This window comes from Eretmochelys imbricata, chromosome 1, assembly GCF_965152235.1.
Source record: "Eretmochelys imbricata isolate rEreImb1 chromosome 1, rEreImb1.hap1, whole genome shotgun sequence".
NCBI lineage: Eukaryota > Metazoa > Chordata > Testudines > Cheloniidae > Eretmochelys > Eretmochelys imbricata.
The window spans coordinates 285309193-285597550 of record NC_135572.1 but is presented as its reverse complement, the minus strand read 5'-3'; the positions used below and the strand labels follow the sequence as shown (position 1 = coordinate 285597550).

At 42.0% G+C, this 288358-nt stretch overlaps 2 protein-coding genes across 2 annotated transcripts; one reads left to right on the top strand and one right to left on the bottom strand.

Moving 5' to 3' along the window:
* Positions 1 to 161661: 161661 nt before the first annotated feature.
* Positions 161662 to 179994, bottom strand: CCDC59 (coiled-coil domain containing 59). Its single transcript, XM_077832609.1, has 4 exons — positions 179836 to 179994; positions 177680 to 177902; positions 167386 to 167485; positions 161662 to 163861 (listed from the first exon to the last, which is right to left on the bottom strand). Exons 1-4 carry the CDS (start codon positions 179963 to 179965, stop codon positions 163700 to 163702), a joined length of 615 nt encoding a protein of 204 aa, XP_077688735.1. The 5' UTR covers positions 179966 to 179994; the 3' UTR covers positions 161662 to 163699.
* Positions 179995 to 180043: 49 nt separating this feature from the next.
* On the top strand, positions 180044 to 286374 carry METTL25 (methyltransferase like 25). Its single transcript, XM_077807710.1, has 12 exons — positions 180044 to 180428; positions 204136 to 204300; positions 212696 to 212796; positions 223511 to 224152; positions 226810 to 226954; positions 258318 to 258412; positions 260466 to 260495; positions 263770 to 263843; positions 268401 to 268494; positions 283164 to 283238; positions 283823 to 283894; positions 286110 to 286374. The coding sequence occupies exons 1-12, from the start codon at positions 180044 to 180046 to the stop codon at positions 286194 to 286196; spliced, it is 1965 nt and encodes a 654-aa protein (XP_077663836.1). The 3' UTR covers positions 286197 to 286374.
* The last annotated feature ends 1984 nt before the right edge of the window (positions 286375 to 288358 follow it).

Below are 288358 nucleotides of genomic sequence, written 5' to 3'. Positions count from 1 at the left end.
GTTTAATATAGGAACATTTTAGGGGCTTTTGGTATATGTAACCATGGAGCAAAACCACAATTTACATATCAAACCACTGGGAAATGTACTGATGCAAATAGTGTAAGATAAGTCAGAACCCTAATATTTCAGGTATTTACTAATACGTTGCAAATTATTACAATAGACACTAAACTTCACTTACTGGAGTAATGATTGCAGCACAGATAGTACTGTGTTGTCCTTAGGTTGGTTTGTGTAACAGGGTACACTTCATCCCCATGCTCTGATGCCCCAGAAACAATTCAGACTCTGTCCAGTAAGTAGTAACTTCATGTGAAGAAAAGGAGTACTTGTGGCACCTTAGAGACTAACCAAGTCTCTAAGGTGCCACAAGTTACTCCTTTTCTTTTTGCGAATACAGACTAACACGACTATTACTCTGAAACTTCATATGAGTTATTTATAGGCCCATTACCAGCATCAATAGAGTCTTGTGTAGCAAAATATTTATAGTGTTTCTTGCCTTTTAGCCCTTTCCCACAGGGCTAGGGAGAAACAGTTGCCCCCCCCTCTTTACAAACTGGGTGCATACTAAGGTTACTTTACCTAAATCCTCCCCTGTATTTCCTTCCTGTGTCTACTTTTATACCCTTCAGCTGATGACCAATTGATTCATCAGCCCTCCCACTCTGATCAGCTAATGAGGGGCATATCTCCAGTCAGCCTTCTTCAGGAACTGACTGGTGCCCAAGTGATCAGATGGCTCACCTGCCAGCTTTCAACATGCTGTCACAGTCTGCTAAATCACAAACTTCAATCATTTAAAATGCGTCACCTAGTCACTAGATGGTGAATTTCAACCCTATGGAGAGGGGTGGCACAAAGCCTATGCACCATGTAAGTGACTTCATGCTAGCCCTCTGCACAGCGGTGAATTTCACCCTCTGGTGTATTAGCAACATTCCATTCTAATTTTCTTGTGGTGCCTTAAAAAAAACAAACAAACGTTCAGCATGAACTAAATGTACAGTACAAAACACACTTGCATCAGCAGGGAACTGGATAGGAGCCTTGATCTTGTTCACATTGGACTAGATTGTGCAACCCTTTCACACACTAGTGAGAACTCACTCACATCAGTACCCCCAATGGAGCACTATGTGAATATGTACTCACTATTGTCGAAAGCGTTCGATTCAGTGACAAAACTGCCACTGACTTCAGCTCTGTAGGATCAGAGACCATATAACCTAATAGGCTTTTTTCCATCTCCAATATGTATGATAATTCATTCTTAATTAAAATAAGAATAAAAATAAGAATAGAGTTTCACAGGAATTCACAGTAGATGAATATATAGACCTTTTGCAGATTTATTTTTAAATAATCTGTTTATTGCAGATGCAAGGGTTAACCAAAACAAGTGGATATGTTCAAGATACATTGTGAAAGATAGGGAGCAGTATAAGAGTACAGATTATTTGAACTAATGCTCTATATAGTAAGTTCTTACAAAAATGATCAAGTGGCATGTCAAATTAACAAGGCTAAAGAGTTCAAGCCCTATTGGATTTTTCAACATGCAAGATAATGACAGATAGGTATGCATATATTTTATGAGTTTCTCCTGAACTGTGTCATTTCCTCCCCTTCTTCCCCCCATCAAGAAAGTGTCCCAAACTTTAACATTTCATCTGTTCAAGTCCAGTGCATTGGGATGGCTCCATTCCCTGAGTAGCAAGTTGTTGTAGCTGCAGATTGTGAACCTCTTTCCCCAAGGCATCATGGGAGTTGTAGTCTCTAAGGCTAGATTGCAACACATAAGCTTTTCCCTGGAACAGTCCCAATAAAGTTCAGAGGCCCCTCTAGTAAAGGTTGCATATATATATATATATATATATATATATATATATATATATGTGTGTGTGTAAATCTGTTACAAAAAATATACAAAATTGAGAATAGAAAAATAAATTATTCTTTCCCCATTATCACATTTAAAGAACAGTTGGTGAATCAGACTAGTTGAGGCAATTTAATTAAAACAGTCTGGCTAAAATCAAACATTTGAAGTATACAATTAAAAGAAATTATTTTTCCCTCCCAATTTCCCCTTTCTATAATTAAGACTGCCAGGGCTTCCCTGCTGGAGGGTTAACAATATCACTAACCTGCTGCAAAATGTTTCAGAGTTAGGGAAAAAGCCTGCTTTCTGCTCTTGGGCTCAGCTTCTCCCAACTCACACAGTGCAAGTGGCTTTTGTAAAGCAGCTGCCCTGACTGCTTGTCTTCATGGAGTCTGAGTCCAGCTACAGGAAACCTATTGAGCATACCCAAAATTACCACAGCCAATTCCAGAAACTTCTGGATGTGGTGTGCTAAGGAAAAAGAGAGTAGGTTCAGGTGATGCATCTGCCTAGCAACAATGACCCAGACACAACTCACTCCTACCCATCACCCCTCAGATAGATCTCTGAAAGAGATATCTCCCTATTAGGCAGCAGGGTTACATTTGCAGGGTCAACTCCTGTGGTCAGTGCTAATTAAGCAGAAAGCTGATTGCTGAGAAAAGATTTGGTGACAAGTAACATACAGACTTCCTCTTGGGTGATGACCCAGATCGGTCAATTGACCACTTTCTGAAATTAAGTACCAATGTAAGGAAGTATACCTGCTTGTGTATGTGTTTTAGAGATTGTCAGAGTTACAGGGTGTGTTCTTGTTTTGTAACAAGTTCCAATAGAGGTTGTTCTAAAGTTGCTTTGAAATGGAAAAAGTTGCTGTTCTCTGTGTGTGTGTGTGTGTATATATATTCTTACTATATGTTCCACTCTATGCATCCGATGAAGTGGACTGTAGCCCACGAAAGCTTATGCTCTAATAAATTTGTTAGTCTCTAATGTGCCACAAGTCCTCCTGTTCTTTTTGAGGTTAACTAAGATGGTAGAACACTGTATGGGTTTCTCCCATAGCTAATGGTTTCATACTGCCTTTCAAGTTCTATGTGTATACAGACATAAAATGAGACCAAGTATGCAAGCCTTTTGAACTGTACTCAATCTATACAGCTTGTCATAAGCTTATTTAGATAGGGTATAAAGGCAGTTTACCCATATTTTCTATGGGGCTGGAGGTGAAAAGAGAAGTGGCTCTCCCCTTGAGGGAAGATGAGCCTCACTCAGCAACCTTCACCACAAAGTGAATGCATACGCATATAGAGAAACAATTGCCATGATGAGCTATTATGATGAATCAAAAGAAGCTAGAGAACTTGTACAGTGGCAACCACAGGTTTTTTCAGTGGTGTCTCATGTATTTGCACTTCAGAACAAAAACTAAAAACATGAAGTGACGCACAGAAGTGTAGTGAAGTGTCTAAAATATGCACTGACGTTTTAAGAATATGCACACAGAATATTAAATAAAGCCCTCAAGTCCATTTGGCTGCTGACTAGAACCAGCAGTGCCTTCTGTTTTATATGCAGCAATGATTTCACAGATTTTCTAGTACTGGAATATGCACACTGGTGAAAAATCTGATCAGCCACAGACAGCTATAAAAGCACTTAAAGCATGCCAAGAGTTTGATCCTGGGAATTTTCATGCATAAATTTACTGCGTTTAACAGCATTCCCCCCTTCTCAGCAGACATAGTTTGTGATGGTGGGGAGTAGCCACCGTTGCTTGACTATCCTTGGCAGTATTAGATGGATGTCTATACTGATCTCAATATATATGTCTATAAGGATCTCAAAATTAATATGGTCTAAATATTGCTGTCAAAATTATTCCCCACCTATTGGCTTGACCTTGTTATTCCTCCCTTTTCAAGGCATTTCACTGACTTTTCATTGTGCCATGCTTCAAAATTCAAACTTGTTTTCAAGGTCCTACATACCCTAAAATGCATTGTTCATAAAAATAAATATTGAGAATTTACTAACTTTTAGAAGTGAATGGTTTTGCGTGTATTCTCTTTTCTTTTCCTCCCCATTCTTTCAAAATCTTCTCTCTGCTTCCATTTCCCACTTTTCAGCCCTGTTCATTCTCTCTCCCCTTTCTGTGCATTTATTTGCTCGTTCCCTTTTATTTCTTCTCTTCTGGCTCTCTTTCCCACCTTTACTCTGCTTTGACTCTCCGCTCCCCACCCCCACCTCAGCTCCAAGTATGATTCTTTGGCCCCAAAATGATCTGTCCCTTTCACCTATTACAGTTATTGGGTTTCCACTGTCTCAGTCACCACCTGGACCCATTCTCTTTTCCCTTCAACCTATTTCCCTATGCTCTAACTCTACAGTATTGCCATTTGCCCTCCCTCTGCCTTAATCATTCTCTTTCATTCCTTCCTTCCCAGTCTTTTCTCCTGCCTTAGTAACCACGAGTCTGAAGATTCCTCATGATCCAGGGCACAAACAAATCTCTCATTTATGGAAGTTAGAAGGAAACTTTACCTCAGACAGTGATGAACTTGAAGATTTTTTTGGCATTGTCCTACTTCAGTGAACACATTTTTTTTTCTGAGGCAGAAGTTCCTGGCCACTGACAGAGGCAGGATACTGGACTAGATGGACCACTGATCTGATCCCATCCAGCAATTCCTGTATGTTCTGATCCATCCATAAAGATGCTGGTACAGGGCTGGGGTGATTTACGTGGTGCTTCTCTGTTAGGGATCAGTGTGCAGAAACCTTCTCACTGCACAGCAGTAAGAGTGGCAGAATAGCCACAAGTGGCATTGCAAGAGTGATGCCGTGTAATAGATGTAGCAATTAGAAAAACGTTATAGAGTTTAAGATTCACAAAGTTTAAGTCCAGAAGGAGCCATTAAATCATCTCATCTAAGGGCTTGGCTACTCTTGCAGATGTAGAGCGCTGGGAATTAAACCCGCCTTCGGAGACGGCAGCAGGGAAAACGCTGCTGTGTGTTTACACTGTCAGCTGCAAGCGCACAGGCGTGGCCATATTAGCAGCTCTTGTAAGGTCACAGAGAGCAGTGCATTGTGGTAGCTACCCCAGTGTGCAAGTGGCTGCAGCGTGCTTTTCAAATGGGGGGGTGGAGTGTGACAAGAGTGTGTTGTGTGTATGTGGGGGGAGAGAGAGTGTTTTTTTGGGGGGCAGAGAGTGTGTCAGCATGCTGTCTTGTAAGTTCAGACAGCGGCAGACCCCTCTCCCCCTGCCTCTCTCTCTCTCACATACACTCACAGCAACATTCCACAGTAATGGGTTGCTTTGTCCCAGAGCAGATAAGCAGCCGGCTGTCAGAAACTGAGCTTTGAAAGGGGATATCTGCATGCCTGCAGCCGAGTTCAAAACAATGACAAGAGTGGCCACTTGACTTCAGGGGATTATGGGACATTTCCGGAGGCCAATCACAGCACAGTAATGCAACACGTCGTCCACGCTGACACCCAGGCGTTTCAGGTGGGGAGCAGCAAGCTTTATGCTTCTCGGGGAGGTGGATTACCAGGAGCGCTCCAGCTGCAGAATCCAGGCACTCTACGTGCCTTGCCAGTGTGGCTGGGTTGTGAGTTAGGGCTCCTGGGGCTGCTTTAATGCGCTCTAACTTGCAAGTGTAGCCAAGCCCTGGCTTCCTGTATATCACAAGCCATTACATTTCATTCAATTACCCATGTACTGAGCCCAATAACTTGTGTTTGGCTAACGTTTATCATCCAGAAAGGCATCCAGTCTTGATCTGAAGACTTCAAGAGACAGAGAATCCATCACTTCCCTTGATGATTTGTTCCAATTGTTAATCACCCAGAATGTAAAAAATGTTTGCCTCATTTCTAATTTGAATTTATCTAGTTACAGCTTCCAGCCCACTTGTTCTTGTTGTTCCTTTCTCTGCTAGCTTCAAGAGTTATTTGCTGCTCAGTATTTTCTGCCCATGAATGAGAGTACACTTATGCGCTGTAATCAAGTCACCCCTCACTCATTTTTTGATAAGCTAAACAGATTGACCTCTGAATTCTCCTACTATAAGCCATTTCTTCCAGCCCTTGAATCGTTGTCGTGACTCTTTTCTGCATGCTCTCCAGTTTTCAAACATTTTTTTAATGTGAACACCAAAACTGTGTATTCTAGTATCAGTCTCACCTGTGCCCTAGACCAGGGGTTTTCAAACTATGAGGTGTGCCCCCCTGGGGGGCATGGAGGAACGTTCCAGGGAGGTGGAGCAGGATGAGCCCCTGACCCCACAACCCAGCTGGAGCTCTGGGTGGATGGAGCAAGCCCCCATGCCCCAATTCTGCTTCCCGGCAAGAGCACTGGAGGGGATCAGGGGGGACTTTAGGCAGAAGGGATGGGTAGGGGCCCCCAAAAACCCTAATCCGCCCCTGCACCTTCCAGTTTAGTATCATATGCTGTCCTTACCGCAAGCAGTTGTGCAGTGTTTATTCTGCTGGTGACTTTGATATTTTTTCATATCATTCTGTGGTGAAAAATGGATTGGTACCTAAGTTCCCTCTAAGGTGTTCGGCCGCAGGCTATAAAGGGCCACGCAGCCACAGGGGCCTGGGAGGAGAGAGGTAGGGGGTGGGCGGGGCTGGGATGGGGAGCAAGTTGGGGCATGCAGGGCTGCCGCAGGCCTTTACCCCTCCCCCGGAGCTTGCTGCTGCCAGCAGGGAGAGGTCTGGGGGGAGTCCTCTGGCCCCAGCCCCAGGGCAGCCTGCACCCCAAACTCCTCATCCCTGGCCTTACCCCCAGCTGAAGTCCTCACCACCCTCCTCCCCAGCACCCAATGCTCTGTCCCAACCCTTAAGCCCCCTCCCACACTCTGACCCCCTCATCCCCAGGCCCACCCCAAAGCCCACACCCCCCAGCCCGAGCCCTCACATCCTGACACCCCAACCCTCTGCCCCAGACCTGAGCCCCCTCCCACACTCCGAACCCCTTGGCCTCACCCCTGACATATATCACCTCCATATTGGTGCACATCATAAAATTCATTCTGCACATGGATATAAAAAATTAGAAGGAACATTGATTCGTACTTATTGCCAAAAGGTAGGAGTGTTCCAAAAAGAAAGCCAGAAGCTAAAATGGCTAAAGCTGATACAGAGAAAAAATCTGCAAAAATAAGAAAATATGATGAAGCATATTTGGATTGTGGTTTCACTTCCATTGCAGTTAATGAAGAAAGTAGGCTTCAATGCGTAGTGTGTGCAGTAACTTTAGCAAACAATAGCCTGAAGCCAACAAAATTAAGATGCCATTTTGAAACAAACCATGGCGATCTTGTAGGAAAGAACAGCGATTTTTTTTTCAAATGAAAGCTACAAAAAATTTATAAACAAAAAGCACAATGAAAACTGTGGTATCCACCCCTGCAAGTGCTTTAAAAGCATCATATCAAGTTGCGAACCACAAGTTGCAAAGAATAAAAAGCTTTACACAACTGGGGAAAAGCTGATTCTCCCAGCTACAATCGACATTTGCAAGATGATGCTTGGTGACAGTGCAGTAGAGAAGTTAAAAAATGATCCCGCTGTCAGACAACACATTCAGCTGCCAAATTTCTGACATGTCAGAAAATAAAAAGGCACTGCTGATCTGCTGATTGCAATCCAGTTATTTGCAATCCAGTAGGATGAAACAATGGATATATCAAAAAAAGCTCATTTAACTGCTTACATTTGATACTCTCATGAAATATCAATATTGGAAGATGTTTTGTTCTGCTAGCCAGTTAAGATGCGTGCAATTGGATCTGAACAGTTTAATGTTTTTGATGACTTCCTAACTTCTCAGGAGTTGAAGTGGGATGCCTGTATTAGAATCTGCACAGATGGAGCTCCTTCTATGTCTGGAGGTAGGGCAGGCTCGAAAGCTGAAGTGTCTGAAATTGCTCCACATATATCATATATCATGTATCGTATGATACACCACGAAGCCTTTGCAACTCAAAACATGGATTGTGAACTTACTGATGTTCTTAGTTCCATTAAAATCATGAACGTTATCAAGATGCATCCCACAAAGGCACATCTCTTTGCAATACTTTGCGCAGAAATGGGAGTGGAGCATGCTGCTTTGTTGTTTCACACTGAAATCAGGTGTCTATCCAAGGGCAAAGTGTTGCAATGTATTTATGAACTAAGAAATGAAGTTCAACTTTTTTTAGTGGATTTGAATTTCAGCAACACAGACACACTTTGTGATCCCCACAGGCTTGTGCTTTTGGCTTACTTTGCTGATATTTTTGACAAATTGAATTCTCTAAATCAGCGGCGTATTAACGCCTAGGCCGACAAGGCCTAGGCCTAGGGCGGCATATTTGCAGGGGCGGCAAATTTATAATAGCAGCCAGAGGCTGCTTCCCCCAGTGCCGGTTTGCGCCCTCTGCCCCTGGCCCCACCCAACTCCACCCCTTCCCCTCCCCCTCCCCTTTTGGTACCCTTCCCCAAATCCCCACCCCAGCCCCACCTCCTCTCCTAAGCACACCGCATTCCCCCTCTTCCCCCCTCCTTCACGAACCTGTTTCACACACAAGCACTGGCAGGGAGCGGGGAGAAGCAGGACCCGGCAGCACACTCAGGGGAGGAGGCGGAGGCGGAGCGGAGGCGAGCTGGAGGGGAGCGGGCAAAATCATTAATCCGCCACTGCTCTAAATGTCTCGTTACAAGGAAAGGAAAGTACTATTTTTGACAGGCACAACAAGATATCTGCATTCAAGAGAAAGCTAGATCTCTGGAAAACATAGATTTGTTGGTAGCATCAGTTAACAATGGGAATGCAATGCTTAAACCAAACAGAATCTGAACTATTGAGTGTCATGCAGCCAATTGTTGGGGACACTGGGGCATGGCCACTAAGTAACTCGAGGGGATGGAAGACCACGAGTGTCAATGAAGCCCCCTCGCACTAGGCCCAAGTGTCCTTGGCCCCCCCGCCTGGAGGCACTCGCAGCAGTTATGCTGAGGATCTGCAACAATATGTTGCAGAGTCAGACTGCCTGAAACTAAACAAGGCCAAACAGGGCAGATATGGAAGAAAAATGCTGAATAAAGCAGCTTTATGTATAGTTTAACAAATGATACAGAAAACAAGGGAACTAGCTGGGAACTGGATTGGCTGGCTATATGGATACTTAGGGCAGCTTGCTATTGGAGAAGTATGCTGGGAAAAAGGATGTATAAAAGCCTGTGTAACTTCCTGCTCTGTGTACAGGATTTGAGATTCTAATCTCCCTGTACCTTTTTACAGCTGCAAATAAACTTTTCTGCTTCTCCACCCCATTGTGATTATTGGGTGTAGCACACCGGGTAGCGAACCAACCCAAGCTGTTGTTTAGCCTCTCGGCACTGGGTGCCGGCAACTGCTTTTGGCGTCCCTGGGTGGGCGACGAGGCTGCAATTTAGCCTTGCCCAGACCCCTCCTGGAGGTCGAGGATTGCGGCGAGAACCGACACCCAGCGCGCACCGGTGAGTTCATCGGGGGCCTCAGAGGAGACGCGATTTGATCGACCCCGGAGGGCACAACGGTGCAACGCACTCATATAGTGGAGAAGTAGCTGTGGGCAATGGTGAGGAACTGGCCCCTTAGACATAGGGGTGGAGCAGCTGCAGACAACGGTGAGGAACCGGTCCCTTGGATAAGGTAGGAACCTTTTGAAATCCGGATTGTATGCTCTGTTGTAACCTTGGGACGCCCAGAGTTACCCTATAGGTATGGGACAGGGACAGAGCTCGGGGGTTAGGGCACGGTGTACGCCCCTAGAATGCATTCTAGCAAACTGGAAGGTATTTGGTGCGGATCCGGTGACTAAGAGCCAATTAAAACGATTCTGTACAGTTGACTGGCCTCAATATCAACTAGAGGACCAGGAGTGGTGGCCACCAGGAGGGTCAATTAATTACAACACGATCCTCCAGTTAGTTTTGTTTTGTCAGTGAATGGGTAAATGGAATGAACATTTGTATGCACAAGCGTTTATGGCTTTAAGAAATAGAATAGAGTTGTAATTCTGCAGAGCTGTAATTTGGCTCCGACTGGTTCAGTAGTAGCTAATGTTATTCCCCAGACCCCCACCCCCACTGTAATGGCAGAGCCGGTGTCCTCTTCGGCCCCCACACCCCCACCTTATAAAGGTAGGATGCCTCGGGTTACAGAGATTGCCCCCTCGGTGGGACTCTATCCTTTGATTACCGAGACTGTTGTGGCTTGCCCAGGGGCAGACGGATGTCAGGCTACCACTATGCAAATTTACACCCATGTGCCATTCAATCCAATAGACCTAGCAGCTTTTAAAACACAGGCTGGGGAATTCTCCACAAACCCAAGCAGGTTTATTTCAGTCTTTGAGGGGTGCCTCAGTAGTCACAAGCCGGATTGAGATGACTGTAATATCCTCCTAAGAACTCTGTTGTCTGAGGTAAAGGAATCAGATTACAGCTAAGGCAAGGGGAGCGTCAGCTTTCAAGCGAAAGAAAGGAAGCTATCTGTCAAGTTTCTACCCCAAGTAACCATAAGCAGCTCAGGGCATTTTTGGGTGTGGCAGGCTTTTGCAGGATATGGATCCCAGAGTTTGGACTGTGGGCTAAACCCCTGTACGACTGTGTAAAAGGAGCAGATCATGACCCCTTCTATTGGACCCCAGAGGCTGACAGGGCGTTTAAAATCCTGAAAAGAAAATTGATGGAAGCCCCGCCTCTGGGCCTGCCGGATCTCTCTAAGCCGTTTCAGTTGTATGTACATGAACGAAAGGGGGTGGCCTTAGGAGTGCTCACATAGCTGTTAAGAGCATGGAGACGTCCCGTGGCTTATTTTTCTAAGCAACTGGATTAGGTTGCAAAGGGTTGGCCGGCATGTTTACGGGCGGTCACAGCTACTGCCCTAGTGCTTGAGGAAGCCGAGAAGCTAACATTGGGAGGGGTTATGCAAATCTATACTCCCCATATGGTCCAAGCCTTATTGGATACAAAGGGAGGGCTTTGGCTCACCCAGGCTCGGATTGCTCGGTATCAGGGTAAGCTGTTAGAGAACTCTGAAGTCACCTTACAGCCTTGCCCCTCCCTTAACCCAGCCACTCTCTTGCCAGAAACAGAGGAACAGAAACATGACTGTTTAGAGATCATAGATGCCCAGTACTCCAGCCTTCCGGATTTAAAGGATGTACCCCTCCCAAATGCAGATTATGAGTGGTACACTGATGGTAGCAGTACTGTAATAGATGGGCAAAGGAGGGCGGGTTATGCTATTGTGACCCTCCATGACACTGTGGAAGCTGAAGGTTTGCCTGCTGGGACCTCTGCCCAGCTTGCCAAACTAATAGCCCTGACCTGTGCACTTGAACTGTCAAAAGGAAAGCAGGTCAACATTTTTACCGATTCAAAGTATGCTTTTGGTGTGCTACATGCTCATGCTGGCCTATGGAAGCAAAGGGGAATGCTGACAGCCCAAGGCTCCCCAGTCAAGTACGGGCCCCAAATCCTCCGGCTCCTAGAAGCCGTACAACTTCCCTAGGAAGTGGCGGTGGTACACTGTAAAGCCCATCAAAGGGAAGATCAAGATGTGGCCAGAGGTAATGCCCAGGCAGATAGAGAGGCTAAGCATGCTGCCACCCTGCCATCCCCTCAGACTGAGAACGCCCATATGCATGCCCTTATCCCATCAGTAGGGGAGCTTCCAACCCCTCAGTTCTCTGGGGAGGAGAGTCAGCTAACTGACAAACTTGGTCTCTGGGAAAAGGAGGGATGGCTCCATTCCCCAGAAGGGAAGGTCCTCTTACCAAAGGGCCTGATCCGGCCGGTGCTGCAGAAACTACATCAAACCACTCATGCTGGCAGGGAAGCACTTATCCAGCTAACGGGAAAATACTTTATCAATTCCGGACTCTGATCCCTGGCTGCCCAGGTAGAAGCGGACTGCTTAGTCTGCCAAAAGAATAACCTCCGACCGGGACATCCTGTGTCACCAGCTGCCCTGGAACCCACTCCGGGCCCCGGACAAGTGTGGCAAATAGACTTTACTGAGTTTCCCCTGACCCAAGGGTTCAAATATCTTCTCGTCTTAGTGAGTCAGTTCAGCGGATGGCCAGAAGCCTTCCCATGCCATAATTGCACTGCCAGAACAGTGGCACTCAAGTTTGTTAAGGAGATCATTCCTCGCTTTGGACTCCCCCTGTGGATGGAATCTGACAACGGGACACATTTCATGTCAAAAATCATTCAAAGCATCTCACATGCCTTACAGATCCCCTGGAAACTCCATACGCCCTGGAGACCGCAAGCCAGTGGTGTAGTGGAGCGTACCAAACAGACCCTTAAACGGCATCTCTCAAAAGTGTGCCAAGAAGCCTCACTGTGATGGCCTGATGCTTTGCCCCTCGTCCTACTTCGTATCCGCGTTCTCCCTAAGAGTAGATTAGGGCTTAGTCCCTTTGAAATTATGTTTGGAAGGGCATGGCCTATGAATGGCACCCTGGTTCTGTCAGGGGAATGGGAGCTGGGTAATGTTTTTTTGTTACAGTATATGTGTTCCCTGTCTGCTGTTCTCTTGTCTCTTCACAGGTATACCAAGGATTCCCAGCCTCTCCCCTTGGACTCTCCCGTCCACTCCTTACAGCCCGGTGACTCCGTGCTTGTTCATACCTGGAAAGACGAGCCTCTCCAGGAAATGTGGAAAGGACCCTATACTGTCGTGCTGATCTCCCACATAGTGGCAAAGATCGAGGGACACAAGAACTGGATCCATCACTCTCGTCTGAAGGCAGTACCCGCCCCCTCGTCAGCAGAACAGTGGACCGTCCAACTTGCTGACTCCTCATCTAGTGATGATCTCGGGCTAAAGCTACTGTTTAAAAGACACAAATAGCGGGCACCTTAACGCTAAAATGGGCCCACCTAGGTACTGGAGACCCTGGGTTGGGAAGACTCTGGTGATAATTAATTGGGTAACATTGTTATTCTCTGTATTGTTATTTCCAAACTGTCCATATCGGGAGCATAACTCCTTTGTTTTGCTTGCGCACCATGTTGCTACTTTAACATACCAGACTGATTGCTGGGTATGTGCTCCAACTCCACTGTCCCCCAAAACGGGAATGTCCCTTGACATGCTGCCTCTGACCCTAGCAGAATTAGCCGCCACCAAAGAGCAGGAAAGAACGGACTCGCCGTTCTGGAATAAGACCTCTTTACAGCAAGCCACCTATCAGGACCAGGAGTATTCAGTTGCAGTACTCACTGAGGGAGTGTTATGTTTTACCCGAAACCAATCTGATCACTATGGGCGTCCTGTAGGAAAAAGCTCCTGTGTTATTACACAGTGGGCTGATGGGTATTGGATAAAGACCAAAAGGGGAGGCCAGCAGTGTGGGTGTAATGGTTCCTCCCCTTTTAGGGAAACTCTTACAAATAATCTTACCACAAAAAAAAAAAGGGTTTGGAAATATAACTTGCCATCCAGTTAATATCTCCAATGTAGCAAGCCAATGGTGGGTTTGTAGTGGTCCCTATGGTGAGTGTAATTTGAACGGCACAATTAGAAACGCCCCCACTTGTACCCACTCAGGAGGATGGAATGCCCCTTAGGGGCATATGAACTGTTTGGAAAAACAGCCAAAAACAGCCTTAAATATGCCAGGAATCCCCTTAAGAAACAGTCCTTACTGGGCCCCTACAGGGTCACTATTTTGTATGTGGCCAAAAGACTTACAAAGTGCTGCCAGCCAACTGGACAGGTAGCTGTTATATAGCTCATGGAGTTCCTCATCTGTCAATAACTGCCACACTGCCCAAAGGAAAGATTAGAAATGCCCGAGACACCTCTGTTGAGTCACGAGAAAAGACCCTGCGTCGACTGACTACGGCATTGGAGGGCAATATGAAGAATTCCCTCACAACCGAGAAGCTTGTAGGGTGCTCTGTACTGGGAATAGCGCCACTGTTTACCGGGCCAGCCATGGCATGCATAGTCCGCTATACTGTAAGGCTGCAAATGGTACTTGAGAAAGTGGCCTTAGAGTTAGAGGACTCGGTTAGTGATTTAGGGTCAGCAGTAAAAACATTAAATAAAGAGGTACAGCAGCTCAGGACGTTTTCCCTCCAAAACAGGCTGGCTTTGGACTATCTCTTGGCATCCCAAGGAGGGGTTTGTGCCCTCGTCAGGCCCCGATGTTTCGTATATGTAAATGATAGCAGTTATGAAATCTATGAAAAGGTGGTACAGGCTGAGGCCCATGCCCGAGTCGGAGCACAGGTTGCCTATACTGCCTCAGAGAGCGATTGGTTGCAAACCTCGTTTTCAGGCTGGGGTTTGTCATTTTGGCTTGGTGGTTTATTTAGCCTGTTATTTAAACTTCTCTTTCCTGTATTGCTTGTATTAATGGTATTATGCTGTGCAGTATCATGTGTCAGGGCCCTTTTGCAAAAGTTAATAAGTCATTCTTTTCAGGGCTATCACAACGTGCTTATGCAAAGTCCTATTGTAAAAAAATAAGTAGCCCAAGTGAGAAAACTCAGAGCCAAGGTTGTTGAGTGTTCTCAAAGGAGGGAGTTGTTGGGGACACTGGGGCATGGCCACTAGGTAACTCGAGGGGATGGAAGACCACGAATTTCGATGAAGCCCCCTCGCACTAGGCCCAAGTGTCCTTGGCTCCCTCCCGCCTGGAGGCACTCGCAACAGCTCTGCGTACTAGGCCCAAGTGTCCTGGCCCCCCTGCCTGGAGGCACTCGCAGCAGTTATGCTGAGGATCTGCAACAATATGTTGCAGAGTCAGACTGCCTGAAACTAAACAAGGCCAAACAGGGCAGATATGGAAGAAAAATGCTGAATAAAGCAGCTTAATGTATAGTTTAACAAATGATACAGAGAACAAGAGAACTAGCTGGGAACTGGATTGGCTGGCTATATGGATACTTAGGGCAGCTTGCTATTGGATAAATATGCTGGGAAAAAGGATGTATAAAAGCCTGTGTAACTTCCTGCTCTGTGTACAGGATTTGAGATTCTTTTCTCCCTGTACCTTTTTGCAGCTGCAAATAAACTTTTCTGCTTCTCCACCCCGTTGTGATTATTGGGTGTAGCACACCGGGTAGCGAACCAACCCAAGCTGTTGTTTAGCCTCTCGGCACAAGAATCACTTGACTTCTCTCAGAGCCAGTTTGGATAAATATTTTCCCAAAGGAAATGCACCCCTGAATGACTGGATTATCCAACCTTTTGTAGCTGAAGCAGTGACCTTGTCGCATCTCTCAAATGAGATTCAGGAAAAGCTGACTGAACTTCAGAGTGATAGGACACTGGAAATTCAATGTAAAAAACTGTGTTTGCAGGATTTTTGGTTGAAAGTTGGCTCAGAATATCTAGCTTTGTCAAAATATGCAATCAAAGCTCCTCACCGTTTGGTTCATCTTATTTGAGAGAGATTGGATTCTCTTTTCTGGCTGTGCTAAAGACAAAGTACCGAGACTGGAAGTGGAGGACAACCTCAGAGTAACTGTTTCAAAAGCTCACCACAAATTGATAAACTGTCTGCAGAGAAAGAGGCACACCCCTCATGTTAAGTATCTGTGTATTTGAAACTGACAGGTGTAGGCCTTTTAATTAAAAAGTTCTGTTAAGGTCAATCCGTTAGGTTTATAAGTAGGCCACCAAGCATACTTTTGTATGTGTGTATTTTTGTCTCGGTTGCGGGGAAACGACCATAAATTGGTCAAAAAGTCTGAAAACCACTGCCTCATACAGAGCTAGAATCACCTCCCTACTCCTTGAATATACTGTATGAATAAGGGAGCAGTGAGCCAGATTATATTAGCCCTTTTTGCCAGATCATTGCACTGGGAGCCCATGTTCAGTTGCTTGTCTACTATGACTCCTAATTCCTTTACAGAGTCACTGCTTTCCAAGATACATATTACACTGCTGTTTTCTTTTAACAGTTAAAGGGGGGGGGGGAAGCTGAAGATAATGATGGATACACAAAGGCTTTTTAAAAGGTTAAAAATCAGTGGGGCTTTCTCATGGTGATAAAATATAATAATGTGTAAACACATTAAAGAAAATAGGTAAATAAAGTGTTTGTGATGATTAAAAGTCATGGAGAAAAATAGAGCATTATCTAAAGCTAATACTGTTCTGTTTTAAGATCAATATATCCTCATTTATTTAAAAATTAACTATTTTCTATATATTTCATCATATATAGAAGCCTAGTTTGGAAAAAGCGTTTCTCGCACTTGAGAAGCTGAAATAACTAATTTGCAGCTATTTGAGGCATTACTCCACAGATTGCCTGAGTTTAGGTTAGCCCTACAGGTACTCCAGCATGTGTAATTTGTAATTCATTAATCTTGGGAGAGAATTATGAAACCACTTTGAGAAATAAATATGGGCACTTTTAAGTGCAGCCTTTTACTAAGACATATTAGGGGGAATAAAGCATTCAGATGTCGTCCCCTTCTCACCCATCCCATGAATTATATTTTTTAAAGTATTTAAAAGATGAATATTTTATATGTACCTGAAAATTAAAGTATGTTCTTAACTGGCTTTATTCCATTATAAGATGACTACATATGGCTTTGCAGTACAGAGAGTCTGCTTCAAGAGTCCATTAAATGACAGGAAAAGTGTCTATATTCTTTAGAAATATTCATTCAGAACAGATTTAATTAATGTATTTACTTACAAACACATGCAAGCATGCAGAATATTAAAACAAAGACAAAATCAAGCACTTTAAAAATACAAAGATGTTCCCACAGGGTCGTTTTTGTTAAGCTGGGTCCAAGCTTCAAAATAGGTTCCAGAGTGTCTCCAAAGTTCAGGACTTTGATTCAGTTTATTAGTGCTAATTAGCACAATGCCAGACAGCGTTGCACCTCACATGTTGTCCGTTTCTGCTCCTAATAAAGGTAATGTGTATCTCCCGTTAGCTTCAGTGGGAGCAGGACTGGCCCCGCGGTATTATAGTTTGAGTTTGCAGCACTGCCTGTTAAAGCTGCCTGATGCTTTTCATCATAAGATGCAGTCTTCTGTTGCTTATAACTTTGCCAAACTTTAACTACCTGGGCTGAAATTTTCCATGCCAGCTGTTTGCCCCCAGGCAAAACTATTTTGGAAAGTTTCAGTCAAAAAGCTTCAACCATTTCAAGAATGAGGTTGGGAAACAAATATGGGTGTTGCCATGTTAAAAAAAAGTCTTATAAACAGTTTTGTTGAGAAGTTCTAGTGTCCCCATTCTTTCGGGGGAGGGACTTGAAATTTGACAGGGGTTCCTTTTTTATCAGGAATGTGCCTTTTGCTGCACCCCATGAAAATCTGGCCCAGTTATAAGCCTTTGAAAACTCTAATTTTGCATACCATCAGAAGAGACTTCTTAGGGTTTAGCTGCTAAGTTCCCTGATGATTCTGTATGCACTGAGCATGCTTGAAGATGTGACCACAGTGCACATGCACCATCCCCACAGAAACTTAGCATGTTCCAGCCCAAGGCTACAAGGCCTCAGCAGGACTTTCCCTGCAATTGCAGGTATTGGCTGGCTCAGGCCAGGGAGTCTGTCTTTCCTGTGCTCTCAGTGACACTCTCCCCACCTTTCTGGAACCCAGGAAGCATAGAAGAGGAAGGAGCCTAACTTAAAGGAAGAGGGGATGGGAGCTGGACCATAGCTGTTGGGAGAGGAGTAGAAGGGGTAGAATACTGGGACTGGAGGGTAGCAGTGAGAGAAGAGAGAAACTGGATTTGGAGCATGGGGGGAAATTGGAACTGGGTTGGCATACTGACAGACTGGGAGCTGAAGTGGGAGACTGGAACTGGCTGATTTCTTATGTGATAGTGAGCACATCTCTTACACCAAACTTTTCACAGGTGATCACTATGTGTGTTCCTCATCTTCTGGGTGCCCAGCTTAATGCCCTGGAGTCTGATTTGTCAAAACTTCAAAACAAACTGTCCCCCAAAAAATTGCAATTTGTTTTTATTTTTCCCCCCAACCAACCAGCACTGAGAGAGAAAGAGCGCACAGGTGCAAGAGAGAGAAATGCCAAATGGTAAAGTCATTAAATTCAGTTGAAATGTAATTAAAATGCATAATTAAATCATCTCAGGTACAGATTGTGCATATAAAATGGAAATAAACTTCCAGGTCATTCACATAGATTCATAGATACCAAAGCCAGAAGGGACAGCCATGATCATCTAGTCTGACCTCTGGTACAACACAGGCCACAGAACTTCCCTCAAAATAATTCCTAGACCATATTATTTAGAAAAACATCCAATCTTCATTTAAAAATTATCAGTGGTGAAGAATCCACCATGACCCTTGGTAAATTGTTCTAGTGGCTAATCACTCTCACCGTTAAAAATGTACACCTTATTTTCAGTCAGAATTTGTCCATCTTCAAATTCTAGCCATTGGATCGTGTTATACCTTTCTCTTCAGGATTGAAGAGCCCAATTTAAATATTTGTTCCCAAGGTAGGTGCTTATAGATTCATAGAAATGTAGGGCTGGAAGCAGAGGTGAAAGTAAGCCCGTACACCCCAGTACGGCGTACCGGCAGGAGCCGGTGCACCGTACTGGGGCAGCCCAGCTTCCCCAGGGGGCAATTTAAAGGGCCTGGGCTCCCAGCAGTGGCTGGAGCCCCAGGCCCTTCAAATTGCCTCCAGGGCCCCGCTGCAGCTGCTGCAGGGCTCCAGCGGCTATCTAAAGGGCCCGGGGCTCCTCTGCTTCTACCTCCCTGGCCCTTTAAATAATCGCTGGAGCCCCGCCGCCGCTACTCCAGGGGCTATTTAAAGGGCTGGGGCACTAGAATCAGGGGAGCTCCAGGCCCTTTAAATAGCCCCTGGACCCCTAGGGTTGGGGGACAGACTCCAGAGGCTATTTCAAGGGCTGGGGTTCCAGCTGCCTCTGCCACCCTAGTCCTTTAAATAGCCGCTGGAGCTACACTGCTTCCGCAGGACTCCGACTCTTTAAAGGGCTGGGGAGGTAGACGAGGGGAGCCCCGGGCCCTTTAAATAGCCCCCGGAGCCCCAGGCTGCTGCGTCTGCTACCCGGGGGGGGGGGCACTTACCTTATGGGGTGGGCTGGGGTTGGCTCTGACCCCCTCAACCGCGCCCCTTCTGCTCTAGGCCCCGCCCCTTCTGGGGGCCAGAGCTGGCTCCAGCGTACCAGTAAGTCACTGAACTTACTTTCACCCCTGGCCGGAAGGGACCTCAAGAGGTTATCAAGTCCATCTTTCTGTGCTGTGGCAGAACCATGTAAACCTTGACGATCCCTGATAGGTGTTTGTCCAACCTGTTCTTAAAAACCTGCAATAAAGGGGGAATCCACAACATCCCTCAGAAGCCTATTCTAGAGTTTAACTACCTTGAGAGTTGGAAAGTTTTTCCTAATATCTAACCTAAATCTCCTTGCTGCAGATTAAGCCCATTACTTCTTGTCTTATCTTCAGTGGACATGGACAACAATCAATCTCAGTCCTCTTTAAAACAGCCCTTACTATGTTTGACGACTCTTATCAGGTTCCCTCTCTGTCTTCTTTTCTCAAGACTAAACATGTCAATTTTTTTTTAGCATTTCCTCATAAGTCAGATTTTGTAAACTTTTATGATTTTCATTGCTCTCCTCTGGACTCTCTTCAATTTGTCTACATTTCCTAAAGTGAGACATCCATAACTGGAAACAGTACTCAGCTAAAGCCTCCCCAATGTTGAATGGATTGGGACAATTACCTCCTGTGTCTTACATATGACACTCCTGTTAATACACCCCAGAATGATATTAGCCTGTTTTGCAGCAGCATCACATTGTTGACTTATCCAATTTGTGATCCACCTTAACCCCAGATCCTTTTCTGCAGTACTACCAGCTAGCCAGTTATTCCTCATTTTATAGTTGTACATTGATTTTTCTTCCTTAAGTGTTGTACTTTACACTTATCTTTATTGAATTTCATCTTGTTGGTTTCAGACCAATTCTCCAATTTGTCTAGGTTGTTTTTAATTCTCATCCTGTCCTCCAAAGTGCTTGCAACCCCTCCCAACTTGGTGTCATTTGCAAATTATCATCTGCACTCCACTATCCAAGTCATCAATGAAAACACTGAACAGTACCAGACTCCTCTGGGACCCCACTAGATACACTCTCCCACCCTGACAGTGAATCATTGACAACCACTCTGAGTATGGTCCCTCAACTTGTTCCTCACTCACCTTATAGTGATTTCATCTAGATCACATTTCCCTAATTTTCTTATGAGAATATCATGTAGGACTGTATCAAAAACCTTACTAAAAATCAAGATATATCACACCTACTTTTTCCTCTATATCCACTTGGCCAGTAAGCCTGTCAAAGAAGAAAATTAAGTTGGTTTGGCATGATTTGTTCTTGTCCATGCTGACTATTCCCTATAACCGTATTATCGTGTTGGTGCTTACAAATTGATTGTTTAATAATTTGTTCCAGTATCTTTCCAAGTATCAAAGCAAACAGACTGTAATCAAGTCATCCCTTAAACTTGTCTTTGTTAAGCTGAATAGATCAAGTGGTTTGAATCTATGACTATAAGGCATGTTTCTAATCCTTTAGTCATTTTCATGGCTCATCTCTCTCCCCTCTCCAATTTATCAACATCCTTCTTGAATTGTAGGCATCAGAACTGGACACAGTATTCCAGCACTGGTCACACCAGTGCCAAATACTCCTACTCAAGACTCCTCTGTTTATACATGCCAGGATTGCATTAGTTCTTTTGGACACAGCATCACACTGGGAGTTTATGTTCAGCTGATGATCCACTAGGACTCCCAAATCTTTTTCAGAGGCACTGCTTCTCAGGATAGAATCCCCCATTCTGTTCCTATATTTATACGTTTACATTTAGCCATTTTAAAAGACGTATTGTTTGCTTGTGCCCAGTTTACAAAGCAATCCAGATCTCTCTGCATCAGTGACCTGCCCTCTTCATTATTTACTACTCCCACAATTTTTGTGTAATCTGCAAACTTTATCAGTGATGATTTTATATTTTCTTCCAGGGTATTGATAAAAAAAAGTTAAATAGTATAGTCACGATCATTAGTCCACCTCATCTGGGGTCACAGTTGTCCTAACTAAAACTAAAAGTCCCAAAATGTCTTAATACAACAACAACAACAAAACCTACTCTCTCTGCCTCTTCGCTGTTTGAGAAGGGTGCCTGTGAGGCATTCCTGCCTGGAGAGCTATTCCAGTTTCTTCCTTGCTTTTAGTCAGTGTCTCTCCTCAGGTCTCACAGAATCATAGAATATCAGGGTTGGAAGGGACCTCAGGAGGTCATCTAGTCCAACCCCCTGCTCAAAGCAGGACCAATCCCCAATTAAATCATCCCAGCCAGGGCTTTGTCAAGCCTGACCTTAAAAACTTCTAAGGAAGGAGATTCTACCACCTCCCTAGGTAATGCATTCCAGTGTTTCACCACCCTCCTAGTGAAAAAGTTTTTCCTAATATCCAACCTAAACCTCCCCTACTGCAACTTGAGACCATTGCTCCTTGTCCTGTCATCTTCTACCACTGAGAATAGTCTAGAACCATCCTCTTTGAAACCACCTCTCAGGTAGTTGAAAGCAGCTATCAAATCCCCCCTCATTCTTCTCTTCTGCAGACTAAACAATCCCAGTTCCCTCAGCCTTTCCTCATAAGTCATGTGTTCCAGACCCCTAATCATTTTTGTTGCCCTTCGCTGGACTCTCTCCAATTTATCCACATCCTTCTTGTAGTGTGGGGCCCAAAACTGGACACAGTACTCCAGATGAGGCCTCACCAATGTCGAATAGAGGGGAACGATCACGTCCCTTGATCTGCTGTCAATGCCCCTACTTATACAGCCCAAAATGCCATTGGCCTTCTTGGCAACAAGGGCACACTGTTGACTCATATCCAGCTTCTCGTCCACTGTCACCCCTAGGTCCTTTTCCGCAGAACTGCTGCCTAGCCATTCAGTCCCTAGTCTGTAGCTGTGCATTGGGTTCTTCTGTCCTAAGTGCAGGACCCTGCACTTATCCTTGTTGAACCTCATCAGATTTCTTTTGGCCCAATCCTCCAATTTGTCTAGGTCCCTCTGTATCCTATCCCTACCTGCCACCGTATCTACCGCTCCTCCTAGTTTAGTATCATCCGCAAATTTGCTGAGAGTGCAATCCACACCATCCTCCAGATCATTTATGAAGATATTGAACAAAACCGGCCCCAGGACCGACTCTTGGGGCACTCCACTTGATACTGGCTGCCAACTAGACATGGAGCCATTGATCACTACCCATTGAGCCCGACAATCTAGCCAACTTTCTACCCACCTTATAGTGCATTCATCCAGCCCATACTTCTTTAGCTTGCTGACAAGAATACTGTGGGAGACCGTGTCAAAAGCTTTGCTAAAGTCAAGAAACAATACATCCACTGCTTTCCCTTCATCCACAGAACCAGTAACCTCATCATAGAAGGTGATTAGATTAGTCAGGCATGACCTTCCCTTGGTGAATCCATGCTGACTGTTGCTGATCACTTTTCTCTCCTCTAAGTGCTTCAGAATTGATTCCTTGAGGACGTGCTCCATGATTTTTCCGGGGACTGAGGTGAGGCTGACTGGCCTGTAGTTCCCAGGATCCTCCTTCTTCCCTTTTTTAAAGATTGGCACTACATTAGCCTTTTTCCAGTCATCCGGGATTTCCCCTGTTTGCCACGAGTTTTCAAAGATAATGTTCAATGGCTCTGCAATCACAGCCGCCAATTCCTTTAGCACTCTCGGATGCAATGCATCCGGCCCCATGGACTTGTGCACGTTCAGCTTTTCTAAATAGTCCCGAACCACCTCTTTCTCCACAGAGGGCTGGCCACCTACTCCCCATGCTCTGTTGCCCAGCGCAGCAGTCTGGGAGCTGACCTTGTTCGTGAAGACAGAGGCAAAGAAAGCATTGAGTACATTCGTTTTTTCCACATCCTCTGTCACTAGGTTACCTCCCTCATTCAGTAAGGGGCCCACACTTTCCTTGGCTTTCTTCTTGTTGCCAACATACCTGAAGAAACCCTTCTTGTTACTCTTAATATCTCTTGCTAGCTGCAGCTCCAGGTGTGATTTGGCCCTCCTGATTTCATTCCTACATGCCCGAGCAATATTTTTATACTCTTCCCTTGTCATCTGTCCAATCTTCCACTTCTTGTAAGCTTCTTTTTTATGTTTAAGATCCGCAAGGAATTCACCATTAAACCAAGCTGGTCGCCTGCCATATTTACTATTCTTTCAACACGTCAGGATGGTTTGTCCCTGTAACCTCAATAGGGATTCCTTGAAATGCAGCCAGCTCTCCTGGACTCTTTTCCCCCTCATGTTATTCCCCCAGGGGATCCTACCCATCAGTTCCCTGAGGGAGTCGAAGTCTGCTTTCCTGAAGTCCAGGGTCTGTATTCTGCTGCTTACCTTTCTTCCCTGTGTCAGGATCCTGAACTCGACCAACTCATGGTCACTGCCTCCCAGATTCCCATCCACTTTTGCTTCCCCTACTAATTCTTCCCGGTTTGTGAGCAGCAGGTCAAGAAAAGCTTCCCCCCTAGTTGGCTCCTCCAGCACTTGCACCAGGAAATTGTCCCCTACATTTTCCAAAAACTTCCTGGATTGTCTATGCATCGCTGTAGTGCTCTCCCAGCAGATATCAGGATGATTAAAGTCGCCCATGAGAACCAGGGCGTGCAATCTAGTAGCTTCTGCGAGTTGCCGGAAGAAAGCCTCATCCACCTCATCCCCCTGGTCCGGTGGTCTATAGCAGACTCCCACCACTACATCACTCTTGTTGCTCACACTTCTAAACTTAATCCAGAGACACTCAAGTTTTTCTCCAGTTTCATACCGGAGCTTCATACCAGGTCTCCCTACCTGGAGAACTTTTCTCCTGCAAATTCAAGGCCCTGCAGGAGCCTTCTTGCTCCCTGAAATCTCTACAGCTATATTGGCAATTTCCTGGGCTAGCCCGCCTTCACTGACACTTCCTGCTCCAAGCTTCAAGCCTGTATAAGAACCTCCTTCCAGCTCTTTCCCCAGCTGGGCTTTATCACTACTTAAGCCTGACATCTTTTACCTAGTAATCACCTGATTCCTCTCAGGTGGGGCCCATTCTGTATTCAGGTTGGCTTAGCCCTGGACTCTCCAGCCCTTGTGACAAGCCACCCTGTTACAGTTCCTAATATACTTTAAAAATGCCTTCTTATTGTCCTTAACTCTGTTGGCCATAGATTTCTCCTTGTGTCCCTTTATGTGCTACAATTTTTAACTTCTGATTCATAGTTATTGCTATTAACTTCCCCTTTTTTCCATTTGTTTTATAGATATAGATATAGATATATTTACAGCTGCCTGCACTTCCTGTCTAAACCATTTTTTTTTACACCAGTACCACCCTTCTTTCTTGATTGTGGCTTTTTGGGCATCTAATACAGTGTTCGTAAATGATTCCCAATAATCATTCGCATTTTTCTGATTAAATTCTTCCTCCCCGTTGATTTGGCTCATAATTGTTTTCAGCTTTGTGCAACTGGCCCCACTAAAGCACTAAGTATATATATTAGTGGCCTTGCACATGATGAATGTGATCAACGTGATCACTGGTACCTAGTTTTCAGTTTTGTGATCCATTCCTCTTTATTGGTTTAGACAAGGTCTAATATAGAATTTGCCGATGTTGGCTAAAACACTTTCTGAGTTAGAAATTCCAAGTACGTTTTAGTACTGGCAGCATGAGACCTCCAGCATATGTCACTCAATTGAAGTCTCCCATGATCACACACCTCTTTTTCCTACACATTATATATAGGTACCTAAGGAGTTGGTCATCCTGTTCCCCAGTGTGGGTTGATGGTCTGTAGCAGACACCATTTAGTACCACATTTTGTGATTTATCAGTTAGTACATTGATCAATAAGCATTCAGGATAATTTTCTTCCAAATTATCAGGGACTTGGAAACAGGTAATGCTATTTTTGACATAGAGTCCTATTCCTCCTCCCTTTTTGCCCACTCAATCCTTCCTCAATAGATTATAACCTTGATTTAAATATTCCCATGATTTCATCATGACCTACAGGCCTCAAACCCAGGTCCATAGGGTTTACAGGAGCAGCCATGCATCAACCCTTCACTTGGCAGCCTGCTGACAACTGCTGTCCCAGGACCCATGAAGTCCAGCCCCAGTCTGAGGCTCTGCCACTGATGTGCCATTGGTGGAGCCCACCGCAGCTGATTGGTCCACTGGCCAGCAACAGGCAAAGGACGCTGTCTGAACGACAGCTCTGGACCTTGTACCTCAAGCCTGAACTGGCAGTACTGCAGGAATACCTACACGAGAACCTGGCCTGAGGGTTCATTCACAGGTCAACTTCAGCAATTGATGCCCCAGTTTTTTTCGTAAAAAAAAAGACAGATGGCAGCCCCCAGCTCTGCCTTGATTACTGAATCCTAAACCAGGTGACAATCCAGAACTGTTACAAATGACCCCTAATCCCCAAGTTGTTGGACTGTGTGGGGGATGCCCACATATTCACTAAACTGGACCTCCCAGGAGTTTACAATCTCATCCGTATCTGAGAAAGGGACAAGCAGAAGACTGCCTTTCGAACTCACTATGGCCACTTTGAATATTTAGTCATGCCATTCAGATTGACTAATATCCCAGAAACATTCCGGCACATCATTAACAATGTGCTACATGACCTACTGGACCAGTTTGTAGTAGTATACTTGGATAATATATTGATCTTCTTGAATGATCTGAACCAACACACCACTCATGTCTGCACAGTTCTGAAGAGACTGTGACAACATGGTATCTACACAAAACACACAAAATGAGCATTTGATCAGTCCTAGACTGAATTCTGGAGTTTCATCTTGTCCCTGGAAAGAATCAAGATGGACCCACGCAAGGTCTAGCCTGTCTGTGACTTGTCAGCTCCCCACAGTGTGAGTGATCTACATTTTCTAAACTTTGCACATTTTTACTGGAGGTTCATCTGAAAGTTTTCAAAACAAACTGAGCCACTCACTGCCCTGCTCTAGGAGAACATCTAATTCTACTGGTTGCCTGAGACCAAGCACTCATTCGAACAGCTAAACTATGCCTTCACCACTGTTCCAGCACTGGCCCACCCAGGCGTGATACAAGTTTTCATTTTGGAGGCTAATGCCTCTAGCACAGCGATTGGGGCAGTCCTCTCCCAGCGGCATGGACCCAAGCAAGTACTGCACCCCATCACCTATAACTTGAGGAAACTTACTTTGAAATCTTAGACAAAGAGGTCTTGGCAATCAAGACTGACTTTGAAGAATGGTGACACGTTTTGGAAGGGACCCAGCATCTGCTCCAAGTATTTACTGATTTCTAGAATCTGGAGTATCTGCGTAGGGCTAAGGCCATAAACCAATGACAGCTTTGGTGGACCCCATTCTTCTCCCGGTTCAACATTACCTTGACCTATTGTTAACATTCAACCTAGCCAACAGGGGCAGGAACTTGGGCTGGCATACAATATCTGATCATCTGTGGAAGCAGTTTGTCAGTCCACCCACCACCCTCTCATGTATGACAGAAAAGAGACAGAGAGATGTGTATGCTTCGAAAACAGTTAACAAAGATTTATTAAGGAAATTGACCATAGCAGGGATAGGGGAATGATAACTAGAGTAAATAACCCAATAAAAATACAAGTGTGGCTTCCCCAATTGGACGTGAAGCCTGGAGACCCGTACAACCCTTAACTATGGCTATATTTAAACTAAACAAAAGGAAAACACAAACTACCCCAATACTGTTCTGAGTCAGAGGAGACAATTTCAGGTAAGACAAAACAGCTGATGGTGGTGTGTCCTGTTGTAGCTTGACAGCGTGGGTTCCGAATCCTGGACCTCAAACAAAGCTTTGCAGCCTGACTTGGCCTACGGGAGGGAGGAACACAGGATCGTCAGCAAAGATCAACTGGAACCAGGATTGCAGATAAAGACGTCACTGGAATCAGGATATAGGTAGGTGTTATAGTTCATAAGTGATGGTAAGTGATGTCTTCTTGGCCGATGGTGTGGGTCCGGAGTCACTGAGTAGATCCTCGATGTCTGCGCAAATCAACATGATACCTGGCTGCTGCTCTGATGGACAGCAAGAATGCTCAGGCATGCAGCCCTCTTTATAGGCTCAGTGGCGCGAACCTAGCAGTCTGAGCTGGTTCTAGCCGCCCCCTAAGAGTCCATTGCTCTTTTCCCACCACTAGTTTGAAAAGGTGCGAAAGTTCTGACAAGAAGGAGCAACAACATGGAGTCTGAGTTGTCATTATGGTACAACACCATCTTGAATCATGGCATCCATTGATTTCTGTTCCATAATTAACTCATTTTATACTAATCATTCCAGCAAACACATTAATTCAAACATAAGCGCTAACATTAACAACATTAAACATACATTTAGGGGAAAGCTTCCCAACACTACCTCCATGGAACTAGAAATGGCAAGGCTGACACCTTGTCCTGAAGATATAGCTCTGATCCATGAATCAGCCAACATTCTCAAGTCCCATAACTTCATCAATGTGACCCACCGCAGGACCTGCTCATGCTCATCCACTCTGCCTCTGTTTCTGTAGTTCCGCCGATGAGATGGACATTATCAACCGAGAACCACATAATACCTGGGAGGGGATCACATCCATAAGGGACCATATCTATGTTCTCCCCAGACCTGAGAAGGTGGCGGTTCTTCAGTTGTGCCATAACTCCATCTTGGGAGGTTACTGAGGAAATATAAAACCCAATGATTAATGTCCCAATACTTCTGGTGGCCCTGTATGCACCCCACAATAAAGACCTGTGTTGCTTCCTCCCAGGTGTGTGCCCTTTCCAAAATCCCACACCAGAAAACCTGTGGCCTCCTCCAACTCCTGGACACCCCCATCTCAGCCCTGGGAGACCATTTCCTTGGACTTTGAGGTAGAACTACCAGAATCCAGTGCCTTCATGACCATCCTGACAGTGGTGGATCACTTTTTGAAAATGGTCCATTTCACTCCTTGCATAGGTCTATCCTTCACAGGGGAAACTGCCCAGCTCTGGATAAGCAATATAGTCCATCTTCAATTGCCTCCCAGATCATGCCACCTCCGACTGGGGGTCTCAGTTACCTGCCAGCTTCTGGCTTTACATCTTTTAGGGGTCTCTGTGCACCTGTCCTCTGCCTACGATCCTCAGTCGAATGGTCAAACAGAAAGAATCAACTAGATCCTAGAGCAATATCTATGAAGCTACACTAACCGTCACAAGAATGATGGTTCTGCACTATTACCACATGTTGATTTCTCATGTAATAATGCAGACCATGCATCCACAGATCACAGCCCCTTCTTTGTTAACTATGGATATCACGCTTAATTTTAGTCACAATTACCAACATTCTCCTCCAACCTATTGGCCTTGGACATACTACAGCACATCCATCATACTCAAGAGGAGTTGAAGGCAAAGGAGGACCTTGAGAAGGCAAAGGAGGACTACAGAAAGCATGCAGAGAAGCATAGGCACCAAGGCCCAGCCTACTCTGTAGGACTAAAGGTATGACTTTGTATAGAACACCTCCACAGAGTCAGACCCTCTCAGAAACTAGACCATATCAGAATAAGCAAAAAATCAACCTGGTCATCTTTGAGCTGCAGCTCCCTCGATCTCTTAGAGTCCACCCCATATTCCATGTCTCACTCCTAAAACCCTACACTGTGAGAACACATTTCCTCACAGAGCCCAATCACCATCCCCACCAGTACATGTACAAAATCAGAAGGAGTACATTGTCCATGAAGTCCTTAATTCCAAGGTCAAGCAGAGTAAATTGTGATACCTGATTTACTGGGAAGGTTATGGCCCAAAGGAGCACACTTGGGAGCCAACGAAGAATGTTCACTCTTCTGCCTTGGTTCGGGTCTTCCACAGGAACCAAGAAACATGGATCCATGTCACCTAGGTGCCCCTAGGGGAGGGAGTAATGTCATGACCTATGAGACTCAAACCCAGGCCCCGAGGAGCAGCCAACACTTCAACTCACCACTTGGAAGTCTGCTGACAACTGCTGGCCAGGACCCATGAAGCTCAGCCCAGGTTTGAGGCTCCACCCCTGACATCCCACTGGGAGAGCCCCCGATCAGCTGATTGGCCCACTGGCCCTACTTAAGCCAGCTACAGGAACAGGAAGCTGTGTGAACAACTGGGATCCACCCTGCTCTGGACTGTATACCTCCTGCTTCCCTGTCTTGACTTCCTAGCATCCTGATCTGGCTTGCCTCCTGACCTCTGACTTGACGTTCTGACCTCTGGTTTGCCTCCTGCCTCTGGCATCCTGACTCAGCCTGATTGGTTACTGACTTGTGGTTCTGATCTCCAGTTTGTCTGCTGCATTTGATTTCCCTGTATGCTGACCCAACTGACTCTTGACTCATGACTGTCAACTCCAGCTCTGACCACTAGATCTGGCTGCCTACAACTCGGCCATGACAAATAGTGTAACTCATCCCACCAGGTTTCAGTAATACCAACCAAATCGAATTTATGCTCATAAATAAGCAATTCCAATTCCTCTTATTTGTTATCTGGATCTGAGCATTAGTGGATAGGCAATTCAAGAATTTTTTCTCTTTGTGTCCTTTGGTTCCTTGATTCATTTTGTTCTCAACATCTTGACTTTGTGCTGACTGCTCATATCTTCACTCTTCTTGCCATCCTCTTTTTCTATTAGCTTAACAACCTCCTGACTACTCTAGCCAGCCTGTCCCCGTTAGACTGGTTCCCATTCTGCTGAAGTGGAGGCCATTCAAACTACACATCCCCCTTTCTCCATAGAAGGTGGACCAATGTTCCACAGAACCAAAACACTTAACTCTATATCACTTCCCTAGGCATTGATTCACTTCCAGAATCTTATACCTTCTGTCTTCATTTGCTCATGGGACAGGAAGGATCTCAGAGAAGATCACTTGGATTTTCTTCTTCAACATGCTTCCAAGTTCTCTGAAGTAATCTGTTTTCTGTGATATATCCCATGATGCTGTATATATATATCACTGTGCTGGTGTGAATCATCACCAATGAATCCTGGCCCATCAATGTCAGAAGCCTATCCAATCTTAGAGTGATATCTAGTGTCTTGGCTCCAAGGAAGCAGCACACCGCCCCATTGTTTACCTGTCCCTTGCAGAATGTTCTTTCTATTCTTCTGAGTATTGAAACTCCAACAAGGATCATTTATTTCTTCCTCAGATGTTTGGAGAACTCCTTGAGGGCCAGTTTGAGTTTCTTGGATTGAGCCGCAACCCACAGTGTGTGCCCTGTACATCTCTCCGTTCCTTTGGATCTGCTGGATCTTGAGAAGTGTCTTCCATAATTTCCACACAGAGGACCTGGTATCGATTTGAAACTTCTAATTGTGTGGAATTCCTTCTGCTTCTCTTCTCTCTGGTAGCCACAGCCTGCACATCTTCATCTGGCTTCAGCTGTATAGAAAGCTATCCTGACCTCTTGCCTCTGGTGATTCTTCTCTGATTTCCTCTCTCTTGAGTTCCTAGGTGGCCAGCTCCAGGCTCCCTTAAACCTGGGGTATTGGTGTTTTCTGAACCTGGCTGTCTTGGAACTCCTCAGCTTCTCTGATTCTCAGTTTCATCTCAACTTGCACCTGCAATCCAAAAATCTTTTCCTCCAGCATAGCCACCAGCTTACACTTCTTGCAGGAAATACCTTCTCGCTTCATTCAGGAAAGAATGTGGCACATCTATTGCAGGTCACCACCACTCTTTCATTGCTGGCCACCATGATATCACATGTAGTGCTGAACCTGGAAGGAAATCCACTCACTCAGTCTCTAAACTCCCTCCAGAACTCTTGTTAGCTGCCTCCGTTAGCAGCTCTCAAGTTTACCTGGCTTTTTATACCAAGGCTTCCCTCTTAGCATAGCTCAGCTATGCAGCCAGTACACAAAGAACAAACAAACAGTCAACTAAACAACCACAGGCAGACCAAACACATCAGTCACCACTGATACAGAGAAAACCCATTTTGAAGTCCCCAGACTCCATTTTGTATGTTTGGTCTCCATTGTGAATAAACCAGAGTCACTCCACCATTAGTTGGAAGCTGTGGATCACATGGTGCTAAATATAGAATTTGTAGGAAAACCAAATTGGTGTGGGGGGAAGGTGGTAAGCAACAATGCTTCAGATCATAACACTGTGAGGTTTCTAAATAGCAGTTTCTAGTCTAAAAATAGAACTGGCAGTTAGTAAAAGAAGGTAAACAAGTAGGATGATGTCATGTAAAAATAGAATTGAAAAACAGTACAAAGATCAGTGTGTTGACAGCTAACAATTAAGGAGACAGGTTGAGGAGACAGCTGAGAAGAGAGAGAGAGAGAAAGGAATTCTGAGAGAACGCACAGGAGAGACAGGGCAGCATAGTCATCCGAGTAAGTCTGTCAGACAAAGTTATAGCTATAGCCACTGCTATAGTATAGTGTTAATGTGTATATGTGTTGAGGGGAGGAGGGGGAAGGGGTTAATAAAGATGAATGTGTGTGTTGATTGTAAGAGGAATGTATATATGTAAGACCTTAAGAACTGCTGTCAGCGACTTGTGGAAGACTGACCATCTGAAGCAGGGTGCACCATTTAACATTGTTTCAACCATAAAGCAATATGGTTTGGAATGCCCTTTAACTTGTTATAAGGGATTTGTGGTTTAGATTATTATTGTGTCAGGAATTGTTGTTTGAACCATTAAAAGGGTGCCTTGTTTTGGAACACTGCTTGTGTCAATCATTTATTGGAAGGCTGTGTCCATGTCTCCTAGGAGTAACAGGTCTGAGCTGTTCTGTGGAGTTTCTGAAACAGGGAATCCCTGGCAAGCCCATCATATTCCTTGGCCACCCTCGAGACCCATACTTGACGAGAACAGACTGATGTGGTCATAACAGGTGGACTGTTTTAAGAGAGCCTTTGATAAACCTGGGAGGGGACAATCAGTAGGCTATTCTGGGGGTATACTAAATCTGTTTTTGAGATAACAACCTCAGCCCTCTACCTCCAAGGACAGAATCTACAGCTATTCTCCCCAAACTCTCTTGTCTGATGCCTCTGTTCCCATAACCCAAATCTATATAACAGCATGTTTCAATTATGTAAACTTGTTAGTTTACATCTGATAGTGAATTGAAAACAAATTACAAATACAGTTTGAAGCACACTGGAGACTGAAACAAATCATATTTTTTTTCAAAATATACTTTGACTTCATTTCTGTTCTTTTCCCCCAATCATTAAAAAGCAAATGTTTCCTATGAAAATGTAATTATGAAATATATCACTATAATATTTTGTACCCCGCTACCATTGTAGGAAAAAGCAAAAACAAATCTACAACTATAGAGGATCTATTAATCATACAGAAACATCTCATCTTAAATATTTAAACATGTTTAGAACCATCTTGTTAGTTGTTTCTTCCTTTACAAAACAAGATATTAAAGAAACCCCATCAACCCATTAATATGGTAAAATAAAAAGTGTCATTACAATTCTCAAAGCTGAGTTAAGTTGAAAGTGAATATTCACACAAGCAAAACCTTGTTAGATATATTAAAATACAGCTTTTAATATTTGGATTTACAAAAACAAAATATATTTTTACATATTCAGTACTCCTCCCAAAAGATTACTATATATACTATATATCATTGGTTCTCAACCAGGGGTATGAGTACCAGTTGGGGTATGCAGAGATCTTCCAGGGGTAAATCAACTCATCTAGATTAGTGTTTCTCAACCTGGGAGTCGTGAGCTCCAGGGGAGGTTGCGGGACAGGTTTCGTGGGGTCGTAAGTGCAGGGCTGGTGTAAGGGGGTGGCAAGCAGGGCAATTGCCTGGGGCCCCATGCCCACATGAGGCCCCAAAAAAGCTAAGTTACATGCTTTAGCCCCAGGTGGTGGGGGTCGGAATTCAGACTCCTGAAAGGGGTACAGTAGTCTGGAAAAGTTGAGAACTCTTACTGTATATTAACAGTATAGATAGGTTATAATGGGTTAATAAATGATTATCTGATATTTTAATAAGTGCTACAGATTATTACAAAGTTCAACAGGTTGATTATAACTATGGCTTATAACCTTCTGTATCTCCTTCTTCTGATGCGCTTAGAGCTATCTATAACATACTATTCATGTCTGTAATACACTTATAACAGCTATTAATTATTTATAAATAGTTTATAAAGGATTAATAAGTGTTCTCTTAATATAAAGTGTGACTTCTAAAAGTGCCATGAATTTCACATAGGTATATGGGTCTCAGAGTCTTCATTACACATTTACTAATAAGGAAGGAGTACATACATAATCAAGTGGTTGTTGTCAGGAAGCAGGCTCTATAAATACACATTTTCCACATTCCTGAAAACACCACAAGGTGACTTAGGTAACTACAATACAGACTGTGATGACACAAAGGATCTGTCTAAACAAACAGTGTCAAACAGAACTATGTCTTAGGACCCAGTTACTACCCATCTGAGACTTTAGTCAGAAGCAGCAGGAGCAGCCAAAGCAGGGACTGCTACACTGCGGGTGTGTGGGTAAAATCGAGCTCAGATGGTGCCACCCTTCCCCCTCTTTTGGGACATTCAGAGAACTTTCTATAGTTTTGACTGGACCTTTTCTGCCCTTTGCTGATAAGAAATAATAATAAATAACAATAATAATAATTAATAGTTGTCCCCTGAATCATTTGCTTTCTACAATATAGACAAGACCTTCACCATGTAGTGATAAAGCCTGTAGTAGTCAGGGAACAAGTCTGTGGTGACTGGATGCCACCGCATGGCTGTGCAAATCAGGTTGATGTAAATGCCATTTCAAATTAGAACTTATTTTCTGTGAATATTCTACATGGTGGCTTTATAAAACAGAGGTCTGGTGAACATTCCTAGCAGTAACGTTAGAATTGTTAGAATGTTTTCAGAAAGCAAATTCAAAAAAGGCATGAACACAGGCAAATAAATATGCTTAAAATGTGAACAATCACACAAAATAATACACAATATCTATCTAGTGCTACAGAAAATTAAAAGCAAAAATTAAGGAGTGCAAATGAAATGCAGTGGGTGAAATCCTGGCCCCACTGAATTAATGGTAAAATTCCCATTGATTCCAATGGGGTCAGAATTTCACCCAGTATCTGCAAATACCAACATTATGTCTAGTATTTTATCATATATTAAATGCATAAAAGCAAAAACATTAAAACCAGCATTCCAATTATCACTATTTTAAAAATACACTGATTTCTACATGGAATCTATTTGCTGAAAAATTTAAAATTAGGTCATTCTGAAACTTGATGACTAATTTAAAGTATGAAAATCTAAAATAAATAAAATAAATTCTGTTTGATCTTCTCAAAATGTAGAACAAATAAGTGTATTCTGTTCCTAACATCTGTCATATCTATGCCAGAGGCATTACAGGCTTCTAGTGACTGAGGGATCCTGCAGAATTTTTCCTTCAATACTTGCTATTTTAAGGCACAAGGCTACATGGGCTGAACATCTCTGACATACATATATAAATCATTTAAATTAATATGGTGGCATGCTTTTTCTCGAAAAGCTTTGAGCCAGAAAACAAATGGCCCAAACTTTCTAAGCAACACTAAAAGCTTACCAGGAATACTCCAAGGATAGGTATCTTGCAGAAGGCAAAACGTTGTACACAATTTATTACCAGTTATGAAAATACCTACAGCTAAAATTCACTAAAGAGCTATACCAATAGACTTCGGTCCAGAAAAGTCTTCAAAAAACGCTTCAATTCCCCTGACATACAAATCTTTAAGTACACCACTTCTTTAAAAAAAGAAAGTGGTGTACAGTAAAGATCTAGAAACTTTGATAAGGTGCAAATTGACGCCCAGACACAAGCAAAAATTAGTAATAATTAAGCTTCTATATGAAGTGCTGGGTTTGTGAGGGAGGTCCTCGAGAGACAGCCTCATGGCTGTGTTCCCCGCCCAGTGAATGAGCCAGCAGAATCCTCCCTTCGTTAGATGAAGGGCTTTTAGGGTCCCCTTCTGCCATTCTGGCCCTTTCACCGGGTAAACAGGGGCCAAAGATCACACCCCAGGATACTGACCAACAGACCTCTTCCTGAACAATTATGGTATACTTTCTCCCAAAACCTACATTACTCAGGGCTTGTCTACACTGGCAAGTTTCTGCACAGTAAAGCAGCTTTTTGCACTCAAACTTCAGATGTGTACACACTGCCAAGCCACTCTGTGCGCAGAAACTCCTCAGTTGCAGCGCTGCAAAAAAATCACCTTGACGAGAGTTGTGAGGCTATTTGTGCAGAGGCTCCAGCGCTCTATTGCCAGTGTGAACACTTAATTGCTTTCTGCGCTGTAACTGGCTTCCGGAGCTGTCCCATAATGCCTCAAGTGACCGTTCCGCTCATTGTTTCGAATGCGGCTGCCCTGGAGACATGAGCCCCTCCCCTTTCAAAGCACCGTTTCTGACAGCCCTTGCGTGCTGTGCTGAGTTGCTCTGGGACACAAAGCAAACCATTAATGTGGAATGTTCATGCTGTTGAACACAGAGGCAGCTGTCTGTGTGTATGTGTGGGAGTGGGGGCGGGTGAGAGAGAGAGATTGCTGTGCAGAGAGCCCAGGAGGGAAGCGGGGGCTGATGTCACGGTTTACCCCTCCCCCCCCCGCCTCAGGGCTGGTTGCTTCCTGCCACTGTCTGAACTTACAATACAGCATGCTGACACACTCTCTGTCCCCCATAACACACTGTCTCTCTCCCCCATTCTGTACACTCACACTCACACCTTGTCACACACTCTCCCTGCCCCACTTCAGTTGAAAAACAGCTGGCAATGTAGTGGATGCCCATCGAACAATGGGATTGGGAAACCTGCATCATATGACTTTTTGCCTGCCCCAGGTGGCATTGCGAACCCTTCCCAAAGCCCTTGTGTCCAGTTACACAGTGGGATAGCTACCACAATGCACTGCTGTCTTTGCCTTTGCAAAAGCTGCTAATATGGATGTGCTCCAGAATCACAAGGAGCACAGTGTGGACATGCAACAGCGGTTTAATTCCAGCGTTTTAATAAAAGTGGTATAACTTGTAGTGCAGAAACCTGCTGGTGTAGACATACCCTCAGTTATTATGGTATATCAGAGATGTGGACAAATCTTTGAGGATGATATCAATTTATTGGAGCTGTTCCAAGAAGGAGGAGTGCTAGGCAGAGACGGGCTCCACCTAACAAAGAGAGGGAAGAGCATCTTCGCAAGCAGGCTGGCTAACCTAGTGAGGAGGGCTTTAAACTAGGTCTTTAAACTTCACCGGGGGAAGGAGACCAAAGCCCTGAGGTAAGTGTGGATGTGGGATACCAGGAGGAAGCACGAGCAGGAGAGCACGAGAGGGGAGGGCTCCTGCCTCATACTTAGAAAGCAGGACAAACAGCAGGTTATCTCCAGTGCCTACACACAAATGCAAGAAGCCTGGGAAACAAGCAGGGAGAACTGGAAGTCCTGGCACAGTCAAGGAATTATGATGTGATTGGAATAACAGAGACTTGGTGGGATAACTCACATGACTGGAGTACTATCATGGATGGATATAAACTGTTCAGGAAGGACAGGCAGGGCAGAAAAGGTAGGGGAGTTGCATTGTATGTAAGGCCACGTCTACACTACCCGCCGTGATCGATCTATTGGGGATCGATTTATCCCGTCTAGTGTAGACGCGATAAATCAATCCCTGATCGCTCTGCCGTTGACTACGGAATTCCACCACTGCAAGAGGCGGAAGCGGAGTCGACGGGGGAGCAGTGGCCGTCGATCCCGCGCTGCGAGGACGCAAAGTAAGTGATTCTAAGTCGATCTAAGATACGTCGACTTCAGCTACGCTATTCTCATAGCTGAAGTTGCGTATCTTAGATCGATCCCCACCCCCAGTGTAGACCAGGCCTAAGAGAGCAGTATGACTGCTCAGAGCTCCGGTATGAAACTGCAGAAAAACCTGAGAGTCTCTGGATTAAGTTTAGAAGTGTGAGCAACAAGGGTGATGTCATGGTGGGAGTCTACTATAGACCACCAGACCAGGGGGATGAGCTGGACAAGGCTTTCTTCTGGCAACTCATGGAAGTTACTAGATCGCAGGCCCTGGTTCTCATGGGAGACTTCAATCACCCTGATATCTGCTGGGAGAGCAATACAGCAGTGAACAGACTATCCAGGAAGTTTTTTGAAAGTGCAGGGGACAATTTCCTGGTGCAAGTGCTGGAGGAACCAACTAGGAGCCATACTCCTGTTGGCCTGCTGCTCACAAACAGGGAAGAATTGATAGGGGAAGTAGAATTGGGTGGCAACCTGGGAAGCAGTGAACATGAGACGGTCGAGTTCAGTATCCTGACACAGGGAAGAAAGGAGAGCAGCAGAATACGGACCCTGGACTTCATAAAAGCAGACTTTGACAACCTCAGGGAACTGATGTGCAGGATTCCCTGGGAGAATAACATGAGGGGGAAAGGAGTCCAGGAGAGCTGACTGTATTTTAAAGAATCCTTATTGAGGTTACAGGGACAAACCATCCCGATGTGTAGAAAGAATAGTAAATATGGCAGGCGACCAGCTTGGCTTAATAGTGAAATCCTTGCTGATCTTAAACACAAAAAAGAAGCTTACAAGAAGTGGAAGATTGGACAAATGACCAGGGAGGAGTATAAAAATATTGCTCGGGCATGCAGGAGTGAAATCAGGAAGGCCAAATCACACCTGGAGTTGCAGCTAGCAAGAGATGTTAAGAGTAACAAGAAGGGTTTCTTCAGGTATGTTAGCAACAAGAAGAAAGTCAAGGAAAGTGTGGGCCCCTTACTGAATGAGGGAGGCAACCTAATGACAGAGGATGTGGAAAAAGCTAATGTACTCAATGCTTTTTTTGCCTCTGTCTTCACGAACAAGGTCAGCTCCCAGACTACTGTACTGGGCAGCACAGCATGGGGAGGAGGTGACCAGCCCTCTGTGGAGAAAGAAGTGGTTTGGGACTATTTAGAAAAGCTGGACGAGCACAAGTCCATGGGGCTGGATGCGTTGCATCTGAGAGTGCTAAAGGAGTTGGCAGATGTGATTGCAGAGCCATTGGCCATTATCTTTGAAACTCATGGCTATCGGGGTAAATCCCGGATGACTGGAAAAAGGCTAATGTAGTGCCAATCTTTAAAAAAGGGAAGAAGGAGGATCCTGGGAACTACAGGCCAGTCAGCCTCACCTCAGTCCCTGGAAAAATCACGGAGCAGGTCCTCAAGGAATCAATTCTGAAGCACTTAGAGGAGAGAAAAGTGATCAGAAACAGTCAGCATGGATTCACCAAGGGAAGGTCATGCCTGACTAATCTGATTGCCTTCTATGATGAGATAACTGGCTCTGTGGATGAGGGGAAAGCAGTGGACGTGTTATTCCTTGACTTTAGCAAAGCTTTTGACACGGTCTCCCACAGTATTCTTGCCAGCAAGTTAAAGAAGTATGGGCTGGATGAATGGACTATAAGGTGGATAGAAAGCTGGCTAGATTGTCAGGCTCAACGGGTAGTGATCAATGGCTCCATGTCTAGTTGGCAGCCGGTATCAAGTGGAGTGTCCCAAGGGTCAGTCCTGGGGCCAGTTTTGTTCAATATCTTCATTAATGATCTGGAGGATGGCGTGGATTGCATCCCCGGCAAGTTTGCAGATGATACTAAACTGGGAGGAGAGGTAGATACGCTGGAGGGTAGGGTAGGATACAGAGGGACCTAGACAAATTAGAGGATTGGGCCAAAAGAAATCTGATGAGGTTCAACAAGGACAAGTGCAGAGTCCTGCACTTAGGACGGAAGAATCCCATGCACCGCTACAGACTAGGGACCGAATGTCTAGGCAGCAGTTCTGCAGAAAAGGACCTAGGGGTTACAGTGGATGAGCAGCTGGATATGAGTCAACAGTGTGCCCTTGTTGCCAAGAAGGCCAATGGATTTTGGGCTGTATAAGTAGGGGCATTGACAGCAGATCGAGGGATGTGATCATTCCCCTTTATTCGACATTGGTGAGGCTTCATCTGGAGTACTGTATCCAGTTTCGGGCCCCACACTACAAGAAGGATGTGAAAAAATTGGAAAGCATCCAGTGGAGGGCAACAAAAATGATTAGGGAACTGGAACACATGACTTATGAGGAAAGGCTGAGGGAACTGGGATTGTTTAGTCTGCAGAAGAGAAGAATGAGGGAGGATTTCTTAGCAGCCTTTTACCTGAAAGGGGGTTCCAAAGAGGATGGATCTAGACTGTTCTCAGTGGTAACAGATGACAGAACGTGGAGTAATGGTCTCAAGTTGCAGTGGGGGAGATTTAGGTTGGATATTAGGAAAAACTTTTCACTAGGAGGTGGTGAAACACTGGAATGCGTTACTTAGGGAGGTGGTAGAATCTCCTTCCTTTGAGGTTTTTAAGATCAGGCTTGACAAAGCTCTGGCTGGGATGACTTAGCTGGGGACTGGTCCTGCTTTGAGCAGGGGGTTGGACTAGATGACCTCCTGAGGTCCCTTCCAACCCTGATATTCTATGACTCTATGATTCTATGATTTAAACACCTTCTGAGAGAGTCCACACAAAATGCCTCAGAAGTCAAGTTCTGTAGAGCAAAATATGGTAAGTAAATGGTAAATTCAGCTTCTAAGCCTTTCTGGTCAGCTCCCAGAATGCCTCTGTTTTGCCTCAGAAAGTGAACATTTTGTTTCCATGTATCACCCTCGGTTTGGCAGGGGATAAGAAAAATCCTACGATTTACAGAAACAGCTTCTTCAGCTCTGTGATGGCATGTGCACCCTCCACCCCTGGGGAATTGATCAAAGGGTTAATCTGCTTATCTACAAAAGGGCCACAACTGCCTGCCTTTATTGCAGAGATCTGCAAAGTAGGGCTGGATTAACTGAGAGAGAATCAGACTCTCTCTAGTCTCTGCTAGAATAAACAGAGCTACAATGAGGATGTGCAACTGCACAGAGACCATCTTCAACAGTAGATAGGTCTGTCTGTTCCCAACCATAATCCGACAGTGTGCTCAAAGCATTACTGATTATTATGACCAGCACACAGAGACAGTCAGAGTGATAATGATGATCCATAAACAGTAAGTCAGGCAGCAGCAGTAGACTTAGAACCAACATCCAGGACCCCAGGCAGGACCTCAGTCTTATTAATGTGCAGCCAAATCATTGCTGAATCTGTCTTGTAATCACAGAAAAGTGCTGCTTCTAAGAGATTTTTTTTTCATGTCCATAATTAAAGGAATATGAACCAACTTATGCATGTGTATATCAGCTTAGACCTTAAAGCTAAAACGTGAATTTGGAGAACTGTATGACTATTAAAAGACAGGCTTGTACAACAGAGTATGGGAAATACAAAGCGACTGAGCAAGGTACAGGCTGCTTCAGAAAGCTAATTTAACTTTAATGACCCATAGACATTTGTTGAGCCAGTGAAATTGGAAACATACAAATTCAGGCTCTAAGAAATCCACTACAGAATGAGCCGCTGCCCTTGTGGCATCTTTTCAAAAAGACAAAATGAAAAGCAAAAGGTAACCAAAATCCTGTAAAAAGAAAAGGAGTACTTGTGGCACCTTAGAGACTAACCAATTTATTTGAGCATGAGCTTTTGTGAGCCACAGCTCACTTCATCAGATGCAAAGTGGTCTGATGAAGTGAGCTGTGGCTCACAAAAGCTCATGCTCAAATAAATTGGTTAGTCTCTAAGGTGCCACAAGTACTCCTTTTCTTTTTGCGAATACAGACTAACACGGCTGTTACTCTAAAATCCTGTAGCAACCAAAAATTTGTTGTAATAAACTAATATTCCTGTCCCCTGAGGATGGTTCAAAACATGAGCTACAAATTGCATGCACAAATGTGATAAATACTGATACTGAAACTGATACTTGGGGTTATGTCATAAAGTTAAAACTAAGACCATTTACCCAGTTGGAGAACAGTAATGCAGTGACACATCAAGATGTGTCTTTTAAAATGGATACTCAGGCACATTTCAGTGACATTCCAAAATGTATAAGTGTGTGTGTATATGACTGTTATATATAATACTTCCACTAAAAAAAGTGTGCTGTACCCTAAAGAAAATCATGTTTAATAGAAATAATAGAAATGTGGGCTGCAAGGGACCTTGAAAGGTCAACAAGTCCAGCCCCGAGTGCTGTGGCAGGACCTAGTAAACCTAGACCATCCTTGTTAGGAGTTCGTTCAACATGTTTCTAAAACCTTCCAATGATGACAATTCCACAACCTCCCTTCAAAGCCTATTCCAGAGCTTCTTAGCTATTCTACTATAGTTAGAAAGTTTTTCCTAATATCTAACCTAAATCTCTTTTGCTGCAGATTATACCCATTACTTCTTGTCCTACCTTCAGTGGCCATATAAAACAATTGATCCTTGTGGTTTTTAGAACAGCCAGTAACGTATCTGAACACTGTTATCAGTTCTCCCCTCAGTCTTTTTTTCTCAAGATTAAACACACCCAATTTTTTCAACCTTTCCTCATAGGTCAGGTTTTCTAAACTTCATTTTTGTTGCTCTCCTCTGGACTATCTCCAGCTTGTCCACATGTTTCTTAAATTGTGGCATCCTGAATTGGACATGGTACTGTAGCTGAGGCTTCACCAGTGCCCAGTAGAGTGGGACAGTTACCGCCCATGTCTTACATACAGCACTCCTGTTAATACACCCTGGAATGATATTCGTTTTTTTAGCAGCTGAATCACATTGTTGACTCAGATTCATAAGAACATAAGAATGGCTATTCTGAGTGAGACCAAAGGTCCATCTAGCCCAGCATCTTGTCTTCCGACAGTGGCCAATGCCAGGTGCCCCAGAGGGAATGAACAGAACACGTAATCAAGTGATCCATCCCCTGTTGTCCATTCCCAGCTTCTGGCAAACAGAGGCTAGGGACACCATTCCTGCCCATCCTGGCTAATAGCCATTGATAGACCTATCCTCCATGAACTTATCTAGTTCTTTTTTGAACTCAGTTATAGTCTTGGCCTTCACAACATCCTCCGTCAAGGGGTTCCACAGGTTGACTGTGTGTTGTGTGAAAAAATACTTCCTTTTGTTTGTTTTAAATCTGCTGCCTATTAATTTCTTTTGGTGACCCCTAGTTCTTGTGTTATGAGAAGGAGTAAATAACACTTTCTTATTTACTTTCTCCACACCAGTCATAATTTTATAAACCTCTATCATTTCCCCCCTAAGTTGTCTCTTTTCCAAGTTGAAAAGTCCCAGTCTTATTAATCTCTCCTCATATGGCAGCCGTTCCATACCCCTAATCATTTTGTTGCCCTTTTCTGAACCTTTTCCAATTCCAATATATCTTTTTTGAGATGGGGCGACCACATCTGCACGCAATATTCAAGATGTGGGCATACCATGAATGTATATAGAGGCAATATGATAATTTCTGTCTTATTATCTATCCCTTTCTTAATGATTCCCAACGTTCTGTTCTCTTTTTTGAGTGCCACTGCAAATTAAGTGGATGTTTTCAGAGAACTATCCACAATGACTCCACGATCTCTTTCTTGAGTGGTAACAACTAATTTAGACCCCACCATTTTATATATATAGTTGGGATTATGATTTCCAATGTGCATTACTTTGCATTTATCAACATTGAATTTCATCTGCCATTTTGTTGCCCAGTCACACAGTTTTGAGAGATCGTGTAGCTCATGTAGCTCTTCGCAGCCTCCCTGGGACTTAACTATCTTGAGTAGTTTTGTATCATCCACAAATTTTGGCACCTCACTGTTTACCCCTTTTTCCAGAACATTTATGAATATGTTGAATAGGACGGGGCCCAGTACAGACCCCTGGGGGACACCACTATTTACCTCTCTCCATTCTGAAAACTGACCATTTATTCCTACCCTTTGTTTCCTATCTTTTAACCAGTTACCAGTCCTTGAGAGGACCTTCCCTGTTGTCCCAGGACAGCTTACCTTGCTTAAGAGCCTCTGGTGAAAGCCTTGTCAAAGGCTTTCTGAAAATCTAAGTACACTATATCCACTGGATCCCCCTTGTCCACATGCTTGTTGATGCCCTCAAAGAATTCTGGTCAACCATGTTGACTCTTCCCCAACAAATTATGTTCCTCTATATGTCTGACAATTTTGTTCTTTACTATAGTTTCAACCAATTTGCCTGGTATTGAAGTCAGGCACTTACGGGCCTGTAATTGCCAGGATCACTTCTGGAGCCCTTTTTAAAAATTGGCATCACATTAGCTATCCTCCAGTTATTTGGTACAGAAGCTGATTTAAATGATAGGTTCAGACTACAGTTAGTAGTTCTGCAATTTCACATTTGAGTTCCTTCAGAACTCTTGGGTGAATACCATCTGGTCCTGGTGACTTATTACTATTTAGTTTATCAATTTGTTCCAAAGCCTCTTCTAATGAGACCTCAATCTGGGACAGTTCCTCAGATTTGTCATCTAAAAAGAATGGCTCAGATTTGGGAATCTCCCTCACACGTTCAGCAGTGAAGACCGATGCAAATAATTAATTTAGTCTGTCCACAATGGCCTTATTGTCTTTGAGTACTCCTTTAGCATCTCGATCATCCAGTAGCCCCACTGGTTGTTTAGCAGGCTTCCTGCTTCTGATGTACTTAAATTTTTTTTTGCTATTTCTTTTTGAGTCTTTGGCTAGCTGTCCTTCAAATTCTTTTTTGGCCTTCCTAATTATATTTTTATACTTAATTTGCCAGAGTTTATGCTCCTTTCTATTTTCCTCACTAGGATTTAACTTCCAGTTTTTAAAGGATGCCTTTTAGCCTCTCACTGCTTCTTTTATTTTGTAGTTTAGCCACGGTGGCACTTTTTTGGTTCTCTTACTATGTTTTTTAATATGGGGAATACATTTAAGCTTAGCCTCTATTATGGTGTCTTTAAAAAGTTTCCATGCAGCTTGCAGAGATTTCACTTTTTGCATGTACCTTTTAATTTCTGTTTAACTAACTTCCTCATTTTTGTGTAGTCGCCCTGCTGCCGTGTTGGGCTGCTGTGGTGTTTACCCCTCCACATGGATATTAAATTTTATTATATTATGGTCACTATTACCAAGTGGTCCAGCTATATTCATCTCTTGGACAAGATAATGTGCTACACGTAAGACTAAATCAAGAATTGCCTCTCCTCTTGTGGGTTCCAGGATCAGCTGTTCCAAGAAGCAGTCATTTAAGGTGTCAAGAAACTTTGTCTCTGCATTCCATCCTTAGGTGACATGTACCCAGTCAATATGGGGATATTTGAAATACCCCATTATTATTGAGTTTTTTATTTTAATAACCTCTCTAATCTCCCTGAGCATTTCACAGTCACTATCACCGTCCTGGTCAGGTGGTCGGTAATATATTCCTACTGCTATATTCTTATTATTAGAGCATGGAATTACTATCCATAGAGATTCTATGGTACAGTTTGGTTCATTTAAGATTTTTACTTCATTTGATTCTACATTTTCTTTCACATATGGTGCCACTCGCCCACCAGCACAACCTGTTCTGTCCTTCCAATATATTTTGTACCCTGGTGTACTGTCTTCCATTGATTATCCTCATTCCACCAAGTTTCTGTGATGCCTATTATATCAATATCCTCATGTAATACAAGGCACTCTAGTTCTTATTATTTAGACTTCTAGCATTGGTATATAAGCACTTTAAAAACTTGCCTCGAGAGGTCTGCAACCTTCACACCAGCCAGGCAAGTCACCATGTAGTTCTCCCGGTCATTGCAAACCAAGCGCTCTATGTTTCTAATGATCAAATCGCCCATTACTAATACCTGTCTCTTCCTAATAACCAGAGTTCCCTCCCCCAGACAGGTATCCTCAGTGCAAGAGGATACCACATCATCATCTGGAAGGAGGGTCCCAATTATGGGATCGTTTCCCTCTGCTCCAGTTGAATGTTCTCCTTCCCTGAGACTTTCATCCTCCTCAACAGCACAGAGGCTATCATACGGGGGGTAAGACCATTCTACTGTGTCCTGGAAAGTCTCATTTATGTATTAGGGGGCTGGGCACATACTCATGAGGAGAGGCTGAGGGAACTGGGCTTATTTAGTCTGCAGAAGAGAAGAGTGAGGGGGGGATTTGATAGCAACCTTCAACTACCTGAAGGGGGATTCCAAAGAGCATCGATGGAGCTAGCCTGTTCTCAGAGGTAGCAGATGACAGAACAAGGAGCAATGGTCTCAAATTGCAGTGGGGGAGGTCCAGGTTGGATATTAGGAAAAACTATTTCACTGGGAGGTAGTGAAGCTATAGAATGTACTCTTTGTGTTGGTTGTTGCTTTTCATATTATTAAATTAATCTTTTGCTAATTTTAAACTTTCTTAAGGCATGTGGAATATGTTTTGGAAGGATCTGGATTTGTTCATTCATTCTTCTACCTTTATGGAATATTCTGTAAAGAATCATAGGAAGACATGCAACCTTAATTCTTGCACTGCCTACTTTTGAGTGCTTGACTTTCCAACCTCAATAACATTGTTTAACATAGTTTTTTAATGTGTAATAACTATACTAGGCTATAGACAAGCTCTTGGGTCATTTAAGTGGAATTATTGTAATGTCAGAGGTAACTCAACCAATCACCCCCCCTTTCTTTACAACTAATTTGCATGCAACAATTCAACTGTTTGTGGTATGAGAGACTCAGTGGTATGAGAGAATCTGGACACATGGCAAGAGTTCTCTCTGGTAGATTATTTGTCACTGCTCTTTATAGATTATGTGGCTGCATACTTGCTTGGCCATCAGTGCTTAAAAGGCTCCTTGAGGCATAGGTGCACATTGAAGTGGCATGCCAGAGGAACTAAGGAAGGAGTGCAGTGCGAGGCCTGAAAGCACAAGGGCAAAGAGACTCAAAGATTAGATTTTCCCTGCCCCCTTCACCTGACACAAGTCATTAATACAGCCTTCTAATAAAAAAAAAATTCACAAGCACACTTTAGGTGCTTTGTACTGCTCTAATTCCTAGAATCCAAGGCTCAAGAAGAACCATGGTGATCATCTAGTCTGATTTCCTGTATAACACAGGGTATAGAACTTCCCCAAAATAATTCCTAGAGCACATCTTTTAGAAAAGCATCCAGTCTTGATTTAAAAATTGGCAGTGATGGAGAATCCCCCATGACCTTTGGTAAATTGTTCCAATGGTTATTTACTTTCACTGTTACAAAGGTCCGTCAATGTCCAGAAGCTGGCAATGGATGACAGGGGATGGATCACTTGATGATTACCTGTTCTGTTCATTCCCTCTGAAGCACCTAGCATTGACCATTGTCAGAAGACAGGATATTGGGCTAGAAGAAAAGGAGTACTTGTGGTACCTTAGAGACTAACCAATTTATTTGAGCATGAGCTTTCGTGAGCTACAGCTCACTTCATCGGATGCATACCATGGAAACTGCAGCAGACTTTATATACACACAGAGAACATGAAACAATACCTCCTCCCACCCCACTGTCCTGCTGGTAATAGCTTATCTAAAGTGATCATCAAGTTGGACCATTTCCAGCACAAATCCAGGTTTTCTCACCCTCCACCCCCCCCACTACACAAACTCACTCTCCTGCTGGTAATAGCCCATCCAAAGTGACAACTTTCTACACAGTGTGCATGATAATCAAGTTGGGCCATTTCCTGCACAAATCCAGGTTCTCTCACCCCCTCACCCCCCTCCAAAAAACACACACACAAACTCACTCTCCTGCTGGTAATAGCCCATCCAAAGTGACCACTCTCCCTACAATGTGCATGATAATCAAGGTGGGCCATTTCCAGCACAAATCCAGGTTTTCTCACCCCCCCACCACCATACACACACAAACTCACTCTCCTGCTGGTAATAGCTCATCCAAAGTGACCACTCTCCAAGTTTAAATCCAAGTTTAACCAGAACGTCTGGGGGGGGTAGGAAAAAACAAGGGGAAATAGGCTACCTTGCATAATGACTTAGCCACTCCCAGTCTCTATTTAAGCCTAAATTAATAGTATCCCATTTGCAAATGAATTCCAATTCAGCAGTTTCTCGCTGGAGTCTGGATTTGAAGTTTTTTTGTTTTAAGATAGCGACCTTCATGTCTGTGATTGCGTGACCAGAGAGATTGAAGTGTTCTCCGACTGGTCTATGAATGTTATAATTCTTGACATCTGATTTGTGTCCATTTATTCTTTTACGTAGAGACTGTCCAGTTTGACCAATGTAAATGGCAGAGGGGCATTGCTGGCACATGATGGCATATATCACATTGGTGGATGTGCAGGTGAACGAGCCTCTGATAGTGTGGCTGATGTTATTAGGCCCTGTGATGGTGTCCCCTGAATAGATATGTGGGCACAGTTGGCAACGGGCTGTGTTGCAAGGATAAGTTCCTGGGTTAGTGGTTCTGTTGTGTGGTATGTGGTTGTTGGTGAGTATTTGCTTCAGATTGCGGGGCTGTCTGTAGGCAAGGACTGGCCTGTCTCCCAAGATTTGTGAGAGTGTTGGGTCATCCTTTAGGATAGGTTGTAGATCCTTAATAATGCGTTGGAGGGGTTTTAGTTGGGGGCTGAAGGTGACGGCTAGTGGCGTTCTGTTATTTTCTTTGTTAGGCCTGTCCTGTAGTAGGTAACTTCTGGGAACTCTTCTGGCTCTAGCAATCTGTTTCTTTACTTCCGCAGGTGGGTATTGTAGTTGTAATAAAGCTTGACAGAGATCTTGTAGGTGTTTGTCTCTGTCTGAGGGGTTGGAGCAAATGCGGTTGTATCGCAGAGCTTGGCTGTAGACGATGGATCGTGTGGTGTGGTCAGGGTGAAAGCTGGAGGCATGTAGGTAGGAATAGCGGTCAGTAGGTTTCCAGTATAGGGTGGTGTTTATGTGACCATTGTTTATTAGCACTGTAGTGTCCAGGAAGTGGATCTCTTGTGTGGACTGGACCAGGCTGAGGTTGGTGGTGGGATGGAAGTTGTTGAAATCATGGTGGAATTCCTCAAGGGCTTCTTTTCCATGGGTCCAGATGATGAAGATGTCATCAATATAGCGCAAGTAGAGCAGGGGTTTTAGGGGACGAGAGCTGAGGAAGCGTTGTTCTAAATCAGCCATAAAAATGTTGGCATACTGTGGGGCCATGCGGGTACCCATAGCAGTGCCACTGATCTGAAGGTATACATTGTCCCCAAATGTAAAATAGTTATGGGTAAGGACAAAGTCACAAAGTTCAGCCACCAGGTTAGCCGTGACATTATCGGGGATAGTGTTCTTGACGGCTTATAGTCCATCTTTGTGTGGAATGTTGGTGTAGAGGGCTTCTACATCCATAGTGGCCAGGATGGTGTTATCAGGAAGATCACCGATGGATTGAAGTTTCCTCAGGAAGTCAGCGGTGTCTCGAAGGTAGCTGGGAGTGCTGGTAGCGTAGGGCCTGAGGAGGGAGTCTACATAGCCAGACAATCCTGCTGTCAGGGTGCCAATGCCTGAGATGATGGGGCGCCCAGGATTTCCAGGTTTATGGATCTTGGGTAGTAGATAGAATATCCCAGGTCGGGGTTCCAGGGGTGTGTCTGTGTGGATTTGATCTTGTGCTTTTTCAGGAAGTTTCTTGAGCAAATGCTGTAGTTGCTTTTGGTAACTCTCAGTGGGATCAGATTTAAACTTGGAGAGTGGTCAGTTTGGATGAGCTATTGCCAGCAGGAGAGTGAGTTTGTGTGTGTGTGTGTGTCCCCGGGGAAAAAAAGGGGGGGGGTGAGAAAGCCTGGATTTGTGCTGGACATGGCCCACCTTGATTACCATGCACATTGTAGGGAGAGTGGTCACTTTGGATGAGCTATTACCAGCAGGAGAGTGAGTTTGTGTGTGTGTTTTTTGGAGGGGGGTGAGGGGGTGAGAGAACCTGGATTTGTGCAAGAAATGGCCCAACTTGATTATCATGCGCATTGTGTAGAGAGTTGTCACTTTGGATGGGCTATTACCAGCAGGAGAGTGAGTTTGTGTGTGTGGGGGTGGAGGGTGAGAAAACCTGGATTTGTGCTGGAAATGGCCCAACTTGATGATCACTTTAGATAAGCTATTACCAGCAGGACAGTGGGGTGGGAGGAGGTATTGTTTCATGTTCTCTGTGTGTATATAAAGTCTGCTGCAGTTTCCATGGTATGTATCCGATGAAGTGAGCTGTAGCTCACGAAAGCTCATGCTCAAATAAATTGGTTAGTCTCTAAGGTACCACAAGTACTCCTTTTCTTTTTGCGAATACAGACTAACACGGCTGTTACTCTGAAACCTGATATTGGGCTAGATAGATGTTTGGTCTGATCCAGTATGGCCGTTCTTATGTTCTTAAATGTATGCCTCATGCAATTTAATTACTGTGGTGGCTGTATGTTGACATAACTTAAATCGACATATCTTTGTAGTGAAGACATTCCCTAAATGTGCAGATACATAAATATCTTAAATGTACTTTAACAAACCATTTAATTTGTTTGTGTGTGTGAGAGATTATTTCCACTTTTGTGTGAATCTAATAGCTAATGTATTAGTTCTGCAAAATGTATCGATCATTTTGGATCCTCAATTAATGGTTTCAGTGATTAATGAACTACTGGTATTGAAGATTTTCACATTTAATCATACAGAACCCTTTTAAGAGCAAAACAATATCTGTGGAAGATAGTAAAAACAATTATTACCTTGAAACAGCCACTATCACAAAGCCATCTTTGATTTTCTGTATGAGAACACCCTTTGAACCTTTAGTTCATGCTTGACCCATTTTTGACAGAATTCTGCATCACAGGACATTTTGAACCATGATAGCTCTGAAAAGGAAAAGAGCATTTTAACCAAAAAGCTCTCTAACACTACGCATCTCACCATTGTTTAAAAAATGAAAGGCAAATAAGGTAATTGTCATAAACATTATTTAGCCCAATGCTTTTCATGTGTCTACAATTTTTTCTTGTAGAGTTTTTCATATTTCTCTTCTATTTTGACAATCAAATTCTGTCATATTGAGTACATAGGCTTAATTCAGCAGCCAAACCTGCTCCCTCATATCTACCCCCAAAATATTTGTGACAACATATAATTGGGTCTGCAAACCACACACTGAGTAAAGGCAGAAGGGGGAGGGGAGCCTCTCCTACCGACAGGCAAAGAGCATAACCACACCCCCACTCAGCTGTCACAACTGCCAATCATGGAGGCAGGCATCCTCAGCTGCAACCAATAAGGGTAACAAGGCCAGCTATAAAAGGAGAGAGCTCAGAGAAGGAGGGGAGGAAAAAAGGTTTGGGACAGTGAAGGCCCAACATGCATGCTCCAGGCTGACTCCAGAAACACAGCCTAAAGGGACCAAAGCAGACTAGTAGACCTAATTAGAGGTCGGGGCAAGAACTATGCTGACCAGGAGTTAACCAAAGAAAGCCAGTCAGGGAACAGCAGAGACCCCCTGACAGACCACATCAAGGACCACTGACAATGTAGTACCAGAAGTGAGTTTGTGCCCTTGAATTTCCCTACAGAGAAGGGAAGCAAAACAAAAATAACAAAAAAGAATTATTTCTTTCATATATTCCAGAGAACTATTGGGTGAATAAACTCCTGCAATGGCAGGCTGTCTCACAAACCCAACAACAGAGGCAATAACAGCTGTTTGAACAGATGACAGCCCATCAGCAACAGTAGTTACAACAGACAGCAGAGCTAGTACTAACTGCTACACCCCCACCCACGAGTTCTGCCCCTAAGGGAAATGCATCACCCTTAATTCAGGGAACCACTCCAGTCTTGATGATCCCTAAGATGACAACAGACAATGACCCAGAATCATTCCTGATAACCTTCAAAAAGGAAGCCACAACTTCACACTGGCCCCAGGCTCAGGGTGCGATCCGCCTCGCCCCACTTTTCATCGGGGACGCCCAAGCTGCATACTAGGAACTCAACAACATTGCAGGCCAAGACTATGAGCATGTGAAGACAGCCATATTAGACAGGCTATGCCTAGATGAAGAAGCCTACCGCCGGCGTTTTTGCCAAAAGTGCAACCCCGCCCCTCCCAAAGGCATAACCTCGGACAGTCACTGAAAGGCTTAAGGTCTTCTGCTGGTGTTGGTTAAAACCAGAGACTCAAATGGGAATCTAGATATCTGAATTCATTGACCTAGAACAGTTTGTACAGATCCTTCCATCCACCAGCTGAGACTGGGTTTGTAGGCTCTGCCCGGTAACCCTAACTGAGGCCACCCACCTCATGGAGGACTATATGGTTGTTCAAACCATTTGTGGACCTGCTATTGAGGGAATGACAGCTCCAGATACCCAGCAGAAGATGGGCTGAGGACCCAAAAGTGGTGGTCTAGAGACGCCTGAGACAGCAAAGGGGCAACATCCCTGCACCAAGCTGCCTCTAGAAACACAGCCCAAAAGGATCAAAGCAGGCCACTAGGCCTAATTAGAGGTCAGGAGCCAAGAACTGCCCTGACCCAGGGCTAACCAAAGAAAGCCAGTCAAAAAGCAGTAAAGACCCCCGGGAAAGATCACATCAAGGACTGCTGACACAATATTATGATGAAATGAATTCCTGTCACAAAATTGCTGATAAGAGCTTTAAAGGAAATCTGTTTGAGTTTTTTGCCAATGTTGTTCTTTGAGTTGTTATCTGGAAGATGCTAAATTTAGCGTAAGTTCCATGTCAGACTGTGTACTCATGAATGTGCCACGGTGTCTGCTTTGCCATTTTCTGGAAACCTGTCAAACAAGAAGCAGCACAAAGGCAAGAGCAGACCTTTAATTTTCTGACTACTTATGCTGCATCTGCATCCTTCTTACCTGTCTTCCATTGAATCAGCTTCAATTGTAAGTCTTTTTTGGAGTAAATTGGTTCAATTCCAGGTTTTCTCATGAGAATGTTTCAAGACGAGTTGTTATGACTTTAAGATAGAGATTCAGCTTTTTCTATTAAAAATAACAGCGTCTTTCACTCTGTTTACAAATCTTTCAACACACATTGGACTTTTTTGAAAGAAAAAAAAAACTAAACAGACTCTCTGGGGGCTGTTAAATATTTAACATTACTGTTGGCTTTGTCTTAGCAAAGGTTTCCTCTACTCCATTTCATTTTGTAACTGGATTACTCCTAGATGGACATGGTAAAGAAAAATGCCTTTGAAGTGGGCATGTACCTTTGTTCCTGTTAGTCAAATACATTTAAATGTCACAAAGTGTCTGAAGAAACGAGTGTTGTAGTACATTTGTTGTCATGATCTTTAGTGTGAAGCATTAGTGTTTTGAGTTCCTCTGAACTGTCCCGTGAAATTAAGCTTTGCTTTACTTGTAGCTAGTTATGCAAATGATGCACATGTAAGCAGGAAGCAACCTTGGAGTCAGCTGAGAAATATATTAACAAGAAATCACTCTGTCCTTTTCAGTGATTCAATTAGTCAGAAACAGAACTTGGGGATTTTTTATAATATCCCTAATAGTATGCATACTAAGTCATCAGGAGTCAAATGACTGCAGATAAGAAAATAACAGACCCCAAATACTAATTCTTTTAGTCTCTTGCTGTAGTGTATAGGAAGTGGGTAATAGTCCGTGAGCCCTCTATTGGCACTGTCTTTCTTCTGTGTGTCAGAAGCAAGTGAAGCCACCAGAACCCTGCCAGAGCAACAGTGTGTAGGGGTAGGTAAGCCTTGCATGCCACATATGGTTAGTAAACATGGTAATTGGTCCTTACTGTGCATTCCTTCCTATTATGTATGTTGTATAAAGAGCAAAAGAGGCACCATTTGCCATACAGTAAAAGTTAAGTGACACAGCGAAGGAAAATTATATTGAAAACAGTGTCAAGAAATGTTATTTTTAAAACTGGCTTTTCACTCCTTTGCCAGTATTTATAGTTTCTTCTTTTCACAGCATGGCATAGATTCACAAACTTTAACTTCAGGTAAGGGATATCACAATACTGGATCAGCCCGGGGCACAGACACTACTACTATCTATAACAGACCTTCCAATATTAAGTCAACAACAGCTCCTTTGGCTTATTTGAGACAAGGAAACTGAGTGGGATCAACTAAGTATTGATTGAAGAAGGTGTAACTCAGTGGGCATTTTTGGAATACAGGGTCAAGTCCTTTTGCAGGTACGGTGTGTATTTTTCACATCCACTATAGTGTGCAAGAAGTATATTAGATTCCCTGCAGATATTTTTGCCCTCTGCGTTTTATACTTTGGTTTCTAGATTGACAATGAGTAACAGTTAACTGGTTTTTGCAGGTTAGTGCTAGTACTGTATATTGAAACAGTCTCTAACCATGTCCTCATGGACAGCTGTCCCATGTCATGTCATTGATATTTTCAGTAGTCCCAACCGAAAAGGAAAGTCTGAAGGGTGATTGGAACTTAACTATCTTTGAAGCCCTGTACTAGGGTTGTGGCCTGGACAATAGGCATGGTTGCTGCCTCTGTTGTGCCTGTTCTGTGGCTAATCGGAGGATATTAGAGGGCTGAAAACCAAGAACAGGAATAATGGTCTAGTGATTGGCACTGGACTGTGACACCTGGGCTTAACTCCTGCCTCCAGCCACAAGTTTTCTGTGTGTTCCTTGGTCTACCCTGTGCCGTTATATCCAATATTTAAAATCGGGGATTCTTCATCCAACAGGAATGTCATGAGGATAAAAATCCATTAATGGTGAGGTGCTCAGACACTATGGTGTTGAGGGCCATATGTAAATAGACACAAGCAATCAATTTACTTTGAAAAAATTAAGTACAGTGTTTTTTTGGCATTGGTGTTCCCAGGAACAACCAGAAAATGCAGCCAAGAGTCCTGTGGCACCTTATAGACTAACAGACATATTGGAGCATGAGCTTTCATGGATGAATATCCACTCATGCTCCAATACGTCTGTTAGTCTATAAGGTGCCACAGGAATATTTGCTGCTTTTACAGATCCAGACTAACATGGCTACCCCTCTGAAGCCAGAAAATGCAGAGGCATGTGAAAATGAAAAGCACCTAAAAATTAACTAAACTTATTTTAAAACTCAAAAAAAGGTTCTGTTGGGATGGGACAGAATTTTGGACAGAGTTGGTTGTTATTTGATTTGAACCAGTTCTCTTTCTATATAAAAATAACATGAACAGCATGTTTCACAGTGTTTTACATTCAGAGTTTTACATTTGGATTCATTCATTCACAAGTCCATGGGGCCGGACGAGTTGCATCCGAGAGTGCTGAAGGAATTGGCGGCTGTGATTGCAGAGCCATTGGCCATTATCTTTGAAAACTCGTGGCGAACCGGGGAAGTCCCGGATGACTGGAAAAAGGCTAATGTAGTGCCAATCTTTAAAAAAGGGAAGAAGGAGGATCCTGGGAACTACAGGCCAGTCAGCCTCACCTCAGTCCCTGGAAAAATCATGGAGCAGGTCCTCAAAGAATCAATCTTGAAGTACTTGCATGAGAGGAAAGTGATCAGGAACAGCCAGCATGGATTCACCAAGGAAAGGTCATGCCTGACTAATCTAATCGCCTTTTATCATGAGATTACTGGTTCTGTGGATGAAGGGAAAGCAGTGGATGTATTGTTTCTTGACTTTAGCAAAGCTTTTGACACGGTCTCCCACAGTATTCTTGTCAGCAAGTTAAGGAAGTATGGGCTGGATGAATGCACTATAGGGTGGGTAGAAAGCTGGCTAGATTGTCGGGCTCAACGGGTAGTGATCAATGGCTCCATGTCTAGTTGGCAGCCGGTGTCAAGTGGAGTGCCCCAGGGGTCGGTCCTGGGGCCGGTTTTGTTCAATATCTTCATAAATGATCTGGAGGATGGTGTGGATTGCACTCTCAGCAAATTTGCGGACGATACTAAACTGGGAGGAGTGGTAGATACGCTGGAGGGGAGGGATAGGATACAGAAGGACCTAGACAAATTGGAGGATTGGGCCAAAAGAAATCTGATGAGGTTCAATAAGGATAAGTGCAGGGTCCTGCACTTAGGACGGAAGAATCCAATGCACCGCTACAGACTAGGGACCGAATGGCTAGGCAGCAGTTCTGCAGAAAAGGACCTAGGGGTGACAGTGGACGAGAAGCTGGATATGAGTCAGCAGTGTGCCCTTGTTGCCAAGAAGGCCAATGGCATTTTGGGATGTATACGTAGGGGCATAGCGAGCAGATCGAGGGACGTGATCGTCCCCCTCTATTCGACATTGGTGAGGCCTCATCTGGAGTACTGTGTCCAGTTTTGGGCCCCACACTACAAGAAGGATGTGGATAAATTGGAGAGAGTCCAGCGAAGGGCAACAAAAATGATTAGGGGTCTAGAACACATGACTTATGAGGAGAGGCTGAGGGAGCTGGGATTGTTTAGCCTGCAGAAGAGAAGAATGAGGGGGGATTTGATAGCTGCTTTCAACTACCTGAAAGGGGGTTCCAAAGAGGATGGCTCTAGACTGTTCTCAATGGTAGCAGATGACAGAACGAGGAGTAATGGCCTCAAGTTGCAGTGGGGGAGGTTTAGATTGGATATTAGGAAAAACTTTTTCACTAAGAGGGTGGTGAAACACTGGAATGCGTTGCCTAGGGAGGTGGTGGAATCTCCTTCCTTGGAAGTTTTTAAGGTCAGGCTTGACAAAGCCCTGGCTGGGATGATTTAACTGGGAATTGGTCCTGCTTCGAGCAGGGGGTTGGACTAGATGACCTTCAGGGGTCCCTTCCAACCCTGATATTCTATGATTCTATGATTCATTCTCTGCTTCTCACTTGTTGGACCCCACAGCCAGCTGCAAATGTGTGCAGTAAACAAACGGGGAGGTTTGTATTCCTGATGAATTTTTAAAAAAGAATTCCACATAGTGCTGAACCAATACAAATCCAGGTGCAGCTACATTTGTTTGTACTTTCTGTTTGTTGAGCATCTTCACTACACTGGCATCAATTTCTCCATTTCTCGTTCTACCAGAGGATTAGCTATAATCAGTTTTGGCTCAACCAAGCATAAATATTCTGCAAAGGATTTTGTAAATTGTAGTTCACTGGGTAAATAATCATTGAATGGCAGAGTTTTTCCTTTTGGAGTCTTTTTGATCATATTCTATCTTAGAATCATAGAATTGGAAGGGACCTCAGGAGGTCATCTAGTCCAACCCCCTGCTCAAAGCAGGACCAATCCCCAATTTTTGCCCCAGATCCCTAAATGGCCTCCTCAGGGATTGAGCTCACAACCCTAGGTTTAGCAGACCAATGCTCAAACCACTGAGCTATCCCTCCCCCCCATCTTGTTTTAGAAAATATATAGTCTACATATTACTGTCTTAAATGTAATTCCAATCCACTGGGAAGTGATTCATCTGTGTGTGTGTGCTGGAAAGTAGGAAATAATTTATTTACTGTGGATTTTAGCTGTGCGGTTTATTGGCAAACCCATGCTGGAATTCCCTGCAGCCTGTTCTCTCTCATTATGTAACTGCATTGTCACACAACATAAAAAAAAAAGTCACATATTACTAACCAAGAGGATGCGACTGAAAGCAACTGCACCAGAAAATAAACAGCTACATTATTCCAGAGGGAATTAATGTTCAGAGGCTACTTTAGATGAACAACTTAACTTTACTATTAAAAGAAGTAATTCATGTGCATACATGGGAGAAATAAGTCTTTCAACAAAAAGCAGCACAACAGTCTTCTAAACCAGTGCTACTCACAGTGGTGGTCCGCTGACCAGTGCCGGTCCGTGAACCATCAGCTGCCAGTCTGCGCGCACACTGAAAAAAAAAATTGCTGGTCCCCCACATCAGATAGATTGAGAAGCTCTGGTCTAGACTGTATTATGAACTAACATACACAAGTCATCACAGTGCGGAAACCAGCATATTTTACAGGGAGTATATTTGGCAAGAGCTATTGATGGAGTAGATTGCATAAGAAACAGTGTGGGGAGAGACTGTTCTTGGTACAATCTCTCCAGTGCTCCTTATAGGGTGCAGTGATTCCATGCAGCTCCCTGCACCCATGTGTGCAGTAACTGCCATAATCTAGCCCTTACTGGGTACTTCTTAATACCCAAGTACAAGCCCAGAAATCAGGCTAAGTGAGAGGTTTTGAGTGGCAAGTATTTTCATTGACAAATGGCCTTTTTCAAAAAGAAACTGCTGACCTTTTCAACATTTTTCATATGATTTTTTTTTTAAATTGACGCTAGTGGAAATTTCTCGTTTTCTCTGGGTTTTCAGATATAAAACATATCACTATTTTGATGAAAACGTTACAAAAAATAAAAATGTGTTTCACAAACCCTATGAAATGGAAACACCTTCAACATTTGACGTATTTTTCCATTTTTAACCAGCTTGCTGAGTGACATTTCTGGAAGCATTATCTCCTGAAATCAGAGCCTGTCTTTTTAGAAAAGTATTACTATTTCAGAAAGGGCAGCCTCCTTGATTTAGACAGCACAGAATAAATGTAATATAACTGTTGCTGGGAAGGGTATAGAATTACTGGCATTTCAGTATTGTATAAATGAAATAGCCTTAGAAAACACAAAAGACAACATATTTCACTAGAGTGTTTTATTAGATTAGGTCTTGTACTTATTTTTTGTACCTCATTTTCCCTCCAGAGACTGATGAAAGTCTGTCCCAGATGATTGGCAAAATAAGTTTAAAAACATCAATTTTTCACATCCAACAAATTTTACAGTATTTGCTTGAGGGAATCAAGACAATGACTTTGTCTACACAGGAAAGTTTTTGTAGTAAGATCCACCTCCACTGCTTACCCCTCTTAGGAGCCAACCATGGCACCACTCACCCTTTCTCACTTTCCTCTGGGATCTTTAATCCCCTTGTACATGAACTTTCCAGGTCTCTCTTTAATCAATCTTATCTTGAGGCTTTCTGCCTCAGGCCTATTGTCCCTTCAGAGAGGCTCTTGATCAGTAGTGGGCAACCTGCAGCTCACGGGCCACACATGGCCCGTCAGGGTAATCCGCTGGTGTGCTGTAAGACAGTTTGTTTACATTGACCGTCCGCAGGCATGGCTGCCCACAGCTCCCAGTGGCCCCGGTTCGCCGTTCCCACCACTGACTGCAGGTTTCTCACCACTGCTCTTGACACTCAACCATCTCTCTCAGCACCCACAGGCAGGCCATTGACAACAAACGTAAACTTAAACTCAAAAGAGAGACAAAACAAAAAGGGTCTTCCATCCCTCCTGGGCTACCCTTCTACCTATTCCAATTTTCCCACTAGCTGGATCCTCATTCTCAGTCTACCTCCTAGCCATCTGCCTGGGTTTGATCCTCTCTAGGGCTTGCCACAGGAACCTCTTTCTCTCCTGCCACCCTTTCATTTCAGACTCCCCTCCCCTCAGGGGCTCTCCCAGCTTTGTAGGAAATCACTGCCACCTTCCCAGCTGAGTCTAATAATTGACCCAAGATATCTGACCCCTAGCTCATCAAAATCAGGTAGGGGGTAGCAAGCAAGCTGTAGCTGATCCATCACAGGTGAGGCCTAGCTCAACTCTCCTTAACTGCCCAACCAGTTTGTAGCACGGTTATATCTATATAATCCCCCAGGTGAACTCTCTTATTCCACCATAAGAGTGTCTTTTTTCAATTTAGCTTAAAGACCTTTCCAAGTGATATAAGCTAAACTGAAAAAAAAAAAAAAAGAGGCAGTTTTGTACCTGGGGCAGGCTGTTATATCAGTATAACTATTATAGGGCTGCAGCAGTACCACTATAGTTAAGAATTGCATCATGACTTCTGTTTCGAGGTTGATCTTTCTAAGTCCTCTAAAATTGATATGCTTGGTCAGATTCTTTTTAAATATCATTGCCGCAGGAGGGTGCAGGTTAGGGTTAGTGACCCAAATTTGGGGTCATTGAACTAGGGGTTGTGCAGATATAAGCCTGGGGGAAAATAGCCTTTTTTCAAAAAGTTACTCGGTTTTTGGTTTATTTTTTATTTTGTGTTTGTTTTGCACAGAGCTAGAGATCAAACTTTTGATGTGATGCAGGTCAAAATGGTCTCAGTTTGTTGAGTTTTACCCAAGGTAGTGCCTGGCACCCACTAAATTTTGGGGGACTCAAACTGAGAACAGTATTGAAGAACATGTTCACTTCTTCATTACATATATGTGCAGTCTGGAAGGATTACAGTGCATACACACCAATAAAGGAAAAAAACAGGTTTTCTATGCAACCACTTTATGCTTATCTTGGTAGTTCAAGGGATTGTTCTGACACCAGTGTCCTTGGTGAGCACTCCATCATTGATGGTTCTAGTCTGAACCTTTGCACAGGTGCACAATAAAGATTTAATAACTCCTGTTGCTTGCTATAAGAACAGTCAGCAGCCAGTCTGACCACAATTTTTGTCATACGAGCTGGGGAGGATCTGGTGCCAGGAGACTTTGGGGAGAAATTGGGGGAACAGGGACAAGGAGAGGGCTTGCAGCTGCAGAGGGGGTGGGAAATGAGGATGGGTGGTAGGCAAGCCTTGGATTGGTTGTTTGAGAAAATTTGTATTTTATTAGCCCCAGGGGTGGAGATGGGATGGGGGATGAGAGTGTCTGCTTCCTGATCTTGGGGTAGATTAATGTGATATTGCCAAAAACATGTAGCATGGAGGTTTGGAACTGACAGTGCAGGTACATTGATCACTGAGGAGGAGAACAAAAAGCACTGTCAGGGTTGCCAACATGTGGATTCTGTGCGATTCCTGGATCATGAGTTTGCAGGAGAGCAAGGAGTACACCATGACATGGAGATTGCTCAGCTGGGTGGAGTGAGATGGCCTGCATTGGCATCACTCTGCAGTGACTAATTAGTAACTTACAAGGCAATGATCATAGAATCATAGAAGATTAGGGTTGGAAGAGACATCAGGAGGTCATCTAGTCCAACCCCCTGCTCAAAGCAGGATCAATACCAACTAAATCATCCCAGCCAGGGCTTTGTCAAGCCAGGCCTTAAAAATCTCTAATGATGGAGATTCCACCACCTCCCTAGATAACCCAATCCAGTGCTTCACCACCCTTCTAGTGAAACAGTTTTTCCTAATATCCAACCTAGACCTCCCACACTGCAACTTGACAGAACAAGGAGCAATGGTCTCATCTTCCACCACTGAGAACAGCCTAGCTCCATCCCCCCCCTTCAGGTAGTTGAAGGCTGCTATCAAATCCCCCTCACTCTTCTCTTCTGCAGACTAAATAAGCCCAGTTCCCTCAGCCTCTCCTCATAAGTCATGTGCCACAGCCCTCTAATAATTTCCGTTGCCCTCCGCTGGACTCTCTCCAATTTGTCCACATCCCTTCTGTAGTGGGAGGCCCAAAACTGGATGCAATACTCCAGATGTGGCCTCACCAGTGCCCAATAAAGGGGAATAATCACTTCCCTCGATCTGCTAGCAATGCTCCTACTAATGCAGCCCAATATGCCATTATCCTTCTTGGCAACAAGGGCACGCTGTTGACTCATATCCAGCTTCTCGTCCACTGTAACCCCAGTTCCTTTTCTGCAGAACTGCTGCCGAGCCATTCAGTCCCTAGTCTTTAGCGGTGCATGGGATTCTTCCGTCCTAAGTGCAGGACTCTGCACTTGTCCTTGTTGAACCTCATCAGATTTCTTTTGGCCCAATCCTCCAATTTGTCTTGGTCACTCTGGACCCTATCCCTGCCTCTCCCCCTAGCTTAGTGTCATCCACAAACTTGCTGAGGGTGCAATCCATCCCATCATCCAGATCATTAATGAAGATGTTGAACAAAACTGGCCCCAGGACCAACCCTTGGGGCACTCCACTTGGTATCAGCTGCCAACCACACATCAAGCCGTTAATCACTACCCATTGAGCACAATGATCTAGCCAGCTTTCTATCCACCTTATAGTCCATTCATCCAATCCATACTTCTTTAACTTGCTGGCAAGAATACTGTGGGAGATCATATCAAAAGCTTTGCTAAAGTCAAAGTATATCATGTCCCCCACTTTCCCCATATCCACAGAACCAGTTATCTCATCATAGAGAGAAGGCAATCAGGTTCGTCAGGCATGACTTGCCCTTGGTGAATCCATGCTGACTGTTCCTGATCACCTTCTTCTCCTCCAAATGCTTCAAAATGGATTCCTTGAGGACCTGCTCCATGATTTTTCCACGGACTGAGGTGAGGCTGACCAGTCTGTAATTCCCCAGATTCTCCTTCTTCCCTTTTTAAAAGATGGGCACTACATTTGCCTTTTTCCAATTGTCCGGGACCTCCCCCGATCACCACAAGTTTTCAAAGATAATGGCCAATGGCTCTGCAATCACATCAGCCAACTCCTTCAGCACCCTTGGATTCATTGCATCTGGCCTCATGAACTTGTGCATGTCCAGCTTTTTTAAATAGTCTTTAACCTGTTCTTTCACCACTGAGGGCTGCTCCCATCCTCCCCATACTGTGCTGCCCAGTGCAGCAGTCTGGGAGCTGACCTTGTCTGTGAAGACCAAGGCAAAAAAATCATTGAGTACTTCAGCTTTTTCCACATCATCTGTAACTAGGTTGCCTCCCCCATTCAGTAAGGATCCCACACTTTTCCTGACCTTCTTCTTGTCGCTAATGTAGAAGCCCTTCTTATTACCCTTCACATCCCTTGCTAGGTGCAACTCCAATTGTGCTTTGGCCTTCCTGATTACACCCCTGGATGCTTGAGCAATATTTTTATACTCTTACCTAGTCATCTGTCCAAGTTTCCACTTCTTGTAAGCTTCCTTTTTGTGTTTAAGCTCACCCGAAGATTTCTCTGTTAAGCCAAGCTGGTCACCTGCCATATTTGCTATTCTTTCTGCACATTGGGATGGTTTGTTCCTGTGCCCTCAATAAGGCTTCTTTAAAATACAGCCAGCTCTCCTGGGCTCCTTTTCCCCTCATATTAGCCTCCCAGGGGATCCTGTCCATCAGTTCCCTGAGGGAGTCAATGTCTGCTTTTCTGATGTCCAGGCTCCATATTTTGCTACTCTCCTTTCTTCCTTTTGTCAGGATCCTGAACTCGACCATCTTATGGTCACTGCTGCCTGGGTTGCCACCCAATTCTACTTCCCCTATCAATTCTTCCCTGTTTGTGAGCAGCAGGCCAAGAGGAGCATGGCCCCTAGTTGGTTCCTCCAGCACTTGCACCAGGGAAGTTGTCCCCAACACTCTCCAAAAACTTCCTGATCCTCTGGATGTTCTGAGGATTCACTCGGGCAGAAATGAACTGGGCCTTATTCCTGGTATACACTTCATACAGTGCATGAAAGCAGAGCTGAGCTGCATCAGAGATATGTGTCCAGGAGCTGTGATAGTTTTTTCTGATTTGCTGAGCATCTGAATAATTTCTACAGTGACAATATGAAGACTATTAATAAGTGTTGGAAGAACATTAATCAGGAAATTGGAGGGTTCATGGATGACCAGAAAATGTGTACCATATGTCATCGAAACATTATAAGCTCTAACGCCTCACTATTTCTTGGAGATGGAGTACATCTATTGGACAGGGGTCAAAGGACCTTTATGTCAAAGAAAAAACTGTCGGTATTTTGGAACAGAAACCCTGTCTGTAATTTCTCTCACCAGGCCTACCACATTTCCCCTCCAACCATTCTGAAACATGACCAGGGACACATTCCACTGTAACATAGTTGTCCTTCAGTCCATGCATTGCATGTGAGTTGGGTTATAGAAGGGGTGAATTAACAGCAATTGAAATGTTTTTATACCAGAGAGTAAGGACTTTAGGGAGATGTGTTCCCTGCTTGTGGTGGTGAGGCCTGGGATTAATAGTGGGGAGGGAGCCAGTTGGCAAGGTGGGGGGGGAGGGAAACAGTGAACGTGTCAGGGGCATGGCCTGGGAGCTGTGCCAAAGGAGGGGTGGTGATGTGGTGTTGGTGGGGGTGACTGAGTATGCAAATTGTGGGACATGATATGTACAACTGCCTAAATGACTACAAACTCCTATCAACAACGTATCTTTTCCTGTTCAAAAATCTAGGAAATTCAGTGGCAAAAAACTGTTAAGGTTGTTTGGTGACATGTTGGTATGTCATCCCCTTGCAGAGTGCTGAGTTGAGCAAAACTCAAACTTCTGAAAACCAGGAAATGCACAGGTAAAGTTTCTCCTGTAACATTAACTCTGTTCTCTTTTAGCAATACCTCAGTATGCCAGATGAACATACATACTTTTACTCTGCCATCCCCACAGTTGCTAAAAAGTACCAGAGGTGACACATAGAGGGGACATGGGGGATCAATTGCCTCCCCAGATTGGCCAACAGGGGGCGGGGAGGGAGAGGAGCTCTGTTCTCTCCCTGCTCCTCTCCCCTGGCACGTTCAGCTGCTCTCCCTGAGAGAGCCTTGCTGAGAGGCAGTGGCGGCCCATTCCCTGCCTGGGCTCGGCTGCTGGGGGGTAGAAGGGGAGGAAGGGGGCTACAGCTCGCTCAACCCTTGTCCCTGGCAGCAGGACCCATGTCGGGGGTGGCCCACTGCCACCCCATCTGCCAGGGTTAGGGGTCGGGCCAAGCAAACTGGAGCCCCCTTCCTCCTCCCGCATCAGCCGAGCCCAGGCAGGGAATGGGCCACCACTGCCTCTCAGCAAGGCTCTCTCAGGCCTGGTCTACACCACGGGGGTAAGTCGACCTAAGTTACACAACTCCAGCTATGTGAATAACGTAGCTGGAGTCGATGGAGCTTAGGTCGACTTACTGCGGTGTCTACACCGCGCTGGGTTGATGGGAGACGCTCTTCCATCGACTTACCTTATGCTTCACGTTCAGGTGGAGTACTGGAGTCGACGGGAGAGCGCTCTGCAGTCGATTTAGAGGGGTCTTCACTAGACCTGCTAAATCGAGTCCCCCAGTGCATCGATTGCAGCAGTGATCCCCAGTAAGTGTAGACATACCCTCAGGCAGAAACGGCTCCATCCCACTCCCCGCCCAGAAGCCAGGGACAGCTGCCAAATGTGCCGGGGGAGAGGTGCAGGGAGAGAAGGACAGAAAGCCCCCCCACACACAGACAGGTAACATGGGGTGGGGAGGGCAGTGGCCCTGGGGTGTGTGGAAAGCAGGAGGGGTCACTGGGCAGGGGAGACACGTGGGGCGGTCATGTGTCCCAGTATGGGGAGGCACCAGTTGTCTATCTTTTGCAGCCCATTCACTCTCACCCCTGAATTCCACCTCAGGCCTGGTCTACAATAGAAAATTAAGTCATCTTAACTATATGGCTCAGGCGTGTGAAAAATCTACATCCCTGAGCAGCATAGTTAAGCTGACCTAGCTGCCAGTGTACACAGTACTAGATTGATAGAAGAATTCTTCTTTGATTTATCTACCATCTCTCCAGGAGGTGGATTAACTCCACTGGTGGGAGAACCCCGTTGGTGTAGGTAGTGTCTACGCTAAAGGGCTGTGCCACTGTCATATTTCAAGTGTAAGCAAGCCCTAACACCATTAAATGATAAAAAGGGGAGAGATGGAGGTTGCCCACACCACCTTCCTTCTGCCAGCTCCAGGGGGAACAGTAGTCAATGGGAATTATCTGGATACGGTCCAGGTGAAGTGTCAGTAGTGTACTGGGTGTAACTATGCTAAATAATAGAGGCAGTCGTTAGGCCTTCTTGTGTGTTTGGTATATGAGGACTTGTGTGAATTACTTTGAGGTGTGTGTGACAGAGCTGTGATTATGATATGAGATCTATGTTTGCACCCTCCAATGTGTGTAAGCAAAGGGAATAGCTGCATGTGTACCAGTATTCATCATTACTATGCAGAATAGCAGGGCACGGGGCGGGGGGTGGGGGAGGAGGTTAATAACAAAAGATACTGTCAGTAGCAAGCTGGGATATGTGAGTAGTCTAAGCATTTATTATCTACATGCACTCCAGGTAAAGTGAGTGTGTGCTTGCTGTCTGGTGTAGCTGTTCTGAATGAAAATCATGGTCTCAAGAGAGACATTACAAGGATTTGGAACAGACCCTGGTGTCTATTACCCTCCTTTGTCCTACGACTGCAAAGGGGTTAAGTGCCCACTTAATTTCAAGTGGTTTCTTGCAACATGTGTTAATACCTTATGTTTAACAATCTGTCCTACCTTCTATTTAGCTGTGACACCGTGATTACCTTTTCCAGACCTGAAGGAGGGGCTTTGTTGAACTCAGATGCTTTTGTCTCTTCCACCGGCAGAAGTTGGTCCAATAAAAGATATTACCTCACTGCCGCTGGTGCTGTAAATAAACCACCCCCACGAGGGGAGTAGCTCCCCGTGCTGGTGCACTGTCTATGCTGCCAGTTCACAGCGCTGAAACTTGCATCGCTCAAGGGGGTGTTTTTTCACACCGCTGAGGGAGAAAGTTCAGCGCTGTAAAGTGGCAGTGTAGACAAGGCCTTTGTCTCTCTGAATGGTGGAGTCAATAGTTGGCTCTGCTTCATAGAAGTGTGTTTGCGAGACTTGTGGATTACTTTGAGATGTGTGACAGAGCTGTGATTGTGATATGAAGACATCTATGTTTTACACCCTCATGTGTGCGAAGACAAGGGAGAGGGTGTGATGTGTACCACCAGGGAGCAGTGTGCATCCTTTCTATGCGGAATTGTGTAGGTTACGTCAGTAGCAGGGCATAGGGCTTTTATTACACAGGATATTGTCATGAGGTGGAATAGGAAAGGATCAAATGCTATAATCATAATTAAATGAAAGTGTAGTTTGAGACGGTATCCTGTGAGTAAGCGAAAGGGAGCTGTAAAAGGCTGTGAAGTGGTTCTTACATTATACAAGTGTGGTATTCTTTCTGGGGAATTGACTGGGCTATGTCTACACTACGCAGCTTTTAGTGACATGGCTGTGTCGCCACAGCCCTTGCCGCTAAAAATCGCACGGTGTAGCCGCTGTTTGTCAGCTTTCCTGCCGACAAAAAAAACTTCTTCCCCCCGATGAGCGGTGTTTGCGTTGTCGGCAGGAGAGGGCTCCCGCTGATAACGCGCTGTTCACCCTGGCACTTGTTGTGGCAAAACTTTTGTCTTTCAGGGCTGTTGTTTTTTTTAACACCTCTGAAAGACAAAAGATTTGTTGTTCAATTGCTACTGTACACATAGCCTGAGTGTGTGAGTCAATGCCAGGATCTGGAGCCTTCTGAATCTTATAATGCCAAAAGCCAATATACGTGCATATTGAGGCACTGCTCCAAGTGGGTAAAAGGAAGATAACATAAGCGGTCTGGGGGTTTGTCCTAGTTAGAATCCTGTAGGTGAGATTCAATGCACTGTAAAAGGAGAAAAAGAGCTTGTACGTTTTCACAACTGTGGGTTAGTAGAGTCAAGATATGTTTGTTAATGGAGCATATTGGGGCATTGCTGACAGAGGGCAGAGTAAAGGTTGCATGGGCAACCTTAACTGTATATTTCCTGGTTTTCAGAAGTTTGAGTTTTGCTCAATTCATCGTTCTGCAAGGGAATGACATACGTCCAACAACCTTAGCTGTGTGGGGTTTTTTTCACTGAATATGAGTTTATATTCATACCTTAGATTATACCAAGAAACTTCCCTATAGATAAAGTCTCAAAAAGTAGGGATGACAAAAATCTGTCGCAAGGGTCTTGAGGAGACTGTAAATGTTTGTGTAGCATCTGCTAAAGTTCAGCACTATGTAACAGAAACTCTGTAGTAGAACTAAAACACATCAAATTCACCTAAATTCAGAACGGGGTGTGTAGAGAGATGGTTATGAAAGACTGTGATTTGGAGAATGCTCCATCAGAAGGGATAGTGTTGTGAGTGTGGGAATTTGGAGATGTGCCCTGGAGGCGGGGATTGGGAACACCACATGGCTGGGTGTAGCAGCTCACTACAGAAGCTCTCTAGTTTGTTTTATTAAAGTTGTATTCCTTTCTCATTCATTGGTTTGTTATTTAATGAACCCTAAGATCCTTACATGCTGTCAGAAGTGGTGAATGAGAAGAAAACTGCAGTTTGCAACTGAAAGCAGAGACAAAGGGAGGCACCAGAGAAGTACCAGGAGCAGGGGGGAGGGGCTTTTGCATGTGTTCGGTGAGCACAATAGTAGCTTGACTAGCTTAAGAAGGGGGACAAAACGTAAAATATGGATGTGTTGCAACCTCCACCCAGTCTGCAACTATCAGGCAATGTTGCAGAGAAGTGGAAAACAATCAGACTGAGATCTGAATTGTATTTAGCAGCCATAGTGGCAGAGGAGAAAAATGATAAAGTGAAATCATCAATTTTTTTCATGTTGTTGAGGAGGAAGCATTGGATATTGAGAACAACTTGGTGAAACCATGAAGTTAAGTAAAGTACTGAGTAAATTTGAGGAACATGTCATGCCAAAGAGGAATGAAACCTTTGAGAGACAAATTTTTAACATGCATGCAAAAACCTGATGACACCATAGAGCAATGTGTCACCGAATTAAGGAAACTCAGTAAAACCTGCGACTTTAGTGAACTAACAGAATCTCTGGTCAGAGATAAAATCATTTGTGGCATTAAAGACAATGTGTTAAAGGCATGGCTACACTTGCAAATGTAGAGCGCTTTGAGTTAAACCAGCCTGCATAGAGTGCAGTAGGTAAAGCACTGCAGTCTGTCCACACTGACAGCTGCAAGCGTACTGGCACGTCCACATTTGCGGCATTTGCAGCAGCATTGAGAGCGGTGCATTGTGGGCAGCTATCCTACAGAGCACCTCTTCCCATTCTGGTGCTGCGGCTTGTGGGAAGGGGGTGGGGGCATTCTGGGTCCTGTCCCAAAGCCCCGTGATGCATCAGTTCGCATCCCAGCAATCCCTCTGCTTCCATCCACATTTGGCACCATCTTTCAAAGTTTTTTGTACTGCGTGCTCTGTCTTCCCTTTCGGTCTCCGGGAATGGAGCCCAAACTGCTGAGGAATATACTGACGAGTCTCGCCAGCACATCACGGTTGGCAGTTGAGTTACTCCTTAAGATCCAAAGGGACAGTGAGGATTCCGACGATGATATCGACGCAAGTAACGCATACGACACAAGATTGCTTGTGGCTTTCCTGGACATGCTCACCACCGTGGAACGGCACTTTTGGGCTCGGAAAACAAGCACTGAGTTGTGGGATCACATCGTCATGCAAGTCTGGGATGACGAGCAGTGGCTGCAGAACTTTCGGATGAGAAAAGCCACTTTCATGGGACTATGTGAGTAGCTCGCCCCCACCCTGCGGCGCAAGGACACAAGATTGAGAGCTGTCCTGATGGTGGAGAAGTGGGTGGCTATTGCAATCTGGAAGCTACCAACTCCAAATAGCTACCGATCAGTCGCTAACCAGTTTGGAGTGGGGAAGTTGACCGTTGGAATCGTGTTGATGCAAGTTTGCAGGGCCATTAATCGCATCCTGCTCAAAAGAACAGTGACTCCGGGTAACGTGCATGACATTGTGGCTGGTTTTGCACAAATGGGTTTCCCTAACTGCAGAGGGGCAATAAATGGGATGCATATTCCAATTCTGGCACCAGCCCACCTAGCTTCCGAATACGTTAATCAGAAGGGCTTTCTCTACGGTTCTCCAGGCACTTGTGGATCACCGTGGGCATTTCACTGACATTAACACAGGCTGGCCAAGAAAGATGCATGATGCACGCATCTTTTGGAACACTGGCCTGTACAGGAAGCTGCAAGCTGGGACTTTTTCCCAGACCAGAAGATCACTGTAGTGGAAGTCGAAATGCCCATTGTGATCCTTGGAGACCCCACTTACCCTTTAATGCTGTGGCTCATGAAACCCTAAACAGGGAGCCTTGACAGCAGCAAGGAGTGGTTCAACAACAGGCTAAGCCGGTGCAGAATGACTGTGGAGTGTGCTTTTGGCCATTTAAAGGGCCGCTGGTGCTCTCTGTATGGGAAGCTGGACCTGGCCGATAACAGCATCCCTGCAGTTATATCCGTGTGGTGTACCCTCCATAACATTTGTGAAGGGAAGGGTGAAAGTTTCACTCAGGCATGGAACTCGGAGGTTCAACACCTGGAGGCTGAATTTGAACAGCCAAAGAGCAGGGCTATTAGAGGGGCCCAGAGCAGGGCTGCAAGGATTACGGATGCCTTGAGGGAGCAATTTGAGGCTGAAAGCCACCAGTAAAGTCTGGTGCCCTGCACGGGAGTGAAGTGCAGTGGTTCCAATGTTAGTAGGAATCTGTGTTTGCTACATATGATAAACTGACTTGCAGTGCCTGTTGCTTTCCTGGGCTAAGGTATATTTTATGTTATGCAATAATAAAGAATATTTTCAAAACAAAAAAATCCATTTAATGAAAAGAAAATGCATTTATTGAAAAGAAACACAACTGCTTGGGAAACACAAAGGGCAAGGGGGTGGAGTGGGGAAAGGTACAATCACATGTTTGTGCATGTCCTGTTATCATACTCAGCCTTCCCATCTGGAGTGCTGTGAAATGAGTGCTGCACTTCAGGATGGCTATGCTGCATGGTGATGGGGGTTGAATGCAGTGGGTAAGGGTCATAGTTTTCAGGTCTGGGTGGTGAAGCTACTGGTATTGGAGGGAGCTGGTGGAGATAAGAACCTGGATGTTGGGGAAAGTGGGTTGGAGGTGACATGGGGGCACAAGGGAAAGAGTTTTGGGACAAGGGCTGCGAGGGGGTTGGGGGGGCACGGTAGTGCTCCTCCTGCATGGCTACGAGCACCTGGATTGAGTCCGCTTGGTGCTCCATAATGCTTATCAGCCACTCTGTGCTTTGGTCCCGGCAATCCGCATTATGCTGGTGGACCCTTCTTTCACTCTCCTGCCACTCCTGCACTTTTTGATTTTCATTAAGGGAGTGCTGCATGACTTCATGCTGCATGTCCTCTTTGCTTCTGCGTGGCCTCTTCCTGATTCTTTGCAGCCTCTCAGCCAGTGATAACACGGATGGCTGAGATCTCAAGGTTGCATCTGTAAAGGCAAAATACAACACTTAACAGAGGCAGCATGTTCACACCAGACAGAGCAATGATTCTCCTCTACTTAAGGAGCGCAAGCACAGTCTACACAATCGCATAATTTGCCTGTCCCAAAGAGAGCGCATATAACCCCCGGGAGTCCCAAAATGGTGAGTAAGCACAGGATCAAGGGGGACTGATTCTTTCATGGCTGTCCTGTCCTCTGGGTTTCTGTGCCTTGGGGAGAGCCAACAGCTGCAGGGGGGCCCTATACTGAACACTGTCCCCACATTTTCCACAGGAGTTCATCCTGGAAGGTATCTCACTGCTGAGGGTGACCTGGGAAGCAAGGGAGGGTCTTCTACCACAGTGCGGCTTCCATCCTGGCCCATACGCAGTTTGCCTGTGTGCAGCAATGGTCCCCCCGCCCCTCATGGCACAGTGGTACAGACAAGTTAGCCTGACTGGGACAAGGACCATGGTGGCTCTCCCACAAAACCTGCACAAGCGCATTGACCAAGTTCTGGATGAGACCCTTTGAAGAGATCACTGAGGCCAATTACCACAATGTGAGAGAGCACATCAACGCCCTACTCTGCATCTAGGCATGCATGCAGCCCTGACCCTCCTTGCCCCAAGAGCCTGCACCGAATAACTTCCTTCCCAAAATAAAAACCGCTTACCGGGAACCTCCTCTGGAGTTTGTCTTTCCCCAAGCACCGGCCGCCACTACTGGCTACCTTCCTCCTGGCTTGAGAACAGCTCCTGGCTGCATGCATCTAGGGATGCCGGGGTGTCTTCCTCCTCCTCAGCACCCTTGCTCCCGCTTTGCTCCTCCTCCTCCTGCCTTGTTGGACTGTGCTCTGAAGTGTCCATGGTGGTACTCGGCATGGAGGTAGGGTCGTCCCCAAGTATCGCGTCCTGCTCTTTGTAAGAACGGCAGGTTGCGGTGGCAGCACCGGAGCAGCTGTTTGCCTCACGGGCTTTGCGGTAGGCATTACACAGCTCCTTCACTTTAACCCTGCACTGCATCCCGGTCATGGCCCCTTTCCATCATGTCCCTTGACATCTGCCCAAAAGTATCGTAATTCCTACGGCTGGAGCGCAGCTGGGACTGGACAGCTTCCTCCACACAAACAGTGTTGAGGTCCAGCACCTCGCCGTTGGGGATCGCCTGGCGCATAGAGGCATGGTCATCTGGAAAGATGCGCTGAGCGCACTCCACGCCTGGCTGAGCAAACAGGAAGGGGATTTGCAAAATTCCCAGAGAATTTAAAGGGCGGGTTTGATGGTTGGTCACCTGAGGGCAGGGCAGTAAAGTTCAAAGTGATGACCAGAGTGGCTAGAATAGGCATTGAGGGACACTTCTGGAGCGATCAGAGCGCATTAACAGATTAGGGCATCCACACTGGCGCTGCGGCACTCCAGTGGGGGCGTATCAAATGTTATTCCACTCGCCGAGGTGGAGTATCAGGAGCGCTCTAGCTGCAGAGTCAGAGCGCTCTACGTGCCTTGCCCTTGTGGACACGTTGTGAGTTAGAGCGCACTGGGCTGATTTAATGCGCTCTAACTCGCAAGTATAGCCATGCCCTAAGAGAGAGACTGCTCTGTGAAGGAGACAACTTTTAAAAAAAGCTCTCCAAATATGCAGGGCACAGAAACTGTGAAAGCACAAGCCAAAGAGCTGAATTCACCAGAAGGGGTTATCCATGTACTAAGTACAAAAGAATATAGCCAGAATAGGTCAAATCAAAGAGCAGAACCACTCGCTATGAAAACCACTGGTAGGGGAAATATTAGGTACAGATGGTCATGTGAAGGCGTGGATCACAGCATGGTCCCAAACAGTGTGTTGCCTTTGGGAAACGCTGTCATAAATGTGGGGAAAATAAAAATTTTGTAAAATTCTGCAGATCCCATATGCAGAAAAGTCAAGTGTATTCAGTTAAAGACAATCTGGTTGAGGAGTTTTTCATAGACATACTAGTATCTAGCAAGCCAGATGAGTAGTACTGGGTTTACAACATACAATTATGTTAGGTGTGGATTTTTCACACCTCTGAGAAAGGGAGCTATGCTGATGTAAGAGCTTGAATGGATCCCATCTTGCAAGCTGGGGTTTTTCTGCTGGGTCAGAAAGTTAAGCATTTGAAAGGAGGTTAATTAGTATCCCTAACAGACCTCCTCACAGCTCTTTAGACAATTGGAGAATCTAAACTACACAGGCATCTACTTGAAGGTAGAGTGGAACAGTCAACTCAGTACTGCATGCAATACTGAATTAATCTGGGAAACATCACCTTCTTGACAGGTGTGGAGCTGTCTGAAATTAAATCAAAACAGCTAGGCAAAAATTTAAAAAGAGATAACTGGTATGATCATGAAATCTAAAATACTACAAATTGTTGCTTTATTGCTAGTATTATTAACTTTGAGTGAAAATTTGTGGGATTTGCCCCATACCTTCAACTACATTAGACAACAGCCCAGAGTAGACAATAATAAAGTCACTGCCAAATATATGTGTATATATATTGGGAGAAGCGGGGAGGGAGAGCTAGGAGGAATCTCTGATTTGTCTTTCAGGAAAAGTCTTCATTTATTTTGTGAACTTCTCTAACATTCAATATATCACAGTTGATTGATTCTGTAAATTTTTATTGATGACATCTGGCAAGATGGCCTAGTAAGTCTTTTGCTGTAACTCAGCAAATAAAAATTCAGCTAGTCCTTCTTTCAAACACCTCCGATGTTGCAACAATAATAGCAGCAGTGATAGCCATTTATTTTTATTCCCCTTGATTAATTTATTCCCCCATAAACTGTGACAAAAACTAAACCTGTAAATAGCAGCCTCTGAGATTATTTCATTTTAATACAGTCTGATTCCCATGCATGACTAAATTGCTTTACTTGCCTGCAGGAACAGCAGAAGGGACCATTCCAACCAAGTTAAAATGAATATTGATGAATTTTCAAATGCCAAAGTGATTTACATATAAGTTCAATATTCTGTGTAATTTACAGGTAAAGGATTTAGCTTTAATTAAGATTGGTGAAATATTCATGACATGTCAGAGGAGTATTAGCTGGAAGGGTACAGTAGTTATCTGGAAGTCATGAACAGATAATACCCTATTATAATTAACTGGTGCCAGCCATTCTTCCTTTATATTAACCTAACAATGTTATAGCTACTAATGAAATATTTGACAGAGCTGTTTCAGTCTCTATTGCTGGGACAATCTCAGATATATTATTTTACTGAATTTGTAAAGAATTATAGTTCAATATTCTTACATATATTTTTATGTGTGCATATACACACAGTTCTTATATTACATGTTCTGAGATAGTTACAATATATGCATTGTACACTTTCTCACACAAGGTTTTCTTTGTAATACTAAAGGAAATATAGATTGAGAGAAGAGAACCACTGCAGAAGTGCAAAGGCAACGGTTTAAATATTTATTTAGGTTTACCTGATTTTTTTAAAAGTGATCTGGGAGAGACTTTGGTAAAATAAAATGTATCATTTGGGATAATTAATTAAATGTCCTTTTTTGTCCATGTAAGCTTTGTTTTGTCACAAAGAATTATGTTATGTCACCTTTTGTTATATTGCATCATAGCCTGAGCCAGTGAATTCCCCTGTGGTAAAATGTATCCAAAATACAAACCTATTTAAAATTTTGCTTTACATACAAGAAGTAAGTGAAATGTATATTCAGCTAGATGAAATTTAACTATTGGGTGTCATGATGGATTTAATTCATGTCTTGGAAAACATATGTATATCATGTACACTATGGTATATAATGCATGTTTAGTACTGAGAAAAGACAGAGGGGGGACCTAATAATAGTCTTCAAATATGTTAGGACTTGTTATAGAGGACAGTGATGAATTGGTCTCCATGTTCATCTTATTGGGATCCAGGTTGGTCTCCATGTTCATGGGAGGCAGGACAAGAAGTAATGGGCTTAATCTGCAGCAAGGGAGATTTAGGTGAGATCTTCGGAAAAACTTTCTACCTATTGGGGTAGTTAAGATCTGGAATAGGCTTCCAAGGGAGTCTGTGGAATCCCCATTGCTGGAGATTTTTAAGGACACCTATCAGGGATGGCCTAGGTATACTTTGTCCTGCCGCAGCCCGGGGGGCTGGACTTGATAACCTCTCGAGATCCTTTCCAGACGAACATTTCTATGATTCTATAGAAGAGCACATTTACTACTGAAATGCATAGATTATATATTCAATTGTACATACAGCTGTGCAAAGAAACCGTATCCTAATGCGAGGTTTAGACTGAGATTTTAATCACAAATCTAGAGGCCACATTCACTATGGCTGGTGCAAGGAGTTACAAAGTGCTCTTCCCTTCACCATCCTAAGAGGGATTCACACTTAGGGAAGGTAGTGTGCTATCTACCTTCAATTGTTATTCACTGCCTATCAGTGTGGCAAGGGGAGGGGATTGCACTGGCATGGGGCACAGAGTCTATGTGTGACTAGCCAAGTGAAGGGGAGGGGGGAGAGAGAGCTGTTTTGTTGTCTGCTATGCAAGGGGCAAGGGAATCTTGGATCAGGGATATTATCTTTTGTAATCCTGACCCATACCACATGACTGAAGCCAGAAAGTAAGGATGCCTCTGTGTCACAATTTTCGTATAATGCCCTGTCTGTCTTAGCTCCCGTCCACGCTGGCTCTTTCTAACAATCAGAGTCCAGATATCCCCAGGGGAGGACAGAAGGTTGATACCCCCCAAATAAGCAGTTAAATCAACTGATTGTGTACATTGTTCATGTACAATAAAATATAGTGACTAAACTGTTTTATGAAAGCTTGTAATGTTCTGATATGGATAGTCATTATGAGATATGTATGCAGACGGTGGTTATGAATTTATCTATTTGTGTCTATAAAAAACTGTGACCATGATCTGTGCTGCAACTTCAGCTACACCTCACAACAGGGTGGTGAGCAGTCAAGTGGGGTCGGGCACCTCCCAAACTAATTGTTTACATGAAACATCAAGTAACTGTCCATGGGCCAGCTCAGTAAAAGACAATAATGGACCCTTACAGTTAATGGAAAGACATTGACACAGCTCAAAATTGAAAAGAACATCCCAGCTCTCATGTCAAGGGGGAATTTCCTCATTCTGAGTGTGGTTATTCAGTCACCATGGACTGAGAGAGAAGAAAAGAAAAAAAAAGAAAAAAAAAAAGAAAAAAGCCTTTTAAAAGCAGGCTCAGAACTGAGGGTTTTTATCCAGAATTTGAGGGACAGTCTTGTGGTGGGAGGCATAGACGCTGACTTCCTCTCTACCCAGGGGTACTTGACCCCCCGCCTCAACGCCATGCCCCGGCCCCATTCCACCCTTTCCCCCAAGGTCCCACTCACCTCTTCCCACCCCCGCCCCGCCTCTTTCCTCCCTCTCCCCTGAGTTCACCCTGTCCCCGCTCCTCCCTGTACGCCACGGAACAGCTGATCTGCTCTGGGCAGGAGGTGCGGGCGGGAAGAGGAGAGCTTGGCTGCTGGTGGGTGCTAAGCACCCACAATTTTTTTCCCATGGGTGCTCCAGCCCTGGAGCACCCACGGAGTTAGCACCTATGGTGGGAGGCTGTCTGTGAATGCTTGTATAGTGTGCTGAGAAACTGTTTTAAGGCAATAGGTAACTTGGATTAGAAAAGGGATTTTTATCTAACATGAAAGTGTAAAACCTGTGGTTAAATCTTTACATTTATTTTCTGTGTAACTTTTCTATGTTTGCTTTCCCTTATTATTTCATCTTTGAATCTGTGATTTTTCTATTAAATAAACTTTTTTTAAATACTTATCCCAAGCAGGTTTCTGGTTTGTAGCACATTTATGCCAAAATAAGATGGTGTCAGGGGGACTGGTTTAATGCCTTTGGGGATGACAACCAGAGAGGAACAGTCCAAGCATCTGGTAATTGAGAACTTGGGGAGGACTTATTTGAGAAGATTCGACACTGGAAGGGTTGTTGATGTCACCCTGCGGAGTAGTAACTGATGAGAGCCAGGATGAGACCCTTATGCTTGTGGGCTGGCTAATGGTGTCAGGGATCTGAACCAAAGCTGCACAGCACAAAGGCCCCCAAAGTTACAGAGCAGATGGTGACAGAACCCCTTGTAAGGACAAGGCCTTTTCCTGTAGCCATATTGTAAGGCTAAAGCCTAAGGCCTTTGTCTGCAGCCATATTAAAAGTACAGTAGCCATTAGCTAAGAAGCAGGAAGTCACATTCTCATAATCCATCTAAATTACATTAAAACAGTGTAATATCAGGCTGTTAAGGAGATCCTGTTCTAATAGCACCCACTATCACCAGATAAAGAAACAGATTTTAAGATGATTAAAGAAAACTTAGTTTGATAGCATTCTGTCTGGCAAGAAATCACTTATCAATAGTTGTGGTTGTGAAATCCTCATTTCTTTATTGTTTTATCTTTCTGGTCACCACTTCCCTATTGTTCATCTGTATGATCTCTGTCTAGTTCTTTCAATCATAGAATCATAGAATCATAGAATATCAGGGTTGGAAGGGACCCCTGAAGGTCATCTAGTCCAACCCCCTGCTCGAAGCAGGACCAATTCCCAGTTAAATCATCCCAGCCAGGGCTTTGTCAAGCCTGACCTTAAAAACTTCCAAGGAAGGAGATTCCACCACCTCCCTAGGCAACGCATTCCAGTGTTTCACCACCCTCTTAGTGAAAAAGTTTTTCCTAATATCCAATCTAAACCTCCCGCACTGCAACTTGAAGCCATTACTCCTCGTTCTGTCATCTGCTACCATTGAGAACAGTCTAGAGCCATCCTCTTTGGAACCCCCTTTCAGGTAGTTGAAAGCAGCTATCAAATCCCCCCTCATTCTTCTCTTCTGCAGGCTAAACAATCCCAGCTCCCTCAGCCTCTCCTCATAAGTCATGTGTTCTAGACCCCTAATCATTTTTGTTGCCCTTCGCTGGACTCTCTCCAATTTATCCACATCCTTCTTGTAGTGTGGGGCCCAAAACTGGACACAGTACTCCAGATGAGGCCTCACCAATGTCGAATAGAGGGGGACGATCACGTCCCTCGATCTGCTCGCTATGCCCCTACGTATACATCCCAAAATGCCATTGGCCTTCTTGGCAACAAGCGCACACTGCTGACTCATATCCAGCTTCTCGTCCACTGTCACCCCTAGGTCCTTTTCCGCAGAACTGCTGCCTAGCCATTCGGTCCCTAGTCTGTAGTGGTGCATTGGATTCTTCCGTCCTAAGTGCAGGACCCTGCACTTATCCTTATTGAACCTCATCAGATTTCTTTTGGCCCAATCCTCCAATTTGTCTAGGTCCTTCTGTATCCTATCCCTCCCCTCCAGCGTATCTACCACTCCTCCCAGTTTAGTATCGTCCGCAAATTTGCTGAGAGTGCAATCCACACCATCCTCCAGATCATTTATGAAGATATTGAACAAAACCGGCCCCAGGACCGACCCCTGGGGCACTCCACTTGACACCGGCTGCCAACTAGACATGGAGCCATTGATCACTACCCGTTGAGCCCGACAATCTAGCCAGCTTTCTACCCACCCTATAGTTCATTGTTTTTCTCTGTTACATAATTAATTTTGCTATGTGTAAATTAATTAAGGTGGTGGGGTAGGATTGGTTAGAGAATTTTGTTACAATATGTCAGGATTGGTTAGTAAAATTTTAGTATAATGATTGGTTAAGGTATAGCTAAGCAGGTGTAAGCGGGGGAATAGTCCCGCTCTTGTGGGGAACTTTCCTGGCTTCTGCACTATCCCTGTGAAGTGAGCTAGCGAAAGGATACGAGTCCTAGCTCCCACTTCCTTTACACAGTGGCCTCCCTGCCCTTGAGGACTCCCCTTCCACTCTCCTGTCTGGCAGAGTCCTCGTAACCCCAACAAGGCTGGGCCCAGGATTCCTGGGGGGCTCGACCCCCCAACCCTGCTGTGGTCACCTAGGACAGGGGCTAGGGTGTCCCCACTCCAGGGTACTCTCTCTGCACTGGGCACTTCTCTGACCCACTGATCATTACATACCAGTAAAGCAAATGCAAGTTATTTAATCAACAATTAATTTTAAAAAGAATAAGGGAAAATGGGAAAGGTTAAAGGAAACACATCACCCCGCTCTGTGGCAGGGAACATCACAAACAGTGTCTCTGGAATGTCCGGGCAGTTCACAGTCTGTTCCCTGTAAGTCCCAGGCCTTCTTCTCAGGCCCTGGCTGTGCTGTAGGGATGCTGTGGGTTGGACACTTGCTCTGGTGGTGGCCACACGCTCTCAGGCTCTAAGTGGTAGGACCCTTCTTCCCAGTGTCGCCCCCGCCCTGTCGGGGTTACGATCCAAGCCTGGCCTGCAGAGCCTCATGGCTGAGGTGTCTTCCTGTGCTGGGCCCGCTGCCCAGGGTCCCCCTCGTTCTCCCCAGCTGCTCACCGCACCCAGCTCCGGACTGCTCCAGCCCCAGCTCCACCACTCTGTCTCTGCACTGCTGCTGCTGCTCTGCCTCCAGCTCCCTGGGCTGCTTCTTTGGCCCCTCTGCCTCTGGTTGCTGCAGCTCTGCTCCCAGGACAGGTCTGCTCTGCAGGCTGCTTCTGTGACTCTGCTCCCAGCACTGACCTGCTTCCTGGGCTGCTTTTCTGGCCCCTCTGGCTCTGGTTGCTGCAGCTCTGCTCTCCGGGCAAGTCTGCTCTCTCTGGGCTGTGCCTCTGGCTTTGGGGCTGCAGCTCTGCTCCCAGGACAGGGTCTGCTCTCTCTGGATCTAGCACAGCTCTGCTCCCCAGCTTAGTTTGGGTCCCTGCTTTCTCCTTAGCTCAGCCCCACTCTGTCTGACCCAGGCGATTCCAGCTCACATGGAGGACAGGACCTCCCTGGCCTCCTGACTCCCTGATTAGCCTGCCCGCCCTGTCATTCAGGCTGACCTGGAGCATTGGCCTCTCCCCATTGTTCCTGGGGACTGTCAATCTTAGGGTCCTGATTTCCCATAGACCCTTCCCCTTTTAGTACTGGGAGCTAGCCAACCAAAACACCCCCACTGACTGTTAGTAAGGGCAACAGTCCCCTTACACAGGACTCAAGTTTCACTATATAAACTGGGATCCAAAAGGCAGTTCTTTGGGACCGAATTCCAGGACGCAGCCCCAAAGATCAGAGCTGCCAGACCTCAACACTCTACCAGTGACACCGTGCAGAAACTGGAGTACCCCAGATGGACCTGATCCTGACTGGCCATTGTGATCGGAGTCCCAGGGAGCCAAATGAGGCCACACAATTAGGGTGAACTGCAAAGAATGGGCCAGGCAATCCCCAAAGCTGGTGGATATTCCAATACTTAGATTTACCAAGCCACCACAAAACAGCTTCAAATATACCTCTCTTGTTACCCAGAAGCCAACAACACAGTTCCCTTGAAGTAACCCAGCCATAGGCCTCCACCCAGACACCCAAATAAAATATGATGAGGATTACTGAAAATCTTATTAATCGTATATGAAAGTTCTACCAATCCCAAAGGATCGGACACATTACCTCCCAGGTTAATGAATATTTCAGATCTTACCTAAATACATGCTTACAGCCAATTTTATTAACTAAATTAAAATTCATTAGAAAAGAAAAGAAAAGAAAAGAAAAGAAAAGAAAAGAAAAGAAAAGAAAAGAAAAGAAAAGAAAAGAAAAGAAAAGAGAGAGAGAATGCACATTGGTTAAAAGATCAGTATACATACAGACATGAGTACAGTTCTGAGATCAGATTCATTATAGAAATGGTGATCTTCGTAGCTGCAAAGAGTTTTTTTCAGAATTAGTTCATAGATTAGAGTCCAATGTCCATATTCAGGGTGAATCCATCTTAGGACCGGAGATCTCAGCCTTGTGGCTTAAGCTTCCCCTGCATGAAGCATCAAGCAGATCTGAGATAAAGGATCAGGTCCCAAGAGCCTTTTATATAGTTTTCAGGCCTTCTTTGACAAGTCAAAGTCCTTAGACGAAAAAATAGGCAATCAGGGTGACTTTGAAGTAGCCCTATTTCCTAAGCATCACCGTTAATTAGCTATATGGATTAACATAAGGCAATTTATCCATTAGGCAGTCTATCACAAACTTTAAAGAGACATAGACAATGATATTATTTCACCCAAGAATTCATCTAAATGTTGATATTCCCTTTTTATCTCTGAATCAATAGCTATAGTGACAGACAGGAACTGTCTGTTTACATGGCTAACATTTAACAAGCTATAATTAAACACATACAATTAGTATCACCTCCAATTCTCTAGCAATACAGGTATGCATTTCAAAGTTCTAGCCTATCTAACACAGAGTGGCCCTAATTACCATTTATATACTTTTTAATGTCTCTACAGGTTGACTGTGGGTCATTTAGTCCGCAAGATACGTAACCCTTTCTGGCCATGCGTCACACTTTATATAAGATTCGTTACAATTATATAACAGTGGTAGCAACAATGATTTGTGTGGTCATATTTTAATCAGATAACGTCACAGCCATCAAGAAAAGTTCATCTGTCTTATTGGGAGTGGTGAGCATTGTATGTGTAGCATGTGCATTCTGTTTTGGTAATTGTTAATAAATAGAGGATAAGGATATTAGAGGATACTGTGTAAGGCTCTTTCACTGGTAAAAGGTTCTGCAAACCCACAGAAAATTACACCCTGAGCCCTAAGGATTGTGTAAAGGTGGGTACTTAAATTGACAGGGTTATGCCTGAGCCCTAGGAACAGGGTAAGTGTGGGTGTCCTGGAGTGAAAGGTTACGCCTGAGCCCACAGACGGGTGAGGGTGGGTGCCTAAATTAAGTGGGTTACTCCTTGAGCCCTAGGAACTGGGTAAATGTGGGTGCCCCTAGAGTGTGTGAGTAACAGAGAATTTTGTGCAGGTAACATCCTTACCAGACTGGTTGGTCCCTAAAACTTCACAGCCTCTATTCCCCCCTCCGATCCCCTATTAACTTTCTGTCCTATTAAGATCCAAGCTTGTAAAAGCCTGTGTAAATATGGCCCAAGAAATTCAATGTTCCTCCATCAAGCTTAATCTTAATCTTGGACTTTTGATATGTGGTCACTAGAGGTAGTCAGGAAATTATATTTTTCCCTGTGAAAAGTTGATGAAAACATTTTTTTGAGTTTGTGAGAAGAAAGCCTCCAAAAACCCAAAATATTTTTGCATAAATTTCCATTTAATCAAAACCCTCATGTGGAGCTGCTTAGAAATCTTCTTCTCCTCCTTCACTGCCCTAGCTCAGGGCTTATCTGTTTCTTTGTTTTCCAAATTTCTCAGGCTGGTCATTTGCCCAAACCCTCCCAAGGGTCAGAGTTGATTCTGTGTGACACTCCCAATCCCCAGCCAATCAGGTTTGTGCAGAGTAGCCAGGAGGGGGAGAAAGGAGGGCAGCCAACACACCTCCACCAGACAGTCTAGACAGACTCAAGGTAGGGAGTGAATTGCATTGGCATGTGAGTGGGGGAAGAGCTATTTTGTTGTATGCTATATGAGGGGCAAGGGAAGCTGTGGAATTGCTGCTAGAGTTCCTGACCTGGGTCTGTTCCCGGCTTTGCCTAGGTTAGATAAAAGTGCTGTTCTTTTGGTAAATGTGGTGCTTGTTCCAGAGGTTAACTCTACCGCCGCACACACACACACGAGGAAGGGTTGGTGTTTGTGCCAAGTCACATGGGACGTAGGACCCCTTCTTCCCCCCCGCACAAACCCTATTTTCTATCAAAAAATAATTTAACAAAGTTTTTCAACCAACTCCAGTGGTCACCCAACGTTTATGCAGTAATACAAAATATTTCCTTTGTTCAACTAATGCAACAGATAAAGGTAAAATCTGTCTGAATGCAATAAGGCTGCATATTACAGTAGCAAGATAGTTATTGACAATTTACTCTGAGTTTCTTCAGCGATGTGAAGAACAAGTACTTTCCAGTTTGCCTAAACAGCAAATCTCTATGGCCAGAGCTGAAAATGAGACTGAATGAGAGACAGTAGCAACCTACTGTGTTTAAATATGCATTAATATGCAAAGTCCATAAGGGTTGAGAAGGGGTGACCTACAACAAAGAAAAATGTCTAGTATTTTGTTTGTAGCAGACAAGACGTGGAAGAGGTATAATCTCCCTGCCACCTCACCTCTTCTGAAGAAAGACTTGTCTATGCACATACCAGCTGCACTGCTTTAACAATACCAGTATAGATAAAGTGGTAGAATCACCCCCAACGCAGATCCAGTCACAGTGTTATGAATGTGCTTATAGCAGTGTAGCTTATTCCTATGAAAACCTTTATACTGGTATAACTATATCCACATAAGGACTGTGTCAGTATAACTAGATTGGTAAAAAGAAAAGGAGTACTTGTGGCACCTTAGAGACTAACCAATTTATTTGAGCATGAGCTTTCGTGAGCTACAGCTCACTTCATCAGATGCATACCGTGGAAACTGCAGCAGACTTTATATATACACAGAGAATATGAAACAATACCTCCTCCCACCCCAGCAGGACAGTGGGGTGGGAGGAGGTATTGTTTCATATTCTCTGTGTATATATAAAGTCTGCTGCAGTTTCCACGGTATGCATCTGATGAAGTGAGCTGTAGCTCACGAAAGCTCATGCTCAAATAAATTGGTTAGTCTCTAAGGTGCCACAAGTACTCCTTTTCTTTTTGCGAATACAGACTAACACGGCTGTTACTCTGAAACCTTAGATTGGTAAAAGTACCACATTCCTATCCAAAATAGTTATAATGATAAAACCTTCAAGTGTATATCAGGTCTTGATTATCGAAGACTTGGTTTAAGGTCCTGATCCTGCAAGGGAAAAGATGAAAAGGTACAGGAAATTAACACCCTAGGGCCAAGATTTCCAAAAGTAAAAACCTAAAGTTAGGCTCTGTCTGCACATCAAGCTGCACTGGTTTAATTAAAATCAATTTAAAGTTTCATTGAGTTAACCCTTGTATGAACCCTCTTAAATCAACTTAAAGCAGGATTACGTTTACTTTAAATTTATTCCTTATTCATTTAAACTAAATTGATAAGCCAGGTTTACACTGATTGAAGAAGGTTCACACGGGGGTTTGTATTGGTCTGACTACACCGACTGCTTTAAAAACACCTCTTTGGTTAAACCAGTTCAGTGACTTTGTATGTGGGTCAGACCTCAGGCTTTCAAACCTATGTTAGGGACCAGCCTGTATTTCAAGAGTGCTGAGCAGCCAACAGCTCCTCTTGAGATCAAAAGGAGTAAGGGTAGTAGAATATGATCATTGTTATTCCCATTGAACATGCTGTGAGAAATTCAGGTATCATACGTGGTGGAATAAATATTTCCACATCTACCTGACTGCGTAGCTAAGGACAAACCAGATTCCTCAGCCAGTCTAACATATTTATTTTTATTTTCTCTTTCAGTGTGGTTCATATGATATTATGACTTTGGGAGTCCCCCAGGCTGCTGATTACTATTTCTTTCTTAAGGCTCATGTTTTTAGTTGTGTGACACATCGTGCCCAGTTATGTCAGTGGACAATACCTGTGTCCAGGAAGAAGTATCATAGCAATGACTGGTCAGATTGGGAATTTAGAAAATCTGAAACACCACAGCTTTCTGCAAACCTAAAAGAGAAGCCTCCTTCTATGATATTGGTTTTATGAGGCTGAAATTAGTTTCTCCCTTATATACAAAATCTATTGCTTTAATCAAACTTTCTGTTCTTTAAATGTAAATAAAAACTTGTGTTGAATTGCCTATTTAGCTGTGGTGGAATTAAGCTAAAGAGGCATTGATTATCTTCCTAAAGTGATCAATCATTGCCTACTTCCTAGATTTGTCATACTTTTTTTCAAAAAAGGTCCTAATCTTACAAAGTCTACATCTTTTAAAACGACAACTGTACTACATGCATTCAAGTCACAGTATAGTGACTTACTTAACTAATGCTTCCATTAAGGGTATCCCTACCTGTATGTTGAATATGTATCTGTACACCTCTGCAAGTGCTAACAACAATGCTACCTCAAACATCTCAGCAAAATAGAAATCAGAGTGGGTAGCCTCCTGAATATTTTTCCTGTGGGAAATATATTACCTTCATTTCAGGTTAAATCTCACTCAAATGGCCTCCCTGTGCCTCATAAATCTTCATTTTACTCATGCCTACCCATCCCTCCAGCTGAATAGAGCATTTGGAGAAACAAACAATAATGCTTTGGGGTAACACTTTTTTAAAGTACCCCAAATAATTTAAGAACATAAGAACTGGGTCAGACCAATGGTCCATGCAACCATAGGCACTGACTCCAGGGCTGGAGCACCCATGGGGGTAAAAATAGAGGGTGCTCAGCACCCACTGGCAGCCTCACAGATCACTGGCCCCCTTTCCCTCTTTACCTCCCAGCATCTCTCACCCACTGCCATTAGCTGTTTAGCCACATGCAGGGAGCACTGGGGGGAAAGGAGGGAGTGGGGTGCAGGAAGAAGCAGTGGAAAGGGTGGGGGCTTGGAGGAAGGGGTAGAGTGGGGGCAGGGCCTGGGGTGGACTGGGGGCGAGGGTGTCATTCACCCCCCAGGAACTCAGGAAATCAGCACCTCTACATCCAGCCCAGTATCCTGTCTTCTAACAGAGGCCAATGCCAGGTGCTTCAGAGGGAATGAACAGAACAGGTAATCATCAAGTGATCCATCCCTGTCACCCATTCCCAGCTCTAGCAAAATTTAGGCACCTATGTGCTTTTGAAAATCATACTAGCAGCTGGATCCACAACATCACCTGAGTGTGATGAATCTGCTAAGCATGGGACTATAGCTCCTTCCTCAGTGCACAGCCATTTCCCTGGGCAGTTAAGGAAAAAGGTCCTGAAGGCTGGGCTCTTTTAGGAATTGGGGAAGCAGCAACCACATTTATTGCAGGATCTGCAGAGAAGTTAGATGTAGACTGGAATCCCCAGAAACTGAATGCAGAGCAGCATATGGAAAAGGCTGTGACTGCTCAACATGACAGCTGGGTGCAGCTCTGTGTGGGGCTTATGAGGGAGTAGCAGCAGCTGGGCAGGGAGCCAGTGCAGACAGGCCCTACTGAGAGACACTAATTGAGCCTGGCCTGGAAACCTGCAAAGCACCTGTTCACTGGAATACAGACTCTGGGGGGAGAGAATTCCTCCAGCACTAGGACTGAAGAGCCCTCATTCTCAACTGGACTGCCCCAGGGGACCTAAACAAGAACTGCTATTGCTCACTCAAACTGTAACCATTTAAGCCTCTGTACCTAGGTATTTGCAACCCTTTCTTTTCCTGCCAGCCCTACTAAAATACCCAGTGACTGAGTCATGGGTCTGAGTGGTTATTGGGATTCCCCCAGAGCTAGGACCTATAAAGTTAGCTGCTAGAGCACCTACAGTGCTTGCCTCTAAGTGGTGACACATCTGGCACACTATTGGCACCTTAGGGACTTGGTGTGCTCCAGTACTGAGCAGCCTCAATAATTACATTAGAGTCAGCATTGCAGTGCCTCACATTTAGGTTTGTTGCCACCTAGTAGAATCCACAGCACTGAGTTCAGTGCCCAAACTCCCAGTACAATGTTGGAGGGCGTTAAGTGCCTAAGCCTGGGATCAATAAAAGTCAACCAGCTGAACAGGGAGCTGCCTAATAGGAAACACTGAGGAAAGGGGTGTGATGTAAGCCCCACCCCTCAAAGGGAATTAGATGTAGCCTGTGTCTGGGCCAGAGGTAGGTGGGAAGATTCCTTCTCTGCAGGCATGTCTACAGTACAAACTTAGTACAAACAGCCACTGCAGGAATTACTGTGGAGGTTCATGTCCACACTACCCCCCTTCTGTCAGTCATGCGCGTCCTCACCAGGAACGCTTCCACAAAACTAAGAGGTACAGTATGGGAGGCTGAGAGCCCGTGCTCTCAGCACCTCACACAGCTCCTGGCCAGGAGCCTGGCCACCCCCTGGAGTTTCCACTCCCTGCCAGGAGCACGGCTGCCTTCCCCCCCATCCCTGCTTTTGGATCCCTGCTCCCTGCCAGAAGTGCTGCAGCTGCCTGGACTCTCAGATCCCTGCTGGAAGCACTCAGTCTTTCCTGTTAAAGTGATTTCATATTGTCTGAAATAAATAGTAATTGAGCCAGAGAACGAGTGAGAATGACTGTATAACCAAGTGGTTAAGACAGTCCCGGGGATGTGGGAGACCCACATTCCAATCCATGTTCCAAAGACTAATTATTTATACAAAGTGGAACAGCTTCAATAGGAGAGACTGAAGTAGCCCCACATCACACTATTCATAGCATGGAGGCTGGCACCTACCTGAGTAGTGGGAGATGTGGGCTCAAATCCCTGCTCCACATCAAATAGAGTGGGGAACTGAACCCTGGTGTCCCATATCCTGGGGGAGTGCTCCAACCACTGATCTAAAGGCTAAGTTAGAGTTGCAGTAACACTACCGGTTGTGTTCTGTGCAGGGTCCAAGCTGGTGGACAGCCTCTGAGCACACCTACCAGATTGGACCTCACATGCGAGATAGTTGGGGAAATGCTCAAGGATCCCTGTGGGGCTTAGGCCTGAGGTAGGTGTTGAGCTGCTCAGTCTTGTCAGAATGGAGACTGCTAGGTCACATATGTAGGTACTGCATGGATTTTACCTCTGCAAATTGAGAAGCTTAGGGAGTTTAGGCACATACAGGGTTAGACAGCAGCTGGGGGACAGTTGAGAATCTAAATTTTGGACTTCAGCTTCTAAATGACTCAAGAACCCTTTAAAAAGATTAACCTTAGTTTCTAAAACTCAGAATCAGATCCTTCCCATTGGCTGGCTTTGGGTCAAGCTTCTTTTCTATTGTCTCCTGGTAAATCTTGAGTTTGATGGCTAAATTAGAGATCTGCTCAGCTAGTATAGAGTCAATCCAAGTCTCGTTGAAGTCAGTGGGAGCCTTTCCATTGACATCAGTGGATGTTAGACAGAACCCATATACTTATTATTTTCAGAACCATGGCACTAGCATTTAACCCTCTACCCTATTAAAAAAAATATTAGGGGGGAAAACTATCTTTGAAGTAAAGCTCTTTAAAAAAAAATTGCTATTTTGCCTACTCCGCTTTCCAACAGGGAGACCCTTGGAGAGGTTTGGGGACTGGCTTACTAAATCATTGTGACTGGTGTTGGATGGAACAGATGCATTCTGTTTATATCTGAAGGAAAACAATTCAAGTACTGTATAAGTACTGTAGTCACATAATTTTTATCCTAGTGAAAGGATACTGAGTCAAAAAACCCAACAGTATTTGAACTTAATCAGCAATGGGAATAGAAGCCAGTCGGTTTGACATTACTTCATATTTTGACCTCAGGAAATAGAGCTAAATCGCATGATCACTTGTAAAAGCAACCTGTTCAGTTGAAAATACCACTGCCTTCAGATCTTGGAATTGCCTGTGTCTCAGCTCGGTACCATTCCAGTCTCACAATCCAGGCAGATAGTTTGGCCCTCCTAAATCAACATATATCCCACAAGTCATGGGGAAATTCTGCAGCTCTAATATCCATACAGCATTAATACTAGTATCTCTATGCTATTCCATGGTTTTCTGTGTCCCATCTATCTCAGGAGCCATGGCTGTTTTGCCATTAATGATTTGTCTCATTGTATTTGGTGTTTTTCTCAAAGCCTCAGATACTGGAATCATGTGAATGTGAGAATTGCAGCTTTTATTTTTAAAAAAGTTTCTAGCTGTCAGTGCTGCAGAGAAGAGTTTGAAAGTGTGACCCAACTTCAGATTAAAGGCTTAAAAACCAGAAAACAAATCAAATGAAACACAAATGCTTTGTTCATTTTTTAAATATTTTTCACCTAGCTCATGATTTCAGAAAACATAGGGTTGGAAGTTGTCAAGGTTCCTTCCCCACTCTGAACTCTAGAGTACAGATGTGGGGACCTGCATGAAAACCCCCTAAACTTATTTTTACCAGCTTAGGTTAAAACTTCCCCAAAAGGTACAAACTATTTTACCTTTTGCCCTTGGACTTTATTGCTGCCACCACCAAGCGTCTAACAAATATATAACAGGGAAAGAGCCTGCTTGGAAACGTCTTTCCACCCCAAAATCCTCCTAAACCCTACACCCACTTTCCTGGGGAAGGCTTGATAAAAATCCTTACCAATTTGCATAGGTGAACACAGACCCAAACCCTTGGATCTTAAGAACAATGAAAAAGCATTCAGTTTCTGAAAAAAGAATTTTAATAGAAGTAAAAAGAATCACCTCTGTAAAATCAGGATGGTAACACAGGGTAATCAGATTCAAAACATAGAGAATCCCTCTAGGCAAAACCTTAAGTTACAAAAAGACGCAAAATCAGGAATCTACATTCCATTCAGCACAGCTTATTTTATCAGCCATTTAAACAAAACAGAATCTAACGCATATCTAGCTAGATTACTTACTAAGTTCTCAGACTCCATTCCTGTTCTGTCCCTGGCAAAAGCATCACATAGACAGAGAAAAACCTTTGTTTCTCCCCCACTCCAGCTTTGAAAGTATCTTGTCTCCTCATTGGTCATTTTGGTCAGGTGCCAGGGAGGTTATCCTAGCTTCTGAACCCTTTACAGGTGAAAGGGTTTTTCCTCTGGCCAGGAGGGATTGTAAAGGTGTTTACCCTTCCCTTTATATTTATGACAGAAGTACTGTATGGTTGTTCTCTGAGCATATTTGACCCAAAAAATCAGAGGAGAAGGGAGCTGAGAGAAGAGCTGAGCTAATAATTTGTTGTTCTGTTCATTGGTTATTCAACAGATAGCTAAGCAGATTAGCTAGATTAAAGGGGTCAAACTGAAATCTGAATTTTTTCAGTGAATAAAAAAAAATCAGTTGTGCTGAACCAAACATATAGTTCAACCAACCCATAGTGTTTTGTTTCCAGGCATTTTTCAAGGACTAGCTTCACACATCAGCTAGAGGAGGGCCCCCTGATAGTTTTTAACTCTGTGCTTAAAGCACTTGCCTAGGTTGTGAAAAATGCAAGTTCAAATCCCACCTCTGGAACAGGGATCTGAAGTCAGGTCTCCCCTCTAGGCAAGTGCCCTAACTACTGGATTTTTGGGGTGGGTGTGTCTCAGTCTCCCCTATTGAAGCTGTTCTACTGCATATAAATAAAGTTCTGGGATTTGAACCTGGGTCTCTCACATCCCAGGTGAGCACCTTAGTATTGGGCTAAAAGTTGTAGGGGGGCACCACACCAGTGCCGCCTCCTCCAGATGCTTTGTGAAGGGTAGCAAAGCCCTTTAGTAAATCTAGCCTGAAAAAAGGTTTTGGCCAAAAATGTTGGGTGAATTCATGTCAGATTCACAAATAATTCCAGGTTGACTGAAGCTACATTTTTCAGCAAAAATTATTTGCCTGAAATTTTTCACCCAGCTCTAGTGGAGAGCATGGAACATACAGTAAGTCTGACCCTTGATTACCATGAATTTATGCAGGAAAATCCCTGGCACGTATGGATAGGGGAAGATTCCACAGAACACAGTTCTCCCCAGGTCCTGGTTCCTTCGCACACCCTTACTGAGATGTGCCACTTTTTTACCATCAAGCCACAAACACATAGGGATCGCATGAAGTGAAAAAAGGGAACTATGATGCACAGACTCAACCTTCCCTTGTTTCAGTAAAATCTGGGCCATTCTTACACGTGTTCAGCTGTCCTTAGTCCACAAACAAGGATGGCTTGATCTGGCCGTAGTGTGGACAAAGGGAACAGAGATAAAGCAATAAGCCACAGCATAACATTTATGCTAAGGAAACATACAGTAAGAGATAAAAGAAGCCACATCTAGGATTGCTACCTTTCTAATTGCTGGTAACTGGACCACCGAAGTCCTAGCCCTGGCCCTGCCCCTTTCCCCAAGGCCCTGCGTCTTCTTTGCCTCTACTCCCAGAGCCCTCCCCTTTCTCCACCTCTTCCTCCTCCCCATCACTCGCTCCTCTTTCCCCCTCCCCCCATCACTCAGGTGATCATCTCCACCTCCCTTCCACCCTAGCTGGGCTCCCTCTGCTCCAGGGCTGGAATGGGAGCTGCTGCAGCTTAACAAGGAGCCTGCCTGCACGTAGGAGGCAGCCCCGGCTGAGCAGGGACTGGTGTGGGTTAATGACCCAATGCCTCCCCCCTCCCTATGGTAACCAGATTTTGGTTTCCAGTCAGTACATCTGACCAGACACTGCCTGGTCCCCTTTTCGACCAGACTTTCAGGTTGAAAACTGAGTGCCTGGCCACCCTAAATGGCACCCTGACATAGAAGCCAAAAACTGGACTGTCTGGGTAAAACCAGGATGGGTAGCAGCAACCCTAATCACACCCTAAACTGAGATAAAACAATCAGAATATTTTGTGTTGCATAATAATGCAGCAAAGATACACACACACACACAAATAATTAAGAACAGATTTAAAAATATCAGAGATGACAAATCTAATTATTACATAGGAATCAGAAATTCATTTAAAGAGACTAAAGTGCTCTACACACCGTTTTTGTATGAATATAAGGAATTCCATTGGGGTAGGATTTCTTTCCATTATGAAATAGTATAAGCCCTTGTGCAGATGTATTTATCCTACTAGAAGGATACCCCATTCCCCTTCCTGTTTGGGAATAAACTACGTTGGGGCTGTCATCTTGGTACATGAACTGGAATTGAACTAGAGACCTCCTAAGCTGAAAACATGAGCTACTATAACTTGAGCTTAGAGCCCTGGCTCTACTATGCCCCTCTACTCTGTAGATCAGCAGAGAGGCATATTTGTAAACAAACAAAAGCAAAAACCATACTCTCTCTGTAAGTTATAGAAGCACATTCCTACTGGTATATCTGTATCCACAATTGGTCTTGTATCACTCTATGGGTACCTCTACACAGCGAAGAGGATGCTGTGGCAGTGAGTCTCAGAGCCCCATGTCTACACACTCGGGCTCGTGCTACAGTGATAAAAATAGCTGCGTAAACGCACTGGAGCCCACCTACTCTCTGGGCTTCAGAGCCTGCGCTCCAGTTGGAGCCCAAACTTCTCCGCCAGTTGTTTGTAGCACCATAGCATGAGCCCAAGTCTGCAGACCTGGGCTCTGAGACTCGCTGCCACAGGATCCTGCCTGCTGTGTAGATATACCCTTACTTCACCAGTGAGAAATCATACCCCTAACTGAAAATTAGTTATACTGCCACCTTGTGTATAGACAAGGCCTCAATCATTTTAACTTTAATATGAAATGTTTGGTATCTCTATATAAATAGTTATGCTGAAAGCTCAGTTGTTCTAGCAGAAATCCATTTACCATCACAAATGTGTGTTTTTCTGAAGAAACATCGTAATTCCCTCCTGTTGGCATCTAATAATCTTTTGCTAACACATGATTTAAGGAAACTAAAAATAAATTCTTCAGCATTGTGACCTTAAGTGTACCCCAAGGCCAGATGTCATACTGTTGGCATGATATCTCCCCAAAAGGTGGCATGTAATATTGGAAAAATAATAACTCACTGATCATTCATATTTTTGTATGATGTACGGACTGCCAACCCACAGAGACTTTTACAGATGGGCTAGAAATAGGTGACTAAAGCCTTGTCTACACTAGAGACCTTACAGCTGTACTGATGCAGCTCTGCCTCTGGAAGATCTCCTGTGTAACTTCTCTATGCCAGTGGGAGAGAGCTCTGCTGCCAACGTAATTAAACCACCCATGATGACATAGTGCTGTGCACCCTACCACTTATGCTGGCAAAACTTATGCCACTCAGAGGGGTATTTTTTCACACCTCTGAGTGACATAGGTTTTGCCAACAAAAGTGGTAGTGTAGATATGGCCTAAAAGATGTTTAAACCAGGCATGTCAGGGGGAGTTGATAAACAGATATTTTACAGACAAAAGAAAGAGGCCAACACCTCAAACCAGGTGTGTTCATAGACAATGGGCTATTCATTTGTACTGGAGGTTATTGGAAGAGAACATTCCCTTTATAAAAATCACTAGTGGAAGAGATGACAGCCCGGCATCCACATTCAGCGGGGAAAAGGAACTTTATCTGGGGCTACATTATAGGAGAATACATTACAAAGGTTTACTAGACTATAAAGAGAGAGAAAGAGACCCCCTGAATTATCCTTCACCCGAGGAGACAAAAGAACAGAACACTGAGTTCTGTGAAGGGTCCTGGCCTGGGGGCCTAGTTCCACACAAAAGTTTATTTGGAATCTTCTCCTGTTCCAGATAATTGCACAGGTGTCACTGTGATACACTGATTGCTGCTTAACCCATTTGTTGTGAAAACTGTGACTTCCTGTACATATTTCTGTTCCACATTCATCTTAAAAACATCCTCACTACATTTCACAAGCCCTCACTTCAGAAAGTTATATTTGGAATTACCTTCAAAGCTCTTAATCCACAAAATTCACCAACATATAAATGAAACTATATTGAAACTTCAGGCATAGTTCTCGAAAGGATGTCTCATGGGTGCTCAGAAGTTTAAAGAAATGGTTCTGCAGGTGCCATTGGCTAGAAAGGTTTTATTTTTATTAGAATTTGCAGAACCTGTCCCAGAACACTGGACACAAAGTGATGAAAAATAAATTTTAAAAATCAGAAATAAAAAGCTGGACAATACCCAGCCAAACACCAGTATTGGCATGCATCCCTTCAGTCGTAATGTGTGGTTTAATACACATCTGCTGTAATATAATATATTAAATACAATTACAGATAAGGCAGGGAAAGTTGTAAAGTAAGGGTTAATGCACACACAAGATTATACTCAAAGAAGGGGCAGGATATTTCTTCCAGAGTTATTACCGCATCTTTCTATTTTTGTATGAAAGATTGTCTTTACTATAGCATTTCAAAATCCATCCCTGATCCCCATCTGATATCATTTACAAATTCCTTTGTGGTTTGGAATAACATTTTTGGCACCATTCAATAACCAACAATCCAGGTTTCTGCTCCATAACATTCTTCCTTAATTGGTTACAGAAACAATACAGCACAATAAATTAATTATGAGAAGTTACTTCTGGGAGTAGAACCCAAACTTTCTTAAATAACTCCATTAGCTGGTGCCAGCAGTGGATCTTTGTAATATTCAATTAAATCAGACTTCCTTTCATACTATATCTTCTTTTCCTTAAGTATAATTGATAATCACCATATTTTTTCTGTTAGGGTTCGTAGATTCATATTTTGAGACACTCCTTCCTGATCTTTTCCTGATTGAGCACAGAATTGGATAAGAATATAAAAGGGCATATGGCTCTCTGAACACTTCCATAGGACTGAAGGGGATTAATCTGTAACAGCCTGGCTCAGTGCACACTGTACTGTCACTGGTCTGTTAAGAGTGACCCAATTGTTGGGTCCCACATGCTTTCAAGCCTACTGGGTCTGAGGAGACTCTTGTCACCATCTGTAGTTCTAGGGCCTTAGGAAAATAATCCTGAGCTCAGACCTCTTGCCTGATGCCATTCCTTGAGATGTGAGTCACTTCCAAGCAACCACCCTAGACCCTGAAATCCGTGTCTAAGACCGCCCAAACCTCCCCCTCCCCAAGCACTGCAGTCACTTATACACTCCACTCCCCTCAGAACTCCACCTAGGCTACAGTCAATCTCATCAACTGGATCAATTATACCACCACTGTGATGGACCATTGCTAAATCTTGGTTGGTGATTTTGGGACGGTGTGACCCTCGGACGTATTTCCAATTATTACACAATAACCCTACTCTGTGAGGTCTGTTTACACTTGGAAAGACATCAAAAGAGCCATTACTTCTGTGCTGCCCTGCTGGAATAATGCAGACGTGCCCAGTAGCTTCATACCAAGTAGCCTTAGGGCTCTGAAAAAAATTCAGAACAAAATAATTCTTGCAAAACATTCATTTTGGGAAAAATGCAATTTTTAACAGAAAATATTTGCAGAATTGTGACCAGCTCTACTAATTACATAAGTTAGTGTTTACTGAGTTTATAATAAACTATGACATGGCTGCTAATATTTTAATCATCATCATCATGAAAAAATGTGTTTTCTTGTCATGTGTTAGGAAGTGTACATGAGTACCATACCTCTGATTCACTAAAATGTAACATCTTAAACCATGTCTATAGTATGGGGACTATGGTGGCATATCTATAATGCTGTACCTATGTTGGCATAACCCCTTAGTGTACAGGCTATGGGGATGGAAGCATTTTTTCTGTCACTGTAGGAATACCACCTCCCCAAGTGATAGTACCTAGGTCAGCAGAAGCATTCTTCCATTGACCTAGCTACATCTATACTGGGGTTTAGGTCTTGTCATAAATATAAAGGGAAGGCTAACCACCTTTAAATCCCTCCTGGCCAGAGGAAAAAAGAAACCCTCTCACCTGTAAAGGGTTAAGAAGCTAGGATAACCTCACTGGCACCTGACCAAAATGACCAATGAGGAGACAAGATACTTTCAAAATCTGGGAAGAGGGAGAATATCAAAGGGTCTGTGTCTGTCTGTGTGAGGCTTTTGCCGAGGACAGAACAGGAATGGAGTCTTAGAACTTAGTAAGTAATCTAGCTAGATATGCGTTAGATGATGATTTCTTTAAATGGCTGAGAAAATAAGTTGTGCTGAATAGAATGAATATTCCTGTCTGTGTGTCTTTTTGTAACCTAAGGTTTTGCCTAGAGGAATTCTCTATGTTTTGAATCTAATTACCCTGTAAGGTATTTACCATCCTGATGTTACAGAGGTGATCCTTGTCTTTTTACTGTTTCTTCTATTAAAATGTTTCTTTTCAAGAACTGAATGCTTTTTTTCATTGTTCTAAGATCCAAGGGCTTGGGTCTGTGGTCACCTATGCAAATTGGTGAGGATTTTACCAAACCTTCCCCAAGAAGTAGGGTGCAAGGGTTGGGAGGATTTTTGGAGGGAAAGATGTTTCCAAACAACACTTTCTCAGGAACCCAGAGAAACGTCTGGTGGTGGCAGTGGAAAACCAAGGGCAAAGGGTAAAATAGTTTGCACCTTGGGGAAGTTTTAACCTAAGCTGGTAAAAGTAAGCTTAGGAGATTTTCATGCAGGTCCCCACATTTGTACCCTAGAGTTCAAAGTGGGGAAGGAAACTTGACAAGTCAGCATAACTATGGCACTCAGGTTTTTTCACACCCCTCAGTGCTGTCAGTCTAAGGGCATGGCTACACTTGCGGATGTAGAGCACTGTGAGTGAAACCAGCCCTCAGAGAGCGCAGTAGAGAAAGCGCTGCAGTGTGTTCACACTGACAGCTTCAAGTGCACTAGCGTGGCCACATTAGTAGCTCTTGCAATGGCATAGAGAGCAGTGCATTGTGGTAGCTATCCCAGCATGCAAGTGGCTGCTACGTGCTTTTCAAATGCGGGGTGGGGTGGAGTGTGACAGGGAGTGTGTTGTGTGTATGTGGGGGGAGAGAGAGTGGGTTTTGGGGGGCTGAGAGCATGTCAGCATGCTGTCTTGTAAGTTCAGACATCAGCAGACCCCCCTCCCCCCCACCTCTCTCTCTCACACACACTCACAACAGCAACATTCCACAGTAATGGGTTGCTTTGTCATGGAGCAGATAAGCTGCCGGCTGTCAGAAATGGAGCTTTGAAAGGGGATATCTGCATGCCTGCAGCCAAGTTCAAAACAATGACAAGAGTGGCCACTTGACTTCAGGGGATTATGGGACATTTCCGGAGGCAAATCACAGTGCAGTAATGCAACACGTCATCCATGCTGACACCCAGGCATTTCAGGTGGGGAGCAGCAAGCTTTATGCTTCTCGGGGAGGTGGATTACCAGGAGCGCTCCAGCTGCAGAGTCCAGGCGCTCTACGTGTCTTGCCAGTGTGGCCAGGTTGTGAGTTAGGGCTCCTGGGGCTGCTTTAATGCGCTCTAACTTGCAAGTGTAGCCAAGCCCTAAATGCTAAGTGTAGACTAAGAGCTTGTCTACACTTACATTTTATAGCGCTCTAACTTGCTGGCTCAGGGGTGTGCCCCCCCCCCCGAGCACAGCAAGTCTGAGCGCTTTAAAGCGCTAGTATAGACAGGCTTCGAGCACTGGGAGCCACGCTCCCAGCGCTCAGAGCTAATCCCCTTGTGGAGGTGGATTACCAGGAGCAGTGGGAGAGCTCTCTCCCAGTGCTCGTGTGCGACCACACTCGCACTTCAAAGCGCTGCCGTGGGAGCACTCCTGAGACCGCGCTTTGAAGTTTCCAGTGTAGCCATGCCCTAAGGCCTGGTCTACATGGGAAAGTTACACACTTGGGAAAGTTCAATTTAAGGTGTGATTTAAAACCAATTTAATTAAAAAATGCTAAATACTGTGTGGATCCTCTTATTTTGGTTCAAGAGTGATTTATTGCAGTTTAGCTTAATCCAATTCCAATCAATGAAATTGAAACTAAATTAAGCCTAGTTTAAACCACAATAGGTGTCCACACAGTCTTTCCATCAGTTTTTAATTCAATTGGTTTAAAAGCAGACCTTAAGTTAAACCATTTCAACTTTCTCATGTACAGAAGCCCTTAGAGAACATACTCCCTATGCAGCTGTCACCTGCATACAAAGAAAGCCGTGTGTGTGTGTATATTGCTCATGTTTAGGCTCCACTCCTGCAAGCAGAAAGAAGTTAATGGGATAACTGGGGTGCTTAAAATTAAGCCCATGCATATATGTTTGCTGGATTAGGGATTTAGTATCTGCTCAGACACAAATGAATGAGATTGCTGGAAAAAGGAGACAGGATCCTGGTTATAGCCCTATCTGTGTACATGCTTAAAATAGTTTAATCTCCTTCACCTCTGCCTAGCAAAAAAAAGAGATTCCTTTAACATTGGGGGTGTTTAACTCTGGTTTCATGTGGCTGCCTAGAAGTAGGTATCTTTACTGAATTTTAGAACACCTTGGGCCAACTCTACTGTCAGTTACAGTGGTATGAATCCAGAGTAAATCCACTGAAGGGTATGTCTACACTGGCAAGTTTCTGCACCACAAGTTATACCACTTTTATTAAAACACTGGACTTAAACTGTTGTTGCATGGCCAGACTGTGCTCCCTGTGATGCTGGAGCGCATCCACATTAGCAGCTCTTGCAACAGCAAAGACAGCAGTGCATTGTGGTAGCTATCCCACTGTGCAACTGGCCGCCGGGTGCTTTCGGAAGGGTTTGCAATGCCTCATGGGGCAGGCACAGCATCACATGATGCAAGTTTCCCAATCCCATTGTTCCATGGGCATCTTACTACATTGCCAGCTGCTTTTCAACTGAAGTGCGGGAGGTTGGGGGGGGTGTATGGAGTGGGGGAAGAGAGACAGTATGTTTTGGGGGACAGAGAGTGTGTCAGCATGCTGTCTTGTAAGTTCAGACAGTGGCAGGAAGCAACCAGTCCTGAGGGGGAAACCCCAACATCAGCCCCCGCCTCCTTCTCTATCTCTCTCTCTCTCACACACACACACACACGCACGCCTCTGTGTTCAACAGCACAAGCATTTCACATTAATGGTTTGCTTTGTGTCCTGGAGCAGATCAGCACAGCACGCAACGGCTGTCAGAAACCGTGCTTTGAAAGGGGAGGGGTACCTGTCTCCAGGGCAGCCGAGTTCAAAATAACGAGCAGAGTGGTCACTTGAGGCATTATGGGACAGCTCCGGAAGCCAATTACAGCGCAGAAAGCAATCAAGTGTTCACACTGGCAATAGAGCGCTGGAGCCTCTGCACAAATAGCCTCATGATTCTTGTTGAGGTGGTTTTTTTGCAGCACTGCAACTGAGGAGTTTCTGCGGACAGAGTGGCTTGGCAGTGCGTACACGTCTGCAGTTTGAGTGCAAAAAGCTGCTTTACTGTGCAGAAACTTGCCAGTGTAGACAAGCCCTTAGGTTGCAGCACCAGTTCAAGACACTGATCCTGCAAGGAACACCAAGTGGGTGGAACACTTCACTGGCGCTCAGCTGTGGCACAGATGTCCACCCACAAAGTGCACCTGGTAGGATTAGAACCTAAAAATGCTGTGAGATGAAAGGCCTTTTCTCTTTATGGATTCAATGGGGTTCTGTGCAGATACTTGGATCATGCTACCAAGGCAACCTGGTTAGTTGGGACTGTATGATATATTTCATGCCATCCTGTTTTGGAACATTTTTTCAATCTATATGCTTAGAAAAAGTCACACACAGACATGCTCAAAAGAGAGAGTCTTAGTTATTAGCAGTTTCTTTGCTGTTAAACCTGAAATATCACTTTTGTTAACTCAGTTGGGAATTAATGAGATCTCTCTTTTATTTAACCTGGACCTCTTCATGGTAACGATAGGGTAAGACTGGAGTTTCAATAATCAGAACTATTATGTAACCAAAAATAAAAAGCAAAGCTTGCTTCATAGCATAAGCATGCAAGCATAATATGAATTATTCTAAAGTGATTAATATTTAATAACAATTGCACCAATGTGCATTATGCATAATTGGAACTCTGTTGGCAAGGTCAGCTACGTTTCTTGGTTTAGTAAGGTCTATTTGGAGAACGTGAGAGGACAGAAGCAGAAATGAACAGGCCGTTTATTTCCCTTTGAAATTTAATCCCCACCATCTGATCTGGTTAGCTGTTCTGCAATATAATCTGGTATCTTTTTTTTATTAAACTTAAATTTATCTTTGTTTTACAATCTACTCTGGTTCAGTTATAGTATTTGTGACTATGTCATCCCCTCTCTACTTTTCAGTACAGTCTAATTATATCCAGGTATCTTTAGTTATTTTCTTTCCTACTTTGTTTCATCTCATGCCAAGCTACTCTTTGTTCTCTATTTTGGTAGCTATTTCAAGCTAACAGTTCTCATTCTTTCAAAAATGTTGTGGGGGCTGAGGTTCCCAATCCTGCAGTCTTTGGGCCAGATTCTCAGCAAGTGTAAATCAACATAACTTCATTGACTTTAGAAGAGCTGCTCTTCTACCAGTTCCTACCAGCTGAGAACGTCATTGTTTGTATGACAAAGACCACCATTCACCTATATGGCAGTTATGAATTCATAAAGTCTGCCAAACCAAGTTATCCAGCACTGGTTATATGCTGTGCACACAGCGGTAGTTAATATCACATATTGCATTCTGATATTTCTTTGATCTATTTTGTCAACAAGAAAGGACATGCCTTTGAACAATAAAAGGTCTATTTCGGTCAGCTAAGAGGCATGTGTTTGGTCAAATTTTCACATTTAGGGACAAATTCTTCTCTTAGTGCATTAGTTTTTCTCCCTTCGGACCTGGCTATCTCGAGGCTGAACAGTTCCCTGCCTTCACTGTGATATCCCAACAAAAGATTCTGCTTACTTTTTCTTCAGGGGGTTAATAGTGTCACTGCCCACTGTTATAAGTTACTAGACAGCACTTCCTGTTCAAGACTAGTTTATTCTGAAGGTAAAAACATTACAGGGAATACATATTAAAAACAATAAAAGAACCTACAAGCATGCTAATAAGCTTACCAGAGATCACCCCAACCCTAACATGAGCTGTGGCAGGGGCAGACCACCCAAGGGGTTTCCTTGTGGTTTCAAGTTCATCACAGCTTCAGCTCAGAACAAGTACAGTCTTGTGGGCCCTCCCCAAATTCTTCAGCTATGGGGGGACTTTGATCAAATTCTCCAGGCCACAAGGGCCCTTATAAAGGAAGGCAGGGGGCAAGGAAAGTGCGGTGCTGCGGTGTGAGGGAAACCCTGGCGCATGTATATTTGGAGTGCGCCAGGCTGCAGCCCCTGTTCCAGCTCCTCACAGATCTTTTATTACGTTTTTGGTTGCATTTTTCCCCTCACCTTTTTATTTATGCACTCCCCATCCGTGGCCTCACAAAGTCACGGGATCTCCTAGTTAACCTCCTCCTGGCCCTGGCTAAAACAGCCATCTATAAAGCCAGAGAGAGAAGGTTGGCCGATGGAGTTTCCTGTGACTGTGGGGCCATTTTCCGATCCTCGGTCCGTTCACGTATCCGGGCAGAGTTCCTCTGGGTGGCGTCCACCGATTCCTTTGATGCTTTTGAGGAGTGGTGGGCGCTGTCAGAGGCTCTCTGCTTGGTGTCCCCGTCCGGCTCCCTTTGTTTTGACCCTTTGATTGGGGAAGAGAGTAAGGGACCCCAGCCCCAGCCATTGCTGCTGTGGTCACCACCACCTTAGAGGAGTCCTTTCACACGTGGGTGCACGTGGCCCCCCCCAGGGTTGTCCACCCCACAGCCTGCCCCTTTTGTTGGGTGCTTTCAGAGGAGGGAATTGTTGGTGACACTCGGGTGTGGTGCCAGGTAACTTGAGGGGGTGGCAGATCTTAAGAGTCGATGAAGCCCCCTCGCTCTGGACCACCAGGTAACTCGGAAGGGTGGAAGACCACGAGAGTCGAAGGAGCACCCCGCTCTGGGCCCAGGCAAGCTTGAACACTTCCCTCCCCTGAAGCTAATGAGAAAACAATTGTGATTGGTTGCTGTGTTACACATTGCATATGCTGTTGTTTTGTTTTGTAAGTGTGTTATGCAAATAAAAAAACACCTTTTTTTGCTTCAAAAAAAAAATTACTCTTCTGTAGCCATCCAGCCCGACCCTGTCACACCTCATAGAGTCCCAACATGGCCACGTGGGGGCGCAGGGGTGTGTCCCTAGCGGAGCTCATTGAAGGATTGGGGCCAATGTGCTAAACAGTGAAAATGTCAGTTTGAGAAGATAAAATACTGCAGCTGGAAAAGGTACAACAAAAACTTAGATCCCTGTTTGATATTTTTCTGGAACCCATACATTTCTGTATTCCTCCCCTCTTGTATCGGGCTGTTTCCATGCAAGTTATGGTAAAGCTCCAATTGACTTGCAAAGGAAGCAGAATAGAGCCCATAGTGCTTTATGGAAAGCAAACATGACCTATATTAAGTCACTCCCTTAAGTAACACTATGCACAGCATAAAGTACTACGAACAGACATGTAAAGCACAAGGGAATTGGGAAGTCTGAACCATTTTGCAGGCAAACATCAACACTTAACAATCCTAGTGAAATCCTATTAAGGATTCTGTTATGCACTGGCTCTGCATTTTGGCTAGACATCCCATAAAGAGCTTCACGGTACAATAAGGTCAAGATATCTTCATAAGGTTTTATTTGAGGTCTGTACTTACTTTACAGCATTAGCTTACAGTGGGTTTAAAATGTGGCAATAAGACCACACCTTTAAATAGTATAATCATTTAAGTCAATTCCAATTCATTTTAACACAAAAATTCAAGTTAATTTATTGGCTCCAAGAATTGTTGTTGTTGTTTGTTTGTTTTAATTTAGCATAGTTTCAATTAGTTCAGATTACTTTTAGCTATTCTATTTTGAAAACATTTGACAGTACCCTTAAAAGGTTATTGGTATTGTCACAAATTAGGTTAGTATAAATAGGTGGTGTTCCCATTATACGCACAGACAGCATGTACACACACACAAAACTTGCAGTGATTTAACTAAAGGTGTTATTTTAAACCAATTTAGTTAAACCAGTGGCATCAGACTAATAGGTGTGGACACATTTCAGTTTGAGAGTGGTTTAGTCTAAACTAATTCTAATCAATGTAAAATAAACAAAAAAAAAAACCCTAGTCTAAATCAAATTAAGAGTCTTCATACAGGCCTTTAAACCAGTTCAAATAAATTGTTTTTTTAGAAGTCACACCTTTAGTTAAACTAGTGCAACTTTTTTCTATAGGCAAGGCCCTAGATAGCATATACAGAGAGTACCAGCTTTTCTATTACCTTGCACCTTGTGTAGTCCTTGTATCTGTACAAAGTGGGTTGTTGCAGCATACCCTCCTTGGACCCCCTTGAGGCCCTGTGACCCTAAAAGTATCCCAGTGCCAGAAGGCAAGGAGCTCACTGCTATCAGGTAGTGAGTTTCAGCTGGCCTGATCAGGTCAGTGTACCCCATTCACTTATGTCATAATCTGTATCTAATGGGTCTCATGTGAGGTATCATTGGAAAACCAACAACACACTGATCATTAATATTCTTGCATGTTGTATGTACTGTAAATGCCCAAAAGACTGTTATCAGGGTTCCCTCCCCACTCTGAACTCTAGGGTACAGACATGGGGACCCGCATGAAAGACCCCCTAAGCTTATTTCTACCAGCTTAGGTTAAAAACTTCCCCAAGGCACAAATCTCTATTTGTCCTTGGACTGAGGTATGCTGCCACCACCAAGTGATTTAACAAAGAACCAGGGAAAAGGACGACTTGGAGTTCCTCTCTCCCCAGCAATCCCCCCAAGCCTTTACACCCCCTTCCCTGGGGAGGCTTGAGAATAATATCCTAACCAATTAGTTACAAAATGGTCAAAGACCCAAACCCCTGGGTCTTGGAACAATGGAAAAATCAGTCAGGTGAAAGAAAGACAGAAAGTCAGAAATCATCTCTGTAAAATTAGGATGGAAAATACTTTACAGGATATTCAGATTCAAAACACAGAGGATTCTCCTCTGGGCAAAACCTTAAAGTTACAGAATACAGGAATAAACCTCCCTCTTAGCACAGCGAAAATTCACAAGCAAAACAAAAGATAAACTAATCCACCTTGCCTGGCTTACCTATACTGGTTGCAACATTGGAGACTTGGATTAGGATGGGTTGGAGAAGATGGATTTCTGTCTGCCCCCTCTCAGTCCCAAGAGAGAACGGCTACAGAAACAAAGAACCCAAAACAAACCCTCTCCCCTCACCTCAGATTTGAAAGTATCTTTTGTCCCCATTGGTTCCTCTGGTCAGGTGCCAACTAGATTATTTGAGCTTCTTAACCCCTTACAGGTAAGGGGGAATTTTAGGCTACCCTTATGCTTGTGACAACTGTACAAAAGTGAAGAAAATATAGGACTAAAATGTGTTTGAACCAGACAGGTCTGGGGAGTGGGTAAACAGGTTTTTTTCAGACAAAGGAAAGGCTGATGCTTCCGTCCAGGTGCAATCACAGAAACTGGTAATCACAGTCAAGTGGCCTTTCATTAGCATATCAGAGGCAGCAGAGACAGATCATTTTGCATTGTCGAAAGCACCAGCAGGGAAGAAACCAGCATGGAACTCTCTCCTTCAGACTCCATAGCCCCTCTTGTCACAGCAGGGGTGCAGAACTTTGAGAGGATACATTTCAAAAGTTCACTGGACAAGTAAAGAGAGGGGGGCAAAAAACCCCATGTTATCTTTCACCTAAGATGACAGAGGAACTAAGCACTTTGGACTTTGTGGGAGATTGTGACCAAGAGGATGGTCAGCCATCTTGCTGGAAGGTGTGATAAGAATCTTACCTTGAACCAAGCCTGTAGTTTTGTTAAGCCCTAGTTGCTAGAAAGCATTTTTCACTTACTTGCTTTTAATCCTTTCTGACATTATCCCTCATACTTGAACTCACTTAAAATCCTCTCTTTTTGTTAATAAGATTGTTTTACTTTTAATAAACCAACCCACTGCTATGTTTGAATTGGAGTTAAAGCAACAAACTGCTATGGTTTTGTCTCTTTAAAGGAGCAATGGAGTCAGAACAGCTGAACCAGGGCTGCTTCACACGCAGACACTCCATGCATGTTTGTTTGCTGGCTGGGAGCCTCCGGACAGGGAGCTGCTGCAGTAGAGCATTTTATGGTACTTAGAATTACACCAAAATTGGTGATATAACCTCATTGGTCTGGGTTGCATCCCAAAATGTGACAAGCCCACTATGGCACAATGCAACAGTGATTCTGCCTCTGTTTCCCTCCTAGTCCCTTCACTATTCCTGAAACATGCCTACCTTCTTTCAGGGAGCCTCTACCAATTAATAGTCTCTACTTCAAAGGAAACAAAACAAAAAAGGGAGGGCAGGGGGCCATGGCCCTCCTACTTTTTACCAGATATAAGGATGAGTGACAGCAGGGGGAGGAGCAGAAATGAGCAAGCCATGGCAGGGCCTTGGGGGAAGGGATGGCATGAGGGTGAGGCCTCGGGGACAGCACAGGGAGTGGGGTCCTGGTTCTGGCACTCAGGGGGGAACCTTTCACTTTTCCTCAGCTAGCCTTCTGTCTCATTAACTCAGTGACAAAGGACTTTCTCCCTAGAGGTACGGCTCCTATCCAAGCTAATGACCCTCAGCGCTTCTTTTTGGAATCCTTCCCCAAGTCTAGTTCTCCATAGATTGGATCCTTATTCCCCATCTGCCTGGGGTTAACCTTTTCCCAGGCCTGCCACGGAAACCTCCATCTCCCCTACCACCCTTTCTCTTCAAGGGCAGGAACAGAAGACAACCTGCCAGTTATGCTCTCCTAGTCCCAATTATGGAAATCACCCAACCCTTCCCCAGCTGGGACATTTGAATTGTGCTACCTGGGCCCCAGCCAACTGGGGTCAACTGGAGGAGGTAGCTGATCTGCCCAGGTCAGGCTGAGCCCAAGTCCCCTTAAAGTACCAGCCAGCCTGTGACATGGGTAAAAAATGCTACCAGATCAGAATGATAGTGTTTGACAGCCATTTTGCACTCACATTGCACAGGTATAAGTGACCACATAAGCGGCAAGGCAGTGGAGAATCAAGCTCACAAATGTACCCTCTTCCTGGAATTTACTGCTACTAGTGACATAGGAATCAGCAAAACATAAGCCTAGTTTTAACTTTTCCCTGACCTGGACTGATCCTCACATTTTTCCCATGCTCCAGCCCCAGCAAAGAGAGAGAGAGAGAGAAATAACAATGCCCTGCCACCTCCTAACTCTCTTGGATCTAATAGCTCTTCCCCCTCCTGGCCTGCCAAGCAAGAGTCAGCAGAAATACCTTTGCTCCTTTAAGCAGGGTTCCAGCAGGTGACTGTAGGGTTAACCAGCATGTGAGCCATATGTCCAGTCCCTTTCCAAAATCCTAAAACCTGCCATCTATGTTACTGAGTCATAGGTGAAATAAGGCCCATGGTGATATACACCCCCTTCTCACCTACAGCAAAATAACTATCTTAAGAAAAACCCTAGTTAAACTGTACCAACTTTTTCCAGGCCTACCAAAACATTATAAGCCCATGCTCAGCCACAGCCAAGGAAGCAATACAGAGTGGTTTTAGCAATCAGTGCACACCTTGTTCCTTGGCTAGGTGATGGGAGGTTTGTCAGTGCAAGAGGTTGTCTGCCTCTTTCTTCCTTAGCTCTGACTAGATCATTCTAAAATCAGCTACACAAGAATACCCAAGCTTACTGCGTATTGAGAACCATGACACAGCAGCTGATGGACTGAAACACAATAAATAAGAGAACAACTTCATGTGTTTAGTCTAAAAATTCTCAATTTGCATGTTTGATCTTCACAGCAGCATGTTGCTAACTGCATCATTTGGTATTGTTAGCAACGATACAAAGCCTGTATGTATGGCCAATAGACAAGTGTTTAATCTCCTGGCTTTAAAATAAACAGTTCTGTCTTTCTTTAGCATGTCTCTTTAGATAATGAAAATGGTAGGAGGCATTTATCTGGTTTTGATCACAGTTATATGCATTATTGCTTAATTAATAGCATAAAGTGTCTGAACAGTGAAATTGCTCCCGCAGAGAAAACTCAGCTCTAAAATATAGTAAATCAGGAAATACATCCAAGCAAAATGAAAGGAACAAGGAGAGGCTGTTGTGAAAAATCTATCTGTAAAATAGATCTTTAAATATTGGTGTTGCGTACGAGTCCATGGAAATGTGCTTTGTTGTGAACCTGTTTGTGATGCTGGCAAGGGTCAGCTTGATACATTAAAGGGAACGAAGCATTCTGTGTTGTCATCAGTGTGTTGCAGCCGATTGCAATGCTCCCAGGTGAACCAGATATGAAAAACTATCCGTTTCCCTAACAACTCACGTACCTTGGGGTAAATCAGACATTAAATCCCAGGACACCAGCTGACCTAGACTCATCAGTAAGGAAACAGCAGGGCTGCCCATTAGCTGCAGATAAGATACAAATAGCTGAATATTTTACAACTATAATAAAGGGAAGGGAAATTTGTTTGGGGAGAGTCCATTAAACACAATATCGCTTATTATTTAGGAGTAATTTTGGTTATATTTAAAGTGGCACAGTGAACTGATTGTGTTTAACCTAGCTCAAACTGGCATTGTCCATCTTTTTAAATTTTTTTCTTTAGATTTATAGAAGAGATACCTTTCCACCTGGCTCAGATTACACCTAACATATTTAATACCACGTATAAATCTACCACTTTTCAGAGGCAAAATGCAAGGCTCATCAGACAATCAAGCTTCTTTTCCTCAAGCCAATGCCTTAAGAAAATAGTTGGTCTTCCATGATGCCCTGAAAGCTAGCAGATTCATTAACTATCATACCACCTAGAGGAGAAAAAATCCCCATAAGATTATGTCATAAAAATAAAGAGAAGGGTAACCACCTTTCTGTATACAGAACTATAAAATCCCTCCTGGCCAGAGGCAAAACCCTTTCACCTGTAAAGAGTTAAGAAGCTAAAGATAACCTCACTGGCACATGACCAAAGTGACCAATGAGGAGAAAAGATACTTTCAAAGCTGGGGGGGGGGGAACAAAGGGTTTACCTGTCTGTGTGATGCTTTTGCCAGGACCAGAGCAGGAATGCAGATCAGAACTCCTGTAAAGAGTTAGCAATCTAGTTAGATATGCATTAGATTCTGTTTTGTTTAAATGGCTGATAAAATAAGTTGTGCTGAATGGAATGTATATTCCTGTTTTTGTGTCTTTTTGTAACTTAAGGTTTTGCCTAGAGGGAATCTCTATGTTTTGAATCTAATTACCCTGTGAAGTATTCACCATCCTGATTACAGAGGTGATTCTTTTACTTTTTCTTTAATTAAAATTCTTCTTTTAAGAACCTGATTGCTTTTTCATTGTTCTTAAGATCCAAGGGTTTGGGTCTGTGTTCACCTATGCAAATTGGTGAGGATTTTTATCAAACCTTCCCCAGGAAATGGGGTGTAGGGCTTGGGGGGATATTTTGGGGGAAGATGTCCCCAAGTGGGCTCTTTCCCTGTTCTTTGTTTAACAGGCTTGGTGGTGGCAGCATAAGGTCCAAGGACAAAAGGTAAAAGTTTGTACCTTGAGGAAGTTTTAACCTAAGCTGGTAAGAATAAGCTAAGGGGGTCTTTCATGCAGGTCCCCACATCTATACCCTAGAGTTCAGAGTGGGGAAGGAACCTTGACAGATTACCAGGCACTTTCACACATAAATATAGGATATGTTTTCTCAAATGTTCAAGCTGTGGCAGATCCTGTGAGAAAGACAGAGCTATAGCCCAACCCATACAAAGCTTTATAGACCAAATTCAGCACCTACAGACTAATATGCTCATGAATATATAATATATATTAGGGTTGTCAATCACAGTTAACTCATGTGATTAACTCCAAAAAATTAATTGTGATTAAAAAAAATTAATCACAATTCATCACAAATTTAATCACACTGTTAAACAATGGAATACCAATTGAAATGTATTAAATATTTTGGATGTGTTTCTACATTTTCATATATATTGAATTCTGTTTTGTAATTGAAATCAAAGTGTATATTATTTTTATTACAAATATTTGCACTGTAAAAAATCATAAAAGAAATAGTATTTTTTCAGTTCACCTCATACAAGTACTGTAGTGCAATCTCTTTCCTGCAAAAGTGCAATTTACAAATGTAAATTTTTTTGTTACATAACTGCACTCAAAGACGTTTTGCCGGCTACAAAAGTGCCATGCAAATGCCTGTTCTTACATTCTGGTGACATTGTAAATAAGAAGCGGGCAGCATTATCTCCTGCAAATGTAAACAAACTTGTTCGTCTGAGTAATTGGCTGAACAAGAAGTAGGACTGAGTGGACTTGCAGGCTCTGAAGTTTTACATTGTTTTGTTTTTGAGTGCAGTTATTTTTGTACATAATTCTACATTTGCAAGTTCAACTTTCATGATGAAGATATTGCACTACAGTACTTGTATTAGGTGAATTGAAAAATACTATTTCTTTGGGATTTTTACAGTGCAAATACTTGTAATCAAAAATAAATATAAAGTGAGCACTGTACAATTTGTATTCTGTGTAGTAATTGAAATCCATATATTTGAAAATGTAGAAAACATCCAAAAATATTAAAATAAATGGTATTCTCTTATTAACAGTGCGATTTATCACAATTCATTTTTTTAATTGCTTGACAGCCATAATATATACACACGCACTCAAATGTAAACCAAAATGTCTTATATAAAAATCAAGTCAAGCTTTTCCCCTCCCTCCGAAAAACATATTCTTGTTCAGTTCTCAAGATCCCACATTACGTGCATGCTAAAGTTATAACTGCCTTGTATTTTCAGTGACTAATCTGCTTCTCATTTTGTGGAGCTCACTGTGTAATTTATTAAGAACTAACCTGCTCTTATTTAGTAACTAGCTGATTCACATGGCATGAGGTTTTTAAAGCAGATCTCATATTTAATCATTAGTACATCAAATGCTTTCTGAGAATTTACACTTAGAAACAATGGAATTAAAGCTTTCAATGCAAACATTGTTAAAATTATGTTGATTTGTGATTTTTGTTTTATTGGCAGCAATACCATATCAAGTTAAGCCACCAGTACAACTCTGCATTCCTTAGTAATGATATATTTATCTGTAAGCAGCAGCATTCTTTACCAAGGATATGCAGCTTGGATTGGATCTATAGCTCAGTAGGGGTTCTCCTGGACTCTCACAAGGCGTTGTCTAAATGCATATGCAATTTTCTGTGGCTTTCCCTGTGGGACAATGTTTATCACATAGCAACATCTGCTAATGAGCATGTTGCAAAGCTAGCTTCATACTCCCTCCCCCACACTCCTTCCCCGGGGATGACTTCATCCCACTTGCGGGAAATGCATCCAACATCTTAACTATCACAGTTAAATAGAAAGACTTGAAAATATGGTGGTAATGTTATAAACAGGCAACCAGCATTTTGTACAAAGGTGATTAGGAACATGCTTTTGAGTGTAAAATGACTGTAGCTGATGCAATACTAAACCCTAGTTCACTGCTACTTACAGAAACGGAATAATTAAGAACTAATTTAGAGTCGAGTCCTTCACAGCTCCAGTCCACCAAAGTGCTGAACTGAGAGCTCAGGTTGCTATGCACTTTACCAGAAGAGCTCAGTAGCTTGCAAAATTTGGCCTTTAGTTTGTATACTCTTGAGGGCAGGGATGGTGGACCATATCCTCAGCTTGGCATTGCTCTGGTTTTCAATGGAGCTATGATGATATTCACCAGCTGAAGATCTGGCCCCTTTTCTTCTTCTGCATATTGTACAGCACTGAGCACACTCTCTGCGTAACCCATAATAAAAATAATAATGAACTTGAAGAAAGCCACCCCCTGCTCCTATACATTAAATCTGCCTGCAGAATGGTATATATTGCATCTCCTTGCTTGCCTAGGGGATTATCCCTCGGGACCTAATCCTTTTCTCACTTGCACCTGTGTAGAACTGGTGTTACCCTAGGGACCTCAGTGGAGTTACTTTTGATTTTTACTGGTGTAAGAGAGAGAGGAGAATCAAGCTCTCAGTATGGATCTTATTAGATAACCCGTTTGTCTGTAACTGCTTCCTACTTGAAACAAAAGCTTCTACTCACATGCTTAGGGCCCTACCAAATTCACAGTCCATTTTGGTTATAGGATTTAAAAAATCATAAATTTCATGATTTCAGATATTTAAATCTGAAATTTCACTGGGTTAAAATTGTAGGGGTCCTGACCCAAAAAAAGGAGCTGAGGGGCAGTCACAAGGTTATTGCCCTTACTTCTGCGCTACTGCCTTCAGAGCTGGGCAGCCAAAGAATGGAAGCTGGTGGCCGGGAGCCCAGCTCTGAAGGCAGCGTCGCTGCCAGCAGCGGCACAGAAGTAAGGATGACATGGTAAGGTATCGCCACCCTTACTTCTGCACTGCTGCTGGTGCTGCCTTCAGAGCTGGGCACCCGGCCAACAGCCACCACCCTCCGGCTGCCCAGCTCTGAAGGTAGCCCAGAAGTAAGGGTGGCAATCCCGTGACCCCACCCCCCCCACACAAAAAATAACCTTGTGAACACACCCCCACAACCCCTTTTTGGGTCAGGATCCCCAGTTTGAGAAACGCTGGTCTCCCCCGTGAAATCTATGTAGCATAGGGTAAAAGCACACAAAAGACCAGATTTCATGGTCCATGACATGTTTTTCATGGCCGTGAATTTGGTAGGGCCCTACACTCTGAACAGATCACAAAGCCCAGGACCAAGTGCATGAGAGTGGGGGATATAGCTGTCTTGATTGAGAGGATCCAGCTATGGAACAAAATTCTGGAAGAAATGTAGGTGAATCCAGAGTCTGACTATTTTTAAGGAAATGTTACAAAGCTTTCTTCTTTCAGCCATCATAAGAACAAGAATGTCACTTACAATATCCACAAACCCTTCCACCTGCTTTCCCCATCTAAAAGAAAAAATAATCTCTTAGACCAATTATGTGTAAGAATTGTTGCCTAGTTACTGAAATGAGAAACTGATGAAATTTTATTTATACTGTGGACCAGGTCCTGGAGTCCAATTGAAACGTATACAGTGCACGTCAGGAGGATGGCAATGCAAAAGTAGCATAAAACTCACTTTTGCCTTCCTTTGATCCTGTGTGCAGGGCTGGGCCACCACCAGCTACAAACTGCTGCAAGGCTGATCAAAACTTCATCCCAGATTGCTATTGCATAGGAACATTCTGGCCATACCCCACCTTGTTCTAGCCATGCCTCCTTTGCCGTGCCTCCCTTCCTCTGCTACCCCGGCAGCAGGGAGGAGTGGGTGTATGAGCTTGTATCTGGCTCGAGGCCACCGGGGACTCCCCCTTGCAATGGAAGAGGGTCTTTTTAAGGCTGGTTAAGTCATCTTGATGGCCAAATTCTGCAGGAGGTGCAGCACCAGAGAATATAGCCCTTTATCCTTGTGCCCAGCAGGGACTGGCCCACATTGAAGGAAGTGGAGAGCCACCCTACCCCAGAGAAGCTCCAGGAAGGCACAATTTCTCCCATAAATCCTATGAACAACCTCATAGAGTACAGCACGCTTCTCCCCAGAGAGGATGGGGCATGGCCTCAGCATCCCTTTTGGGATAACTAGTGTCCCCATGTGTGCTGTCACAGAACAAATCCTGTGCCAAATGGCACATAAATTATAACTGTGCCTAAGAAGATCTGAGGTGGGGGGGAGAGAAGCTACAAAAATGAAAACAGGATAATAGTTCCATTTGACTAGCTAATTCTTTTACATTTCACTGCAGTCTAATCCTCTCTTTGCATAATGTGGTTACACTGCTAAAAATGCAGTAATCAAGAGCTTTCTGCTATGCTTCTGAAATAACCTTTAATATTGGCATCATAAACTGCAGTTGTTAGTATGTATCATACCACTTACCAATGTACTGCTAATTAAATGAGTGAAATCTTTGCCACTCAGTGGGTTAATTCATACTTTTATCACCACACTTTTTGCAGGTTTTGTGTTCCAGGTGTTCCTACAGCAGTGTCACACCTGCCCACTTCTGCCTCACCCCGGCCAGTAATGCAATTTAGAAGTTTAATAATACATATTATGAATGATCCATGTCAGAGGGTATAAATCATAACACAAAATCTATGTCTTTGAGACATGGTATTTCTCAGGTATTTCTTTCTGTATATTTTGTAAATGTAATACAAATCAGATTATCTCTCACTCTAGAGGATGACAGGGCTTGGGAAACTACATAGATTGTGTTTTCATCCCACGGAGACAGAAGACCGGGGAAAAATGGCTCCCAGTGTCACAACAGTGACTTCCTCTTGCTGATTAAGGACACAACTTCCCCTAGACACTGTTATATTTCATTGTGCCAGATGGCAATAAGACGTAGTATGACATGTGGAAACCTGGTCATGCACGGAGAAACGCTAAAGACAGGATATTGACTGTGTGGTGGCATTGTGAATAGCGTAGTGTTAAGAGTCATTTTGAATTTCCTCCTGCCCGTGCCGGTACACAAATAGTTCACCACAGCTCTTACGTTTGATGCATTTTTTATGCATCTGTCAACTCCCGCTTTTCTGTGGTGCTCAGATCGGGGCATTCATTGTCACTGCTTTGAAGATTCTGATGGAAATGTCCTCTCCCCTCCCCCTGAAGTAGCAACTGCCTTCATGAAACTGCCTTTTACACTGGAACACACACATAAGTGGTGCTCCTTTGATATGTTAGTCACATCTTTACAGTTCTGTGATAGAAACTGATGCTATTTTATTTTCCAGTCTTAAGGAGAGGAAAAATACTGAGTCTCAGTGGGGTGGGGGAAAGCTTTTGAGGCAGATAAAACTCCAGTTCTGATAAATAAATGTGGTTGTTTTTTCCACAGGCAAGAAATCAAGCCTCATTGTTTGAGGCAGAAACATTTAAACTCTCAAAACAAACTAGTTGAGTATTTGCCAGGTGTCTACTGTGGGATCAGTACTGGTATAGAGTTGTTTTAAAAAAGAATGATTTTTACTTTAAGAGTAATCACCTGCAAATATTGATGTCTCCATAAAATATTAATGTATTTCATCCAAAGCCAAAGTTTGCCATTCAGTGAATGCAAATTTCTTTGAAAGTGGTAAATTCCCATCCATAAAATAAGAGCTTTTACAAATACATTGGAGGCAAAGAGTACTTGCATCAAACCTAGCATCAGGAGCCATGAGTGGACCCTTTTGCTTCTGCAAAATCCTGTTGAATCCAGTGGAAATCCATATAGGGCCAGGGAGGGATCCAAGTTAGCAGATCCCACTGCAAGATAAGACTTCTAGTTCTTTGTGGTGGGGGCCTTATTTATAAAGAGCCATTGTGGTGTTAATGTGATGCTAATTTAATATATTTTATATGTTACAGTAGGGTCAAAAGTCCCCAATTAAACAGTCCTTCCTTATTTAAGAGAACACTGCACTCATGCTTAATTTTAATCGTGTGCTTAACTCCCACTGACTTAGAGTTAAGCACACTTCAGTGCTTTGCTGAATAGGGGATCAACTTAAGTATGGGCGTAAATGATTTGCTGACCTGGGGCCTACATATGCTAGGTGCTATATCAACATATAGGAAGACGCAGTCCCTGCTCTGGAGAGCCTGCATTCTAAAAGACAAAACCCAACCCAAAGCAAAAAACAGATAAAAGATGGGGGTAAAAAGTAGGGATTTGAGCAAAGTGATCAAGCTGACAATTAGCACATACGTGTTAGTTCCTTTACTATATTGTTGCCCCTTTTTGACCGAGCAGCTAGTCAAAGTTCCAGTTAGGAGGAGAAATTAAACCTGGATTTGTGCTGGAAATGGCCCAACCTGATGATCACTTTAGATAAGCTATTACCAGCAGGACAGTGGGGTGGGAGGAGGTATTGTTTCATATTCTCTGTGTATATATAAAGTCTGCTGCAGTTTTCACGGTATGCATCCGATGAAGTGAGCTGTAGCTCATGAAAGCTCATGCTCAAATAAATTGGTTAGTCTCTAAGGTGCCACAAGTACTCCTTTTCTTTTTAGGTATTTCTTTGATGCAGTCTTTCATTATTTACAAGGTATGTACAAAGTCCTGCTTCACTGGGCACAGGAAAAACCAAGAACAAAAGGAGCAAAGACTTATCTTATAGCCCCAAGCCTCTTGAGCCAACTTCAGCCCCAAAAGCTCTCTCTCTCTAGCTTTTTCAAGGTCACACTGTCCTCAGAGGCCAATGTTCGGCTTTCTTGTTCTTCTTGCCTCTGCCTCTCTCCCTTTTCTTCTCTGTTCTCAGTTTCTGTGTATTCCCTATTTATTCACTCTCAATCTCTCAGCAAAGCCCCTTTACCCACACACCCCAAAACTCCTGGGTGAGTTCACATAACCCTTTTTGTCTTGGGTAGGAGCTTGTGATTAATTTATCTTTATAGTTATGTAAATTGAAGGGTGAGTTCATACCCATCAATCTCAGCAAGGTTTTACTTCAACCCATAACAAGATTGCACCCAGCTCATAACAATATTTATGCATATAAAAACTTCTTTTTAAATAGCCTGTACATGTTGACTAACTTCTTGTGGGCATTGTTACATAACAATTAATAATTAGGGCTGTGAAGCGATTAAAAAATGAATGGTACTGTTAAACAATACTAGAATACATTTATTTAAATATTTTGGGTGTTTTCTACATTTTCAAATATATTGATTTCAATTACAACACAGAATACAAACTGTATAGTGCTCACTTTATATTTATTTTTATTACAAGTATTTGCACTGTAAAAAAACAACAGAAATAGTATTTTTCAATTCACTTAATACAAGTACTGTAGTGCAAACTCTTTCTCATGAAAGTTGAACTTACAAATGTAGAATTATGTACAAAAAACTGCATTCAAAAATAAAACAGTGTAAAATTTTAGAGTCAGTCCTACTTCTTGTTAAGCCAATCACTCAGAACAAACAAGTTTGTTTACATTTGCAGGAGATAATACTGCCTGGTTCTTTTTTACAATGTCACCTGAAAGTGAGAACAGATATTCGCATGGCACTGTTGCAGCCAGAATCACAAGATATTTACGTGCCAGATGCCCTAAAGATTCAAATGTCCCTTCATGCCTCAACCACCATCACAGGGGACATGCATCCATGCTGATGATGCGTTCTGCTTGATAAGAATCCAAAGCAGTGCGGACCAAAACATGTTCATTTTCATTATCTGAGTCAGATGCCACCAACACAAGGTTCATTTTCCTTTTTGGTGATTTGGGTTCTGTAGTTTCTGCATTGGAGTGTTGCTCTTTTAAGACATCTGGAAGCATGCTCTACACCTCATCCCTCTCAGATTTTGGAAGGCACTTCAGATTCTTAAACCTTGGGTCAAGTGCTGTAGCTATCTTTAGAAATCTCACATTAGTACCTTCTTTGCATTTTGTGAAATCTGCAGTAAAAGTGTTCTTAAAATGAACAATGTGCTGGGTCATCATCTGAGACTGCTAAAACATGAAATATATGGCAGAATGCAGGTAAAACAGAGCAGGGGACATACAATTCTCCCCCAAGGAGTTCAGTCACAAATTTAATTAATGCATTATTTTTTTAAGGAGCATCATCAGCATGGAAGCATGTCCTCTGGAATGATGGCCGAAGCATGAAGGGGCATATGAATATCCGACATGTAAATACCTTGCATTGCTGGGTATAAAAATATGCCTGTTCTCAGGCTACATGCAAATGCCCATTCTCACTTTCTGGTGACATTGTAAATAAGAAGAGAGCAGCATTATCTCCTATAAATGTAAACAAACTTGTTTGTCTTAGCAATTGGTTGAACAAGAAGAAGAACTGAGTGGACTTGTAGTCTCTGAAGTTTTACATTGTTTTGTTTTTGAGTGCAGTTATGTAACAAAAAAAATTACATTTGTAAGTTGCACTTTTGCAACAAAGAGATTGCACTACAGTACTTGTATGAGGTGAACTGAAAAATACTATTTTATCATTTTTACACTGCAAATATTTGTAATAAAAATAATTTTGATTTCAGTTACTACACAGAATACAATATATTTGAAAATGTAGAAAAACATCCAAAATATTTAATACATTTCAATTGGTATTTTATTGTTTGTTTAACGGTGCAATTAAAACTGCGATTAATTGCGAGTTTTTTGAGATAATCATGTGAGTTAACTGCCATTAATCAACAGTCCTATTAATAATAGAGAGAAAATAGGTCCACTAACAAATGAAATTAATGACTCAAATTGCTTAGCTACTGAACTCCATTTAAATCAGTCTTTGAAAAGTAAAGTAAAGAAATAGGAATAATTAGGAAATGAGGAAAACCTAGCAACCATAATTGTTGAGCATGAACAAGTCCTGGAAAATATTAACATACACAGAACACCTGATCTGTACCCTAAAATAGAGAAAGTTAGATAATAAACTTATTGTACTACTTATCGGACATCTGGAATGGTAAACATACAAAAGCCAGTAGGAGAACACTTCAATCTTCCTGGACATTCTATAACAGATTTGAAAGGAGGTATGCTTGAAGAAAAAAACTTCAGAAACAGACTTCAAAGAGAAACAGCAGATCTAAAATTCATTTGCAAATTTAACACCATTAATTTGAGCTTGATTAGGGACTGGGAGTGGCTGGCTCATTACAGAAGCAGCTTTGCATCTCCTGGAATTGACACCTCCTCATCTATTATTGGGAGTGGACTACATCTACCCTGATCGAATTGGCCCTGTCAACACTGGTTCTCCACTCGCGAGGCAACTCCCTTCCCTTCATGTGACATTATATAATGCCTGCATCTCTAATTTTCACTCCATGCATCTAAACAAGTGGTGTTTTACCCACAAAAGCTTATGCTCAAATAAATCTGTTAGTCTTTCAGGTGCCACCAGACTCCTTGTTGTTTTTGTGGATACAGACTAACACGGCTACCCCCTGATTATTGTACTGCTGAAAACTATAGCCCTGATTCAGCAAAGCACTTAAGCATTTAAGTAGTCCCACTGAAATCCGTTTAAGCACATGTTTAACTGCTTTGCTGAATCGGGCCCTATATGTGGTAAACATACAGAATAAAAGAAAAAAAGAAAGGTAGTTCCTTTAAAAAAATAAAGAAGGAGGAATGATCCTGGTAATTACCTCCCTGTAAGTTTAATTTCTTTACCTAACAAAACAATGGCACAAATTCATGGGGCAAATCCTGCCCAGGCCTCTGTGGTCATAGAGACTTCTCTGGGCAGCAGAATCAATACAACTCTACTGTGTAAGAATTAGAGGAGTAGATTCCAAGGTCACCTTTACACTAATTTGCACTATGCAGAATTCAGCCAGGCCCCAGGTTCTAGCACTATATGCAGACATTACTTCATCCACTGTTGATAAACAGCCAGCACTGATGATAAGAAACCATAGTCTCATAGCAGAACAGTTTTTTAAGACAGGAATAGAAGAATAACGTTCCCCCCCTCCCCGCAATTTAATGACAGAGGACATTTTTAACTTGGCAGAGTGTAAGTACCTGAATTTGAATTTTGGCCAGGACATCTGTGGTTCAAGAGAGGGATTTCTGAGTTGTTGCCAGTTTATTTTTAACAGCATGAGAAAAAAACAGTCTGGGATTTACCTATGATTCTCATAGACAGCACTGCTATACTCAGTGGGTTTCCCATGACATTTCAGAGCACTTCTTTTCCATATCAGGTAGCTATAACTGATTGACTAATTTTCATTTTTCTTGACTAGGTATCAGGTCAGAAGCCTCAGAGGGCCTTGTAGACAATCAGGAGTGTTCCTGAATTACTGGTGTTGGGGCTAAGGACAGATTAAATGAGCCTGCATCCAGGAGAATGTTTGGTTGTTTGCTCTGAAAACTTTGATTGGCTGCCTGAATTACAATCTGGATGTAACTGCCAAAGAGCCAGTTAGCTTTCTGATGCTGGTGTGTCAGGCTTGTTTGGTTGGGTTCTGGTGAGCCATTTGGCAACATTGGTCATAAATGAAAATTGTTTTGAAAATATAGCCCTGTTCAAATATGAGTGCCGATACTGCACCAAAAGTGTATGTATGCATCCCCTGTACCTCCACCCATGTGTGCACACAACATTTGCATGAGCAAACTGCATTCTTAGCCATACCGTTATCTGTTTTGTACACCCACAGAGTCATTTTGCATATGTAAAATCATTTTCCTGAATTGAAGCCTTGGATCTGCATAAGCAACATGTGTTTGCACACATTTTGGGAAGCAGCTGAAGCAAACAAGTTTGAGTCAGCTGGCTCAAAGAATGACCTCAAGAACTTAATGCCTCCAAGACAGAATTCCAATTCTCTTGGAATAATGTAGCTAACACTTTTCACCTGTTATGACCACAGGAGTCTGGTTCCCTTCTTTTTGGAGACTGTCAGCAATGCCCCAGAAGATTCACAGGACAGAGTTTATCTGTTGACTTTCTGCTATGCCAACAGTATTGCTGCAGGAAAAGCTGGCAGCAGCAGCTGCTGCTCCTATTTTTCATTTAATGAGGATTTGTTATGACCCTGTGATTCATCTCTGTATGCCCATACCTGGTTTCCCTGTAAAACTATTGGCTAAGCATTCTCCCACCTGTTTAAATCTTTAATTTGCTTGTTTAAATAAGGCTCATGTTATACACAAAACTGCACACCAAATCCTTAGAGACACTGTTATTAATTCAGTACCCATGGCTGTGCCTTTCAAAAGTCTCTCTGCTTTAATATCAATCTGCATCTTCTACGATCATCCTTTTGCCCATAATTTATTTTTAACAAGTAGCATTTCTGATGTTTCACTGACAACATTCTCAAAGAAGCAACTGTTTCATTGTTACTATGAGATGCAACCTCTCACCTCCAGAGCTTACTCCCTAACGTGTTCCATCATTTTGTTCTCCAGACTTTCTATTCTATATTTATGCAGACTGATTGCTGATGACTCAGATTTATTAATGATTTATAGCAACAGGGGATGAATATGACTAGACTAGGAACAATTATCTTAGAGCATTATGGCTAAACCATATAAAACAATTGTCTGTAATACATAAATGAATCATTTCTCTTTCATATGTATGCATATAAATACACACAAAACATTGTGAAGCAGGTGATTTGCTACACACACAACACGCCTGACACAAAGTCATAAAAGCAAGTGAAGATATACCACTTGACAGAAGATGCCCTCTATTTCTCCACTCACAAGCACACACCTTACCATTACCATGCCTACCATAGGCCGGTGAGTTGAAAGGGTCACCTGGGCTTGGCCGGACCATTTTTTGGCTAGGTCAAACCTGAGTAGGGCTGTGACCCCACATGCTATGTACCAATGCCACTCTCAAATTTGGAGGCGGGGGTGATATAGAGGCTCATAGGCCAGGCTGATGGGGGAGGAGAGAGGGACGGGGCTGAGAGTGGAAAGGAGGGTCAGACGGGGGGGAAGAAGGGACAGGGACTAAGCTATGCTCTCTCACTTTAAGTGGCTCTCCACAGCCCCTGCCTACTGTAACACCGCAAACCGTGAGTGAATTATTCCAAAGTGGATGTTAATTGAACCCGTATGTTACACCACCATTTATTCTGTATATGCCACATGTGCTAGAGAAAACACTATTTTAAAGGCTGTTTAGAGAATTACAAAAAATGACTCCCTTAAAATATTTTGAATCCCTTTCTCTTGGATGCCATGAGTCTAACTATAGAGGGCTCAAAGGGAACAATACAGCCCTCTAAAATAGCCTACAATGGTTTTCTCCACATAAAAAGGTACTATTTTGAAGGCCATTATCTCAGGATCTTCCAGAGTTTGAAGCAAGAGGTTGGTGCTATTGGGAAGCTGGGAATATCCCCTTCCAAGAGTATCAACTTCTATGGGGCCAAAAGACATCAAATTTTAAGATTGTCTTGTTGTTCTGCAAAGAAAAGCTGTCACTGGTTCAGGGCTGACTCTTGCCTGTTCTTGGTGCTAAGACAGGAAAATCCACATTTAGGGGGAAAAGAGGAACTAGCTCTCAGGAAACATGTTTTGAAATTAATGGGAGATGTTTGAATCAGTTCAAAGCCTTGGGGTGTTAGAATAAGTCACGGGGAGGTGGATGAATAGGCAGAGAGCAGCGAGGCAGCCAAATGTGCATGCTAAAATCACTTATCACCTGGCTTTGCAATTTTGCTCATGGCAATCACCTCCGTATTCATACACACACATCAGCAAGTTCTGAAATCCCTTTTCTCCTTTCATTTGAGTGGTATGAAGGTGTGTGAAAATGAAAGGCTGGCAATCTTCATGAGATAAACAAATAGCATATATTTATTTATTAACTGCTGCCTTTTGTCTCAAGACCCCCAAGTACTTTAATAACTATTGCCTTGATAATCTCAGGTTTGCAGGTTCAGGTCTTAAATACATACAACACCACTTCCTAAGTGGATGGCAGCAGCCAGTCAGATTTTAGTGCACAGAACATTGCGTAACAGAGGGAAATTCTGGCCAAGGATATCACTGCCAACCCCAACTTTTATTCAAAGTGCTACAGAATCTTTAATAGCCATGACGTGCCGACAGGGCTCAAGACTTTAAAACGTCATCCAAATTGTTATCTGTGATCAGTTAAAAGATAGAATAGGAAACTCTCCGTACATCCTATTACCAAAATAAATTTGGAAGGAAGAGAGAAGCTATACACTTGACACTGGTAAGGTTCCAATTAGACAGAGCTGAATAATACAGGCGAAAACTCCACCCTACCCAAAATATTTACATTTAGGTCTGCGGAGTGAAACCCAAACACTCTATGATATTGTTACAATGTGATTTATGATGTTTGCTGTTGATCATCATCATTGTGCCACTAAATCACAAGAATTGTGTGATTAAATGCCCTAGCTTGAGAGCACTAGGAGGGGTTACTGTTTTGTTTGGAACTGGTTTTGCACTGAACCATTTGAACCTGAATGCCATTGGGTTTCTCCACCTCTATTTCCATTAAGAAATTATGTAGGATGTAGTTTGTAATTGATCAGCTGACAGTGCATGACTTTACAATCCCAGACACAAATACAGGTGCTTAATGGATCCATAGGCCCTAACGGACAACTAGTTGAAAAGTTTTGTAAGTTCGATGAAAAAGGGAAACAAATTCTTTTAAAATGTTCATGAAAATTAAATCCCAGTTTTTAACCGTCTGTAGAGCTGGTTGAAATATTTCAATGAAATGTTGAAAATTTCAAATTTTGGTGAACAAAAGGGGAGATCATGAAAATGCTGGGATCCCCCCAGCCCCCTTTTTTTTAAATTGGCTCTAGCACTATCTAAAGACATACACTGTGAAGTAAAAAATGCACGTAGTGCTTTATGACCTGACTTGTGCTACACCTACATGAATAATTTCCAGTAAATACCCTCTTACGGGATCTTTATTTGTACTTATAAATGCAAGATTATAAGAGCAATACAATACAGCAGGCAGAGTATTTGTAGAGGATTTTTGCTCTTATCAGTTGGTTGACACTACTTAGTCCTCAACAGCATGTGCTTTATGTCTGGTTATGCAGCAATAGCCAGCAAATATACTGCCTGTCAGGTCTGATTCATTTTTAACCATACATGATATTTGATATGGTCATTAAATAGTTAAAGACACTGTACAGGGTAGTTTTCATGCCAGAGAGCTCTTATTTTTAATCCATATGTACATGCCACACACACAACTGGAGGGGACAAATGCTGTTGCTCAGCAACAAGAAACTGGCAAGAGCTCAAGAACTCCACATTTCCCACAGACAATAGCTCTCCAAGCTCAGCCATCAATAGCGTTTGATGCAAAGGCAATGCCCAGTTTATCAGACTTGCCATCTACTAACACCTCAAGTGTATTTGTGTCTGACATATGTAAAAAAGGTATCTGAGCTACAGCTGGTTGAATAATTCATTGCAAATTTCACCCTATTATCTGCTTGGGAGCCAATCCCAATTACTACAAACGGATTTGTTACTTGTAGGTGTTCAGTGAATAATTTGTGCAAAAAAAGTCAGCCTATGGACTACTCAATAACTATTCATTTTAACTATTCCCAATTTGAGGGTGTGGTCGGTCACTTAAGTCTCTTCCAGAAATACAAAAGCATAAACTTTCTCCTCTCCATTTCCATAGCCCCTTATCTTTTCCTCCAACAACTCGTCTCCCCTTTCTCTTCCTTTGTATATTCCCCTCTCTGTGGTCCTTGGACAAAGAGTATACCTTTTTAATTATTTTTGAAACATTTTAATGATTTACCTGGATTTTTAAAGATTTGGGATTGCTGAAGACTCAAAGTCAAGTGAAACTTTATATTATATTCTTATCTATCGCACTTTGAGGGCCCCCACTACTGTGATATCTGAACACCTCACAATCTTTAATATATTTTATCTTCAAATTCCTGTGAGGTAGGGGAGTATTGTTTTACCCCATTTTATAGATGAGGAACTGAGACACAGAAAGACGAAGTGACTTGCCCAAGGTCTCACAGAAAATCTGTGGCAGCAGATTGAACCTGGGTCTCGGTTCCCAGGCTATTCTCTTTATTTATACAGATGTATATTGTCTTGTATGTATTTGTTCAGTTTTAAATAGGTAACAATAAAATGTATTTATTCTATGATTATTAATAAAATGTCTGATTTCCTATTATGAGGCTTAAAGAGAAACTGCCTAAATTTTGATCCTAACATTTTGAGATTAATTAACTTTTGTGCAGGCCTGGATTCTGCAAACTAAGGGCTATCTGATCCAGACGCAACAAAAGTCAATGGAAAAATTCCCATTAAACTTATATAATGAGCCTTGAACAAGAAACAAACAAGTATGTTCAGGAAGTTTGAACACAGACTTTAAATATACAAGGAAGGCAGATACATGAACTATTAATATATGAAGGAGTTTATACAACTTCATAAAAGGTAAAGGTTTTTCTGTGTGGGGCGTGGGAAGGGAGAGGTCAAGGGGAGAGAGATTACTGAACAACTGACACATGGTACAAAATAAACCTCCTCTCTCTCTTTCTTTTTTTTTTTCTATTTAAAAAAAAAATTATCTTTCTATGAGAAAGTTTCCAGCTCGGATGGAGACCTGTGTGAAATCCTAACCCTATTGAAGTCAATGAGAGCTTTGACACTGACCTTAATGGGGCTTAATATTTTTATTCATTTTTCAGTGCTATAAAAATAAGAAGAAGACCTTAGTATGTGAAAAAAATGACCAGCTAGAACCTGGACCCACAACATGACTTTTCATAAGTTACAATTAAATATTTTGCTTCTAACACTGGAGGGTGCTTTAATCAGATCTTTGCTCTAGGTTGAAGAAATAATAGCTGGGAAATCCACTAGCTATAAATTTGTCACCAAATTGCACTGGTACGTAATCAAGAGAACACCCATTTGACAAATTAATAGGGGAAATAAACAAAGCAGGAGTTAGGAACTCAATTAGAGGAGTCGGATTTGGCTAGATGCCCAGCCAATATCAGTATGTTTCAGGTACAAGGCCTTGTCTACACTGCAGAGTTTTGTTGGCAAAAGTTTTGTCGACAATCAAAAAGCACTAAAAGAAAATCGGTATTGCATGTTCATATTACGCTCCCTCTGTCAGCAGAGCATGCCCACAGTTGGTGCACTAGCATCAACAGTGACAGCAGTGCACTGGGGATAGCTATTCCACAGTTCAGCTCACCACATTGTGCCGCTAGGTCTTGTGGGAAGGTGAAGTGGATCACAGCACATCGTGGGTCCTGGTTCAACATCCCATTATGCATTGCTTCCTGTCCCAGCATTCCATTTCTGGTTTGCAGCATTTTTCAAGTGCCCTTGTTTGCTGTTCACCCTACCATCTGTGTGTGAAAGGGTGAATCCTGCACTGCTCTGCTAGCTGTCAGTAACACATCGTGAATGGCAGTGCAGTTAATTATGAAGGTCCTAACTCAACAGGATTCAGTTGCCTGATGTGCTGTCTGGCAGGGATAGGAGTAACTTTAGATTAGTTTTGGCATTCATGGAACTCTGCATATGGTGGACTGTCGCTTTTGGGCTCAGGAAACTAGCAAGGAGTGGTGGGATCGCATCATCATGCAGGTCTGGGATGACAAGCAGTGGCTACAGAATTTTCGGAAGAGGAAAACTACCTTCCTGGAACTGTGTGCACAGCCTGCCCCAGCCCTGCGGCACAAGGACACCCAAATGAGAGCTGCCCTCTTGGTGGAGAAGCATGGGGCGATCGCAATGTGGAAGCTGGCAACTCCAGACTGCTACCAGTTGCTCATGAATAAGTTTGGAGTCGGGAAATCAACTGTTAGGCCTGCATTAATGCAAGTGTGCAGGGCCATTAATCGCATCCTGCTACGAAGGACCATGACTCTTGGCAATGTGGGTGAAATAGTGAATGACTTTGCAGAAATGGTTTTACCTAACTGTGGAAGGGCGATAGATGGCACACATATTCCAATTCTGGCACCAGATCACCTTGCAATGGAGTACATCAATAGGAAGGGGGTACTTCTCCATGGTATTGCAGGTACTTGTGTGTCACCTCAGGCATTTCACTGACATTAATGCAGGGTGGTCTGGAAAGGTGCATGACTCATGTATCTTCAGGAACACCAGCCTTTACAGAAAGCTGCAAGCAGGGACTTTCTTTCCAGACCAGAAGATTACGGTGGGGGATGTTGAAATGCCAATAGTGATCCTGGGAGACCCGGCGTACCCCTTAACGCCATAGCTCATGAAGCCTTGCATGGGAAGCCAGGGTAGCAGTAAGGAGCGGTTCAACAACAGGCTGAGTAGGTGCAGGATGATTGTGGAATGTACATTTGGCAGATTAAAGGTGCCCTAGCGGTACCTTTATGGATGGTTAGACCTCAACGAGGATAATATTTGCATGGTCATAGCCGCTAGTGTAGCACAATATTTGTGAAAGTAAGGGTGAAAAGTTGGCTCAGGGGTGAATTGCTGAGGCAGATCACCTGGCCACTGATTTTGAGCAGCCAGATACCAGGGCTATTAGAGGGGAACAATTGGGGGGCAATTCAAATCTGGGAGGCTTTGAGGCTACACTTTGAAAATAAGAGCCAGTAATAGATATTACTATGCTCAGGACTGCAATGCTTAATGAAATCAAATTTTGTAAGGAAGACTTGTGATTTGTATGGCCTAGGATACCACGTAAGCAAATGATTAAACTACTTGTGTATGTGTTCCCGCCACCTGCTATCACAATTTGCAGAAAACAAAGATTATTTATCATTCAAAAACTTTGCTTTTATTGCACAGAAAACAACACCACACCCACACCCACACATGCTTGGTGGGAGAGGAGGCACCAGGAGAGGGCTGACTTTCAAAGCTGTGCGTAACTCCATTTATCATTTTGAAAAGGTGTCTGTGGGGGTGGAGTGAACAGGAAAGCGAGAAGTCCCAGAAAGTGGAAAGGAATGCACGGGTGGAGTTTGGGGAGGACATGGGAAAGAATTCTGAATGTTCTGAAGGGAAAGGTGGGAATGCACCTGCTCAGTCTGGAGCATTATGAGGGACTTCAGCATCTCAGTTTGCTATCTCATAACTTTAATCATCCTCTCAGTAGTGCCCTTAATGAACGCATCATTTTCTTTTCTATCCTGCCTTTCGATTTCCCTCCACTCCCTGTGTCTTCTTTGCTTCGTCTTGGGTGCTTTCTTATCTGGCAGAGGCACTCCACCAGTATGTAGGGAGTGCCTCTGAAGGCCAAATCTGTGGAAACAGAAGGAACAATACCCAGAAGCATGATTGTTCAGTAAACACACAACATTGAAACATTTCAGTAAAATACACCTCTAGTAACATACTAATCACTTTCACACTGACCCTTGACAAGTGCACATGCCAGTGAACACCCCAAGCAAGGTGAGTTTACCCTGGGGAGGAGGCATTGTAGATGGGGAGAAAAGCAATATGAAAGGGTCTCAGTGCAGTTGTTGAGGGACAACATTCTAAATTTTCCCACCCTTTTCCACAGGCTGGGGTCATTGCAGCAGATATCTCACTCCTGAGAGTAAGCAAGGGTGCATCTATGACACACCTGCAGCTTCTAACCTGGTCCATCTGCTGCTTGCATTTGTGCTGCTTTGGTCCCTGCACAAGTGATTGCTGAATGGCAAGGGAACGTTTCGTTCAGTGGGGAAAGGGACAAAGCAGCTCTGCCGTGGAACCTTTGGCAGAGGATTGCCAAGTACATCCAGGAAAGTTTTCTAGAGATCTCTCTGGAGGATTCCCGTAAAATCTCAGTGTACATCAACACCCTGTTCTGCCATACTGATTAGCTGCACAGAGAAATGTCCAGCTCACAGAAACACAGCCAGTCTTCTACATTTCTATGCCCTCACCCCACCTCCACACTTCACAAAGCAAAACCACTTACCAGAGGTTTCCTCTCCTGTTTCTTGCTTGCCGGAGTGCAACTGCCGAGACTGGCTAGACACCTCTGGAGTAGAGAACAGTTCCTGGCTGGACACGACCCCGCCGTGGCTCCACATCATCTAACTCCACCTCTTCATCAATGACTTCATCCTCTTGGCTAGGTCCAGCTCCAGCCCTGACAAAATATCCGTGGGGTTCTTGGTGGTAGAGGTGTGGTCACTGCTGAGGATAGTGTCCAACTCCTTATAAAAACGGCAGGTCTTCAGCACAGCACCAAGTGATGGTTTGCCTCCCTTGCCTTCTGGTACACATGCCTCAGCTCCTTGATCTTTGTTCTGTCCTGATCATAACCCTTTTTGCATAAGCCTTAAGAAATCTGCCTGAAAAATTCCTACGGCTGGAGCGCAGCTGTGACTGCACAGCCTCCTCTCCCCAAATACAGGAGGAGATCCAGCAGCTCCACAGTGGTCCAAGTGGAAGAGTGTCTGCTGCATGAAACTGCCTTTGTCAGCTGGGGAGATGCAATGAGACCTCTCCACGCTGAGCAAATAAGAAGTGGAATTTCAAAAATTCCTGGGGCTTTAAAGGGGAAATGGCGGATGGTTGTTTACCTGGCTGCAGGGCACTGGAGTTGGAACTGCTGACCAGCGTGGTCAGGGTGGGCATTGTAGGGCACCTTCTGGAGGCCAATTAAAGCGATAGAATCAAGCACAGTGTCTGCACTGACACTTTGTCGACAAAACTTTTGTGCAAAAAGCCCTCTCCTCGAGGTGGTTTTATTTTGTCACCAGAACTAAAGAGTTTTGTCATCAAAAGTGTCATTGAAGTGTGTACACCTCCACTGTTTTCCCACCAAAAGCTGACTTTTGTCGACAAAACTGTGTAGTGTAAACAAGGCCAAGTGACTGCTAATTTGGTACTCCTATGGACATACAGATATCCCATTTTACAGCAGAGTCAATATAGATGCTTGCTGTAGGGGAACAATCACACATTCTCATATAGTAAGAATACCCTCAAGTTTTTGGACACTGATTTTAGCTATAATTAAGACCAGAGCTTCAAAGTGGCTAGCACTATTGACCCAAAGGATCTCTGTTGGACTAATGCCAGAAGACAGCTCTTTCAAACAAAACAGATGCTTGATTGCTCAGTTGATTCACGCAGTGAGATACAGTAGAGAGCCTCGTTTTGGAAAAGAGTTCTGGACACTAACCAACAGAGACAACAATTGAAGGATGTAGCAGTCCTAGAAAAACCTGACAGTTAATCTTTAGGAAGACTGTAATCCCCATTAGTAGGAAATTCCAGGGATTTAAGGAACAGTAATGTATCTTCATTCAGGCCAAATCCTCTTCGTATTAATGGAAATAGTAAAATTTCCATTGACTTCATTGGGAATAGGATTTGGCTCTAACTAATAGGGTATTGATTTAAAAGGGTTAGTATTCCCCAATTATGCAGGGAACTCTGCTGCCATATTTACACATAACTGTATTGTTCCAATCTTTGCTCAGAAGTATTTAAAAAGCTATGTTAAGGAACATTAACTGTACCAAAATGTATAAGAAAAATGTGGGAGTTATCATCAGCCTCATTTCATTTAGTTTCCATGACAACAAAAGAGGCGATTCCATAAGTCCAAGAGCTCGTTATTTAAGTCAGTTTGCAGTTTCCTCTTGAGAAATCAGACAGTATTTTTAGTCTCCTGGAAAAAATTAATAATGCAATGGATGAAATCTGAAGCAGAAATAATTAAAATGAGCACATAGACCCCCACACCCAATGGAAACAGTGCATCTCTTACGAAGAACGCCTATTGAGCCATACATTATTAGTTCTTTTTCCATGGCTGCACCCCCATCCACCCCTGCCCAAACAGCAGATTTGAATTATTAAAATTCCTTCTGCTGATTCCCTGTGACAATAAAACCTGCCACAATTTGAGGTCTCCTTTTTAAAAAAAATACTTATAAGGTGAGAGAGAAACTTCACCATACTTTTTATGTCTGAAACACCAAATCTGTGTAAGTAGTCCCTGCAGCAGCAGAGAGTGATTCAGCGCACTCCCTGATTACACTACTAGTATGAACCCTTCACAACAGATTCATATACTTAGTGCCAGGGAACAGCACTCGCTGAAAAAGAATAGCTTTCTTTTGACTAATCAAGGCCCCAATCCTGCAAAGATTTATGCAGTTGCTTAGCTTTATGCACCTGAGGCATCCCATTGACTTCGTTGGACTTTCAACTTCATGGGCAACTGGTATTTAAGCCTCCCCTAATCCAGGCCGTGACCCTGCCCATGCTTTGCCCTAAGGCCCTGTCCTCGCTCACCCTTTCCCCTGAAGCCACTGGGGGCTCAGCTCCAGCTGGTGGTCAGAGGCTAGGGCAGCCAGGGGTGGCTCGAAGCGGCCCAGAGGTTGGGCCAGCCTGCATGACTGGGGGCCGGCCTGGGTTGCAGGGAGGGAGCCTCTGGCTGCAGGCTCAGGGCTCCAGCAGGTGGGAGGATGGGGCCTTAAGCGGAAGGGGTGGGACCAGGGGCCTAACCTCCCTGAAGGGGGAGTTCACCCACCACCCATGTTTAACATGCATAAAACATAAGCACGTACATAAGTCTTTACACAATGAAGGCCACAGTCAGCCTTATTACATGGTAGGAACTAAAGAAGGTTTTTTCCTTCCCAGGGTTCTGGTTCCTTCACTGGGAAAAAAAATTACATGGTCTTTAGCGCCATTATTTATCCTCTTGGAAAGAGTACTATTGCCTTCAAAAACAGAGCCCCTCTTCTATGGAATAATTCCTTACATCTTGAAATATATGCATAGCAGGTGACAATATAAAAGGCGTCTAAGAGAGACAACCTGTCCATGCAAACAATGTCTGGATCATGAAAAGTAAATAGGCAACAGTCAAATTTTTTAAAATTGAAGTATTGTAACACAAAGAAATTCCATGTCAGCATCCTGGTGACAAAACAACTTGTGCGTCATTCCTGGGTCCTAAGAGGTCACAGCAGAAGTGGACCTCTTGATTGAATTAGATCTTTGTATGGCACTGTTGTTCCTTTAGCATTCTTGGTATAGTCGTACTGAACAGGAAGACAACATTATTTTGACATTTTTCACAGGTGTAGCAAGCACAACAATGCTCCTTTGCAGCAAATGTATTGCTTGCTACATAAGAACTGCATTTGCAAGTTCCTAATGTAGGACCACAATAGTCAGTGATGAAAAACACCTATTAGATCCCTGAGCTCGGCCCCTCCATCCCCGCTTCGCATCCTTGTGGTTCTTGATATAGGGCCAGATTTTCAGCCCTGTCAGTTTTGAACTGGATGACTCAGCAACACAAAGCAGCCAAAGAATCCCCCTAGACAGAGAAATTCTTTGGTGGTGTTTTGTACCACAGTAGGCTCTACCATATAGGGACTTATGGAGGGAATACTAGGGACAGCAGATGGCAGGACAGAGTAGAATTGATAGCACTTTTTCTGATCTTTGGCTAACACAGCAATCCATATATGACCAGAGCACTTAGCTTAATTTAGAGGTTGCTCTAAGGGGGTTGCCCTCAGCCAAGGATCCAGTGGAGTGCTGTGCTCTCCATTCACTTCCTCTTGCCCTTGGCACACCCATTCTGTGGAAAGAGACTGGGAGGGAAGCAGATGGAGTAGAGTCAACAACAACTAAGAGTTCCGCCCTGTCAGATAGCGGAGAATTCCCCTCTTTAAGGTGGTTGGTTTGCATTGCTAAGGCACTGGACTGAGTCAGGTCTAAGCATCTGGCCCAGGGTTGATAATATATAGTTCCATTTAAAAAAAATCAAAAATAAACTATCCCAATTCTGCACAAGCTACTTCCAACAGAGGAGTTTAATGTTTGCAGGTAGTAACAAGAAATGCAAGGAGAAATGCTCTGAATATATCATACCACCTCCCAGGCTTAACAAAGCCCTGATCCTGCAAAGACTTATGGCTGTACTTAACTTTACACAGTGTAAATAATCCCATTGACTTAAATTGGACAGTTCACACGGTTCTGCACATGCATAAGTCTTTGTAGAATTGGGGCCCAAGCTTGTAAGCTCTTTGGAGTAGGGATGGTCTTTTTAGTTCTTATTTGTACAGCACACAGCACAATGCCCCATCCTCATGGTTTTGAAATAAACAAATAATGATGTTCATATGAGCTAAATAAATAGACTCTGTGCAAATTTCTTCTTTGCACTTGATTGTGAAAGTACTTGTAAGACACTTTCTTTTATAAAAGTATTAAATTTGCTAATAAATTTACAGACCAGAAAACAGCATAACTAGTAATTAGATAAGCATTAAACTTACTCTCTAGAAGAAATTTCAAATCTGCATGCAGCAACAGTCTGGTAAATGCATTATTGACTGGGTGATTAAATGCAAAGAGATGCACATTTACTCAGCTACAAATCCATTAACTTTGCTTTGAAACAACACTTCTGCTCTCTCAGGAAAGTCAGATATTGTTTTTGGCCTCGCAAATAAAATCTGAGATAATTATATTTCAATGAGTGTTTTACTTTATTTCATTTTGTCATGCTCGTGTACCCAGGAATGTTTCACTACTTTGTCTCTAAACTGAGTTTAAAGTACCAAAGCTAAGTAGCACAGTTAGATTTTTGCTTTCATCCTAAAGTGCCCTGGGATGTACTTTACATGCTCTATGAAAGGTCATTAGTGTAACCTCACAGTAAAGTCTACAATATGCCCTCCTGCACCATTGTCACTCCACCGAATAGATTTGCCTTTCAAAGACATGGCCCTGGGTGTGCATGGCAGAGGTGATGCACTTGTTCTCCAGAACTAGAGGGAAGGTGACTGCTGCTCATTATATAATGCTCTTTGTGTACACAGACTCCTGGCATTCCCAACCAGAGAAGAGTACAGGAGTTGCAAGTTATCTGAAAAAAAGAAAATGACAAATCAGTGGCTAAAACATGAATTAATTCTAGTTTCTCCTTGCCTGACTGAATCCTGAGGAGCCTGTTTTCTCCACTATAAGGTCTGAAGCCCTGATTTCTTGCATCAGGACTGCCATCCTTCCTTTTTGGAGGAAGAGAAAAGATTACGTTCAGAGTTCTAGCAAGCTTGCTTTTATGTATTGAAATTCATTCCTTGGCCCATAGAATTCAGAGCTCTGCCTCCCAAAATCTTTCAGACACCCTGCCTAATCAGCAAGTGAGAGACTGGAACAGAGATGAGATCCTGTCCCCACTGAAGTCAAAGGCAAAACTCCCATTCACTTCAGAGGGGCAGGATTTCACCCCAGGAACTCAGCTAACGTGTTACTACCACTAAGTGTTGTTGCCAGGCCCAAATTGGGTTTTTATTTTAAGATAGTAAAGTACCTCTATAATTTTTCTACTGCTAATGAACTCTCTGTGACAGAAATTTAATTTTCTTTTATTAAAAAAAATCAAACTAATAAATCCCTTGATTCTGCGGGCTTCATTTTTGGAATGACTCCAATGACTTTGAAAACATGGCACTATCTTTTTAAATGGACACTGTGCACTAAAAAAAAAAACCAGAAAATGAATTCATGTGATTTCATGTCACTCTTTGTGAAACATTAAAATTGTGATTCTCTATAAACATACAACAGCATTAAATAAGGGCCCGATCCTACAACCCTTTACCACTGGATGTAATGCTCAGTCCACCCATTAAAGTCAACAGCCCCAGTCCTGCATTGAGATCTGCTCCTGAAGTCTCCTATGATGGTAGAAAATGGAATGGTCCCTTAGGTCTCCATATAAGCACAAAGATCTGTGCTGGTGGATCAAGCAGTGGAGGACTAGAGCTTGTGAAATAATTGACAGTGATGAGTGGTAGTCAGTGTCTGCAGGGAGCAGGTTGCATACCAGTAAGTTACCAATCTGAAACTTTTAGGTAGACTTTTATCTAAGCTCTCTTCTGTACTACAGCTCCACCCCTTAGCCAATAATTATTAAGCTACTAGCCATGTACCACACATTGATGTCAGCAAGGTGGGTTTGACTGACTGAAAAAAGGAACTAATCAGGGTGTCTGTCCCAACTGTTCATCCTGCTGACTGGAAAGAAAAGATCTACACTTTGGTTTACTGGGACAGGAATATGAATAACAAGGAGTTGAATGTCTCTGAGGGAGGATGGGTGTGCTTTTTCTCTTGTTTCCTGGGAGGCATCATGGCCATGTGACTCCCAGACTATGAGGCACAAAGAACTGGACAGACTATTTTATTCACTCACGAGAACTAGGCTACTTACCAGAGACGAGACATCAAGCTAAGTTTGTTCGTTTCTCTTTGTGTTCCTTGTGGCTGAAGCAAGTTGGTCTCTGTTTGGCGGTTGCTTCTCCCTAGAGAACATGCTAAGGAAATGCTTGGCCTTATTCTGCACATGATGGTCAGAGTGGAGCAGTTCTACACTGAAAGTTGTATGTCAACTTTTTCTGATGCCACACAACACTTTCACGTCACCTAGCCCATACAACCCTGCCTCTAGCTTTCAGGTTGAGACCATATAGCTCACAACACTTTCAAGCAAAAAGGGAGAGAAATGAAACATTGAAATATTGCATTTTTAAATGAACTTTCCACTCCGAGTACAATAGAATCAATATCAGCCTTAAAAATAAATGGCCAGTGAAAAGGTAAAATATCTCAGTTGTGCTGACTGAAAGGTAAAGTAAGTTTCATAACTTTCCTGTTTTTAAAACTTTTTTCCCCTATATACAAATAACTTTATCCACTCTACAGCTGATAATTGTTAGGCCCAATTAACCAGATTATGGACCCAGGGCAAAGTTAGATACTGAAACATTTGACATTTGCCTATTAAGTCATGCATTTAGGTTTAAAATGACATGTGCACATAATAATATTTCCCTCCCTCAGTGGCATTAATGGTTCTGTTTCTAAGACGTTGAAGACTCCTATGTTGAATATGTATTTTTCTAGGGCTGCTAGTCCTAGAATAAATTGTATTAATCCAAAAATGTATACCAGAAATGCATTAGTCATTACTAGTTACATTACATCAATCATTCTGCTATTTAAAATATTTCACTAATCCAACTGTGATGGGTTACCCCCCACTCCGGCATGCCACCTGATGTAATGGGGTCCCACTGAGCCCGCCCTTTTCACCAGCCTGGGCTCCCTCACTCTGTCGTGCTATGCTTGGCTCTCAAGCCTACTCTAGCACACACACAGGTAGGGACACACACAGCTGCAGAATGACACAGACACTGAAATCAGCTCTGCATGGGAAGAATCAGCTAAGGAATTGTCCAGCACTCAAGTGTACACCCCCTCTGGGGTGCAAACCCAAAATTGTATTGTCTTGCACTGCACAGAGAACTGTACAGCGTAAACTCATGAAAATCGCCCCTCCCTCAATGTGGAGGAAGATATGCACAACTTAGCACTCCCTTATGAATTGCACAGACTGGTTTCGAGAAAACAAAACAAGTTTATTAACTACAAAGGATAGATTGTAAGTGATTATAAGTGATAGCAAACAGATCAAAGCAAATTACTTTAGTAAATAAACAAAAACCGCAAAACTGAGCTTAATACACTAGATAGGTAGGATATAAATTAGCAAATTCTCACCCTGAGTGATAAACAGACTGGCAGATTCTTAAGGCACCAGTTGCCTTGGCTTTCCCAGGTTTTCATACACCAGCTAAAGATTCATCTAGCTTGGGAACATCACTTCCCACAGTTCAGTCCTTCCCCCTCCAGCGTTTCCAGGCATGTTATTGCAAGGAGAGTGAGGTGCCCAATGATGTCATTGTCCCTTTTTTATATCTTCTTCCCACTTGAAAAGCTCTTTTCCTGTGACCTGGGTCAAACAGTTCCCATTGTGTAGTGTTATCCATAGGTGCTGGAACTAGGGGTGCAGGGGGTCTTGCAGGACCCCCTGGCTTCAAGTGATTTCTATTATAGCCAGGGTTTACGGTTTGGTTCAATGGCTCTCAGCACCCCCCCGCTATAAAAATTGTTCCAGCTCCCCTGGTGTTATCTTTGAGAGGTTTCTATTGTACACGGTTCCTGGGGTAATCCTTGTGCTTGTGTGCATTTCCTCAATAAGCCATTAACATTGTTTGGCCTTTCTCCTATTGTATCTGAAAGGCTGCTTGTGGTTGTTTTCAACCTCACAACATGTTTCAGTAACGAGTACATACAAACTTCATAACTTCACATACGACTTTAACACATACAATCCAATGAGATATTAGTGTTTAGCAGATCAAGACTTTCAGAATGATACCTCACAAGACATACTTTGTACAAAAAATATCCTAATTACATGACAGTGGTGCATATTGGGGTGACAGGGTGTCACATCAATCAAGAAGCAAATATATACCATGTGATTTCATTACTATCATACACCATCAATAGAAGAAGTGAACAGTTTATGAACAATCCACAGGCTGACATTTGTCTGCACAAACTCCTTGGTGAATTCTGATGAATAGTTAATACATTAGTGGAAATCAGGTTCATTATTTGTATTACCATGTGAAGTAAGAGCCACAGTCAGGACCTAGGACCCTATTGTGCTAGACACAGGCGCTAACTTTCATTTTGCCTGGTGGGTGCTCCACCCCATCCCACCATGAGGCCCTGCCCCCACTCTGCCCCTCCCTCCAAAGCCCCACCCTTGCTCTGCCTCTTCCCACCCCCATTCTGCCTCCCCTCTTCCCAGCGTCTCCCACCAAATAGCTGATCAGTGGGGCCTGCCAAATAGGTGATCGGTGGGTGCTAAACACCCACTATTTTTTCCCCTGTGGGTGCTAACTGACAGGGGAGCACAAGGAAACATCACTGGTCAGTATAATAGACAGTGATATCAGCACACCAGTAGCCTAACCATTGCCAAGGGTTTTGTAGATGTAACCCTGCTGCCTGTCAGAGTTGGCAGCAACAAGGGCCGGGTTCAATATCTAGGGGATCCATCCCAATAACACAATGCAAAACGGGCTCGAGCACCCACCCAGTGACCTGGGACAAATATATACCACTCCCGCTGGGCACCTCCAAGAGGCAATACTTCCCCTCTCGCAAGCACAGAGTCTGAGTGTGGCAAAAAGCCTTTTAATAACAGAGAGAAACAATGTGGCATTATGTTGGGGAAACACCACCAACAGGATTTATAACACAACCCATGAGCAAAAACCCACCCCAAGCAAATTGGGTCGTGTCCTTTGCCTTTGGTTCTTGAGTCCAGCAACCCGAAATCACCCAAAGTCCCAAAAGTCCAATGACCCAAAAGTCTCTGTCCCTGGTCAGGGCAGCCCCAGAGTTTGAAAGTTTATCTGCAGAGCTTTACCTCCCAACCTGGGTGGAGATCGGGGGGGGGGGGGGGGGGAAGAGAGGTAAGGGGCACCTTACATAATCTGAAGCTGACTGCCCCGCAGCTCCATAGGGCTCCGCTCTACTCCACCAGCTCCCGTCATCCCACAAGCAGCTCCCGTCATCCTATGAACTGCTCCACCAGCCTGTCCACAAGGCACTCCAGCCATCCCACAAACTGCTCCACCAGCCCCGTCCACAAGGCACTCCAGCCATCCCACAAACTGCTCCACCAGCCTGTCCACAAGGCACTCCAACCGTCCCACAAACTGCTCCACCAGCCTGTCCACAAGGCACTCCAACCGTCCCACAAACTGCTCCACAATATATCTTCAGGCTCCCCCACTACTTAACACAACACTCAGTGATTTCAGCTCTTAGTCAGTTCATCTCTTTAGTGAATTCAGCTTGTAGTAGGGAAGCCTCAGTGCTGGTACACCATTAGCCCAAAGCATACAGCTCAGCAGCCTGTAACTAGACTCCTAATGGAATCAAAATTAGCTCTGATATTCCACAGGGGAAAGAGAAGGAAGTGCAACTAGCATGTAAGACCCTCACTATAGGGCCCATACCACCAAGTGTTAATACTTGTCCCCCAGTCTCTCTCAATTCACAGAGTTTTGGAACCCGTGTCCCTTGCCTAGCGAGTGCTACTTAGTTGATGGTGAGTCCCTCCATCATAACAAAAGGCCAAGTACAGTTCCAAGCACAGTTCCCATAATCAGGGTAATAACAATTTATTCTTCCTGCCCCAATAACAGAGACACTAGGGATCCCACAGCAGCCAAAGTGACCATTTGGGCAGCTATGGCCTCATTCTAGGTGGGGTGGGTGTGCCTATGCAAATGAGATCAGCCCCTGAAGTTCTTTTCCACAACTTGCCACACCTCACCACCAGATGTCAGGGTGGAGCTCATCCTGACTCTGCTTACATTGACATCATGGCAAAGGAGAGATTTGAAGGCAGATAATTTGGTAGCTTTGCTGTTATTCACAGGGAGCTCCTCCCAAGCATGAAAGTGCTTATTTGGAAGTTTAAAGGTGGGTTGTGGAGGTTGATATCATAGGCTAACTGGAGGTGGGACTCATTTTGATAGTAAAAAGAAAAGGAGTACTTGTGGCACCTTAGAGACTAACCAATTTATTTGAGCATAAGCTTTTGTGAGCTACAGCTCACTTCATTGGGTATGCATCCGAGCTGTAGCTCACAAAAGCTTATGCTCAAATAAATTGGTTAGTCTCTAAGGTGCCACAAGTACTCCTTTTCTTTTTGTGAATACAGACTAACACGGCTGTTACTCTGAAACCTGTCATTTTGATAGTAGATGAATGATGATGGGTAGAGTGGTAATTACAAAAGTGAAGACAAGGAGCTTCTATTTGAGAGAAGGAGAAACCAGTGGAGGGATATAAAAAAGCTGATATGATCAGTCTGCAAATGATTCATGAATAAGAGAAAAAGAAGGCTAAATTCAAAATAGATATATTACTCACAACTAATAATTTGACCATCTCCAGTCTGGATCCTGTGGCATTATTCAGATTCAGAGGATGCGATTACAGATAGTGTAGGGCTTTTGATTTTTCATTTTTTTAACTAATAAACACTCCCGATACAAAAAGAAATGAATGTTTAATAATCACAGAAATTTTAACATGTATCAAACAGCTTGCCTACAAGAAGCAGTAATGCAGGCTGTGGGCCTGCAATTTCTAAAACATACTAACATGTTGCACATTAATAGAGTCAGTGTAGATCCTTCTGGTGTGCACTGAAGGTCCCCTAGTGTGCTTTTATGTAGTGCTGTCTAAAACTAGGGAACGTTAGATCACTCATGACAGCAGATGATACTGTAATGAGTAATGTACATCAGGTATATTACTCATTAGAGCACATACAAAGAGAAAGCTCTAAAAACCCTGATTTTTGACATCTACATACAACTCAATAACTGCTGAAAATAAACCCTGAAAAATGAAATTAATAAATCCCAAAATACAGAATCCCTAAAATAGTGCGATAAATCTGTATATCTGAATATAAAGGAGTTAGGTCTTGGGAAAATGTACACTAGGCTAGATCAACAAAGGGATTTAGGTGCCAAATAGCCACTTTCTCAGCACCCAATCCAACATTTGGACACCATGGAGATCCTCCAAAGCCCTGCTCAGCTGCTGCCTAACCCTGTAGACACCTAAGTTTCTGCTGGTAAAGTCCCCATGATGCCTACATTTCCGCCAGTCAACATGTGCAAAATATCTAAGTCCTGACAGTACCAAGCCGCTTGGTTCCTACCATTTACCTAAACCAGGTGGATTTACAAACTAGCCCGCAGGGCTTGATCCAGTAGTTATGCTCGGATCATGTCTAACCCACACAAAAAAACATCTGGGGATGAGCAGATCAGGCACTTTTGTGGCTGGCCAGAGCGTGTGTGTGTGTGTGTCCCAGTAGCCCAGGGGTTAAGGTAACTGGAAAAAGGGAGCCCAGAGTTCCAATCACTGCTCCAAATCAGGCAGAGTGGGGATTTGAAGACAGGCCTCCCACATTGCCCTAACCATTGTCCAATTGGCTATACAGTAGTGGAGGTCTCTCTTTTGGTGTGTTTGTTTTTCAAGGAAGAGCTGACCTGGCTTATGTGCCAAACTTCAGGAGCAAGTTCACAGTTGAGAATTCTGAGCACAGGGGGAGGCACCTCCCTCCAGCATGGTATTAGGCACCTAAGGGACTAAGCGCCACCCCTCTCCTCAGTATTTCCTATTGGTTATCTTAGGCAGCTCCCTGCTCAATTTGCTGGTTTCTGCAAATCCCTTCCTTAGTCTCCTAACTCTTCCCAGGCATTGTATAGGGACCATAGGTGCCTAACTCAGGGCTGTGAATTCCAAGGGGTGGCAGGGCACCTAAGTCTCTTTGTGAATCTAGCCGATCGTCACTTGTGATGCAGTTGTTTCTAGGTGCTGCGCATATTTTCAGTAATGTCCGCTTTGCCTGTATCGCGCTCTCAGTAATTTATTTTTCTTAAGTGTAGCTCCTGCCTACAGGTTATACACAACCAACCAAACATGGGTGCTAAAACATTGTGGTACCCAGAAATTCATATTCTATAATCTACTAGAATTTCATTTAAAAAACCTGAAGTCTATCTGGAACTACCTGAGACATTCTACAGATACTTCATGTTACCTAAATGATTTCCTGTTGTAAAAAGCTTGTTGCCAATAGACCATTTTTAGTTTCCCATACTCCAATGAAACTGAATCATCCCTTCAATTTCCTTTTTTCCCCAGCAATATTTTCATTGTACATAAATAGCTGCACTGAGCTATTTGTCAGTCAAATTATGTAACCAAGTTCCTGGTAAAGACTTCACTTGGAAATGTGCCATTTGCCCATAAGACCATGAGACAAAGCAAACTTGTAAGATGCCACAAGTTATATATAAATTCTCTCTCTCTCTTTTTTTTTCGGCTCAGAGGGAGACAAATCAGGGAAAGACTGCATAAATAGCACACAAGTAATTTGTTTCTTCTTGTAGAATTCTTGGCCGGCTTTAGTTATCATAAATTTACAAGATTAAAGGTTCAAACTTCAAAAACAAATATAGTTTAAAAATTTGCTACTTTAACATATTTTTCTAGGCTCTTTTTATAATGTTGTTTATAATTTTATTTATTTATTTTGCTAGAACTGCAAATAGAAGTTGGACCTTAAATAGTATTGAATCTCTTGAACTGTTGCATCTTTTTCTAACTGCTGCTTCCTTACTACTGATTTTCACTGGGGAAATTCAGCTCCATGCCTCCACCCAGTGGGGTTTCCTTGGTAAAGAAAGAAAAGCAAAGGCCCTTAAAAAGCAATTCCACAACAGGTACAAACAGGACAAATGTAGCTGCATCAGCTTATTTCCTCCCATCATCTGTGTTTTTTCTATGTAATGGACCTGCTGAAGTGTAGAATTTTACTAGATTTATTCACCAGAAATGCAAATATGTGATCTGATCAATTAATACTGGCCTTTGTGATTTATTTGCTGTTGCTGTAGACACAGTAAATCATGAGAAGTCCAACAGCCAAATAGGCACTATGAAAAATTTGAATTTCAAAGGCTTTTGATGATGTTGATAACTTTTCCTGAAAAGTTTCCCATTTGAAAAAAGGCTATTTTTAATGAAAAAATTTTTGTGCAATCAAAGCTGTTTTGACTTGCTGTAATAACTACCAGCCTAGGTCAGAGTGAAACCAGTGACCCAGAGATATTTATTATAAGATATATGTGATGAGCTAAATTCCTCAAACTTCAGCTACATTGTTAGATTAGCACTATGCGTTTCTCCCAAGAGATCCAAGGTCAAAACAGTGGCTAAGATAATACAGAAAAATAAGATTGGTGTCTGTGTAATGCTGGAGCTATAGAGAGGAATTACAGCACAAATAAAAGAGATCATCACTTACTATAAAATCCTTCAACACTACTAACCTGTGTTGGCTATTTATATTGGTGAGCAACCAGAGAAACCTAACAGGAGGAATAACAGTCTTAACGGGATGAAACCAAATTTTGAAGAAACGGGTCGATATCATTTACGCTTATAGCTACTAATGATTCATAAAATGGATATGTTGGTGCTCAGATAGGTGTAAGAAGGATAGCTTGTTTGTTAGAACATGGGTTAATTCATTTTAATATGAAAGAACTTTCTCTGATTTCACTGTCTAAGGATGGCCATGCACAAACTGAAGTTCAAGAGATTTACATCTAGAGTTTGCATTGCATTACATAGAGAGTTTGCACTGGTTTTGTTAAAGCATCATGAAGACAATGGCTTATCTCAGTTGTCTTGTTGGATTTTTATGCTAATTCCAGTGTGTATTTATTAATAAAGCCACCATTGCTGAGAGGTCGTATAGCATGTATGTGTAACACCAACAGACCCTGGTCGTCAGTGGGTGGGGTCAAACCGGGAACCTCCCTCTTGAGCTTAGTGCATGAGCCTCTACTGCAGGGGTCTCAAACTCAAATGACCACGAGGGCCACATGAGGACTTGTACATGGGCCTGAGGGCTGCACAACCCCCTCGCTGCCCCGTCACCACTCCACCCCTTCCATGAGGCCCCACCTCTACCCCGTCTCTTCTCATCCCTTTCCAGGTATAGCATTCCTGTGGTATATACAATATTTTCTCATGAGTTTAAAAAGCATAACGCTGTACAGAAACTTTCTTCACAGGGCCAGAAGCAGTCAGGCAGAAGGAGGGAGGGGATGGGAGTGCTGAGACATACACGTTTTGTCAGAGCTCTGTGAAGAAAAAATTGGAATTTCAGTTTCATTTTATATGCAGTCCAAGTTGGTTTGAACCTGAAAAGTTATTTAAGTGGAAATTTAGACATTGGAGAAATGCCTAAAGTACATATTGAACACTGTATGGCAGAATTCTTTGTAATTAAGAAACTATCAACAAAATCCACGGACCGTTCAGTAGCAGTTGACATGGATTCAAAGCCAAACTCAACAAAAAATGCCAGCTCAGCTCTAGGCACTAATGAGCAAAATAAGTTGGAAAACAGGCTTGGACACAGATACAGATACAGTCCAGTCAGTGATTCCTATTCTGGATAATAAATTTGACTAGATGTCTGTGAAAATTAATGCCTGTAAGGATAGAACTAACCGAAAGCTTGGGAAATGAGTTGACCCAGCCATAAGCTGAAGTGAAAAGCCAGTCAAGGAAAGCAGATCAGGGTCTTCATTAAACTCTTTTAGAGACATAATCAACAGCAAACTTAGAAACATTTGAACGTTGTGCTGAAAAGTACTGGATTTATAGTAGTCCTCTGCTAGTGGCTACAGTAAGTAAGCTATGGGCAGGGACAATTTAAGTGACACACTGCCCTGCTGACATATTTCAATCATATGTCTCAGCCAAAACTTGATTTTTTTCCCCTTGAAAATATGGATAAATTAAAAAGAAATACTGGTTCACAGATACAAATACTTATTGTAAAAAAATAAAGGCAATGGTACTAAAATGTACTCTTAGAGAAAGGTGCAAACTAGGGCTGTCAATTAATCACAGTTAACTCACGTGATTAACTCAAAAAATTAATCGCACTGTTAAACAATAGAATACAAATTGAAATTTATTAAATATTTTTGTATGTTTTTCTACATTTTCAAATATATTAATTTCTACTAAAATACAGAATACAGTGTACAGTGCTCACTTTATATTATTTTTGTTACAAATATTTGCACTGTAAAAATGATAAAAGAAATAGTATTTTTCAATTCACCTCATACAAGTACTGAAGTGCAATCTCTTTATCCTGAAAGTGTTACTTACAAATGCAGATTTCTTTTTGTTACATAACTGCTCTCAAAAAGAAAACAATGTAAAACTTTAGAGCCTACAAGTCCACTCTGTCCTACTTCTTGTTCAGCCAATCGCTAAGACAAACAAATTTGTTTACATTTACAGGAAATGCTGCTGCCTGCTTCTTATTTACACTGTCACCTGAAAGTGAGAACAGACGTTCACATGGCATTTTTGTAGCCAGCGTTGCAAGGTATTTACATGCCAGATATGCTAAACACAGCATTATCTCCTGTAAATTGTAACCAAATTTGGTTGTCCGAGCAATTGGCTGAAGTAGGACTGAGTGGACTTGTAGGCTCAAAGGTTTAACATTGTTCTATTTTTCAATGCAGTTATTTTTTGTACATAATTCTACATTTTTAAGTTCAACTTTCATGATAAAGAGATTGCACTATAGTATTTGTATGAGGTGAACTGAAAAATACTATTTCTTTTGTTTTTAGTGCAAATATTTGTAATAAAAAATAAATATAAACTGAGTACTATACACTTTATATTCTGTGTTCTAATTGAAATCAATGTATTTGAAAATGTAGAAAACGTCCAAAAATATTTAAATAAATGGTATTCCATTATTAAGAACACAATTAATCGTGCAATTAATTGCAAAAAAAAAATTTAAGCACGATTACTTTTTTAAAATCGCTTGACAGCCCTAGTGCAAACTTCATAGATCTACAAAGAGGCAAGCCAAATCCCTAACAAATGTAGGGGTTCAAAATCTGGTTGGAATTGGCATTCAGGGTCAATCTATTACTGAGATGGTGTGACAGGATGATGGGCCAGAAGGGTTTAACACCACACTATGGGCGGAGAAAGTCCCACCCTTTAGACCATACTGGGCATGCTCCACGTGCTATGCCAATATGAAAGAGAGCAGCTAGGCTCAGTCTGGACTGACTGCCGGAGAAGGAGGACTTTTGATGGAGTCTCCAGCTGAGGAGCCATCACAGCTCTTTCCTGAGGGAGCCAGAGATCCCAAGAACCAGACTGGAGATTTGTGGCCAACGGAGTCCCAGGGAATTATGCTTGCTGAGGAGCCTGGAGACCCCGATACCCCATGGATTACAGCTTCAGGAAGCCCAGTAGGACATAACCCAGGGATGGTAACTCCCACCCATATGAGGTCAGCATGTTTCAGTGGGATACACCACTGACCCAGCGGCCTCTCGGGTATTGGCCACTGGGCTGCACTGCCCTGTATTTGAAGGCCACTGTATTGACTCTGGCCACTAGGCCATGCTGACCTGAACACAAGGGCTGCTACTTTCACTCTGACCCTTGGTCCTCAGCGTGGTGAGGTCCAAGACAGTCGGGCAGACAGTAACCACGATGTCCATACACCCACTATCCACCCCCGCAGGGGATGGGGTGTACATACACCACCACAGATGGGGTTTTGAGCTGCAAATTCATGTGTAAACTTGCATTCAAGGATCAAATGTGGGTTTTTAATCTAAGCTCATTTCTATGTGTCTTCTGAAGAAATCACTAAATATAAATATTTTTCTTTTATTTTCTGTAGCTACCATTTTTCTAATTCCTATTGAGTGAAGCATGACATAATTTTACACAACATAAACACAGTCACCTAATAATTCCCAGCCTGAAATTCTGACTGTCAGAACATTACTGAACTGTTGAATTGTCTTCCAGATGCAAGGTAAAGTAGGGACATTCTCATAACACCAAACAACTGAGGGGTTTTTTAGTTTAACTTGCAGTATGCTTGTCTCTAAGGGACCAATCCAAAACTCAATAAAAAAACTTTCACTAACTTCAAGGGGCTTTGGATCAGGCTTGAAGTGATTCGCTATACCAGTGGTTTTCAACCTGTGGTCCGTGGACCCCTGGGGGTTCTCAAACGAAATCTAAGATTTCCACACCTCCATTCAAAGGGTCCGCACCCCCATTCAAAATTTGTTAGGGGTCTGCAAATGAAAAAAGGTTGAAAACCACTGCTCTGTATTAATCTTGTGTGGTGTAGGGAAGTATTACAGAGTGTGGGGTAATGGCAGCTGAGCCAGCACTCTGATCACTGCAACTCCAATTAGTTGTCCCAGAGCACACCTGACTAAGGGAAGTGTTCCCAGGTGATAGACTGGGATAGTCTGGAGGGAATTAAAAGGTTAATTAACTCATTAGCCCAGATGACACAAAAAGAGAAGGGAGGAAGAAAGAAGACAATGACATCAGAAACAGCGAGCACTAGCTATCCACTGGAGATCTCTCCCCTCCTTGTCTCAGGAGCTGAGGGCTCCACGTTACTGTTGGTATGTGGTAGCATGGTCTGTAAAGGTGGTAGAAAAAAACAGTGTAAATAAAGCATACAAGGTGCTTTACCTGAAGAAGGTCTCTGAGCTGTTTGTGGGTCTAGAAAGAAGGTAGGAGCAAGTCTGCTCTGCCACAGGAAGAAACATGAATACAACTCTTTGGGGCTCTGGTGACTATTTCAAACCCAGTGATACAAATTTACTGGTGTAAGTGAGTGCAACTCCATGTCATCAGTGAAGCTGCTTCTGCTTACAGTGCAGAAAATCTTCTTGCAGCCCTTACAAAATGGAACTAATCTTTCATCCTTATTCCTCTCTTCTGCTTACCTCCTCTACTTCCACTGACCATTCTTCTTCCCTTTCTGTCTCCCTGGCCCAGAATCTTGACCTTAGAGACTTACAATTTATTTTACAATACTTTTCTGATGTAGCTGGTTGTAAACTGAATATGTTGCATTACTTTCAGAGATATCACTACCTGAAAATTGAAGGGCTCTCCAGCACTAATTCTACCATTATATTGATCAGTTTGGCAAAGTGGAAAGATTCCATCCAATGTGGATTCGCAAAAGTGAAGTGGTATTCACAGACCAGGGCTGAAGTTGTAGTGATGGTTCAGAGTGCATAGCAAAAATCCTTACAAGAACACTGTAGTTACCAAAAGGCACCAAGGAAACTATTAAAAGCAAAGAAATTCAGAGCTGTATGGAAAGTCTTAGTGAGGGTATGCAAACTACCTTATCTCTGCCCCCGTAATGATGTTCTGAGAAAATAAAAATGTCAGACTGCCTTATCCCTTCATTGCAGTTTCATATTAATGATGTCACTCTTAGGCATACAGTGGTTCGGGTGAGTCTGTCCTTGTTCACTGAGAAGCACATTTGCAATACTCCACCTACAAAGAAAGTAAGATGAAAGGCTGGCTTCTCTGTGCAGGACAGGTAAGGGAATAATAATTAAAATGTGAATTTCTATGCTTTTGTGTTTGGGTTTCTTTCAAATTTAACCTTAACTCTGAATTTCTTGGCTTTACAATGGTGGGGTGTGGTGGGGGAATGTGGGGAGGAGCGGGGGGAAAAACCCAGGTAGTGGTGTTAGTACCCTTAAATTTATTTCACCTTAATGTTGTTTTTTTGTCTGGATATTCACATAAACTCTGGACTAGAGGGAAGTCAACAACTTGAGGGGGTTTACAACACAGCCCAGGAGACCTTAGAAAGGATAATGTTTGCAGCCTAGGATGCTACTGTGGGAACATAAAAACGCGACTGCCTTCCAACATCTTGCAAGTTGAGAATAATAAGCTCTTTACCCTCGCCTTGCTCCCAGCAGATCCAGAGTAGTGTGCGGATACGTACGCACTCAACAACTTTAGGATTGAGCAAGTATAAAGGATACCCAAACCCCAACATTTTAAAAATTTCTCCTCCATTCCCTGTGCCCCCACCATGCTCTGCTCCCCACTCAGCATTCCTCTATAATAAGGATGACTGAGAAATACAGTGATTTCTCCCCATCACCCTTAAGCTCCAGTCTCACTCTCACTGCCCATACATTCAAGAAATCTGATACTCCAGAAAACATTCAGCACATAATCCACTGTGGATCTGTGGCTGCTGGAGTCCCAGGGTTCCTGCACACTACCAGATAACTGCTCTCCTGCAGTGGTGGATTAGCCACTGGGCCAACGGGGCATGTGTTGAGGGTCCCCGGCCAATTGCGGGAGAGGGCAGAAAAATGGGCTCCCCCATGTCCTGACCCCCTCTGTCAACCTGATGCTCCTGCCGGGGCACAGGGTCTTGCCCTGCTCTGCCCGTCTGGTGCTCCTGCCAGAGAGCGGGATTTGGGTGTGGGGGCTTTCCCTGCTCTGCCTGCCCACCACTCCTGCCAAGGAGCTGGGTTGGAGTGCAGGGGCTTGCCCAGCTGCATCCAGCACTCCTGCCAGGGAGCAGGATTGAGGTACGGGGGCTTGCCTTGCTTCACCCACCCTCCTTCGCTCAGCCCCATGGCCTCTGCAAAAGTCAGACGTTACAGAAAATCATGGAATCCATGACTTCCTGTGCCAGACACAGAGCCCTAGTTATCACACATTTCAAGGTGAAGTGGCCAGTTAACATCTCTATAGTCATGGGGTGGGGCAGGGGGAGGGCTACTGGGCTATACATTGTTTTAATAAGCCATAAATCCAGTGTCTATTCAGTCCATGAATTTTAGTATCCAGCAAAGTTATGAATTTAACTATAACTATTTTATGTTCACAACAAACACTTTCTTCAAACCCTGGGAACAACCATGGTGTGACATTCCCCTCGTGTTATCTGGACTGGTGATCTGCTAGGTCACTTCAATCCTCGATTCTGGAAGCCAGACTTACCCTGCTCTGCTGTGTGAAACCCCACTCCGGGGCTGTTCACGCACAGCTTCTGACACGTAAGCTGCTTGGACTGTACGACCGAATGACACTAGCCAACATCTCCAGTCCCAGACACAACCCTAGGAACTTCCATCTTGCAATACCATTGCATTATGTGTCCTCATGGCTTAAAACAAGCCCACACTGCATTATGCCTGCAGGACGCTGCAAACTTATATGAGTTAATCAATTTAACAGAGAAATTGATATGTATCGGGCTTGTTATCCCAAGGGGAGTCTCTGACATGCTTCAAACCAAAAGCACTGCTTCAGGTAGAATAAACAAACAAATTTATTAACTGCAATGGATAGATTTTAAGCGATTAAGAGTCAAAGCATAACAAGTCGGATTTGGTCAAAAGAAATGCATTCTAAGCCGATCTTAATACTTTCAGTGCCCTTACAAACTTAAATGTTTCTCACCACAGGCTGTCTAGTTGCCCTTCAGCCAGGCTCTTCCCTTTGATCAGTGCTTCAGTGGCTTGTTGGTATAGATGGAGGTGAAAGAGAGAGGAAGAGCATGGCAAACGTCTCTCCCTTTTATCATGTTCTTTCTTCCCTCTTGGCTTTGCCCCCTCTTTAGAGTCATGTAAGCTACCTCATCTTAGTCCCTGACTGACCAAGGGAAGGGGGGTGACTCACTCGAGAGTCCAATGGATTCTTTGTTGCTGCCTAGGCCAGTGTCCTTTGTTACTGTGAGGCTGGGCTGGGTTTGTCCCATACATGCCCTGATAAAGTGTGAATTGCCCCTCTGTTCCTGGAGAGTTTTGCCTGGGCTTGTTTTAAGCCATGAGGACACATTTTCAACCTCATAACTATATACATGGAATTACAACCTATAACATTACTATAACAACAATGCTCAGTTCATCATGAGCCTTCCAAAGACACCCAACATGACAAACTTTGCATTGGATACCACACAATCATATTATAAGGATGAACATGTGGTTTCAGGGTGTTCTCCCGAGATACAGTGTGTCACAAATGGGTACTAGGATGGCTCCCCAATATGCCAACCTCTTCATGGGCTACCTTCAAAAAGAATGTCTGGACAAATGCATCACGCCACTAATGATATACCTGAGATACATCAATGACATTTTCATCCTCTGGACAGATGATCTAAACTCTCTCATAGATTTCCACCACGACGTCAACCACCACCACCTATCCACTGAATTTTCTCTAGAATGCTCCCACACAAGTATCCACTTCCTGGACACCACAATCAGCCTCAACAATAGAACCCTACAGACAACTATATACAAGAAACCCACATATCACCACACCTACCTTCACAGATCCAGTAACCATCCCAAACAAGCCAAGAAATCTGTTATCTACAGCCAGGTGCTCAGATACCACAGACAAATCCAAGTCACTTTCGTTGAACTTTTCAGGTTTAATTAGAAAAGAAAGCATGAGGCCAAATTGCTGGAAATCTTGAAATCTGTCAGAAAATTCTGATTCTAGTTCTTGCATGTACATTCTAGTCTCAACGTCAAATGCAGTGTGCTGTTCCACATGGCGTGATAGTGATGTAAGCAGCAAATCAGGACTTAAAAATATCCCAGTACAGTGGCATTGGAACAATTTTTAAGGTGGGGGTGCTTAGCTGTGCCCCCTCTTGCCCCTGTCTGCACCCCTCACTGCTCCAGGCTTGGGCCAGTGGGTCACAGTTGGGGGCATTTGCAGAGCCCCGGGCCGGTGGCCAGGACCCCAGGCTGGCAGCAGAGCCCCCCAGACCAGTGGTCGGGACCTGGGGCCAGCAGCAGGCTGACTGGGGCTAGCAGCAGGCTGACTGGGGCTAGTGGATGGAACCCCGGCTAACAGGGGGCTGGCGGCCAGTAACCCAGGCCAGCAGCGGTGGCCAGGACCTTGGCAGTGTGATTGCCACTGAAAATCAGTAGTACCTTTCGCAGACCTGAAGAAGAGCTCTGTGTAGCTCAAGATCTTGTCTCTCTCACCAACAGAAGTTGGTCCAATAAAAGAAATTACCTCACCCATCTTGTCTCTATAGTACAGCTTAACATTTTTACAGATGGTAACCCAAAAAAGTATTTATGCCACAACTAGCATGAAAATGCCTTTCGTTTTTCATTGCATGGATTTATTTAAGAGTTTCTTAAACGGAATGAAAGGCATGTGTTGACTTAAAAGACAGAAATTATATTAAGGCACATGTACCTCCCGCATGATGAAATAAAGCACATTACTTAGTGTGGACAGTAAAATATAGCATTTGATGCTCTACTGCATTGCTTCATAAGTATGCAGCTCTGCATGTGTAAGTTTGTATAAAGTGGATGTAAAACCTTACAATTAGTAAATATCCGTGATATGTTTCTGAGGCGACGTAGGAAAGCAGTAGTTCCCCGGTAGTCACGATGAGTCTGGGTGCAAGCTCCAAAAAAGGAGAGGCAGAGCCAAAAAGGATCATGGTTAGCAAAAATATACCCGGCACTAATTCATCATTTTGGAGCGTGAAGACAGTCGGTGTAAATGACTGATGTATATGACAGCAGCCGTCAGACTGCTTTAATCAGACGTGCAATGCTGGTCTAGGTGGAATTTCATGAAGGAACATTAAATAGTGCCAAGCTGACTACACCTTATTCATTTCTACACTGCTGGCACAAAAGAAACTGGATCAGTATTTAAAACTGTAAAAATAAACTAAAAAGCTTAACTCTCAGAATAGGATGTTATCTTGCAAAAGATATTTACCCATTTTTATTGCATATTTGAATTCATCTTTAACTGGCAGAGGAAGGAAACTAATCATAAATATTAGCAATGATTGAAGATAAAATGTGAAGGCTTTCACTGTAATCTAGCATTATTCTATTAATATACAGGATTACCACCTGGGTCTCCTTAAGAGGGCCCACACCATATTTGAAACATGATACAGGCTGGGTATTTATAGTCCTTGGATCTAAAACACACTGCAAATTACAGCAGCTCTCCAACACGAGTTTCTACAAGCCATTACCCTATGATCCCACTGAGAGTTACCAAAAGCAACTACAGCATTTGCTCAAGAAACTTCCTGAAAAAGCACAAGATCAAATCCGCACAGACACACCCCTGGAACCCCGACCTGGGATATTCTATCTACTACCCAAGATCCATAAACCTGGAACTCCTGGGCGCCCCATCATTTCAGGCATTGGCACCCTGACAGCAGGATTGTCTGGCTATGTAGACTCCCTCCTCAGGCCCTACGCTACCAGCACTCCCAGCTACCTTCGAGACACCACTGACTTCCTGAGGAAACTTCAATCCATCGGTGGTCTTCCTGATAACACCATCCTGGCCACTATGGATGTAGAAGCCCTCTACACCAACATTCCACACAAAGATGGACTACAAGCCGTCAGGAACACTATCCCCGATAATGTCACGGCTAACCTGGTGGCTGAACTTTGTGACTTTGTCCTTACCCATAGCTATTTCACATTTGGGGACAATGTATACCTTCAGATCAGCGGCACTGCTATGGGTACCCGCATGGCCCCACAGTATGCCAACATTTTTATGGCTGATTTAGAACAACGCTTCCTCAGCTCTCGTCCCCTAAAGCCCCTACTCTACTTGCGCTATATTGATGACATCTTCATCATCTGGACCCAAGGAAAAGAAGCCCTTGAGGAATTCCACCATGATTTCAACAATTTCCATCCCACCACCAACCTCAGCCTGGTCCAGTCCACACAAGAGATCCACTTCCTGGACACTACAGTGCTAATAAACAATGGTCACATAAACACCACCCTATACCGGAAACCTACTGACCGCTATTCCTACCTGCATGCCTCCAGCTTTCACCCTGACCACACCACACGATCCATCGTCTACAGCCAAGCTCTGCGATACAACCGCATTTGCTCCAACCCCTCAGACAGAGACAAACACCTACAAGATCTCTGTCAAGCTTTCTTACAACTACAATACCCACCTGCGGAAGTAAAGAAACAGATTGATAGAGCCAGAAAAGTTCCCAGAAGTTACCTACTACAGGACAGGCCTAACAAAGAAAATAACAGAACGCCACTAGCTGTCACCTTCAGCCCCCAACTAAAACCCCTCCAACGCATTATTAAGGATCTACAACCTATCCTAAAGGATGACCCAACACTCTCACAAATCTTGGGAGACAGGCCAGTCCTTGCCTACAGACAGCCCCGCAACCTGAAGCAAATACTCACCAACAACCACATACCACACAACAGAACCATTAACCCAGGAACTTATCCTTGCAACAAAGCCCGTTGCCAATTGTGCCCACATATCTATTCAGGGGACACCATCACAGGGCCTAATAACATCAGCCACACTATCAGAGGCTCGTTCACCTGCACATCCACCAATGTGATTTATGCCATCATGTGCCAGCAATGCTCCTCTGCCATGTACATTGGTCAAACTGGACAGTCTCTACGTAAAAGAGTAAATGGACACAAATCAGATGTCAAGAATTATAACATTCATAAACCAGTCGGAGAACACTTCAATCTCTCTGGTCACGCAATCACAGACATGAAGGTCGCTATCTTAAAACAAAAAAACTTCAAATCCAGACTCCAGCAAGAAACTGCTGAATTGGAATTAATTTGCAAATTGGATACTATTAATTTAGGCTTAAATAGAGACTGGGAGTGGCTAAGTCATTATGCAAGGTAGCCTATTTCCTCTTGTTTTTTCCTACCCCCCCCCCCAGATGTTCTGGTTTAACTTGGATTTAAACTTGGAGAGTGGTCAGTTTGGATGAGCTATTACCAGCAGGAGAGTGAGTTTGTGTGTGTATGGAGGTGGGTTTTTGGAGGGGGGTGAGGGAGTGAGAGAACCTGGATTTGTGCAGGAAATGGCCTAACTTGATTATCATGCACATTGTGTAAAGAGTTGTCACTTTGGATGGGCTATCACCAGCAGGAGAGTGAATTTGTGTGGGGGGGTGGAGGGTGAGAAAACCTGGATTTGTGCTGGAAATGGCCTAACCTGATGATTCCTTTAGATAAGCTATTACCAGCAGGACAGTGGGGTGGGAGGAGGTATTGTTTCATATTCTCTGTGTATATATAAAGTCTGCTGCAGTTTCCACAGTATGCATCTGATGAAGTGAGCTGTAGCTCACGAAAGCTCATGCTCAAATAAATTGGTTAGTCTCTAAGGTGCCACAAGTACTCCTTTTCTTTTAGCATAATTTGTAATCCTCCCATTGCTAGAGAGGAGACTGAATCTCAGCATCAATTAGAGTTCATTTTACTTTTAGATTAACACAATATATGTGTGTCAGTAATTGTAGGGTATTTAGTTTCCATCTATGACCTGGTGTGTCTGGGCAGCCCTCACTGAAAATGCCAGGGTCAGGGCAGGCTGCAAAAAAGAGCAGATTCTCCCAGACTGGTGGTTAATACTAAGGTTAGACTAACCAACCACTCACAAACTGTGCTCCTGAGCCCCCACACTGGTTATCGAGAACCTAAAAAAATAAATCACACAGCCCCCTTTATTACATTCCAGTTCTCTGGCTCTCAATCAGCACCTATGTCCAGGACAGTGAGAAGTTATTTAAAACTCTGCTCACATATATAAAATATTCTTCTGACCCCAAAGGGTCAGCCATGTTACCAGGTCAATATTAGTTTGGCTCTTATCCAAAATACCACACTGCCGGCCAATCCTTTAGTGTCTAAAACTAAAAGTTTATTATAAAGAAGAAAAAAAAAAGAACAGGAAGAGAGTTGTTAAATGATAAAGCACTCAGATACATACAGAGACTTCAAAGGTCAATATATCAGGTTCTGAGCTGGCTTGAAAGTCCCTCTGGAATACATCCACAGCTTGGATGGGTCATTCAGTCCTTTGTTCAGAGCTTCATTCGTAGAAAAGTTACTCCAGACACAAGAAGCAGGAATGAAGACAAAATGGAGATGATGCAGCTGCCCTTTATATTTCTTTTGCCATGCAGCTTGTACTTCCTGTGTCCCAAACGCAAGCTTCACAGTACATGGCATGGAAAAGCCTTAGAGTTCTCTGTCCACCGGCATGCCCCTACATGCCTTGCTGACTCATAAGGTGTATCCCTTGTCTTCTCTCAATGGGTCAGTTGTATCGCTGATGACCCTTGATGGGCCATCGAACAGGGTAGGCAGTGCTGACGCCAAGCTATCTGGGAATGTCCCCCAGAAACACAGCACGAGTTTGGAAATATAGATAAACCACACATATCTATAACTCACACTACAAAGGTGATACAAACATATAAACAAGATCATCATACTTGGCAAATCATAACATTTTCACAGATATCTTACATGGCATATTTGGTCAGATTCATTGCAATTTTATAATATTGGTATCAATGATATCACAAAGTGTCCCACATATTCCATACAGTGTCATACCATCTATGGTAGGTAATTAATTCAGGCACCAGTATTTAAATATATTACTTATAGAGCTAAAAGACAATCCTTATAATGTGAGATTACCATCGTTTGGTATAATTTTCCTGAAAAACATTTAAGGTCAATTTCACACAGTGTAACAAACTGTGCTCAGGCATTGAGGGACAGAAACCACAGCCCCAGCCCCAGCCCCAGCCCCAGCCCTGTTGAACAATAGAATACCAATTGAAATTTATTAAATATTTTCAGATGTTTTTCTACATTTTCAAACACATTGATTTCTATTACAACACAGAATACAAAGTGTACAGTTCTTACTTTATATTATTTTATTACAAATATTTGCACTGTAAAAATGATAAAAAGAACAGTATTTTTCAATTCACCTCATACACGTACTGTAGTTCAATCTCTTTATCATGAAAGTGAAACTTACAAATTTAGATTTTTTTTTTACATAACTGCTCTAAAAAAGAAAAGTAAAACTTTAGAGCCTACAAGTCCACTCTGTCCTACTACTTGTTCATCTAATGGCTAAGAGAAACAAGTTTGTTTACATTTTTAGGAGATGTTGTTGCCTTCTTCTTATTTACAATGTCACCTGAAAGTGAGAACAGGCCTTCACATGGCACTTTTGTAGCTGGTGTTGCAAGGTATTTATGTGCCAGCTATACTAAACATTCTTATGCCCCTTCATACTTCGGCCATCAGTCCAGAGGGTAGACTTCCATGCTGATGATGCTCATTAAAAAAATAATGTGTTAATTAAATTTGTGTCTGAACTCCTTGTGGGAGAACACTATGTCTTTGGCTCTGTTTTACCCGCATTCTTCCATATATTTCATGTTATAGCAGTCTCGAATGATGACCCAGAACGTTTGTTTTAAGAACACTTTCACAGCAGATTTGACAAAACGCAAGGAAGGTACCAATGTGAGATTTCTAAAAATAGCTAAAGCACTCAACCCAAGGTTTAAAAATCAGAAGTGCCTTCCAAAATCTGAGAGGGACAAGGTGCAGAGCATGCTTTCAGAAGTCTTAAAAGAGCAACACTCCGATGCGGAAACTACAGAACCTGAACCACCAAAAAAGAAAATCAATTTTCTGTTGGTGGCATCTGATTCAGATAATGAAAATGAACATGGATCGGTCTGCTCTGCTTTGGATTGTTATCGAGCAGAACCCATCATCAGCATGGAGGCATGTCCTATGGTGGTTGAAGATGAAGGAACGTATGAATCTTTAGCGCATCTGGCACATAAATATCTTGCAACACCGGCTACAACAGTGCTATGCGAATGCCTTTTCTCACTTTCAGGTGATATTGTAAACAAGAAGCAGGTAGCATTATCTCCTGCAAATTGAAACCAAATTTGTTTGTTTGAGTGATTGGCTGAATTAGTACTGAGTGGACTTGTAGGCTCAAAGGTTTAACATTGAAAAATAAAACAATGCAGTTACTTTTTGTACATTATTCTACATTTGTAAGTTCAACTTTCATTAAAGAGAGATTGCACTACAATACTTGTATGAGGTGAATTGAAAAATACTATATCTTTTGTTTTTAGTGCAAAATTTTGTAATCAAAAATAAATATAAAGTGAGCACTATACATTTTGTATTCTGTATTGTAACTGAAATCAATATATTTGAAAATGTAGAAAACACTGAAAAATATTTAAATAAATGGTATTCCATTATTGTTTAACAATGTGACTAATCACCATTTTTTAAATTGCGATTAATTTTTTTAATTGCTTGAGAACCCTAATATTAATAATAAATGTAACTCATACTACCCCTATACTCCATAACAGCTTTTGTGGATTATGCATCAGAGTAGGAAGAGCAGGTGTTTTTGAAGCAGTGGATTTTCATTGTGTCTGGATATACCCTGGCCAGCTCCAAATTACCTATGCTTTTGCTTTAAAAGCTGCTGTGGAGATTGGGCTATAGTACATTTATTGTGCAAGCCAGAGTGTGAGCACTCTCCTGTAGGTGAGATAGCAGAAACTGCATTTCGATCTTGCATGTTCATGTAAGGTGCTGAGGGATTAAGGTCTGACCTTCAGAACATTTGCATCTATTTCCACAATAATTTTATTTCTTCATTGCTTCTCTGAATTACTAGAATGACAATTTTAGAAAGTGAAGTCCGCTAGCACATAAATATCTTGCAACACCAGCTAGACATCCCGGAGCCACCATTCATTTCTTTTCTCTGTGCCTTCTCTGTCCTGCGCTACCAATCTGCCTGAATCCTGACCTCAAAAACACCACTTCTAGGGGTGACAGGATGACTCAGTCTCCATGCACTTCTGATCCTTGGGATCTCCACCAACTGGGGGGATTTTTGTGGCATGGACACTTGTCCACTAGGAACTTTTCTGAGACAACTCATCTCCCATGGGCTATTGAACAGCTGAAGGCTTCAGTCACAATTGGTGTGATTGGATTTTAACCAATGACCTAAAGTGAAAGGCTGGTTCCCATTATTAATCCCACAAGTCATCTTTTAACAAAAGAAAAATTGATGAAAACCAAACACTGTCACCAATACAGTATGTTAAGGCATCAACCGGCAACATTCTGCTCTGCAGTTTCAGAACTCTGGTTTCCAGTAATAGTGGTGAAAACTGAGCTACGTGATTTTTAGGTGAGGAAAAAAAATGGATCAAATAGTTAAAATGTTTGTCTGGCATTGTTACAGAGACAACATTTTCTGTTTTCAGTATTGGCCTGGTGGTAAGATGCCAGTGTACTGCACTGCAATTTGGAACATACATATTTAAATAAGAGACTACTGTGTCAATGCTCCAGGCAAGTTAATTTTGATAAAGAGGTGACAGATTCTTAACTTGTAGGCAGGAAGTGTGAAATGTAGCAGCAAGCTCTGTTAGCCACCCAACTATCAGCATTGTCAGTGGTCAGAAATGCAGGTGTTTGTTTTCCCCTCAGTTCAAAGGGAAAAGGGTTCCTCCTACATGATAGCAAAAATTTCAATGGGGAGCTCCGCCTTCTGTCACACCACTATAAACAGAGTTAAGTGAGACTGTCATAAATATAAAGGGAAGAGTAAACACCTTTAAAATCGCTCCTAGCCAGAGGAAAAACCCTTTCACCTGTATAGGGTTAAGAAGCTAGGATAACCTCACTGGCACCTGACCAAAATGACCAATGAGGAGACAAGATACTTTCAAAGCTGGAGGGGGTGAGAGAAACAAAGGTTCTCTCTGTCTGTGTGATGCTTTTGCCGGGGACAGAACAGGAATGGAGTCTTAGAACTTAGTAAGTAATCTAGCTAGAGATGCGTTAGATTCTGTTTTGTTTAAATGTCTGAGAAAATAAACTGTGCTGAATGGAATGTAGACTCCTGTTTTTTTGGCTTTTTGTAACTTAAGGTTTTGCCTAGAGGGATTCTCTATGTTTTGAATCTGATTACCCTGTAAGGTATTTACCATCCTGATTTTACAGAGGTGATTTTTTACTTTTTCTTCTATTAAAATTCTTCTTTTAAGAACCTGATTGCTTTTTCATTGTTCTTAAGATCCAAGGGTTTGGGTCTGTGTTCACCTATGCAAATTGGTGAGGATTTTTATCAAGCTTTCCCCAGGAAAGGGGGTGTAAGGTTTGGGAGGATTCTGGGGGGAAAGAAGTTTCCAAGCGGGCTCTTTCCCGGTTATATATCTGTTAGACGCTTGGTGGTGGCAGCAATAAAGTCCAAGGGAAAAAGGAAAATAATTTGTACCTTGGGGAAGTTTTAACCTAAGCTGGTAAAAATAAGCTTAGGGGGTTTTCATGCAGGTCCCCACATCTGTACCCTAGAGTTCAGAGTGGGGAAGGAACCTTGACAGAGACACAGCTGTAACTATTCTGGCCACACAGTCTCAGCTTTTGGCATACACACAGCTCATGCTGGGAACACAAATCATAGACCATCTCTTCTTTATGTATTTTTAAAAAACATATTCTCTTCTCTGAATGCAAACTGCCCTTTAATAAAAAGGCTTTAATAAAAATTACACAATAAAACCAGCATGACCAAATTAGCATGTTATACACCAGTAATTTAGACATTTTATACACTAATTCTAATGTTATAATATTGTTATCTGATGTAGGATCTGAAACAAATAGTAGATATACAAGGTTTAAAATATTAAATTATTTCCACTGTCTTTAAAAACAAATTGGACTTACCCGCAAAATGGGTTCCTGAAATTCCAGTCCTGAACAGAGACTCACAGGATTTCTCATCTTAGTTGAAACTGATTTGTTAACTGATTAATTCAGATTTTGGGGATAATCCTATTTTTGGAAAATATGGAGGGAGATGAGTGCAAATAAGAAAATAGTAATCTGAACTGGTATTTATTGTTAGCTATTCTCTAAACTTCTATTGATTGTTAGAAAAGTGACAACAATGTTGGTGATGATGTGGTGCAAGAGAGATGTAAATGAACATCTTGAAGGTCCAGATTCTAGAAATATCCCTGGATGAATTAATTAATTAGCCATGGATGAATTAATGAATCCTAGCACCAGCAGGAGAGCCCTAAGCTTGGACTACACTGGTTTAATAACAATTTTATACATTTTTTATATATGGTTTTAATATAAATTTTAATTTAATTTATGGAATGATTAAAATAATTATAAAAATACTGAGTTCTTTTGTACTGACAAAATATAAGCCCTATCTCTTCCCACACTCACAGTAGAAATAAAAATAAGGTAAGTATAAGGAAGTGGGGACAAAAGTATTTTGTTTTCTGCTTAAATGTAGGACTTCCATTCATTATACAACACTAACAAAAGCTTAAACCAGTTGCTATATAACACTCTACAATGCACAGTGTGCTTGATCTATTCAGAAAATAGTTTTAAAGAGGCAGACAATCCTCAGGTCGCTTTTTTGTTGAGAGACAAGGACTATCACATAGTTTTTTAGAAAACAGATAAGTAAACAATGATTAAGAACTATCTATTTTTCTCTTGGCATTCGGGGAAAAGGGATGGGGAAGCATGCAAGGAAGAAGGAAGTCTCCCAGAATGGCCCTCTGAACTGGCAAAAATTAGTCTCCTTGATTATTAAGCCCTAATCCCTAGAGGGGAAAGCTGTTAAAGCAATCACTTGAGAAAAGGAAAAGAAAAAGCAAAACATTTTCTTTGAGGTTAGAGGATTTGTTAGAGATACTGAGAGACTCTAGTGACAGGGCCATAGAAGTAGCTACATAAATAGAATGAGAGTGACTCTTGTTTTCTATTGCAAAAACCAGAAACAAACTCCAGCTCTGTATACTGCCAGCAACTGGGGAGAGCGGGAGGGGAGTAAGCTCTAGCTGAAGAGGCTAAGATGATTCCACATTCCCACCTCCTTCCAAACACAGTTGCCAACTTTCACACAGTAAATAAGCACCCCGACTTTCACAATAAACCAAAAATCAGGCTAATCCCATTTCAAAACAAGGCCAAAACAAGCCAATCCCTAAGAACTCTAACACTCTATGTGACTAGATCCCCCCGGCGTGCAGTCTGGGACTGTGGTGGACCCTCTGTGCACTCCAGACTCTCTCCCCACCTTGTCCCTGCTTGCCGGGAACTGATCAAAATAAATAAATAAAGAAAGAAGCAACAAGCAACTCACAAGCCAATTAAGCCACAAACAAGCCCAATTGCTGGGTTTTTTTCCCCCACAGGTTTGGCATGTCTGCTCCCAAAGCCCGCATAAAAGCCACACTTTTCATACTTTTTCTCACACTCCCTTAAGAAGGTGTTATTTGGAGATCTGAAATTTCTATTTAGAGACTTCAGCAGGCCTTCACATAGCCTTCACATCTCATTACGTTATGAGCCAACAGTTCAGCAAAAAGTTCGAAAAACGATACACTAGCAAAAATTATTTGGCGAGGAAACAGGCTTTTAGTCTTTCCCTCCCTATCTTTTGTTAGATAGCTTTTTCTAAACACCTTTGTCCATCAATCCAGTTGAAACTGTGTCTAATAGCTCTTGATCAAAAGATTAAAAATGCCTTTCTGAAAGCAGAAAGAGACACATTACCTCCTAAACCTAAGAGCATGCTATAGTAATTTAATCAGTTTTCAAAACTATATATTCACTTTATAACTTGTGGTGTTGGCATAATTTACCAAAAACCTGAGGGAGAGAAGATCTGATATCCAAGTTGTCCCAAATTTTCACCAACTCATTATTGGGAACAGTTACTCTCTCTCAGCTCCCCGTTTGTAAAATGGGGATTGTAGCACTTCCCTACCTCACAGGGATGTTGTGAGGATAAATTCATTAAAAGGTGTAAGGTTATGAATATATTAAGTGTAAGATACTACAGTGATGGGGTTAGGGTGACCAGATAGCAAGGGTGAAAAATTGGGACGGGGGTAGGGGTAATTGGCACCTATATCAAACAAAGCCCCAAATATCGGTACTGTCCCTATAAAACTGGGACATCTGGTCACCATAGATGGGGTCAGTATAAGTACTGTAGACAGGCAGAAACTATTGGACTGAATGGATGTACTACTGAATACACCCAGCTACAGAAGCTCAGTTGCTGACTCAGGACTTGAAGTTAGGTAAAACCACAGTGGTACAAATAAAACCCACTCAGGCTCTAGATATTGCCACACTATAGCACCCTGCCATCCTCAACCTAACCTATCCTTCACTGACAAATTCACATCTTTCAACAAGCAGCTCCTTTCACAAGATGCATCTTAAAAAGAAAACTAAATATAACTCCACCCTTTCCTGTTCCTCCCAAAATAGCATGGAGTCCTGCAGGAAGTGTGTGGAGAATCCACCGGAAAGGTCTTGCCCCCACTTCCCTCCCAAATAGCCTGCTCCCTACCAGTGCTTAAGTTGTTATGGAAAAGGTGCCAGGGCTCAAACGATATTTTTACTTTCATAACTGATGCAGCAAGCCCAGGGGTGCCAGGGCTAGGAACTGCCAAGCCAAGAGGTGCTGGGGCTCAGACCTGGCACAAATTAAGCACTGCTCCCCAACCTTCAGGAACTGCTGCTGCTGCTATGGATTGGGGCTGGGACCACCAGGAGAAGCAGTAGAAAGCATTGCTGCTGTGATGAGGTGCTGAACTACAATCAAGCAGCAAAGAAAATTAATAAGTGACTGAAGGCAGAATTCTGAATCTTTAAATGAGAATAGGAGTCTGCCAGAAATGTTTAGTAGAGTAAAATAGAGTAGAGACAAATGTTTTACAGGGACAGCTTATATCCCACTATCTGAAGTGGTGATAGAATCCATAACCCCTGAGAATTTCCTAATGAATGAATCAAAGGTTTGGGGCTTGTGAAATTTCTCCTTAATGTTTTGATGACTAACATGATGACAATTATCTGTTCAACAGTTATACCTGGGGGTTTGGGAAAAACAATCCAAACAAGCCCCTCCAAACATTAACTAGACACAAATCTGTCAGGAAAATGTCTGCCACCTATTTAATCATGTGCAACAGCATTATTATAATTATGTTAGTACTTCATTCATATACATTCATAATTGTATGGAATGGTATATAGTTTACTGTATGCTCATAAGCCCACTTTCTTCAATTTCATCCACACTCATTTAAATTAAGCTTAAAAGTTTGTTTGATGGAATACAGATGGAAAAGCAACCAGGATACTTAAATTAATTTCATGTGAATAAGTTACATCATATTCATTTTTTAAATGAAAAAAACTCATGAGTTAATTAACCATATGCAAGAAAAAAAAATTGAAGGGCAGAAGTAGATGTGGGAAGTGTAGAGAACACCAAGCATAAATTCAAAGCCCACTGTACTTTCAGAAGTAAAAGGAACTGAAATGTAGTTGAAGGTACTCCTCATTTATATCTTCAACTCTGCACAAGAGGAAAAGGTGGAAACAGGAGAGTACCTCCAGATGGAGGCTGCTCTCTAGAACACTGGTCTGGTGCATTTATCCCAACAATGGCGATCCATACAGACCGTGCTTGAGAAAGGTGAAGTACTAAAAATCATACCCCAGAAACTGTATGAATCTGTTTTCCAGCCACCAAAACCAACTTGAAGCAAAAATGCTGAAAGGCACTTCTCAATAAAGACCATTTTCCTGCCACAGTGCAGCTTTCTATGAGCAAAGAGTTTGAGAGACTAAACTTGGAAAATTTCAGCATGGAAGGTTAAAGTAACTGAAAATAAGAGGGTAGGATAGAAATACCATTAAAATTAGTGATGGTGAGTGTGATGTGCTGACTCTATAATAAAGATGACTATTCAGATATACAAGAGCCTTTACTTTCTCTCCTGCAGGTAATGCATTCATCTGCTAAAAAAGATTCTTAGGAGAAAAGCTCACACTTACTCTGTTGCCAAATTCTATAGTATACTGCTTGAATGAGATTACAGCAATGATGCAGAACCAAGAGGGCAAGTTGGGTGAAGAGGCAGTAGGAGGCAAATCCTTACGGCTCTGAGAAATGAGAACAAACTGTCTATCCCCAATTCTAAACTACTTCACTCTGGAGGGAGCTTAAAGTCAACCAATCAGATTTTATAGTTTGTTTTCTACATGAGTACTTCAAATAAAAACAAAGACAGCAAGAGGATTCTTTTATTTCAGAAGATACTAAACATCTCATAACAATACATTGTTAATAGCATAAATATTTCTCTAGAATTTTGATCTGCAGATCTGATGGTTCTTCTTACGGTGTATGGCCTGAAGAAGTCTTTCCATCACATTCAATTCGTCCTTATATGGAATGGTATCAATGAGAAATTCCAAGTTCCCTCACTGCTAATTATGTATATGGATGTGCAGAAGGGGACCCTCTAGAGAGTCTCAGCTTAGTTATTTTTGCAGCCTTTGCTTTGACAACTGATCAAATTTGAAGATTCATCCAGGTGTCTGGATGAACAGACCCTCCTCCCCTTTGTGTCTGAATAATCTTTATCAGATGTAGAGACTCATCCGACATTATTTATTGGCTGTCAAAGCAGGGAGAGAATTTTGACAGGACTGAAATTCCACATGAAAATCTAAGAGGGTAGTTTCCTTTCAGTAGTACTCTCAAAGCACCCCATCCCCTAAAAAATAAAATAAAATAAAATAAAAAAAAAAATCAAACTTATAAAGCAATACTCAAAGATCAAAGAAATAACTTCATACCTTTTTAAACAAATGTGGTTTACACCACAAAATATATTGCAAATTAAACTATGAGATGAATTTTTTTCAACTTGATATGAATTAATGCCTCACAGTTCTTAAAGGGGACCAATTACACCTCAAATGCACCTTTTTGTTCAAACTTCAAAACATGGCATTTTAATATATGGAGAAATAAGTTAAAAGTTTTATAAACATTTACCACTTTTGTAATAAACCCTTGTGAAGTGAGGTTCTTCATTTTTGTATTGCACCACATTATATTGACCATACTATGCTTGTTGCTATTTAAAATTACAACCTTAAAAATGATTTTCTGAATGCTATGGAAGATAGAAACATGGGAACATACTGTTCTGAAAAAAATTTTAACTGCTGCCATGGCTGCAGGCAAGTGTACAAAAATTAACATTTTTATAGCTACACCCAAACCTAAATATCATTAGCATTAGTAAACATCACCATCGCCCAACTTAAAAACAAGCCCATATTTACAAGATTTGCCTGAATGTTTTCAAGAGAGGAAAAAATTCTCAGTAGAAGGAACCATTACTATTAGATTTAAAGTGATAGCATGGAAAAATGTTAAACAGATGTAAATGGAGTTCAAATGTATTTATGGACGATCCGTTTCAAGAAGAAGAGCCATAAACAAGATATGCAAAGATATTTAGCTAACATGTGGAATGACCAAAACACATTATCTGTGCAACTGAAAAAACCTAGATGAGAGCATACTAATCTCTGGAAAATCTTATCCTAATAGGGGCAAGGGAAGTGTTCTAATGCAGTGATGCAAATGAGACTGTCTTCACTTCTCAAGCAGTAGTCAAAATGTCTTACTTCCATTGATGAGGTCAAAGATTTATTTATTTAAAAATCCACTGGTATCTTAGAATTGGCCACAGAATTAAACATAATTAATACAATACCTAGCTCTTACACAACATGTTTCCATCAGCAGATCCCAAACTGCTTGGCAAGTTCATTCGATATCACGTTCACATAGTTTACCATCCTGTTTCTCTCTATTCAACAGACATGATTTCAGCAGCCAACAACACAAGAACTGCTAGCGCTGAAAACAAATGCTTTATGCCATCTGAAAAGCAGCATGGAATCCCAGCTCTCAAAAACGTAAAAAGTCTCAAACTAGCAATTTGGGATATTGGCTGGTAAAAATCAAGTATAGAACTGAAGAATAAAGCAAGGTGCTAATTAGAACATTTACTGTAAAGGTTCAATATCCCACAATCTGCTTGAGCTAGAAATATTATTTTCAGACCAGTACAAATGTTTTCAGGACCAATGACTTTCTCCAGCACAATCCTGGACCAATAATCAGAACAAACAAAAACAGTTGCCATATATTCTCATAAAAAAATAATCACCTACAATAAAAAGTCCCAGTCAATACATGTATTTAGTAGATTGATTTAATTCACTGAAAAGAGAAGATAATCTGGTCTATGTTTTTTGTTGTATCTTCTGAAGGAGAAATTCTATTTGTAAATTTAGATTTGGCTGTCCTTTTTTGGTCCTTTTACTTAATATTTTATAAGTTTCCATTTTCTTTTGCTTGTAGAGCCTTTGAGCTTCTTCTCTTTCTCGTTTCCTTTTCTCTGCTGCCTGAAATAAAAGCAGCAAAAATGTAACTGACATGAGAACATCAGAATCAGTACAAACCCCGAGACGTGATTTTTAAATAATTCACGCGTCTTCGTGAAAATATTGGAAGTTGGGTACTATACTGGTTTTATGGCCACCACCTCTTTTAAAAGAAATTTGAGAACTGAAGAAGAGTCAGATATTATTGTAACAGAAACAAATGTTACATTTGCCTAAAGCATTGGAATGAAGACTGCGTTGGCAACTTCACATCTGTGGCACAATGCTACTCTCTACCATAAAGCTAAAGCTCTTTTGTCTTTCACACAGACCTTTCTAAAGGGCTGGCTGAGGCTGTAGAATGAAATCCCACAGGAACGAAGGAAAATCACAAACCTCACCACCTTCTGTTCCAAGGGCAAGACACATTTTTTTTTCACCTGCTTTCTATAACAAATACATTGCAACATACATATTAAAAAAACAAACTGAAACAAGAAATAAAAGCCTCCCCACTACAACGAGACACTGTACTACACACACTTCTCCCATTGGGGAGAGAATGAGAAAAAAAAACTGAAAGGCACACACATACTACAGTGACGAGCATGGTATAAAACTCTTTATATAATATTATTCAGCATTTAGGGCCAGTTTAGGTGCTACTATCAATATTTTGTTTTACATTGAATAAATTATTAAAGCAAATTATATTTTTAATGAGCACGCTAACTAGTTTGATACACTGAAGTCATGTCTGATCAAAATACGTGAAGCTGCCACTAATCAGACTAAAGGCTTGCTTCAGTTTATTTGGATGGCTGCTCTGATGGGATTTTATTCTTTGAAATGCAACACATAAAGGCCACAAAGACAGATGTCTTAGCAGCAGTGTGCATGTCAAGAGATGCTAGTTTATAAAATGCATATTATATTCTTTTCATTGCATAAATAGGCTTCAGAGTGTTTTGTAGACATTAAAAACACATGAAAAACAATTTTATGCAACAGAAATATTTCATAATTCAGCAGGAATAGTGCTTTATGTTGTATGAAAATATGAAGCGAGTTAAATGTAAATAACACAAACAAACATTTCTAAATAGGAATCCCAAAGCAGCTGAAAAATCTAAATAATGGCAAATACTAAGTCCCTTTCAAATACACCAAGTGTCCATAAATGAGTATTTTATTAATTAACATTACTGAAAAAATACTAAAATGTGTGGCACTGAACAAAAACAAACATCAGACACTCCTAATCAATTGCATTTCATGCAGGCCAGACAAAGAACCATCAGAGAAAAGTTACTTTAGATCAGTGCTGACATTGGGCTTGAAACAAATTATTCTGGAGCAGGAAGAATGACCCTGTCCATGTGGAATATGCAGGATGGCTTGTGTCTACAGGTATACATTTTGGAGGCTCTTCTTACTGACACGACTACAAGAAAACACGTTTCTATGGAAAGGAAATAAACCTGACTTGTGGTATGGACAGATATGCTGTCTTAAAAAACATTAATATCATTGTGTGATCTATTAGAAACTTGATGTGTCAAGATTTACAACACTATTTAGCACTTAGGTGCAAACAGCAACGATGGAAGGTCTTACACCATCTTGTAAAAAACTTGGTTTTCTGGGGTCATTTTTCCTTGGCATCTTTAGGAGGATTTTGCATGCTCTGAATAAGTGGAACACCTGAGAAAAGTTAAGGGTCCTCTCTTTGGAGGAGCATCCCCTCTCTTTAGAGCCTGTGGTTCAACAGCCCTGCTGTCAGGCATAAGGGGGACACAGACATGGAAATCCTGCCTGCAGAATAGGTGGGAGTGAAGACCTCTGAGACCACACTACTAGGTCTGAGTATCAAAGCCTTTTTGATCGGGGGGGGGGGGGGAGGGAGAGGGCGCGGAGGAGGTTAGGATGACTTGCTTCCCCCTTCATCTTCTGAATCACTTTTACTAGTGACAAAAGAGGAGGGGGAAGCACAGAAAAGATGATTCAACTATCTGTGAGCCAGAGCCTCCATTCTAAGAGATTTCTGGCAAGTTTCCTTGGTGAAGAGTCTCACACCTTTATGATTTAACTGCATGAAAATATATCCCCCAGGGAGTGAAGTGGGAGGGCGCTAGATCCCTGCATATAAATTGGTCTGCTGTATTCAGGGTCCGGTCCAAGTTGTCCATCAGCTGACAGCTTAGCACGTTCACTTCTGTGGTGAGTGAGGGAAAGATATAATAAACAAGTCCTGCATCCTGACTTCAGGTGTCATTTTGTTCTCCAGGAACTTAGGTTTCATTAAAGAGTCTTAACATTGATGGTTACAAAAAAAAACTTTCAGTATGTGAATTGAGTGTAGACTGACAGTGACTGTCTGAATTGCAGATAGCTTGGAGCTAGCCTTAAATTCCAATATTGTTAACTGTTTCATTGCTAAGCAAAGTATGGAAGGAATGATCCTATTATCATAGAAATGTAGCTCTGGAAGGCACCTCAGGGGTCACCAAGTTCAGCCCTTGTGCTGAGGCAGAACCCAGAAAACCTACATCATCTCCGACAGGTGTTGTCCAACCTGTTCTTAAAAACCTTCAATGATGGGGAATCCACAACTTCCCTTGGAAGCCTATTGCAGAGCTTAACTACCCTCAGAGTTAGAAAGTTCTTCCTAATACCTAATCTAAATTCCCCTTACTGCAGACAAAGCCCTTTCCTTCTTGTTCTGCCTGAACATGGAGAATAATTGATCCCAGTCCTCTTTATGACAGCCCTTAATGGATTTGAAGACTTATCAGATCCCCCTTCAGTCCTCTTTTCTCAAGACTAAACATGCCCAGTTTTTTTGCTTTTGACCTTTCCTCATAGGTCAGGTTTTCTAATCCTTTTATCATTTTTGTTGCTCTCCTCTGGAACTTTCTCTCGTTTATCCACATCTTTCCAGAAGTGTGGCAACCAGAATTGGACACGGTACTCGAGCTGAAACCTCACCAGTGCAGTATACAGTGTGACAATTAACTCCCAAGTTTTCCATATGATAATCCTGTTAATACACTCCAGAATGATATTAGCCCCCTGTTTCTTTTTTTTTTTTTTGGTGCAACTGCATTACACTGTTATCTCATTATGAACATTTGCAGTTTCCAGAGCGAGTGACATCTCAGTTAGATCACAAATGGATGGCACGGGGGAGATGTCACAACTTATTTTTCCCCAGTCAAAAAATCAAGTCCAAGAAGTCCAAGCAGGACAGCCAAACCTCACTGAAGGGAAGCCAGATCAAAGAGCACAGGGGTCATCAACTCCTGTGAAGTATGAACTTAGCCAGATAAGTACATAGTATATTAAAACCCACAGAGAGAACAAAACTCAGGAAACCCAGTGCAGTGCACAACAGGAGAGCATGAACAATCATATTTTAACACTTGTACATTCGTGAGTGGTGTTTAATCTGATTTCGGAGACAAAGAATATCATTTACCTCCCCCCTCCAATTTAACCTCTGGACACAATCCTGCCCCAAATATCTCAATTTAAGATGTGTTCACCTCTTTCTTCTTGGCGCGTTCAGCCTTTATTTTCTCATATTCTTCTTTTGCTTTTTGATTCAAAGTTTTCTTTTTAAACTTCTTTTGAGTCGTATGTGACCTATAACGGACAAGTGTACATGTAATTAGCTCATGGGTCTTTAGATTACCACAATCATAACTGTAGCACAAAGCAGGATTGATTTAGTATAGACTATTTAGGAATTAAGTGGCTCTAAGAAGAGGCCATGAATCTTTACATTAAAAAAACCAAACAAAACAAAAAACAAAAACAAAATACCCTCTTTTTTCACAACAAAAAAGGCATTTGTCTCTTCATTCTTGTGTCTGCTGGGACTGCAATGTGTTCTTGATTACACAAATACTAGAAATCTCACCAAATTTCTATACCAAAAGCACGCTTAGTCCTGCCAAGAGTGCAGGGGACAGGACTAGATGATCTCTCGAGGTCCTTTCCAGTCACAGGATTCTATGATGCTTACCTGATCCAAACCTGTGGATTATTTATTTATCACAATCATGATGGGATCAAGTTTCTCAGTAAATTCTTAATATACCAGCGACTGAACTACATGGAGCTGTGTGCACAAAGAGGAATGGCAGGGAGTTGTTCTAAGTAGTACAGTGCCTCTTGTGCCCTGTGCATATGGCCCACAGAACTGAGGGGTTGCATTAGGGATATTTCTGCTCCCCACATCACCACCCTCTTCAGACTGCAGAGAATTCCATGTAGTAATCTGGCAGGAGGCAATGTAGCTTAGCAGGGGTAGATGTTTCCTGCCACCACACTCCCCCTCCCTTGTGGGATTTTTCTTTGTAACAGAGTTATCAACCTTCATGATTTTGTTCAGATTCCCAATTTTTACATTATTTAAATAGCATGATAGGTAAATAAGGACTCAAGCCATTAGCAACATTTAAACTGGTTCTCTTTGAAAATAGGTAATACTTCTGAATGAAAATACTTCTGCCAGACAAACTAACAGGTGGATAAATTCCTTGATGCTCTATAGTTTAGATTTCAGAGATGACAGCTAATCAGTGCCATCTAGCAAACATGATATAGGCTCAGTCAGAAAAAAAAGGAAAGTTCAGATACTGTCTTAGAACTCATGCTGACATTCAAAAGTATCACATTTATTTTCTGCAAGTCATCAGTTTATTTTCAGCTCCATCATGTGGCAAGACTGTGTACTAACACCTAAAATTGAGAGCACACCATTTTCATAGTATGCTACTATTTTAAATAGTAATGCAGTATACAAAGACAAATGCCAAAAAAAAAAAAAAATAGAATAGAAACACCATAGACAAGATTCTACTTGATATCCCCTATACCTTAATACAGAATGTGGTAAAGTGGCAAATAATCCCAAACTATATTAACTAGGATTCAAACTATTAAAAAAATAGCAATTAATCGCAAGGTTTAAAAAAAGTCACAATCACAGTTTTAATTAGTGTTAAACAATAATAGAATACCTATGTAAATTATAAATATTTTTGGATTTTTTTCTACATTTTCAAATATATTGATTTCACTTACAACACAGAATACATAGTATAGTGTTCATTTTTATTATTTTTATTACAAATATTTACACTGTAACGATAAAAATAAACAGTATTTCTCAAATCACTTCATACAAGTAGTGTAGTGTAATCTCTATCTGGAAAGTGCAACATACAACTGTAGAATTATCTTTTTTTTTTTTTTTTAAACATAACTGCACTCAAAAGCAAAACATTGTAAAACTTGAGCGCCTACAAGTCCACTCAGTTCTACTTCTTGTTCAGCCAGTTGCTAAGACAAAACAAGTTTGTTTACATTTATGGGAGATAATGCTGCCTGTTTCTTATTTATAAATGTCATGTGCCTTTCTCACTTTCAGGTAACATATTTGAAAATGTAGAAAAATATCCAAAAATATTTATAATAAATTGAAATTGTATTCTATTATTAACAATGTGATTAATCACAACTATTTCTTTTAATCTAGTTAATTTGTTTTGCATTAATTGCTTGCATTAGCTGCGATTGACAGCCCTAATATTAACTGTCATGAATCAAATTCACGTAGCACATGTAATACAGCAGCAGTCATACAATCAATAAGAGCAAGAATTTCTGGAGACTCAACTTCAAGCAACTGTAACACATTAATACAAAGTGACTGAAAACTATACTTGTACAACCATATTAATTAGTACAATAATTTCACTGTTGCACTATAATGTATTAAGTGTTTTTAAAGATAAAGTGATAGATTTATATACTTAAAAACAAATAAGATGCAACAAGATTTGTAATTAGCTCTGGCCAAAGTTCCAATGACAGTAAAATCCTCAGAAGTGAACATTATCACTAGAACACCTCAGTGAAATTCTCTCTTCAATATATGAACTACTAAGAACAAAATTTTAAGTCTCAGCATTCCACATGAGAATTATGATTCACGACAAGGGGATAGTTGGAGAGACATCAGTGATATAATCCATCACAGAGTATCATCATCTAGTACAGTGGTTCCCAAACTTGTTCCGCCGCTTGTGCGGGGAAAGCCCCTGGCATGCCGGGCCGGTTTGTTTACCTGCCGTGTCCGCAGGTTCGGCCCATCACGGCTCCCAGTGGCTGCAGTTCACTGCTCCAGGCCAATGGGAGGTGCTGGAAGTGGCGGCCAGTACATCCTTTGGCCTGCACCACCCACTAATCGGGGCACCTTGAATATGTGAACACCTTAAAACAGGGGTTCTCAAACTTGGGGTCGCGACTCCTCGGGGGATCGCAAGGTTATTATGTGGGGGTCACAAGTTGTCAACCTCCATCCCCAATCCCTGCTTTGCCTCCAGCACTTATAATAGTGTTAAATACAAAAAAATATGTTTTTAATTTGTAAGTGGAAATCACACTCAGAGCCTTGTTTTATGAAAGGATAACCAATACAAAAGTTTGAGAACCACTGCTTTAAAATGATATACTCAAGTGAAGAGATGTAGACAAGTGGGATAAAATAACAGCCTATGGAGGCTGCATACAGGAACAATATGGTGTCCAAGCTGCAGCTGTCAACGATGAAAACGGAAAGTGAAGAGTCAAAGGTTATAATGGCCAAAATTAAATAGTATGTAAGAACCATAGTCTAAAGAATGAAGTAGGTGAGTTATCCAATGGATGCTTTTGATTATATGGAGTGGGTAGAAACCTACTATACAGCAGCCTAAGTAAATAATTGAAAGATAACACAATTTTTTTTTCAAATTGTTATTATGGGCTGCCTACAAATGTTCTAAATTTAATCTCTATTGCTTAGCTGGGATTGGAAACACTTTCAGCACAAAATGCTGAAATTTACTTTCTGTGAACATTTATACAAATAAATTGGATCACCCGAATGGCTGCAGACACAGAAAGGCTTAAGAAAATTTAAACATTTGAATTAAGCTGTGTAAGTGTGTAAAGTATCTTCTATTTTCACACTATTATCACAGTTCTAGAATTGGATCATGGACACTGTGAGTGATGAACTGATTGACAAGATGAAAGATGATAACTTCTGTATTGTAAGAAGAACAGTTAATCTGAATATTGAACTGTAGTTAAAAGGTGCTGGGTCAAAATTAAGTTTATTTGAAAGTAAGGTGACAGGACTCAGGTGCAGTTGGTTCAGGCATGTTGAGTAAGTGGATTATGGAAATTTATGTAGAGTGAGGAAGCACAATGAGATGATATGGAAAAAGGCCCAGGCAGGACCCCATTTACAATACATTTTGCCTCAAACTGCTCTACTAATAATCCCCTATTTTTTTATTTATATAAAAAAAATATTGTACTCATCATGGAAGTGCAGACACATTTGGAGGACAAAACATATGTAATGTGTATTTTTAAACAGCTGTCATGACTTTAGAAAAGATACAAGGAATACCTTATCCAATTTAAGATGTAAGCAAAAGTTTAAAAGTTAGTGGAATCTTTTCATTGACTTCAACAGGAATGAGATCAGGGCCACTGTGACAAGCAGCACAAAATCTAAAATAGATTTGCTTTGCAGTCCAAAAAAAAGATACTAACAATCTTCAGAAGCACATTATCCCCCCATCATCCGAGGGCACTGGCTGATAACATCACCACCTAGTAAATTACCTGTAGCACAACAAAGGGAGTGTTTGCAAAAAACATTTTCTCCCTATTAGATTTAGAAACCAATCAACTTACCTTTAAAGGGAAAAAAAATAAGGATTTTTAAATAATAATTTTAACATTAAACACAGTATTAAAAAGCAGTTGTTCATTTTTCCAAATAAAAGTTCAAAGCTATTTATTCCATAGAGACTATCATTTTCCTGTTAACATGAAAGTAGGAAAATTAGGACAGAAAAATGCCTTTTGCATTCACACTCAACATAAAATATAAACTGAAATTTAACTACCATTCTCTTCCAACCAGTGTAGTTTTAATTTAAATTCCTTTATTGCTACAGGATCTGGCAGGCATCTCAGTTAGTAGGATCTGGGGACGAAATTAGTAAATTATTTGGCCCAGAATCATTATTTCATTCTTCCACTGAAGTCCCATGGAAAAATTCTCATTATTTCAGAGGGCTCAAGAAATGTTCCCACTCATTTTTCCATCATGTGCTGAATAAATTGTGTTATGTGCCTATGTGTGCCACCAGCAGAAACAAAAAAACCTAGATATAATATATATTTTTAAAAAGTTACATAGGGATAATTAGTCGAACCAGGACAAGTTTGGCATTTTAGAACTCACTACTCAAAGAATTAATTTTAAGTGTAAGAGAAATAAAAATTATGAAATGCATAGACCTGTCAAAACACTAAAATAACACTTTGAAAGAATAAAATTACAGCGAATATGTGCATTGAAGGAAGTACCAAAAAGCAACAATAATAATACAAGTAGGTGTTGGGAGGTGAGTTTGAAAGAGACTGTGTGTGTTGGCTGCTGGTGTAGGGCTAAATTTGATAACTGTACTATAAGAATTGATGTAAACCTTGATTTCATTCTGCCAGCCACCTTTTTTGAATAACAGAAAGGAATGACTGTGTGAGACTGGCATCCTGTTTCCCATATGCATTACAATTAGGACCTGTTATAAAGTTTAGTTAGTAAAAGACAGGATTTTGTATTGTGTCTATGAAAAATAGATTAGAGAAATGTTGAGGGCCTGAAGCCCCAATGTGAACTGTTTTAGTTATAAGATTTAGCAAGGCTTAATTTACAATGTAGACTGTTTGTATGACTGAGGAATACATACATCAGGAAATGATCAGGACTTGTGTATGTGTTGTGTGACTGAAAAGCATATGCTAACTGTTGTATTTACAATAAACGTGGCACTTTGCCTTATCCCTCTTATAAGATCCTATTGGTATTATTTTATTAGTGTAACACTAATTGGTGGAAAATTGCAGAAGGGGGAATGCTGGCATTTGTCCCGGTTATTGTAAAACCAGTGTGCACACGACCTGCTCTTAGGAGCACGACATTATTATTGGTTAACCAAGCCTGCTGACCTCTGGAAGGTAGAGGCTTCATAAAGAGCTCATAATATTCTAAGCTATGATTACAGAATCCAAGCCAGATTGTTCACTGAAATATCAGGGGTAACAAGAGCCTAAGGGCCTGGCAACACGCTGAACGATATCAGAGGTAGATGGATCAGAGAATCTAGGCTGTGTCACTCACTGAGCGATATCAGGGGTGACGTAGGAAACAAAATAAGCTTGTAAAAATGTTTAAGGAAAGGGACCAGGAGCGGGGGGTGGGGGGGTCTGGGGGGGCTAGTTGAGAAGCCTACCCTCCTTGCTAAATTGGTAATGGAACAAAGCTTGTGCCCATGGAAAGGGACAGTTCACCAAAAAAACCCAAAACCCTCCCGCCAGGATCGGGCCCAGATAAAGAAAGCGAAAAACAGGCTACAAGCCCTGAGGGCATGGTGGCAGAAGTAAGGAAAGGAGTAAGCGCAGACATGGGGAACAGAAACAATACTTGGAATGGTGAAATCTAAGTTGATTAAGGTGGTTTTTTGGAAAATGAGCAAGTGATTTAACTAACTGCAGAAGCTGGAGGGAATTAAGCAGCTAAACTTTGTGAAAATGTTAAAAAGAAAAAAAAGCGTTAGAGGAAAAGAATTCTTGGTTTCTTTGCAGCCATTCTGAAGGAAAAATGGGCCCTTTTCCAAAGGAATGTCTGTAAATTAGCCAGGCAAAAATAAACTGATTAAAATCATTTGGACAATTTAATCAAATTTGCTAAAAGAACATAAGGAGGTTCTATTGGAACTTAACTGCCACAAATGTATAAAGGGAATGTAAGATATAAAAAACAGAGCAGCGTGGCAGGAATGTTAAGAAGAAGAAAATGTGTATGTATCTATCTGTGTGTGTAAATATGTAAAGTTCTAAGGACCAATTGGTTTTGTTTCCGTTTTAAATACTGCCACTAAAAATCCATCTGACTCTAATTGAAAGTTGCAAAACTGACAGAACTTTTTGCTAGACACAGGTGATTAGTACTGTTTGGCTTTGGGATTTGGCATTTAACCCTCAAGAGGTAAATCAATGCTTTACAAAATTTAAAATGTTAAGTTGTGGCTGCAGGAGGGCAGTTAAAATCAGGAGAACAGGAATAGATTCTGGATTCTTTTTTTGTATTTGTTTTTTTTTTGGTAACAAAATAGCAGATAAGAGCTGTAGTAAAAGAATAAGAAATTAAAAAAGACAGCGCTCCTCTGAAGCAACAGCAGGAGTGAGGTGCACAAAACAAAAGAAGCAATGTTAGAAACACTGAACCTTAAGATGGCTCTGAGTAATCAAACTGTCACTTTGATAAAGGTACATGAAAACTCTGTAAGCACAAAAAGAAATAGTTACACCTTATGTAAAAATTGATATGGTTAATGTTATAGAAGTTAAACTATGTAAGGAATGTACATTTTCCCCAGAACATGTGCAGTATACATTGTAAAAGAAATGCAGACATACTATGCTACTTAATTAAAATCCTATTAGGGCTCCAAAGGGAGCCTCACAATAGGTTGTGTTTTCTTTTTCAGGTCGCTGTATGTTTTGAAAACAGGAGTTAAAAGTGAAGCGTAATCAAAACTCTGTTAAAAGTTAACTGTGTCCCTTTTAAGATAGAGTCTCTAAGCTGCTGATGGCTTTGGATCCAAAAGCAAGCAAGGAAGCAGTCTGTGTTAATGCAAATTACCTAACTGATAAAGAAAGCAGCACAAAGAAGCTGCAGATAAAGGACATACCTGGTCAGCAAACAAATTGTCTGAATAAAAGGCATGGTATAACAAGATACTTGTAACAGATTTAATGTTAATAAGTACCTCTGCAAAAATGTATATAGTGTGTATGATTTTTGGAAAAATCCTTTAAGGTCACATGGTAATGATGCTTCTCAGCTATTACCTGTAAATAAACTTAAAGCTTATCACAGCAGGAAAAACATTATAAACTTGGTCTGCTGTATAAGAAGGGAAACTGAGGTACCGCACCTCGTGGATTTAATGATTAAACAGTGGGATAATTTCCCCATAACTCTTGAAAGGTAGAAGCCATTGAAACCTGGCCTCCCTATAGAATAAAACACAGGAAAGTATGGGTGTAATTCCTCTGTTTTGCCTGCAATCAACAATGATATTTGTGAAAGAAATATTTTAAGCAATAATCTGCCACCCCAAAAGGGGTAGAAACATGTTCTTTTTGTCTTTCAGAAAATCAGGAAAAGCTGATACCAGCTGAAAAGCAACCCGAAATCCATGAATCTACTGTCGCAATAGAAATTGTGTTTTGTGTTCTATGTTTTGTCTTGTCAATGTTTGGGGTAATATCAGAACACACTAAGGTTTTAATACACTTCAAAAGAAAAAAAATCACTAATACTGCATCCATTCATACTAATATATGTTTCTAGCATAGAAAGGCCAGACATTTTAATTGAATAAATTGTTGTTAAAATCGCACACCAACAGGCTCTGGAAGCAAAAATATGGAAAGTTAGCCCACTCCCCATATTGCACATGGGATCCTTCTGGACCTCGAGCCAGTGGACTGGGGAGGGAGGTAGGGAGGGAAGCTATTGGACACCAGAGGTTGCACTGAGTGGGCTCCTCAAAAGTGGGTGTGCTTGTCCTTGCCTGTTGCTCCAGAGCTCTGTAGTAAAGATATTTCACTAAAATCATGTATGTGAAATAAATTGAATAATGAGACCAAAGAACTGTATAATGGGCTATGTGTATGTGTTAATTCTTGGAAAAAAGTGTTTTGGGAAGATAAAAGTGTTAGCAACCCACCAGTAGACAAATGTAAATGTAATGCAAGTACTGTATTTACCAATAATCGGCTTACTGTAAGCACTGATTTAGCTAAGTTCTCTATCAATCTTGGCACTGAATGGCAGAAAGTTGCCAATCACCTGTTAAAAGGTAAAAAGGTAACACAGTTCCTAGAACAAACAAAAAGGCAATGTGGGAAACTAACATTCATATTATATATGCAAGACTGGAAACATGTTAAGAATTGCCACTGCAGAAAAACAGATAACAGCTTACCATTGGTATAATGTTTTTAGGGGCTGGTCACCCACCTGTAAAGGCATACTGTCAATTATGCTTCATCCACTGTTAATTGTACTGGTATTATCCTGCATCTGCTTAATTGGAATAATATGTATGTGTTGCTGGATAAAAAGACTGTTTGTTAAATTGCAACCACAAGCTCAAATCGCCTCTCAATATGTGGCTATGAGACAATTATATTAGATATGACCCACTCAAGAACTGTTCTTAAGGAGTCAAAAGGGGAAATACGTAGGGCTAAATTTGATAATTGTACTATAAGAATTGATGTAAACCTTGATTTCATTCTGCCAGCCACCTTTTTTGAATAACAGAAAGGAATGACTGTCTGAGACTGGCATCCTGTTTCCCATATGCATTACAATTAGGACCTGTTATAAAGTTTAGTTAGTAAAAGACAGGATTTTGTATTGTGTCTATGATAAATAAATAAATAAATGTTGAGGGCCTGAAGCCCCAATGTGAATTGTTTTAGTTATAAAATTTAGCAAGGCTTAATTTACAATGTATTCTGTATACTTTTGAAGGTTTCTGTGACAGAGTGTTCGTGTGAATGAGGAATGCATGCATCAGGAAAAGATCAGGACTTGTGTGTGTGTTGTGTGACTGAAAAGCATATGCTAACTGTTCTACTTACAATAAACGTGGCATTCTGCCTTCTCTCTCTTATAAGATCCTATTGGTATTATTTTATTAGTGTAACACTGGGGAAAGCTGTGGCGCTGTCTCTTTAAGACACTCACTGAAAGCTCTTCTGCTCTGTCCTGAGCCCTGTCTCCCCTCCCCGGCTCTGCAGAGATGGGGTACATGGGTAGTGGGAGGGGGAGAGAGAGACAGACTGTGTCACCTGGTGCTGGGGAAATTTCAGAAACAGTGCACCATCTCTTTAAGAAAGGCACTCAGAGTTCGGGGCTTGTCTACTTTACCGGGGGATTCACGCACGGTGACCAATGCATCAGTGGTCGATTTAGCGCTTAATCGACCGCAGATCATTTTCCCATCGACTCCTGTACTTCACCGGATCAAGAAGAGTAAGGGAAGTCAACAGAAAAGCGTCTCATGTCGACATCATTTAGTGGGACCTTGCGGTAAGTAGATCCAAGCTATGTTGATTTGAGTTACGCTATTCATGTAACTCAAATTGCATAGCTCAGATCGACTTTTCCCTTTAGTGTAGTCAAGGCCTCAGACACTCACCATTCAGACTGCAGCAGCTCCTGAACCAGGCTGTCCCCCTGCCCTGCTCTGCGGAGATGGGGTACAGTGGCGGGGGCCAGGGAACACCCTGACATCAGCTCCCTTCTGCACAGCCAGCAGAAGGGTCCCGGGAGCAGCTGCAGGATGGTGCAATGCAGGGGGGGAGGGGCACCTGAACACATGCTACTGGCTGTGCATGCTCTGCTATCAGGTAGGCGGCACTTAAATCTCTCCTCTGCCGCCGCCCAAGCACATAGCTTACAGGGAACACAAGATGCAAACCCTAATTATTGTCAGTTTTGCTTTCTGGTTCTGATAAAATAAGCACAAAGCTGTTGTTTGTAACAATTCAGAATAATATTTAATGTTAAGAAAATATATCTATACCTTTACTTAAAGATAACAAACCAACCATAGGACCTAAGCTGTGGCATCAGGTGACTTAAGAACGAAGGGGAAAAATTGTTTTAAAAATGATACTTACTTTACTGTTGTGCTGCATTTTTGTTCTAACAAAACTACAGTTCTTCTAGATTTTGATTGTTTCTCAAGCATTTCCTCCTCTGCTAAATAGAGATGCTTCAAGTGCTCTGGGTAAGAATCTGTATATTGAACTTTCCATTGAGGATGTGCCTTTCCCTCCTTTTTTAGTAATTTCTTGTATTCCCGTTGGATCTTTTGCTTTCTCCAAAATGCAAATCCTTGCCCTGAAGCCATTAGAAAGCGTGAGTTAGACACAAACTATCTAAGAAGGTAACTTAATAATAATACGCTTTTAGTCTGCTAGTGCATTTTTCACTCGTTTTTCCATCACATGAACCAGAACTAGCACCTTAACTGTTACTATAGACCAGGGGTTCTCAACCCCTCCCCCCAATCCCCTCCCCACAATATGCTATAAAAACTCCATGGCCCACCTGTGCCATAACAACTGATTTTCTGCATATAAAAGCCAGGGCCGGTGTTGCAGGACAGTTGCCTGGGGCCTCATGCACAGGGACTCCCCCGAAGATATATTGCTCAATCTTTGGCTTCAGCCCCAGGTGGCGGGGCTCAGGGCCCTGGGCTTCAGCCCCATGTGGCAGGGCTTCAGCTTTCTATCCTGGGCCACAGCAAGTCTAATGCTGGCCCTGCTTCGCGGCCCCCCAGGGGGCCCCGGACCCCTGGTTGAGAACCACTGCTATAGACAGGGCTTCACTGTTTTAAGTTGTGTCAAGAAAACTGAAAAAGGCTTCAAAACATGAAGGTGAAAACGGCTGATCCCTACATTAGCACTTAGGCTGCTAGCACTGTTGTAGCTGCACCACTGTAGGAAAGTAGTTGCAAAACATGGTAGTGTGGGGTGTAGCCTTGCTGGTGATAATCACTTAAAAATACTTGGATGAACACACCAGACGATTCATAAGGTCTCCTTACTGCTTTTACAAATCCATTTTTGAACAGTGTTTACTTCTCATAATCTCTTGCTTTCAGCTCTGCGTATGAGATCAAAGGGAATTCAAAGAAGCGTTGCTAAAAATAATCTTGGATGCCCAAGAAATATTTAAGTACAACTGGAACAAAACTGTCTCAGTTATAGAAGTACAATGCTTTAAAGTACTTTAAAAGAAAACATTGTCTTATATCTCTTTCTTCATTTACCTGCTTTTTATAACTGTCCAGGGAAGAGCTCTCTCTCAAGCCTAGAAATATATGTCACCCTCAACACATACATGACTATTATTAACATTCATTCAAGTCAAAGAAAAAAAATAAATAAATAGTTGTTCCACTCTGTATAGCCATTTATCAGTTAGAAGCATAAATGGGAGTCTTCTTTTCCATACAGAAGGATTAAACCATTCGAGCACTTGGATAACTGCACACGTGGTTTCCCTACAAGCATTTAGCTTAATCATTCCTGCTCAACGGCCAAAATTTGAGAGTTGCTTGGCTCACCCTTCAGTATTTTCTCTAAAACACTTTATCACTGATGTGTCTCCTACTACAAATGAAGGAATTAAAATGCATTTGCAACATATGTATTTCTTTATGTCCAACGAACCACAGAGCTGACCTGAACCCAAAGCAAAGACAGCTTGGGAGCCCTTCTGCATTCTGGGATCTCAAGAGCCAACTAGTTACAACCCCAGCAACTCCACTTTGCAAGGCTGGCCCCGTTAGATCATGCCCAGCCTTATCTATTTACAGCTCTCCAGTTAGCTTAGACCCCGCTCCCTGACCAATGCTAAGGAGGGGAGAAGACCCAACTGAGCCAGAGTCCCGACACCATTCCACGGGGGAACCCTGCTCCCAGAAACCAGGCGGGGATGAGGCCTGGAGCACAGGAAGCTCCTGCCAAGAGCCTCCCACTCCTCCCCATTATAACGGTCAGAAAAGCGACAGGCTTAGCTGCAGCCCGTGAGCCCCGGGCAGCCCGGGGCTACATGCAACGACGGCAACAGGCCCCGAGGGGCTGCGCGAGCTCTGGGCACAAGGGGCAGGGACGGCCGTTGGGGGGAAAGCGCGATTTCCCCCTATCCCCCGCGCGCTGCCCCTGAACGTTGGAGCCCGCGCGAGGCCTCTGCGGCGGCGCTCCCTCCTCCCCCCGCCACAGGAGCCGCGGGGCCCGGGCGGCGGCGGCTCTCTCTCCCCACTCACCCTCCCGAACATTCCCCAGAAAACTCTGCTGGGGGTCGGGCCGCCACTGCCGCTTTCGGCGAGGACCCTGGGCCGCCGCGGTGTTTCTCTTTGGGGTAGCCCGACGCTTCGTATTCCCTGCCGGTGCCATCAGCCTTCCTGCGGTCCCTCACGCTCGTCGTCGCGCTCTGGGTACGTCACCAAACAGCGCCCGCCTCCTAGCGGATAGATGGTGAACTCTGCTCGGTGTTCGATTCGCCAGCCTGACCACCTGAGGCAGGGCGAGCCCGAGATGCCCGGCCGACAGACATCACAAATCGAGCACCGAGGAAACTTTCCTTCCTTCGGCATGTCGCGTTCGCTCGGCTCCCTCCCCCCCGAGCCGGCAGCGGAGACGGTGGCCTCCCGGCTGCGGGCCGTGGCGCAGTTTCTCAGGCGGGCGCTGCCGCTGTGCCAGGCCCACACGGTGGAGTTTTACACGCGAGGGCTGTGGGAGCAGCTGGTGGCTGTATCCCCCGAGACGGTGCTGGAGGTGTTGGGCGGGGCCGGGCTCCTGCGGCAGCAGCAGCGCCCCCTGGAGGAGGCCGCCGGCACCGGCAGGGCCGGGCTATGGGGTAAGTGCCAGAACCCCCATTCGGGGAGCGTTAGTGCCCTGCTGGTCCCAGGGTGGGCGCTGGGGTCACTCTCTGGCTGACTTTGCTCCTCGTGGCAGTGTGACGACGGTATGATAGGTGGCCATCAAGGCCTGGTAGCCGGCATAGTGTTGCCACCGGGGCACCCTGCTGGGTGTTTTTCTCCAAGCCCCAGATCCTGGAGTCAGGTGATTCCATAGATGCTCAGCTTCCCATCAAAAGAAATGCCTGTAGCCCTCCTGACTGCGAGAAAAGTTTGACCACGGGACTTGCATGTACTAAAAGCTCAGACACCAGATGGCCAAGTTTAGAGGAATCCCACATTTATTGTTTAAAGGATCGTGATTTTTAAGCCAAGCTCATGATTTTTGATCGCTTGTGGTTGGCAGTGCTCCTTCCGCGGCATCAAAGGAGAGGCACTGCACAGCGTGAGGCTGCGGAATAGACATCCCACGCTGTGTTGTCAGGCTGCAGGGACATCACTGCCCCACCTGCCGCAGCAAGAGGGACAATCTCAATGAATTGTAAGATGGTTGGACAGTTTTTCAGTGCCATGTTATACTAGCATGTTCAAAATTTCATCGCCTTGCTATGCAACATCACAAATTGCCTCAAAAGCAGCAGGTACTTTCAGGATTGCTGCTGTTTGAAAAGAAAGTAAATCAGGAAACTCCTGGAAATACGATGGGACATGCAGTAACAGACTCTAGAGATAACATTTGTATTCATAAAGGAGACTTGTAGTGATAATGTACCAAGGGCCGCCTAGGCTGCTGAACAGGAATATAGCAGTAACTCTTTGTCTCCATCTTACTGGTGCAGCAATTGATAAATAATAATACTTTTAAGGGACTTAAGGTTAACAAGTTTTCATGCTGGCTGTGAAGCAGCAGTTAACTAACTGACACTACTCTTGGAGTTGTGCTGACTTCATCCATGATGCTGATGCTCAAACAGAAGTTTTGGCTTAATGAGATATTATATATGCTGAAGTTGTTAAAATGATGATTCACATCTCTGTTGTCTTGTACTGGATTACTGTAACCTTTTCAACCTCCTGACTGCTCCTGTCTTCAAATCATCCAACACTGTTTAGGTAAAATCATTTTCTTTTCTTGTGCCTCAGATCTAGTCATCCTTCTCAAATTCAGTCAATGGCTCTTTGTCTGATTCTGTATCAGGTTTAAACTTGTTTTAATTGCTTTCAAGATACTACAACTCCAGCCCAAACTATGAGAGATTGGGAAGGGCCACAAATGAGATCTTGGTGGGAAGCCCAGTCTCCTAGCTATACCCAGGAGCTGGAATTCCAGGGGACTGACCCTAGATCCTGCTTGTGGTGCCATCATTGGTATCAGCCTCTAGACATTAGTTACCTGAAAAATTTGAAGCCTTGCTCATTTTTTCTAGCTTCTGGAAAGTAGAATGACCTTTATTCTCTCTTCGCTCTGCAAAGCCTTATAGTCATTGGGGAAGAAGATCTGCTTTAGGGGTGGGACTTGTCCACTATTCTACTCATCCCCCCAGGACCTTTGCAAATACTCTCTGTCACTCTCCATTTTCGGGTTGTCCTACCCAGTAAGCCTGTTCCTCCCGCTGCTTGTAGTTTTCTCAGACAGCAGCAGTGTGAGGTTCACATATGCAGCCCACAATCTTTTGAATAGCATCCGTGAAACTCATCAGAGTTTTGGTAACTTTCTCTTTATGCTTGGCAAAGTTAAAAGCAGCAGCAGTACGTAGTGCGGGAGCATAATGTTGTAAAGTCTTATTCTGTGGGCAAGTTAGAGGCAGAAAGGTCAGGGAGATGTCCTTTGGTTCATAAAAACCTACAGACTCATAATTTCAATGGTATCATCCTCTGCAGCATGGCAGGGGGACTCACTGCCCAGGCCTGCCTCCCCCTCCAGGTCCGGGCCCCTGGTTGGTGGAAATTTGGATAATACAGTGTCACTGGAAATGGGCTGAGTTGGGTATCATTCGAAAGCTCCTTTTCCCCACAAACACAATGGTATTAAACACAACAAACCTAAAACAGTTGTGTAGATCTATATTAGAAGAAAACATTTAAAAAGCATGTTTTTTTGTAAATTATACTTTGAAACAGGGATGCATTGCTTACATATTAAAAGACACTGATCTTTCGTAATCCTTGGAAAGTTAGCCTTGACATGTAGGACTGAAAACATTTATTCAACAAAGTAATCATTATAGTTGTCTCCATCTCTGGCACCACTTCTAGACACACTGTCACATTAATTCTTATCCACACCACACTTGCACAATTCTGTATGAGACAGGCTGCTGGCCATATGTTTACAGGGTGAGAAGCATCTGGTTTTTCCACATGACCATTTGATTAGTCGAAGGATTCATTTGGGAATACATAGTATTTCACAGATAACTGGTGTGATGAGTCCATTCTCCAGGACCCATACAAGTCCGATAGAAGAGAGTAGTTTTGGACATGCTCAATTATCCCCGAGCCATTCCATTGCTTGATAATTTGCCGTCCTGATAGCAGGTAAAAATGCACCCATTGTCAGTGGCAATTTTTCTCCATTTGTCTGCTTCTTGAAAAAAATCCACCAATGTAGCGTAAGGTTGGCCTTCAAATGGTAAACTTAGCATATGAACACCCCCAATGGATTTACATTTCATCAGTGACTGTCCAGCCACTTTTCTAGTGGCAACTGCAGTCAACTATCTTGCCACTTCCCCAGTGGTGACTCCCATCAACTGTCCTGCCACTTCCCCAGTGGTGAGTTGGGGAGACCCAGGCCCACCCACGACTCCAGGTCCCAGCCTACGGTTCTTGTAGATTGCAGCCTTCTGCTGCACCTCTACTATCGCTGCCTTTCCCTGGGCCATTTCCCCACAGCCACAGCATCCTCCTCAGTCTTAGCAGCCTGTCCAGAGCTCCTTCTCTTCTCTGTGGGTTCCTGCCTCTGCTAAGCTGTTCATGGTTCTACAGTGTTGTCGCCTGCTCCAGACAACTACTGACACTGCTCTGCCCTGAAGCTCTTTATATATGGCCCTGCTGGGCCCTGATTTGCCCCTCCTCACAGCCCCTCTCCTATTGGCTGCTTTTCATGCAACCTCCCTAGGGCTCTATTAATCCTTTATTGGCCAGTGTGGGCCATTTGCCCCATCACAGAATAACACAGGCCACAGAATTTCACTTGGGAATTTCTTCATGAATACCAGAACTTCTAGTTGAGTTAGAGCATGTCTTTTTGAAAGACATATCATCTTGATTCAAAGACTTCAAGTGATGGAGAATCTACCACACTTCCTGCTAAATTGTTCCAATTATTAATTACCCTCAGTGTGCTTTTTTTTTTAAAAAAAAGTTCCTTATTTCTAGTCTATTTTTTCTACTACTTCTTCCAGCCCACTAAATTTTGTTACTCTTTCCTTTGCTTGATTAAAGAGCCTTCTACTGCAAACAATCTTCCCCCATATAAACGGTGATCCTAGACTGTGATCAAGTCACCTCTTAATTTTCCTTCCCTTTGTTAAACTAAATAGATTGTGCTTCATTAATCTCTCACTGCAAGACAGGTTTTCCAGACCTAGAACCATTTTTGTAGCTTTTTCTGAACTCTTTTTAATTCGTCAACATCCTTTTCGAAGTGTGGACACTTCAAAGTGTGAACCAGAACAGGACACAGTATTCCTATAGTGGTCTCACTAATGCCATATACAATGGTAATAAGATATTCTTACATCTACTGAGTATTCCCCTGCTTATACATTCAAGGACAGTATTCACTCTGTTAGCTCACACTAATCCCTATCGTTACTGCATTCCAATATAGTTTCCCATCTTATGGTGTGCCCTGTATTTTTGATTCCTACATGTATGATGTTGCATTAGCTATGTTAAAACACGTGTTGTTCAAATGAGCCCAGTTTACAATGTGATCTGGATTGCTCTCTATAACTATTACCTATCCTTATTTACCATCCACCAATTTTTGTGTCCTATGAAAAACTTTACCACCAATGATTTTATGTTTTCTTCCAGCTCACTGATAAAGATAGTAGACTAGGAACAGATTGAGTCAGGAGCAGATCCTAGTGGGATCCCACAAAAAATGCCCCAGTTGTATGATGATTCCCCATTTACAATTACTGTTTGAGATCTATCAGTAAGCCAGTTTTTAATCCATTTAATATGCAACACTGAGTATGTATAACTTTTTATCATAATGGTGTGCAGTACTAAGTAACGAGCCTTATACAAATCTAAATAGATAATGTCAACAGTTACCTTTTTCAACTAAACTGATGCTCTCATAAAAAAAAAGTTTAGTTGACAACACCTATTTTCTGTAAAACCATTGTTGATTGGAATTATTTTTATCATCATTTAATTCTTTACTGATTGCATCCTGTATCATCCTTTCCATGATTTTCTCTAGGATCATTGTCAGTCTAACTGGCCCTGTAGTTATCTGGATCATCCCATTTACCCTTTCTAAATATTGGTGCATTAGCTTTTATTTCCAGCCCCTGAGAATTCTCAAGTATTGCAAGATTGTTAAATGTCAACTTTAATAGTTCTGAGTGCTCCTGATGGAATTCTTTCAAAACTCTTGAAAGCTAAGAAATGAGCAGAAAATGTTTTAATGATCTGGTCAAGAGAGTGAGTGGGGGAATCAGTCCAAAGAGAGAAATCAAACAGCCGGTTAATGAAAAGATGCAAGAAGCAGTGAGGTCTGATCAGTCATTATAATGAAAATATAAGGATGAGATGACTGAAGAAAGAGAGCCAGACATTCAAGCTAAGAAACTGAGAAGGAACCAGAAAACAGTAAATAATGGAATCTCAGAGAGGGATGGAAAAGCCAAATGGAGGAGATGGAATTGTAGCAGGGAGAAGAGCAGCTTGGTCATCAGTACTGAGACCAGTACTGCTGTTCAGCATATCATCAATCTGGAAAATGAGGTAATAGCTATGTGGTGATATATGCTGATGATTCAAAATTATTTCAGGTTAGGGAGGACTATTGGGAACTCCATTTGAGTCTAAAAAAATTAGTTGATGAAGTTGTAGACAATTATGAATTGGAAGGAACAATTTATAATAGATGTGCCCAGTGGCAAGTTCTCAAGTACAAGATCCAGGCATCATTGTGGATTTCTCCGTGAAGATATCTGTGAAATGTGTATCAGTGTTTTGGGGTTTTTTTAAGTGAATAAAAGGTTGTATGGAGAAGAAAACAGAAAATATGGTAATGCGTTTATTTAAATAGATGGTTCGTTTCAATTTGAATAATGTGTTAAGTATTGGTCATATTATTTCAAACCCAAGATAAACAGAAAAAGAGAATGGAGAAGAGAAATGAAAATGATTGAAGGTATGTATAGTAGCTATTCAGTATTATGAAAGATTTAAAAGACTATGCTTATTTAAGTTTGGGAAACAAACTGTGAAGTTATGGTGTATAAAATACTGTAACTTATAGAGGTACTGGTTCAGGGAATGGATATACTTTCAATGTGCAAAGGAATGTGACATCGAGGTTATATATCCAAAATGCATTATTGCAAATCTGGATAAAATTAGGTTTCCCATTACATATGGCAAAACCTTCACCTTCTAAGAGTTAATGAGAAGTTCAGGTCTGACTATACGTACAGAATCACCAAATTGTATAAGATGAATGGCATGTAGAAAACGATTCATGCACCCACTGTTTTTATTTAAATTGCCTTATAATAAGGGGACACTAAATGAAATTTAAAGGCAACATTGAGAGTGGATTCAGCAAAATGGATTCTCTACACCAAGTAAAGATTGCTAATAAAAATTCAAATATTTCTGCAAAGTAAAAGGTTGCATTTTTGAAAACTGGCACAAAACATTCCCATGTAATTTCCATACAGATCAGATTTTCATATAAAGAGCATATAAAGTGTGTAACCCTCATTTCATGTAGCTTACATAAATTCAGATCCAATTTTAGACATAGAGAATACCTGCTCTATTTTTCATGCATCTAAGATCTGACATTTATCAAGTTACATCTCATTTATCTAGCCATGATTTAGATCAGGGGTTCTCAACCTTTTCCTTTCTGAGCACCCCTCCCTGGGCAACGTGCTATAAAAACTCCACAGCCCACCTGTGCCACAATAACTGATTTTCTGCATATAAAAAACAGGGCAGCATTAGGGGGTAGCAAGCAGGACAATTGCCTGGGGCTCCATGCCACAGGGGCCACCATGAAGCTACCTTGCTCAGGCTTCAGCTTCAACCCAGGGTGGCAGGGCTGATGGACCTGGGCTTCAGCCTCATGCAGTGGGACTTCGGCTTTCTGCCCTGGGCCCCAGCAAGCCTAATGCTGGCCCTGCTTGGAGGCCGCCCGGAAACCTGCTTGGACCCCTGGTTGGGAACTACTGATTTAGATGACTCTAAAGTTAGAGATTTTCTAAAAAGTCTGTAACCAATTATTTTGCATTTTTATACTGTAAACTGCTCAAATACTCATGGTATAATTTTAACTTTTTGGCATGTTTACTGTTTGCCTGAAGACCTAGCTACAGGTGCATGAGCTGACTGGTTAATGGGCATTCTAGATTTCATGTGGTGGGTAATCTTAAAGTTAAAATGCTTTGAGAAATTCCCACCTTCGTGACATTTCAAAACAACATGCAGTACAATTCTCTACTTTGAGGAAACATTTCAGCTGTCTTTGATATAATTGGGTTTTGTTTTGTTTTTAGCTGCCAACTAAATAACAATTTAAATTGTTAGGATTATGTATACAGATGATAGCATGCTAATATTACATGATCTAAATATTTATGTTTGTTGTCCTGCAGATATTATTTAGTGATATAATAGTATTCAACGAAGTTAAGTAATATTACAGTCTCTTAGTTCCTTTTATTTCAGTGTATACTTGGAAACATACCTTTTAACAATACAAAAGCAGAAATCAGAGGGAGTGTTGTATTTTGGTACACCTCTACCGCGATATAACGCTGTCCTCGGGAAATAATCTTACCGCGTTATAGGTGAAACCACATTATATCGAACTTGCTTTGATCCACCGGAGCGCGCAGCCCCACCCCCCTGATTTACCGCGCTGATTTACCGCATTATGTCCGAATTCATGTTATATCAGGTAGCGTTATATCAGGGTAGAGGTGAATTCCTATATTCATCGAAAAGCCTTTCCCCCCCCAAATAGTTCTGCCTAATTAAGTAAAAATGATGCAGAAATGGATAGTTGGATGCATTTAACAAGTTCTATTTGAGGTTAACATTGGCACAATAAGGACATGACTATTTTACAGATAATTCTATAATGAGTTCATTGCATGCATTTCCAATACATTGGAGTTATTTATTTAGAGCTTTCACATATTACTATGAAATAAGCCAGATGAACCTATACAAAATAGGTCACTGAGCATAAGTGGGCAATATATATTTACCTTATTTATTTATAGATAACAACTTGCAATTGTTTTCACTTCCCCAGATTAAATGCAAATATTTCATCTAATCTTCATCAGCAGCTGAATTGCCCTTAGTAGAAAGAACAAAAATGTTTCAGTCACTAATGCTTGGTTTCGAATGGTAATACAGATGTGTTTTAGTCAGTGTGATCTTTCCCATCACATTGTTAAAGAAATGCATAGATCCGTAGTTAACAAGAATTTCTTGTTTTCATAGATTCATTATAGTAAAATTATTTTCTCAAACTATGCTATTATTCCTGTTTGAGGGGAGGAAAGAGTAACAGTACCATTGTAACGACAAAGGACATATTTTCCCCAAGTTTTAATTTTATTTACTGATGTTAGCAACCAGTATATTTAAAAGATAAGGAATACCTCTACCTAGCCAGATGTTGCAGAAAGAATCACTCAGAAACCAAAATGTGTTTTCAGCATATGTTATATGTTTCGTTGTTATGTTGCTGATCAATTTGGGAATATGCTCATTTAAAGTTGTGCAATGCTCCCTTATAAAGTTGTTTGGCAGCCGCCTGCTTTGTCCACTGCTTGCCGGAAGAGCAGCCTGTTGCAGCTAGCTGGTGGGGGCTTGGAACCAGGGTGGACCCGCAGCCCCGCTATCAGTTCCCCGCTGCCCTAAGTTCCCTGTGCAGCAGCCGCCCAGCAGGCTACCAATTGCCCCAGTTCAGTTGTCCCTCCCCCTGCTGCCATGTGCTGTTCCTACCCTCTGCCTTGGAGCTGCTCCTGGGAGCCTCCTGCTTGCTGTGCAGGGGAGAAGGGAAGAGGGGGGCTAATGTCAGGGTGTCCCTCTCCCCCCTACTTCTGCCTCCTGCTTACCCCTTCTCCATATAGAGCAGGGTGGGGACAGGACAGGGCTCAGGACAGAGAGAGCGTGCTGGCTGCAGCTGCTGTCTCAACTTCCTGATTTTTTTAAAGGCAATATACTTAGAATGGAGTCAGCTTACTTAAAAGGGGCAATGCACATCTCTCTCTCTCTCTCTCCCTGTCCCACGCACAGGGTGTGTGTCTCTGTGTCTGTCTGCCATGCTGTCTCCCTTCCCTCCATTTGTGCTGCCTTGTAGAGTGTGAGGCTACATTAACAACAATGTGTTAACCCTTGAGGGCTCAGCCAAATGCTAGTTCATCATTTAGTGGTAAAGCATTCCCTGGGAAATATCCCAGCCTCTTCCATCCTCTAAGTTCACCACCTCAACCAAGCTTTACAATCATCATTGCTGTGTACAGTATTAAATTGTTTGTTTAAAACTTATACTCTGTGTGTGTGTGTGTATAATATATATATATAGAGAGAGAGATAGATATAGAATATAGTTTTTTGCCCCTATGTACATTAATTCTTATGGGGAAATTGGATTCGCTTAACATCATTTTGCTTAAAGTCAGATTTTTCAGGAACATAACTACAACGTTAAGTGAGGAGTTACTGTATATGTTACAGAGATGAAAGTTTATTCATATTTGTTTCTTATTCATTTTGCATATGCTAAAGAAGTATTTTAAAATATAGCCTAAAGACTTAAAAATCTATATTTTTTTAAAAGTGGTTAGTTAATTTTGGATTATTGTACGCAAATGAATGGAAGAAATAAATTGTGTGGGAAAAAGGTTTCTTATGATTGTCCTGAGACCAACATATTTTTTTAAAAAATATAGTAATGGCTAAAAAAGACTCTATTATTGGAATCCTTGTCTTTATAACTCATGATTGTGTATGCCAGGTTTATCAAAATGCTGAAAGGAAATTTACTGGATGTTGGTTAGTCTGCAAGAAATCTAATTCTAAGATAAATAAATTTATATATATAATATTAGATTGGATTGGAATTTTCACAAGTTTTACAATATAAAGTAGTAACATTTAAAACATCATAATGTCTATGAAACAAAATTGGAACACCTCCTCCCTGAGAGGAAAATCAGGTTGTAGTTTTTTCCTCCTGGCAACACTGATGAACAGCTGGCTAGTAGAGAAATCTCTCTGCAGTTTGAGATTTAATACTCAATCTCTGTCATACTCCCAACAATTGCTGGCCTGTAGCCTTGGTTGTTGACTCCCCCGACCTTTAATCTGGATCTCTTGCTTGACAGATTAGTGAGTTGTCTGTACTGTATTAAACCTAAGGATTTCTATGCAATTTTTATTGCTTTTGGCTATACTTATTTTGTGGATTTGTGTGAATTTAATGGAATTCTGCATTCAGTCCCGGGGAATTGAAAATAAGTTAAATGGATAAACCTTTATTTTAAAAATACATATTTTTATTCAGTAATGTTGATAAGGAAACAAAAAGAATCATGTATAGTTTCACTCCTTGAAACAAACCTAGGGCCGATTTTTTCTGGCCAACAGTGTAGAGAGAAAGTAGAGAGAAATTACTAGCACTGTCGATTAATTGCAGTTAACTCACGATTAACTCAAAAAAATTAATTGCAATTAAAAAAATTAACCGTGATTAATCGCACTGATAAATAATAGAATTATAACTGAAATTTATTAAATATTTTTGGATGTTTTTCTACATTTTAAAATATATTGACTTCAATTACAACACAGAATACAGTGCTCACTTTCTATTATTTTTATTACAAATATTTGCACTGTAAAATGATAAACAAAAGAAATTGTATTTTTCAGTTCGCCTCATAAAAGTACTTTAGTGCAATCTCTTTGTTGTGAAAGTACAACTTACAAATGTAGACTTTTTTTTTTGGTTACATATCTGCACTCAAAAACAAAATAAGGAAAAATTTGAGAGCCTACAAGTCCACTCAGTCCTACTTCTTGTTCAGACAATCACGGAGACAAACAAGTTTGTATACATTTGCAGGTGATAATGCTGCCTGCTTCTTATTTACAATGTCACCTGAAAGTGAGAACAGATGTTCACATGGGACTTTTGTAGCTGGCATTGCAAAGTATTTACATGCCAGATATGCTAAACATTCGTATGCCCCTTCATGCTTCGGCCACCATTCCAGGGGACAGGCTTCCATGCTGATGATGCTCATTTAAAAAAATAATGCGTTAATTAAATTTGTGACTGAACTCCTTGGGGGGAGAATTGTATGTCTCCTGCTCTGTTTTACTCACATTCTGCCATATATTTCATGTTATAGCAGTCTCGGATGATGATCCAGCACATATTGTTCATTTTAAGAACACTTTCACTGCAGATTTGACAAAACGCAAAGGTACCAATATGAGATATCTAAAGATAGATTCAACACTTTACCCAAGGTTTAAGATTGTACCTTCCAAAATCTGAGAGGGACGAGGTGTGGAGAATGCTTTCAGTGTCTTAAAAGAGCAACACTCCGATGCGGAAACTATAGAACCTGAACCACCAAAAAAGAAAATCAATCTTCTGCTGGTGGCATCTGACTCAGATGATGAAAATGAACATGCATTGGTCCGCACTGTTTTGGATCATTATCGAGCAGAACATATAATCATCATGAATGCATGTCCTCTGGAATAGTGGTTGAAGTATGAAGGCTTATATGAATCTTTAGCGCATCTGGCACATAAATATCTTGTGATGCCGGTGCCATGCGAATGCCTTTTCTCACTTTCAGGTGACGTTGTAAACAAGAAGCAGGCAGCATTATCTCCTGCAAATGTAAACAAACTTTTTTGTCTGAGCAATTGGTTGAACATGAAGTAGGACTGAGTGGACTTATAGGCTCTAAAGTTTTACATTGTTTTATTTTTCAATACGTGGGGGTTTTTTTACATAATTCTACATTTGTAAGTTAACTTTCATGATAAAGAGATTGCACTACATTACTTGTAATGGGGGACTTGAAAAATACTATTTCTTTTGTTCTTTTACAGTGCAAATATTTGTAATCAAAAATAAATCTAAAGTACATTTTGCATTCTGTGTTGTAACTGAAATCAATATATTTGAAAATGTTGAAAACATCCAAAAATATTTAAATAAATGGTATTCTATTATTGTTTAACAGTGTGATTAATCATGCAATAAAATTTTTTTAATTGCTTGTCAGCCCTAGAAATTACATTTGGTTTTTTTAAATATAAAAGTGTATTATTTTGTAAAATATGAAATAACTGTTATTGTGCAATTTCACAGTGAAAGTATTCAGAGTAACAGCCGTGTTAGTCTGTATTCGCAAAAAGAAAAGTACTTGTGGCACCTTAGAGACTAACCAATTTATTTGAGCATGAGCTTTCGTGAGCTACAGCTCACTTCATCTCACGAAAGCTCATGCTCAAATAAATTGGTTAGTCTCTAAGGTGCCACAAGTACTCCTTTTCTTCTTACAGTGAAAGTAAATACTGTACTAGTAGATTTATGATGTACTGTGTAGTAGCACTCAGTCTAACACACTGACATAGTTTTTCATTTATAGCTGGATCTCTAGTATATTGAACACTACGTTTATGAATGTTTTCATTCTTATCACAGAGGAATAATCAAAATAATCTTTTAAGAGTATCTGTGTGTGTAGTGTTTGATTCCTGGTCATATGAACTGCTTGAGCCAACTTCTGGTGCCACTAATCCTTCTGTGGCATGGCTCAGAAAGGAAGATTCAAGCCTTCTTCATGCCCTTGTCCATCTTCCTTTCATCTTTCTGTGCATCCCTTGAGTACAGATTGCTATTTTGTTCCAGCAGTTACTATAACTACTCCAGTTTTAATAATAATCTTAACTAAATTGGTTTTAAACTAAAGTAAGAATTTACTGACATTTTACACCAAACACCAAACAAAAGGATTGTTAGGTAATACATGGCTGCTCTGGTTGCTGTGCAAAAGTATTTTCATGCTGGGCCTAAAGTTAATTACACAATAGTTGCAGATTTTACATAACATAAATGTATTAGTTCTGCGACAGCTCAAGCTGTGACTGTTTCTCCCAGCACATCTTCCCAGCAGAAATATGTCTGTGCTTAGGTATCCAGCTCCTTTTATAGTTCCCCAAGCTTTGAAGTAAAGGAGTCATCCATTACATTGCAAACAAGCGTTTGATTACTTCACCTCTCTGATATTAGATTGTCCTGTTTTGTTTGATTTGAAGGTATCAGAAGGATTCTTTATTTCCCTTCTGTGATTTCAGAGTGCACAAATCTAATTTCCCCTCCTTCCTGTAAAAAAAACTTGTATTGACTTTTTTTTTTGTAATGAACCTTTGACATTCTTCCTTACATTGTTTCAGTATTTCTGTATGTTCGTGTTCCTGTTTTTTTGTTTCAGACTATATCAGCATCTTGCATAAAGTTTTGTTATTTGCAAATTATTGGATCACTGATTTGCCTCAATAATACAAAACAAGCAAAGTCATGTATGTAATGCAAAAAGCACTCTTTAATTTTGAAGTAGAAAAATAAAGAATGAAAATTATAAGGACAGCTACTGAAACAATTTAAAAGTGAATAGTCTGATTATAGCCTGTCAGAATATTTATTCTTACTAGGGCCACCTATTGCCACCTGTAGTCATGTCTTGGGAGTACCTTGCTCCCCAAGTAAAACTACTGAAATCAATGGGACTGCTTTCAGTGGATCAAATTGTGTCATGACTTGTGCGGTCATGCAAAGAGGTAAGGGGGCTTACAGATTGTGAGTAGCAGTTCAGTAAGGAGAATAGCCTCTGCAGGAATGCTACTTCCTCCCCTTGTACAGGTGAGTGGAGCAGGTCAGGGTGGCTATACCTGTGTGCCAGGGGAAGAATGCTGTGTCAGGTATAAACGCTGTGCCATGAGATCCCGGGGGAAGCCCTAAGGCAGTTTGAGTTCCAGATTCACAGTCTGCCTTCCAGTAAACTCCAGGAGCAGCACAACTATGTGTTGCCCTAGATTCAAAGCTCATGGCATTTGAGTCCAGAGTAAGGTATGGTTCAGGGTGAGAGAAAAGTAGCAAAATCTGGCCTTTATTAAAAAGATATTTGTCTATTCTAAAATAACAGGATTGTAACAAATAATTGAAGTTTTTCTTTAAAGCTTTTGCCTCTTGAATTTGGTAGATTATTTTAGATTTGTTCAAAATTCTATTTTTTGCCTCTAATGTTGTTACAAAGCAGACTCAAGACTTCTAGGCACATGTGCACCAAACAGTGCACATGTGCTGGCCCTTCTTGTAGTGCTTGTGCTGTTTATTATGCAACTTCTAGTAAAATGATATAGATTTATTTTTTATAATATAACTTTTAGTTATGATAATTAACTTTTATTTAGCGTGTTACATTTTCAAAGTGCTGTAGGATCATTAATTAATGACTGATAGTGGGTGTGGGGAAAATATTTGCATAAAATCTTGAAAATAAACAGGTTTCAGAATAGCAGCCGTGTTAGTCTGTATTCGCAAAAAGAAAAGGAGTACTTGTGGCACCTTAGAGACTAACCAATTTATTTTAACATAAGCTTTCGTGAGCTACAGCTCACTTCATCGGTTGCATAAAGTGGACGCATCCAATGAAGTGAGCTGTAGCTCACGAAAGCTTATGTTCAAATAAATTGGTTAGTCTCTAAGGTGCCACAAGTACTCCTTTTCTTTTTTGAAAATAAACACTTAATCATGGAACTGGTAAGAAAGTTAGATACATCTTTCTGCTTAGCACTTTTGTTTATGTCCCTTTGTAACAAACTTCTCATGAGGAATGCTATTGGAATCTATATATAATTACACACACAACATTAAAGGAAGTTTCGTAAATTTGCAAAGATAAGCACTCAAAAGTTAGAAAATGCCAGAATGAAGGTTGCCTGCGAAACCTTAATATGGCCGTCTTGTGTGTATAAATTATGGTTAAAGTTAAGATTTTGTCATGGTTATTTTTAGTAAAAGGTTGTGGGCACTAAACAAAAATTCACGAGAGCCATGACTGTCTGTGACTTTTACTAAAAATAACCAAGGAGGGAGGGCTGGGGGAGGAGTCGGGGGAGAAATGACAGCTGGAGTTCCATGGGTGGACTGACTGCCTGAGCCCCATTACCACAGGGGTGGGCACAGGCCCAGGGGCATCCACAAGGGGGCACGCAGAGCCATGACGGGGGGCACACAGCTCTGGCCACAGTCAAGGGAGAAGGGGGCACAGCCCCAGCTATAGCCACTGACAGCTGAAGCCAAAGAAGTCATGGAGGTCTAGTAAAGTCACGGAATCCTTGACCACCTTGACTAAATCGTATCCTTAATTTATAGTACAGTCCTTAATTTCATGATCACATATATGTTTTCCCTCAGGACCCCTACCTTATTCAGTAGACAGATTATAGTGCTCACTGAATGAGCAGCTATCAATTTTTTGTTTCTCCTTATTGTTTAGTGTGTGGAACCATTCAAACTTTACTTTGCAGACAGAATTATTGATTTCCTCGTGGGCTTTTCTTTACTCATCACTATCTCGTATATGAGTTCTTCACAAACAGTTTATATTCCCAATCACTCTGTGAGGTAAAGGGGTTGGCATAGTTCTCATTTTACAGATGAGGACTTGAGACATAGAGAGATTGAACTCAAACGTTTTGACTACGTTTGGGTGCCCAGTTTGAGACACCTAGAACCTGATTTTTTCAGAGTACTTAGCATAATATAGCACTTTATATATTCAAAGCACAGCTCCCATTAACAGTTATGAATGCTCAGCAGTTCTGCAAATCAGATCCCAAGGTATCAAGTTGAGACCCAGTAAATAAGGAACATATACTAATAACCTGTGAAATTTTTGATTAGGTGACTTGCCTAGCATCACACAGGAACTCTGTGGCAAAGGCAAGGATGAAATCCAGTTCTCTAGGGCAGTATTCAGTGTTTTAACAATGAGGCTGTCCTTTCTTTTCCTGTAGTTCTCATTCTTATTCACTACACACCTTCCAAATTCTGACACAAATGGGGCAGGGATTCTATGGACAGCATTCTCCTTTATTACACTACCTTGATTAAACCCCAAAGCAGGTCCAGCATGTACACTGAATGGGACGGAGTCCGGAGGAAAAATAATATGTATACACAGTGGGATGTGCACAGGCATCCTTAATTCTGGCACTTTCTAACTTTTGAGTGCTTAACTTTGCAACCTTCTAACAGTTCTTTGTGTATAATTTCCTCAGTTTTAATAAAGCAAACTGAGGAAACAGAAATTCCTTCATGTGGCATTATATTGACACCCACATGGTTCGTCAGCAAAGTTGGAACCTTTAGATCTACAGCATGGACCTCTGCCACTTGAGTTAATTGAATAACTGGTAGCAATAGTAAGTTATGGTCTTCTATGTGGACCAGCACTAGAGGGGGATGAGATACGCACTTTGCTAATGGTTTTCACAGATATTTGCTAACAACAGAGAAATGCTGAGGCTCAGGAATCTTGTGTTCCACTCCATGTACTGAAGGGGAGTGTTCCTTAGAGAGCACAGACTCTCCTCCCATTTTCCACCAAGCTTGACCCCTACTGCCCCATCCCCACCAATCTGTCATGCTCCCAATACTGACTCTTCCCCACTCCTGCTTCCTTGTCCCATGACTGTTGTCTGTGATTCCCCTTGCCCTGTCAGTTCCAGTTCCCCTTGTCTGTTCTGTCTCTCCATTCCAAGGGTCTTTGTCCTGCTAGTCCCAGTTCTCCCACCTTCACCCTGCCCACAGGCGCCGAATCTCCTTGCTCAACTAGTTCCAATCTCCCTACTTCCAACTCCCTGTCACAGTTACTCCCTTCCCCCACCAAGTCCCAGTCTTTCCAGACTCCCTATCCCAGTCTACTCTTCTCCCCCTCCCCCCTTCATCTGGCTTTTGTCCCCTCTAAAGTCAAATCAAATTAGTTCCTACTCCACACTGCCTGGGTGCCACCAAGGATTCATTGAGAGCACAAGAGAGAGAGATTCCCTACTGTCAGTTCCAGTGCTTGGCCTCACCCCAGAGCATCTGAGAGAGGCCTTTACAGAGAAAGTCTTTCTGAGCCTCCATAACACTAGACTGGAGCATGTTGTTGCTCTGTGGGGATGACACATGCACAGTTTGATCATCACTAAGAGCTGTCGGACGCTGGAGCATGCACAGTGTAAATGGAATTTTAGGAGATTTTACTGTTAAGCTGCAGGAAATCTCTACTGAGCTTGTGCACATTGCAGCTTTTTTCATAGGTTTGTGACTTGGCACAGGCATATCCCTGACACAAAGGCTATCTAAAATGTGTAGTCCATAATCCAAAGCATGGGTGCTTAATTTAAAGAAAAGGGTTGCCAGAATTTTTTAATATGAGCATATCAATACATTTTGCCCTAGCCCTGTTCTTTGAAATTGCTGCAATTTTTCTGAGCTAAAATGAAAATATATCCAGCTGAGGTAGACACCTGGCACAGAAAATTTCAGCTGAAACGGTTAAAGTTTGGCAAAGTTATAAGGAACTGAAAATAGGGTCTTGTAATGAGAAGCGTCATTCAACCGTAATATAGTGCTAGCACCCCTGCCTGTTATGCAGTATTTGCACATCCAGCATGAGGTGTGCTAACAACAGTAGGTAGAAAAAACGGCACAGCACCTACATACAGTATGTCTTTCTCTTACAATGGGAAGACTACTGCTGATATCAGAGGGCTTGGATCAGAGCCCAAATGAATTCTTCACATACACCCTTACTGAAAAGGGAGTATATTTGGACTATGATTTGAAGTTCATTCATTTAAGTAGAAAGTTTTTGTTATCATTAAAATAAATAAAAGACAATAGCTACTACAAGTTCTAGAGATCCCCTTTCATATTCTCTTTTCTGTTTTTCTCTACATAAATTATCTTGGAAAAATATAGAAAACAGTATGAAATGGACTCTCTAGAGCAGTGGTTCTCAAAGCCGGTCCGCCGCTTCTTCAGGGAAAGCTTCTGGCGGGCCGGACCGGTTTGTTTAACTGCTGCGTCCGCAGGTTCGGCCGATCACATCTCCCACTGGCCACGGTTCACCTCTCCAGGCCAGTGGGGGTTGCGGGAAGGGCAGCCAGCATGTCCCTTGGCCCGTGCCGCTTCCCGCAGCCCCCATTGGCCTGGAGCGGCGAACCGTGGCCAGTGGGAGCCGCGATCGGCCGAACCTGCGGATGTGGCAGGTAAACAAACCGGTCCGGCCCGGCAGGGGCTTTCCCTGAACAAGCGGCGGACCGGCTTTAAGAAACACTGCTCTAGAGCTTTTAGTAGCTATTTTTTTAATGGTAGTAAAATTCTTTAGGACTTAGAACAATGGTAGCAGACTACTTTTATTTTTAAAATTAGAATTTGAATGGCCATAAATAACTTTTCCTAATGTAAGAGCTGTTCTTTACTGCATAGAAAACCTGAGTGTAACAGCATTCGAATTCTCAATACATTGGCTGATAGAGTCCTGGAGGTGACTTTTTTTAAGGTAAAAGAGGGACAACTCATAGGGCAGATCATTGCAGGCTGATATTCAGAGCCATGATTGTTATATCATGAAGGAAGCTGGTTATTTGTCTTCTTTGCGAGATGTACTGTTTCTAGACATTGACCACTATAAACAACTTTTATAGTTTGTTATTATTATAATTATTTGTATTATCATGGCGCTTAGAAACTCTGGTCATGGACCAGTATCTCATTGTGCTAGTCCATGTGCAAACACAGAACAAAAAGTGAGAGATTGTCTGTCTTCTGTTTCTTGTTTAAATAAAATTTAACTTCTTTTTCTGAGGGTTAATTTGAAGCCTACAGTATTTTCTAATTCAGTGTCAGTTATTATTTATTTTCTAATTCAGTGTCAGTTATTATTTACAGGTCATGTTTTAAAATCATTTGAAAATTTGCCACCTTTTCAGCCCTCCTCTGAATGAATTAGATGTTGTTAACAAACAGAATGCTTTGTTCAGGTGCACTGACAATTGGGAACCTAAGTTAGAATCATACCTAGAGTTTGGGCTGAATGTATTTCTTACTGGAAATTCAGAGTTATACAGCAGCTGAGAAAGTTTATAAATGTAATGGTTGTAAGTCAGTAAAATTTGTAAATTTAATGATTATATTTCTTCACTGATATAAGATGTCTCTGGGAATTGACTTGGGAAGAAAAAATTAATTAGGGTTCAGAGTTCAGTAATACGCAGTGCTGAGAGAGAGAGAGAGAGGTCATTTACAGCAGGCAAGAGGTTAAACAAGAGAGAAGATTTGACACTTTAGCCAAATTCTGCTGTCTTTGAAGGAGCTCTGCTGAAGTGAGTTGATTTAGCCCAGATTTATATTAGCCCTGGTCTACACTAGGACTTTAGGTCGAATTTAGCAGCATTAAATCAATGTAAACCTGCACCCGTCCACACGATGAAGCCCTTTAGTTCGACTTAAAGGGGTCTTAAAATCGATTTCCGTACTCCACCCCTGACAAGTGGATTAGCGCTTAAATCGGCCTTGCCGGGTCGAATTTGGGGTACTGTGGACACAATTTGATGGAATTGGCCTCTGGGAGCTATCCCAGAGTGCTCCATTGTGACCACTCTGGACAGCACTCTCAACTCAGATGCACTGGCCAGGTAGACAGGAAAAGAACTGCCAATTTTTGAATCTCATTTCCTGTTTGGCCAGCGTGGCAAGCTGCAGGTGACCATGCAGAGCTCATCAGCAGAGGTGACCATGATGGAGTCCCAGAATCGCAAAAGAGCTCCAGCATGGACTGAACGGGAGGTACGGGATCTGATCGTTGTATGGGGAGAGGAATCCGTGCTTTCAGAACTCCGTTCCAGTTTTCGAAATGCCAAAACCTTTGTCAAAATCTCCCAGGGCATGAAGGACAGAGGCCATAACAGGGATCCGAAGCAGTGCCGCGTGAAACTTAAGGAGCTGAGGCAAGCCTACCAGAAAACCAGAGGAGCGAACAGCCACTCCGGGTCAGAGCCCCAAACATGCCGCTTCTATGATGAGCTGCATGCCATTTTAGGGGGTTCAGCCACCACTACCCCAGCCGTGTTGTTTGACTCCTTCAATGGAGATGGAGGCATCACAGAAGCAAGTTTTGGGGACGAAGAAGATGAAGATGATGATGATGAGGTTGGTTGTAGATAGCTCACAGCAAGCAAGCGGAGAAACCGGTTTTCCCGACAGCCAGGAACTGTTTCTCACCCTGGACCCGGAGCCAATACCCCCCGAACCCACCCAAGGCTGCCTGCTGGACCCGGCAGGCAGATAAGGGACCTCCGGTGAGTGTACCTTTTAAAATACTATACATGGTTTAAAAGCAAGCATGTGAAAGGATTAATTTGCCCTGGCATTCGCGGCTCTCCTGGACGTATTCCCAAAGCCTTTGCAAAAGGTTTCTGGGGAGGGCAGCCTTATTGCGTCCTTCATGGTAGGACACTTTACCACTCCAGGCCAGTAACACGTACTCAGGAATCATTGTACAACAAAGCATTGCAGTGTATGTTTGCTGGCGTTCAAACAACATCCGTTCTTTATCTCTCTGTGTTATCCTCAGGAGAGTGAGCTATCATTCATGGTCTCCTGGTTGAAATATGGTGCTTTTCTTCAGGGGACATTCAGAGGAGCCCGTTCCTACTGAGCTGTTTGCCTGCGGCTGAACAGAAATGTTCCCCGCTGTTAGCCATGGGGAGGGGGAGGGTTGAGGGGGTAGCCACGCGGTGGGGGGAGGCAAAATGTGACCTTGTAACGAAAGCACATGTGCTATGTATGTAATGTTAACAGCAAGGTTTACCCTGAAAGACTGTAGCCACTGTTTTATAAAATGTGTCTTTTTAAATACCGCTGTCCCTTTTTTTTCTCCACCAGCTGATGTGTTTCAATGATCACAGGATCTTCTCCTTCCCAGAGGCTAGTGAAGCTTAGAAAGAAAAAAAAAACGCACTCGTGATGAAATGTTCTCTGAGCTCATGCTGTCCTCCCACACTGACAGAGCACAGACGAATGCGTGGAGGCAAATAATGTCAGAGTGCAGGAAAGCACAAAATGACCGGGAGGAGAGGTGGCGGGCTGAAGAGAGTAAGTGGTGGGCTGAAGAGAGTAAGTGGCGGGCTGAAGACAGGGCTGAAGCTCAAATGTGGCAGCAGCGTGATGAGAGGAGGCAGGACTCAATGCTGAAGCTGCTGGAGGACCAAACCAGTATGCTCCAGTGTATGGTTGAGCTGCAGCAAAGGCAGCTGGAGCACTGACTGCCACTACAGCCCCTGTGTAACCAACTGCCCTCCTCCCCAAGTTCCATAGCCTCCACACCCAGACGCCCGAGAACACGGTGGGGCGGGGGGGCACCGGCCAACCAGCCACTCCACCACAGAGGATTGCCCCAAAAAAAGAAGGCTGGCATTCAATAAATTTTAAAGTTGTAAACTTTTAAAGGGCTGTGTGGCATTTCCCTTCCCTCCTCCACCACCCCTCCTGGGCTACCTTGGCAGTCATCCCCCTATTTGTGTGCTGAATGAATAAAGAATGCATGAATGTGAAGCAACAATGACTTTATTGCCTCTGCAAGCAATGATTAAAGGGAGGAGGGGAGGGTGGTTAGCTTGCAGGGAAGTAGAGTGAACCAAGGGGCGGGGGGTTTCATCAAGGAGAAACAAAGAGAACTTTCACACCTTAGCCTGGCCAGTCATGAAACTTGTTTTCAAAGCTTCTCTGATGTGTACCGCGCCCTCCTGTGCTCTTCTAACCGCCCTGGTGTCTGGCTGCATGTAACCAGCAGCCAGGCGATTTGCCTCAACCTCCCACCCCGCCATAAACGTCTCCCCCTTACTCTCACAGATATTGTAGAGCACACAGCAAGCAGTAATAGCAGTGGGAATATTGGTTTCGCTGAGGTCTAAGCGAGTCAGTAAACTGCGCCAGCGCTCCTTTAAACGTCCAAATGCACATTCTACCACCATTCTGCACTTGCTCAGCCTGCAGTTGAACAGCTCCTGACTACTGTCCAGGCTGCCTGTGTACGGCTTCATAAGCCATGGCATTAAGGGGTAGGCTGGGTCCCCAAGGATAACTATAGGCATTTCAACGTCCCCAACAGTTATTTTCTGGTCTGGGAATAAAGTCCCTTCCTGCAGCTTTTGAAACAGACCAGAGTTCCTGAAGATGCGAGCGTCATGTACCTTTCCCGGCCATCCCACGTTGATGTTGGTGAAACATCCCTTGTGATCCACCAGGTCTTGCAGCACTATTGAAAAGTACCCCTTGCGGTTTATGTAGTCGCTGGCTTGGTGCTCTGGTGCCAAGATAGGGATATGGGTTCCGTCTATGGCCCCACCACAGTTAGGGAATCCCATTGCAGCAAAGCCATCCACTATGACCTGCACATTTCCCTGGGTCACTACCCTTGATATCAGCAGATCTTTGATTGCGTGGGCTACTTGCATCACAGCAGCCCCCACAGTAGACTTGCCCACTCCAAATTGATTCCCAACTGACCCGTAGCTGTCTGGCATTGCAAGCTATCACCAGGGCTATCACCACTCGCTTCTCAACTGTGAGGGCTGCTCTCATCTTGGTATTCATGATCTTCAGGGCAGGGGAAAGCAAGTCACAAAGTTCCATAAAAGTGCCCTTACGCATGCGAAAGTTTCGCAGCCACTGGGAATCATCCCAGACCTGCAACACTATGCGGTCCCACCAGTCTGTGCTTGTTTTCCGAGCCCAGAATCGGCGTTCCACAGCATGAACCTGCCCCATTAGCACCAGGATGCATGCATTGGCAGGGCCCAGGCTTTCAGAGAAATCTGTGTCCATGTCCTGATCATTCACGTGACCGCGCTGACATCGCCTCCTTGCCCGGTATCGCTCTGCCAGGTTCTGGTGCTGCATATACTGCTGGATAATGCATGTGGTGTTTAATGTGCTCCTAATTGCCAAAGTGAGCTGAGTGGCCTCCATGCTTGCCTTGGTATGGCGTCCGCACAGAAAAAAGGCGCGGAACGATTGTCTGCCGTTGCTCTGACGGAGGGAGGGGCGACTGACGACATGGCTTACAGGGTTGGCTTCAGGGAGCTAAAATCAACAAAGGGGGTGGCTTTACATCAAGGACTATTTCAGGCAGGACTTCACGGAGGGTTCCAATAAGAAATGCTGCACCTAAGTTATTGTTCTTTTTGGAACAAGGAGGTTAGTCTGGCCTCTGATTGATACATGGCTAGATTTAGCTTGCTGCACCTTCTCTGTGAGTGACTGCAGTGTGACCTAGAGGAATGAGTCCCCTAGATGGGGGGAAGCAAATGAGTACAAAACAAATCTGGTCTATTTCTTGTTTTGATCCACTCCATCTATCTGTTACATCTTTGGCTGGCAGCAGACGGTGCAGAAGGACTGCTATCCATCCTCATCTCTTGCCTGCCCGGCAGAAGATGGTACAGTACGACTGCTAGCAATCCATATCATCTGACTGCTCACCATAAGACGGTTCAATAGGACTGACTGCAGGACTAAAGAGAATGACCTGGTCAGGTCACTCCAAATTTAGTCCCTGCGCCCATGTCTGCCCAGGCGCTCCTGGCCGACGTGGCCAGGAGCACCTCGGACATGACGATGACGGCTACCAGTCATATTGCACCGTCTGCTGCCAGAAGGCAATGGGTTGCTGCTACTGTGTAGCAATGCAGTACCGCGTCTGCCAGCACCCAGGAGACATAGGCTGACGGTTACCTGAGTGGGCTCCATGCTTGCCGTGGTATGACGTCTGCACAGGTAACTCAGGAAAAAAGGCGCAAAACGATTGTCTGCCCTTGCTTTCATGGAGGGAGGGACGGAACGGGGGCCTGACGATATGTGCCCAGAACCACCCGCGACAATGCTTTAGCCCCATCAGGCATTGGGATCTCAACCCAGAATTCCAATGGGCAGCGGAGATTGCGGGAACTGTGGGATAGCTACCCACAGTGCAACGCTCCGGAAGTCGACGCTTGCCTCGGTACTGTGGAAGCACTCCGTCGAGTTAATGCACTTAGAGCATTTTCTGTGGTGACACACACACTCGAATATATAAAACCGATTTCTAAAAAACTGACTTCTATAAATTCGACCTTATTCCGTAGTGTAGACATACCCTTAGTGTAACTGAGTGCAGAATCTGACCTAAATTCTATAAGGAAAATTTAAATGTGAAGAAGTCTAATGAGTTGTCCAATTCTGAAGGGCAAAATATTAATAATCTTTTGTACTTCTTATTTGTTGTTTATTGTTCTTCATTCAAGAGTAGAAGAGCTTTTTCATTGTTAATTATTGTTAACATGTAACTTTTCCCTCCACTTTCCACACAGATAACTGCAAGTTTTCCAACGTGTTCTGTGAAAATTCTCTGAAGCTGGTCAACGTGCAGTTCTTTGCCCTTGCTGCTAAATATCATTCCTTGCCAAGCCTTGAAGTGTGTACCCCATTAGAACAGATGCTTGGAGCACTGAGTGGAAAGCAACACGAGAGATGTGGTATATTGGAATTTATTTTATCTTACAAAAATTTTCAGCAGGTGCTGTGATGGCTAAGGTTAGATGAGTCTCTTGCTTTACTACTCAATTTACTTTTATTAGTAGCTACTTACTCCAGTTCACAGATTTATATGATTTTTTCCCTCCTGAAATCTGAATAGAAGGTGTCACTGCACTCCCATGCCTGTAGATGTTTCTAAGACTCAGCCTTAGAAGGGGCTAGCTAGGAAGGCAGACAGAAGGGAATTAGAGGTTTCAGAGTAGCAGCTGTGTTAGTCTGTATCCGCAAAAAGAAAAGGAGGACTTGTGGCACCTTAGAGACTAACAGATTTATTTGAGCATAAGCTTTCGTGAGCTTAGACATGGTTCAGTACTTCGGCAAACATCTAGTTCTATTCCCTTATTGTTTCTCCCTGAGGAAAGTAAGTTTTGATTGGTATTTTTACTCTTGTTGGGGACTTCACTAGGATGGCTTTTAGCTATATCACCTCAAGCTGTTATCTCGTCTCCTATCTGAAGCATCAGACAAGGGCTTTGAATTTTCATCAGATCAGTAGGATTCCGCATGGTTACAAGGATTCATTCATCTTAGCAGATACTAATGGGTCTAGGTCTCTATTCAGATAAGAGACCTCTACAGAAAACCCAGAAGGTGCAGTCAGTTGTGCATGTGAATTGCTTCTGGGGGGCTGGAACTGTGTCCTCTTATGTGTTTGTACAGCCCCTACTGTAGTAGGGCCTTATGGGAATAAAAACAAAAGCACTTAGTGATTTAATATCCCTTTACAGCATGCCCAGTAGGCATCTGCTAAGACTTTTTAGCACTCCTTAATATAATCTTGCTTATTTTGGAACTTCATATATGGTGTGGGGAAAATTGCACATTCTCCTTGCCTTCACTGACAAACCTGGAGCCACTATAACAATGTACATGAGAAAGAATGTAAGTGTCTGTTGGACTGTCTCCCTTGATTAACTGAGCCCATGCTGAACACTCAACCACGTATTCCTGTGGCAAAGAAACTTTTACTTTAAAATTTCATTTGAGCATGTATGTTCTGAGGCATTCTGCTCAACTACTTTTTGATGGTCCAGGAGCATCAGACATATAGGAACAGTCTATATCTACAAACAAAATATGTGTTTAATGTTAAGGGTGTGAGTAGTCAGACTGGTTTTCACGTGACTACTACTACATCCTTAAAGTTAGGCACATGCTTAAGTGTATCAGGGCTTAACATAACTTGAAAACATGGTATTACTCTTGTGCTCAGAGTTAAGCACGTGGTTAAGTGCATTGCTGGGTTGGACAGGATTGACAGAATTGACACCGCAAAAGGAACTGATCTTCCTTATTCCTCATCTCTCTACTTGGGCTAGAGTCTGATCTCAAGTGCGCTGGTATAAGTCTAGAGTCTGTCCACTAACTGCAGTTATTTATATTGAATTAAAGCGGCGTGAAAGGTGAATTCTTTGCGCTGGAGTTACTCCAGATTTATCTTGGTTTAACAGATCAGAAATTGTCCTCTATTCTTTACTTGCCTTTCATCGCAATCATTTTCAAGTGTATGCCACGCGTCGCCTGGGGAAGTGCATCGGCTGCCACTGGGAGTGGTGCCAGGAGCTGGGAGTCCTGGTGCCGGAGATCAGGTCCGACGACAACACCATCGTCACCCCGAGTGCCAGAGGCATGCTGGAGAGGACCCTGAAGGCAGCCATCCACTCACTGTACATGGAAACCCTGAAGCATAAACCGGACCAGGGTAAAGCCTTCGAACTGACCAGCAAGTGGGACGCCAGCAACCACTTCCTCACCAGGGGCGGCTTCACCCGTTTCGCTGACTGGCAGTTCATCCACTGTGCCCGGCTCGATTGTGTCCCACTCAATGGAGCCATCCGCCACGGAAACCGAGACAAGCGTTGCAGGAAGTGCGACTACTCCAACAAGACCCTGCCCCATGTCCTGTGCAGCTGCGAGCCCTACTCCAGAGTCTGGCAGCTGCACCACAATGCCATCCAGAACCGCCTGGTGAAAGCCATCGCACCACGCCTGGGGGAGGTCGCCGTGAACTGCGCCATCCCCGGTACTGACAGCCAGTTGCGACCTGACGTGGTAGTCACCGACGAGGCCCAGAAAAAGATCGTCCTCGTCGACGTCACAGTCTCCTTTGAGAACAGGACCCCGGCCTCCCGCGAAGCCTGAGCTCATGAACTGGAAAAATACGCCCCCCTGGCCGACACCCTGAGAGAGAAGGGCTACGAGGTGCAGATGGATGCCCTGATCGTCGGAGCCCTGGGCACCTGGGACCCCTGCAACGAGTGTGTGTTGCGGACCTGTGGGATCAGTTGACGCTATGTATGGCTCATGCGGCCCCTCATGGTCTCGGACACCATCCAATGGTCCAGGGACATCTACGTCGAACACATCACCGGCCACCGACAGTACCAGGAGGTGTGAGCCGGAACGACATCTTGCATCAACTATGAGAAAGGGACCGAGAGACTTTTTCCATTGGACCATATGAACTGGAACCATAAACTCACTGAACATTAAATCTCACCAAATGCGGGTAAATCCATCCTCATCATCGTATCCATTCATTATACTCCACATGTGAACATAGCCATTATATGAACAACATACCCTCATGTCTCAATGTCTGTACTTTGACCCGTTAACCTTTTACCCCCAATCGGGGATATTACAGATTATGTATTCCTTATGCCATCAGATTGTAAACCGAACTTCGTACCCCTTGGTAATCTGTATCTTATTTCGTGATAACCAGAAACTTCTACGCTTAAACTCTGTACCATTTTTTTTAATTTTAACATCATCTTAATAAAATTATTAAATCCATTCCCTCCCTAAGGCTCACAATCTTGGCATTGTCTTTGACACTTCTCATTAACTGCTCACATCCAGGCGCTCAGTGCTCTCCTACCTTTGTTTTCTAATCTTCTTCACTCTGTACATTGTATTTAAACTCTAAAATCGCTTCTTCTTCACCATCCTAATAATGGGGGTTGGCCATTTATTCCATTTACTGCTATAATTTTTTTCGTCCGAATTCCTTGTCTTTCATCTCTCCAGACTATCCAAAATGTTACAGCTAAAATCATCTTCCTCTTCTGGTGCTATGAACGTGTCAGTCCCCTCCCTGAGTACCTTCACTGGCTTCTCTTCCTCCTTGCATCCAACTGAAGCCTTTTATCCTTGTCTTTATGGTTATATATGTGCAGCTCTTTTTCTGCTTGCATCTTGGCTCTTTTTTCCTTTTCCATGCTGTCATGAATATAAAGGGAAGGGTAAACACCTTTAAAATCCCTCCTGGCCAGAGGAAAAACCCTTTCACCTGTAGAGGGTTAAGAAGCTAGGATAACCTCGCTGGCACCTGACCAAAATGACCAACGAGGAGACAAGATACTTACAAAAGCTGGGGGGTGGGGGTAGGGAAAAACAAAGTCTCTCTCTCTCTCTCTCCTTCTCTCTTTCTCTCTCTGTCTGTGTGATGCTTTTGCCAGGGACAGAACAGGAATGGAGTCTTAGAACTTAGTAAGTAATCTAGCTAGAGATGTGTTAGGTTCTGATTTCTTTAAATGGCTGAGAAAATAAGCTGTGCTGGAGGGAATGGATATTCCTGTTTTTGTGTCTTTTTGTAACTTAAGGTTTTGCCTAGAGGGATTCTCTATGTTTTGAATCTAATTATCCTGTAAGGTATTTACCATCCTGATTTTACAGAGGTGATTCTTTTTACTTCTATTAAAATTCTTCTTTTAAGAAACTGAAAGCTTTTTCATTGTTCTTAAGATCCCAGGGTTTGGGTCTGTGGTCACCTATGCAAATTGGTGAGGATTTTTATCAAACCTTCCCAGAAAGTGGGGGTAACGTTTGGGAGGATTTTGGGGGGGAAAGACGTTTCCAAACGGACTCTTTCCTAATAATAATAATACCGGTTAGACGTTTGGTAGTGGCAGCGATAAAGTCCAAGGGCAAAAGGTAAAATAGTTTGTACCTTGGGGAAGTTTTAACCTAAGCTGGTAAAAGTAAGCTTAGGAGGTTTTCATGCAGGTCCCCACATCTGTATCCTAGAGTTCAGAGTGGGGAAGGAACCTTGACACATGCTCTCTCAGGCCCTGCAATATGCTCAGTTCTTTCTAATTAATGTTTTTTTCCCCTGCTTCTCCCATTCTTGACTTTGTACCCTTTTTTGCTGCTGTCCCCAGCATTTGGACCAGCTTGCCAGTCCTCCCGACCCATATATCAAGCATCTTTCTTCCTTATGTCTGTACAGAGCTAAACATCTACATTAAAGGATAGAATAATAATTGTTTAATAATTGTTTTCTATACACTGTGAATGAGCTCTGTGATTGTAATATAGTAATTGTAATCCTGTTCTTTATTATACTATAGGAAATATTACAAATATTTCATGTATTGAACTGTTTTACTATAATTGGAGCCCTTTGTATAGTGTTGCCAACAAGTCAGTGAAGACCCCTTAATCTAAATGAATTACCTGTCATCTGGTTGAGACAAAGTACCAAGCTACAGATTTGTAATATGGGACTTTTTCTTGTGAAAACTGAGATCTTTAATCTTCTTTTAGACTTTCCTGGACTCATTCCTGTATTTCAGAAAAGATGCACATTTGCTATCCTATGGGAAATGTTCAGAAACAAATTAGAATCTTTAAAGAGGGCCTTACATACAAAGAAAAAATGTCAATTATATTATGCAAAATTATTCTTCAGCATAATTCCATTTATTGTTCCAATGTCTTTTGTAATGTTCCTTGTCATGAGAAAAAGATGTTTGAGAGACAGAAACACCTCCAGAGTTCTCTAACCTGTGAAATAATTTTAAAACCTTGTAATATGGATACACATAATAATAACAACTTTTAGGGTGGGTTGTTTGAAAAGGAGCACACCAGGTCATTAAAGTGCTTTTGAAAATCCAATCCTTAAATCTTTAATAGGGCTTAAAAGCTATATTGGGGACAGGGCCATTTGGAGTGCAATTCTGAATCCAGGTCTTAGCATGGTTCTCCATTGCTTCCTGGCATAGCTTATTGTGGGCCATATCAGATCTCCAGCTTCCTTGACCTCAGGGTGTGGAATGTAAAAGATCCTGGTCCAGAGGAGGGGATTTGGAACAGGAGAATTCCTCTTGGTAGGAGATTAGGGTCTGAATGTAGGAAGGGCAGCATGCTGGAGAAATGGACCCAGAGATGTCATTTTACCCTCCACAAATTAATGCTGCCCTAGTCAATATAAATTTGCCCACCTTTCCCCTCCATGCATCTCCACAAAACCCTTCTTTAGCAGAGGTTCTGGTTCATCAGCCAGTACAGCAGGGAATTCCATCATCAACCTGACTCCTGCAGAAGCTGTGCTGACCAAGAGGAGAAGCTGGTATACAGGAACATGGCCTCTGTGTAGATGGACGTAGCCTGTGTGGATCCTGAAGTTCGTTTAGGAATATAGACAACTGCTGGTTTCAAGGGTCAAACCCTCTGCATTTTCCACAGGAGGTGAGGGTGCACAAATCCTGCTCTCTATCAGAACACTGCCTAGGAAACTCTTCAAGGAGAACTTCACAAAATGTCCTGTCTTCAACATGCAATTCAGTTGACCAATATGTGGGATAATATATGTCTGTTAATTACTGAGGTAGGAGTTGTAGATGTATATTGCATCGTACAATTAATGTCGTTTTCCAAACCAATAACAGCTTCTTACACCCAAAGAGTTTACAGTCTAGAGGTACAGCAGATACATTTCAGTACAAAATAAGACAAATCACACTTAGGTTGTTGTTAGCATGTTGTAGGAAGAATGTTTCAGAGAATAAATGAGTCTTAGCTTTTTTCAGGAAGAGGGTTCTTTGTTTCTAAAATTACTAATTTTTACTTGAGTCAGCTATTCACATTTTAAAGAGAGACTAAAAGCATAGCCACTTAAATTAGGTGAGTAATTATGAGCAAGATCTTGAGGGAACAACAGCACAGTGCATTGCAAAAGTGTTTTAAAGAAAGACTTTTATTTTTTAAACTGGAAAATTCCCTGCAGATTTCCTCAAACTTTGCAGTTTTCCCCTGCAGTATTCCACTGGCTCTATCTGTATGTTTTTTCATTAGACTGCAGTATATCAGTTATTATAACAGCATGTTTGAAAAGTGGAAAAAGTCCTTCAGTCACTAAAAATCCTTACAAAAACCCAATATTTAAACTAATAATTTTACATTTTCCACGTTTTCCCCTATGTTCTGGGTCATATGCTGATGAGTAAGCACAGTGGACAGACTGGAAAAAGTGGGAAGAATGAACATAAAGACATTTATGGACCATTAGTAACTATGATGATAAGCACTTTTTATACATGTGTAGGTAGAAAAAGACATTAATTTTGAGTTGGAACCTCAGCTGGTGTAAATCAGCCTACCTGCAGGATTTGTCTCTTTGCTTTCAAAAGTGCTTCAATTCAGTTTAAGCATTGGGATCTCAGACTCTGCTCACTTAATATTTTAAATGCCCCCATCTGGGCTTTGACATTTATACTGAAGTGCATGGGGTAGTATATGGTGTATATTTCATAACAATATTGCTGGTTTTGGAGCAAGATTTGCCCAATATTTCCCTTATTTGGGAAAAACTTAAATTTTTGTCAACAAAGGATTTTATCTGAACAGGGAAATAGAATATATATTATTTGGGGAAAGTTGTCTTTGAAATGGAAAAAAGTTCTAAAAATCACAGAAATGAAGATCCTGATACTTTGGTATCTGTGATTCTCTGCTGCCCCCCTCCCAACCCCACCCCCACCCCACTTCAGATCCTAACCTGTCTGAAGATGTAGAAAAGCTGCAAGATCTCATCTCTCAGCATAAGATTACGTCAGCACCATGCTCGTGTGGGGGAAGAACCCTAAAAGTTCTCAATTGGAATGGTTACAATTTTGGGTTTTTTAGGAGAATCTGGGCCGTAACAAGTATTTTTACATTTAATGAGAACCTTCAGAAGTCCTCAATAAAACAGTAAAAATGAAATGACAAACATTGGTTTCTCCCATATGCTTTTGTTTGTTAATTTTAAAGTTTATGATTTTCTTTTGTTTGTTCATAGATTCTATATTAGATTCAAAGTATTGTCATAATAGTTTGTTATACAGAACCAGATGTTTTAAAAATGCAGAGATCCTATGGATCTTGGAGAAAGTGGGGAAAACTCTAGGATTCTCATGAACTCAGTTCAACCTTTTATAAATAAGTAATGCATTGGGCATTGTTCCCAGCATGATGTGATTAAGGAATGAACGTAGTTATTGTCTGATTATCAGTTTCTGGACAAATTAAGACAGTAATGCAGGAAATGCAGGAAAGAGGAAGGTGTATTAATCTGACTAGTTATGCAGAAAAGTGTCTCTAACTGTCCTATGTTTTGTTTTCTGTTCTGTAAGTGTGCTCTCAGGGTTCAGTTCTGCATATCTTACTTCACAAGTATTTTATGTCTCTGTATGTGTGACTCCACACAGACAAGTATCCAGGCCCCGCCCCCGCCGGTGGGCCTGCAGGTATCATTTTTTCCCCTCTATACGCACAGCTATCTCCTGCAAAGTCTCTTAGTCCTTGGGTCTGGGCAAGCAGGGATAAGCAGGTGTTGTATGCCTGCTATTTATCCCATCCCCCAAGCAAATGGTCAGGGAGTGGGCCTTGGCTCTGTCCCCTCAGGACAGCTGAGCCAGTGTGAGGGTAGTACTCTGTTGGTAAGGATCAGTAGTGAATTACTACCCCTTGCAACAAATGGGGAGCAGGTAAAGAATTGTGCTTCTCTTGCCTCCATTTCCTCGGTATAACTGATAATGGCTTGAAGTGTGTCTATTGTGAGATGATCAGCAAACAAGCAGAATTAATAGAGTGATCATCATTTTAAAGTGCCAGAATCAGCAAACTGTGCTGTGAGAATGTTTCCCAACACTGCCTTTATGTTTCCTCTGAGTATAGGTAAATGTAGTTGTAGTAAAGTACATGAAAAAGAGCTAAACTAAATTCCTGTGGGGAGGAAGGAATAAGAGATCACATTTCATAGTAGCAATTTTTTGTCATACTAGATATTTTATTCTGTGTTTTGTTAGTATTGCTTACAATATTACCGGTATTGCTCTGATGTTGTTCAGTTTCACTAAATCATCTCTGATTCAGAAGTATAATCATAAGAGCATTCTTTCAACTTCTTAGTGAAAACAAAACTGCTGCAGTCCAAAACCACCGATATATTCAGATATGAACTTTTTAAAATATATATTTATGGATAGATGTTGACTCATCTGAGGACTATGAAGGCCAGACAGTCTGAATTGTATTAATATTTCTGTTTTTCTGATCTCTCAGAAATCAAAACAGATGAGTTTATGAATAATAAGAAATCTCATGAAGTGCAGAAAATGTCAGAATTGATAGACAGCATTGCAAATTTTTGTGGTATAAAGCAGGTAAGAATGTACTTTTCAGTGTGTATTACCATATAATTTACAAATACTTGGCTCATCTTTTCTATCTTGTTCAAATCTTAGATTTTGATATATACTTAATGTGGATTTTATTTTTCATTTTAGTAATAGTGACTGAAGGGGAAGCCTTAGAGCAAAGCTGATGGGCTCTTTACCCACCCCATTGTTAGCTTCAGGCAGATAACCTCTCCAGTTATTATTAGAATTATGAATCATGAAAAATAGTCATGATTTTATATGCTGAGCAGTTAAAAGCTGCACTGCATGTTGCCAGGAATGTTGTGTTCCTTGTACGGTAGTGATAAGACGAGAACAGTAACGAATAGGGAAGCAGAACTTCATTCTCTACATTCCATTAGGCTCATAAAAATAGCAAATAAAACAGAATACAGTATCTCACAAGTTTTAAATGTAAATTTTTCTATTTTTGCACTAAAGAATTGGAATTTCCCCCCTCTTTAGTGCCATCCACCATGATACAAAACACTCATTTGGTGAGTGAGCCTTGTTGGTCCAACTGTTCCTGGTTCCAGACTCATAAGCAGCAGGTCAAAGTGACTTCAGCCACTCCTCTACTCCCTGGTAGCAGTCTGGTCATGGATATGATGGACGCTCAGCAATTTCATATACACCTCTACCCCGATATAACGCGGGTTCGCATACAATGTGGTAAAGCTCTGACACACCGCTCTGAGCAGCGTGTTAAGGGTGCTGGGCCGGACCGGGCCTGAGGGGTTGGATAAGGGGCAGAGGGTCTATGGGGTGGTCAGGGACTCCCCCCGCCCCAGGGTCTGGGAGGCAGGAGCTGTGAGGGGGCACTTTTGGGGGCCCCACAGTCCCAGAGTGGCCTGAGAGATTAGCGGGGAGCCGGGAGCAGCCCGCTCTGCTTCCCTCGCCCCGGCCCCAGCTATGTCGCTCAGGGGAGGGAGCTTGGGGGAAGGGAACCGCCCCCCCCCGCACTTACCAGCAGCGGCGGAAGTGGAGCAGCCCAGCTCCAACCTGCTCCACTCCACCAGCTCCCAGCCGCGGCGCTCCGCTTCCTGCCTCCGGTGAGTGCGGGACCTTTCCCCAACACCCCGTTCCCCTCACCCCACCAGTGACACAGGCGTCCTTTCCCCAACCTCCCCACACTCACCGGCAGTGGGAAGCAGAGCGCCACGGCTTGGAGGTGGTGAAGTGGAGCAGGCCGGGACTGCATTGCTCTGCTTCCCACCACTGCCAGTGAGTGCCTATCAGGGGGCGGGGGATGTGAATCAGGGTTGGTGCAGTCAGGGGCAGGGAGTAGGGGGGTTGGGTAGGGGGTGGGGTCCCGGGGGTAATTAGGGACTGGGGTCTCTGGAGGGGGCGGTCAGGGAACAAGGAACAGGGGTCCGAAGCAAGTTCGGTATAACATGATGAGATTTTTTTGTCTCCCGAGGACCACGTTATATCGGGGTAGACGTGTAGATGTTAAATAGTATGCAGCATATATACTTGTGGGACTTAGTAGGTGAGGAAAGGAAAAGTTGCCCACCACAGCTTTCTGCATATATTCTAAGGGTATAAAGAAAAGGAGTACTTGTGGCACCTTAGAGACTAACCAATTTATTTGAGCATAAGCTTTCGTGAGCTACAGCTCACTTGCGAATACAGACTAACACGGCTGTTACTCTGAAACCTGTCATTCTATGGGTATGTCTATGCTCTGAGCTAGAGGTATAAATGCCAGCTTGAGGATACATACCCATGCTACCTTGATGAGAGCTAGCATGCTAAAAATAAAGCTGTGGTAGGAGGGCTAGCCGCCCCAAGTAAATACCCATGTGACACACTAGGAACGTACTTGGGCAGCTAAACCTTACCATTGCTTGCATTACCATTTACTATATTCTATTTTTAGTGTGCTGTCTCGACCAGCACTAGTGTGGGTCTGTCTCATCCAGCTTGAAATATAGACGTATCCCGAGATAAAAGATTGGAACCACCTCACTGTGCTAACTCTGATTCCTGGTACAATTGTTGCAATCAGCCAGCACTCTGTCTTTATTTGATTGACAATTGACAATAAAAGATGCGTATTTTTAACTGTGAGTATGTACATTTGTTGGTTTCAAGCATCTTTGGCCAAAGAATTGATTCTTTTGGTGGTTGTTTTGAAAAAAATAACTTAGGACCATTGATTTTAATGAAAAACGCAGCTATACCGTATGTCACTAAATATGAAATACAGATGGCTTTATAAAAAGAAAAGGAGTACTTGTGGCATCTTAGAGACTAACCAATTTATTTGAGCATGAGCTTTCGTGAGCTACAGCTCACTTCATCGGATGCATACCGTGGAAATTGCAGCAGACTTTATATACACACACAGATCATGAAACAATACCTCCTCCCACCCCACTGTCCTGCTGGTAATAGCTTATCTAAAGTGATCATCAAGTTGGGCCATTTCCAGCACAAATCCAGGTTTTCTCACCCTCCACCCCCCCACACACAAACTCACTCTCCTGCTGGTAATAGCCCATCCAAAGTGACAACTCTCTACACAATCTGCATGATAATCAAGGTGGGCCATTTCCTGCACAAATCCAGGTTCTCTCACCCCCTCATCCCCCTCCAAAAAACACACACACACACAAACTCACTCTCCTGCTGGTAATAGCTCATCCAAAGTGACCACTCTCCCTACAATGTGCATGATAATCAAGGTGGGCCATTTCCAGCACAAATCCAGGTTTTCTCACCCCCCCACCCCCTTTTTTTTTTTTCCGGAGACACACACACACACACAAACTCACTCTCCTGCTGGCAATAGCTCATCCAAACTGACCACTCTCCAAGTTTAAATCCAAGTTTAACCAGAACGTCTGGGGGGCTCGGGGGGTAGGAAAAAACAAGGGGAAATAGGCTACCTTGCATAATGACTTAGCCTCTCCCAGTCTCTATTTAAGCCTAAATTAATAGTATCCAATTTGCAAATGAATTCCAATTCAGCAGTTTCTCGCTGGAGTCTGGATTTGAAGTTTTTTTGTTTTAAGATAGCGACCTTCATGTCTGGGATTGCGTGACCAGAGAGATTGAAGTGTTCTCCGACTGGTCTATGAATGTTATAATTCTTGACATCTGATTTGTGTCCATTTATTCTTTTATGTAGAGACTGTCCAGTTTGACCAATGTAAATGGCAGAGGGGCATTGCTGGCACATGATGGCATATATCACATTGGTGGATGTGCAGGTGAACGAGCCTCTGATAGTGTGGCTGATGTTATTAGGCCCTGTGATGATGTCCCCTGAATAGATATGTGGGCACAGTTGGCAACGGGCTTTGTTGCAAGGATAAGTTCCTGGGTTAGTGGTTCTGTTGTGTGGTATGTGGTTGTTGGTGAGTATTTGCTTCAGGTTGCGGGGCTGTCTGTAGGCAAGGACTAGCCTGTCTCCCAAGATTTGTGAGAGTGTTGGGTCATCCTTTAGGATAGGTTGTAGATCCTTAATAATGCGTTGGAGGGGTTTTAGTTGGGGGCTGAAGGTGACGGCTAGTGGCGTTCTGTTATTTTCTTTGTTAGGCCTGTCCTGTAGTAGGTAACTTCTGGTAACTCTTTTGGCTCTATCAATCTGTTTCTTCACTTCCACAGGTGGGTATTGTAGTTGTAAGAAAGCTTGACAGAGATCTTGTAGGTGTTTGTCTCTGTCTGAGGGGTTGGAGCAAATGCGGTTGTATCGCAGAGCTTGGCTGTAGACGATGGATCGTGTGGTGTGGTCAGGGTGAAAGCTGGAGGCATGTAGGTAGGAATAGCGGTCAGTAGGTTTCCGGTATAGGGTGGTGTTTATGTGACCATTGTTTATTAGCACTGTAGTGTGCAGGAAGTGGATCTCTTGTGTGGACTGGACCAGGCTGAGGTTGATGGTGGGATGGAAGTTGTTGAAATCATGGTGGAATTCCTCAAGGGCTTCTTTTCCATGGGTCCAGATGATGAAGATGTCATCAATATAGCGCAAGTAGAGTAGGGGCTTTAGGGGACGAGAGCTGAGGAAGCGTTGTTCTAAATCAGCCATAAAAATGTTGGCATACTGTGGGGCCATGCGGGTACCCATAGCAGTGCCGCTGATCTGAAGGTATACATTGTCCCCAAATGTAAAATAGTTATGGGTAAGGACAAAGTCACAAAGTTCAGCCACCAGGTTAGCAGTGACATTATCGGGGATAGTGTTCTTGACGGCTTGTAGTCCATCTTTGTGTGGAATGTTGGTGTAGAGGGCTTCTACATCCATAGTGGCCAGGATGGTGTTATCAGGAAGATCACCGATGGATTGAAGTTTCCTCAGGAAGTCAGTGGTGTCTCGAAGGTAGCTGGGAGTGCTGGTAGCGTAGGGCCTGAGGAGGGAGTCTACATAACCAGACAATCCTGCTGTCAGGCTGCCAATGCCTGAGATGATGGGGCGCCCAGGATTTCCAGGTTCATGGATCTTGGGTAGTAGATAGAATATCTCAGGTCGGAGTTCCAGGGGTGTGTCTGTGCGGATTTGATCTTGTGCTTTTTCAGGAAGTTTCTTGAGCAGATGCTGTAGTTGCTTTTGGTAACTCTCAGTGGGATCATAGGGTAATGGCTTGTAGAAACTGGTGTTGGAGAGCTGCCGAGCAGCCTCTTGTTCATATTCCGATCTATTCATGATGACAACAACACCTCCTTTGTCAGCCTTTTTGATTATGATGTCAGAGTTGTTTCTGAGGCTGTGGATGGCATTGCGTTATGGGGCAAGTGATGCTGCTTTTCCACAATTTCAGCCCGTGCACGTCAGCGGAAGCACTCTATGTAGAAGTCCAGTCTGCTGTTTCGACCTTCAGGAGGAGTCCACCTAGAATCCTTCTTTCTGTAGTGTTGGTAGGGAGGCCTCTGTGGATTAGTATGTTGTTCAGAGGTATTTTGGAAATATTCCTTGAGTCGGAGACGTCGAAAGTAGGATTCTAGGTCACCACAGAACTGTATCATGTTTGTGGGGGTGGAGGGGCAGAAGGAGAGGCCCCGAGATAGGACAGCTGCTTCTGCTGGGCTGAGAGTATCGTTGGACAGGTTAACAGTATTGCTAGGTGGGTTGAGGGAACCATTGCTGTGGCCCCTTGTAGCATGTAGTAGTTTAGAAAGTTTAGTGTCCTTTTTCTTTTGTAGAGAAGCAAAGTGTGCGTTGTAAATGGCTTGTCTAGTTTTAGTAAAATCCAGCCACGAGGAAGTTTGTGTGGAAGGTTGGTTTTTTATGAGAGTATCCATTTTTGAGAGCTCTATGGATGTAGAAGCCCTCAATACCAACATTCCACACAAAGATGGACTACAAGCCGTCAAGAACACTATCCCCGATAATGTCACTGCTAACCTGGTGGCTGAACTTTGTGACTTTGTCCTCACCCATAACTATTTTACATTTGGGGACAATGTATACCTTCAGATCAGCGGCACTGCTATGGGTACCCGCATGGCCCCACAGTATGCCAACATTTTTATGGCTGATTTAGAACAACGCTTCCTCAGCTCTCGTCCCCTAAAGCCCCTACTCTACTTGCGCTATATTGATGACATCTTCATCATCTGGACCCATGGAAAAGAAGCCCTTGAGGAATTCCACCATGATTTCAACAACTTCCATCCCACCATCAACCTCAGCCTGGTCCAGTCCACACAAGAGATCCACTTCCTGGACACTACAGTGCTAATAAACAATGGTCACATAAACTCCACCCTATACCGGAAACCTACTGACCGCTATTCCTACCTACATGCCTCCAGCTTTCACCCTGACCACACCACACGATCCATCGTCTACAGCCAAGCTCTGCGATACAACCGCATTTGCTCCAACCCCTCAGACAGAGACAAACACCTACAAGATCTCTGTCAAGCTTTCTTACAACTACAGTACCCACCTGCGGAAGTGAAGAAACAGATTGATAGAGCCAGAAGAGTTACCAGAAGTTACCTACTACAGGACAGGCCTAACAAAGAAAATAACAGAACGCCACTAGCCGTCACCTTCAGCCCCCAACTAAAACCCCTCCAACGCATTATTAAGGATCTACAACCTATCCTAAAGGATGACCCAACACTCTCACAAATCTTGGGAGACAGGCTTGTCCTTGCCTACAGACAGCCCCGCAACCTGAAGCAAATACTCACCAACAACCACATACCACACAACAGAACCACTAACCCAGGAACTTATCCTTGCAACAAAGCCCGTTGCCAACTGTGCCCACATATCTATTCAGGGGACATCATCACAGGGCCTAATAACATCAGCCACACTATCAGAGGCTCGTTCACCTGCACATCCACCAATGTGATATATGGCATCATGTGCCAGCAATGCCCCTCTGCCATGTATATTGGTCAAACTGGACAGTCTCTACGTAAAAGAATAAATGGACACAAATCAGATGTCAAGAATTATAACATTCATAGACCAGTCGGAGAACACTTCAATCTCTCTGGTCATGCAATCCCAGACATGAAGGTCGCTATCTTAAAACAAAAAAACTTTAAATCCAGACTCCAGCGAGAAACTGCTGAATTGGAATTCATTTGCAAATTGGATACTATTAATTTAGGCTTAAATAGAGACTGGGAGAGGCTAAGTCATTATGCAAGGTAGCCTATTTCCCCTTGTTTTTTCCTACCCCCCGAGCCCCCCAGACGTTCTGGTTAAACTTGGATTTAAACTTGGAGAGTGGTCAGTTTGCATGAGCTATTGCCAGCAGGAGAGTGAGTTTGTGTGTGTGTGTGTGTCACCGGGGGGAAAAAAAAAAAGGGCGGGGTGGTGAGAAAGCCCGGATTTGTGCTGGACATGGCCCACCTTGATTACCATGCACATTGTAGGGAGAGTGGTCACTTTGGATGAGCTATTACCAGCAGGAGAGTGAGTTTGTGTGTGTATGGTGGTGGGAGGGTGAGAAAACCTGGATTTGTGCTGGAAATGGCCCACCTCGATTATCATGCACATTGTAGGGAGAGTGGTCACTTTGGATGAGCTATTACCAGCAGGATAGTGAGTTTGTGTGTGTGTGTTTTTTGGAGGGGGGGTGAGGGGTGAGAGTACCTGGATTTGTGCAGGAAATGGCCCACCTTGATTATCATGCACATTGTGTAGAGAGTTGTCACTTTGGATGGGCTATTACCAGCAGGAGAGTGAGTTTGTGTGTGGGGGGGTGGAGGGTGAGAAAACCTGGATTTGTGCTGGAAATGGCCCAACTTGATGATCACTTTAGATAAGCTATTACCAGCAGGACAGTGCGGTGGGAGGAGGTATTGTTTCATGATCTCTGTGTGTATATAAAGTCTGCTGCAATTTCCACGGTATGCATCCGATGAAGTGAGCTGTAGCTCACGAAAGCTCACGCTCAAATAAATTGGTTAGTCTCTAAGGTGCCACAAGTACTCCTTTTCTTTTTGCGAATACAGGCTAACACGGCTGTTACTCTGAAAGATGGCTTTATGTTAACTTTATTCCATCATTCAGTCATATACTTTAACAGTATTTATTTGTTCAGTTACAAATCCCTAATATATGAAAAGAGCTTTCCAGTTACATTTTTTTTTTAAATTCTCCTTTTTAGTTATTAAAAAGCAACCTCTTTTGTTTTAGTTACCTTTAAACTTTAAAAAATAATATGAATTGTAAAGTTTTAGGAGAGTTTTTTCCTTATTGATTTCTTTCAATCCTGCTGACAGAACAAAATATATATAACATTTAATTAAAAAATATAGAGCAATGAAAACACAACACATGTTTTACAACAGCACAGCTGTCCTCAGGGTGTTTCTTTCAGAAATTACAGATCACTGAAGGATTGAAAAGTGCCCTTAGATTCACCTCCGTATCTGTGATGTATAATGGGTGGTAGAGGATATTGTTCTCTTGTGGTGCTTTATTATGTATTATAACAAATAGTAAAATGGGTATGAAAGCAGAAATGTTATGCTTATTGTAATCACTTTCAAGTTAACTGTTTGAGTTAAAACATTTTACAAGAGCTTTAAAGTTTTGTTACTTAAAAAAAAAGTTTTCTACCCCATTTTAGTATTGTTCCTAATACACACCGTTACTGAAACATCATACAAATGGAACTTTATATAAAGGTCTTTGTTTCATTCTGAAAATAAGCTAGTGTAATTCTTGTTTTCTTTTACACATATTTGTAAAATTTTCCTTGGAAGATGCAGTATGCACAACAAATTCATTCAGTGTATGAAACAAATAAGATTTAATTCTGCATTCATTATGTATTTCATTCAAGGCTTGATGCTGGGAAATGCTCACAGTCTTCTGGAAAATGATGTCCATGCCTGTATTGGGCCAGGAACTATGTTTAAACATAGTACCCAGCCCAATATGGACAGAGCTTTTGTAGTTTATTATGTCACGGAAATTTCATTATAAAAGTTCATGCTTGGCATGTATATCATAGTGTGTTGAGTATCTTTCCTTATATGGAATTACAGCAGGGATTAATTTAGTCCAATATGTTTGTTTCAGCATATAATCACTGCCTATTTTTAAATCTATATTTTCTTTTCACTTGACAAAAACCACAAATGTTAAAAGTATATGGTGTTTATCTGTATGTTTTTTTCACTAGATAATAAAGGAAAATATCTTGTCAAAACAGTTGTACATCTTTACAGCCACTAGAGGTCATGATAATAGGTTTCTGAACAATTCACAATCTGAATGTATGTCCACTTAGTTCCTTTCATAGGAATAGTAATACAAATGCTATCTGAAGGTTGGGGTGTGGGTAAAATCATGACACATTCTGCATTACAATAATATCTATCTATCTTCGAATTCCATCCTGTCATTATTTCTTAACTAACTGGCAAAAACATTCCACATGTTCCTTTCTTGTTTTTCTTTTAGATCTTTGTGGGAGGCATCTGGTGTGATGGTGGAGAGGGTGGCAAGTGAACTATTATTACAAAAGTTACAGCCAAAGTCTATCTCATCTCTCTTCCACCAAAAGTGTGTGTAGACACATGTCACCCAAAGAATTTAAGGATTAAGTTGGAAAACATAGAGAAAACTGAAAGAAAGAAAGCAATAGGAAAAAAAAAAAAACATACTCTTAATCCTTGCATAATATCTCTGAGTCATAAATTCAGTCCATAATTAGTTTTACCCGAATCATAAATACTCTCTGCTCTGTGTAGTCCCTTCCTTGACTTTTATCCAAAAATACCTGGGTTACTAATTCTCGGATTTCTTGGCTTGAATAAAAATTATAGCATCCTCGGGACTTCAAAAAATAAAACTGTCCTTTTTATTCCAGCCTTGCTGAATTCAAAGGTACTGCCTGGTAACTAAGTATGTGCAGTTCATCTTAAGCCTGGGTGAAACCTTTTATGCCTGTTCACATGGTTTGGCATAAAATCAGAGCAGATGTTCAAATGAGACATATTAGAGTCCAAAAATCCTTGGATCAAGCTATTCAGGAGCATATACCTAACACACAAGGTTTTTTATATAGTCCATATAATTCTTAGCAGATATTGGATCAAAGGAAATTTTTGTGAAGTCTCCATTCTGTTAAGAAGTGGCTCTCTGTTACCTACTCCGAAATCAAGCACTGGGCTGGGGCCTCATGTACAATCAAAATTCACATAGTGCAAGACACGAGGTTGTGCAAAGTTGTGTAAAGTTCTTACTTTCTGTCCTGTTCCTGCTGCTATTATGTGCACTGCTTCACTGCATTATGTTGGCTCAGCCATGGGTTGGAACTATCTTACAGTTATAAGAAGCTTCAGAGTAGCAGCTGTGTTAGTCTGTATCTGCAAAAAGAACAGGAGTACTTTTGGCACCTTATAGACTAACAAATTTATTATAAGTTTTCGTGGGCTACAGCCCACTTCATTGGATGCATAGAATGGAACATATAGTAAGATGGTGGAGGTAAGATAGAAGGTGGAAGTTACCATACAAACTGTGAGAGGCTAATTAGCCCTAATTACCTAACCCTAATTAGCCTCTCACAGTTTGTATGGTAACTTCCAACTTATCTGTATATATGTGTGTATATATATATATCTTACTATATGTTCCATTCTATGCATCCGATGAAGTGGACTGTGGCCCACGAAAGCTTATGCTCTAATAAATTTGTTAGTCTCGAAGGTGCCACAAGTACTCCTGTTCTTTTTACAAGAAACTGAAAACCTAGGCATTCCAACTTTCTTCTCATCAGCGGACATCAGGAAAGGTGTATGGCATGCAAGCTCCTACCTAAGGCATCTGTAATATGTCAATGCAAGATCACCCTTACCTTGAAGTGATCTTCCTTGGGTTGGTTACACAGACTTAGTTTCCCAGGTCTGCCAGCAGTGGCTCAAAGTGGCTACACTTGAGAATATGGCCCATTAATTTTTGATTTTACTTTTTTTTTAAACAAAATGAAATTCTGCACAAAAGTACATTAAAAGACTTAGAAAAGTCAGGAGGCTGAAAGTCATGATTATTTCATTGACTGTGTTTCTGTGATAGAACTAAACCAGTTTTAACATATTTGTATTTTAAAACCAGAAGCTGAGCAAAATAAAAGTTAAGTAAATTATGAAATCTATACTTCTTTTTCTTAGGGAAATGTTTTTTATTACCATGTGTTTGAAACATGTCTTATTTGTTGTTCATTAATATGGTACATGCTATTTTTAATTCATTCTGTTATCTTTACTGTAGGTGATTGACCTGGGCTCTGGAAAAGGCTACCTAAGCTCCTTTTTATCCATGCAATATAATCTAAAGGTTTATGGAATTGATTCCTCAAACGCCAACACTTATGGAGCTAATGAAAGGAACAGGAAATTGAAGAAACACTGGGGAGCTTATCAAAGTCGGGCAAGAGCAAATGTCAGAGGCCAAGTGTTGGAAGAGCCAAAGGATAGGGCAGTGCAAGATGAAATAAAATGTAGAGCAAATATCAATGAAAAGCTTTTAAGTACTAACAACAGTCCTTTAAGTCAAGACCAGACGGCTAGCTCAGATTCTGTTCCTTTGGAAATTACTGGTGCTTTCACAGACTCTGCTATGTTGAAAACTGGCAAACAAACTGAACCTCATTTGGTGACTCAGACACAGTCTGACGGGAACAAAATTTCTGAAAATGCTTTTTCTCTTCTAAACATTCTACCTGCTGATGCTGTAGAAGCTGTTTCTTCATCTAAATGTAACATGGAGCTCTGTGAAGAGGAAAAAGAGCAAAGAAAAATGGCTTCCATCAAGGCCAAAGCAAGCAAGTCAAATGACTCAAACATTTATTTGCCATTGACCTCATACGTCACTGCAGAAACAGAACTCCGTGATATCATTACGGATCTGGAGGTTATTTCACTTATTAGTATTCTTATTTTTGAAGTACCAGTGTCAGATTCGCCATTGCTTTTGCACCTTGTGTATACATTTTCACCTGTGCAAAGTGATCGCCAATTGGGTGTAGAATGCTGTCAGCAGTGTGACTGGAGAATTCTGACTCGGTAACACTTCACACCCACTTTGCATAATCATTTCTTACTGATGCATTTTTTTGTTTCCTATTTCAGAAGATGTGCTGGTCTACTTTTGGCTAGGTGAATTAAGCACTACTTAGCACTACTTATGTAGTGGCTGAAATTACCACTTAAAACAAAGTTAACAGCAACTGTGCAATGATATTCATCAACTGTCCTGTAGCTTTACTTTTCTAGTTACATATAACACATGAAATTACAAGGAGAGTAATTTATATTTACACGTTATTCAAGAGAATATATTTTGCATTAAAAACAACTTTTGTGAAATTATTGTTATTTAGTAATTAAAATGTACGTAACCTGAAATTGAAATTTAGGTATGAAATACTTTATATGGTACAGTATAATAACCCCTTTTATGGACTTGCCAAATAATTTTATTTATAAGCATCATTTTTTTACAGTTTGGATTTTCGGACTTAAAGATAATGATAGTTTAATAATCGACTGAACAACTGAAGCCTGATCTCAGTTTCCCTGTACCTTATGAAATCATTTACACTGGTACAAAGTTAGCACAAAGAAAATGCTACCAAGTAAGAATGATTGTGTTTTACATCCAGGTGCTCTCTTTGCACTTATGTAAATAAATGCAAAAGATGGAGATGAACAGAGATCAGGCCCCTACTTTCATTTTTAGAAGCAAAGCCAGACTATGGTTGCTACAAATAGTAAACAGTACTGCCTGGCAGGATATGTGATAAATTGTACTATTAAAAGGCTTTTAAAAACTTCATTACAAGTGATTAACACTTTGTTTTAAAACAATCAACTGATTTTGCAGTACAGGCAGTCCTCGACTTTATGACATTCGAGTTATGACAAACAGCACTTACGGCGTTCATAAATTGTCATCGTGTTTCAACTTTGTGACTTGGTTTTGACTTTCTGATGCTTGATCCAACATTGTTCCTATGGGAAATTTGAGTTATGACATTTTTGACTTAAGACACAATTTTCAGGAACCAATTGTGTCATAAGTTCGAGGACTGCCTATATTCCTAAACACTGAGAAAGTTTGGAGAAAAACTGCAGTGTTGATTGATTTATTTGGCAAAACTTTAAAATTAATTTGAATCGCTAAAACAGTATCAGGGTTTGAATATATGTTTGTGTATAGCCCAGAGCTAATGCTGAATTAATGAATTCTGTTAGATAGATCCACTGTGTAAGGGATCGGAATCTGCTCTCAGTTACACCAATAATGGCGTTTACAAAAGGGGAATTGAAGTAGGTAGATCACAATAGTATAACTCAGAAAAAATTTGGCTTTTGGACTGTTTTAACAGAATCTTCATATTTAATATGGTTTTTAGGTCTCTCGCATCTGGTGGCCATCTTCCACCATCTTTCCTTTGGGAGAATTTGTTCAACTTTTCCAGCCTGCAGGTTTAATGCTGTTCTTGCAGGGGCATGAATTTCCATCCTTTACTAGTCCCCATAGCCCTTCTAAGGCTCTTTACCATTAAGGGAGGAAGTACTGAAGAGTGCTTATTTCACTATAGAGTCTACTAAGGAAAGAGGATTGTACAGAGGGCACTTAATTCTTACAGGCTGAAAATTCCAGAGAGATTTGGAATGGAGTAGAAGTATAGCAGGGAGAGAAGTGAGGGTGAAAGAGAGGAAAAAAGGGATGACGGACAGTATAGTGGAGGAAGGAAGGAGAGAAGTATCATGGTGGGAAGTGAGACAAAGGATAACTGGGATGGAGAAATAAAAGAAAGGGACAAAAGGAGAGTGAGGAAGAAGAATACAGGAAATGGGGAGAGAGAGAAGAAGAGTATATTATCCATAACTAAGGCTCTGATCATTCTTCCATTGAAGTCATTGACAAAACTCCCATTGACTTCAGGGACTCTGGGTTGGGCTCTTTAGAGAGGAGAGATACTGCAGAGTCAGAGCAAACAAAACAGATGGAGAAACAGCAGTCACAAGCAGCACTGATTTTCAGTCACAGGTGGAAATTATTGCCAATGTCTGCTGAGGCATTGAAAAGTAGCAGCAGTGTCGTGGGTCCATTCAGTCATGCAAGTTAAGGTAGAAAATTTTGAAGAAAACAAAAAAAAAGAAGAGGAAAGAAAAAGGTCAAAAGAGAATTGCTGGTCATTTGGTGATAGGTCTCTGCACTGCCATGCAAGTGGCTCAAGTTCAGTTAATGGTCCTGGGCTTCTGCTTGCTCCTTGCCAAGGAAAGGAATGGATAATAAGGAAAAATTAGAGTAGCCTCACAATTCCAACAAAGATACAGAGAACACTCCACGCATTTGTTTATAGGAAAGGTTCTCACACTTTGTTGGCACTGAAATGCTTTTGGTGTTCTTCAATAAATTTCCAGAACAGGACACCAGGAGTCTCCATGAGCTTGTATATTTAAATCTCACAGCAAATTAACCATTTATAGCTTGTTTGTTTTTGCTGTTCTTGTCTTTCCTTTAGTTGAAAAGAAATGTTTGTTGCTGTTTATTTTTAGGACTGTATAATGGTGGGACTACATACGTGTGGGGATCTTGCTCCGAATACACTGCGAATCTTTACTGCTAAGCCTGAAATCAAGGCAGTTTGCAGTGTGGGCTGCTGCTACCATCTGTTGACAGAAGAGTTTGAAAACCAAAAAGGTACAGGAATTCTGCTGAACTCAGGTTGCCAGTCTGCAAGATGAGAATATAATTACCTTTTAACTAATAGCTACCTTGTGTCCAGTGGTGCAAGTAGAATTCATTTCTTACCGGTTTCCCCACAACCAAGTAAAGAGAGGGTTGGGGGGAGACACATGACCTCCCCACATGACCCCTCACGTGACCCAGCCCAGGGCCCCATGCTCTCTCCCTCCCCTCTCCATGATCCATCCCATGTTGCCTGGGAGGGGAGCGCTCCCAGTGGGTAGACACGGCACAGGTGCTGTGTGAGCTGCTAAGAGAAGAGGAGGGCTTGCTCCTGGAACAATAGCCAGTTCACAGTCACACCTGCTTTGGGAATTGCCAGCAGAAGAGTTTCAAACCAACTCCCTCTGACAGCAGAGAATATTTTTTTCCAGACACACTGGCAGCCGAGCCCCACACTGGCAGCTCCTTTGGCACAGCTGTGTCGCCTCCAGCCCCGCCCCCTGCCCTTCCTTGCAGCTATATCTCTTGAGTCCTGTCTGGGGTCTGTACAGCAGCCCCCGCCAGAGGACAGGGCGAGGCTGGGCCCTGGGGTGGTACAGCCGCACCAGAGGAGCTCCCGGCACAGGGTTATGCTCTTTTCGCAGGTTCTGGGCTCTCCTGGGAACTGCAGTGACAAAAGGAGCAGAACGTGGGACCACTGGGTGGCCCCATGCTGGTAGCTCCTCCGGCGTGGCTGTACTGCCTCCGGCAGGGCTGCTGTGCAAACCCCGGACAGGAGATGCAGGCACACAGCTGTGTGGAAGGGCTGGTGGTGATAGGCCCCATGTTCTGCTCCTCCTGTGTCTTTCCAGTACACCATACGGCTATAAATATCTTACTGGCACAGCATACTGGACCGTACTGCCCTACTTGCACCTCTGCTTGTGTCTATTCTTTTTCAGTGGTTTATTTAGAACTGTTTTTAATTATATTCTGTGAGACATTCACTCCTGGATGCCTTGTAGCTTTCCTTTTATGCCAGCATTTCCAATATTCTTCTTGAAATTAGGCACATTAATGCAGAAGGTTTTTATGTGGTTAAAAATACAGCTGTTTTTATTCCATTACTTCACTCATAAAATGTGGATTCTTTTGGTCAATATGTTTTTATCCTTTTAAAATATTTTGGGCGAGATTTTGCCTTTGGCTGTGTGCACACAACTTCCATTTACTTTGGGTTGTGCATGCATAACTAAGAGTAGAATTTGGCCCTCTGAGTTTAAGCAATTGCTTTAAAAAGTGCCCATCAGAGTGTAGCACTTTGGGCCATTGCCAGGATAGTTTGTAAAACAGTACATGTATAACAGATTTTCCTGGAGTACAAAGCTGAAAGTTGTCTGAGGATATCTTCACACTGAATTAAAAGCTTTCCTTCAAGTGTTAGTTTTTTCATTTCTGGGAAAAGGTTGATATATTTAATTGTAAAGTATAGCCTTCAAAGAAGAAAAAGGTGAGGATTGTAATTGCACAAGTTTTATCAGTGTGTACTGTAGTATGTGAAACTGATGGACTGTTGTGTTATCACAAAAATTCTGGTTATTTTTAATGTCTGCCATTCAACTCTTGCAGTGGTATAATCGTTGTTACTGTCAAAAATACAATGGTGAATTACACACTGAAGTGAATTTTAAAAAATTCAACAAAGCACAGCAAATAACTGGTGCTGATAATATTAACAAATAAATATGTAGATCTCTAAAACTGGTATTGGTAGCAATTTAGCCAAAGTGTTAGATTAATGTATGTGAGAATTTTTGTGACAAATGAAAAAGGGTATTTACCTCAGTAAGCAAATAATTGTTGGATTTTGCATTTAAATGAGGCAGCTGGAAAGCTTTGGAGTGAAGCTTTGTTATATAACATACATGCTTTCTGTGAAAGTGAGAAAGGAGATGAATTCCTCTTTTCCCAGTCCAGTAATCTGTGACAAGAACTATAGTAGTTGCCCTGCTGTACTTCACCCTAGAGTCCTCTACTACATCTAAAAATGATAAATGCTAACTGGATCAGCAGTGAAGTAGTTAATGCTAACACTTAAATTTGTCATCAAGCTTGAATCATAGAGTCATAGAATATTAGGGTTGAAAGAGACTTCAGGATGTCATCTAGTCCAATCCCCTGCTCAAAGCAGGACCAATACCAACTAAATCATCCCAGCCAGTGCTTTGTCAAGCCAGGCCTTAAAAACCTTTAAGGATGGAGATTCCACCACCTCCCTAGGTAACGCATTCCAGTGCTTCACCACCCTCCTAGTGAAATAGTTTTCCTTAATATCCAATCTAGACCACCCCCACTGCAACTTGAGACCATTGCTCCTTGTTCCGTCATCTGCCACCACTGAGAACAGCCTAGCTCCATCCTCTTTGGAACCCCCTTCAGGAAGTTGAAGGCTGCTATCAAATTCTCCCCTCACTCTTCTCTTCTGCAGACTAAATAATCCCAGTTCCCTCAGCCTCTCCTCATAAGTCACGTGCCTCAGCCCCCTCATCATTTTTGTTGCCCTTTGTTGGACTCTCTCCAATTTGTCCACATTCCTTCTGTAGAGGAGGGACCAAAACTGGAGGCAGTACTCCAGGTGTGGCCTCACCAGTGCTGAATAGAGGGGAATAATGACTTCCCTCGATCTGCTGGCAATGCTCCTACTAATACAGCCCAATATGCCATTGGCCTTCTTGGCAACAAGGGCACACTACTGACTCATATCCAGCTTCTCATCCACTGTAATCCCCAGGTCCTTTTCTGCAGAACTGCTGCTTAGCCAGTCAGTCCCCAGCCTGTAGCAGTGCATGGGATTCGTCCTTCCTAAGTGCAGGACTCTGCACTTGTCCTTGTTGAACCTCATCAGATTTCTTTTGGCCCAGTCCTCCAATTTGTCTAGATTACTCTGGACCCTAACCCTAACTTGCTGAAGGTGCAATTAATCCCATCATCCAGATCATTAATAAAGATGTTGAACAAAACTGGCCCCAGGACCGACCCATGTTAACACCATGTTAAAATAAGATGAATGGGGTAGTTTACATCTCTCTCAGCTATTGTTTCAGGTTCTCTGCAGACTCAGGCATACATCAGTTCCTCCATTTACAACCACAAGGGTGAGAGTTACTTTTGTAATGAAAGTTTAGATTCCTGAGTATGATTATGCAACAACTGAAAAAGAATCTATGATGCATCAATGTAAGTTCCTTCATAATCTTATTCTACATGAGGTCCTGCTTACAGGAAATAAAAGAACAAAAAAGAGAAGTGAAACCAGGAAGGGAAAGAAAATATTACAAAATCTATCCATATTTTTAGATATATACTCAATAGAAATAATAAATGATGCACAACAATTTTTACTCTAGTAATTAGGCTTAGCCCTCAGGCTAATCAGGTGAATTTTACAAGCCCTGATATCAAGTTTTTCTTCCCCAAATGTTAATTAACTATTGTAAAGAGGGCAAAATGACCTGACCTTTCTGTAGGTGTCCTTCTTTTTCCAGAGCAGCCCTTAAAGCCTTAAGAAACTAATACTACACTGCCATCACTGCCACCAAAAGTACAAGTGTGATATTTATTGTAACTTGAAACATAAAGTTATGCAGGTGCACAATGATAGGAGATGTTGCTCTTTTGCAGCTTTTTTCTTTTAATTGTATAAATAAAGCCAGATTGTATATTAGAATTTCTAGTTTAATTTCTTGCAGCTTGAAGGGTGTAAGTTACGCTAATGAAGAGCTCCTTATGAAAAGAAAAAGGAAAACACTTTTTTTCTTTTCTTCGGAGACCACACTGAAGCTATTCCAAGCATGCTCAGGAAATTAGCAAATTCAAAATTTTACTGCAGAAATATTTATTACAGCATCTAAAACTATGGTTTCCACAAAAAAGCAAGGTTGTCCCTTTCTCTTGTATAGTGGAGGGGCTACGACCAGTTGCAGTCCTTGCTCTCAGGGGAATGCAGAGACTCCTTGGAGGCTCATCCAGTCCCAAGAAAACAAATTGTTTCAAAGGGAGTGGGGAGGAAATGGGACCATGGGTCTTCTCCACGCCTGTTATGGACTGGCCTCTGGAACTGGCCAGGTGTAGACTGCACCTCCAAGAGACCATTACCCTTCTGCCCAAAGCACAATCCCTGCCACAGCTCTCCGTGGGCCAATGCAATTTGGCACTGCCTTTCAAGCAGGCCAAATTATAATTTAAATAATTTGTCCAAAAGCTTTTTTCTAAAGGGGAATGACAGTTCATTAACAAGATTAAAAAAATAAATCCAGAGTAGATAAGACCTTGGGGTATGTCACATTACCTCAGTGGGTCACAGCTGAGAGTACCAGATTCTGGACAAACTGCTGAGAAATAGAGCAGCCTCACCACAAACTGGTGGTTATTGTATCATTAGATGTACCAAGCCAGTAACAAAAGTAAACTTTTGTCTCACCATATTGCTTAAAAAGTCAAAAATTCAGTCTCCTTCGGCATTCCAACTCTTATTTCACCACCTAGACACTAGACTTTATGAGGAGTGGTTATTGAAAACTAGGGCTGTCAAGCAATTAAAAAAATTAATCGCAATTAATCATATAGAATACCATTTACATATTTTGGATGTTTTCTACATTTTCAAATATATTCATTTAAATTACAACACAGAATACAAAGTGTACAGTGCTCACTTTATATTTTATTACAAATATTTGCACTGTAAAAAACAAAAGAAATAGTGTGTTTCAGTTCACCGAATACAAGTACTGTAGTGCAATCTCTTTATCATAAAAGTTGAACTTACAAATGTAGAATTATGTACAAAAAATAACTGCATTCTAAAATAAAAACAGTGTAAAACTTTGGAACCTACAAGTCCACTCAGTCCTGCTTCAGCCAATCGCTCAGACAAACAAGTTTTGTTACAGTTTGCAGGAGATAATGCTGCCCATGGTTTGTTTACAATGTCACCTGAAAGAGAGAACAGGCATTTGCATAGCACTGTTGTAGCCGGCATCGCAAGATATTTACGTGCCAGATGCACTAAAGATTCATATGTCCCTTCATGCGTCAACCACCATTCCAGAAGATGTGCATCCATGCTAATGACGGGTTCTGCTCGATAAAGATCCAAAGCAGAGCAGACCGACACATGTTCGTTTTCATCATCTGAGTCAGGTGCCACCAACAGAAGGTTGATTTTCTTTTTTGGTGGTTCTGGTTCTGTAGTTTCCGCATCGGCGTGTTGCTCTTACGACATCTGAAAGCATTCTCCACACCTCGTCCCTTTCCGATTTTGGAAAGCAGTTCAGATTCTTAAACCTTGAGTTGAGTGTGGTATCTATCCTTAGAAATCTCACATTGATACCTTCTTTGAATTTGGTCAAATCTGCTGTGAAAGTGTTCTTAAAATGAACAACATGTGCTGGGTCATCATCCGAGACTGCTATAACATGAAATATATGGCAGAATGTGGGTAAAACAGAGCAGGGGACATACAATTCTCCCCCAAGGAGTTCAGTCACATATTTAATTAACACATTATTTTTTAAGAAGTGTCATCAGCATGGAAGTGTGTCTTCTGGAATGGTTGCTGAAGCATGAAGGGACATATGGATGTTTAGCATTTCTGTCCTGTAAATAACTTGCAATGTCGGCTGCAAAAGTGTCATGCAAATGCCTGTTCTCACCTTCTGGTAACATTGTAAATAAGAAGAGGGTAGCATTATCTCCTGTAAATGTAAACAAATTTGTTTGTTTCAGTGATTGTCTGAACAAGAAGTAGGACTGAGTGGACTTGTAGGCTCTGAAGTTTTACATTGTTCTGTTTTTGAGTGCAGTTATGTCACAAAAAAAATCTACATTTGTACATTGCACTTTCACGACCAAGAGATTGCATTACAGTACTTGTACGAGGTGAATTGAAAAATACTATTTCTTTTATTTATCACTTTTACAGTGCAAATATTTGTAATAAATAATATACACTTTGATTTCAATTACAACACAGAATACAATATATCTGAAAATGAAGAAAAACCATCCAAAATATTTAATACATTTCAATTGGTATTCTATTGTTTAACAGTGTGATTTAAAACTGCAATTAATCGCAATTAATTTTTTAATCACGATTAACTTTTTTAATCACCTGCACGTGAGTTAACCGCAATTAATCGACAGCCCTATTGAAAACCAGTTTCATCAAACAAAGGGTTCTTCTGATCTCAAGAGATCAGCCACATAGTCAGATCAGTATTTAACTCAGATCTTATCCAATAATCACACTGCTGCCAATCCTTTAAATAAAATATAAATGTTTATTTATAAGAGAAAAGAAGAAGAGAGTTAAAATGGTTAAGATCATATACATACAATCATTGCAGTATTCTTATATCAAGTTTGCAGCAGCGATGGAATAAGCTGCTGGCTTGTAAAGTCTTTGGTAACTTCCAAAAGATTGGAAGGTCCTCAGTCCATAGTTTGAATATGTTCCTTTTAGTTGTAAGTCCAGAGAAGCAGAGCAGGAAAGAGGCAAAATGGTGTCATTCCAGGCGTCTTTTATACCCTTTTCCATGCGCCTAGAAATTTTTCTGTTTCAAACAAAGCCACAGCCTCAGTTTTGTGGAAAGTTACCGGCACAAGATGGAGTCCAGCATCACATGAGCATATCACATGTCCTTGCTGACTCACAGGAGCAGCCATTGGCATATCCATGTCCATCGGAAGAAAAATGTTGACAACTCTTGAAATAATCTTCCTTTGGCTTCCTCATTTAAGTAGAATTGGTCATTTATACAGAGATTTCTCTCCAGATAAATGTACTTAGTGATTAGAATAATTGATTCCCTTGGGGTTTTCCTTCACTGTTATAGAGTCTATGTGCTCTAGATTCACCTGATCGCACAGCAGTTGCTGGCAAAGTGTATTGTTTTAATATTTTTAGATACTGCTTCTGTTTCCAAAATTAAATTTGGAATGTGATTGAGTCACTTACTCTGAGAATATACAGTGACTACTCTTTAGTAGGATTTTACTATTTATAAGTCATTAAGGCAATTTATCAGGAAAATTTCTGTTTCCTATTGGTAATTAGGCTGAAATAACCTTCCTGAATCAATTTTGCATCAGTTTTGGATCTGAGGCTTTTGAGGAGCCTTCCTACCCCTCACTGCCATGTGTCTTGAAGTAAATGGGCCGGACAGTGGGCACTTGATTATGACCTAAGAGAGGTGAATAAAAGAAGGGAAATGTGAATTAAATATAATTGTAAGGGACTCCCCTTTGCCTACCTGTCAAAAATACAAAGTTTACTGGTTGGTCAAAAAGAGAGTTGGAGTTCTCAAATACAATGTCCATTATTGTGAGAGCAGACGCACCAAAACTGCCATCGCTAAAGAGACAAGGTGGATGAGATCATACCTATTTTTGGACCAACTTCTGTTGGTGAGAGAGACAAGCTTTTGAGCCACACAGAGCTCTTCTTCCGGTCTCAGAAAGGAACTCCCAGCATTACAGGAAAATGCAAGGTGGAACAGATTGTTTAGCATAAGTAGTTAGATAACGGTCCCTTACAATATGAACTATCTTGTCTCTAATATCCTGGGACTGACATGGCTACAACTACACTATATATTGCTAAAGAAGCAATTATTCATAATTATTTCATAGTTTGGTTGCAGAGGGTTTGTCCTAAAATCTCACTTCCAGGTGTAGTATTGTGAGTAGTCCCATAGATTTGAATGGGACTTAAATCCTCTGCTGATAATAGCGTGACTACTCAAGGTAATAAAAACTGTCCTGATAGTAAGGGTTTGAAAGGTGAGGCAATTTGTCTATAGTAGTTTAGTAACAAAGGCATACATGCCAGACTGATGAATTTTAAAGGCTTACTAGAAGTTCTGAAGAGTACCTTTTCTTTATTTTGAGAGACGTTCAGAAAGAGTAAATAAAGCCGCAGCACAGATCTCATATAATTATGGGCATAGTCCATGTCTGAATGAGTGCACATTTACTGATTATGTATGCAACAAACTTTCTGCAAAAGAACAAGAGCCTTGAGACTCTTAATCCAGGTAAATATAAAATTTGGCTCCGCTTGTTAACTTCTAACTTTTAAAAGCTTGTAAACATAATTAAAGAAAATGAAAAGGATGCAAAAGAAGGCATACTTTATTTTAAGCTTTTCAATACATTTGTGTAATTTAAATAAAAAAGGTGTTAAATAAATTGAATGCAGGGAACAAAAAGGACCCCAATACTGAGTGGCACCTTAGATGAACACACTACAGGCACATTATGGCTGTTTACCATTGCATTCTGCTGAAATGTAGAAGGATTAATCATTGCTGTAGAAGTATTATAGGATTGGAGCCTTGTATTTTGCTTGGCTGCCTTTTAAACATTACAAATATCTGCTTACATTTTCAAAAATATTACGTGGTCACTGTCTTAAAATAGCCATCATTGAGACCATGGCAACACATGAAAACTATTCCAAGCAAAAGATCAAAGAGCCTGATTTTCTTTCCAGACCATCTCTCGATATTGCCGCATGGGGCACATTTGCGATATTTCATTGAATTTGTGAGAAACCTAATACGTGACTGTAAAAAAAAATACAGATATTTTTAATCAAAATGTATCTGAAATATTTTGGAACATTTAAAAATCATTGTCTTGTTAAATTTCACAGACAATGTTGTTACTCTCCAACAATCTCCCTCATGAAGTGACCAGTTTAAAATTAAGTATTTTTTTTATTTTATTTTTTCATAATGAACAGAACAAAAAGGATTTCAAATCTTGGGTTTAATCTGTATTTGTAAATCTTTCTGTCAAGTATGGAAGGGAGTATATCTGGTGAAAGCCAGTGTTTCCACAATAAATGATGACTCATACGGTGCCTACGTTGAATATTGGAAATGATTAAGAAGATGCCAACTGTTTAAATCATTGGGGTGGGGGGATCTATTTTCATATAAATTTTTTTCAGTAAAAGGATACATATAGTTTGAGATTTTTCAGATGAACACACTACAGACTCAAAGAACCTGTTTGAAATTTAAAATCTGTAGCTGTTGCTAGGGAGAGTGACAGTTTAAGTGGTTCCTCCCTTTTCTGCAGAGCCTTAGAACTAGGATTTGGCCTGTTGCCAGATGCCGTGAACATTAGGCAAAACCAGGTCTGGTTATTTGTCTTTCAGTAGTGTCCAGAATGTATCCGGCATCGTGTATGCACGAACAGGCAGACACACAAAGACAGACTGTCCCAAACATCTTTCAACCTAAGAATGAAGTAAGATATTTTCTGTTGAAACTACTTCAGTGAAAAAAAAAAAGATTAAATGAAAGGCTGATTCTTTGTTTAGCAGCAAACAGTGAGGAAGCACCATAAAAATGGTTTATGAAACAATTGCAGTATATGTTGTGTAGCCATTTTAAATAACTGTTTTTACATTTACTTAAAATTGTTCTGGGAGTTCATTTTCCTAGCCTGGGAAAAAGCATGTATGTGAAAAAGTACTTTGCATAACCAAATCTCGCACACAGTTTTGCATTCATATCTTCTGATAGGATAGACTATACAATTTTAAAAGCATGGTAGTACATTGTTTTTAGTTTAGGACCAACAGCACACAAAGTTCTGGTATCCCTTTATAATATGCAATATCTAGGATTTCATGGCTACAGAATAAATATTTAACTACTTTTTCATTTTGATCCAAGTTTAACTCTATTTGATATAGGTTTGCTGTAATTTCACTTAATATTAATGAAAGTTATTTAAATGGATGAAAAAGATGGAGCAACCTTAATTTCACTATTTCTGTGGTTGCAGATACTCAGCTGGTGTAAATCATTGTAGCACCATTGGATTTAATCTTAAACTTGGAACTATCTCATACTCCAGACTGTTCAGCTTTAAACATTCATGATAAAACTTCTACACTAATTTTCTTTAAACTTGGCTTGTTTGTAAATCTCACTAATACTTAAAAATTAAACCACACCTGAAGACTTAGTAATGCACTGTGTCTTACTGGATGTAAGGCTGGGTAAGAAATTCCAGTTTGGGTTATATGTATGTTTGTACATATGATCACAGAACAATTGCACAACTGCCCAATACCATTCCTGGGAACCTCTTCAAAAGGAAAGACTTGAGTTACTTGTACACAGGTCCATCTGCTTCACCCAGGGTTCACAGACATAAACAAAACAACTTCTGAATAGTTTCAAAGGCAACTACCTTGGATATCTTGGCTTGGTTTTTTACAGAAAAGAGATTTTTGACCAACAAGACTAGCATAGTTCCAATGACATAACTAAATAAAATGGTCATAGAAATAATTTGTCATGTCTTGGATAAAATTTTCAGAAGTTCCCAAATGACTTAGAAGCCTAAGTTTCATTTTCTCTCAAGAGCCTAAGTCTCATTGGAAGTCAATGGGGCTTAGACTTTTCAGTGCCTAGAGATCACAATGGGGCTCTTAAGTCACTTGGGCACTTTTGAAATTTTTACTCCTTATCTTGCCTGTCTGCTTGTGTTTCCAATGTAGTATGCAGTTCGCCACAGAATCTAGGTTTCAGATACATAAACAAGACTCACCCCAATTCTGTCCAAAATAGGTCCTGCACTCAGTACTCCCTTGTTTTTGCTTCTTTCTTGGCATTTGAGATAATGGCAGATCTGTCTTTCCACAACCTTCTCAATAGTCTTCCTAACACACAGTGTTAGGGGCAGGGCAGTTAATTAGCAAGACCTTCAATGTGAAGAGTTGGTTTCTTGTATTATTTGAAAGATTGTGGTACTTTTCCCTTCCAAAGAGATGTGTTGACAACCTGCATCAATAATGGACTATGTATCCCCTAATAGGTTTTGCCAGCCTAAAGCTCACCCCATACTTCTAGAACATCAGAGAGTGACAATGACCAAAACGCTACCAGAGAAGATGGTGCATTTGTGCCTACTCTAACATGGACCTGCTATTATAAAAGCAGTCAATCTAGTATGAATTTGGTTAATCTCATCAGCAAAGGAGATACAACTGACAAAATACAACATGACCTTCCTCCTCTCCTCATCTAGCCTTACCTTCCTCTCCCCCCACAACCAGCTCTCTCCTCTTTAGCCTCAGAAGTTTCTCATCTGCTCTCCTCTTCTAACCTCTCTATCTACCCCAGTAACCCCATCCCATCCCATCCCAACTCCTGATCTCCCTCTCATCCACTCTGACCCCCCCCCCCCGTACTCTTGTCATTAATCTCTTACTGTCCTCTGGCTCCCCCCCCCCCCTCACAATACAAGCATGCTGTAAGCTCTCCCTTTTTAAAAGCCCCCACCCTTGACCCCTCTTGCCTCTCCAATTACTGCCCCTTCTCCCTTTCAGCTGTAAACTCATTTAATGTCGTTTTTACAATTGCTGTCTGTAGTTCCTCTCCAATTCCATCCTATACCATCTTCAAATTCAACTATTATCTGTATGCTATTGATTCACATATCTACCTCTCCACTCCAGACCTGTCTCCCGTAGAAATTAAAATCTTGGCCTGTCTCTCTGACATTTCCTGGTGGATGTCTAGCCACAAGCTCAAGATCAACATAACTAAACAGAGCTCTTAATCTCCCAAACCCTCTTTCCTATCTCCTTTCTGTGAACACCACCTGTTCTGTCACTCAGACCTGGAATTTCGGTGACACCTTCAACTCTCAATAAAAAACAGGTTCTCATATCTAGGCTACATGTAAATCTTGCCATTTTTTTTTTGCATAACCTCTCTAAGATGCAACCTTTCCAATCCTTGTCTAGTCTTTTAGCTCATGTCTCAATTACAGCAATATCCTTTTCTCGGGCCTTGATAAATGCAGTCTTGCCCCGCTCAGATCCATTCAGAATGCTGCTGCAAAGCTCATTTTCTCAGCTGGACACTTTGACCATGACACCCCTTTCTGTATCCCTCCACAAGCGACTTCACTTTCAAGGGCCGTCATAATGTATACCCACTTTACCAATTATTTCTCATTTAGTATCTAGAGGTAGACTCCAATGCCAGCCTCCATTGCCCACTTAGTACATTTTCAAACATATACCTTCATGCTTTCTCCCATGCTGTTCCTGATGCTTGGGAAGGCTTGCCATAAACATCCACAGCTATCTCATTATCCTCCTTCAAATCCCTCCTCAAAACTCTCCTTTGCTATACTGCCTATTAAAAATGTGACAACAGTTAGGCTGCTGGTGGGCTGAGACCACAGCCTTTTGTGTTGACCTATATTGTCTCATTGTTTCCTTGTGCTCCCCCCATCTGTCTATATCCATCTGTTGTCTCTTGTCTTATTGCTAGATTGTAAGCTCTTTGGAGAAGGGACCATCACACTGTGTTTGTATACTGCCAAGCACAAGGGGGTCTTGGTCCATGATTGGAGTTCCTAGATACTGTGGTAATACACGTAATAATAATAAATCACATTGAGATACATTAGACTAAAATTCTATGTTAAGGTAAAAAGAAAAGGAGTACTTGTGGCACCTTAGAGACTAACCAATTTATTTGAGCATAAGCTTTTGTGAGCTACAGCTCACTTCATCTGGTAGTCTGGATTCACAGGGCTCTATACTACCTGAAACAGGTAATTTCATTGGTCCAGTAAAGTATTTCTACCATTCTTTACTTTGCCTCAGTCAGATTCAAGTTGGTGGTGGTGGGGTTTTTGTTGGGGTTTTTTGGGGTTTTTTTTTGGTATACTTGTGCACCAGTCTCTTTTCACGCTTCATCGGTAACAAGTCATTTGTTTATCAGGATGACCTGTAAGTGTGTTCAAAAGGCAGGGACGTTTAGTGAAGGATGTACACAAAGCCCACAGAAAAACTATGCTACAGCAACCAATTTCAAACAAATAATGTATAGGTCAGCATTCTCACACATCTACAAGAGTTAGAAAAGATTTCAGATCGTACGCAAAGAAAAATGTAGATCATTACCAAAGAAAAATATTGAAGGACCAAAAAGGTTACAGACTTAGATATGTACAGAAATGAAAATGGATCACTACCTGTCATGTCCCATTCTTCTACGCCAGTTCAGCTAATAACCTAAGAACATTATCTGTTCACAACTCTTTGTTCTCTGCTAAGCGCATCCAGCAATGTCAGACAAACAGTTTGTGCTCTCCTGAAAGAACCTCAAAAGAATTCTTTAACAATCCATTCTCTGGAATGAAACAGATATTGTAAGAGTCATAACTGCTCAGTCTGAGAATGCTGACTGAAAATTAAGTAAACAATTACAAAGATTCTAAATTAGAAGTCAAAATATTCAGAAGAAACAAAAATTACACAGCACAGAAGAAAAATACTCAACATATATATTAAAATAACAGCTGGGTTTGAGGTCAATTGTAATGAAATATATCATATGGGGACAGGAAGGTTACAGATACTGGCATTATTTTATGATCAAGGTAATTTTTCTGTCTTGAGACTAGTATTTTACACAGTATTGTTCAGGCAAACTGTCACTGTATCTTTTTATTACACTAAGAGTTTGTAAATCCTCCCTGGACCTGCCTAAGAAACAGAATATGTGCACTCTGATAGCCGTTGGGTTTGTCAAAAGCACAGTGTATATGATTTTTGAACTAATGCCTGTAGCAGTAGTAAAGAATTATAACTACTATATGAATCTTTGTGGAAACCTTAAATATTATAAAAATGATTAATTGCACATGCTCAATATAGAAATTTTTTTACAGTAGGTCAGTGTTAATGTACTATAGTTTGGAAATAAGAAAAATGTTTAATCAAATTATTGTCTTACCATTTTTAAAACAGATTTTAGTTGTATGAACATGTCTTAAATTCAGTTTTTCTCCCTATTATTTTACATTCTTATTATCCCAAACCAGCCAAATAAATATTTTATCATATTTGACCAGAGAAAAACAAACAAAATATTTGTAGTTTTTATACTAGCACCAAATCTAAAAAATTTTCCCCTATTTGTTTCTGAAGATCTATTTTACAATGATAGAGATGGAAAATTTGCCAACTAATAATAGCAGAATTGATGAGAAACTGGAGATAATAATATACATCTAATATTATTTATGAGAAAAAGGTGTTTTATAAATATGCAAGAAGAAAAGGAGTACTTGTGGCACCTTAGAGACTAACCAGTTTATTTGAGCATGAGCTTTCGTGAGCTACAGCTCACTTCATGCTCAAATAAACTGGTTAGTCTCTAAGGTGCCACAAGTACTCCTTTTCTTCTTGCGAATACAGACTAACACGGCTGTTACTCTGAAACCTGTCTTTATAAATATGGTCATTCATTACACTGAACACTACTTTTGTTGTACCTCTTTCCCCTATCTTTCACATGTTTGTCTGTTTTAGTGTATATTTTTCAGGCAGGGACAATACTTTCTTTATTTGTATAAAACCCAGCCAATTGTGAGCACTACCAGAAACATATTACCACCCCACCCTGACACCCCCAGAAAAAGGCAATCGCCTTCTTCAGTAGGAGTTCTGTCACAATAAAAACAGCAGGATCTGTCCTAGTGTACAGGGGTCATTTCTGAACTTGAAATTCATCCATCTCTGATTTAGATGCACCTCTGGTTAATGGCAACACAGCTGCACTGCATAAGTGTTTAGGAAGTAAGTGAAGAAGAATCCCATATCCAGCTGAAAATGCAGAGCTTGTCTTTACAGACAAGACAAATGGCTTGTTACAGAATTTGAACTACAAGCCAAGACAATGTGACTGTGCTCTTTTGTTAAAATTAAGGAGAAATAGTTGAGTTAAATGGTATTCTGCCTATTGGATGACTGTATATTCAAATGATAATTTGTAAATGTTTTCTTCAAATCATAGTATTCCAGATTTTAAAAAATATTTGTATTGAATGTAAATGTTTGACATAAGTTACTTTACATTTTAAGCAATTGTAGAGATTTAGCAAAAAAATATCATTGTTGTAATGGTGCTAGTCTACAGCTGAAGCACAGAACTGTTACCTAGAAACCTTCAGTGGCTGGGGCTTGATAGATATATCAACAGATAGCTTAGAAAAATAGATTCTGACTCCCATTCCAGTGCCCTAAACAACGAAACATGCTACCTCACCAGCAAGCATTGCATCAGTCAACAAGCATTCTTAAATCTCTATTTATCACCCAATATTACTGGAGAAGAAATTTGATTTGTGTCTCACATATGCAACACTGTCAAAATGGATCGTACTATGCTGCATATTCTAGTTCCCCAGGTGCAGAGGTGAACAGAGACAACACTCACTCATTGCTTTAATCTTCAGACCAAGCAGTGTAATAAATCAAAGTTGTCAGCCAATGAACAAATATGGGAAGTGTTACCAAAAGGAAAAAGGATTAAATATTTGTAATAAGAGAGATTAATAAAGTGAGAACTCAAATCTTTGCTAAAATTATATAAAAAAAATCTTTTAGAACTGTGACTTAATCTTAGGTAAAATCTGATTAGTAATAATTTCCTAATACCAACACTTCCTAATCCTGGCGCACACTGTTATAACTCAAACAACTGTACTCTTTCTTAACATTAACTGGAAACACCTACAACTATTAGTTCTGACATAGCCACAATATGCCGAGTATTAAAAAAGCCTCACTCATACGAAGATGTATTAAATGCTAGTCTATTTACAAATGTCTTGAATGCAAAAACATTCACTAGTAAAGACAGCATTATACTCTGAAACCTGAAATTGCAAATCAGGCAGTAAAAAGTAAAGAGAGAACGGTCAAGGACAAACAAATCAATAGCTTCAAGAAGAGTCAATGACAAAGATTTTCCCTACTTAAAAAAAAAAGAGAGAAAAAGAAAAAGCTGGACACCAAGTACATATTGTGCCAAATCCCCATTCTCATAAAGAATGGACAGAGTAAGTTTCTTAACTGCAAAATAAGTTGGAAATAAAGAATACAAAAACAGAAACTGTCATAAAAATATATAAAAGTTTGAGTATGCTACACAATTTTATCTGACCTCATTACAGTGTAATAAAATGTTTTTGAAAAATATTTTTAATTTATAAAGTGATTTTCTTCTCAAAATATTTACATATGTTAATGAGTTAAACCTCACAGCACATCATGCTGTACATGGGGAAAAGTTGTAACTTGCCCAACGTCACACATAAAGCCTATGGCAGAGATAAGATTTAAACCAAAACCTCATAACTCCCAGACCAGGTTTCTATACCCACTTCTCTCCTCCCCCCGCCCCCGCCCCCACCCTGGCTGTCATTGACCTCTGTATGACCTTGGGCAAATCACTTCATCTTTCATTGACTTTGTTTCCCCTCCCACCTTTTTTCTGTCTTGTGTATTTGGATTGTAAACTTCTGAGTCAGGGACTATATTTCACGATTGTGTTTGTACAGAGCCTAGGGCAACAGGGTCCCAATCTTAATTGGGGCCTATAGACCTTATTGTAACATATATATATATAATAAAAACTGTTGATTTTGTGTTAGCACACCTTCACTTAGCACTTTCTTTAGTGTTTTTATCTCATTTTCAATATTATATATAAAGACGTCATGTATTACTGATATCGAGTTTCAGGGACAAAATTCATTTTGTATATGGAAAATATTTTAATCAGAAATATCAAAAAGAATCTAAGTAGCAAGAACAAGACAGAAGGAAAGAGAAAAAGGAATGAGGGAGGGGAAAGGGAAACAAAAGAATACTATGTACAATTGTCATATGACTCATGCTGCTGTTGTTTCTATAGGGTATTTTAATCATATACTTCTAGGAATGCTGACCATATTTCTTCAAAGAAAGCAAAGCTCAGGCTACACAGAAGGAAACGATCTCAAGACTCTTTAAATCACGTAGTTTGTTACATGATAGAAATGAAATTGTTGTACACTTTTGCTGTTTTTCTAACAACTTTAACAAAATAGGAATCAGGGAATAGATTTGTTTATTTTTACCCCATCTGTTACGGATGGTTTTATCTTAACCACTAAATATATGATGAACCACCCAAGCTTTAAAATGATTTTTATGGTGGTTACCTCCCAGGTATTGGTCTTTGTAATTAAATAGCTGATGAGCAGATCTTAGTGCCAGCTTTGTGGATTCAGCTGTGTACAAGCGTTAGGTGCTATATCGTGTTACTCTTCACTGTGTGACTTTGGCCAGAATCCTAAAGCCATCCCTGCCAATAAGTATGTGATTAATACGGAGCTTTTTCGATGTGCTTGGCAGTCCTTGTACAATTACCTCACACTGACAGCTGTATCTGATCTTCAGTCAGTTGTTGTGTTTTCTGCAGGCTTTCAACTTATTTTATTTTTGCCTTGGGGTATTTTATAGCTGGCCAGAAATGGTTAGAAATGGAGTCTTAAAATATTCTTGCTGCTGATGCTTCTTCTTTTTCTTTTTTTTTCTTTTCCTTTTTCTTTTATTTGCACTTCATTATTTTTGTGGCCAAAGAAAGAGATTGTAAATGCTCATGTACCGTGAATTTGTATAGTAGAAAAATGCAATTGAAGTGTAAACGAAATTAATAAGTGATCTCAAGGTTCTGTACACTTTGAACGTGAGGAAATGAAAACATCCGTTTCAAGGAATCCTTTGAAAGATATCTCCCCGCCTGTCCCTCCCCTCCCACCCACTTCATCTCAAAATAATATATAAACAATGGTAGAGAGCTCTGTCTTGCAAGATGACTGCAACTCTAAGTCAGTCTTCACTGGCTTTTGACAAAAACAAAACAATACCTAATTATCTTTTTGTAGGACTTTCTGTTTTAATATCCAGACCCAGTACATAGTTTGGTCAACAAGTACAATAGCAATTTTCTTTGTCTTTGATCAGAATTTCACACCATAACTTAATTTATTATTTCACTGTGACTTTTTAGTTTATAAATAAGGCCAGAGGTTTAGATAGACTCCGTGCGTGCTAATGTGGATGGTGGAGGAGACACTGGCTAATAATTAGAGTTCTATTTGGTGCCTCAAAAATAAGGCCAGTTTTGGATTCTTGTTGTTTAAAGGGACATTGTTAACTCAAAAAAATCACATTCTATCTGAAGTGAGCTGTAGCTCACGAAAGCTCATGCTCAAATAAATTGGTTAGTCTCTAAGGTGCCACAAGTACTCCTTTTCTTTTTGCGAATACAGACTAACACGGCTGTTACTCTCATACCCAACATTGTTACAAATAACCACTAAGGTGCTAGAAACTCAGCTGACGTCAATTTGTATAGTTCTTCTTCGAGTGCTTGCTCATGTCGATTCCATTGTAGATGTGCTTGTGCCCATGTGTGTGACCATCGGAGACTTTTGCCTTACTGGTACCCATAGGGCTGGCTGTGGCACCCTCTGGAGTGTCGCACTCATTGCACAGTGTATCAGGTGCCACTGGCCCTGCGCCCTCTCAGTTCCTTCTTAATGCCCGTGGTGGTCAGTCGGAGCACCTCTTCCCTTGCTTCGCAAGTGGTTCGTGAAAAGAAAAGGAGTACTTGTGGCACCTTAGAGACTAACCAATTTATTTGAGCGTAAGCTTTCGTGAGCTACAGCTCACTTCATCGGATGCATACTGTGGAAAGTACAGAAGATGTTTGTTTTTATACACACAAATCATGAAAAAATGGGTGTTTATCACTACAAAAGGTTTTCTCTCCCCACACCCCACTCTCCTGCTGGTAATAGCTTATGTAAAGTGATCACTCTCCTTACAATGTGTATGATAATCAAGGTGGGCCATTTCCAGCACAAATCCAGGGTTTAACAAGAACGTCTGAGGAAGGGGGGGGGGGAGGGGACCTGGATTTGTACTCCTTTTCTTTTTGTGAATACAGACTAACACGGCTGTTACTCTGAAGTGGTTAGTGGTTTCTCATCTAGTTTAGCTTTGTGCTTTACCTACCTGTACATTGTCTTAATCATTGTTAGATAGTTGTTAAGTACCCTTTAAGTGTTTAGGTAGTGTCCCAGTGGGGACTTTGCCCCCGTACATGCCCTACTCTCCACAAAGAGAGCACGACATATGTCTCAGGGCCCTCCTGATGAAGGCTGCCCTGCTCCCAGCTGCGGAGGCAGCACGTCCCAAACCAGAACCCAGCACTTCAACTTCAGTGCTTAGTGCATCTCCAGCTCCGGGGTTCTCCCAGCACTGATCCCCGTCACTGGTGCCGAAGAAGAAGACTAAGAAGATGGCACCAGCCAAGCCCAACCAAGGGGCTCTGGGCAAAGGACCCCACTCGGTCCTCACACCCTCCAGACCGCTTAAAGGCTCGGCCGTGGGGAGTTCCTTCCCCTTTAAGGACACACCACCAACTCCAGGGAGCGGTAAAGGGCCTAGGCCGATGTCTTCGTCCCACTGTTGGTTGCTGTTGCTAAGACTCCACAGCCCTGCCCCAGTAGCCGGAGGGGGATGACTTCTTGGGCTTGGCGGCACAATTCAGCCCCTCACCCAGACAATGTGATTGGGCTCCAAAGGGTGAGTCAGCAGCATCAGTACTGGCCTAGCAGAAGAGCCAGTGGCTGACTCATTGGCCATATTGGAATGCATGGGGCGTTCCCGTCATGCTGGTAACCCACTCTCGCCAGCCCTCAGTTGCTGCGTCAGACAGACCACAGGTGCGCCCCCAGTACCTGCAGCACTGGCCCTGGTGCAGGGCATCCTAGTAACCGCCTTGGGTGTGAAGCCGGTACCCACCCCAAGGCCACCCTCCCTGGCAGGTGAGGACACCTCTGGACCTCCTCGGTCATCCACCATCCTCCTCCTCCCCAGACGAGGCAATGGCAGAGCCTTTTAGGGCTAGCCCACTGAACGATTTCCATTAGCATCAGGCACTGCTCCGCAGGGTGGCAGCTAACTTGGGCCTCAAGGCCGAGGAGATGGAGGAACAGGTGGACACATTATTTAATGTGCTGTCCATGTCTGCCCCAGCCCAGCTCGTGCTTACGGTATACGAAGGGGTCTTGAATATTGCCAAAACCATCTGGCAAACCCCATTCTCCCACCGCTCCCCCCCCCCACCTCAAAAAGGGCAGAAAAGTAATACTTCATTCCCACAAAAGGGTTTGAGTACTTATCCACTCATCTTCCACCAGGGTTGTTGGTCGTGTTGGGGGCTAATGAATGGGACAAACAGGGGCCCACTAGTTTTACCCCGAAGAACAAATCCAGGTGAAGAGACGATTTGTTCAGTTGAAAGATTTATGCTATGTCCAGCCTCCAGTTTTGGGTGGCGAACCATCAGGCCCTCCTGGGTCACTACAATTTTAACTTGTGGGACTCTCTCCCCAAGTTGAAGGACTCCATGTCCCAGGAGGTGGCCCAGGAGTTTGTGACCCTGGTGGATGACAGGACCCCTGCGGCCCTGTCTTCCCTCCAGATGGCCTGGGACACAGCCAATTCAGCTGTCCAAGTGGTCGCTTTGGCAGTAGTCATGTGGCGCGGTTCCTGGCTCCAAACCGCCGGCCTGTCCCAGGAGATGCAGGCCTCCATCCAGGACATTCCATTTGTTGGGGTTGGCCGGTTCTCCAACCAAACGGATGCGGGTCTGCACGGCCTAAAGGAGCACGAGGGCAATCCTCTGCTCCCTGTAGATGCACACACCTCAGTTGTCCAGGCAGCCATTCTGGCCTCCTCCACCACCTAGGCAGTGGCAGCCTCTGCAGGGGCCTACGAGGAAAAGGGACACGGAGTTGAACCACCACCGCCCTTAGTCATCCCCATCTCCTGCACAGATTGGCCCGGCAAAATACCAGGGGGGCCAGAAGTGCTCATTTTGAGGGTGCGCTCAGGAGCAACACACTAGCCAACTACCCAGATCCGTCCCACCCTTTCCTCGACCGCCTTTTCCCTTACCGCTCGGCCTGGTCGCAGGTTATCGCGGACCATTGGGTCCTGGACATAGTGGCTCGGGACTATCCCCTGCAATTTTTGACCGCCCCTCTTCCCACCCATCCCCTTTCCCCATCCCTCTTCAGGAACCCATCTCACGAGCAGCTCCTCATTCAGGAGGTTGAGAACCTCCTCAGTCTGGGGGCCATGAAGGAGGCTCCTCGGAATATGCAAGGAAAAGGATTCTACTCCCGCTACTTCATAATCCCAAAGGCAAAAGTGGTGCTCAGACCCATCCTGGACCTGCAGGGCCGCAAGAGGACTCTCATGAAGTCGAAGTTCGGCATGGTATCACTGGCCTCCATCATCCCTTCTCTGGATCCGGGGGACTGGTACGCCGCTCTTGACTTAAAAGACACTTACTTTCATGTCTCAGTCTTCCCAGGGCACAGATGTTCCCTACACTTTATAGTGGCAGGGCGCCACTTCCAGTTTACAGCTTCCCCTTTGGCTTGTTCTCGACCCCCAGGGTGTTCAGGAAATGTGTAGTGCTGGTAGCGGCTTACCTGAGGCCTCAAGGGGTCCAGATCTTCCCGTATCTCGATGATTGGCTCATCAAGGGCAAGTCTCTGGAGCAGATCCAGAGGAGCATCGATCTGGTGCACTCCACCTGCAGCAATTTGGGTCTCCTAATAAACACAGAAAAATCCACGTTAACGCCAGTTCAAAGCATAGAGTTCATCGGAGCAGTTCTCAACTCCATGCAAGCCAGGGCCTTCCTGCTGGAAGCATGCTTTCAAGCAGTGTCGGAGTTGATTGACCACATACAGAATCAACCGCTCACCATGGCCCACACATGCCTGCGACTGTTGGGCCACATGGCCACATGTACTACGTGGTAAGTCATGCCCGGCTTTGTCTGAGGCCCCTGCAAGTGTGGCTGGCCTCGGTCTACATTCCCAGCAGGCACCGATAGGACCCAGTGGTCACGGTGCTGAGCCACAGCCTCTCGTCTCTGGACTGGTGGTGGGATACCAGGTTGGTGCTGCAGGGAGTCCCTTTCATGATTCCCTCACCCTTGCTCACCTTGGTCTCAGACGCATCAGACCTGGGCTGGGGAGCCCATCTGTGCAAGCTCAACACCCAGGGCCATTGGCTGCAACACAACCTGTCCCTTCATATCAATGTCAAGGAGCTCTGAGTTGTTTGCCTGGCGTGTCAGGCTTTCTTCCCACACCTGAAAGGCAAGGTGGTGCAGGTCCTGATGGACAATACTGCCGCAATGTACTACATCAACAGGCAGGGCGGCTCCAGGTCTTTGGCCCTTTGTGGGGAAGCTCTTAGCCTCTGGGATTTTTGTGTGCGGCATGCCATTCATTTGGTGGCCGCCCACCTGCCCGGAGCCAAGAATGTCCTGGTGGATCGCGTCAGGCAGCACCTTTTCATCTCGCCTCGTTGCTGTCCTCACTCATGGTGCACCTGGTGGCCATCTCGGCTTTCCATTCCCTGTTTCACAGCAGGTCGGTCTTCACCCATCCCATGATAGCATGGTTCCTTAAAGTTCTGGAGCACCTTTACACACATGTTTGGGACCTGAACCTTGTGCAGTCCAGGCTCACATGGCCCTCCTTTGAGCCCCTGCCATCCTGTTCCCTTCTGCTTCTCTCCTGAAAGATTTCCTTTTTGGTCACTATAACCTCAGCCAATAGGGTGTCCCCTTATATGGTCTTCTATAAGGACAAGGTACAGCTGCGTCTGCAGCCAGCCTTTCTGCCCAAGATCGTTTCCCAGTTCCATACTGGTCAGGATATATCTTCCTGTCTTCTGCCTGAAGCCTCATGCTACAGATGAGGAAAGCTGGCTGTGTACCCTGGACATTGGGCAGGCACTGGCCTGCTACATAGAGAGAACAAAGCTGTTCCGTAAGTCTACACAATCGTTTGTTGCAGTCACTGACAGGATGAAGGGTTGCCCAGTGTCTACCCAGAGAATCTCTTCCTGGATCACAGCCTGCATCCGCTACTGCTATGAGCTGGCGAAGGTGCCCCCGCCAGCGATTGTGATGGCTAATTCAACTAGAGCACAAGCATCATCAGCAGTCTTCCTTGCTCGGGTCCCGATCCAGGAAATTTGCCGCGCCAAGACCTGGTTGTCCATCCACACCTTTGCTTCACACTGTGTGCTGACCCAGCAGGCTCAGGCTGATGCTGGTTTCGGCAGAGCAGTACTCGAATCTGCAAGACTGTGAACTCTGAACCCGCCACCATGGATTCTGCTTGTGAGTCAGCTACAGTGGAATCAACGTGAGCAAGCACTCAAAGAAGAAAAAACGGTTACCCCACCTTTTTGTAATTGTTCTTTGAGATGTGTTGCTCATGTCCATTCCATTACCCACTCTCCTGCCCTGCTGTCAGAGTTGTCGGCAAGAAGGAACCGACAGGGCACGCAGGGCCAGCAGCACTTGATATACCATGCTAGGAGCGCAGCACTTCAGAGGGTGCCACAGCCGGCCCTGCTGGGTACCACTAAGGCAAAAGTCTCCAACAGCCTCACATGTGGGCACACGCACACCTACAATGGAATGGACATGAGCAGCACATCTTGAAGAACAACATTTACAAAAAGGTGGGGTAACCATTTTTTCCATGAACTTAAAGAATCTGGTCCAAGAGTTTTTATGTTTCCAGCTTCTACACTGTGTCCTAGACTGAAGAAGAAGAGTAAGTTAGGAATTTAGACTCAATAAATACATTGGGAAGTACAAATGGAGAATTTGGGGTAGAAGGAATTGGTGAAAACTGAGACACTGGAATGAAATGGACAGGAGCTCTGGAGCTTGAATATCAAAAGAAAAAAATTTGCATGAGATGTGGGTTTTGTAATGTAGGTATAACATCAAAATATTTTTTTAAAATGCCACTTTTCAGGAATAACAATGCACACAACATACGTTAAACAATATTCCATAAAAGTAGCGTTGCATGTTGGTTGATATTTGTTGCATTGTATATTTATAAAGTTACAGCAGCCATTCAGTTTCACCAAATGCTGTTTCTTAAGTAATGATAGGGAAAAAATGCTCATAAGCATACAGAACACACTAGATGATGTCACCATGTTGGTCCATGTGAACTAGATAGTACCAAGAGGAATCAACAACACTAACTCTATTATAGCAAGACCAGTATAAAAACAAGTAGCAAAAATGGAGAAAGATAAATCCAATTTAGAATCAGATTTCTGTTGTATTACTTTCAATGGCAATCTTGGTAAGAAAGCCAAGTTTAAAGTGTCAGTGTCACTTTCAAAGCTATTAAAATGCTTCCAGACTATACAATCTCTGGGTTTAGTAATATTATAGTTATGTCAGTGCTAAATTAGAATGAGCTTTCTTTCTCTTCAAGTTATACTCATGCTGAAACACTTTAAGAGACTGCTATTTCACAACACTTCAGTAACAAATTGCTTCAGCCAAGGTAAAGGTTAAAAATGATATAAATGACAGTTGTTTTCCTTTGGAGAGTATAATTTCTGAAACAAAATGCAATCCTGAGTAGAGTTGGCAGTTCGGTCTGTACATTAAAAGGTTATTTCTGCCTTCTGTTTGCCACATACTATATACAAACTGATGGACTCAGTCACTAGAAAATAAATCACAGTTCACCTCCATCTATTTTTAGTTATGTGTGTATTGGAATAGCTTAATGCCTTAACAATAGGATGAGAAGAGAAAGGGCATCAGCAATTTGAATGAAACCAGTATCCTCTATGTTTATAGTACGTTGCATAGTGTAATAACTGATTTGTGTTGACTATCTGTCATAGATCTGAAGAAAAAGAATAGTGTTCCAAACCAGAATTTATAAATCATCTACATGTTACTGAAAACAGTAAAACAAGAAATTGGATTTGTACTCTTTAAAATAAACCGTTGGTGATTTGGATAGTCATTGCCTTGCCACCCAGTATGAATTGTGTTTGCTATAGTGAGTAATGTTTAGTGTTAAATAAATTAGAATGAGTCTGTAAGAAAAGTTTTGTAAAAAAAATTGACTGCATTAGGGACTATTTGCTTAGTAATAAACCATTCTGTTTCAGAAGTTGCAGAGGAAAACTTTTGAATATGTTTCTATGCATAACACTTGAGAATCACTGGGAACTAAAAAGAAAGAAAACATTTTAATAAATGCAAACGAGTCTTCAAAAACACTGGATCAGGCAATAAACAAGATACACTGTGGAACTTTCTCTGCTAAAGGAGTAAAATATAGTGGCCTTGATCCTTCACTGCTTTGCACCTTTTGGAGTCATTTATGCATGTGCAACGTTAATTTAAAATGTTACCAGACTATAAGTGTGGTATTTTACACTCACTCTGCATAGTATAAAATTCTATACCAGGTATCGCATAGAACACAGAAGAGTGAGGCCCACTGTTTTCCTATACATTGATCCAAACAATACACTGAACTGGGTAAAATTGACGACATTGGTATCTATCCTCTCTAAACATTTTTCTGTGGCCTATTCCACATATATGAATGGAATAACAAATACAAGAAAAGGTTACTCAGGACTTCCCAAACTAAAAAAATCCTTTGCTCTTACATATACTGCCAAATATTTTTTTTTCTATAAGCACCAAAAGAAGCAGGGTATGTTTAGTGTTCCACACCCTGGCCACGTGATTATAAGTTGCACTATTTTCTATCCACACATATTTGTTTTAGTTAGTTATACAACTCTTGTTTAGCCATGAAATGCTGACCAAACAAATCAGCATGGGGGACCTATGCAGTGGAATGGAGTGGTTGACAAGGTGGAGTGTGAAGCTCTTTTCCCTCATTACAACATGCTGAAAGAATTAAAATTTATTATGAGGGTGGGGGTAGTTGACAAAAATCCAAAAAAAAAAAAAATTCTGGCTAATATGTCTTGCTTAATCGAATCATCAGTGACATTTTCTATAAATCCAGCATCCACTTGCATCTTCCCTTTTCCCCATTGGGAACAGTTAAGTAAAGGAAAAGAATTCCATCAACTACAAATGAAGCTGACATAGAATATAAAATGGACATTCCAAAATGTAGGCAGAGTAGTTGGAGTTAAAAACTCTCTGCAAAACCTTACAGAATAGTAGTTGAAAACAGATTGTTAGCCTCTAAAAGACCATAAAACTGAAATTACAAAATCAAGATCAGATAACAGTAAACACACAACCTTCATGAAAAAATTAATGCATTATGAAATAATCCAGATGCAATAATATTAAAGTACGTAACTAGTAGTTGGTTTCCCAGAAGAGATGGAAACACATAATTCAACTTACTTCGAAAAAAATTAATTCTTACAAAACTCTTAAAGACTATTTTCTGTGTTCAGTTGATAATAGTTTTTCTCCTTGTGTGTGGTAACTAGCTAGCCTATAGAAATAAACAGAATGGAGAAATAATTAAATCAAATAATTGCTTTTAAAATAGTACTCCATAAACACACCAATGTTACCTCCATTTTGTCTGGGTTTAGAAGTAGGACTTATGCTCTTTGGCTATAAGAAGGGGTTGTTTTCATCACAGTACATCAGAATGCTTTACCTGGTCTGGCATTGTGCATTTTTGCATAATCAATGCCTTGATTTGTGTTGTTGGACCATTGATCTGGATGTTAGCTCATTTACATCTGATGTGTGTCTTCTGCATATTGCACTGTCTGTAACACATGGAGAATCGTGACATGCATCTTGGAACCAGTCGAACATCCCTTAATATTTGCTTAGGTCATGATTTACCAAATTGTTCTGTTCAGTATTAGGCACATATGTAGGGACCATTAAAATCAGTGGGATTTAAAGCATGTGTTCAGATACCTTACAGAATTGGGAACCTTGTGCTCATGTTGTGAGAAGGCATTGCTTCAGTTCTGTTATACCTCATATGAGCCTTTCCTCTGTATATTGAGTGGTATTAGAAGTACACAGTGGCCTATGAAGAGCCGATAAACCTAAATATAACAGAATTGAGCCTGACTGTGAGACGTTAGCTCTTTTGACAGCAGCTCCTTTTGGTATGCTCTTTCTTGCTATTCCTTCTGCTACACGTGTGCTGTGGGATCTTTGTAAGTTATTAGTCTACATGTCAGGATATATCTGTTTCATTAACAGTGAATAGGTCTACACTCCACTTCAGCTTTTATTCAGTGCTTCATCCCATTACCTAGAATTACTCACTTTGTGTGAAGTTGTATAGAGAGAGGAGTTCTGCGTGATCCACATTCCTTTAATGAATTGTAAGATGTCGTGTTAGTTGCTTCATATACAATAGACTGGCTCTTTCACAATTATATGCTGTACAAAGATTTGCTATACAATCTTTCATAATGTATCCACAAAGTATTCCTGAACATTTTCAGGGTTTATATATCAATATTTATTGAACTCCCAATTCAGGATTCTGTTAAAGAAGTTTCTGAGATCCAAACTTGTTTTTTCTTAGAGACCAGACATACTGATTCAAACTATAATTATCCTCATTGTAAAGGACATTTCACTGCAAAATATTTAAAAGAAACCCAATATGTCTTTTTAAAATAACTGTAAACATGACTTTTAAATATGAATCAACTCAGTCTCCCTTCTACCTCCTACAGTTTTGAGGGTAAAAATAATGCTGGTTAGAAATCTCACCTGTGAGCAATCAGGTAATTAGACATTGTGTAATGTTACTAGTGCCTACAAATAATGGCAGGCACAAAAATGGTGTCCAGGTTTTAAAAATGTGGCTCATAAAAATAGCTGCTTAATACAGGCTTATCTAGCTGCTGAATTGTTGTTTTAAACACCCACAGTATGCGTGGGAGTATACAAGACATGGGTTAAGATACTTAAAACCTGCCCCAAGTAGCTTACATTCTAAATATACTACCAAAATAAATCATATTGGGAGAGCTAGAAGAAAGTACAGTGTTAGAGCATTATTTTTCCTCACTGCTTGTTTCTGTATCATGAGTGGATGACAGCACTTTTACTAATTATTTTGTTCAGGGAAAATAGAAATGGTTTAGATTAATTTATCAGAGGTGCAGTAGATAAATGTTAGCCTAGCTCAGATTGTAGCATTTTTAACTTGTATGGGTGATGGGTGACTCTGGAGTGGGATAATGAGAAAACACTCTCAGAGTAGAGGAGAAAATAAAACTTCCATGATTAAAACCTGCAATTTCTTTTCAGAGCTTGCTAATTTTTGTTTAAAATATTTATAATGCATGCATTTATAGAGAGTCTTATTACTGCATACCAAACAATAAAACCGTAACAGTTTTCTTTGCATAAATGTATTTCACAGAATCTTATTAACTATCACTTTAGCATAAATAATCTGCCAAATTTTTCTCTGACGTAGCCAATAGTTACAGCAGTGATTACGCTGACCTGAATTATTTTATATACAATATTGTCTTGAAACTGTTTTTGTGAATACTTTCTGGGATTCTAAAGACATAGTCTCATATATGAACCTTCATTTTGTCATGGTAGATTCAGTCAGTCCAGTAACCAAGCAAACCTTTCCACAGGGTACTGAACTTCAGGATAATTCCCAATTTTACCCACATAAACAGCATGCAGTTCCATTCTATTCTGGAGCCTAACTTAATATCTACCTAAGACACCCCTGTGTTCATAGATTTTCATGGTATGGTAGTTATTCTTCCTATTTTTATGACATAATCCATCAGACAGTTTCAAAGCACGATATGTACATTAATGGATTAAGTCTCAGAGCACTTTTGTGTGATAGGTTAATAATATTACTATCTCTGTATTATAGATTCATACATTCCAAGGCCAGAAGGGACTATTGTGATAATCTAGTCTGACCTCCTATATAACTCAGGTCATAGCACTTCCCCAAAATAATTCTTTGAGCAGATCTTTCAGAAAAACATCCAAACAGTTTAAAAATTGTCAGTGATGAAGAATCTACCACAACTCTTGGTAAATTGTTCCAATGGTTAATTTCTCTCACTGTTAAAAAATGTACGCCTTATTTCCAGTCTGAATTTTAATTTATAGCTATTGGATCGTGTTCTACCATTCTCACCTAGACTGAAGAGCCCATTATTAAATATTTGTTCCCCATAAAGGTATTTACAGACTGTAATCAGTCACCCCATACCTTCTCTTTTGTTATGCTAAATAGACTGAGCTCCTTGAATCTACAATATGACAGGTTTTCTGATCCTTATATCATTCTCATGACTCTTCTCTGAACCGTTTCCAATTTATCCACATCCTTCTTGACTTGTGGACGCCAGACCTGGACACTCTTTCAGCAGCAGTTGCACATGCCAAATACAGACATAAAATAACCTCTCTACTCCTACTCGAGATTCCCCTGTTTATGCAGCCAAGGATTGCATTAGCCCTTTCAGCCACAACATCACACTGGAAGCTCATGTTCAGCTGATTATCCACCACAGTCCTCAAATCTTGTTAAGTTTATTTGGTTGAATGGCTTAACCCAAGCCACTCAGTCAGTTCTGTGACACAGCTGGGAGTGGAGCCTTGATCTCCTGATTCAGAGTTAGGTGCTTTATTCACTATACCATGCTTCTGTAAAGCTAATTAGGATATTGGGTATAGTGACTAATTTTAAAATTAATACATTCATAAAAGCACATCCTAATTTTACCTCCATATAAAATCACACATTTACAGTCCCCTTCACTTAAAATAATTCACAAAAAGCAGAATTTGAGTGAGGATCGATGTGATACATTCTGCACTCAGTAGTGACAAAAATACAGGGAAATATATGTCACAACAGATTACACCTTTGCTGTTATCCTGAGATTAGGACCACTGTGAACAGGACTGCAAATAAAGATTATGACTAGAGATCAGATAAATTATCTTAAACATAAACCTACTATTCTCTCCTCCTTTATTGTACATAGGACTCCATTGGATATATCTACACTGGAATTACGAGGTGTGATTCCCAGCCCAAGTAAACAGACTAGTGCCAGCTCTGCTTGAGCTAGCATGCTAAAAATAGCTGTGTGAATAGCTTGCATCCGATGAAGTGAGCTGTAGCTCACGAAAGCTCATGCTCAGATAAATTGGTTAGTCTCTAAGGTGCCACAAATACTCCTTTTCTTTGTGTGAATATTGCAGCATCACTGGGGGCTCAGGCTAACCACGAGTCCAAGCCCACCTGCCATCTTAGCCTGAGCTGCCCCCAGCGCCACAATGTCTACACTGCTATTTTTAGCATGCTAGCTCCAGCAGAGCTGGCACAAGTCTGTCTTCCTCTGCTGGGAATCACAATTCCTAGATGCAGTGTAGACATACCTTGTAGGCCAAAGACTTCTGTTGGTCTTTTTTCCCGAAACATCATCTTAATATTTTAGGGAGCTTCTCTTTTTCTTCTCCTGGTTGCCCTTCGCTAGCCACATTCTCTAATTCTTAGAGCTTCCACTGTTAGTCCATTGGTCTGGAGTCTTTTTATCCTTTCTCAATTTTGGTCTCCTTTTTCTGTCTACTAGGTCTTTGAAAAGAGTTCTGCATGCAGGTTTGTATCCCATTCTTTGAATGCATGTAACTTTTTATAAATCTGAAGACTTTTGTATTTCCACTGGCCTCTTTTTAACCTCTTCTCCTTGATTAATCTTAAAATATTTTAGAGCCATCTTTCTAAATGGAAATGCCAAGATCCTATCCAACTTGTTTTCATTTTTAAGTATTAAAATCACATTCAGAATGATTTAAACAGTCAGCTGACATCAAAGTGTTTTTTAAAGAAAACCTAGCAGAATTTTTCGTACACACAGGTAGTATTCATAATGTTGCCAGTTTAGCTGTCCCAGTGTTGCATTAGGATTAAGCATTAATTTAGGAGCATTGTTGTCACTTGAAACGTTAAAGAGACTGAACCAAACTCAGTCGCAGTCTGTGATGTAAATGCTCTGGTGTTTTGAAGAAGCAGCAAGAGCCTTTGCAGCTGGTCCTTTCTGGAAAACAAACATAATGGCTAACAACAAAACAGGCCGTCAGCACTTAGTAAACAAGCACACATTCGGTAATGACTTGCCAAAATACCATTTAAAAATTGTTTACTGTAAAAGAAAACAGCAGTAAGTGATACATACGTCCTGTTACATTGATGGGCTGCCAGCTCAGCATCTTGGGATGATTGTCAATGTGTTGAAAGAAAGAAAGAAAGAAAGAAAGAAAGAAAGAAAGACTTTGCAGAGAATTCACTTGGTTCGGTCTTGGAGGAATAGTTTTGGAAAATGTGAAGATTTCAAAAATGAAGCCTAAAGCAAAAACATCTGTTGTTGAGAAAATATCTTTTTTCATAACACTAATATGCTTTCTATTATTGGATAGGAATAACAGTTACACAGCGCTGCTCCTATGCTCCAACTACTGTTTGTCTTTCTCAATAGATGATTTACTTTAAGAGAAGAAGAATTTAATAAAGTAACACACTATTTTTCTCTCATCTGCAGATTGCTCTCCGGGATTGTGGGGGTTTCCCATGTGCCGGTATTTAAAGGAAGAGGGCTGGTGCTGTGGTCGCAATGCCAGAATGTCAGCGTGCTTAGTATGGTTCTTTTTTCTTTTTCTTTTTTTTTTCCCTACTGGAAGTTTTATCCAGATGTTATAGAATTCATTATTTTTGGCTTGTAATCCTAGAGCTATGACTTAAATCCCAGACTCTACAGGATAACATCATTAATGTTGTATGCATGATAAATTATAGGTAAAAAAAATTGTATTAACCTTCCAACTTTGCACATTTTATATTTGCAAAGGGCAGGAAACAATGAAGATAGACAAAAAAAATTTTTAAAATGACCAAAAAGGCCACAATCTTGTTGAACTGAATTTAAGCAAAGTAATCTCTCAGGGCAATAGGTCATGGCAGTGATTTAAAAGGGATAGTATTTCTTCTACCATCACTGACTTCCCCAAAAAGGTTCATTGTTCATAACACTCAATGTCCTAACTGTACAAGACCGTAAACAGGCCTTTCTAGCCCCAAAACCAGAGTAGGCCTACACACTTATACAAGCCTTTACACCAGGAAATCATCTAACATTGCACCAAGAGACAGAGTGCTCCTGTATACTCATTTTACATCAGCACAGGATGATGGATTGATGCTTAATCTGAGGATAAAGGCATGACCCTAAATCTTCAACTACTGTGGCATTAGGAAACCGCCACCTCTAATCTCTGTTGATTTTTAATCCCTTTTCCCAGGATGCACCACAACAGATGCTGTTAGCCTCAATTTCAGCTGGTAACTCACACAGATACCTGCCAAAAACCAACTCAGGCCCGTATGTCAAGGTTAAAGGGATCAGAGCTAACATTAGAGATCTTAAGACTGAAACATGTCAGGACAATTATACAGGATGGTGTCACCCCTAAATGTGACATCCTCAACAAACTGCATGAAACATCTCAAGTGGTTAAGGATATGGACCAAAATGTAAATTCTAGAACCTTCGTACGTTACCCTAAAACCCTTCAGTAAGCCCTCCCAAAATGTTTTTGCCATCTTCCGTTGTCCCAGTAATATATCCATTATACCCTAGATCAAATGGCAGATTAGCCCATTCCTTTCCTTATAGAATTTCCATTTCCCACTCTTTCTTAGGGCTTATCTACATTGAAAACACTACAGTAACACAGCTGCGCCACTTTAGTGCGTCAGGGTAGACAGTACCTATACCAATGGGAGGGATTCTACCATTGGTGTAGGTAATCAACCTCTCCGAGAGGCAGTAGCTAGGTTGACCTAGAATTGTCTACATAGGGACTTAGGTTGGCTTTACTCCGCTCAGGGGATGTGGATTTTTCACACCCCTGACTGACATAGTTAAACATACCTAATTTTCTAGTGTAGATTAAGCCTTATTTAGTGAGAGGGGAAGTAAGCTCAGGCTGCCTTTTGACAAGGATAGAATGTTCTATTTCAGAGGCAAACAACCAGCTGGAGATGCCTTTGGCCACACAGAGCAACTGTAGAAAAATCTTCCACCCATTTCATATTTTTTCTTAATTCTTTGTCACCTTAGATCATAAAAATCAAATACTCTCACACCATCAGGATTCATGGGCGGAAAAATCTATTTTAAAGGATCTACATGACATTTTAAACTGCAGTCTCTCTAAAGTTTTTATTTTGTTTAACTTTAAATACTGTGAGTTGAAAATGAACATTTGTGTAGTCGCTAAAGACTTAAAAAGATATTTTAATATATTGTGCATTAAATTAAAAGATTATTTAAACTATACATTATAATATCTAAAGTGAGCTGTTATTATGCTTATACTTGTATAGGAATATAGCCGAGAAAAAATAAATTTGTTTTTTCCTTAGTGCTCTCAAAAATTGAAGAAGCTATATATAGCTATCTATATCTATGCATTCCTTTATCATTGCTTGTCCTATAAATAAACCCTAAGTAACAGAAGTGAACTGGTTAGCAACCTCTAATGGTTTTAACACTCGTAAGTGTACACGCTCATGTTATATCACATAATTAATCTTGTAAAATGTCATTTCCACCAGGCTTTATACAATGTGATTATAAAATGCCCTGATAAAGAATAAACATAGCTGTTTAATTTCTTCACTTTTAAAGGCTTTGGAACGAGTTGCGGTCAGCCAAGTGGTAAGTAATGTTGTTTATTTTAACCCTTCTAATGACAAAACTGTTTTCTCTTTTTGAATACTTTTAATACATGACCTTCTCCTGAACTTGTGACTTACTGGGTTCTAAAACACTACAATTAACAGAATATAAATCAAAGTCAGATTGATATCATGTTTCAGCACACAGAATTGCATTTTTATTGCCTTGTCTGCACATAGTGATGCTAACGTATCTTATTTTCTTCAGACAATTAAGAGTAAGCTAACATATATTTTAGAGAAAGTACAATTTTAATATAGTTGAAAATACCTTATTTTAATAGTAAGATACTTTATGCTTAATCATGCTGGTTAATATTCTTCACTAAATCCAAAAGTGCTTCTTTCAAAACTTAAAGTATAAAATTACCTTTCCAAACTTTGGATGCTTTCTTACACGAACTGCTCCAACAGAGGCTCCTAGCCCAGTGAAGCTCATCTTTAGAGGATTCACTGACCCCTTTATTCTGAAGAACCACAATGTTTTTAGGTCTAGCAACATGGTCACTAGGAGTAAGGAGTTAGTTCAGGCTCTTCCCAACTCATTAAATTTTGGTAATTTCTGCAGAGATTTCCAACACTTGTGGTGTTTTTGAGGCAAAAACTTGTCCACAAGGAAATAATATGAAACTGTAAAAATATTGTTCATAAAATACTATGGGAAACCGTGGAAAAGGTTATTTTTCAAATTTTTATTAAAAATTTATTTTAATAAAGGAGGAAGAGCGGAACTTTAGGTACATCTAACTTTTAAAACAAGTTAAACAGCAGTAAACTAATTTTTTTTATTGAAACAAAAATTACAGTGTAAGATAGTCCCGTGTATTTTAAGAATGTTTTATTATCTATATAGCAAGTAAATTATAAAAGCTCCTAATACTATGTAAAAGGTCTTGAACACACAACTTTTAATTAAGTTAACAAACAGTTACTGACATACTTGGCTCTCTGGGATCATATTCCATGGTTAAAATTCAGTTAGTAACTAGAGAAATTTAACAGTGTTTTGCTCCACCAGAAGCCTAACCTGGTACTTGGTTGTGTTCCTGAATCTGGTACAGCACACTGCAGACAAAACTCCTAAACCATGTAGGCCATTCCTCTTATCCTCCCAGCTGTCACTGCTGGGTCCATATTTTCTCAGAAAGCAGATACAAACTCAGCACAGGAGCATGATTGGTGTGGACCATACCTGCTAGCCTGAGAGCTCCTGTCATAAATATTAAGAGAAGGGTAACTACCTTTCCGTATACAGTGCTATAAAATCCCTCCTGGCCAGAGGCAACATCCTGTTACCTGTAAAGGGTTAAGAAGCTCAGCTAACCTGGCTGTCACCTGACCCAAAGGACAAGATACTTTCAAATCTTGGGAGGAGGCTTTTGTTTGTGCTCTTTGTTTAAGTGGTTGTTCTCTCTTGGGACTGAGAGAGGCCAGACAGAAATCCGTCTTCTCCAACCCATCCTAACCCAAGTCTTCAATACTGCAACCAGTATAGGTAAGCCAGGCAAGGCGGATTAGTTTATCTTTTGTTTTATGTGAATTTTCCCTGTGTTAAGAGGGAGGTTTATTCCTGTTTTCTGTAACTTTAAGGTTTTGCCCAGAGGGGGATCCTCTGTGTTTTGAATCTGAATACCCTGTAAAGTATTTTCTATCCTGATTTTACAGAGATGATTTTTACCTTTCTTTTTTTTTTTAATAAAATCCTTCTTTTAAGAACCTGACTGATTTTTCCATTGTTCCAAAATCCAGGGGTTTGGGTCTTTGATGATTTTGTAACCAATTGGTTAGGATATTATTCTCAAGCCTCCCCAGGAACGGGGGTGTGTAGGGCTTGGGGAGATCTTTTGGGGGGAAGACGTCTCCACGTGGTCTCTTTCCCTGTTCTTTGTTTAAAACGCTTGGTGGTGGCAGCATACTGTTCAAGGACAAGGCAAAGTTTGTACCTTGGGGAAGTTCTTAACCTAAGCTGGTAAGAATAAGGTTAGGGGGTCTTTCATGCGGGTCCCCACATCTGTACCCTAGAGTTCAGAGTGGGGAAGGAACCCTGACACTTCCAAAAGCCTGAGATCAAATTAACATAATATTTTATGCTAAATTGCATACTCATAAGCTGTTAGAAAATTGAAATGTGAAGACCAGGATGAGCATGAATATTTAGTAGTTTTTTTCACTGAAAAGTATTTGTAACTGTATTTTTATATGGCTATAATTTATGGACAGATATTGGGTAACATAAAACCAGAAGCTATATAATATTTTTCACTACAGTATAAGTAATTTACAATCATGTAACCACAAATACAAAAGGCAAACCCCAGATGTCTTCCTAATCTTGCAGGGTAGTGACCAGTAACTTTTTCACTTAGTACTACTGTTGTAGGAGACAGGAAAGTATTGTGATTGAGAATGTCTGTATGATTTATTGCAGCGGCTTGCTTCTGGCGGGAATATCGCACTTGTCTCTCATTTTTTAAATCCCTGTCTAAATTCTGTTCTCTGAGTACTTTAAATCATTATTGTGTAATTTATCATTTTTTTGTGTATGCACACTAACTGTACAAGTATTTAATAGACTAGATTTACAGGCCAACTTATCCCCATTGTAAGCCCATTGACTTCAGTGGGTTTACACAGGAGATGCATTTGGCACTACATTTTTAACGGACAAACATTAACTTTTCTTAAGTAAACACATTTTTCATACCTAAAGGTATGAAGTTTTAAATGTACTGCACTGTTTTTATAAGTGCAGAACTTTCTGCATGGATATCAGTGTTTCAGGGAACCATGATAAAGTAGCTATAAATAAGAAAATGTTTTGACACAGGTAGTATGTTTTCCTTTTGCCTCTTTTTTTATTCATTGGACCAGGCTCTGCTCTGAAGTTTGATGGTGCAATTTTGGAATAACTCCAGTAACTGCAATAGAGTTCTCTGGGCTTACAAATGAAGATCAGAATTTGGCCCATCTTCCTTTCTTTTTCTCTAATCCCTATCCCTCCACCCACTTCCTATCAAACTCTGCAGTTTCCTGTGTTTATTTTTTCTCACAATTATGGTTATGATGTCCTCTGACCCATTTTAACTTGCAAACAGGAAAATTAGTAAATTGTCCTCTCAACCAGGTTAATAAGACTGGTTTGAGAGAATACGAACCAGTAATTAGGTAAGGCAGCCAACACCATTCTGGTTACTCTGGTCTTGATTTTGATGCCAACTTTACATTCCTGATGTTCTTTGCTTTCTTTTTTCCAGCTGCCTACAGAATCATTGTTTTATCGAGCTGTTCTACAGGTTATTATAGAGGAATGTTACGGTGTCATCAAAAGGTATGAAATTCTGAGACCAAGGCCTAATTCTTCCTCCCTTATTCTGCAAGTTGTAACTACTAGCATGAGAGTTGCAGAATGAGGCCCTAAATTCTGTCTGTATCTGTTTATATTACGAATGCAGTCAGTAAATAATACTGGGCTCTTTCATTTGCTCTGAATCCATATGCAGAGGATACCATCCACAAAGAGCTCTTGCCCTTCCAGCATTGCAGAGGTATTTGCCCTATCCTTGGCACTGGACATGTAGGCAACTGTTGCAAATTCAATAAAAAGCCTAGTGAGGAGAGAGTCTGGTGGCTCCCACAATGGGAGAGGGCATAAAGGACAGGGTGGATCAGGTCCTGCAAGATTTCTGGCCCCCCATGGGACTTCCAGGATGGGCTGGAGGTCTTGCTGGATTTGACATGAGATCTGGAGCCATAAAAATAGCCCTGTGCTCAGGGCCACTTCCTGTTTTCCAATCTGTCCAGGGGTCGACTCACCCTCTCTCCCTTATGTAGGTTGCTGCTTTGGGGCTGGGAAGGAGTTTTTCCCCATACCACCAGACTGACTGAGGCTGGTTGGGTTTTCACCTTCCTCACAGTGAAATCTAGGGGTTGAGTTTTTTGTACAATCGGAGGGCTGGGATTCTCCCACACAGAGGGCACATGTGAGAGTCATTTAAGTTGTCACAACTTTTGACAGGTGCCCAGTGGAGGAACTAGCTGATTTAGGCTCCATATTCAAGAAAGAATGGTAAAATAATGAGCATCCCAATGACATCTCCTTACGAGATGGGAGCAACATGTCTAATCCCTTGGGGAGAAATGCAAACCAGGGGCTAGAACGTTACCCTGGGGGGACCACCCTGCCAATGCCCTTTATAGCAGTCCTAGCAGCAGGATGGGGGTTAATATCTCCTCTTGCCTCAGCCCCCAAAAGTGGGAGAGATGCTCGTGGGCGGATGGAGGTCCCCAGAGAACTTCCTAGTGTGATGATTGACTCCCCCTGTGGTGAGAGCACCCTCAAGAACTAGCAAAGGAACAATGCACGGGACTCCATCTCAATGGTAACCTTGAAGATAATTTGACTAGTAAAGTTGAGGCCTGGTTAAACCCTCACCATGTGTTCTTGCCTTCTTCCATGTGGTGAGCACAGCAATACAGCTTTGAGCTATACAGACTGCATCTGAGAGTGCTTCTTTATCATAGGTCTCATAGTCAGCTACTGACTTGAAGGCCTGTCAGTGCACATTGAGTTGAGCAGCAGGGAGCCCAAGAGCCAGTGTGGACACCCAGGACAACTGGCAAATTGTCTTTGGCATTTGGGGTAGGAGCATAGCTTTTTCCATCAATGGGCAACCTCCCAACAGAAGAATTTCTTCCTTTGCTTGACATTATGTATAATAAAACTACAAAGAAGATTTAGCAGAACATGAGAACTAGGTTGTAAAAACTGAAAGTATGGGCTAGACCAGTGTATGTTATCTATTAAAGTAAAGGTAACATGGGGGAAGTAATAAAGATTGCACTTTTGAAATTAAAAGAGTTTTAGGCCCAGTTTTTAAGCTCGCTAATGTGAAATGTCTCCAGTTTTGATGAAGTAGCTGGAATTTTCTTTGTCTCGGTGAAGCCTTGTGGGACCAGTTCAGCAGTTTTTAAGATGTCAGGTTCCTTATCCAATAACACTTAAAAAGCAGTTTAAGACAATTAAAAGAATGAATTATGATGCCTTGAGTCATTAAGAGCCTATTCTGACTTTTTAGAGCTCCATGTATTCAGTATATATCTTTCTTGTTACAACTATGCTGCTTCTGATTTGTGGGACAGATACACTAAATGCTTATTTTTTTCAAAGAATCTTTTAAATGCATAGCCATTAAGTAGTCTTTAGACTGCATTTGCCCAGAGGTTTTATTGCATTGAAATAAAAAAATACAGTCACAGGAATTTCCTATTTCCCTAAAAATAAAATAAAATAAAATTGAATGTTAATTGACACAAAGAACTTGGAGCCTGACCCCAAACCCAATGATATCAATGGAAGTCTTTCTGTCAACTTCAATAGGCTTTGAATCAAGCTCACAGTTGAAAAGAATAGGCTTTCTATGAGTTTCCAGTAAAATAGTTTTTAAGAAGATATACCTGTCAAGCTGTCCTACAGTGATTCAAGAGCATGAGTACCAACTTCAGGACAGGTTTCAGAGTAGCAGCCGCGTTAGTCTGTATTCGCAAAAAGAAAAGGAGTACTTGTGGCACCTTAGAGACTAACAAATTTATTGGAGCATAAGCTTTCGTGAGCTACAGCTCACTTCATTGGATGCATTCAGGACAGACTGTTAAGAGGCAGGGCACAAACCCCAAATTGGCTTTAAGTTCTATACTTAGATTTCACTAACCAAGCATCAAGTGCAAACTCCTCAGGTACTATAATAGTCTAACCATGGAGCCACAGACAGTCCCCTTGGGTACTCCAATTTGCCTTGTCACCTAAGCAAGCTTGCTTTTGTGATAGATGGTCTCTTACACTAAAAATCACAACAATGTTCAGGTTGCTCTCAGTCCCAAAGGACCAGTCACTTACCTCAAGTCAGTTGCACCTTAGATCTCACACCAAAGACAATGCTTGTAGCCAACTCTATAATAAACTATCTAAAGATTTGTTAATTAGGAAAAGGAAATAAGAGAGTTATTTACAAGGTTAAAGCAGGTAAACATACATACACAAAGGAGTTACAGTCTTAAGTTTCAAAAGGTAATAGAAGTATTTTTATAAGCTCTATTTGTCCCTTGAAGTAACCCAGGCTAAACACTGGGGACCTCTTGCTTATGCCTAGAAAACCTTGCTCTTGAGAGTACAAGCAGCACAGAGATACAGTTTCTCCTTATCAGAGATTTTTATTCACCTTTCTCCTCTAAACTGCCAGCTCAGCTGATGGGAGGAATTTATTTGCACTTCTCCTCTTCGTGGGAGGGATTGGGAGACAGGGAGAGCAATCAACAAAGTATTTTGTCCTCTGATGTTCCACAGTAGTTCATCTGGTGTCAAGCGGTCTTCTGTGTTGGGCAGGACCTAATGCCTTCTTTTGGAAGCCAGCGTTTCACACTAAGAGCACGTCTTCACTGGCAACATTAAAGCACTGCTGCGGCAGCGCTTTAATGTAGTTTGTGTAGTCACGGCACAGCGCTGGGAGACAGCTCTCCCAGCGCTCTAAAAAAACCACCTCCACGAGGGGCGCAGCTATCAGCCCTGGGAGTGTGGCTACCAGCGCTGGTGCACTGTCTACACTGGCACATTACAGCAATGAACTTTGCAGCGCTCAGGGGGGTGTTTTTTCACACCCCTGAGAGAGAAAGTTGCAGCACTGTAAAGTGCCAGTGTAGGCAAGCCCTTATTCAGGTCCCTTTCCTGTCTGGTGATTTACAGTTCCAGAAACTTACCACGCAAAGACTCAAAGACTATCTTAAAATATGGGATACAGATGTTATAAGGGAGATTAATGCATACAACAACTCACAAGCATTCAATAAAGTCTAAATACTAAGCACACTTTTATAATGCTCATACTTATTTTAACAGTAGTAAAAACACAGGTGAACCAGACTAATTCTAGCTATGTGTTTGGCAGTATCAAAGTGAGGCATGGGGACCTTGGCAGAAATTGGCACCTGGTTTGCCAGTGTTATAATATCTAATTAATATTTTATGGAAAATCTGTTTGTTCATAAATAATACATTGAAGAGAATATTTGTGAGTAGCTAATGTCTTTGGGATTATGATTCTTACACTACAAGACTACCAAGGTCAGTGAGACCTGGAGCTGTGTGTTATGTAGGTGGTGGCTTTGAAAGTTAATTCAGACTGAGTTCTGACAAAACATATTCATACATTTTTTTCCTAAGGTATTTCAAACGGAGATTACATGTAATTTGCTAATGTGAGTGCATCTTCTGTTTGCCTTCAGGTACTTTTTGTGCATTGCTTTACCATTTTGCCTGAACCAATTCAAATATTGGTCAAGTTTCTGAAGAGACACCCCAAATTGTAAATCTGGAAAATTCTAACATTGCCTAATTTAAATGAGAATCACATACTACACATACATCTAGGAGAGAAATTTGCAAGGCATAAATAAGATCAGAATCACACTTAACTTACTATGTGATCCTGGATCAGCAGATGGCATTGAAGAAGTTCTGCTTTCATAAACATTGAACTCTTGCTAATATTGTCAAGTGAGGCATTGAAAATGGACACTGTGTAATGGATCCAATAAAATAAAAACAATGATAGGACAGGAATGGAAATAAAAAATATCACCTTCACCTCATTCATAATTTCAGGTATTCATGAGTAATAATATTTTTGGTCTAAAAACTTCTTTGGGTATTAGTTAGCTTGCTTTGATGTATTTTTAGATAAAAGAAAAAGTAAAATTGAAATAAATTATTATTCTAACTTCTTAGAATATCTATTGTATATGTTTTTAATGGAGCTGAGATTTATGAAACAATAATATGGAACTTTTGTGTTCTGAGAAAATTAAAAGAATAACCTCAATACTACATTTGCAGTGATCGGCATGTTGGTAAAATTTTCTCCAAGTCTTCCTCTTTTGTGGATTATGTCAGAAAGTCTCTGAAGAAGCTTGAACTAGATGAGTCAAAGGTAAGCAGCTGATTTCATATTGCATACAATTCACATACCAATGTAAATTCTAAGAAGTGGCCAGAATTTTGATGGAGCTATTTGTATATATTCTGTGAGCAGCTATTATTACTAGAATATACATCAATGCATCTTCAGCTCTTTGTGAATTAAACAATATTTATCCAAGACAAATTATTTCAGTTTGTATATTCAGTTTGGGGATTAACTGCCACTTTTATTTTCTTTAAAATATGTTCATTTTCATTTTAAAACTTATGACTTGTGAGATACCTTTTTATTTTTATTTTTGTATGATTACTAGTAGTCTAAATAATGTTTTTGAAACCCCCCAGAAAATACACTCTAAAGCCTAAGTGTTTATAATTAATGAACATCTCTATTTATCCAGATACATTTACAATATGCTTTTCCTTCTCCTTTGTCCTCCAAGACATACGTGGTGGAGATGGGTACTCCACCACATAACTCTTGCATCCTCTTTGTGGCCTAAAATCATAAAATGAGTACTAGACTGTAGATACAGCATCAAAGCCAGGAACAAGGTTTAGCTGAGACCTTTACTCATATGAGCTGATAACGCTTCCTGGTTCATTCAGTTTTCCTTCCAATTTTACCATGCTCTGATAGCATGAAAAGACTCAGTACAGGGTTTGGCAGAGCTAGGGTTAAAGCTCCTAGATGCCTTTGTAATCCAGGGAAAATAGGTGGACTAATCTGATTCTGTGAAGGAGGCGGATTGTAGAAAGAATAGTAAATATGGCAGGAGACCACCTTGGCTTAACAGTGAAATCCTTGCTGCTCTTAAATACAAAAAAGAAGCTTACAAGAAGTGGAAGATTGGACAAATGACCAGGTATGAGTATAAAAATATTGCTCGGGCTTGCAGGAGTGAAATCAGAAAGGCCAAATAACACCTGGAGTTGCAGCTAGCAAGAGATGTTCAGAGTAACAAGAAGGGTTTCTTCAGGTATGTTAGCAACAAGAAGAAAATCAAGGAAAGTGTGGGCCCCTTACTGAATGAGGGAGGCAACCTCGTAACAGAGGATGTGCAAAAAGCTAATGTACTCAATGCTTTTTTTGCCTCTGTCTTCACGAACAAGGTCGGCTCCCAGACTACTGCACTGGGCAGCACAGCATGGGGAGGAGGTGACCAGCCCTCTGTGGAGGAAGAAGTGGTTCGGGACTATTTAGAAAGGCTGGACGAGCACAAGTCCATGGGGCCGGATGCGTTGCATCTGAGAGTGCTAAAGGAGTTGGCGGATGTGATTGCAGAGCCATTGGCCATTATCTTTGAAAACTCATGGCAATCGGGGGAGGTCCCAGATGACTGGAAAAAGGCTAATGTAGTGCCCGTCTTTAAAAAAGGGAAGAAGGAGGATCCTGGGAACTACAGGCCAGTCAGCCTCACCTCAGTCCCTGGAAAAATCATGGAACAGGTCCTCAAGGAATCAATTCTGAAGCACTTAGAGGAGAGGAAAGTGATCAGGAACAGTCAGCATGGATTCACCAAGGGCAAGGCATGCCTGACTAATCTAATTGCCTTCTATGACGAGATAACTGGCTCTGTGGATGAAGGGAAAGCAGTGGACGTGTTGTTCCTTGACTTTAGCAAAGCTTTTGACACGGTCTCCACAGTATTCTTGCCAGCAAGTTAAAGAAGTATGGGCTGGATGAACGGACTATAAGGTGGATAGAAAGCTGGCTAGATTGTCGGGCTCAACGGGTAGTGATCAATGGCTCCATGTCTAGTTGGCAGCCGGTATCAAGTGGAGTGCCCCAGGGGTCGGTCCTGGGGCCGGTTTTGTTCAATATCTTCATAAATGATCTGGAGGATGGTGTGGATTGCACCCTCAGCAAGTTTGCAGATGACACTAAACTGGGAGGAGTGGTAGATACACTGGAGGGTAGGGATAGGAGACAGAGGGACCTAGACAAATTGGAGGATTGGGCCAAAAGAAATCTGTTGAGGTTCAACAAGGACAAGTGCAGAGTCGTGCACTTAGGACGGAAGAATCCAATGCACCGCTACAGACTAGGGACCGATTGGCTCGGCAGCAGTTCTGCAGAAAAGGACCTAGGGGTTACAGTGGACAAGAAGTTGGATATGAGTCAACAGTGTGCCCTTGTTGCCAAGAAGGCCAATGGCATTTTGGGATGTATAAGTAGGGGCATTGCCAGCAGATCGAGGGACGTGATTGTTCCCCTCTATTCAACATTGGTGAGGCCTCATCTGGAGTACTGTGTCCAGTTTTGGGCCCCACACTACAAGAAGGATGTGGAAAAATTGGAAAGAGTCCTGCGGAGGGCAACAAAAATCATTAGGGGACTGGAACACATGACTTATGAGGAGAGGCTGAGGGAACTGGGGATGTTTAGTCTTCAGAAGAGAAGAATGAGGGGGGATTTGATAACTGCTTTCAACTACCTGAAAGGGGGTTCCAAAGAAGATGGCTCTAGACTGTTCTCAGTGGAAGCAGATGACAGAAGAAGGAGTAATGGTCTCAAGTTGCTAGGGGGAGGTTTAGGTTGGATATTAGGAAAAACTTTTTCACTACGAGGGTGGTGAAACACTGGAATGCGTTACCTAGGAAGGTGGTGGAATCTCCTTCCCTAGAAGTTTTTAAGGTCAGGCTTGACAAAGCCCTGGCTGGGATGATTTAGTTGGGGATCGGTCCTGCTTTGAGCAGGGGATTGGACTAGATGAACTCCTGTGGTCCCTTCCAACCCTGATATTCTATGATTCTATGATATAGAACAGCGGGTAAGAACATAAGAATGGCCATACTGGTTAAGATCAATGGTCTATCAAGACCAGTGTCCTAGCTTCTGACAGTGATCAGTGCCAGATGGGTAATAAGTTGAATGGCAGTGTCAATAGGAAAACCAAAGTAATTCCCTTGCTTTCCCTTTAGCCGTGTTGACTTAGGTCTTAGATGACTTGGTATAAATCAAGCCTTTCCTTTCCGCTTTCTATGTAGATACTCAGTGTGGCCTCCATGACCATAGTAACTGAATGCCTCCTTATATAAAACCCATTTTACACACGCTGTCTTCTAACATAAATAAACACACCTCCCACATGCTTGAGTTTCAGATCAAGGATGTGGATTCTTTTGCCTGTGCTGAAACTATGCTGGTCAGCCTTCCATAACTTTCTTATTTCATCTGCAGGTATGATAAGCATGCCTCCTGTGTCTTCATTATAGTTCCAAATGAACCATTATTCTGCACAAATATGGAGATATTTCACCTTTATTATTTACAGTTATGAAGATCAGAAAAGCTGAATAGTGCAGCAGAGATAACAGAATAAGTGGTTTTTGCTTAATAAATTAACCCCTCATCATTTTCAGCTTCCCGTACTCTTATTTTCCTATCCCCCTTATTTGAGGGTCTTTGTTTTATTGGAGGATACAGTGGTATAGCAACAGGAGACATTCCTTTTGCTCAAGGAATGAGTGTGCTCTACCCTGAGCATTTCCAGCTGGTCATGCTGTGGAAGCTTGGACCTAAACTCATGCTCTGAATTGTGCTACCACTGGACTACCATACTGCTATCAATATTAAAATGAAATATTTTAGCCACAGCTGTAGAAGACCAGAGGAATAGATCCAGTTCTGTCTATACTTTAATTCATTATATAACCAGATTATGTTTGTGTAAAAAGTTCTCACAATGGAGGGAGGCAGTAAAAAGATCTAAAATTGGATATTAAATAATGCACAGAGTGTACAGTTTTAGATTAAATCTATGTTATATTACATTTACAAACTTATATTTAAACAAATCTGTGCATGGAGAACAAGTATATATTAATGTGTTTCTGATTCTATAATGACCATCTGTTAATCTTCAAAACTCTGTAAACAAGTGAAGTGTCTAGCTAATCTAACATGCTTGTGGATTGGTTCTCAGTCCTAGGAAGTTACTGTGAGAGATGTGGAGTAAGAGACAGAACATTTTCATACTAGTCATTATCATTCCAAAGCAGGAAGGGCTACATATGAGAGATTTATATGTGGCTAGAGTCCAAGTAGAAGACGATCAAAAATGGGAAATCCCAAGAAGTCACTTATAAAAGAGGACCGGGAACATTTTGCCGTTTTCTCACATTAGTAAAGTCATCTGTATGGCTATATAGTTTGGAATCTGCCCAAAAAATTTGTTATAAATTCTAGCTTGTATGTACAGTTTAGGATAAAAATGTGCTCCTTATTGCCCTGTGAAATTTCTAAATGGTTGTTTCTGCCTTGAATGTTGTTGCATTAGATCCATTTCTTCCTTTGGTGGACAGTCAAGCCTACCACTTCCCTGGGGCTAAAAAATAACCCAGGGGAGGCACTACATTTGCCTACCTTTTTGTGCAGTTCTGATAGAATGATGGATAGGACAAGGGGAAAAGGCAATAGTGGAGTGAGGGAGGGTGTGGAGGAGTGAGGATAGTATTTTTCTCAAAGATGGTTTCTTTGTCCTTACACAGTTACTGGTTCTAGTCACATTCACATAGATACACACAATTTTGTAAGAAGAAAGCACCAGCAGTCAGCTAGAAAGAGGAGAGGAAGCCCTTATCTGGCAGAAGCTCTCTTACTTTCTAATTCACCAAATACCCTTTGTCACCTGTGATCGTATGAGGGAGCACTTCTTACTTTCACATTTATGCAGAACAGAGACACCTTGGGTGATTGATGCAGGGGCTTATACCAGCTCCTTCCTCCACCTTTCCACTTAAAGGCTTCTTTGATCTTTTAAGAAAGAAAAAGAAACAGAAAGGATGGGTTTTTCTCTCTTTCCAGTTTTGCTACCACTGTCCAGTAAAAAATATTCAAGCTCCCTCTGCAGCCTCAGCAGAAAGCAGGGTAGGGAGTAGGGCTTCTTGGAAAAGGGAAGGAAGACAGCTCATTTGCAGGTGCTTTGCTGCTCCTGAGCATGCATGGATATGGGTTTTTTGCCTACCAAGCTGACCTTCTACCTCAGTAGGTCAGTCAAGGATACAAGTGTTACTCCTGGGGGAATTCTATGCCAAAAAAATTAAAATTGTGCCACTCAAAATTAAAAATTCTGTCCACAATATTTTAAAATTCTGCAAAATTGTGCATATTTTGTCAAAATAACGCAATATAATCACTCTGGTTTCAATTCTTTCAGTAATTTATTTAAACTACAATACAATGGATGAAGAATGGGAGTGGGGAGCATTGGAGGGAATCCCGAAACCCCCTCTGTCTAATAGTAATGTAGCTAGGTTTGACCCTTTATTTCTAGTTATTAGTCAACAAATATATGCAGCCGTATGCTCAGTGTTACATCATAGGCAACTGAAGAGCAAGTGAGGGCTGGGGAATCAAACTCACAATTTATATTGGCTACTGACCATCTCCAGAAAGGTCAGTAGCAAACAGTTCCTGGAGCACATTTTGATAGGAAATTCTTTCTGTTCAAAAATTTAGACCAGCTCTAATCACGAAAGCACCATAAGCATTTATAAAGCCATACTGTCCTTTACATCCCTCTGGCAATGTGAAGAAGTCTTAAAACTTTTACACCTGTTTTATACTCCTCGGGGAACTCACAAAGACAATGAGAACAATTCACTAAGCAGGCAGGCTGCTACATTCTGCTCTGCCGGAGGGGACAGAGCCTGCCCCATGCCTACCTCCTCAGAAATACCTTGAAGCCCTGCCCCTCCATGCTGAGCATGCTGCAATAGTGAGGAAGAGAGTGTCTGTCTGTCTCTCTCTCTCTCTCACACTTGCACAACTGCCCAGCCCCTCTCCCACCCCTCCTGACAGTGATTTACATCTCTACCAGCTGCTCTGGACACTCAAGCCAACCTGCCTGTGCTGCCGGGGAGGGGCTCATGAACGCTTTTAGCGCTTCCCATTGCTTTCCTGTCAAATAATTTTTCTGCGGGGAAGCAAAGGAATCTGCAGGGAACATGAATTCTGCACACGTGCAGTGACACAGAATTCCCACAGGAGTAAAGTGTTCGTACATGCCTCAGAAAACCTGAAACAGGACTCGGACATTCTCAGGTAAATTAAAAATTAGTTATTTTGCAAATATATTTCGTTGTTACTTTTACTTTTAACAATTCATAATCTATTTAAGCTAAACTATTCCTACCCTAAATAGGTAGCATGTTCACCCCAGCCCAATATAAAGGAATACAGCAAATGGCTTCAAGTATAATAAAACTTGCTATGGCAGAACTCTCAAGATCTTCTTATAATTTAGTTTTATGAATTTGTCATTATAGTATCATGTATTTTTAAAGCTCTCTCATGATAGCCTATGTTTTAGTGTGCATAAAACATAATGGGTCAAGTTCAGTGCTGATATATACTCCAGGTTTACTACTAAATTGTCCAAGTTAATATGTTTAAAGAGAGTAACAAGCTCAGTTTCTAGTATTTCTGTCCTAGATGGACATCTAAATATGAAAATCTGGAACCTTTTGGTAGTAATTTAATGGTAGGTACCCCCATGTTATTTATAGAAAATGATTGAAAATATCTGTTCTTTAAGTGTTTTATATCAATACAGTAACACTGATTAATGCAAAAAGATTAAATTTTATTTAAATCCATTTTTCAACCTTCTTTGCACCCAATGTCTTAGCACCATTGCTATTTTTTATACTCTTCAGGGCTTCTTTGTGGCAGCCTGAACTCATGCAAGGGTTAAGTCATTCAAGTATAAATTCTATATAGAGATAGCTTTGTCAATTGATATTCCACCTACAGAGAAAAGGTATTAAATAATCACCTTGAATCCATCTTTTCACCACATCCAAGCATACAAGCTACTGTATTAGGTGTAGCTAACTTTTTCACGGAGGATGGTTACTTTGTCTTGTAGTCAAAATATTTCACACAGAATTTAACAACTCCTCCAGAAGTATCCAGTTAAATATGTACTATGGAGATTCAGTAGCAATTCCACAGTTTAGTCTGTGTTATCTTAAGAGTGTGTGTGTTTGTATATGTTGCTGTAAGTTTGATTGATTTTCTAAATCCATAGTGCTGCATCAAAAATGTTGGCTGTGCCTAAAATTTTTCATTTTCAGTTTTTCACAATATGTTAGTGGTGTTTAAATTAATGGCACAGCAGTAAATTGCATACCTGGAAACAATAACCCTGCAGCAAAGACATTTTCCTCTCTTTAAAAATAATTTAAAGAGCTCTGATATTTGTTATGTTGCATCTAGAAAGTCAGAACGAAAAATATTCTGAATCTCCTGGTGCTTTTTTATTTTATTTTTAGCTTTTTTATGCAGCACATAACGAGAAATGTTTATCATCGCATAACCTGCTGTCTTTTATTATTCTTATGATATGGGATGCTTTTTATTGGTACAGCCCTTCATTTGTGCAGTATATAGAGCAGTAGTACTTTTAATCTGTACAATAAAACAAGCTTGTTATTTTTATTAACATTCTTTGAAGGAATTGAATGCCATTCATTTTTAAAAGAATGCTTATATTGTAATAATTTCACTGGTACATTTCTTTTATGATCATTAATTTGAGTCAGGATATGGGTATTCTCAAGGGGACTTGATGTTCATTGGTCTTGCAGTGAATTTTTAAGATATTTAGTGTTAGTTAAAATTACTATTCCAATTTTGCTACATTAAGATTGTGCCTTTGTGAATTGCAGAGTATTTCATTTTTCAGTGGTAAAACTAACTAGATTATGACTGATACTGTGTAGATAATATGTTGATCATTCTGTTAATTAGAATTCATTATCATTTTGTCTTACAAAAATGTATCCAAAGCAATTTTTGTCATTTCCTTGAACATATTTTTAGACAGTTGATACGTGTCTTGTTTTTACCAGCATCACCAGAGCGACACACAGTCTATAGCCTCCTGGCTGGGGCAGACAATAGTGAACAGTGCATATTCTCTGGCCCTCAGGGTGGGGAAGAGCAACAAATAGTCTATAGACACAACCTCCTGGCTGTGGCAGACAGTAGTTAGCAGTCTACAGGCCTGAGGGCCTAAAGTGAGCATGCAGCCAATACCTAGCTGTGGGGTTGGCAGCGAAGGGGGAAGAATAGGGGGACCCAGGTCCACCCTACTCCACCAGATCCCAGCCCAGGGCCCTACCAGTGGCATGTGATCCCACCACTGTGTCAGCAGGGACCCTCCCAAAACACACTGACGGCAGCTGCAGCAACACAACCAGACTAAAGTCTGGTTTTCCCTGGGCTACTTCCTACCTGTACCTCTTCATAGGCCCCCATTGCTCATGGGCCCCCAGTCTCCTCTGAGTACTCAGCAGCTGGCAGTCCCAGCAGCTCCTTAGGGTACTCGACTGGCAGCAGTCCCGGCAGCTCCTCAGAATACTCAACTGGTGGCAGTCATAGAATCATAGAATATCAGGGTTGGAAGGGACCTCAGGAGGTCATCTAGTCCAACCCCCTGCTCAAAGCAGGACCGATCCCCAATTAAATCATCCCAGCCAGGGCTTTGTCAAGCCTGACCTTAAAAACTTCTAAGGAAGGAGATTCCACCACCTCCCTAGGTAACACATTCCAGTGTTTCACCACCCTCCTAGTGAAAAAGTTTTTCCTAATATCCAACCTAAATCTCCCCCACTGCAACTTGAGACCATTACTCCTTGTCCTATCATCCGCTACCACTGAGAATAGTCTAGATCCATCCTCTTTGGAACCCCCTTTCAGGTAGTTGAAAGTGGCTATCAAATCCCCCCTCATTCTTCTCTTCCGCAGACTAAACAATCCCAGTTCCCTCAGCCTCTCCTCATAAGTCATGTGTTCCAGTCCCCTAATCATTTTTGTTGCCCACCGCTGGACGTTTTCCAATTTTTCCACATCCTTCTTGTAGCGTGGGGCCCAAAACTGGACACAGTACTCCAGATGAAGCCGTACCAATGTTGAATAGAGGGGAACGATCACGTCTCTCAATCTGCTGGCAATGCCCCTACTTATACATCCCAAAATGCCATTGGCCTTCTTGGCAACAACGGCACACTGTTGACTCATATCCAGCTTCTCGTCCACTGTAACCCGTAGGTCCTTTTCTGCAGAACTGCTGCCTAGTCATTTGGTCCCTCGTCTGTAGCGGTGCACGGGATTCTTCCGTCCTAAGTGCAGGACTCTGCACTAGTCCTTGAACCTCATCAGATTTCTTTTGGCCCAATCCTCTAATTTGTCTAGGGCCCTCTGTATCCTATCCCTAAACTCCAGCATATCTACCTCTCCTCCCAGTTTAGTGTTATCTGCAAATTGCTGAGGATGCGATCCACACCATCCTCCAAATCATTAATGCCACATCTTGCTCCTGACTCCTGTCTTAAACCCCAGCCTAGCTTGACTTTGGTACCTGTCTTCTTACTCAGCTTGGTAGCTAGTCCTGACTCCTGCCTTTGACGCTGGCCCAGCTTGACCCTGGTACCCATCTCCTGACTTGGGTTGGTAACTTGTCTCAACTCCTGCCTTCAGTTCTCACCCAGCAGACTGCTGGCCTGGCCACCTACACCCCAGATATAACAGTCTCATACTTTGTTAACATGAGCCAATGATCCATGTCAGATAAGTCTATATTTCAAAAGATACTGGGTTCAGTCCTGTATCAGTTATCAGCATATTGTTTATTCTATAATTGATACTGTGGTTTCATGCCTTTGTTTCTGTGGAAATTATGTTCCTTTCTAAATTAGTGTCAAAAGGAAGAAATAGTTTAATTTCAGTGTGTTCCGTTTCCTATAGTATTAAGTACAGATTTACATGTTAAGGCCATTGTAAGACCAAGTATTTAAGGCTGGAAATTATGAAGAAGCCTAAGGGAATTGGGTGCCCAAATCCCAATAAGCTTCTTTAAAAATCCCAGCCTTAAATTTATTAGGCCAGATAATGTCTCTATATGGAAATGCCTACATAGGGGCTGGGAAACTACGGGAGGTTCTCTTCATGGACTTCCCTCTGAATTCATCCATGGTTTGTTCTCTTGTAGAAGAAATCGGGGTCCAGCCCACACACCCAGTAGATCCTTTGACATCCTGTGGACCTTGGAGTCCAGTGGGGAGCATCCAGATGGAGGCCCTCTGTCTTCATGATTCTATGCTGACCTGTGTCTTGCAGGTGCTCCAGCCATATACCAACATTAATGTAATATTAAATAATCTTTAATGCCATTGGCAACATTAATTTCCATATGGCATTTTTCACTAGTTGCACCAGAGTGACAATGTGTACACTCCTTTCCCTCCCCTGCCCCCTGACAATCTGTCACTCTTACTTGCTGGCCTGCTCCTTTCCCATGCATGACTCTTTGGACCTATGGAGAGCATGCCAGAAGAATGAGAGGGATCGTGCTATACAGGTAGCTGACCTCCTATCTCTTCTGCATGGAGAGGGGGAGATCAACATATTGGAAGGTCCTCTCTGCTGATTTTTCACTCACTGGAGAACAATGGCTTGAATGTTCCAAATGACCTTTTCAGTTAATTTGACTCATATATGACCCTTTCAAAACTGCATGTTGCACATTGGCAGTGAGATATTTTGCATGCGGTTTTTCATTAAACTTGTAAAGGGTGTAACTAAGGCAGGCTGTGCTATGCATGCATCGATGACAAACTTAGCTGCACAGTGAAATACATACTGAAGATGTGCATGGGAAAAGGGAGAAGCCCTCAGACTCTGTGGAGCTTGTCAGGACCAAGGAGTTATGAAGGGCTGCTTTATGATTTGTATGAAGTTTCATGGGAAAGAGATTCTGTCCTAAAAGAAAAGGAGTACTTGTGGCACCTTAGAGACTAACCAATTTATTTGAGAATAAGCTTTCGTGAGCTACACAAGTACTCCTTTTCTTTTTGCGAATACAGACTAACACGACTGTTACTCTGAAACCTAGATTCTGTCCTGTAGCTTTCCTAAGATGCTTAGGATAGGATGTTCGATAGTGTCTGTCCAAAAACTTCCTGGTTAGGTAATTTAGATACCAATTTTTTTGTAAAACCAACATAGCTTCAAAAATCTGGAAGTTAAATGCCTTAGTTTTGTGGGTGGTTGTTTTTAATGTTAAAATTAGGAAATTCCAGACAAAAACTATGTTGAGAACATTATGACCTATACAATTAAACAGTCAAGGGAGGAAATGCCAAAATAACAACTGTACAGTTTACTCTCCCTCTCCTTGTCTATAAGTGTATGGTAATCTTTAATTACATGATTGCAGAGTATTTCTCAAGATGTATAACATGATTTTTTTTGACTTTGAAAAACAAATGTATAGCATCTCGTGATTTTCTTTTTTTAATGCTGCTACTTTCTTTGTCATAATGCAGCATAACTTCAGCAGCCTTACATTTAACCACCTAGCCTTGTGTGTCCTGAGAGGCTATTACATACCTAGCTCCTACTACTTTTGTGCTTCCCCACTCTCACTTTAAACTTATTACCATTTCAGCACCTCCCCCCTGTCCTTTGTTTGTGTTTCCCCAGATTAGATTCCAGTGATGATGGAATCTGTGAAATTCATCGCTGCCTTACATTTTTAAAGAAAGAGAAAACAGACTTCACTATCCACTGACGTATGCCAAAATATTGTCAGTTGTCATGGATTTTTTTACATGCAGCGCTGGGCTTGGAATTTAGCTGTAGGGTATTTGTTTTTATATTGGATTGTTTCATTTTAAGAAAATGTAGTGCAGAGTAATGAATTAATCAGATTAGACCAATGGTGGCACTTGGCACTTGGCCGTGGTCCGTGGAGAGCTGTTCTCCTCCTTGTTTCCAGTTGCTACATTGCATTAAAAGAATCTAAAAGTATATCAACTACTTTCCTACTACTACATTTGTAATTATGTAATGGCTATAGTTACTACATGATTGTGAATGGGAGGGAAGGTGGACCACACTCACTGTAAGAGGAAGTATCCATGACTTCTATTAAAATGTTGTTCATGGTATAAAAAAGTTGGAGAGTATGAAATTATTATTAATGTATGTCCTTCAGTCTGCCAACAACATGAGTCTCATCGGCCTGTTTTTCATCTTCTCACACAAACATCTTCATACTGCCTTCCACAATGTTCCTTACATGTGTAACGCTCACCTTGAGTTAATCTGTAATGCTGATACCCGTTCCTTTAAATCTCCCCTCAAGACCACAGTGCTAATAAGAAATGATCCAATAGCTAGATTGAGTGGAATAAAGATGAGGTTAGTTGGCAATTTATCCACCTATAACCATAAGATTTGGGGGGTAAATACATATGTATGTATATGGAATATACATAGGATTGTATCATTGTTCTGTGTCATTTATCTTCAGGATCAGGATTGTTTCTTCATAGACATTTGTACAGTACCTGGCACAATGGCGCCATGTCCCTGATTAGAACTTCTCAGTACTCATATAGGAAAATATCAAGCAGTAATAAATGGCACATATTGTTACATTGTGTCATATTATCTTAAGAGGAAGAGAAAAGGGGATCATGGTTTTGGTACGGATATTTGTGCACAGTGAATGGTTCTCTCACTTGAGAATTAAGACTTTGTATCCTGGGCAGTAAAATAAGAAAGCACATCTCTGTTTATCTAAAATCCCCTGCTCATTCTCCTACCACAGAGTACTACTGGATGTGTCTCCTTGGCAACAGCTGTTCTAGAGAAATGGTGGAGGATTACATAATGGTGTTGACAGTCTGGGAAATTAAAGATCTGTGGCTTTCTTTTTTCAGAGGAAGGGTGCAAGAACCACATGTACAAAATCACATTATTTTCAATAGTGCATTAAAACTTAAAGTAACATGAATATATCCCAAAACCAACTAAAATGTGTGAATTTGTGGAGGGAGAGGACGGAAGAGACTCTGGCCACAGTACAGTCTTCCTGTATTGCCTGAGAATGTTAGGAGCACACTCCAGTTCTTTCACTGCAGAATTGGAGACTTTAGAAAGAATTGGCAAGTGCAGCTGGCATACTCTTTGGGCTTGTCTACACTAACCGGGGGATTGACGAGCAGCAATCGATGCATCAGCGGTCGATTTAGCGGGTCTAGTGAAGACCCACGGCTAAATCAACCACAGATCGCTCTCCCGTCGAGTCCTGTACTCCACCAGATTGAGAAGAGTAGGGGGAGTCAATAGGAGAGCATCTCCCGTCGACATCGCATAGTGTGGACCCTGCGATAAGTAGGTCTAAGCTACGTCGATTTGAGTTACGCTAGTCACGTAACTCAAATTGTGTAGCTTAGATCGAATTTCCCCTGTAGTGAAGACAAGGCCTTTGTTTCCTTTGGTGATTTGCATTCAGAGTATAATGTCCAAATATCACAGAATAATATGGTCTCTATATTCATATAATATTTTTCATATTTTGAGCACACAACTTTTTACACTTGCAACTCTGAGAACCGTGTGTAGAATAAACACAGTAGTGTGCACAAATCAAGTAGTTAGAAATACTGTTAGATGTGCATATGTAAATCAGACCCTGTGCATGTGAAAAATGCACATGATAACTTGCTCATGTGTAACTGTGGCTGCTGTATTGAGCTTCCTTTGAGAATTTGGACCCAGATGACCGGACTCCTCCCCTCTCACTGCCCAGAGCTCTCCTTGGTCCCAGCTGGAAGGCAGCCCCACTCCATCCTGGGAGGATCCCCTAGGTAGGATCCTGCATTCCCCCAGTCCCACTCCTCCCCTGCAGGATCCTGCAGCCACCTGCTTTTCTTCTCCTAATCCCATGGTATTCTCCATAGCTGTCCCCCATCTCCAGTTTTCAGTGGGAGGGCTTCCCCAGAGCGCTTATCTTCATAAACTCATTCTTCCTGCACTAAAAGAACAGTTCCTGCACTGTGGGGGATGTTAAGCCATTACTGCCAAACTTGGAATAGGGGCCAGCCCAGTTGTGCCCCAGGTTCCCTATGGCTGCTGTCTGTAACACAAGCAGCATAATGGCCTCTAGTAGCCAAAGGGGGAAGCTGCACGTGTCTCAGGCAAAATTCCAGAGCTGCCTGTGTCTTCTCACCAAAACCAGCCCCAAACTGCAGCACCTGCAATATTACAGGCATTGGCAACACTGCACCAGGCAGTCTCCTGAAGGAGAGGGAAGCTGCGGAGAATTACAAGTGAGAAAAAGTAATATGGAAGTATTATAGTTATTTCACAGAGGGATAACCTGGAACACAGAGAAAGTGTGTGACTTCTCCAGGGCCTGACAGCGAGTAAGTGGCAGAACCAGGAATAAAACCCAAGAGTCCTGACTCCTACTCCTTTTACTCTGACATATCATATGCCCCCCCTTGGCTCTATAAGTGAGCCCTTTTGTATTTCTTGGTAAAAATTGATGTGAAATATCCACTGTAAGAAATAGGAACATTACTTCCACTTCAGTGTATAGTGCTCATTTAAGAATGGTTTCATGCTTCTGAATAATGAATATATCTGAATATTTCATGTTAGGGAAAAGGCTAAAGTTGATCGAAGAATTCAGGTAATTGAGAACAGAAAAATGGCTCATTATAAGCCTTAGAAAAGTACTCCTATAACAAACAAAACTAAAGTTCATTTGACATCACTCTTAATTAGAAAGAATAATATTGTTTCAGAATTTGCCTTGGCTAGGTAATAGGAATGGCTTTAATTGTTGTCATCCATTTTTTTTCCCCCTGTTGCAGCTCCCAGACAGCTGTATAATGGATTACTATGAAAAATACAAGCATAGAATGAATGAGCTGGAAGCGTTTAATATGGTAAAAACAAAGGATTAAAAACATTACCTTGTATATATGTGCTAGTCTAGAATAGAGCTGTGTCGAATTTTATGTGGTGGTGGACCGTCTTATATTGTGATATACTGTCTTACTTCGAGGATATCCTATTCCAGAGCTATATTGGGTGTCAGTAAAATAATAACGAGAACACATGGAAGGTTCTTTTTCAAGGGGGATTATGAATGAGAAGAAAGAAATGTCAGACTCCTTTTGAAACTGGATTGGTCTCCATGAAGTTATTTCACAAAAAATTCTTCTAAAAAATTATTCCCCTATTCAAAAGCTTTCTGCCGCTTATAGTATGATTTGCATATTAGATTATGCCTCAGAGCCAGCCAGATAAAATACTTTCCCTGCTCATAACATTCCATGGACATTTGATCTTTACTAGATTTTTCTGAAAATGTCAGAGAGGGAAGAACTGGCAAGGTGGCACTTGTAAAGGTTTTGCTCAAGAAAATGATTCACCTTCCTAGAAGTGTTTCTGGGGGACAGAGTTGTCTTTTTAGTAGTATGTTGGCTTACTTTCCTAAAGCCATGATCGTGTCTAACCTGTCTTTCAGTTGAAAGTTGTTCTGGCTCCCTGTATAGAAGTTTTATTACTTCTGGATCGTCTTTGCTACCTCAAAGAGAAGGTGTGTTTTCTTCATATTTTATGTTACCTGAAGTCTGTTTATTTTAACCAAATTATTTACTGAGTACCAAAGAGTCCCTGTTGTAGACTTACTATTCTCATCATTGTTGCAAAAATTTAACTATTGATTCCATCTTTGTCTAAACATATGCCCAGCAGATGTTTTTTTATTATTATTTTAAGCAAAGCTGCAACAGTAAAGTTTATGTTCTTTTAATTGTATGGTAATTACTAGTCAGTAGACGGTAAAAAAAAAATTTAAACCCTTACAAATCTTATTCCATACCAAGTATTGGTATATTAATCATTGAAAGTAATACTGGAAGTACTAAACAAACATTACCCTGGGTATACTAGAGCTTTCAACTAATGATATTGTAAGGACTGATCTGCTGCCCACTAATCTCAATGGCAGTCTTTCTGTGGACTTCAGTGGGCTTTGGATCATGTCCAAAATGCACATGGATTATTTTTATACCTACTTACTTAAGATATATAATGAAAAAAAGATTTGTTTCAGTTATATAATCAATTGAGTTGTACCTGACTAGCATATAGCACATCTGAACTGGCCAAATACAGATCTGGTGTACAGTAAGCTGGTGCAACTACACTGACTTCCATTGAATTACACCACTAAGTCTCAGCTTGTCCTAATTAACTCAAAAGTAATTATCATACTTATGCTGTTCCAATAAAACATTTTCCATCCAATAGTAATTTGTTAAGACTGTTATAGTGGTTTCTTTGAAGCTTCTACTGTGGGCTATATTCAAAATAAAGTTTTGTGACCTTTTCATATTAAACCCATTTGTGTGAGCAGCTCTTTTTTCCACTATAAACTTTTCATTTTAATAGCTCCGTTTTATCATAAGGAAAGTTTTGTTTTATTCTCTTCTACAGTACACTTGGAGCAAATGAGTTGTAATAAATGTTTGGTTTTGTTCTAACTGGTATTTTTACAGAGGGAGGCATTTCTGAAATATCTAATGATGTATTTCCCAAATTCCAACTAACTATAAATCATGAAGAGATCTGTATATTTCCCAAACTGGGAAATGAGACCTTCTGCAGTTAGCACTGATTTACCTTCTCTAAATTTAATATACCCATAGATTTAATCTTGCACTGGTTACTCCTGAGGGAATTCTGCGCTACTTCACACTGCAGAATTCATGTTCCCTGTAGATTTCTTTGCCCCCCCCTTCCCCCCGAAAATGATAGGGAAGCAAAGGGAAGATGCAAGAGCAGTCATGCACTCCTCCCCAGCAGTACAGGCATGTCGATTCCAGTGCCCAGAGCAGCCAGTGGAGAGATAAATCACCCTGGGGCTGGGGATGCCCATGAGAATAGTTGGGGGGGGGCATTGTGGAGTCATGTGCCTCTGCTCCCCATTGCTGTGAGCACAGAGCTGCTGAGTGAGGGAGTGTGCCGTCCGGCTTGCTGACACCTGAATCCCCCATACATGGATCCTGCTGGGCTGAGCCTGCCTGCCCACTCCTGGTGCACCTGTTGCAGAGGGCAGGGCCCCAGGGTGTTTCAGGGTCAGTGTCGGGTGCAGCCTCACCACTGAGTACCTGGCCCAGGGAAGAGGGGACTACAGGGTGATCTCCTACTCAATGCAGCCAGTGGTCTGTGCTCCCCACTGCCATGCTGGAACCTCCACATTTATGTATTGACAAATATAATTTGCTGAATTTTAAAATATTGTGCACAGAAAATTTTTTTTTTTTGGTGCATACTTTAATTTTTTGGTGCAGAATTCCCTCAGGAGTAACTAGTAGACTCACCAATTGTATTTTTCTGGACAAGATGAAATAGAAATTATAGAAACTATACAAAGTGTTAGGGCCAAATCCAAGTCAACTTACTCATGTAAGAAATCTCATTAACTTCAGTGGTACTATTTGAATGAGTAAAGTTAGTAGGATTTTGTCTTTAATTTCACTGCTTGTAATTCATAAAAGAAAAGATCTGTACAGTGAGTGGTAGACCCACATGACAATATGTAAGAAATAATTTAAAGGCTTTAAACCACAGATTGTTTTTCTTTTCATAAGCATTATTTTGTGAGTTCACAACTGTTTCATGTATTGCATAAAAGTTAGAGTTTCCTTTTTTTGCAGTTTTGTATTTCAAAATATGGACCCATTCCCATATCTCAGCTTTTAAGTCAAACACATTTTTATGTGCTTTAATCATGTATCATTTTACAGGACAACATTACCTGGTCTGGACTGGTGAAGTTATTTGATCCTGTGAAATCCCCCAGATGCTATGCAGTTGTTGCTCTGAAGAAATAGAAGTGTGTTCAAGTTGAAGCAAATTGCTAGATAGTTCACTGCTCAAGGTCTGATACTGTTGTTACTTTTGACCCCATGTTTATTTTGTTGTTATTTTAAGTTATTACCTAAGTACTTCAGTGATATATTATGTAACCATCTTGTTTTTACTTGAAAAATAAAGCATTAAGTATGAATCATGAGAAATATATCCAAAGTAAAATTGAAGTCATTTTATATTTCAACATGTCCTGGTCTAATTTATTAAAGTAATGTTAAGCATCTGATTTTCCCAGAAAAATTCAGAGACCCATATTGTGAGATTATTTTTAAAGCAGAACTCTATTGATGGTAATATCTTAAAAACTGATGGGATAGTATAGCTCAGAATTATGGGGACATGCCCATTCTCTTAGAATCATAGAACTGGAAGGGACCTCGAGAGGTCGTCTAGTCTGGTCTGAACTCATTGCAGAATTAAGTATTATCTAGGCCATCCCTGACAAGTATTTGTCTAACCTGCTTTTAAAAATCCTCAGTGATGGAGATTCCACAGCCTCTGTGGTCAATTTATTCCAGTGCTTAACCACCCTGACAGGAAGTTTTTCCTAATGTCTAACCTAAAATCACCCTTACTGCAATTTAAGCCTGTTGCTTCTTGTCCTATCCTCAGAGGTTAAGGAGAACAATTTTTCTCCCTCCTCCTTGGAACAACCTTTTATGTACTTGAAGACTGTTACCATGTCCCCTCTCAGTCTTCTCTTCTTCAGACTAAACAAACCCAGTTTTTTCAATCTTCCCTTATAAGTCATGTTTTCTAGACCTTTAATCATTTTTGTTGCTCTTCTCTGGACTCTCCAATTTGTCCACATCTTTCCTGAAATGTGGCACCCAGAACTGGACACAATATTCCAGTTGAGGCCCAATCAGCACAGAGTACAGTGGAAGAATTACTTCTTGTGTCTTGCTTACAACACTCCTGCTAATACATTTTAGAATGATGTTTGCTTTTTTTCCCCAACAGTGTTACACTATTGGCTTATTTAGCTTGTGATCCGCTATGACCCCCAGATCCCTTTCTTCAGTACTCCTTCCTAGGCAGTCATTTCCCATTTCGTAGGTGTGCAACTGGTTCCTTGTAAGAGGAGTACTTTGCATTTGTCCTTATTGAATTTCATCCTATTTACCTGAGACCATTTCTCCAATTTGTCCAGATCATTTTGAATTTTAATCCTATTCTCCAAAGCACTTGCAACCCCTCCCAGCTTGGTATCATTCACAAACTTTATAAGTGTACTCTCCGTGCCATTACCTAAATCATTGATGAGGATATTGAACAGAATCAGACCCAGAACTGATCCCTTGGGACCCCACTTGATATACCCTTCCAGTTTGACTGTGAGCCACTGATAACTACTCTCTGGGAACAGTTTTCCAACCAGTTATGTACCCACCCTATTGTAGCTCCATCTAGGTTTTATTTCGTAGTTTGTTTATGAGGTCATGCAAGACAGTATCAAAAGCCTTACTAAAGTCGTGATATACCACAAATACCACTCCCTCTCTCCCCCCATCCACAAGGCCTGTCAAAGAAATCTATCAGGTTGGTTTGACACAATTTGTTCTTGACAAATCCATCCTGACTGTTACTTATCACCTTATCTTCTAGGTTTTGCAATTTGATTGCTTAATTTGCTCCATTATCTTTCCGGGTACTGAAGTTAAGTTGGCTGGTCTGTTAATTCCCCAGGTGTCCTTATTTCCCTCTTTATAGATGGGCAATATATTTGTCCTTTTCCAATCCTCTGGAATCTCTCCTATCTTCCATGACTTTTCAAAGATAATGGCTAATGACTCAGATATCTCCTCAGTCAGCTTCTTGGGTATTCTAGGATGTATTTCATCAGACCCTGGTAACTTGAAAACATCTAACTTGTCTTAGTAATTTTTAACTTGTTCTTCCCCTATTTTAACCTCTGATCCTACCTCATTTCACTAGCATTTACTATGTTAGACGTCCAATCGCTACTAACCTTAAAACTGGTGAAAACTGAAACAAAAATGTCATTTACACTTCTACTATTTCCACATTGTGTGTTATTGTTTACCCCCCACATTGAGAAATGGACCTACCCTGTTCTTGGTGGTCCTCTTGCTTTTAATGCATTTGTAGAATGTTTTCT

Excerpts from the sequence above, each read along its gene's own strand:
- CCDC59 (XM_077832609.1), bottom strand. The coding sequence starts at position 179,965 with ATGGCACCGGCAGGGAATACGAAGCGTCGGGCTACCCCAAAGAGAAAC. Across the intron at positions 177,903-179,835 it reads TCTGGGGAATGTTCGGGAGG|GGCAAGGATTTGCATTTTGG; the intron begins GTGAGTGGGGAG and ends TAATGGCTTCAG. Across the intron at positions 167,486-177,679 it reads AAATGCAGCACAACAGTAAA|GTCACATACGACTCAAAAGA; the intron begins GTAAGTATCATT and ends TGTCCGTTATAG.
- METTL25 (XM_077807710.1), top strand. The coding sequence starts at position 180,044 with ATGGTGAACTCTGCTCGGTGTTCGATTCGCCAGCCTGACCACCTGAGG. Across the intron at positions 268,495-283,163 it reads TTGAACTAGATGAGTCAAAG|CTCCCAGACAGCTGTATAAT; the intron begins GTAAGCAGCTGA and ends CCCCTGTTGCAG. Across the intron at positions 283,239-283,822 it reads AGCTGGAAGCGTTTAATATG|TTGAAAGTTGTTCTGGCTCC; the intron begins GTAAAAACAAAG and ends CCTGTCTTTCAG.